Genomic DNA, 229,700 nt, shown 5'->3' on the forward strand with positions numbered 1-229,700 from the left:
CTGACTGTTGGTCCACTTTAACCAGAAGGGGTTAGTGGACGGGGAAAGCGAAGCGGACAGGGGTGACAAGAATGGGTGTAGATGAAGGGGAGTTGCAGGAGACAGAGGGGTATAGGAGGAAAGAAGAAAAGAGGAATAAAAAAGGGGGTGTGGTGGAAGACCAAGCCAACCCCACAGCCCTATGTAGGGGAGAGGGGTGTGTGAGCAAAATATCCATTCAACTGGTACATAGGTCCCCAGTAATTGATCAGGAAGGTAGATTTTTGTATTTCTGTGAGTTTAGGAACTCAATCCAGTGGTGCCAAGTTTTGGTTAACTTGTCCTTTGAGTCATTGATGGATGCTGTAAGGTCCTCCATCGTCTCATGGATCATGTGAGAACACATTGAGATAGAATGTACAGTGTTGAAGCGCCAGATATGTAACAGATTCAAAAATAATATAATAAAAGTAAAAATAAAATCTCACCTAGTATAGACTACTCGTACCCTAAAGCACCAGTGGTCTCACCTAGGGATTGATTTCTGTGTGGTCCTATGTCCAATGGCATCCACTTGTCCAGGGGAGAGCTGCTGGAATTTCTGGGGTTCACCAAATATAAGGTGCCCCCATACAAAAAAGAAGGAAATGTTTAGTAAAAGATTCCTGCGCTCATAGGACCCACTTTCCCCATGGGATTGTACAATATATGCACTTTCAAATTGAAGTAACTTGCGTTGAAGGAGGGGGTTATGATGTCCACAATTCCCCCTCCTGTTTGCAATTATCTCCACAAAGAGTTTACTTGTTCAGAAAGTAAAGTCTTCTTTATTCCATGTATAAAATACTTGACATGGTAAGATATAGCAAGGCAACGCGTTTCAGTACTTCAAGTACCTTTTTCAAGCCCTGTAATATGTAATCAGCTAAAGGTATGTTGTTGTTAGCCGTTTAGTCGTTCACGACCCTCGGTGACCCTAAACGCTCCCTCCCTTTACGTTTTTTGGTGATGCACTCCTTCTTTAAGTTTTGTGATATCCATGCCATTACCCGCTCTGACAGTATCAGCCATCGTGTTCTTTGGTGACCAAGTCTTCTTTTGCTACTGAGCTGTCCAAGCATTATAGATTTCTCTAGCGACTCTGCTCGCATTACCTTGCCAAAATAACACTCTTTTTGCCTTCCTTGGGTGAATGTAGCTCTATAGATATGCTAAGCATGCAGGTCAAAAGGTTTTCCTAGCATACACATTAAGCACATATCATTAATATGATGTGAACACAGTTTAAAAAGGTAATAAATAGCCAAGGGGGAATAAAGGAGGCACTGATTTCCGTGCCCATTTGGCATGTATTGCTCTTGTCGTGTTGTCCTGTTTTGTAGCTCTACAAGATGCTACTGCACACTACACAGAGAAAGATCGGGCCAAGTGGACCTAAGTGGGATGATCTTACCCAACCTCAATGTGCCAGTGCCCCTTTTCCCTACAAGCTAGTGACTGGCACCCTGTCTGACTATGAGTGGCAAATAACTAATGCTGGCCAAGATTTTTGATCATGTTAAGTAACAGCTCCTACTGTAGTATGACCTGAACAATGGTAAATAAATGCTGGGAGTTATTAATTCACAAACAAGAATGGTACCACCCATCATCACTCTGCCAACCTCAAGATAGGTCATCAATAGTTAATCAGGGGAGGTCCCCACTGATCAGCTGATTGAAGTGACAGCAGAGCTTGGGTGAGCGCTACTGTCACTTCAGCCCAAGCAGACTGCTGTATATAGTATAGCGGCTGTGCCTGGTAGTGCAGCTCAATCCTGTTTAATTGAATAGGACGGAGTTGCTCTCAGGCTGATAACATGACATCACACGCCTAAGAAAAAGCTGCAGCGCTCACTGGAGTGCAACTGCCTCTTCAATCGGCTGCTCTGCAGGGATTCTGAATGGCAGATCTCCGCTGATCAACTACTGATGATCTAGCCTGAGGATAGGTCATGAATAGTTTAGTCCCAGAAAACCCCTTTAACAAGTTCTATCTTCATGGCTGATTTAAAGTCCGCTATAGGTTTTTCCTTCAACAGTTTACAGTTTCTGCTACATGCATAAATGGAGGACAGCATGATTTATTGTTAATATTTGTCCAAGTTACTTTACTGTCTATTTAATGTTGATCATGTCTGGTCATATCTGGAGACATGGCACAATGTTTTCATTACAGGCTATGGACTTTAGCTTATAGAAACATGTTATTTCTCAGAGGTGTGGCACTATATTTATGACTGATGTGACAGAAGACTCTAGGTTAACAAAGGCAAGCATTATGCTTCTTCAAACTTGTACTCCATTCAGCCAATGAGAGATCATGACGTGCATAAACCTGTAAGTAATGCGACTGCACCGACTGCTTTCTCCACCTGACAGTCTACGCTGCCGGATGACAGCATGCCTGGCATCCCCACTGCCAACTCAGTGCCAGGATTACTCTGAGCAGCCAAGGTTGCCTACTACACTCCTCCAACAAAACATGTAGCCAAACATTGCTACAACAGTAAGAAGGTGAACTAACATCACACGTGGGAGGGTGGTTCAAGCCCCCTACAGTTATTGGTTTATATGACCCTACCATGTCATGCCATTTAAATTGCATTTTGTACTTTCTTATACAATCCAGTGTCTGAGTCAAGACTGTGTTTTGTAGACAGAAATGAGATTGCCCGATTTATGAATAAAATATTACCTTAAACAGCTTTCGAATGTGATGGTCCCTCTGTTTAGGACAGGTTCATTTGAAACTCTACTCCTGCAGCTTATTCAGAGTGCGGTAGATAGGCCCTGCAATAAACTAAGTGTCGCTGTAATACTGCATTAATATGTCTTATGTAAGATTTAATGCTGATTTTGGCTGCAGGCAACTGCAAATTGTTGTTACTTTATCAAGTAACAGAAATGTTGTTAGAAAAGCTTTCATGCAACAAATTTAAGAACAAGAAGAACATGAAATGTGTGAAAGATGTTTCTTAAGAAAAGAGTTGGGCGAGTAACTGTAAAAAATATTATGGAAATATATGATGTGTTAAAGGTTTCTGTTCCCAGTGACAATGTGTAATCCATCTACTGAGTTGTAATGAGGTAATTAAAATGTTTTATTATGTAGCAAAGTGATGTATGTTTTTATATATCAATTTTAAGAGAGGAGGTAGAAAAATTACTTTTTTGTACTATTTACTAAAAACTGTGGTCTCCATCTTAAGGCTCTTTAGTTGTTGCATAATAACTACCAGCATGCTCCGACAGCTAAACTGTGGCCAGGACTAATTTTAGACAGATTGTGGCCCTTGGCAAAACTAGAATTAGGGCCCTAAACACTCAAATATTGTACTAACACTTCAGTTAATTCAGAGGATGGTATGTGCAGAGGGATGCAGTGCTAATCTCTTAACGCTTCCAGGGGTGTTGCTAGGCTCTTAAAAAGTCAGAAGCACAAGTCCCAAACCAGTATAAAAAGACCAATATTCCCACCATACAGTGACCATATAGTGGTAGATGTCAGTTCTACAAAGGCGCTCTGCAGACTGCATATATAAATATGCAGAAAAACTATACTACATATTAGGAATTCAGAAATAATGGTCTTGTAACTGTAGTTAACCATTCACAAAATAGTACCACACAAATGGCACCCTTGAAAACAATAGTGAGAGATAGATTGTGTCCCCCAAATAGGACCAGACCCTGCACCATATTGTGTCCCAGACTGTATTGGTGCAGTAGACTGCCATCTTTTGTACCTCACAAAGTAATCATGGCCGCACATAGTTTTAGTGATATTTCCAATGTTCCATAACAGACATAGTACTCCCTTTAAGGTACCACTACACAGACTAAAGTTGATGGAAATGGATGATTTTAACAATAATTATCGGTTGTTACTTGAAATTTGACAAAAATTGATAATTTTAGCTTAACAATGGCAGACAGTCAAAAAGATTCAATGTGCTTGAAATTTTTGTCTGATAGTCAGATGAAAGTTTTTTATGAATAATCTTTTTGTTAACGAATAATCTTCCTTTGCAAGAACATTCCAGAAAAGATCACTCATCCTTTCTGGATCAAATATCTTTTATCAGAATATCAGACAAAAATTTCACACATGGCCAACTTTTTTTCAGCCAATGACTGTCTACCATCAGTTGTCTAAAGTGATTGTTCATTGTTCTATTTCATCTGATGAATGATCATTCTGGTTTAAATCATCCATTTTCCTCAACGTCTGTGTAACATGTATGGGCACCTTTCAATGCCCCACAGAAGAATAATGCATACTTTATGCTTCCTACAAAATATCAATGTCCCTTTTTGTTCTCAGATTTTGCAATAATGGCCAATGTTGTACCTTTTCGGCTTTATTTACATCTGTGTTTGGAGCCTCCATTGCAGAACTGGCAAGGAATGGGAGAATAAAAAGTCCTGCATAAATTACTTTTTCATCCAATAAAACATCGGATGGATGGACGGAAACCAAACGGACCACATTATAGTCAATGGGGTCCATTCAGCACCGTTTAGTTCTGCAACAAAATAAGTCCTTTCAGTTAAGGGATTCCCCTTTCCTGCTCCAATAACGGGAACATGTAAATGCATTGAGCGGCACACTAAGTAGTCCACCTGTTCTAATTTTATAACTGGCATACTACTTGGCATCGCTGCTCAATACATTTAGTGGTGGCTTTCAGTGCTGGCAGCGTGGGATCAAAGGGAAAAGTAAGTATAACACTTATGTTCCCGAACTCAGCGGGTCACCTACTTCCAGTCCATAATCTTAGCTTATAGGGCTAATAGAGGGTAACAAAATGTCTTTAAAATTAAAGCTACTGTGATAAATCTGCAATATTTTAAGACTGTCTAGTCTAACTTTATGCCACCTTTTAACTGGGTTAGTTCACCATCTTTTGGCATATGGTATCTCATTCAGACCGCACACCCATTTTACACAGAAAAGACCCTTTTTTCAGACAGTAAAAAGTGTCAAGTGTCCAAACACGTAGTAAATGTGGCGCAAAGAGTGTTTCACAGTTTTCTGGTGCAAATAAACACCAGATGGTGTGGTTGTGCTATAGTTCTTGCTATGAACCACACAGCAAATTTATTACAAATGGCCACCTTTCTGCAGGTAGAACCGGTAAAGCTCACAGCTCTTACTCTGTACATTGTTTCACTCTGCGGTCAGTTGAAGCTCTTCCTCAGTGGCATGTTGCACTCTGTGTAGCGCTTTGATTAATGAGTACCCGACTTGATTCCGACTGTAAAGGAGGAGTGTTGCTCGTCACCATCCCACTTTCTCTCTCTTGGGTTGAATATGGCAAATCCAGGGCATTGGGCAGAAAATCTGGGGCACGAGCCCCAGGTGTCTGGAGCGAATAACACCCCTGGTAGCAGGCGTTGGCTGTATGTTACAGGTGTCAATCTTGTACAACAGCTGTTTAACCCCTCAGATGCCACAATCAATAGCAACTGTGGAATCTAAGTGTTTATACTGAGGGTAGCTTTCTGTCACTCCATCTGTGCCCCCACAATGCAGCTGACATGCATAATACACTTACATTCAGAAGTATTGCAGTGTTATTGAAACGATCAAACGATTGCATGGTCAAGCACCCTGGCGGGACTAAAGAAGAAGTTAAGGGAAATGTTTTAAAAATATTTTTAAAAACCTTATCCATTTTTTTCAAAATTCTTTTTAAAAAAATTTAAAAATTTAAATCATAAAGTACACAAAATTGGCATAGCTAAAACTGTTATGATCCATATTGTAAAACTAATGCATTACTTACACCAGAGTTGCTGTTTTTTTCCACTTGACGCGTCAACAGAAAAAGTGAAAATAAAAAAAAATTGCATCCTCAAGTCCCAAAATTACCTTCTTGAAATGGTATTCCCATCTCGGCCCAGTGTATCCCTTGGCTTTTTTGTATGTTTCGGACAGATGGACCAGGAGCATGGAATATCTCCTTCTGAATGGGGTTGTCAGTGTAGTAAAAAGAGATGAATAAAGTGTCCCCCCCCAACTGTCCAGTATCAATCAGCTGACGTTCAGGACACTAGAAAAGCTGAGCTGACATCCTTTCCCCTTACTAGATAGATATTAGAAGGGTAGATATATACCAGAGAGATAGATAAAGATATGAGATTAATAGATATGTATTGTGATGTGGAGGTTGTAGTCTGTCAGTCATTTTGTATAGTTTGTAGAAAGAAGGGTTAGAAGCCTTTCGGCATCTAGGAAAGCTAAGTGCTGTAGGAAGCCTTGAGCAGCAGGCTTCAAAGAGCCTGTCACATCCCCCCAGGGAGTCTCTGATGTCCTACAGCCCCTCTGAAGCCAGAGCCAGCAAATGTTGATATTAGGAGATAAGGAGAGGAAACAGGCTTCACACCTCAGTAGCTCTTTCCCTCCCTTACTGGTCCAAATGGTCGTAACTGACCTGATAACTTTTGGAGGCAAAGTTAACAAAAGAACGTGCCCTTCTGAAAATGAAAATGTAATTTAAAAATTATGAAAGATCTGTATGTCGCAGCCCGCTGACGACGATATTTTGTGGAACGTGGCATCCCCGCAAATAAGATGCAGGGACTCTCACATCTGCACGACGCTCAGGAACCGAGAATTGCGTATCTTGGACCAGATGCAACCTACTCATGTGTGAGCTCAAAACGCACGTAAAATCACAATAGGAAACATCATTGTCATATTTTCATGGTGGGTCACACCCATACGGAGTTATGAAGGAAATATGTATTTCAGGGAATTATGTGTCCCCAGATAAGCCATCCCCCATGGGGGCTGGAAGGAACTAAATGGAAGTTACCCCAGTGAGAGTTTAAAAACCGCACACGGACGTGTGCTCAGGGTCAGCCCCTTGGAGGTTACTATACGCAAGGTCTGGTCCGCAGTTCTGGCGAGACTCCACGCCAAAGAATGGTAACACTCTTCTTTTAATCCTTGTTGTTTTACTGTCTGTGATATCATATGTAAGTTTCTTGCCATTTATCTTGTAACATAATTTTTGTATTTTTTTTGTAAATAAGCACTGCTCTTTTCTTTGAGAATTAAACGTTAAATTAATTAGTGAGCCTCGTCCGTGTTAACACAAAACCTTTTCTCCGAAGATTGTATTTATGAGTCATAAATCGGGTTCTAATTTACCGGTACGAAATTGGTGGTGGCAGCATTTTGTATGCATATTGTAGAGCTCTGGAGTGCGTTAGAACAGATCAGGTGGTGATTTGAGCTTTCGCTTCGCATGCTTGCAGAAGTGTAGGAAAGCTAGATACGAATCAGCCTGTATTCTAACGACTGCCAGCTTGCAATACTGCAGAGTGTTTGAGGACCAGAGACGGGATCGATAGGTATCGTCCCTTCCCCTCTCTCCTCTTGTCTAGTGAGGGACAAATAGTTAATAAGTGCAGGGCCAGGTGGATTGCTGTAGGGTTGTGGCTGTGGCTCATGGTCGCTTTTCAGGAGTCTGTAAAGTTGGGTACCAGTCACTCCACAATCGACAAGCCCTTCCTTCCTTGCCCTCGCTCTGCTACATGACAGTCAGAGTTAAGGATGTCCCTGTCACCGGGTCCCTCATTTCTTGAAATAATAAAATAGCAGTTACTCACCTCTCTCTGCTCCGCCACTTGTTCCCCTGCTGGCAGCTCTGGTCTCCCTGTGAAGTCATTCTTATAGACTGGTATCAACCTGAGCCTGTCTACAAACAAGCTGCTGCAGCCAATAATGGCACTCGGAGATCATGGCTGAGCTCTGTCATTGGTTGCTACAGGAGGCTTATAGGATGCCACAGCAGCGTGTAAACAAAAACAGCAGAGACTGGAGCTTACAGTAGAGGACAAGCAGAGAGAGGTGAGTAATTGCTGATTTTTTAACACATGGGGAACCTTGTAGCAGTGATTTCCTTAACTTAGACAACCTCTTTTAAGGAATGTTAGGTAACTTCAACAGTTTCCTTCATATGCTGTCGGGCTCCAAATTAAAGTAGTATGATTGACCGATCATGAGAAACGCAGACACACAGATAATATGCTATGCGCAAAGCATTCTAAATTTATTACGCTATGTGCTGAATTTTATAGGATTTTACAAAACGAGTGGTTTTACGCCAAACCTAATTTAATATACATAGCAATTTCTTAAAACATAGCCATTTCTTATCAGTTGTCTCCCTCTCTGCAGATGTTAATCCTTGAGATACTTCCTGACCATCTCATTAGTAAGTTTTAACAAGAAACCTCTTAAGATAAGAAGACAAGACAGGAGACTTTGTGGTGGGCCATTTTTGGCCCAATTAATATTTCTAGCTGGATACTCAAGGTGAAGTTTAACATATCTAGGTAAAAGTAGAAAACCGTACAAATATATATGTGTGTAACTAAGTATTATAACATGTAAGCAAGATAGAGAAACATCATGGAGTCTTCTAGGCCTACAGCCTTCACAAATCCCCTATTGGGAACAGGTCATCATGAGAAGAGTCCATATTCGTGGTACATTCTCGGGTTCTACTCCAGCCATGCCGGGCTTAGTTATTACTTTCTTCTTCTTTTCGTGCCAGATTCCCACCATCATGGTTCTTTACAAGTGACTATTTCAACAATATTGCAGTGGGAGAGACTCCAAATAGTTACCCAGGCTGCTACTGTGCGGCGCAGGGGAGCCCGGTTCTGGTAACCTCCCCAGCCACCACTTTCTTCCTCGCCGCCGGGTTGCTAGGGACATGGCAGGTGCCAACCCGTGCCGTATCCTTGTCACCATGACAACCAGGCGTGTGTCCCTGGTCTCCGCCTGTCCTGCAGGGCTGGGGGCAGGTTCCCCAGCGCCTAGGTGAGTCTATTCTGTTGCTGGCAGGCTCCCTTCCTCAATCAGCTGCTGGGGTAGGAGCTCTGACAGCATTTAAATGCCTTTGTGTCTTTCTGCTGGTGCCAGTGTTATTTGAGTCACTTGACCCAGACTTCGCCCTCGCCTGGCTCTTCTGTACCGTGTACCTTCCTGTTGCTGACTTGGACTGTCTGATTTCCCTGTATGTTTGTTTTGTTCTTGTGTTGTCTGTATTTGGTCTCCATGCCCCGCTTCCCTAGTAAGTGTAGGGACCGCCGCCCAGTTGTCACCCTGGGCCTTAGCCCAGGGGGGCAAGCAGGTAGGAACAGGGGTTGCGGCTAGGATTAGGGACCCCCCCCTGCCCAGACCCAGTCCCTGACACTTTGCTTGTCTCCGTATTCCACAGAACATCCAAAAATTGCAGATACTCAAAAGAATAAATAAAGGAAAATTACCACACGGTAAAATAACAGATTACATTATTATTACTTCTGCTTATAGCATAGTTAGGCCCCCTGTCCATGGACGTGTATTAACCGGCGGTAAACCGCAGGCGAATCACGCCAGCCGACACTTTCCATAGCATTGCTGTGGAAAGTGCTGGCCCCTGTCCACGAGCGGAGAATCATTGCGATTCTCCGCTTGCAGCGGGCAATTTGCAGCATGCTGCGAATGGCCCCGATTCTCCGTGGCCAGCCTATCAGATACGGCTGACCGGCATAGATTCGGCGGCATCTCCCGCGATTTCGCAACACCCGTGGACAGCCGGCCTTAAGCTAAGAGTTTTATCAAGACTCTTTCTGGCATGCCCAAAACATCCCATACATAGACATTAAAGAAGGTATACATTGATACCAACAATATACAAATGACATGTAATATTCCCACAAGAAAAGACTCAACCTGTAGGTTACTTGACATGTCTAAAGTGACAAGGACTTTTTACAGTGTTGTTACATTTCATACGGCTGGTCATACGTCGGCATTTTGTTCAGTTACACAATATCAGAACCTGGTAGGGACCATCAAATCTGGGTTCCAGCATTCTCCTCACATATCTCCGGATGGCAACCCAATCTCCAGGCTGCTGGTCATGTGTACCTTCAAAAGAATTAGGATCTGGAATAAAACACTTAGTCATGTGTTACTTTCAGACATTTACTTAGAGACTGTACATACTCAGTCAGTGTCCCAAACTGTGCCTGCAGTTGTTGAGGAAAGTACAGGCCCAGTTTTAGCACACTGCTAAACAAAATTTCATAGGGAGACAATCCTATCTTTCTATTAGGTATGTACTTGACTGAGAAAAGGGCTAATGGAAGACACTCAGTCCAAGGTTTGCTTGTTTCCTCCATTGCTTTTTGTATTTTTAATTTCAGGGTACCATTCATCCTTTCTATGGTGGAGTGTGTGAAAGGCCTAGGATACACCCAGAGCAGATATGATAGGTTGCATTATTTTACCTGTGAAGTGTTTACCTTTGTTTGACTCAATCATTTCCGGTACCCCATACCTGCAGATTACCTTGTTAATGAGCTTCTTTGCGGTTACCTGCTTGATTACCTTGATCACAGGGTAGACCTCCAACCTGAAAAGACATCAACAAGCACATATTCATACTTCCCAACAGGTGGGAGCTAAATGAAGTCAATTTGCAATCTCTGAAATGGGTAGCGTGGCCTAGGCAAGTGGTTTTTGTGGCACCTTTACCTTCTGTCTCGGGTTGCTTATGGCACAGATCATGCAAGACTGGACAAATGATGCAGCAGCTACAGAGAACCCAGAAGCCACATATCCTTGTTTAGGCGTTGACATCATAGCTGCTTTTGATAGGTGCGTCTTTCGTGCATCAGCTGGGCAATCGCGGGATACAGGGACCGTGGTAGGCAAGTTCTGTTGACTGTTTGCCAAATGCCATCCTGTTCTGCTCCCATTTTTAGTCCAATTATCTGTCTTTCTTCCTTGCTGGCTTGTAACTGTAAAGTCCTTAGCATAGCAATGTCCAAATTTTTATCAATGTCCAAGTTTTGTCAATGTCCAAATTTTTGTCTCTGACTTGTGCTGTCAGTATCTTTTCTTTTTTCTTCCACAGCTTGAGGGCCGCTGTCTTTGCTGTGCTTTCTGCTAGGGCATTGCCTTCTTGCTTTTCTAGTGTTTGCTTTGGTGTGAGCTTTCATCTTGAGGACTGCTACTTTGTCAGGTAGAACTATGGCCTCCATAAGACTCTGCACCACTGCAGCATTCTTAATTGGCTGTCCTGCTGAGGTAAGAAACTGTCTGGACTTCTATATTGGGCCGTAATCATGAGCTACGCCAAATGTATAATGGAAATCATTATAAATTTTTGCCATCTTGCCTTCTGCCATTCTACACGCCACAGTGAGGGCCTTCAGTTCCGCTTCTTGTGCTGTGATATGCGGAGGCAGAGTTTCTGCTTTTAGGACATCTTGTTGTGTGACCACTTATCAATCCTCACCCTGATACCTAGAGCCATCTACAAAAAGCTCAAAATATGCATTGTCAACAGGAGTTCCAATAACTCTTTCAAAACCTGCAGTTTCTTGTTGCATCAATGCTAGACAATCATTCTGATATTCTACTTCAAATAGATCAGAATCTTGTTGCAAAAAACGTAAAAATAGCTGATGTGCAATACTTCGATTACCTATGCCTCCCCCTCCCCCATTTGAACAGAGATACTCGATTGGAAGAAGAGTAGCTGGATTCAAGGTAGTACAACATTGAAAAGAGATGCTAGGAGGCATGAGAAGGACACATTGTAGCTGGATCTGACAGGCCAGAGATAAGTGCTTGGGTTGCATTTGCGTGAGTATGCTCTGGATGTCATGAGGGATAAGGACCACTAGGGGGTAGTCCAGAACCGTAACCTTATTCCCCTTGCAGAGGTCATAGACCATGCGGTAGGTGTCCGTCTGACCTTTTTGTGTCTTTTTTTGAGTGGAAAAAGAGGGGTGTTTGCTGGAGAACTTATCTCGCACAAAGCCCCTGTTTGAACCAATTCTCCCACTTGTCCCCCAACAGCATTTTTTTCTTGTGGGAAACTAAGGGGATACTGTTTGACCCAGGGGTGTGTATCTTGGTTTCAGATATACCATCATAGGGGGTACATTCAATTTCCCTATGTCTGTCTTGGAGGTGGCCCACAATTTGTCAGGAACTGCGGAAAGCGGAGTTTCTTCAGCGGCTGTCAGGACAAACACATGAGCCGTATCCACCAAGAAAGCAGGTAGTTTGCAAAATTCTTCTGAACTGCACCTGAGGTCTCAACCTGTACTGATCCATCCGGTGCGAATTTGATGGAAGCAGATAAGGCTTGTAAGATGTCAGTGCTAATAACAGAGACCTAAGTTACAACAGGGCAGAATAATCCACAAACTTCTATCCACATTGGAAATGTAATATCCTTTTAAATTCATTATTAATCTGATCCTGCCTGCAATGTCTCATCAAATTTGAGAAAAAAAACTTTTCCTGACCAAGATTCCCCCCCCCCCCCTTCTTTCTGGATAAGAGAGTAATGACCCATTACGTACTTTTACATCATCTAGCTCCACCCCTTTGATTCTGGCTATTCGCATGCTGCTTCATGCTTTCATATGAAATTTGCAATCTGTACATTCACATCATAAACAAGTCTTATGCAGAGGGGGAGAGAAACTTTTCCCCCCTTCAATATCCTTATCACACATGTTACATTTATTACAGCCTGAACACTGGTCATTAACCCTCATCCATCCATATGGTCAAGTCTGTCTCTCTCATATAAATATTAAGAACCGTATAATTCTCCACAAAAAGGCTGACTAGAGATAGGTCAGACAGACCTCAGAGAGAGTACAACAAAGAAAGTACAACAGTAAAACCATTGAGCAATTATGCACACATCTAACCAATCACAGAACTGACATTCACACAAAGAATATTCCTTACAATTCCTATGTTTTCTATTTTTAAGACCGTTTAATTCACTTAATTCATTACAAGCTTCTATTCCATTCACAATTGGTTTCCTTCTCTTACTGTGACCCTGAATATGGACTGAAGTCCAAGAATGATAGTCTCCACCTTTTCAAAATAACTCTGTTATCTCTTTGTGAAATCGTATAATAGCTATTTCAGCAATGCTACATGCTTCAAATATGGCAAAAGATACTAAAAAGCAGCCAGAATATTCAAACAACTTTAAACAATGTTAATAATTAGTAATTACAAGAGGTATTTCCCTCTGAATGTCCAAGTAGAAATATGAATAGAATATGAAACACAGACTAAACAAAGTTGTTTTAGTTTAACTACAGGGAATGGTTACACATAAAGCAAAAGCATACGATAGGAGCTTCTGACAGCCCCACCTTTTCTGCTTTTTTTAACCTTTGTATTTTAAAAACCCCCACAGGAAGTGAGTGGTGTATAACTTTCTTACACTTGTATGAAGGAGACTAAGACGTACAACAAAGATCAAATTACATAACATCAAGACATACAAGGAGAACAGTAGTGGTTATTTGTCACATAATTGTCCACAAATTCTGCATGAACTTGCTTCATGTCATAGGGGGGCAAAGACTATAAAAGGATTCCCTTTCTCTGATAATCCATTACTGCCGTATCTACACTTGCCTTAATCCAACTATCCAACATATCTTCCAATCCACTATCTTTTATCCACCCTCTATGACTATCTTTGAACTTCCTCCAGTGTACTGGATCTAAAGTTCCACTTCCCCAAAACCCTGACTGTTTCAGCAGTCTATCACATCCTTTTGCCATTGCTAACTTGCCTTCTCTGTCATTTGCTATTTCTCTTGCAGTCTTCTATACCTTATCATCTTTACCAGCAATATTGACCATGGCTGGCGGCTTATGTACACCAGGAGGCTTATTTATATACGTTCATACACATAAAACAATCCCCTAGCCACTGAGACACACAGCGAAATTGCAGGGGATTTCCAGACTCAGTGCCCTGGCGGCAGGGACTTTCTTACTGCCTTGCTGATCTGATAGTTCTGTTAACCTGGGACACAGAAATTTATATTTGTACCCTAGAGGTCAGGTTTCACAGATTAGTCCAGCTTATCTCAGTCACTCACTCATATGCAAACAATCACGCAATAAGGACCAAACAGAAGCATACTGTGGTTCATTTTGGTTTTACTTGCCCTATTCTTCCAGCCTCCACCCTTTTCCCTTCCACCTCAATTACTTCTCTTATACCTATAAGAGGCTTACCAGGGGTTCCTAAACTTATTGTTTTTCCCCTTTTATTATGGCTTCTTCGGTTTTACACCATGCCATTCAGAGGTCAGTTAAATGGTTCATCACTATATTTTGATTTTTCCCATATTTTACAGGCTAACCATAGGACGAAATAAAACCAGAAACAAAAACCCACTATCAAGCTAATCTGTTCCCACCCAGACAGCATATCTTAGCCCATCAAGTAGGTTCTTTTAAATGGCTCAAAGACTTACAAAAGAGGCATGCACCTCTTACCCTCGGACAGGAAGGGAACAGCCAAGAAACACAGATGCTATAATAAGATAAGGTAAGATAATGTCTTAACTTCTACTGTGCAGTTTTGTCAATCTGTGGTTCTGGGTGGCTCCTCCCCTCATCTAGATCCAGGGGTTTGGGGTGCAGATGATCCTTTTTTTTTGCTTTGAGCCTCATCTATGAGCACCAAGTTTGTTAGGGAAATTCAACGGTTTCCATCATATTCTGTCGGGCTCAAAATTAAAGTGGTATGATTGACCGGTCATGAGAAACACAGACACACAGAGATAATGCTATGTGCAAAGCATTCTAAATTTATTACGCTATGTGCTGAATTTTATAGGGTTTTGTAAAGAGAGTGTCTTTACGTCAAAGATAATTAATATACATGTATAGCAATTTCTTAATACATGGCAGTTTTTTTTATCAGTTGTCTTCCTCTCTGCAGATGTTAGTCCTTGAGATGCTTCCTGACCTTCTCATTAGTAAGTTTAAACAAGAAACCTCTTTAGATAAGAGTGTGGCATTAAGACTCCAGGGGGAGCCCAGGGTGGCAGTACCAATGTGGTTCACTGAAGGAAATGCAGGGCAACCCGCCGAATTATCATGGCGTCATTAATAGGTTGCTGGTCTGCATGGTGAACTACATATATCAGAATGGTCTGGCACCCTGTATCCACTATGTGTGGGAGTGAACACCAAGCATCCACCCCCTCATTATCAAGAGGCAGTGTGAGTGAGTGTTATTATCGGTGTCCCGCACAGGTGTTATTGGCTCCTCCATTTGGTAGTCAGCTACCTGCATGGTGAGAGGAGGATGCATCTATATGCACACTTCAGTCAGTAAGTAACGGCCATTTTTTGTGATTGTTTTTAATTTTTTATTTCTCCTTCTGTGATGCTCTTTAGATAAGAAGACAAGACAGGAAACTTTGTGGTTGGCCGTTTTTGGCCCAATTAATATTTCCAGCTGGATACTTAAGGTGAAGTTTAACATATATCTAGGTAAAAGTTGAAAATTGTGTGTGTGTGTGTGTGTGTGTGTGTATATATATATAATGTGTGTGTAACTAAGTATTATAACATAAAAGCAAGAGAGAGACATCATTGAGTCTTCTAGGCCTACAGCCTTTACAGGGGTTAAATTTATGTGATCTGATGAGCTCCAATGTGTATCATTGATCAATTTGTATTACTATTTTCTAAATTGATTGTAAAAGAACCAAATATTACCTATTATTCCTGCATGTTCGTTCAAGCCCTATGAACTACATTTTCAAACTCTTATGAATTCTGTTAGCTTTAAGCGAGGCAGCTGCAAGGTTTAGACTGGGAGCAAACAGTTGTAAAAATGTGGTCAGGGGATACATTTTCTGTAATAAATTGTGTACAAAAGACTGGAAAAATACTTTTATCCCACTACAATTTAAATTTAAATGTATTCAATGCATCCTGAGCTCCCGCTGCATCATGGAGAATATATGAATAAATGCAGCATTTATATAATGCTAAATCTAAATAAAGTTATATGTGATAAGGATGGGTATTTTTGATAATTAAATTTGCGCATCTTGTGATATATTTTTTACTTCAGTGCTAGTGATTCTTTTCAGTGAATACAGTGTAGTGTTCACATGGCTAAGAAATGAAATAAAAATCTTAAATGTGCCTTAGTGGGAGATGTTCTATGCATGCTTCATCTATATTTTATAGCACTGGATAGAACTGCACAACCTGTCAACCATCAAGTCTAGTAAGAGCATCTAAGTAAGTGGATTTCCAACCTTTAAACGCTTTATTTGCTTGAAAAATTAACAATTCATTTCTAGTTGCATAGCTTTACACAGGAAAAAAGAGGTCCTTTTACTGCATTGTGCCAAGAAATCACTTAAACTTTCAATAAATTACTAAAATTGTTTAAAATGGCATCATGAGACATTTAATAAGAAGTCTACAAAGCTGCAGGAAAATCAGAAGGACATCAAAACACATCATTTAGGTACCTTGGCCTTGTTAGTATTGGTGTTATTTTCTATTGGGCAAATACGGATCAGTATTTACCCAGGAATGACAGTAAATGAAGAAGCAAATAGATTAAAAAATGATAAAATACTGATGGCATATGGTTGTAATGTGATCTGTAACACGTTCGTATTACAGACGTTTTACAATATACCTCAATGTGCTTATTCCCAGTAAGAGAAACCAAGTAATCTTGTAGATATGATACTTTTTTAATGGCTAACAAAAATACATTATGTTCATGCAAGCTTTCAGACTTTTACTCTGTCCTTCATCAAGGCATAATGAAGTGGATCCGAAGAGGCATGCATATTTATACACACATACTTGGATGTGAATAATTTGCACTTATAAAAATAGTCACTGGTAAGGGAGTGAAGGTTTTATGGTCCCTAAGTTAGTGGAACCTAGCACAGAAATACAAACCTCTTTTAAAAGTCACTGATAAAGGAGTAAAAGTTTCTAGTCCCTGAATCAGTGTTGGGGGGGAGGGGTTCACCAGGCCAGCAGTATTATCTGTGCTATAAATTTCTCATACTTCCAATTCACGCATGAATCCTCGTGAATAATTTAACCTTCCATTAAAAGTGTCAAGTTATGAATTTATATTCCCAAATTCTTCTATGGCTTTGTGACTTGAAATTGCCTTTCAATATCATAACTTTCATATCTTCTATCTTCATGTTTTGTCCTCACATCTGACTGCCACTGCTAAAGGATGCCAGCATACATAGTCTCCCTGTCACTACTTGCAGCCACTTAGGCCTACAGACTGGCCCCCTGTTTTCTTTTCTCCTAATTGTGCTCAGGACAAATGCCCCCCCCCCCCCCACCTCCCGTTATGTTCCTGCTTATTTATATATAGGTGTTACCTCTCATAGTTTTATTTTTTTTTATTCTTGCCTTTAATGATAATGGACTACTGAATGATGGTGACAGACTTGTTAGGCCTAACAGCCAAAGTGAGAATTGCAAAATATCAGACTTGTTCTTTACGGGGAACCTGTCAGGAGATTTGTGCTGTTGGCAGCAGAGGCAGCATGCAATCCCAACAGGCACCCACATTACATACCGCAATGTTTTACTCTGAAACGCTGTGGTGTTTCAGAAAAAACATAGTTTAAAACGTAGCTAGAAACTTTGAACATAGTTCAGTTCAGCAAGATTGATAGGTCTTTCCCTTACAATACATTTCCTTTAAGGGCTTAGAGGACTGCCTAATCTCCTGAATCTTCACAAAAGGGAATTTAATTTAATGTAAGTTAATGCTGCTTTGGTTTATTGACAATATTGTTTTAATATTACTGCTTTTAGGGAACATTTATAGCGTTGCCAACATATTGTACGCACATCACTTTATAATTGTTCAAAATGGATATGCCTGCTGTCATTTTTCATTTGTTACTTGCATAATTAACTCCATGAGAGTTTGTTTGTTTCTTGCATAATTAACTGGATAACAGCAGAATTGCTCATAATGTATCTTAGCACTGCTAATTATTATACGAAGCAGGAATTTGTGTGGCTGCTGTGGAAGCAAATACAGGATGCAGAGTCTGCAGAGTGTCTAGGAAACATAACGGTAGTTATTCATGATGCCGGCAAACCTTTCTCAAGCATGTATTCTCAGATTCAATAATTACCTTGGAGCCCACATGCTGAAAACAGGATAATGACTTGGTTTTTAAAGTGGATCTAATCATGCTGCATTGTAACCCACATTTTATAACTTTGTATAAGACATACATCTTCATAGACCTTAGTATCACATATTTAAGGTGAAATATCTCTTCAGCATTGTACCAGTACCTAGACAGCACATTCACTACAATATTTAGTATGGTTTATATGCCCAAATTTGTAAAATAATTTTAGAAAATTAAGATGAGCAGCATCTTTCTAAATTTCTAAAGCCAGGTAAGAGCAGCATCCAGAGAACAAATTAACAGATACCCTAACAGTTCTACTTCTTTTTAAATAAAACAAAAAAAACACCACTAGGGGAGGCCATAGATCAGTGGACATGGAACTTACTGTAAATGCTAATAGAGGCTACAGGCTGTTGAAATCTTTACAATTAGCATAGATGGGGTTTGGAGGATTGATGCTCAATGTGCTGAAAATACAGAGCACTGACCCCAAGTTGTACTTGGTTGAAAATCTATGCAACTTCACTCTAGCAGTTGGTGAGTAGCAAATGGAGCCCTACTAATGTAAAGCTTTTGAAAAATTCTGGTATGTTTACAGATATATCAAAGTGAATTCAAGCTAAACTGCACCAAAAAGCTAACAAGTTAATATTGACTGCGGTTAGTTCCAATATGTAAAGGCCCATTTACACGGAGTGATGATCGCTCAAATATCGCTCAAATGACAGTTTGAGTGACAGCTTTGAGCGATTATTTTGCATAAACTATTAAGTAGTGACTCAGCTCCTTAAGAGCAATTAAGTGTGCAAATGAAGCCTTAGTTAAAAGCAATTAATAGCCCGAGGGCTCTTATCTGCATTCAGTTCCTTTGTTCTCCACCAGGAAACAATGCTATCAGCACTCCCCATAGAGAACTGATGATAAGGCTGAAGGATGATTTTTAGGTTGGACTGATTTTAACAATCAGCTAGCAGTGCACGAAAAGTGCATGATGGCCACGCGTTTAGACACAACGATTATCGATCAAACGAGCGCTTTTAAGCAATTTTTGAGCGATCATTGCTCTGTGTAAATGGGCCTTTACTCTTCCGAAGACATGATCGATCACAGAACTGACATGAAATAAACACGGAGACCACTAGTACGTTCCTTTTTTTACATTTTTTTTCCCCTGGCCAGCAAAATAATGTCTCTTTTGGTTATCGGACAACCCCACTTCAACCTGTAATCCTGGTGTTTGTTGTGCTAGCTGCCGTCACAGGAAGTGAGGTGACCACTGCAGCCAGCTAGAGACTGCAGCGTTGTGTTCCCAAACTCTTCACATCATGACATTCAGGATGTGAGTGCCGATGCCAGACAGCCCTATTGAAGGAGGATTGTCCGGTAATCAAACAACCCCTTTTAGTCAAATTTTGTTTTTGCAAAGTCAGTACAACAAAAGTCCAGAAAAGAAAATCAACAGTAAAGACATTGTTGCTTAAATAGATGGAATATTGGGGCTGAATGCATTCATATGTGGACTTTAGGGCTGCGAGTAGAGTTGGGCTTTAATTTGTCAGGAACTGCTTATTCCAAAGATGGTTAATACCCTTGAAAGTAGAAAATTAGTGCATGATGACAAGAACCTACACTGCAAATATTGGCGTAAAGAGTGACAATAATGTTTCTCATGTATAAAAATGTAGTATATGGCTGTAATAGAAATTCAAATATTGAGTCATGTCATAAGTCAATCAGACCATGGCTTTGTATTGCTCGGATAATTAAATGGCCATTTGTTTTTCCGTGTGCCAAGAGATGCTCTACAGAAAAAGTTGGCTATAGGAATACTGTACATGCGAACATTTGGCATTTGCTCCTGGATCTAAACCTGCTCTGTGCAGAGAGATAAATATCTCAGACTGTCACAGTCCGTTAACTGCATATGTTTCTGTTGTGTTCTTTGTAAAATTGGAGAGCAGTTGGCACAGGATAAGGCTGTCAAAATCTTTTTCTGTTTCACTTCTCCTGACAGATTTTTTTCAAATAAGCATTTTAAAAAAACATTTTTCTAGTCACTCGCTAGGAACAACTTCATAGCACTTAAAACCTAAGAAAAACATCCTGAAAACTTCTAAATCAAATGGTGTGATTAGAGAATGTAGTCATTTACTTCTTATGTAAACATCCCTAACAAATAAGACAAGCATTATATTAGATGCTGGAATAGTAATGAAAAGAATTCGGAGAATATCCAAAACTAGGTTTAATCGAAAAAAAGGTAAACTGTAATAAGGTTATACACTACAATACCTATGTAGATATACTATATAGATTATTACTGGGACAAATTATTACAGTAACAAGACACAGGCAAATGGGTATGAAAATAAATGACAAGAAGGAAAGGAAGTGCGGAAATCCTGTGTGTGGGTGATGGCAACTTGAAGCTAGCAATTATGGCTTTGGGTTTTATGTATACTTGAGACATTTTTGTTTTCTAACTTTTAGCAGTGTCAAAAATATTTTAATTGGTTCATTCATATGTTACATTGGTGACAGACAGACGTTGCTCTGGAAAGGCACTGAATAAAAAAAAAATGGAGAACAAAAGAAGGCGCCTGGTGCAGTTCTACAAAGCCAAGAGCCACCCCTATAATGTCAGTTTCAGACAAGCGTATTTTTGCTTCGTTCTAGGTCCGTGTTTTGCAGACTGTAATACGGAGCTAATATAAATCTATGTATCTATTCACATGGCCGCATTTTACACAGCCATTTTTTTTGTTTGTTCTTTTTAAATGAAGCATGACCTATATGTGCACATTTCTTTTGTATTGCTATTATTTTCTCATGGGCAAATACATATCAGTAGAAAATTAAATATAGACGAAAACAGATCAAAAAGCATTTGCATACATTTGTAATGTCATCTGGAACATGTCCGTGATATGGATACATACTATAGATGTTGCAATACGCTTGTCTGAAACTAACCTAAATTACAGACAACACTCCAGGTTTATAGCGATATTTTTATTTTATGAGGGACAAAGATTTAAAAAGGGTCAGCTGTCTTTGACAGCTAGCAAACCTGCCATGTATACAGCAGGCTCAGCACCCGAATCTGCTCCATACAGCCTTCACGCATTTTTATATTAACGTTGGATTGCGTTAAAGGACGTTGGATGAGATTAGAAAAAGTCTGCTTTTCTTTTTTCTTCTTCTAAAAAACGCACTAATTTTGTCCATTGACTGTGATATTACAGCTCAGCCATATTTAATTAAAGGAGCAGAGCTGCTATACCAGATGCACCCCTTGGACAAGAGTGGCGCTGTACCTGGAATATCTAGGTAAGTCACCACCTTTCATTAACAATATAAAGAAAAATGCAGTTTACTTTTCAGACAACTTCTGCACATTTAATATCCTGTCTGTCTCTTCACTTTTGTAATATACTTTCATTAACGTTTTTTTTTTGTTTTGCCATTGTAAATCAAGACTGAAGTATAGCTCCACTGCTTTTCACTAGGCATTCAGCTTACCCAGCAACTAGGATATTTCATAGCTGTGGGGGAGCAGCTGTCTTCACAGGCTCAGCTCCCCTACACGGCTGTTTGCTGACCGCCTCGCAGGGTGGAAGCCTTACCCTGGTTCCGTAACTCTTATTGAATTGAATGGGAGTGACAGAAACAGCGTAAAAGCATTAGACTGCTTGCACACGGTAGGGTTGGATTCCGCATGCGGAGACCTGCAGCAGACTCTGACCTTGGCAGAAGCGGTGTCCATGCCTACCTGCTTTATTTTCTCTTCATCTGTACTACAGGTGGTCCGCAAAGCTCGCCGTTTAACATGCGCAGTACAGATTTTTATTTATTTTTTTTAAACTCCTGCTTTTTTGAAATCCGTGACCTTTCCGCAATGTCAATTACAGAAGGGTCACAGGTCGGATAGCTTCCATGAAGCATGCTGCGATTTTCCCTCCGACAACGGAAACCGCAATTGGTTTCTGCTTGTGTGCAGGAAGAATCACTTTTCCATAGCATGCTATGGACGGTATTTGTTGCGGAGCCCAGAGGCGGAAGCCCACTGCGGAGTCTGCATGCAAATCCGCCCGTGTGCAGGTGGCCTTACTGTTTCTGTAATGAGGAATTTACAGAAATAGAGTAGTATGCTATGTTGAAACCCTGTTTCTATAACTCCCAATTACTTCAATAGAAGTTATGAAAACAGATCAAGACTTCTGCCTTGACTGCTTATGTAACACCCTGCAAGATGGTCAGCAAACAGCCATGGGTTTCTCATCTCAGTCATAAAATGCTGAGCTGGGAATACCCCTTTAATTGATATATGGCACACATGCAATAACAATATTGAGGAGTAAATCACAGCACTCACCAGTGTTATAAAACTGTGGTTACTTTATATCAAAAGTATGACACACACAGCCTGCTACAAGTGTATAGTGCTCACGCTGCAAGGTATACAGAGAAAGAGAACAAGCTGTGATTTATTTCTCTTGCATATCGATACGCAGAGTCCAAAAACTGGTGTGTATGGAACAATGAAAGTCCATTGATTCCATTTACCGCATATTACCAGCGGGATAATAAGGAGCCCTTAGACATTGTGGACTGGAGAGAAAAGAACAGCCACAGATCCCCATCCTGTGACTGATCACATGGTCACAATGTCATTGAAGGTGCTTTCCCGCACAGTAGTAGGGCATCGGGAGAACAGAGACATGAGCAGCAGTAGTGAGAGTGAGGTAAGGAGAAAGCAATACCCACATGGTCACTGCCAGCCGTGGAGGCAGAGTAAACCATTAGAAAAGTCAGCTAGCTCTCTGATAGGAGCCAATTCAGATAATTCACAGAAAAGAGCCAGCTTGTTCTTGAAAGACCCATCACTAACTGACACTGCTCTCAGACCTGCAGTCAGTGTATACACAGTCTGTGCCTCTCCTGATGTTTTATTTACCTAACCTGCTATGTGCATTTAATTTTATTTTATAGACAAAGCAGTATTCTTTTTGGATTGATCTGTTAGCTGTTTTTACTGGGTCCTGTGTGTTCGCATGGTTACAGTATGTATGTATATGTGTAATATATATATATAACACAAGCTAGTAAAGCAACTAATAGAGATGAATCTGCGAGGGGTGTTGCTAAGTCACCCGACAGAAGGTCGGGTGACTTTCAGACCTGGGGTGTATACAAGCCTCACCAGACGGGTGAAGTTTGATACAACATCCCAAGGGTCCCATCACATCGGTTCCCAATATGCTTTCAGGACCTTCCAGCACAAGGAAGCGCGTGAGGCATCGCGACCTTTTAAAGATTACCTCTAGCGGTTCAGTTTCTGCCAGCTGAATTTGCACTCCTGAAACGCGTTGCACCGTCTGCGTATTTGTGGAAACAGGGATATTAAGATCTCGTATTACCCGTGAACTGAGACAGAATTTTGTAGCCCCAGTGTCTATAAGGAAAGGCACTTCCCCACCACCTATGAAAACAGGTTCAAAGATCTGAACGCCTCCCTCTTCTGCTTCCAATAGGAACACTGGGGCGGGATTGCCGGGACTTCATTGGGATGGATTCGGGCGACGCGGCACGCCGTTGCCGCTGGGTGTTGCGCCCTGATCCATCTCCTGGTCACGGGGTCTTTTGGGACAACGGCAATTCTTGGCCAGGTGGCCTACCTTGCCGCAATTATAACACTTCTGTGGGGTTTTTTTCTTCAAAACATCCTCTCAGAGACAGTACAATACTAACAGCATTTAGCAGTGATACAGACGTCCAACCAATCACAGAACTGACTTTTACACAAAAAAAAGCAAAAAATATATCTTAAAATTCCTATATGTTTTCTATATTTAAGACCGTATAATTCACATAATTCATTACAAGTTTTTTATTTCATTAATGCTTGGCTTCCTGCTTTCTATGACCCCGAATCAGTCAGAGAGTGACAGCCCCTTTTCTAACTGACTCTGAATTTTATCTCTCTATGAAACAGAATAATAGCTAAGATATTAGAAAGCAGTCAGAACATTCAGACTTTAAACAATATTAATCATTAGTAATTACAAGAGGTATATTTCTCTGAGGATATGAAACAGACGGCAGGAAATAGTTAAACACATAGAAAAGACAACATGCTAAGCACTTCTAACAGCGCAACATTTTCCGCATTTTTAACCCTTGTATTCTTAAAAGCCCCCACAGATGTGAGTGGGGCATAACTTTCTTACACTTGTATGAAGGAGAATAAAACGTATAACAAAGATTAGATTATATAACATCAAGACATACAAGACAAACAATAATGGTTATTTGTCACATAATTGTCAACAGATTCTGCATGAACTTGCTTTATGTCACAGAGGAACACAGACTAAAAGGATTCCCTTTCTCTAATAACCCATTACTGCCGTATCTACGCTTGCCTCAATCCATCTGTCTAACATACTTTTATCCAACCTTTTGACTATCTCTGAATCTTTCCCAAACTTGCTGGTCTAAGACTCCATTCTCCCAAAATTCTAAACACCTGTTTTTCTCAACAACTTACTACATTCTCTCCCCATGGCTAACTTGCTTTCTCTGTCTTTTGCTATTTCTCTAGCTGTTTTGGCATACTCCTTGCCCTGTACGTTTCCCATATTGTCTGTTCCTAGAGCCCTCTTATCCCTTCCCTGACTCTATTTATCTCAATAGGTGTACTTTATAGGCTTGCCTACAGGTGTCCTTCCCTTCCCCTTCTCTTATGGACTTACCTCTTGATTTACCACTATCACACAGTATAAGGATACACACAGCTTCCTCGGGTAAATCTGGCGGTCACACAGACCTTTTAGTCCCTTCTGCCAAGTCCGCGACTGGCAGGAATACTATGGACTTGTTCCCTGTTTTTACCTTAATCACACAGTATAAGGATGCACACAGCTACCTTTGGGTAAATCAGGTGGTCACACAGACCTTGTTACAGGGATAGGGGGGACCACTGCTTGCCTTGCTGGGCGGCTTTAGTAATCTTATAACAAATTACAGCTAACATTATGAGTCCGGCAGTTAAAGCACAACAAAAAGCTATCAGTTCAATACTTTCAGCAGACAGCATGGCAATGTACACACAAGGGTTCTTCTGTCTAGCACGGTTACTAAGAACACCGTAAAATTACAGGCAGAAGCATCTATAAACATGCAGCGACTCACCTCCTGTCAACATGGGACTGAAGTCAGGGGAGCCCAGAGGTGGAGTGGCAAGTCAAGGGCTTACCGTACACCGGTGTTTTGTAGATCTGGGGTCCCGTGGCCTCTGGTCCGGCTGGTTGGCAGGTAGGGTCGTCAGGTATCGGCTGCAGGTAAGGATTTAGCTTCTGACCCACAGTTGGGCGCCAAGTATTGTTGGGGGTCTCAAGGGGACCCGTCAGCTGATGCTGTCTGCTTTCCAATCAGTTTGGACATGCGAGTATACTCGGAGGAATTCAATGGACACCACACCGTATGTGTTAACCAAAGAAAAGACTAGTTTATTGTACGATGTACTCAATCTTTATAAGATTTTACAAAGCGAGTGGCTTTATGCCAAATACAATTAAAATTAATAAGCACATATATTGATTTAAAACATCTCAGCCTCTTATCAGTATGTCCTCCTCTGTGTAGGTGTTAATCGGGAGGTATATTCCTGTAGGCTTGTTAGTAAGTTTCAACAAGAATTATCTAAAGATAAGAACAGGACAGAAACCTTGTGGTAATCCAATTAATATTTCCAGGTGGATTATTCTAACTGAAATCTAACATATTTCGTAAGTGAAAGTTGAAAACAATACAAATATATATATGTATTATAGCAGACAAGCAAAGAGACAAAATGGAGTCTTTGTAGTCCATTTTTAAAGCGTCAGCCCTTACACGTATTTGCGGGTTAAGCTTAAACAGGGAACAAAACCTTGAAACCTTTCCCAGAAGAAGACGTAGATTATAAACACATAATTATTCTGTGAAATACACTTATCTTTCTCTATTTAAAAGCATAAACCAGAATTAACCCCTCACAAATCCAATATTAACTATGCTTCTTTGCCTACAGCAAACTGGAGACACATATAATGCCTACAGCACAAAGATAAATGCACGTAGCAGATTAGGAGAGGCAGAGATTATACTCACACTGACTGCAGACCTGTGAGCAGTATGAGTGCAGGGAAACTGAGCCTGTGAAGACAAGCCCTCCTCCACAGCTAAAAAACATCTTAAAGTCCCAGTTGATAGGGAAGCTGAATGCCTAATGACAGGCAGTACATTGCAGAGTGGCTGCACTTCTGCCTTGATTTTTAATAGTAAAACAAAAAAATGAAAGTATATTACAAAATTGACGAGACACAGGCTACAAATTGTCTGAAAAGATAGGTACACTTTAATAGATGTGGATTATTCACAAAGAAATCAAAACAGCCCTGCATATTACCATATTTCACCACAAATCACTTAATTAGAATCACACTGCAGCACAAGTTGAATAATAATAATCATGGAAGTATGTACAACGCAGAACCCAAGAACAGACTTATCACGACTTTATTGTGAATATGATTTTATTAAACATACGCTTGTGAGCAAAATGGAACACCAACACTCAGCATATCGAGGGGGTGTAACATGATTATTACTAGAGATGAGCGAACGTACTCGTCCGAGCTTGATGCTCGTTCGAGTATTAGCGTGTTCGAGATGCTCGTTACTAGAGGCGAGCACCACGCGATGTTCGAGTTACTTTCACTTTCATCTCTGAGACGTTAGCGCGCTTTTCTGGCCAATAGAAAGACAGGGAATTACAAGCCCTATACCACCCCCCTGCAGTGAGTGGCTGGCGAGATCAGGTGTCACCCGAGTATATAAATCAGCCTCTCCCGCGGCCCGCCACAGATGCATTCTGACATAGCTCAGGGAAAGTGCTGCTGATGCTGGAGTTGCTATAGGGAGAGTGTTAGGAGTGATTTTAGGCTTCAAGAGCCCCAACGGTCCTTCCTAGGGCCACATCTGACCGTGTGCAGTACTGTTGAGGCTGCTTTTTGCAGTGTTGCACCTTTTTTTTTTTGTATATCGGCCGTGCAGAGCATTGCGTCCTTAGTATAGGGCCAGTAGTGCTGAGGCAGGGACAGTGAAAAACGTGAAAGACATATACTGTCTATATAGGCAGTGGGCTTTTCCAAAAAAATTTGGGACAAAAAAATATATTTGGGCTGCCTGTGACCGTCCTGACTGTACTGCGTCTCTGCTGGGGGTAGTAGTCCTAATTAATACGCAACCAGCTAAGTGTTACAGCGGGCTTGCGCAAAATTCTTTCCTGGCTCTGCGTTGCCTGTTACATCATTGCTGTCATCCTGTCCAGAGGGAAACAGTCTGCACTGCAGTAATTTTACATAGTATAGGGCCAGTAATGCTGAGGCAGGGACAGTGAAAAACGTGAAAGACATATACTGTCTATATAGGCAGAAGGCTTTTCCAAAAACATTTGGGACAAAAATATATATTTGGGCTGCCTGTGACCGTCCTGACTGTACTGCGTCTCTGCTGGGGGTAGTTGTCCTAATTAATACGCAGCTAGCTAAGTGTTACAGCGGGCTTGCGCAAAATTCTTTCCTGGCTCTGCGTTGCCCGTTACATCATTGCTGTCATCCTGTCCAGAGGGAAACAGTCTGCACTGCAGTAATTTTACATAGTATAGGGCCAGTAATGCTGAGGCAGGGACAGTGAAAAACGTGAAAGACATATACTGTCTATATAGGCAGAAGGCTTTTCCAAAAACATTTGGGACAAAAATATATATTTGGGCTGCCTGTGACCGTCCTGACTGTACTGCGTCTCTGCTGGGGGTAGTTGTCCTAATTAATACGCAGCTAGCTAAGTGTTACAGCGGGCTTGCGCAAAATTCTTTCCTGGCTCTACGTTGCCCATTACATCATTGCTGTCCTCCTGTCCAGAGGGAAACAGTCTGCACTGCAGTAATTTTATATAGTATAGGGCCAGTAGTGCTGAGGCAGGGACAGTGAAAAACGTGAAAGACATATACTGTCTATATAGGCAGTGGGCTTTTCCAAAAAAATTTGGGAAAAAAAAAAATATTTGGGCTGCCTGTGACTGTCCTGACTGTACTGCGTCTCTGCTGGGGGTAGTAGTCCTAATTAATACGCAGCCAGCTAAGTGTTACAGCGGGCTTGCGCAAAATTCTTTCCTGGCTCTGCTGTGCGTTCCGTAAGCGAAGTCAGCCTCCAACCACAGGCCAATAAGCAGCACATTTAATTACAGCGTTCTGTTTCTGCACTACTGGTAATACAGCATGCTGAGGGGTAGTGGTAGGCCTAGAGGACGCGGGCGAGGACGCGAAGGTCCAAGTCAGGGTGTGGGCACAGGCCGAGCTCCTGATCCAGGTGTATCGCAGCCGACTGCTGCGGGATTAGGAGAAAGGCACGTTTCTGGCGTCCCACATTCATCTCACAATTAATGGGTCCACCCGGTAGACCTTTATTAGAAAATGAGCAGCGTGAGCAGGTCCTGTCGTGGATGGCAGAAAGTGCATCCAGCAATCTATCGACCACCCAGAGTTCTGCGCCGTCCACTGCTGCAACTCTGAATCCTCTGGCTGCTGCTCCTCCTTCCTCCCAGCCTCCACTCCATTACAATGACACATTCTAAGAGCAGGCAGACTCCCAGGAACTGTTCTCGGGCCCCTGCCCAGAATGGCCAGCAATGGTTCCTCTCCCACCGGAGGAGTTTGTCGTGACCGATGCCCAACCTTTGGAAAGTTCCCGGGGTCCGGGGGATGAGGATGGGGACTTCCGGCAACTGTCTCAAGAGTTTTCAGTGGGTGAGGAGGACGATGACGATGAGACACAGTTGTCTATCACTCAGGTAGTAGTAATTGTAGTAAGTCCGAGGGAGGAGCGCACAGAGGATTCAGAGGAAGAGCAGCAGGACGATGAGGTGACTGACCCCACCTGGTTTGCTACGCCTACTGAGGACAGGTCTTCAGAGGGGGAGGCAAGTGCAGCAGCAGGGCAGGTTGGAAGAGCCAGTGCGGTGGCCAGGGGTAGAGGCAGGGCCAGACCGAATAATCCACCAACTGTTTCCCAAAGCACCCCCTCGCGCCATGCCACCCTGCAGAGGTGCTCAAAGGTCTGGCAGTTTTTCACTGAGAGTGCAGACGACCGACGAACAGTGGTGTGCAACCTTTGTCGTGCCAAGATCAGTCGGGGAGCCACCACCACCAGCATGCGCAGACATATGATGGCCAAGCACCCCACAAGGTGGTGAGAAGGAAATATATATATCCTTGTAGGTAGAAAAGAAAACACTGGAATATATACATTTATATAGATATAGTTATGTGCTTTTCTTTTTATATGTATACTAACTTTATTCTCATATGTACTAACTCTATGAAAAACTTAATACTTTGCCTTATATCAGATATGCCAAGATGCTTTGCAAGGCAAACAGAGAAAGCATGTCCAAAGAAACCAGATGAAGGATGAAGGTTAAAGTGGAGGAGAAAAGAGATATGGAGAATGCATGCTTAGCCGCTTTCTTAGAATTGAGTGGGTGATTCTTTGCACTGGAGTTAATTAAATACGTGATTTTCTGTACATAAGCCAGAGACCAAATATGCCTTATCAAGATGAAGACCGTTCAACTATGCATCTGAACTTTCACTGTCTCAGGCCGGAAATCCGGACTTCCCATATATGGTTATGTGGTGAATTTCAGCCAATGAGCCCATCACCCATTCCTAGTTATGAGACCAAAGGGTATAAGATCTCATGCAATCTGTAATAAAGCGCACAACGCAGTCATGTCCCCGTGTGAGGAACTATACCAGACCTCCGTGTGGTGTTTTCTTCTTTACCGCCGGCAGCGGGGCAAGTGGGGTGGGCCTGATTGGTGCTGTACTTAGAATTTTACTCTGACAGTGGGACGAAGGCCGTTCTCCGCCTCCGGTTTGCACCACTGCCTCTCCCCCTGTGCCCCAACCTGCCACTGAGATCCAACCCCCTTCTCAGGACACAGGCACTACCATCTCCTGGCCTGCACCCACATCCTCACCTCCGCTGTCCTCGGCCCCATCCACCAATGTCTCTCAGCGCAGCGTCCAGCCGTCGCTAGCGCAAGTGTTTGAGTGCAAGCGCAAGTATGCCGCCACGCACCCGCACGCTCAAGCGTTAAACGTGCACATAGCCAAATTGATCAGCCTGGAGATGCTGTCGTATAGGCTTGTGGAAACGGAGGCTTCCCAGTCGCCACTACTTTTCCCGATGTGCCGTCCCAGCCCTGCACGACCACGTCTCCCGCAACATTGTACGCGCCCTCACCAACGCGGTTACTGCCAAGGTCCACTTAACAACGGACACGTGGACAAGCACAGGCGGGCAGGGCAACTATATCTCCCTGACAGCACATTGGGTGAATTTAGTGGAGGCTGGAACAGAGTCAGAGCCTGGGACCACTCACGTCCTACCCACCCCCAGAATTGTGGGCCCCAGCTCGGTGGTGGTATCTGCGGCGGTGTATGCTTCCTCCACTAAACCACCCTCTGTCTCGCAATCAAGATGTGTCAGCAGCAGCAGCACGTCGCCAGCAGTCGGTGTCGAGCGGCGTGGCAGCACAGCGGTGGGCAAGCATTAGCAGGCCGTGCTGAAACTACTCAGCTTAGGAGAGAAGAGGCACACGGCCCACGAACTGCTGCAGGGTCTGACAGAGCAGACCGACCGCTGGCTTGCGCCGCTGAGCCTCCAACCGGGCATGGTCGTGTGTGACAACGGCCGTAACCTGGTGGCGGCTCGGCAGCTCGGCAGCCTCACGCACGTGCCATGCCTGGCCCACGTCTTTAATTTGGTGGTTCAGCGCTTTCTGAAAAGCTACCCACGCTTGTCAGACCTGCTCGGAAAGGTGTGCCGGCTCTGCGCACATTTCCGCAAGTCCCACACGGACGCTGCCACCCTGCGCACCCTGCAACATCGGTTTAATCTGCCAGTGCACCGACTGCTGTGCGACGTGCCCACACGGTGGAACTCTACGCTCCACATGTTGGCCAGGCTCTATGAGCAGCATAGAGCTATAGTGGAATACCAACTCCAACATGGGCGGCGCAGTGGGAGTCAGCCTCCTCAATTCTTTACAGAAGAGTGGGCCTGGTTGGCAGACATCTGCCAGGTCCTTGGAAACTTTGAGGAGTCTACCCAGATGGTGAGCGGCGATGCTGCAATCATTAGCGTCACCATTCCTCTGCTATGCCTCTTGAGAAGTTCCCTGCAAAGCATAAAGGCAGACGCTTTGCGCTTGGAAACGGAGGCGGGGGAAGACACTATGTCGCTGGATAGTCAGAGCACCCTCCTGTCTATATCTCAGCGCGTTGAGGAGGAGGTGGAGGAGCATGAGGAGGAGGGGGAAGAGACAGCTTGGCCCACTGCTGAGGGTACCCATGCTGCTTGCCTGTCATCCTTTCAGCGTGTATGGCCTGAGGAGGAGGAGGATCCTGAAAGTGATCTTCCTAGTGAGGACAGCCATGTGTTGCGTACAGGTACCCTGGCACACATGGCTGACTTCATGTTAGGATGCCTTTCTCGTGACCCTCGCGTTACACGCATTCTGGACACTACGGATTACTGGGTGTACGCACTGCTCGACCCACGGTATAAGGAGAACCTTTCCACTCTCATACCCAAAGAGGAAAGGGGTTCGAGAGTGATGCTATACCACAGGACCCTGGCGGACAAGCTGATGGTAAAATTCCCATCCGACAGCGCTAGTGGCAGAAGGCGCAGTTCCGAGGGCCAGGTAGCAGGGGAGGCGCGGAGATCAGGCAGCATGTACAGCGCAGGCAGGGGAACATTCTCCAAGGCCTTTGCCAGCTTTCTGGCTCCCCAGCAAGACTGTGTCACCGCTCCCCAGTCAAGGCTGAGTCGGCGGGAGCACTGTAAAAGGATGGTGAGGGAGTACGTAGCCGATCGCACGAGCGTCCTCCGTGACGCCTCTGCCCCCTACAACTACTGGGTGTCGAAGCTGGACACGTGGCCTGAACTCGCGCTCTATGCCCTGGAGGTGCTTGCTTGTCCTGCGGCTAGCGTCTTGTCAGAGAGGGTGTTTAGTGCGGCTGGGGGAATGATCACAGATAAGCGTACCCGCCTGTCAACCGACAGTGCCGACAGGCTTACACTCATAAAGATGAACAAAGCCTGGATTTCCCCAGACTTTTCTTCTCCACCAGCGGACAGCAGCGATACCTAAACAATACGTAGGCTGCACCCGCGGATGGAAGCATCGTTCTCTATCACCATAAAAAACGGGGACCTTTTAGCTTCATCAATCTGTGTATTATATTCATCCTCCTCCTCCTGCTCCTCCTCCTGAAACCTCACGTAATCACGCCGAACAGGCAATTTTTCTTAGGCCCACAAGGCTCAGTCACATAATTTTTGTAAACAATTTTTATACGTTTCAATGCTCATTAAAGCGTTGAAACTTGCACCTGAACCAATTTTTATTTTAACTGGGCTGCCTCCAGGCCTAGTTACAAATTAAGCCACATTAACCAAAGCAATTAATGGGTTTCACCTGCCCTCTTGGTTGGGCATGGGCAATTTTTCTGAGGTACATTAGTACTGTTGGTACACCAATTTTTTGGGGTCCTCGCCTACAGTGTAATCCAATAAATTTTTTGCCCACCTGCATTAAAGCTGACGCTACATCAGCTGTGCTGGGCAATGCAATGGGATATATTTATGTACCGCCGGTGGCTTCCTGGCACCCACCCATGCTGTCGGTCCACACGGAGTTGTAACTGCATGTGTCCACTTCTAAAGAACCCCAGTCTGACTGGGGCATGCAGTGTGGGCCGAAGCCCACCTGCATTTAACATGACATTACCTCGGCTGTGATGGGCAATGCAATGGGATATATTTATGTACCGCCGGTGGGTTCCAGGGAGCCACCCATGCTGTGGGTCCACAGGGAGTTGTAACTGCATGTGTCCACTTCTAAAGAACCCCAGTCTGACTGGGGCATGCAGTGTGGGCCGAAGCCCACCTGCATTAAACAAGACATTACCTCAGCTGTGCTGGGCAATGCAATGGGATATATTTATGTACCGCCGGTGGCTTCCTGGCACCCACCCATGCTGTCGGTCCACACGGAGTTGTAACTGCATGTGTCCACTTCTAAAGAACCCCAGTCTGACTGGGGCATGCAGTGTGGGCCGAAGCCCACCTGCATTTAACATGACATTACCTCAGCTGTGATTGGCAATGCAATGGGATATATTTATGTACTGCCGGTGGCTTCCTGGCACCCACCCATGCTGTGGGTCCACAGGGAGTTGTAGCTGCATGTGTCTACTTATAAAGAACCCCAGTCTGACTGGGGCATGCAGTGTGGGCCGAAGCCCACCTGCATTTAATCTGACGTTAGCTCTGCTGTCCAGGGCACTGCAATGGGATACATTTATGTACAGCCGGAGGGTTCCAGGGAGCCACCCATGCTGTGGGTGCACACGGAATTCCCATTGCGGAGTTGTACCTGCCTGTGACTATTTATAAAAAACCGCGGTCTGACTGGGGCGTGCAGACACCTTGACAGAATGAATAGTGTGTGGCACATAGGTTCCCCATTGCTATGCCCACGTGTGCAGCTCCAGATGGAGGTGGCACAGGATTGGATTTCTTATTGCTTCTGTACAGCATTGTGGGCTATCGCCCCACCCCTTTTAAAGAGGGTCGCTGCCTAGCCGTGCCAACCCTCTGCAGTGTGTGCCTGCGGTTCCTCCTCATGGCAGACGCACTTATAAATAGACATGAGGGTGGTGTGGCATGAGGGCAGCTGAAGGCTGCGCAGGGACAATTTGGTGTGCGCTGTGGACACTGGGTCGGGCAGGGGGCGGGGTTGGGCAGCATGTAACCCAGGAGAAGTTGCAGCGGAGTGTCATGCAGGCAGTGATTGTGCTTTGTTGGAGGTAGTGTGGTGCTTAGCTAAGGTATGCATTGCTAATGAGGGCTTTTCAGAAGTAAAAATTGTTGGGAGGGGGGGGCCCACTCTTGCCGCTATTGTGGCTTAATAGTGGGACCTGGGAACTTGAGATGCAGCCCAACATGTAGCCCCTCGCCTGCCCTATCCGTTTCTGTGTCGTTTCCATCACTGTCTTGAATTGCCCAGATTTTCACAAATGGAAACCTTAGCGAGCATCGGCGATATACAAAAATGCTCGGGTCGCCCATTGACTTCAATAGGGTTCGTTACTCGAAACGAACCCTCGAGCATCGCGAAAATTTCGTCCCAAGTAACGAGCACCCGAGCAGTTTGGTGCTCGCTCATCTCTAATTATTACTCATCTCTTACAGAAGTTTTATACCTATATTCTGTTCTGTGGGGAAACACTATGTGAAACTAATTTTGCATCTTTATTGGAAAGCTGACAGTGATTGCAGAGTAATCAAGAAGGCTTCATTTCAGTCTTAAAATTACATATCCTCAGAAGAAGCTTTAGAATCGCACGTCACAACTTATACTTTGCAGCTTTGAGGTCATGGAGACATGGCAAAAAATTTTTATTTTTAAGGTCCGCATATTGACCTTTTTCTCTTAAGTGTTATGTTAAAATTCTGTTCTGGCCACTGTTGTTGCCTAGCTGGATGGAAGGCGTACATGGTTCTCAAGCCTATGAGCACTAGACTTGGATTTAACATCCTGTCTGGGTACTGATGGCTACCCAAGAATCCATAGCTTACAAATGGGTATGGTGCCGAGATGTTCAGTGCATTATTAGAATTGTGTTCCCAATATTACTTATTGCAGTTTTCAACGTTAGGAATGATTGTAGTGAGGAGCTCTGCATGGTTCATGTCAAGTGAGCCAAACACTGATCGACAGTGGGGGAGATTTATTAAGACTAGGGTTTCATATGCCAGTCTCAATCTCAAGTGTCTTGCAGTAAAATGTGGCAAATACATTAAAAGGTGCATTCCTCTAAGTAAATTTGAAATATCTTGGACTGTGCTAAAGCAGTCATAGATTCGCTCTGCTTTTTGTACTACAGTATTTTCTGTCTTATAACATATTTATTGAATCACTGTGGGACACTTCCCTCCCACAAGAGAAAAAAGTTGTAAATTTAGTGCAACTATAATTTACAACTTTTCTACACAATAAAAGCAGCACAAACCAATTGATAGATTCCAGCTGAAATGCCCACCGGGAGTTTCAGTTCTTTGCTCCCTCGCTTTCCAAGTTGCTTTCAATGTTTGCCCCTGCCTGACAGATCAAACGTTTCAACACAAGAATACATTACATATCATAAGAGAGGAGCGAGGATACTTGTTAAGGACAAATACTCGAATGAGTATCGTCCTTTTCGAGCATCTGCCTGCTCGTCCGCAAAGATTCGGGTGCCAGTGGGGGGTGGCCAGGGAGAGCGTGGGTGAACGGGGGGAGATCTCTCTCCCCACCCCCACCCCTCTCACTCCCGCAACCCACCGCTCACCCCCGCCGGCACCCGAATCTTTGCGGACTAGCAGGCAGATACTCGAAAAGGACGATACTCGCTCGAGTATTTGTCCTTAAGGAGTGTGCTCACTCATCTCTACATATCATCTTTTTAGGTTAAGCTATTTCTTCCATTATTTATAATTGTACTTTAATTTAAAAGGTTATTTGATGCAAAACAGAGAATGAGAGTGAAATACTATTAAAGACCATTTTGTTGCACCATTGAAGAGTCTGACTGAGTGGCATGGGTTGTGGGAACTCTGAGCCCTTATGTTCCTCTGTAAATCACATTAGCTGTACTTACCCCTGGAGCTCTGACCATGTGGTTACTTTTGTAGTCTTACATATTTCCTCTTTGTCAGACAGGATGGTGAGTTTAGCCTGTTTGCATTCGGCTGTTTCATGAATGTGTTCCTACTTGCACTTGTTGCAGTTTACTTAATTTGCCATTAGTTGTAGAAACAAACGGTTAAATCTTTCATTTCTCAAAATACTGGAAGAATATTTCAATGTGAAAATGTGAATATCAACTCCTATCTCCAATATTTAATGTTATGATTTACTTACATAGTGCCAGCATCCTCTGTTGTGCTGTATTCAAAAAGATTTATTTATGCTAGGCCTTGTTTCTTCCTAGGATTTGTGAAGTCTGTCAGTTTAAACAGAAAGCAGGGAAATGAGAATCAGATTATATATGAAAGGCAGATTAAGCAATAAACTTTCTTTTAGGTGAATGCATTTATTTACAAGTACTGGTCTGACACCAGGGCCTAAACAAATGGCTATTATGTCTGAATAGTCTGGTGTCTGGAGTTCATAAGGTCCCAGCAATAGAGTGCAATGTAGTAGAAGTAGGGATCCTCACTTGTAAAATCATAAAATCCACGATCAGAGTCCGTGGCCAGGAGGGTTGTCACATGGCAGAATCTGTCTACAGCATGTGTGTCAGTTTAGCTCAGAGCAGAAAATACTAACCGTGATAATGGTCACAAGTATGACAATGTCCCTTGGTGCAGAGGACATCAGATCAGATAGGAGTACACTGGATCCCACCCACCCGTGGAGATCCCAAACCAGACCACAAGGCTCACGCAAACTGGCCTCTAAAGAATAATTTAAAAAAGTGGTCACAACTCACTCCCCAGACACCCCCGGAGCCCTTTCCTCGTATAACTCTGTTCTCGTTTCCTTTTTTTTGTTGTTTCTATCTATTCCACCTCGCGGACCCCTACCTGGAGGTGAAATTGAATGTTTGTTAGTTAAAAGAAAAAGGTTGGGCGGAGGCGGTCCAACAACGAACTCCACAGAAGCGAGGTAGTGGAGTGGGAAAGTGGGCGCACCATAAAGTATGTATACATATTGATTGTACATATGCGATGCACCTTTTGTTTGATTATTGTAATATGCCTCTTCGTCCAAATAAAAACCTATTGAAACACAAGTATGACAATGTTACTGAAACTAAGAAAAAGTAAACAAAAGACTCATAGTTATAGTCTACTAAAGACTTTATATGAAGTCTAACTGTACACATTCCATTACGATCCTCACAGCATCATTATTGGAATTAGATGATGACCGGACAGAAAAAACTTTAAAACTAAAAAAATAGGAACATAGTCCCCATAACCCTATGTGCTGATGCTGAAACTAGTGGAAAGGCAAAGTTCAGATTTAAATTCCCGTCCTCGCAGTAGCCAGCAGGATTTTCAGAAGGAAAAGAAAGCTAGGGATATGGATGAAATTGTCATCTCAAGGACATTAGAGTTTAATGCTGCTAGATTAGGAGCCCACAAATTGACTTTATGTTCGTCTTTTGTGTTTGTGTCCTGCAGGCGGAAACCACATCCAGTTGCGCTGCAGCACATTTTTCTTTTTTCCCACTTACCCACCCACTTCTACCCTTCCCTTCTGGGTTCTTCAGCTGGGCTTGAGCCACATCAGGAGATGCTGTCCGGCTGATTGTGTTTCTACATCAAGACCCCATATACATTAAACTATAATCGTCCAAACCCACTAATTTCAGAAGAACGGGACAACTCTAATATTCATGGGGACCCCACAACATTTCCCTGATAGATGTCAGAGAAAAGAAGGATCGGGTGTGCTGAATTTCAATATCAATCTTTTTGTTTCCTCTGAAAATGAGCCATTGTGAGATCTGTCTGGCTGCAGCTTATATCTCCTCTCCCAATGTAAACATGTGAACACTTAGCAAAACCAAGCTGCCACATGTTTGAAGGAGTGGGGGAAATAATGTAGGAGGAAAGAGAGATCGGGCATGCTGAATGTCAATGTCCATTCCTGTTTTTTCTTAGGGTATTCTTTTTTTTTTTTAAATACTTTATTTAACATTTTCAATATGTTTTCCATACATTCGGTATTCTGTTAAATGGTTCCGTCTGGATACAAAGATATTTAGATAACTTTGACAGATGTTACAGTATCGGCTTGTCAATGCTCTAACCGGTTTGGATTGTATTTCTGTTTGGTGCTAGAGTCTTGTTTTCTGGGCCGGATCTGTCTGAACTGTTGGTTTTCAAATAAACTATGCTGTATACAACTTCTAAGGGTGAAACCTTAATGAGAACATACATTTATTGGGGAAGGAGGTGGGGCGGAGAGGTTGGGAAGGGACAGGTGGGGTACCACATATGTCTGTGTATGGTCTCAAAGTTGGGCGAACTCTTCAGTGTTGTGGAATTCTATCCAATGATACCAGGTCTTCCTAAATTTGTTTTGCGTACCTCTCAGTGTGGCCGTAAGGTCCTCCATCTCCATCGTCCAGTTTACAGAGTTTAACCACATCCTTATGGTAGGGGGTTTTGTCTGTCTCCACAGTCTGGGGACGCAGGATCTCGCTGCGTTAATCAAGTGGCGAACCACTGACTTCTTGTAGGTAGAGATAGGGACGTCGCAGTGATGCAGGAGGAAGAGGGCCGGTGTTTTGTTTAGGGTGTATGTAGTGAATTTGGATGTGATTCTCCACACTTCCGCCCAGTAGCTCGACAACACCGGGCAGTCCCAGAAGATATGTAGTAGCGTCCCCTGTTCTGATCCGCATCTCCAGCATAATGGGGAGACCGAAGGGAACATCCTATGTAGGTGGGAGGGCACCCTGTACCAGCGTGATAGGATCTTATATCCTGATTCTTGAATTTGACTTGATAGGGAAGTTGTGTGCGTCAATGTGAATATTCTCTCCCTTTCTTCTGGGCTGAATGTTGTATTTAGGTCCTTCTCCCACTGCTGTATGTATCTAGGGGGTGTGTTTTCTTCTTGTGTGGTTAAGATGTTATACATCCTTGACAGTGTGTGTCTAGAGGGACCTTCTTCACTACACGCAATCTCGAATAGTGTCTCGGGGCACGCGTATAAATTGGGGTGGGGGAGGGATCAAAGGAAATGTCTTAGTTGAAAACTTTGCCAAAATGTGAGCCCAGCTTGGTCCGTCTCATTTCCCGGGTCCTCCCCCGTCCACCACTGGCCTTCTCTGAGGAAATGGTTTGCCCTGAAATTCCCTCTCGCTAACCTTTCTTGATATGTTTTACCCTCATTACCCGGTGGGAAATCCGGGTTGCCCAGTATCGGGTACATGAGGGAGGGTCTAGGAGATACACCTGCTTCCTCCGAGATCCTTGTTAGACTTGTCAGAGTGGGGCCAATAGTTGGGTGGTTTGACAGTTCTGTTGTGGCTGGATTTTTAATCCATGGGAGTACTACTAGGGGTACCGATGTCGCCGACTGTTCTAGGTCAATCAACTGCTTGGCTCCCCTGTGTCTGTGCCAGTCTATTATACGTGCGAGATGCACTGCCTGGTAGTACCGGGGGAAATTTGGCAGACCCATCCCTCCCTCCTTTTTTGTTCTAGCCAAGATGTTACGTGATACTCGGGTTAGTTTAGATGCCCAGATAAATTTCGTTATGAGGGAAAGTAATTGCTGGAAGAATTGCCTAGGTAAGTGTATCGGTAGAGCCTGGAGTAGGTATAGCACTCTCGGTAAGATGTTCATCTTGAATATGGCCCCCCTCCCGAACCATGAGAAGAGTCCCTTTGTCCATGCGTTTAGGTCTAGGCGGATCTTGTTTATTAGGTTAGGATAATTTGCAGGAAACAACTCTGTCACCTTGAGCGTCAGGTGAATCCCTAGATAGAGGATTTTTTCTCTCCTCCAGTGGAACGAGAGTGCGTCTTTGAGCTCTTCTGCGAGGGTCTGTGTGAGTGAGATATTCATTGCCTCGGATTTCTGGTAGTTGATCTTGAAATTTGATAATTTTGTGTATCTATGGATTTCTGCTACTAGGTTGGGTAGAGATATTCACGGTTTCGTAATAAAGAATAAGAGGTCATCCGCGTAGGCTGCTATTTTATATTCTGTGTCTTTTAGGGCTAGCCCCCCTATGTCTTGATTGGACCGGATGTGATTTAGGAGAGGTTCAAGGCATATGACGAAGATCAGTGGCGATAGTGGGCAGCTCTGTCTTGTCAAGTTTGTGATGGGGAAGGAGGACGAGAGCTGGCCATTTACTCTGATCTCTGCAGTTGGGTTGGAGTACCGACTCGCTAGCCACTGTGTCATGTGGGGTCCCGTCCTGAGTTGTGACAGGGTGGCAAATAGGAAATCCCGATCCACCCTGTCGAATGCTTTTTCTGCATCCGTTGACAATATGCACATTGGGGTGGATAGTTTTTCCGCGAGATGAATCAGGTTTATGGCTTTTATAGTATTATCTTGGGCTTCTCTCTGTGGGACAAAGCCCACTTGATCTGTGTATATCAGTTGCTGTAAGTATGGGGATATTCGATTTGCTAGAATCTTGGAGAAAATTTTTAAATCTGCATTTAAAAGGGAGATGGGCCTATAGCTCTGGCACTGTGTCGGGTCTTTCCCCTCCTTTGGGATCACCGTTATGTGGGCCCTTAATGAATCTCTGGGCATTTCGTGCCCTGTTGTCAGTGAGTTATATGCCCTTAAGAAGTGGGGTGCTAGGATTCCTATGAATTTTTTGTAATATGGTAAGGTTAGGCCGTCTGGGCCTGGTGCTTTCCCAGAGGGGGTTTCTGATAGGACTTTGGATAATTCGTTCTGCGTTATTGGGGCGTCCATTACTTCTATAGCTCCTTGTGTGAATTTACCTAATTTCGCTTGTTGGATGTACTCCTGTATCCGTTTTTTGCGTGATTCTCTGTCCTGCTCTGATTGGGGGAGGGGAGAGGTTGTATAGTGTTTGATAATATTCCCTGAATGCCTCCAAGATCTGTTTAGGTATGTGCAGAGTCTTCCCTTTAGAATTTGTGATTTGTGGGATGTATGTTCTCTCTCTGGCGTTGCCTAGTGCCCGCGCCAGTGTCCTGCTTGGTTTGTTGCCGAATTCAAAAAAGTGCCTTCTGCACTTTAACAGGTTTATCTTCGCCTGGTCTAGACTTATTTTGTGAACCTTGTCCCTCAATTGTGCAAGTTCTGCTCCTTGTGTCTTATCTAATGATGTTTTATGGGCCAATTCTAGGTTTTGAATACGTTTTAGTAGCTCTTGTAGCTGCGCTCCTTTTTGTTTTTGATATGAGCCCCTAAGCTAATGAGGGACCCCCATATGACGCACTTATGTGCTTCCCATACCATCAGGGGGTTTACTTCCGGGGTATTGTTTTGTTCGAAATAATTTTGTAGAGTTAGGCTTAACTTCTCTAGTGCTGTCGGGTCTTTAAGCAGGGATTAGTTTAGTCTCCAATTCCATTCTCTTTTGTGAATAGTGGGGAGTGATAATGTGAGGGTAATTAGGGCATGATCCGAGAATGTGATACTGTCTATTTCGGCTGATATGAGCTGGGCCAAGGAGGAGTGGTATACCAGAAAGTAGTCGATTCTGGAGTACACGTTGTGTGGCGGGGAGAAGGTATAATCCTTAGTGGTCGGGTGTAGGATCCTCCATGCATCAATCAACTGGTGCTTGTGTAGGATCTTTTTGAAACTGCGGTGTGTGGATGTTGGGAGGGAGCTGCTTCCTCTTGATGTATCTACCTGTGGGTCTAGTGGCATATTGAAATCCCCCCTAGTATCAGGGTGCCCTCCTTGAATTCACCCAGGTCCTCCAGGGCCCTTTCCAGGAAGGACGCCTGGTTGGAGTTGGGAAGATAAAAGGATGCCAGTGTGACTTGTGTATTTGCGAGCTTACCTTTGACGTATAGGAATCTTCCCCCTGGATCACTGCGCGTCCCCCCATGCTCCCACGGGATGGTATTGGAGATTAGGATTGACACTCCCTTCGCTTTTACCTCTGCATTTGTGCTGTGGTACCCTTTCGGGAATCTCGCGTTCTCGAACCTCGGGACAGCATCTGTGCGGAAGTGGGTTTCTTGTATAAAGGCTATCTTTGCCCTTTCTTTCCAGAGGAGATGGAGGACCTTTTTTCAGGAATGCTGAGCCCCTGCGCGTTAATAGAAATCACCGAGAGGTTAGCATGGTCTGTAGACATGGTCAATTGCCTAGGAAACCTGGAAGTCAGAGATAGTTGTTAAAGACTTGCGGTTAGAAACTTGGGTAGGTGTGGGAAGGGGCGAGGGGGGGAGGGTAAAGAAGGGATAGTTAGTGGACGGGGGCTTGACAAACACAGGGGGAATAAAATATTAATCCCTCTATACTTTAAGTTTATCCGGAGGCCTGGACCCCTGCCCAAATGGAGGCTGAGCCGAGGTCTCCGGAGCCCTAATTGGGGGTATGAAGAAAGGCTCTGGTCGGAGAGGAAGGCCACTAAATCGTTCTCTGTGGTATTTCTCGTCGGTGTGGTCTTCACGGACTGACGTTAACGAAGGGTGGATAATTCGCTCTGTCGTGGGTGTGAGCTGCTCCGCCGCAGCTTGTTTGTCCATGTCTGTGGAGAACCGACAGTTTAAATGGAATGTCAATTGGTTCTCAGGTGTGCCGGCTCGAGATGATGGGCATTCCTTCTGTGGAGCCGCTTTGTGTCCTTTGGGGGGGCTATATGGATAGGGTTTGTTAACACTTTTCTCTTTGCGCCTGTTTGGATATGGAGCCGAGTTCTGCACTTCAGTATAAGATGACCATGCATAAGTTCTTTTTCTTAAGGTTTTGCGTAGCGGGCGGTGGTGATCCTCGGGCGCCGTAGCTGGTGTCAGTTTTCGGTTCCTGGTAATAGCGGGGGCCACCACCTTAATTGGATATCACTGGGGAGTCTATAGGTAGTGTCCAGTCTGGAATAGGGACTGGGGGCTCTTCCAGGAATGCAAACGCCCCTTCTAGGTCAGATGGTGTTTTGACCGTGTATAGACGGCCTCTTTTGCGCAAGATCAGGTGTAAGGGGTGTCCCCATTTGTAGGTTGCGTCTGCTCTACGTGCTGCGTCTAGTAGGGGACGAATCAGCCTCCGGCTATTTAACGTTAGTCTGGATACGTCTGGTAGGATGGTGATCTCGCTTCCCCTAAATCTGACCGAGCCTTGTTCCCATGCCAGGCGCAATATCTCCTCTTTTTGTCGGTAAAAATGTACCTGGCAGATGACATCTCTGGGAAAATTCGCATTTCGTGCTCTCCCTCCCAGCAGGCGGTGGACTCTGTTGAGCTCTATTGCCCTATCTTCTGGTCGGTGTAGGAGTTTGTTGAATATTGCCGTGACGCAGTCCTGTAGCGCTTCTGGCAGGATGTCTTCTGGGATGCCTCTCAATTTTAAGTTGTTGCGGCGTCCTCTGTTTTCTACATCATCTAGATGCAGGGTTAGATCTCTGATTTGTTTTTGCTGTTTTTCTACTGTTTCGGCGAGATGTTGAAAGTCCATACTCGGAGTGCCTGTCGTCTGTTCTAGGGTGTTGACCCGTTCCATTAGTATTTGTACTGAGAGCTTCACCTCTGATATGGCTGATTCTTGTTTCTCTTCAATACGCCTCAAGTGCATTTCTAGGCCCAGTTTTGTGGGTAGTTCACACATCATTTTCCATAGTGCCTTTAAAGTCTGAGTGTCGTCTGACGGGGGGTCTTGCAGGTTTTGGGTGGCATTGGCTGCTGCTGGATGTGCATTACTTGCGGGTGTACTGATCCCCATGCCCCCTGGGCCGTCTGAGTATGGGGCTGCAATGAGGATGGAAGGGGTAGTAGTTGCTCCATTTACACTGCCCTCTGTGCATGTTATTTGTTGTGGGCACTCTGGGGCTTCTTGACTGGGGTACTCTCTGCAGCTGTGCCCCTGTCTCTGCATCTCTTGAGGAAGTACCTCTGCTTGCTGAGCTCCTGTCTTTCTGGGGGTGCGCTGGATGCCCTGCTGTAGCTGTGTTGGGCTGCCCCTGGGAGACCCTCCCGGTACCTGATGTATTGTGGAGCTTCCTCTGCCAGACGGTGGTGTCCGGCTCTCCCTCCCTTCTTTTCCCGCCGTTAGCTGGGTGCCTTCATGTGTGGGGATGTCTGCGGGGACCTCCGCTGTCTGCGCTCTGCTTTTTTTCCTGTCCCCTCTCTGGGTCTGCGGCGCGGTCCGCACCGGCGCCAGGGCTTTCTCAGCAGAGCGCGGGGAGTGCAGCTCCACGTGTCTGCCCGGCGCCATGTTCCGTCTTGCGGCCGGTCTCCGCGGCTCCCGCTCCTTGCAGATACCTGCTCAGCGGCATGCTTGTGGTTGATGGGGGGTCTCCCCTGCGTCTTCCTCCTCTCATTTGCCTTTGGTTCTCCTGGTTGGTGTCAGGGATTTGCTCTGCTGATGTTAGCGGTGGAGGAGCTCTTTCCCTTGCAACCTTACTCCTCCAGGCCTAAGCCACGCCCCCCTTCTTAGGGTATTTTAATACTCCTATGCAGGTATGCAGGGATGTGTATGTATTTAGTAGTGCATTAGCATACTATAGTATACAGTATAGTGTTATACTAAAATTAAAAAAAAAAATTCTTAGTGAGTATTCTTCCTACATTCTCAGGATCTCCTTGGGAGGGGTGAAGGGTCAGTAAACTCTATGCTCAAAGAAAACACTTTGCCTGTAGATTTCCTTTCTAAATGGTTATGATCAACATTTTTGTGACATTTGTGCTCAGGGTGCAGAACCAGCTACTTCAGCAGCACCTGCACCTGTCTCAGAGGAAGCACTTAATCAGATTAAGTTTTTATTTGGGAATCCCGGAGACAGATGAATGAAAGCCATAATGAGGTGAAACCTAGATGCAATCTTGCCTTATAACATGAACTGGATCACAGAAGCCAGGATTTTAAGGTACTTGACAAAATCTATCTGTGTTCAAAAGAATGTGGTAAGACGATTAAATACTCTTATAAAAGACAAACGTATTATGGTGGAGACACCTATATTGGCTAACTAAATTTATATTTGCAAGCTTTCAAAGCTACTTGGATCTCTGGCTCATCAGGCTCTAGTCACAAACATATTTGCATAAATTTCCCAGTGGAGCATGCATAGCCTTATAAGTCTCTTCACACCTAGGTGCTCTCTCAAAGGAAAAACCATACCCCTCCAGACCCACATCAAAGGCCTCTCATCTAGCCAAGCCAGCAGCCTACTGCACGCTGATGAGGGGCAAAAACCGTGAAACAATCTGTCTGTGCATGGCTATCACAACAGAACAGACACATGGTGTGATTAATTTACATTTTAAAAAGGCGGCATTTAAATAATGATAAACCAGGGTGATAGAAATAAGATTTGTGTATAAAATCAAAGGGGAATAAGTGATGATTTGGGAAGTCACAAATCAGGTCTAATGAGTCATAAACCCAGGTACTAAATTTAGTCCCTGTGTTAATGACTGGAAGGTCCTTATTGAACTCCTACTTTTTATAGTCCTTATACATCTTGAACCTCGCTGCTACCTAAGAGTGGCAGTCTACCTTAACAAACAAGTATGTCATCTTAAATTTCAAATTCTGCTATTCATAATCTCAACAGCACTCTACATGAAGATCATTTCTTCAGTGTCAGAGATTCTATGCCAGGACAGGATCTTCATGTGTCCGTATCTATAAGTCCGGCTTCACACTTACAAGAAAATTGTGTGCGATTTGTGCATTGCTAGACACATGAATACGAACCCCATTCTTTTGAATGAGGTCATACACATGAACGATTTTTTTAATTTTTTTATTTTTTTTAAATTTTCCCCACACTGTGATGCACGAAACAAATCGCGACATATCTTATTATTGTGCGTGCTCTCGGATCGCATTTCCATTGTTTTCAATAGGGCTGGCGGCACCATTGCACCACATGCTAGGTGCATGTGATGCGAGGTCTCCCATTGAAAACAATGGGAGAAACTACGCTATCCTTTCCCTTGGCTGGCAGTCAGGGCTCAGGATTGCTTCTTCCCCAAAGTGTTGCGAGGCAGTTTTGAAATAACAACATCTCACATCTACAGGGAAAATGAATGTTGGCAAGTGTGTTCGCTCGTGTGAGGTTAGCCTACGAATGCCTGCTCAAGGCTATTTCCGGCATGGTCGCTAAAACTATGCAGGTGTTAAATGCACTAAGATGGTTAATAAGAATCAGGAAATCTCTGGATCCTTCATGTGAGAAGAAATTATTAGGGTTCATATTCAATTCCTAGACAATGCTTATCCATTTGACTCCAGCAAGGGAAAAATGTCTCTATATTACATGCCCTCATGAAACCAATAGTCAGATAATCTGATGGAGAAGATGACTTCTATGATGGAAACTGTTCAATGGGCCAGTTGACATATCGGGTCTTTCCAGTCAGAAGTACTCTATCACTGGGATCAAAGGTTAGAATTTCTTTAAACAACCTTATTCCTCATAAGATAGACCAGGAAAATGTTTAGTGTGTTCTTCCGTCAACATTATATCAGTGCAGATCATTGACCTCAACAAACTTGGTGACAATCAGGATGGCCACTTTACTGAAAGGGTGGGAATCCCAGAATTAAAGAAAGCAGCTCAAGGCTTGTGAACACAACCAAGAGCATAATGTCCTCATGTTTTAGAGTACTGAGGGTAGTTCCGAGACACTGTATTCTTTAATCAGTCTTCTACAATGACTCATTGTCCAACTGCATAAATGTACAGGAACTTTCCAAGGTTGTAGTATACCTAATAGTCATGAGACCACTTTCTGCTCTAAGTAGTGTTGAGGATATTATCTAGGGAATAAAACAATCTTTTGGCCCTTATGGCTATGTACATCCAGTGACAAAATAATGTAGTGGATACACTCAGCAGGTCCATTTAGAGAAAAGGAAAGTAATCTCTTATGGCTCATTCCTACAAGCATGATTTCACTGTAATTACACGGTGCATTAAGTCAACGAAAGTACATTGATTTTCATTAATCCATTCAGATTAGCATAATACATTGCATGTAATATGCGTGTGAAAAAAAAGATAGCAGCATGCTCTATTTCACCGCATATTATGCGCGTACAGCCCTATTGTTCTCTATAGGTAGCGTATTAAGCGCTGTCCAGACGCAAAACATGGTGTATGGGCGGCATTGCATAAGCAACACCACTATGAGACAGAGTGGGGGTTTAAAGAAAACCCAAAACTGTGCATGAAAGTGTCTATGAAATACGCTGTCATACAGTGCACTATCCCTGCCATACAAAGCGATAGCCGGCTCCAATAGGGGTAAAACGCTGCGTGGGGAATAAGCCCTTAATTTGATATTTCATCAGCTGGAACAAGCATGGCAAAAACTGAGAGTGAAATGGAGACCGGGAAAACCTATAGCATACTATCTGGTAGGTAGAAGGTAAAACAGTTGGTGAGATAAATGCTAATCTTTAATGGTTATGCAAATTCAGGCACAACTGTTCAGGTCTTGCAGGAGAAAGTTGCGGGTGGACAGAAATTAAAGACAGTCAATATCCGAAAATAGGTGTGGTTAAAAATAGGTCATTTTTTATGTGCTTGCAAATTGAGGCAGGGTGCAAAAGATCCAGGATATCATTATTGTTGTATAGAGCATACCGTATATTCCGGCGTATAAGGCGACGGGGCGTATAAGACGACCCCCCAACTGTCACCTTATACGCCGGGAATACAGCAGAGCAAAAAAAAAAAATCATTACTCACCTCCCCCGGCGTTCTGCGGCGCTGCTGCAGGATGTCGCTCCCTCCTGGTCCCCGGCAAAGCATTGCTTTCTGGACGCTGAAGGCACGTGTGTTTTAGCTAATCACAGCCATTCAATGATGTCATTGAATGGCTGTGACTGGCTGACGGCGTGTGTTAGCCAATCACAGTATTAGCTTTCTTGAGGCGGGGATTTCAAGCCCCGCATTCAGAAAGCAATGCTCTGCCGGGGACCAGGAGGGAGCGACAGCCAGCAGCAGCGCCGCAGAACTCCGGGGGAGATGAGTAATGATTTTTTTTTTGACACTTTCTTTTTTTTGTATTACCGGCGTATAAGACGACCCCCAACTTCAGAGCAGATTTTGGGGGGTTCAAAAGTTGTCTTATACGCCGGTATATACGGTATTTATTACACTACAACGTGTTTCGACTTTGAGCCGCTGCCTTTATCAATGATAAAGAGGATACAAAAAATATTGTGTCTTTTATGTAAGCAAATAAAAGAAATCTCAAGCAAAGGTGGGGAAGGGAAGAAGCCCCTTCTCCAGTAGCATCACAGGAATGAAAGGGACACGCCTTAATAAGTATGTATAACAGTCATCGCAAAAATATATTTAAAAAAAGGTATATACAGATATGGCATAGGTTAACTTGACACTTATTGTGTTAAACTGTGACAGAAAACTTTTTTTCTTGCCCTTTTGATGGCTTTTGTTGTGTTCAGAGGACTTGTTGAAGCAAGTTATCCACATTAGATTAAAGTTTGCTACATCTACAAAAGGGAAGGTTATAAAATACAACGCATAAAATGATCAATAGATAGCATTTCAGGCAATAAAATAGATATATAATGTATAAATATATGATAAATCTGGGATTTAGAATTTGTTGCTACTTGGAATTGAAGAAAGGGAAATTTCAAGTACATTTCAAATGTATCTGTACCGGATTATTAGCTAGTTTTAAAAATAGGCTTCTGATGAGAATGAGCCTATATTAGCTAAGCAACAACACAAGGCTGGGGCTACACACTGTGTTACATGACCGCTGCAACAGATCTTGTGCCGTCACAGTTGCAGTAAATAGGAGTAGACGGATTTGAGGGGCAATGGCATGTATGTAGTATATTACTTTTCTGTGACTATTGGCAAAAATATATCAACAAGGAACACGTCATGAAAAGGTCAGTCAAGTGACAAAAATTTCTGTGTAGTCCCAGTGTGTCACATGTAAGAAAAACAAAATCAAGCTGTTTTGTATATAGGTTCAACCAACTAGGGTATAGCTAACTTAAATGCCAGCTGTAACTAAGTGAATATACAGTGCAAGACAAATTAGACATCAGAAAACAGAAGCAGAGATTAACTTAATTCTGCATCATTCATAAAGAAAAGCGATATGGAAATTGCAAGTCCGCAAATAAAGTCCTAATCACAGTTATGATGCTCTATGTTCCTGCCCCTTAAACAACAGCTGACCTCTCTATTAACTATTGAATTGCAGTTGCTTAGCAACATCAATTCCACTTCTGTCATGATACCACTTTTTTTTTAATAAGAAGCCTAATCTCCTCTCATGTTTACTCTATAAATCCTATAACCCACCCAATGAAAAAGCAGAACTTCGATAAAAGAGCCAACTAGTTGAGGAATCTGCCAAACAAGCACAAAATCCTTTCTTTAATGAGCGAGTTTGCCTCTGTCTGCCAGTTATTTAATGCTTCTGGTAATGTGTTTGCATATTTGAAAAACTATACTAATATTTTCACAAATGACAAGAATGATCATCTTGTAATATTGTGTGTTGCTTGCAGTAAATTCCGAGCAGACAATGCTGAGATTATTTTCTCAGAAACATTCTTGGGTGTTTTCTTGAAAAACAATGCAATAATTGAGGCTTGTAGAAAACAACTTTACAATGGACTCTTTGATTATGCTAAGTGCAAAGTGCCTTCTAGTGGACAAATAAAATATCACCTTGGAAAAGATCTGGAAGCAAAATTGTTTTCCATAAAAATAAATGCCACGTTTTATATAGCTCTTTATTTACATGATCTGTTTGATTGAAATATATTTTAATGTGATGTTAAAACAGAACTGCAGTTTATAATGATGTATGTAGAGCTATTGGAAGACATTGTTTAAAAATATCATTAACATGTTTTGGACTGAAATCATAAATGCACATTCTTGCTGTTTTTCAATCAAAAGTAGCAGATACAGATCAGTCGCTTTATACTACTCCTACATTTTGTATTCTTTCCTAGCTTTGATTACAGAACAACATTGAAAACTTTCTATGTGAATGCAGTCTAAGGATTCCTTCACGTATGCCTTTTGGTGATTCTTTTGTCCAAAGAGGCAGTTTTGGTGGTGTCTTTTCTTAACTCACCCTTTTTTTTCTGGCATTTTTTTTTTTGGGGGGGGGGGGGGCAACAATAAAAACTAGACTTTAGTACATTTCATATTTCCCTAATGACCTGCAGCTGACATTTGGCTGCAATGTTTTTTTCTGCAAAAACTGCCTGGAAAAAGGTTTATGGTGGTTTCACACACAACAATCAGCCTAAAATACTTTTGTTAAATTCTGCTTTTGAATATTTGACAGAATTCATGGATTAAAGGAAAAAGTTTAATCTTTAAACATCTTCTCATATGTCAAAAGATGACAATTGCAATGGATATATGTACAATGTGAAGCTCACCAATAACTAGAACAGTTGGGCAGCAGCACTTCTCTGATCATCGTGCCTCTACTGTTTAAGATTTAAGTCTCAATTCCTCCATGTCTTTAGTTAGACGTCTCCCATTCACTGCAAAAAATAATTGTAATAGAATCTTTTTTAATGAACAAGTCTTTAAGGTTGAGTGTAGAAATCATGTCAACTCAAATATTTCTTCTTATATAATGAATGATCATTAAAGCACAAGGTATTGTTTGGATGTACGAGAAATCTTTTCTAAGACTCATTATCACAATTGATGAGACATGAGCATGAAACTATGAGCCGGAGTTGAAACAGCAGAAGTAACCTGGAATTTCAATAAAGAAATTTGCTCACATGGAGAGAGCATTATGTTATAGGGCGGTATTTGGTGAGATTATGTTGTTTGACGGGTGCTATACCTTCCGATTGGCGGAAGAAGTATGAACAATACTATAGATGACACTCTTGACCTTTTTGTATTCTATACCATGTTTTCTCTGACTTTGTTATACAGCAAATGTAGCAGGGTGTTGCCAATAATTTTTACATGACCCAGAAATTGACCAAAATACGGAACAAGCAATTAAGGTAATTAATTCTGTTATAATCGAGATGTAAGTTTCTTGGTTGCTATGGACGACAAGACCAATTCTTCAAGAATCTTTTGACACATAAGTTCAGCAATCTCCATACAGTCATTTTTCTCTGTAATGTGTGCTTGCATTTCTATCACTGATCATTTCCTGATTAATAGATCATCAGTGGTCCCATTTTCCAGTCAGAGCATAGCTTTAGCTGATTGATAAATTAACAATAAAGTTTCTCTGTCTAGCACAAGTTTTAGCCTCAAACCAATTTAAAATCATAGCGCTTTATAGAAAAACTCAGAATGGGCTCAACTCCCCGGAGAGCTCTCCACCAAATGTACTGCGCTTTTATTAATGTCTACAATTCCATTTTTAGAGCTAAAACTCAGTTCCGATGTATTTCATAATATGTCACTGAAATCAGAGCCCCATAACTTCCTTTATTCCATTGATGGAGCTATGTAAGGGCTAATTACCTTTTTCATATTGTGTGTGTATATATAAATATAATCAAAAACACACATATAGAATATAAATAAAGATGAGCGAACACCAAAATGTTCGGGTTCGCGTTATTCGAAACGAACTTCCCGCGATGTTCGGGTGTTCGTTTCGAATAACGAACCCCATTGAAGTCAATGGGCGACCGGAACATTTTTGTATTTCGCCGATGCTCGCTAAGGTTTTCATGTGTGAAAATCTTGGCAATTCAAGAAAATGATGGGAACGACACAGCAAGTTCTCCTCTGCCACAGCTGTAACAGCTGTGGCAGAGAAGAACGATGTTAGCTAGAGATGAGCGAGCGTACTCGTCCGAGCTTGATGCTCGGGCGAATATTAGGGTGTTCGGGATGTTCGTTATTCATAACGAACACCACACGATGTTCGGATGTTCGGGTTACTTTAACTTTCTTCCCTGAGAAATCATTTCTATATGCGCTCACTGGGGCCGGCGGCAGCAGCGCCAACCCCATTGAGAACATATAGAAGACAAATCCTTCTTCTCTGCCACAGCTGTAAGAGCTGTGACAGAGAAGAACGATGTTTGCCCATTGAATTCAATGGAGCCGTCAATACAGCCGACTCCACTGAATGCAATGGGCTGCCGGCGATCGCGGGATGAATTGTCGGAAAGGGGTTAAATATATAAGCCCTTTCCTGCAATTCATCCAGAAATGTGTAAAAATAAAAAATATATATATACTCACCTGGTGCCGACAGACGGAGTTCAGCGCGGCAGGCTGCAGTTCTCCTGAACTGCTCTGAACAGCTGTTAGTAGTATTCAGCAGCCGGGGATTTAAAATCCCCGCCTGCTGAATAAGATGCCTCTGAATGGTCACAGCCTGACCAATCAGAGGCCAGCCCTCACTCACACCCATTCATGAATTCATGAATGGGTGAGTGAGGGCTGCCTCTGATTGGCTCAGGGGCAGGAGAGTGCCCCTGAGCCAATCAGAGGCAGCCCTCACTCACCCATTCATGAATTCATGAATGGGTGTGAGTGAGGGCTGGCCTCTGATTGGTCAGGCTGTGACCATTCAGAGGCATCTTATTCAGCAGGCGGGGATTTTAAATCCCCGGCTGCTGAATACTACTAACAGCTGTTCAGAGCAGTTCAGGAGAACTGCAGCCTGCCGCGCTGAACTCCGTCTGTCGACACCAGGTGAGTATATATATATTTTTTATTTTTACACATTTCTGGATGAATTGCAGGAAAGGGCTTATATATTTAACCCCTTTCCGACAATTCATCCCGCGATCGCCGGCAGCCCATTGCATTCAGTGGAGTCGGCTGTATTGACGGCTCCATTGAATTCAATGGGCAAACATCGTTCTTCTCTGTCACAGCTCTTACAGCTGTGGCAGAGAAGAAGGATTTGTCTTCTATATGTTCTCAATGGGGTTGGCGCTGCTGCCGCCGGCCCCAGTGAGCGCATATAGAAATGATTTCTCAGGGAAGAAAGTTAAAGTAACCCGAACATCCGAACATCGTGTGGTGTTCGTTACGAATAACGAACATCCCGAACACCCTAATATTCGCCCGAGCATCAAGCTCGGACGAGTACGTTCGCTCATCTCTAAATATAAACAAGGTAAAAAGTTTTTTGTTTTTTTTATAGTCACTTAGTGGAATTCGCACGTTATTGTTTGTGCAATACACTGTATTGCAGTGTATCATGCTATAGTTGACATCCTATTTCACCATGCTAGAAGCAGGGTGTAACAAACACTAGGACGGAGGTCTTTAATTGACTGACATGACACAAGCTTGGAGATCTTTAATTGACTGACATGACAGCCATTTAGCACCACATGATCTTGTGTCATGGTGACAGAGAGCGCTCCTTTTCCCATTTACAGTTGATGCTGCCATCAGAAATGACAGTGATATCTAAGGGACTAAATAACTGGCACCTGAATTATCTCCAGTCTGTTAGTTGTAGGTGTGTGTCAGCTATCTATTACAGTGGGCACCAGCCACATATGGAAAAGGCTTAAAGAGTAACTGCACTTTTTAAAGGGCTACTTCGGTGATATTTTAAAATCCATTCATTATAAAGCTTTCCCCCTAGTATATATTTGAGCTAGTGTTACCTTGGTTAGTCATTTTTCTTTATCTGAATCTCCCAGACTCTTTTTTTCCCCTCAGATGGTCATGTAATTTCAATTATGAGCAGATCAGATCTGCTTGGCGTTGTGTATTCATTTTCTAGTCAAGTTTCTCAGTCTGTGTGATGCTGTAACACAGGACTTGCCTGCAGGGGCACAAAGTCATTCCTGTCGCAGTTAGTGTACCTTCACACTGACGTGAAAATCATGCGAGATTTGTGCGTTGTGAGATGCACAAATTTGGCTCAGTTTGGAAACCCATTTTTCTGAAAGGGTTCATTCACATTTGCAATGTTTTCCTGCATGTCAGTGTTAGAACATGCTGCGTTTTTTTTCCTGCATATCATATCTGTGCAATATCGCCCATTGTTTTCAATGGGGCTGGCCCCATTGGGCCGTGAACCACCCACTGTTTCCAATGTCGCTCTCGCCAGTGTACAGGAGTCCTTACTGATGATCATCACAGCTCATCTTCCTGACTGTATTACTTATAGTCTGTAGCTTATTTATAAGACTATAGGAGCTAATGCAGCAAAAAGAAATGGTATAGCTGTGCTGATGCATCATGGGATAGGTGATGCAGGCTGGACTAGATGGACATTGTCTTCATTCGGCCTTACGAACTATGTTACTATGTTAGGTGTGAAATAAAAATCTCTCACGCTCACGATTCTAGCTAAGAAGCTACACTGCATGGAAGTGGCTGGAATACACAAAGGAGACTTCCAAAGTGTGATAGACAAATCAGCTGAGGAGACGGGGATGGAAAAATGTATTTTTGCTGTAGTGGCCCTTTAAAAACTTTTGACGTTAAAAGCTTTGATCAGTGGGGATGCGGCTGCTGAAATACCCACTGATTGCTGAAATGAAGGGGCTTGCGGTGCTCACCTGAGCTCTGTGCCCCTTCGGCTGTTTTTATTGCCTTTCAACGAAGGACAAACTAATAGACTTTTATAGACCTCTCTGTGTCTATCTTCAGCTGCTGAGAGGAGTTAACCAGAAAGGAAGACAGCCAAAGGGGCACAGAGTTGACAGGCAATGGAGACAGTCAAAGGGGCACAGGGTTCGAATAAACACTTCTGTTTATTTATTTCAACAATCAGAGGGGTTCTGAGCACGCAGATCTCAAAGATCAAAACTTTTTGACATGTCAACATGACAGCTTAAAAGGTTTTTAAAAAGAGCAGTTATCCTAACTACTGAGCAGCTCCATACACCCCTTGAGGCTCATGTCCACGGGCAGGTCGGATTCCGTGGCCAGAAGCCTGCAGCACAATCCCACCCTGCCTGCAGCAAGAGGACATTACTTACTGTTCCCGATCCTCTGCATGGCTGTGCGGGTTTTTAATCTTCTCCTCTGTGGATGTGAAGGGGGGTGTGCTGGCATGTGAGTGGGCTCACTGCCGCGCATGCGCAGTGGAGATTTTAAAAAAGTAAATAAAAAAATCTGCTTTACCGTGGGATCTGTTGCACAAATTGCAGTGACAGCTGCGGGTCTGCCGCGGCTCGGATGGCTTCCATTGACTTCAATGGAGGCCGTCCCTACGGGATCCGCAGCAAAATAGAGCATGCTGCGACTTGTTTTCTGGAACGGAAGGTCCGCAAAACAAATCTGCATGCTTTAATTAAGCGGCGGATACCCATGTCTCCCTATGGGCGGCCTGAACTGCAGGTCATCCGCAATTCAAACCTGCCCGTTGACATGAGCCCTCTGCAGTGGGGTACATGGTTATATTTATTTCAGGAGTGTTTGATATTGGTTTGTTTCTGGACTAAAATGTGGCGTATAACCTCTTGCTTAACGGGCTATGCCTTACCCAAATCTCACCTCTGTTATATCTGCTGGTATTTCTTGGAAAACAGTGTGTGTACAAGCAACTATTTAAGTAGCTTTTCACGCGGCTACACTAGTGTTCTCACAGCTGACTAATCAATTGTTCACTCAGCTAACTGCTCAGTCCATACTTCTGGATTCTGTATCAGCTCCTGGACACTAGCCAAGTCCCGCCAAGGTTTTTTTTTATAGATCACTGCCTGATACATTTTGAACAACAAAAGCAGAGTTACTTACTGATTGCACGAAGATTGTTTTTTTTTTTCTCTCACTAGCCTAGGCAACCCTATTATGGGAGCATATGTGTTCCATAACTACGTATCTCCAGACCTACTTGACTACATTCCATACAGTATTTGAGGAACCAGCTTGAGTCTCTTCAACTGCTTCTGCACTGCTGCAGCTATGCCAAGAGTCCAAGACAGTTGGCCATGTATGCAATACAATCTTGTTCACTAGCCACAGATCTGAAATGCTCTGGAACACCTGGCAGCGTTCTGGTAGGAGTTCTCTATAAGAATCACAGATGACCTAGCTGGCAGAGATCTACCTTCGTCCCTGGAGAACCTCCTCTCTGTGGTCTCCAGAACGGATATATATTTTAGAGAAAGTCTATGTTAAGTTACCCATGACAAGATGAAAATTTTGTCTGACCCCAGTTTCTCTAGACCAGTTCAGCATCCTCCTACTTCTTCCACTGAAAAACCTATTGCAGGGGCAGTAAATATGAATCAATTTTGTATTTTGTGTCCATCTTGTATGCTTCAGACTGTCATATCGTATTGTTGACCTTTTCCTTTACAAGAACTTTTCAGATTTACATCTAGTACCCAACCTTCCTCGGTCAATATATTCCATTCTATTCAGTACTTTGAGACATGGAAGCCAGACTACACAACCTTGGTGCCATCAGTGTCTGTTCTCCACGAGAAGGCCATTTTACGGGAGTCTCATGAGGCATAGTTCCAATCGGCCTGAGGGAAGTCCTGCCTGACAACTAAGACGTCACTGTTCTCGTTTAGTTTTAATAACCAATGATAATGAATTATAATTACTACAAGAGGCATGTTCTAGCCTCTTTGCGAATGGCTTTGTATACATAATACTGCTTGTTAATGGAATAAACAGATGACTTCCAATCACATCCAATGTGTGCGTGATCTGCAAGTTTTCTCAAGCACAAATATAAACAATTATTTTGGATACCTAAGAACGTACCAATTAGCAAATAAATATTTGTGCTAACACTATGGAGATAGAAAGAACCCAGATTATATCTGAAGAACACCTGAAAAGGCAAATGCAAAATTTATATTTGTACTGCAGTGGAAATGGACACTTCTTGAGATCTTGCCCAGTTAAGCCAGGAAAACTCCACCACCTAGAGACAATAGGAGAGACTAACTTAGGTGACAGTCCTCTACAAAGCTTCTGCTTTCTGCCTCTCTGACCTGTGGTGATACCCAGTTCTCTACAGAGTCATACCTGAACTCTGACTATGCTGGAAACTTCATCCACCAAGCCTTGGTGGTCAAGCACAGGATACCCACACTAGCCCTGAAGAAGCCTGTCTCAATCACTTCTGTGGATGGGGATTTTGTGTGATGTCGTCAGGTTTGTCATCATCTCTCTGGATCTGCAAATTGATATTCTGTACATAAAGATTTCCTTGCAGGTTCATAAACTCGTTGCTGTTGGGTCTTCCTTCACTCTGTTTCACCAGTCATAGAGTGGTACACTGGGCAAATATCCCATTTGGGCACATATTGCTACCCTCATTTACTATTTTCTTTTGTTTTAGTTCTGAAATCACAAGTTCTTTCACGTCTACCTCCACAATACAACTATGTGGTCTTCCATAAAAAGTAAGTTAAGACATTGTGACACAGCCTCCGATTGCATATATTCTGGTTCTGGCTCCGACTATTCTGACTTCTGTGCTTCCTGACCTTGGCTCGGTTTATTGGACTTAGTTATTGCTTGTTGTCTACTCTGACTATTCCCTGGACGTCATTACTGATCCTTTGCAACAAGCCTTGACCATAGCTTCTTTCCCAGTTACGCACCTGTTCACACCATCAGGTACCGCACCTCTGTCCTGTGCAGAATCATCAGCCACCCAAATGGGACTATCTGGGAGTAACAGCTTGGGGACTCCTTAGCAAAGACCGTATCCTACTTCGAGAGGCAAAACCTGGGATTCCCTAGGTGCTGCCTCCTCAGATAGTCCAAAGTCAAACCAGTGTGTGGCAAGGAGGATTTACATTCGTCTGTCAGACATTTTCTATCTTTATTCAAGCCACTTAATACATGTACATGAAATGGGTAGTATTTGAAAATGGGGGGGGGAAAGGCTCTTCAATCAATCAACCAACCAAGCAAAGTATATAATAAACCAGAAAGCAATGAAACAAGAACAGAAGTATTTGCGCATGTGTGTTTATTCATGCATTAGAGGAACTGAAATTCACAGGTTATTTCAATCTACAAACTCAATATGCACAAATATTGTTTTGCCTATATTAAATTTGCATTTGTTAAAATTATACAAAATAAGGTAAAGAAAAAACAAACAAAGCAACAGAATATTTTTCAAAGATTCACACAGCATTGAAAATGAAAGTAGGAGCTGCAGACGATCTTTTTACAAGTTATATACAGAGTTCTCTACCACAAACAAGGCTAACGCAAACTCTCAAATAAGAAAACATGTAAAATGCATATAGCAGCAACTTAAATTAGAAGCAAAATTATGCAGCTGTGAAAAAAATGTAAGTACTAAAAGAAAAAACGCTAAACTAAAAAAATAATTTATCGCTTTTGTAGGTTTTAACAATAGGACACACGTAACAGAAAATATTGCCTCACAGTCACAAAAAGGTTACTACTTTGTGAAGACAGAAATGTGTAATGCTTTAGATATTTACTGCAGAGAAAGTCCTGAGCACAAAGGTGTGCAGAAGAGCAAAACTTTGGTCATGTGTAGTATATTTAAAACCAAAGCTATATGACAAAGACCATCAATGTGGGCAGAAAACATCATAAGAGCCAATCTAGCAAGAGCCATAAAGTTGCCGGCCTCTGCTCGCGGCAGTTTTGTACTTGTCTACAGGCACATAGTGTATGTGAGGGGGGACACTATAAGAGTACTTCAAGTAAATACTGTAAGCTTATTTCCTATAAGTGATTACTGCACATTAATAGTGGAGCAGTTTTACAGTACGCAGAACCGAACGGCCCAATTGTACCCAAAGCTGAAACGCAAACAACGGTCATTCAACTACAGACCAACAAGAATTCTCCATGAGAAAGTTATGTAGACACTAGCAGGTTTAGAATACAGTAAAATAACAGTTCAGAACAGAGCTTCCAGTTATTCAGGTCCAGTATGTGTACTATATTATATTAAATGCCCAAAAGTGTCTTTAACGGTAAACAGTCTGTCACAGTATCCTCTTAAGACTATATCTTCAGGTTTCCAGTTCAATTGCTTGCAACATCTTCACTTGTGTCCCCAGCATCTGATGTCTGTCCGTCAAGAGTGCCATTAGCCTTCCAAATTCTCACAGTCTGATCACTACACAAAAGAAGAAGAAAAAAAACAAAACATCACACCTCATCTTCATGTTCTGCACATAAAACAGGTAGATGACATTTAGCCCAATAAATAATGTAGAGCACATCTTTATCTATTTCTACTGGGGTTTCTTTGGCAAGAACATGATGATGCCTGCAATGGCGGTGGTCCACTGTAAAAACACTGAAAAAAACTTACCTCAATTTATCTTAAAAAATTGTCTCCTCGACCCAGAAGAACATTGAAATAACCACCACAGGATTCCATTATGCTGCTAAACCCAAGATTTATGCAACCGAGAAAGGACGGTGCAAGATATAATCAGTTCTACCAGTTGTACCTTGAAAAAAACAACTGGTTGGAACGTCAGAAGCGAATCTTATAAGTACAGAATCCCTGTAGTACAGTAGTGGTATACATCTTATACCAGTACAAAAACATTCATCTATTTTAGTTTTGACTTGAAAAGGGTAAAAGATAAAAGCACATTCACTGTAATAACCACAATAGAAAAAAGAAAACAATCCTTACTCTGATGCTGTAAAAATGTGAGTAGAGTTTGTGCAGATTGCATTTATAGGACTATCATGTCCCTTGACTTCTCCAATTGGTATGAATGTATCTACATTCCACAGCTTCAGGATGCCTCCTCGACAGCCACTTAGTACAATGGGGCGGCTAGGCACTATCCCAAGAGCACATACCCAATCTTTATGAGCATTTGGAACTTGCTGCAGGAGAAAAAAATATATACATAATTAGCATAAATTTTGTTCATTCAAGCAATTAATGCTTGTGTAGTGGCCTGAAAAAGGGCACTACATAGCACTGTTTAGCTGTGGGGACACGTAATATAATAACCAGCCCTAGGGGTTTAATCTGAGTCATTATGCACAGGTGATGCAGGTAACCTAGCAACCAGTTAGGTCATTTTTATCCAGCTGCACAGGCTAGAGAAAATGCCTAGAGACTCAGGTAGCCTAGCAACCAAATAGGTTGCGATTGCCTGCAAACAGACTGGTCAGGTGACTGAGGCGATATATAGGGAGACACAACGGTCGCAGGAAGAAGAAGGGGAGAAGAAAGGTAGACGCAGAGGATAAACAGAAGTAGAGAAGGAGAGACAGCTGTGACAGTGAGTCGAGGGGAGTCTGTTGTCACAGGGAGAGTGAGCTGTCTCAGTGAGGAGAAGAGGAGATGCAGAAGACAGGAGAGATAAGAGAGAAAGAGAGCTGAGATGAAGAGAGAGAGATAAAGAGATGTAGCTATGAAGAGGGTCCATCCCTCTTCATATCTATATCTCTGAAAAGAAATTCAGAGTAAGCTCTCAGTATATAAAACGTGTTATACACAAGTATCTTCATTGTTGCAAATTGTACATAATTCAGTGGAGACATATCATTTGTTACTCACTGTGTGTGTTGAAAAGAATTACCTCATCTCCCTGTCTGACTTAATAACACAGTATTTACTACAAGTCAAGCAGAATATGTGGCTCCTCCATGTGTTATTCGGCACCTCACTACTACAAATCGTGCCCAAGGGCACTGGCGTCTTGAACCAAAACAATCATAATTACCCACTAATAAGTCCACCATACTAGAATAAAAACAGGCCTACATGAAGAAGGTCTTTGCGAGATAGGTCCCATTTCTTTATTCCATTGTCTCTTGACCCACTGAAAAGGTAATCCCCACTGATGATGAGTGCTTCAATACCATCATAATGAGGTGGTTCAAAACAACGTGTAGGACTAACAACGCCAAGGGCTCCTTCCGTAATATCAAACATCTAAGGAAAAACAAAAATGTTAGTATATGAAAGGTTCTCATGTGCTATGAAATGAACAAAGGAGTAAGGCATTTTCACACAGTTTTCTTATGCCAATCCATGTCAAATTTTTCCATCGGACTTCTGCCACAGATTTTCATTCAGATTTAGCCCCATTCAATGGGCAATATCTGCATATGGCCACCTGACATCATTTCTATTCAGAAACTGTGTCAAGAATGGACATATGAATACTTTTTTTTTCCCATGAGGTGGATTTTGCAATCCGCACTGCACGAGCTACGGCACAGTTTCCCATTGTCCACAATGGTATGTAAGGATAGTACAGATTCCAGTGGAGATTTTGGAGTGGAAACTGCACCCTTGAAACCCCGTTTGAACAGGGCCTATTCATCACATACACAGCATTAGATTCCACTTTTACAAGAACATTCCAAAGATTGCTTTCCCCCTCCCCCCTTTTAAATTTTTTAAAGACAAGTAGTGTTGAAATATTCCTGGTGTTCTTTATTTCACTTGCAAACACTAGTAGGAAGAGATGGTGGAGAAATAACACCAGCCACTATATTCCAATTTCTTTGAGTTTACAGAATTAGGAACCAACTTTGATGGTGGCTAGCAACAGTCCTTATAATTTGGTACTGTATTTGAAATAGAAGGCAATATTGAAACAATGAGTACTTGCCTTATATGCATCATTTGCCTAAACATTTTTGGATTTTACATCTTTCATAGGAATATTAACACAGAGGAATCTGGTACTAGAACTTATTGTCACTAAACAGTAACCATAAATACTTGTTATTTCATGCTCTCATACGCCAGATCCATCTTTGCATCTTTAAGTGGATTTGAGATTATAAAATGCTGCACTAGTTAAGAACAGCACATTATGCCTTGAGGTGGAACCAATAGGCTAATAGGAGAAATGGCACAAAAAAATAGTATTGTAGGCCTAAAAGCCAATTACAAATAATACGTTATTAGAGTCATGCCAAGGAGTCAGGGCTGTTCATGAAGAGAGTACTGCGGTCACTCAACAGTGAGGGTAGCGGAAGGAGGATTGAAAAGGCAGTGATCTTCTAAGCACAGGTCCCAGATATGCCTTTTGTCTAAACTCTTCTAAAGAATAATATATGTTGTGCCATTTCTCCTATTAACCCTCCAGTTTAGCAGGTAAATATGGTGCCGTAAGCCAGGGCTGAATATTTTACCGATATATCTGCTCCCAATAGAATTGGCCAGACAGTGCAATACATTTTATAAAACTTCTGTTCTAAAATTATTTTATAATTAAACCTGATTATTTTTTTTTTATACCTTAATGTAATGATCTTTTGAGCCAGTAATAATTAGATCTTGGCCACCGGCAACCTGCTCTACCGTAAGACACATGACGGGTCCAAGATGTCCAGTTAATTTCCCTGTAGACTGAAACCTTTAAGGTGAAAAAAATATATAGTCACTGGTTACAACTTAAAAATTACACTAAAGTCCAAATTAATAAAATGCCTTATAAGGTCCTGTGTAAATGCAAATTTCAAGCCCATGAAGCATACCTTTTCAGATCCCACATTCTCACTGCATTACCAGCAGCTGCATATAGGAAGGTGCCTGTAGGGTTCAGTGCAATTTGGTTGATTTGGTTTTCACCAGGAGGAATGGTCACTGTCCTATTCTGACTTCCTGCACAGGAATCCCAAGCCATCACCTGACCAGAAGATCTTATGACAGAAAAATATGACATATTATTGTCCACTCAACTGTGTTCTATGCTTGATAAGGGTAAACAAGTGTCAATAACAAAATGTTACATATTGGACACACTATATACCATGATATAAGAGGATGCTGCGGCTGTCAGCCATCCAGCAACTTTAAAGGCATTATCCCAGAATTCACTTTTATTGCTTATCCTTTACATAGGCGATGAAAGTCTAATTAGTGGCGACACCCCCACCAATCCTGAGAATGTGCGTCCCATGTACGCCTCTCCTCCTCATAGCACCCCCTATTCCCACAGTGAGGAGTAAACTGAATGGAGCGGCGGTCATGCATACACGATGCCTCTCACTTCACCTTCAAGAGGACTGCTGGAGATAGGTACAGGTGCTTGGCTATTTCCATTGCCCCCAACATGAATGGAACAGCAGCCATGCATGCTTGGCCGCCACTCTATTAAACTTCAGACTCTCTAACTTTTCGAAGACACATAATTAAAAAAAATTATTTTCTGCCGCCATCTTCTGAGTGCAATAACTTTATTTTTCTGTCGACGTAGTTGTGCGAGGGCTCATTTTTTGTTTACATTGGTACCATTTCGTAATACATATGACTGATTTTGATCACTTTTTATTGCATTTTTTCTGGGAGACAGGATGACTAAAAAAGTGCACTTCTGGTGTTCTTTTTTTACATTTTCGGATAACATTCACCATGCGGGGTAAATAATACGCTACTTTGATCGGGCTTTTACAGACGCGTCAATAGCAAATATGTATTTTTGCTTTAAGATTAACATTTTTATTCTAGATATGGCAAAAGGAGGGTGATTTAAACTATTACTTTTTTTTTCATTAGTAAAAGTTTATTGATCTTATTTTTTCTTTTTTTTTTTTAGCCCTCCCCTAGGGAACCACAACATGCAATGCTTTGATCACTCCTGCAGTATGATGTAATGCTATAGCAGTCTGGCAGGCAGTCTATCAATTCACCCCAAGGGGACAGATTGATAGGCAGTCTTCCAAGACAGCCCTGGGGCCTTTCAGGAGCACCCCAGCTGCGCGGCTAATTGCAGCTATTGCCCGCGGTAACTTAATTGTATAATCCGGAGGAGAGAAGGGAAAGGGGAACATGATCAAAACCTTTAAATATGTTAAAAGTTTAAATAAGGTTCAGAAGGGAAGTCATTGTCTATGCTTTTTACCTTATATTATTTCCTTTTCATTTCTCTTTTAGGATAGGGATGCTTATCCCAGGCATGCTTACATTCACTTACTCTTGATCTTCCAACTACATCTGCTTAAACTTTTGCTCTGAGCATCTACTATTTTTATAGCCCATCTTTGGACTATTTTTTCAATATCTTTCTGTAGATGAGGTCTCCAGAACTGAACACAGTTGAGATCTCGCGAGAAGCTCTATACAGCAGAATCGCAGTCCTTTTCTTTTGGTTATACCTCTAATAATAAGTTAGATTGTCTATACCTTACTTGCTTCCTGTTTGCTCTCATTTTGAAGTTGGCAGAAATTGGAAGAGAAGAATTTAGGGGTTTCAAACTCCATGTAACTTTTTCTTTAAAAGGCGTTGTCCAGGAATTCAACAAAATGGTTGCCGCCAGTGCAGCCTATGAGAAACCTATCCTAAGGCCTTATGTCTACTGGGAAATTCGGGCCTGCACGGATTCTTCATGCAGAATCCCGCAGCGGGTCCCTCCTTTCCCGCAGACATGAGGCCTGAAGACAGGAATTAGGTTTACCTGTTAATTCCTTTTCTTGAAGTCATCCTGACAGCATACACATGGAGGTTGTCCGCTGGACACCTGTTGGGACAGGAAGCGGAAAAACATACAAAAGGCAACTCCCACCACCGGCTCACCAGTGTGTACCAAATAACTACAGTGACCCGGCTTTGCTTAACCAATCATTTTTAATACCGAAATCATAGTACAGTACGTTACTTCACGTAAAAATTAACTGAAGGGGAGGGAAAAGCCCCTATGCTGTCAGGATGACTTCAAGAAAAGGAATTAACAGGTAAACCTAATTCCTGTCTTCCCCTCGTCATCCTGACAGCATACACATGGAGGAATACCAACAACCAAGGGCTTTAGGGAGGGACCACTGCCTGCAGCACCTTCCGCCCAAAGGCCATGTCACGGCTGGCCCCCACGTCCAGGCGATAGTGTTTTACAAAAGTATGGGTGCTTGACCATGTGGCGGCTCTGCAGATCTGGTCGGTTGTCGCCTGGGCTCTCTCCGCCCAGGAACAGGCGACCGCCCTAGTAGAATGTGCTCTAACTTCGCCCGGGAGTGGGATCCCTTGGGATCTGTACGCCTCTTCTATGGCCCTCCTGACCCACCGCGCTAGGGCATCCTTAGTAGCGGCCCCTCCTCTGCGTGGACCCTGAAATTGAATAAAGAGGTTGTTAGATTTCCTGAAGGTATGTGAGACCTCTAAATACTTCAGGACTGCCCGTCTCACATCTAGGTTATGGAACCTCTGTTCCGTGGTGCTACAGGGTTCCTGGCAGGAGGGGGGGGGGGGGGGGGGAGTACTATTCTTTGCTCTCTGTGAAAGTCTGTGAGGACTTTCAGTTGAAAGAAAGGGTCAGGCCTGAACTCTATTTTGTCCGGGAAGATGGTCATATATGGAGTTTTAATAGAGAGGGCTTGGATTTCCCCGATCCGCCTGGCGGATATAATGGCCACTAGGAAGGCAACCTTATAGGAGAGGATCTTAACTGAGAGCTCTTCCAGGGGCTCGAAAGGGTGTGCGCAAAGGGCCTGCAAAACAAGGTTCAGGTCCCATGGGGGCATGGTTTTCCTTATAAAGGGGTGGAGTCTGACTGCCCCTTTAAGGTATTTTTTAACTAGCCTATGGTCGCCTAAGGGGAAGTCAAAGAAGGCTCCCAGGGCGGCCACCTGGACCTTAAGGGTACCCGGTTTTAGCCCCATGTCCAATCCATCCTGAAGGAACTCCAGAATCTTATTAATGTCAGGTTGTTGGAGGTCGTGAATACTATGCCCCAACCACCTAGAGAAGGTATCCCACACCCTGGTGTATATATTCCTGGTGGATTCTTTGAGGCTCTCACATAAGGTGGTGGTCACCCTCCCTGATAGGCCCTGGTTCAGGTATTTTACCCGCTCAGCCTCCAGGCCGCCAGTCTGAACTGTCGGACTTTTGGGCAAATCAGGGGACCTTGTTGAAGGAGGTCGTCTCTCCACGGCAGATGTAGAGGCTCCTGTGTTGAGAGAGCGGCCAGGAGCGGGAACCAAGGTCTCTTGGGCCAGAATGGGGCCACCAGGATAACGGAGCCTGGGGACCCCTGGATCTTCCTTAGAACCCGAGGGATCAGGGGGATAGGTGGGAAGGCGTATGCCAGGTCCCACTCCCACGCCTGGGACAGTGCGTCTATTCCCAGGGAGCCCCCGTCTGCCCCCCTGGAAAAAAACCTGGGACACTTGCTGTTCTCCTGAGAGGCGAACAAGTCCACCTTTGGTGTTCCCCATCTTTCCGTAATTAACTGGAATGCCTCTGGATGTAGCGCCCACTCCCCGGGGTCTATCCTCCTGCGGCTGAGGTAGTCTGCCATGGAATTCTCTGGGCCCCTTACGTGGAACGCTGAGACGGAAGGTGTCCGCTGCTCTATCCACCCGAGAACTTTCGCCGCCAGGTCTTGTAGTCGGGGGTTCCGCGTGGATCCCTGGAGGCGAATGAGGGACACAGTTGTTATATTATCTGAAAAGATCTTAATGGGTCTACCCCCGATCTCTGTCTCGAGGCCCCGGATGGCCCTCCAGACAGCGCAAAGCTCTTTGTAATTGGAAGACTGAGTAGCTTCCTTCTGGTTCCAGCCCCCTTGGACGTAATGACGGCCTAAGTGGGCCCCCCAGCTAGTTGCGCTCACGTCAGTAAAGATGGATACTGGGGATGCAGGGTCCCAAACCATGGCCCTGGCAAGGTTGGAGATAGACGTCCACCACCCCAAGGAGGACTTTACTTTGTGGGTAAGGACGACTTTCTGATCCAGGGAAGCTGGTGATTTATCCCAGTTGCTCAGGATGAAGTCCTGGAGAGTTCTACAATGTAACTGGACCCACGGGACTACTCCAATGCAAGCTGTCATGAGGCCGAGAACCCTCATGCCTCTCCTAAGGAAGACTTGGGTGGCTAACGAAAGTGCCCGGCTCTCGTCTTGGATCGTTTTTTGCTTTTCTAGAGGAAGGGAAGAACACTGGCGGTGTGAGTCCAGAATAACTCCCAGGAACTTTTTCTTTTGTTCGGGCCGAAGACTGGATTTGTCGAAGTTGATGATCCAACCTAACGACTCGAACAGACGGAGTGTGAGGTTGACCCGGCACTGGAGTTCCGAAGCTGATCCTGCTAGGAGCAGGAAATCGTCGAGGTATGGGACAATCAACACCTTGTCCGTCCTTAGTGCCACCACCATCTCTAACACCAGCTTGGAGAACACCCGAGGTGCGGAGGAAATCCCGAACGGCAGGCACGAAAACTGGAAATGAGAGACTGACCCCTCTATCACCAGGGCGAATCGCAGAAACTGTTGGGAATCTGAGTGTATGGGGACATGATAGTAGGCGTCCTTTAAGTCCACCGTGGCCATGACGCTATCTGGTGCGATTAAGGGGATCGCTGACCTCACTGATTCCATTTTAAATCTTTGGTATGATATAGATTTGTTCAGGTGTTTCAGGTTAATTATGGTTCTATAGGACCCGTTAGGTTTTTCGATGAGAAACAAGGGGGAGTAGCACCCCTTGAACAGTTCTTCTGCGGGAACCCGAGTGATGGCCCCTAGGGACAACAGGTCCCGTACCCCCGACTGGAGGGCCCGAGCAGACGCGGGTGACTGGCAGGGGGTAACCACAAACCTCCGGGGAGGAGGGGAGGAAAATTCAATTTTATAGCCCTCCGAGACTAGGCGTAAGGCCCAGGGATTGGAGGTTATTTCGCTCCATTTACTGGCGAACCCCCTCAGTCTACCCCCCACTTGCCGGATCCCGGAGGGCGGATTCTCACCCTTTCCGCCTTTGGGATAGGACCAGCGTCCGGTTTTCCCCTTCCCCCTGTATGTTCTAGCGGGAACAAAGGGAGGAGGGTAGGAGGAGGAAGGCCGCTTGAAGGGTTTCTCTGACGGTAATCCCTGACTCGTCTGATGCCTTCTCTAGGAGTGTATCCAAGGAAGGCCCGAAGATCCTTGCCCTTCCAAGGACGCCGGAGCAGAGCCTGTTCTTTGAGGCATTGTCCCCCATCCAGGCCTTTACCCAGACGGCCCTCCTGGCTGTGTTCGAGAGCGCTGCTGAACGGGCCCCGAACCTCACTGACTCCATAGAGGCGTCTGCCAGGAAGCCGGTTGCCTGTTGGAGGAGGGGAAGGCAGTTGGAGATGTCTTTCCTCGAGCCCCTTTGAGTAATCAGTGTCTGGAGTTAGTCTAACCAGACCGTCATAGATCTCGCCACGGACGTGGCTGTGATATTGGCTTTAATGGTGAGGGCCGCAGTCTCCCAGGCCTTTTTCATTGCCGAATCCACTCTGGTATCCAGTTGATCCCGCAATTGGGAAATGTCCTCAAAGGGGAGGGCAGCCTTCTTTGAGACCCTGGCGACCGCCAAATCCACTTTAGGGATGGATTCCAGGAACTCAATGTCTTCCGGGGTGAAGACCATCCGATCTTTGAATTCTTTGGACAGAAAAAACTTGTGTTCTGCCTGTTTCCACTCGGTCAGGATTAGCTGTTTCAAGATGTCATTGACCAGGAATGACGGTTTTGGCTGCGGTAGGAGTCCCCGGAACAGGCTATCCTGAAAGGATGGCTGCTGCGGCGTCTCTTCCTCCACCTGCATGGTGCGTCGGACCGCGATTAATAGTTGCCCCAGGTCCGCCGATGAGAAGAAATACTTCCTTGCGTCCTCCATAGGCGGCATGGATTCTGAGGGGGAATCTTCTAGGAGCCCTTCCTCAGAGTCCGACTCTTCCATCCGTGACCGCCTTACCCTTTTCGTGGGGGGCGGAAAGGAAAGAGATGAGAGAGAGGCTTCAATCTCCTCGCGGATCATAGATCGGATATCCGATATGCCCGAGGAGCCTTCCTCACGGACCACTTTCTCCGTGCAGTCTGCGCATAAGGGCTTGGTGTGGCCCTCGTCTAGTCGCCGCAAGCAGACCAGACACTTGCGCACTCGCTTCTTGGCCTCTCTAACCTTTTGTGCTTCTCTGTCCTAAGAGACGGAGACAGCAAAAAAGGAATTTCCAGCACCTGATATTCTCTTCTTCTCCTCAGTGCGAGATCCAAGGAGGTCTACTCACCAGCAGGCTGCTCTCCGCGTCCTCTCTGGCTGACATCTTCTTCTAAGGTGCAGACAGAAGACATGCGGGGAAAATCCAGCTTTCCTTTTTTTTTTCTTTCAAATTTTGGCGCCCCTTTTACGAGCCCCCCCCCCCCCCCCCCCCGTGACGCGGCCGCGCTGACGTCATGCCGCCGCGCCGGACCCGGGGGATACCCCATACGTCGGGACGCTCTGAAGAGGACACACTATGTGGAGACGCTGGCTCGAGCGCGCCAGTCGGACCGCGCCGCGCGCTCTCTCCCCGCTGGCATACCTGCTCAGACACTCTGGATCCCTGCCTGGAGGCGCCGCCGTTCGGAGGGCGGATTCTTCCAAGCCCTGCAGGTACCGGGCTGTATCTTCCCAGTGCGACAACCCCACTGGGCAGCGCACTGGGGAAGGATTTCCCCGCAGGGAACGCGGTGCTGGGTAGATCCTGCGGGTGAGGGTCCCCACGTAGGGTCTCACCCGCGCAAGCCCTGCCAGCCCGAACAGAGAGTCGTCCCCCCACGGGCGGACAGGCTGCATAGGAGTTTTCTTTCCTTCTTTTTTCACCTCCAGCATACACCTGGAGGCTTCCTCTTGGACTGTCCTGTAGGGACAGGAAGACACTGGTGAGCCGGTGGTGGGAGTTGCCTTTTGTATGTTTTTCCGCTTCCTGTCCCAACAGGTGTCCAGCGGACAACCTCCATGTGTATGCTGTCAGGATGACGAGGGGAAAATAAGATTTACTTACCTGTCCGGGCATTGCAGATCTGCCCTCCGTCACGACCGGATCTTCTTTCTTCGGCTCGGCGGATGTGCTTGGCACGCATCTTTTTCTCTTTTTGAACTCCTGCTCTCCCGCGGCACAGCAGAAATACAGGTGCGAGTGTGCCTCGGGAGCGGACGGCTCCCATAGGCTTCAATGGAAGCCGTGGGAGACCCACGCGAAATGGAGCATGCTGCGGGTGTTTTCTCACACGTGCGATCTGCGCGCCAGGGAAAAATGACATTTGCAGGTATTTAATTACCTGCGGGTATCCAATGCATCTCTATGGGCGCAGATCACGCGTGCAGGACACCCGCACGGATTTGCTAAATCCATTTGGCTAGTGGACATGAGGCCTAAGGGTTCACAGCGGGGAACGCTGTTCTTATGTATCCCCATGGTAACAGTTTCCCCCGCGTATGTACCCCACAGCCAGGATGTAAACTTATGTCCTGTGGGCTTAAGAATGTAATTGCTAGAACTCATTTTAACTGGTCTATAAAACCACTTACAAGACAGGTTAATGTATTCACAGGTTCAGAATCGTTTTACTGTTTACTGAATATACAGTGTAGGGTAGAAAAACACTGACCAGTACGCCATACAGAAAGTTATAAAATACTTACGTAAGTGTGCGGATACATTTTGCAGAATCTCTGATGTCCCACACCTTAATGTAAGATGTGGACACTGTAAATACTAGACTGGTGTAATTACAATATTTCACAGACACCACATTATTTGGATGGCCTCCAAGAGACATAATTTCCTGTCCAGTGACAAGATTCCATACTTTACAAGTACGATCTGAGAGGGAGATAAAAATAAAGAAAAATTATGCTATTATGCTGTGTTATATAAAAGCAACATACAAAAAGTATAACTATGTATTCGAACTGGTAATGTATCAAAAACTACCTCAGTGGAGAAGGATCTTTTTGCGCTAATTAAAAGGGAACTAGTGGGTGTGGGTGAATCTGGTAATCTGGCTATCTGGCTTTAGAGGGTTTGTTTGAGAGAAATTAGGTTAAAAAACACACACACCAAAAAAAAAGTCCCCCGATGTCAAATAAATAGGCTAATATTTACATCATCTGATTCCCCACATGCCCTGCGTGGACAGGTCCAGATCTCCCTGCCATGCATGGTTTACAGGCTGCAGCAGCCAGTCACAGAGCTCAGCGATCCACTGCTGAGGACTGCGGTTGACAGTAGTTTGTAACATCCCGTACATAAGCAGCTTTTAACGGTGCCTCCCACACATGGTGCGCAAAACACACATTCAAAAAAGAACACAGCATGCACTATCTTGGTGTATATTATGCACGCATACAGGCCAAGATAGTGCATGGAGATGTGTCAGCATGCAGCAGTACGCAATGCATTGTATACTCTGGATTGATTCATTCTGTTTATTTTTAAACCAAGAGAACTAAGGTGCTTGGTTAATGGATGAACATAGCTTTCCCAGTCTCCACTGCAGGCGAATGATCAGGGTAGCTACTGTAGCATGCATTCACTAAGTTGTCAAGATACGAGTCTGCAGACGTTTTTCCTTTGCAACCTCTCAGCATTAGACCTCATCTGCATTGACCTGCGGCTGATGTTGCCCAGCTTTAATCCTACAAAAATCTGCATAAGACAGACTGTTCTTTAATTAGGTTAAGAAAGAAACAGCCATCAAAATACTAACCTGTCTGAGTGACTGTGTGAGTTACACGTGAGGTCGTCACAGTCATGTGATCAGTCACGGGAGCTCTGAGCTCCGCCCCCGATCATATGACTGTGACATCACCACAGGTTCTAAAACATGCAGAGCCTGACAGCAGCCGTGTGCTTACTGGAGCTGTGATGATGTATCAGTCATGTGATCAGGGGCGGAGCTCAGAGCCCCGATGACTGATCACACAACGGTGACATCATCACAGGTCCTGTAAGCACACGGCTGCTGTTCGGCTCTGCTGGTTTAGGACCTGTGACCAACTTCAATTCCTTTCACTATATTATATTAGTAAGTGGCGCAATGATTGTAACACCAGAAACACTGGTACTAGTTTTCACCTAATTTTGAGAATATTCAAACACATAATCGTTACACTACTAATCCTAAAAGCCATTGACTATGATCACAATACAAATATATGGACTAACTGGCTAAGGCTTAACTGAAGTAACAGTTGAATTCTTAAGACCAATGACATCTAACAGACTAGAAAGTCACTGAATATTCGCTGTCAGCTTGTATTTACATGAGAAGAAATAATGTGGCTGACCTTTAGAGCCAGTGAATAGAAGATCATCAGTAGCATCTACACAAAGCACAGCCTTGTTGTGCCCTTCAGCTATATGGATGCACTGTATAAGGGATGATTTGTTGCCTTTGCAAGTAGGAAATGGGTTAATTATGCCCCTGGAGAGAAGAAGACGACATTTGTGTTCATTAAAAGTAATCTCACAACTTCTGGTACTCAATATCTAAACATGTTTTTTTTACACATGCAGTATATTACAATTACTTAAAATTAACAGGATTGTGTGCGTGCACAAAAAGAAGCATCATCGTTATTAATACATGAGGTTTATGGGAATTCGCGATCATGCTCTCAGCTACAATTCACGTTTTGTGTAAATAAAGCAAAGTAGCAAAAGTCCTTGCAATTTGTACATAAATTAGTGTTTAAGATACATGCGTATGAAAATTGTCTTCTCTTTCTCCACAGTGTGCCCACTATTTCCCTCACTAAGCCCCCCCTCCCCCCCATGCTTTTGAAAGAAATTCCCACTTGAATAGGACTCCAATGAAAAATACTGGACCAAAAGTTGGCTATCAGGTGAATTCTCATTTTCCAACAACTCCTTAGGCTCTGCACACATTTACTTTATGGCTTTTGACGAACCTATTTTGCACCTTATTGACCAAGCTATTTTCTTATTTTATTCATCATCCTCCAGAAAGGGCCATAACTTATTTTTTTTGTCGGTATAGCTATATAAGGGCTTGTTTTTTATGTCCAGTTGTACTTTTTAAGCGCACTACTTTGGGGTACACATAATATGTTAGAAAAGTTTTATTTTATTTTCAGGGGAAAATACACAAATACTATTTGTTTTTTGAGTTTTATTGCCAGTCTCCACGTAGTAAAAGAAAAAAACAAAAAACATGACATTATTTTCTGGATTAGCATGATAATGGCGATACCAAGTTTATATAGTTTTTCTTAATGCAATACTAATTTTGCACTCTAAAATTCCTTAACAAATATTAAAGAAAATTGTTCGTTTGTGTCCCCACATTACAAGATCCACAGATTGACAGATATATTAAGTACTAATGTTTTTTTTGCAGGAAAACCTGTAATTTTTTTTGTTAACATTTTTGACTACACAATACTTTTTGATCACTTTTTATTACGCTTTTTAGAGTGGTAGGAGTAGAAAACAGTGAGTTGAGAATTGTTTTTCTTCTCTATTTTTGTTTGCGATTTTCACTGTGTAGCATATATGACCTATCTGTATTCTGGGGTCAATACAAATGACAGCGATTCCAGATTTATTTAGCATTTAAACTTTTTTTTAGTATCTTTACTCAACAAAAAACACTTTTTTCAAGAAATGAAAATTGAATTTGCATTGCCCCATTCCAAGTCCTTTAACTTTTTGATTTTTCTACCTACGGAGCTACATCACGTCTTGTTTATTGTGGGAAGAGTTTTAGTTTTCATTGATGCCATTTTGGGGTAAATGTGACTTTTTGACCGTTTCATTACATTTTTTTGCAAGGCAAATGGATGGAAAATATAATTTCTGACATTTTTGATTTTATGTAATTAAATGTCATTCAGTTTTTGGGATAAATAACCAAATATTTTAATTGTTGGGTTCTTTCCAAGCAAAGTGAAACCTATTATGTGTATTTCTTTTTAAAGTTTTCGCCTTTTTTATGTAAAAAGTGTTTTGTAGTTAAAATGTTTTCTTTACTTTTAAACTGGATTATGTATTTATTTTTAACTATCTTGATTTTTTTCTTTTTCACGTTACTTTTTAGTCCCTCAAGGGGATCTGAAGATGTATTCATTGGATTGCTACGATAGTGCAGCGCATTACTTCTGAAATAGATAACAGTCATGGAGGTCTTTCTTAAGTCTCCAATCGCCATGGCAACCTATCGGCAACTCGTGATCGCATTGCAGGATGTCGATGGGTAACAGCGGGGCCACGTCCCCCTGTCATGATCGCTTTTGATCATGACATGGAAGGGGTTAAATAGTCGGGAATGGAGATTTCTCCATTCCAAGCTGTTATAGCAGGAGCCTGGCTGTCAGTAGACAGCTAAGCACCTGACCTGCTCCTGCTAGATTATAGGAGCTTTTAACCTACACCATAGATTTACGATGGTGCCCAGGACCAAACGCTGTATATTTATGGCACATGGTCACTAAAGGGTTAATGGAGCCCTTACACCTTTTGGCAGTTGACTCATAATGGTATTATATGGTTGTTTGGTTTTTTTTAATTAGGAGTGCTTCTTAGAATATAAATAGGAAAAATAGTGTTGCACAATGGAAATTCAACTGAGGTTTCAGCATTGTGTAAATGTGCTTTCATGTAACCTCCATGTAACATAACAGCAGCTTACTATAGCTATCATACACCTATAGAACAAAATCCTCTCTACGTTAGCTACGCATTATCTTCACATACACCTAAAATAAAATGATGTCAAAATAAGCAAGCAAAATCATAACAATCAAATAAATAACTGGAATTATGTCTATAACAGAAGGCACATATCAGATGCAGGGAGCAAGATACCGTTGTAAGTGCAGAATGGGAACAAAAAGATAATCATGCAGAAAATATAGTAGTGTTAACAGCAACATGAAAAACTGGACATGGAAATTTGTACCTGTGTACCTCGGACAGAGAGGAATCACTTTCATCAGACCTACAAGGATCAGTAGTAGAGAGTGCAAGGGGAAAGAATACAGATATCAGAAGGTAAAGTCTGCTCCACAGGTAGGAGTTACAGAAACAAGCACCTGACCACATGAAATACAGTGATGCGAATCAGTGTCAAATGGCACATATAGTTCCCGGTGTCCTTCAATACATGTATGCATCATTTCTGCCAAGATCACCTGAGAAGATGGAAATCTGCACATATTACTGATAAAATGAATCGGCCTATTGGTTGATTGGAAGCAAGGAGATAGGAAATGATCCCCACGAACTGAAACATTATTCCAGCTTAGACATAGGAGTCTTGTGTATGCCTCTGAATTCAAATAAAAAAAATTGGGAAAGCAGATTTGCAATACAAAAATTCTTTGGTGTTATTTCAGGGCCTGTTAAAAACAGACGAGCTACAGCGAATTAAGGTAAAATGTTAATTTATGTTAAGGCAACACCAGCCTGGCCTCATATTACAATACACTCAAAGAAAAACTAAGACTTTTTTTTGTACATCAAAATATTTTGAAGATTAGATAAGATAAGATATCTGATCTTATAAGGATGAGATATCCCATTATGGCTTCTGTCAGGTGCAGGAGACCTTTTGTCAAATGAATCAATATCTGCAGTACTTTTTACCTGGCTTGAATAGTGAACTATTCTGGATGCATATCTGGGGACCTTCTATTTGGTGGTCTGAACAGACACATGGTGTTCATGAGTAGCAGGTGCATGGAGTATCACTGTAAAAGTCTATTCACATGTAGTTCTTGAAAACACACGTGTGGGTTTGCAGCAGTTTTCTGATACAGTAAATGGATTGATAGTTTTTACAGGTGAAATCTACAAATACAGCGAATGTATTTCATCTGCAAAAACTCCATGGCTGATTACAGTATTGCAGAAGCATATGCAGTTTTTCAGATGCATTTTGGATGGGGTTTTAGTTGAGCCTCAAATGCTATATGTGAATATACCCCAACTCCAAGTCATCATATCTCTGCATTAAAGATACTTTTATACATTACAAGTACTTTTCATATGTTTCATTTGGTCTGCATTGACTTTCTTTAATCTTGTAGGTCTTCAATAAAAATACCAGTACTGTAAGTCTATGATTAGTTGTCCAAAGGTTTTAAGGCCCTTTTACATAGACCAATCACTAGGCAAAAAAGAAAAAAAGTTTTGTGTCTAAGAAAAGTTTATTTGTTCCTGCTAGCTTATTGTAAAACATAATGAAAAATGGTCAGGACATCGATAATTAAAAATACATGATTTTGAATTTCGAATGTTTCAGGGATACACACAGTGAAAAAAGAAATTACTTACAATCATGAGCCAAAGTTATTATACAATGCAGAGTATGTCCATGCAGTTTAAAATTTATAAAAATGTCTGGTTCTTTTCATTAATACCTTCTGTGGCTCACTCTGCACATCTCAGTAGTGTCAAATTCCTGTTGCAAGTTCTGAAGTACAATCAGTAAGGTTGGGAGGTAATTGGAGACTTCAAGATGGTTGTTTTCCTGATGGGTCTTCAAGGTGCTTTTACAAAGTTTCCTTGCCATCATTGTCTTTGGGATAGCAGAGCCAAAACTGAACACTACCATCAACGACACTGGCCTGAACGTATTGACTTCACTATCGGACGAAGCACATCAAGTGGGAACCCCTAGTAGATCCTAAGATGATTCTGATGCCACCTCTTTACCTAAAACTCAGGCTTATGAAACAGTTTGTCACAGCTCTAGATAAAGAATATGCAGCGATGAAACATCTACTAAACTTCTTCCAGAAGCTGACTGAGGCAAAGATAAAAGCTGGCATCTTTGTGGGACCACAAATCAAGAAGATCACAGAATGCCCGAAATTTCTTGACATGCTCACAGAAGTACAGAAAGCAGCTTGCAACAGTTTTGTTGCCGTAGTTCAGGGGTTCTTGGGAAATCACAAAGCAGACAACTATGTGGAGTTGGTGGAAACGATGGTGAAGAAACACCACGCTACGGGTTGCAGGATGTCGCTCAAGGTTCATATCCTGGATTCTCATCTACATAAATTCAAGCAGAACATGGGAGCATACTCCGAGGAACAAGGAGAAAGGTTCCACCAAGATATGCAGCAGTTTGAGCGTCGCTATCAAGGACAATACAAAGAGAATATGATGGGCGACTACATCTGGGAGCTGGTACATAACAGTGACCAAGTACACAGTCGTCAATCGAAAAGAACCAGACATTTTCATTAATTTTGAACTGCATGGACGTACTCTGCATTGTACAGGGTGGAGCGCGGTAATTTGCTAATTTGGGAGTGAAATAAAAAAATAATGAACTTGTAAAAACTTTATTTTATATTTTATTTACATTGAACAGTAGTGGAATTTACAAATTATTTGGTTTTAAATATTGTATCTGGCAAATGTTGACCTTCGCTATCCACACACTGCTGCATACGTTTTCTGAAGTTCTCATGCACTCTTTCAAGCATGTCGACTGGTATTCTGGCAATCTCAGCGTCAATATTGTTCCTTAGGTCTTCCAGGGTGTTGGGACGGTTGCAATACAGATGTTCGTCGTGTAACATAATCCCGTGCTGACAATTGTTGGACCACGCACATTTTATACGGGTGAAAATTCAGTTCACTATGAAGAATCCGGTGGAGAGAACGTCTTGAAATGCCAAGAGCAAGTGCTTGCTTCCGAGCAGAGCGTTTCGGAGATTGCAATACTGCTGCTCTAACTCGTTCGATGTTCGTAGCGAAGGTCAACATTTGCCAGATACAATATTTAAAACCAAATAATTTGTAAATTCCACTACTGTTCAATGTAAATAAAATATAAAATAAAGTTTTTACAAGTTCATTATTTTTTTATTTCACTCCCAAATTAGCAAATTACCGCGCTCCACCCTGTATAATAACTTTGGCTCATGATTGGAAGTAATTTCTTTTCTCACTGTATGGCCTTAAAATATTCGAAATTCAAAATCATATATTTAATTATCGATGCCCTGATCACAAAAGCAAACTTTTTTCTAAATGAACATTATTTTTCATTATATTTTACAATAAGCTAACAGGAACAAAAACTTTTCTTAGACACAAGAATCGCATTGCCTAGTGTTATCATTCATTCTCACTCATTTGAACGATAATTATCGTTCAGTGCAAACACAGTCAACGATCAAACGACTAACAATAAATCATTTGCTTTACATTCATCATTCATTTTTTCAGTGTATTCAGAACTTAAAGGGCACTAACTTTTCAGACAACTTATGCTCATGCTCGTGTGTCTCATCAATCTTAGAATATACTTTATTAAATATTTAGCTGTTTTACACTGTAAATCAAGTTTGAATTGGCTGCCACTAGGGACCTCCCAGTTCTTTTGCAATCCACTGCCTGAAAGGTATTGAGTTTCTGTTACTGGGACTGGAGGAGGGGCTATCTTCACAGGTTTACTTCCTGCACTCACAGGCTGACAGATTTTCAGACAGTGTCTGCAATCTCCACCTCTCCTACTGTGTGTGTGTGAGTGAGAGACAGAGTGTAAAAATTGCTTTATGCTTACTAACCACTTGGCTAGAATGTCTCTGAATGGCTTAATTTCCCTGGGTTAGCAGAGGGGTGGACATTTAAATACTACCCCCTGCTAATTGGATCAGAGACAGATCAATGCAGCATGAGAAGTAAGGGAAAGGAAGTACAGGACAGTGAACTACTGGCAGAATGTTAGGCTTGCAACATGCCCCTGCCTGGAAGCAGATTGCAAATAGCAGGACAGGAGTAAAATAGGGAAGACCATCTGAAAATCAGAAGTTATAAACAAGAAATGAGGTACATAAACCAGCAAATGAGGATAAGGAGAATTTGGTATATTTTAGAAAACTTGTTGAAAACCCAGGTACACTTCAGTGAGGCTATGCATAAAATTTAATTATATTGCTATTGCTTATTAAAATTGCAGCATCACACACTTCAGTTTTATCCCCTAAAATAGTAAATAATAAAATTGAGTCTTGTGGGAGACATAAGGTTGTGGAAGGATAAACATACTGTCCAATGTGTGCAGCTGCCTCCAGCTGATAAGCTGCTCTGTTAATGGAGTTCAGTTAAAGAAGTGTTCACCAGAGTGTGATCTCCTAGCTACACGGTGAAGTAGAATGATAAAACGTAAAGCAGGCTCCAGGGTATGACCAACACCAACCGATCCAGGGGTATTCTAGGTTTTTCAGGCTTAGGATATTTAAAACACATGTATAGCTACATCTTTTTAAGAAATATATAGATGTAGATGGACTGAACTTTACAACTAACAGTTGCTTTTCAACACTGATAACACATCGAGTTAAGATAACTAAATAAGTGCAGAATTACATTGAAAACCAAAGAACACATTGTAACATTGCAAGCTGTATTGACAAGTACAAATTTCATTATGCTACATCTGTACAGCAGAATGTCATATCTAAGCCTATTTGCTAAAAAATACTTTATTTTCTGAAAATTTTCGAAGTAACTCTTAAAAGATTTTTTCTAAAGGGGTTCCCCAGTGTGTGAACAAAATGAAGAGTTCATATCTCCCCGCTCATCCTCAACCTGTGGCTCTGGGTCGCCGCTGTCTTTTACAGACTGCAGCTAGCCTATGACGTCCCATAAACCTGCATATATAGCCAACGACAGAGGTCAGCGATGACCGCTGCACTCTGTCATTGGCTGCAGCAGCTTGTTTGGAGATGCCTCAGGCTGACTGCAGCCTGCGAAGACAATGAAAGAGGTGTGAGCTCTGTATTATGTTTGTTTACAGACTAGGGAACCACTTTGAAATTCTTTTTACATCTTGGACAAACCCTTTCTAATCATCATCATGGAGGGGCTGTTCTCCTTGAGCAATGATCATAGCTTTCCTCTTCAGAATTAGATTTTTAAAGGGCCACTCCAGCGAAAATACATTTCCCCTCAACTGCACTGCTTATCTATTGTCTGCCATGCTCTGCACATCTATTTATATTGCAGTTACTTCTATGCAGTACAGCTTCCTGTCTGATACTTATAAGACACCACCTTGAATTTTAGATTTCACCCTGTTTTCTCTTCCTCTATGCTGTGCTAACAGTCCCATGATGCATCAGTACTGCGTCACAAACAGCTAGAGCCAGTACCATCACTGTCTGGTGTGAGGACAATAACTACCATTACCCTCTATATTCTACTAAGATAAAGACCATAAGTATATATAGTCAGGTTTGATGAAATGTCATCTTTATTAGAACTGTTTGACAGGGGTCTCTCATCAGCAACTACAAGAGAGGTTTCTGCCCCTTTCCCCTTGTACATAGCCTGTATTGTACAGTCCAGCAGTTTCATCAACTAGGAAGTTGCGGTGACTGGAAAAGTACAGAAAGACAATCAATTCCCAGAAGTCATAATTAGGTCACATAACCCACCTGAAGAGATTTTCTAGATAGAAAGAAACAACAAGGTAATAATAGCTGACATATACATGGGACCATTTACATAAAGAAGGAAAATTTTTTATTTTACTGGAGTTGCCCTTTAATCAAATCATTTCTTTATTATAAGGTAATGACTGGTAAAGTCTCACATTATTGTAAATCTGGCAGTTTAATCCTGAATAAATTGCATCACTATTAGCTGAGAACAGAATTACCGTTGATTACATTACTTGGAAGGAAGGGTCCCTGTCCTCCTTTAAAACTCTTAAGCGACCCTTCCGTCATCTCGCTAGGCACTTTTCTAGTTAGGTTAATCAAATATTCTGCTGACCCAATTAATTTATGCACTGAAAAGGTAGCCATAAATCTTCAATAGCTGAATGCTCATTTGCCTCACAGCTATTCCCCCTGAGTCCCCCCCGTAGTAAGCCAATGTCAGTGACTTATCCCCTGTGAGAACAAAGGATTCGGCATAGTGAACTTCAACATGTTAGACCCTTCTTTTCCCTGAAAACTGTGTCAAAGCCAGGGCTGTGAAGTCAATCAGCCAAACCTCTGACCGAGACTCCTCAATTTACCCAGACTCCTACGCCTTCATATAGGACTCATGTTAAGTGATAAATTTAATGTATTAGAATGGTAATATCAGGCTTTACATCACCATTAGGATAAAATAATCAAGCTATTTAGATAAAACAAATATATTTATCAGAATACAATTTACTTAAAACTTTACTAAAAGTCTAAATATGCAATACACTATGCCTTTAGCAAGTGAGAAAGAAGTTTCAAACAAAAGTCCTATGAAAGTAAGTATGTACCGACTCCGGTATATGTATGTATGTATGTATGTATGTATGTATGTATGTATGTATGTATGTATGTATGTATGTATGTATGTATGTATGTATATATATATATATATATATATATATATATATATATATATATATATATATATATATATTTCAATGCAGGATTTGTTGCATTTCTACCAACTCCAACAAAATGTGACCGACTCTACAGCCCTGGTCAAAACACCGCCATACACATAAGATAGCTGTTCGCACAGAGATCTGCAGGTTCAGACAACTTTGCTTTGATATGTATGAGCACCAATGTAGGTTAAATCCACTATGCAGTAAGTACTTAAAGGGGTTGTACCACAAATAAAAGTTAAGCACTTCTGTATGGCCATATACATGCACTTTGTAATATACATCGTGCATTAAATATTGGCCATACAGAAGTTATATACTTACCTACAGGGGCCCCCCCCCCAGGGCCCCCCCCACCCCCCGTGTTAGCGTCCCCGTCTTCCTGGTGCCGACCGAACCCTTCTCCTGGCTCGAATAGACGCGCTTGCGCAGTCTGCCTCTTCTGTCCCGTTGAAAGGGCCGCTCCAGCGTGCTCGCGCCGCACAGCTGGTCTGCACACACCCATTCATGAATTCATGAATGGGTGAGTGCTGCCTCTGATTGGCTCAGCGCAGGGACCAATCAGGGGCAGTTCTCAGCTGTCAATCAGAGGCAGCACTCACTCACCCATTCATGAATTCATGAATGGGTAAGAGTGAGAGCTGCCTCTGATTGGTGAGGATGTGACCAATCAGAGGCAGCTCATTCAGCAGGCAGGGATTTTAAATCCCCGGATGCTGAATACTACTCAGAGCAGTTCAGGAGAACTGCCGGCCAGATGCGGCTGAACTTCGGCTTCAGTGGAAAGGTGAGTATATATATTTTTTTTTTATTTTTACACATTTTAGGATGATTTTCAGGTAAGGGCTTATATTTTTAAGCCCTTCCCGAAAATTCATCCCGCGCTCGCCGGCAGCCCATTGAATTCAATGGGCTAACATCGTTCTTCTCTGCCACAGCTGTGGCAGAGGAGAACGATCTTTATGCTGACAGTGCGGGGGGGGGGGGGGGGGCACTCTTGCCGCTATTGTGGCTTAATAGTGGGACCTGGGAACTTGAAATGAAGCCCAACATGTAGCCCCTCGCCTGCCCTATCCGTTTCTGTGTCGTTCCCATCACTTTCGTGAATTTCCCAGATTTTCACAAATGAAAACCTTAGCGAGCATCGGCGATATACAAAAATTCTTGAGTCGCCCATTGACTTTAATGGGGTTCATTACTCGAAACGAACCCTCGAGCATCGCGGGAAGTTCGACTCGAGTAATGAGCACTCGAGCATTTTGGTGCTCGCTCATCTCTAAAGATCAACAAAAACAATTAAAGTATACTACCAAGAGTATATTTGCGTTTACTATTTTTTTTCTAAACCCATAATTGTACAATATGTCAAGTTTTTCATTTAAATTCAGCTCCCCGATCCTCCGTTCTTGCACATAGTCTTGGTTTCTGTCCCTGTACAATAGGTTTAATCTAAGGTAAAGGCACAGCTTAATTCTGCATTATTTATTAAAAGGTAATATACAACAATCTGCCATTCCATTTCAAAAAGTTTGCAGTGTTGTGCCTGCCAAAGTAGGGGGTGACTTATTGTCCTAGGACTTACTTATCCTGCTGACTTGTTGAGTTTCCCTGAGAAACTGTAAGGCGGCTAAAAACATTCATTTCATTACGGGTTCGGCTTGTTGGGGAAGAAGGAGGTGATAGACTAGCCTCTGAAGTTCCCGAGTCTGAGCTACAAGAAAAAAAATAAAACACACGGAATGCTCACTTCAATGGGTTATAAAAGATGGAAGTCAGTAAGGTAAAATGACTCATGTTACACAAGCCTGCTTTCCAAACAGCAGTTTAGATGATTCATCAGTAAGTTTTGTTACTAAAGCATGGCAAACTTCTGTAAAATTTTCTCCACTAACAAAAAAAACAGAGGCTTACACAAGAACAATGGTAGAAAAAGGAACTTAAATTATATAGCCAGAGCAGTAAGTATTGACACATGTTATATACAAATCTGCAGAACTGGGCAGCTCAGTTTATTGAATTTCTAAAATATCAGGTACCAGTAAAAACTTGCAGTCATGTCCAGAAAGCAATCCCAGCGCACAACAGATGTGCAGAGACCATTAGGGAGGAAGAAGTGGAACATAATCACATTACAGTAGAATATGGTTATGGAGCATACGTACAATTTTTGTTCTTTGGATTTACCCATCTTTTCCGCACTCCTGTCATAGTTTTTCCTTCTTGATGATGGAGAAGGTTCAGGAATACGCCTTTCAGGCAAAGGATTTGGCTTAGACCTGAAAAAGTATAATAATTTTCGATGACCATACCAAAATAATTCTTAAATTATGCACAGAAGACCTCCACAACTGTAGAGAAAAGTGTCCTGCCACCTTTCAGACAGGCCAAGACTTTACATTTCAGTACAGCCAATTTGCATGAGGCTTGTACAACTAAATCAGAAAGATTCCTAGAATTATATTTTCCATACAAAAAAACCCCACAACAAATATTCACAGACATCTGACTCATTGTAAAAAAAAAGACCCAAGCACTCAGAAGCAGTGGTGGGAATTGAAAAACTTTCTCTATGTGATTGTGACATTGATATAAGTAAGGGATTACAATGTTAGAGCAAAAGGATAATTTATTGCCGGAAGATGAAACACTTGGGAGGGAGGCTCTAGTACTCTATTTGGCCACCTCTAGCTTGGATGCAAGATGCGATACGGGTTGGCATGGAGGCATACAGGTTCTATAGGTTATCCTGCAGCATATCGGTCCACATTTTGTCATTCACGACACCACTGCAAACCGAGCTGACTATAGGTGGGTGTGAAAGGCCGTACACATAATATGCACAGTAAGACCAAATGTTCTTCAGCCAAGAGCTTGGAAGTGGTTCAGACAGGTATCATCATCGATACAGGCCCCTGTGTCTGTCTCTGGATGGCAGACAACAAAACAGTTGGAGCTGTTCATATTGTTAGACGATCCTCTCTACTGGTGGTTTGTTAAGGGCGTCCTGATCCTGGTCTCCTTGTGTGTGTGTGTGCCCTCATGTATCCACTGTTCTGAACACTTCCTAACAGGATGGTCAGAACAGCCCAGGTGACGGGCAATTTGTCAATACGACCATCCAGCTTCTCGTACTATGTTAACTGATCCTCGTAGAGTCATGGCTAGTGATCAACGAGGGCTACACAAGTGAAAAAACAGGTCCTCCACACACAGGTAGCATATGAGAGCCTTTTTATAGGCCAAGTGTGGAACCATTCTTAGGGCGTGAGATGGCAAGACTGTTCATCTAATCACACCATAACTAATCATTTGCATATCTGCCTGAGATATAACTGCATACCATGCTTTGCTACAAAACAACTCCTTCTAGATGCTTCATTTATTTTTCACAAAGTGTATTTGAAGTGTACCTGTTGATTCAGATGATTTTTTAGAATACGCTGCTGTGTATACCTGAGGAGTAGCACTATTTGTGACTGTTATGTGACTTATATCCTGCAAGTTTTTTAGCAGTTTTCCTCTCTTCTAATTCTCCATTTTTTTGAGCTGTTGGGTGTGGACTACTTGCTGTCTCCAGACACTGCACATAGGAGATTCTGCCCCTATATCACTGTCTCTCATATACAGAAGCAGCACCATGGAGGACGTTACTGAGAAGTACTGAGCTGTTTAGATGTCAGACACTTATCAGCTGCAGCACCATCTTTGTGTATCCCCATAGACTTTTATAGGCAGCATGTAATCTGATCTATCAGTTGTCTGTTAGGTCTACCAAAGTGGATTTTATTAACTTTTGTTTATTCATCTTTACTATAAATTTATACAAACTTTGTTAAAATGAAAGCAACCTTCTAACATTAGCTTTCAGGGAAAAAAAATATTCTTTAACAGAATCCTAACAAGGCTTCATCTTAAACCTAACATTTAGAAACATTCACTGAAAAGATCTGTGGAATATTAAATGTGTCATTTTCAATCAGCATAGTTACTTACACTCAGAGCATTGACAGTTACAGTATTTGTTAGACACATATAATGCAAGCACAAAGTAAATTTCCTTTCTTACAGAAATGTAGTGCACTCGAGCCGTTGTCAAATCGCCTAGGATGACATCTGATATCACATTTACTTTCAAACATTTAACACAATTTCCTTGACTGAATAATTGTTTTATTCTCTTCTATCGGTACATTTGAAAAATAAAATGTTCTTTTGAACAATAAAACTGGGAATGGAAAAACTTACAGTAGATATATAGCAGGTGTCTGGCTTTTTAAGGTTTATTAATTGGATAATCAATCGAGATTTTTTTATCCACCTTAGTCAATTCCCATTTTGATAAAAAGGTCCCCAAAAATAAACTGATCGCAGACTGACATCTTATCACAGGGCAAACAGATCAGGACATAGCCCATTGATTTCAGTGGAAACTACCTGTGTAATGCCTCTTGAGTGAATGTTAGACCCTCTGGAGTGAGACACACTATTTGTAGCCTCCTCATATATTGACCCTGGTCAATATATAAGGACCCTGAATAAGGAATACCCTTTATTAGGTCAAAATTCTCCAATAGGGTTTTTAAAAGCGCACTTTCTAAAACAGACAACCCCAGCATGACAATGACATGTGCAACTGCACAGAGTGCATCCCTTTCCTGCTAAAAAGGGGGTGCTGCTGAGTCAGCACACCTCAAGCAGCACACAGCAAGCTTGTAAGTTGGTTAAGGTGCCGTGTGTAACACTAGCTGTATTAGCCATTACCTCTACCCTCTTACAATGCCTCTTGGATATCTGTGTCTTAATGTGTGTGCCCGCATTCACTCATTTGCATTATGCCATGCCATCTCCTCCCCTCCCTCGTCTTAATAGAAGATATAGCTGGATGGAACCAGAACCACTGCTTTGCTGTCACCATCATCAGGAGTTGTCATGGCAACAACAATCTTGGTTGCCGTAAGTCTTAATATCACTTAGACACAGGACAGTGCAGGAAGGACAAAGGTAGCGGCACTCTATGACTTGCAAGAAGCCACCGGGAAATATACTTGGTAGAAGGGGAGCAGCAGTGTGTGTATTGAGTAAGTCATGTGTGAAGCTTCGAATGATTACAACGGTGGAGAAGTGAGCTCTGGGGGCAAGTATACTGTGATTAAAGATTATATAAAGGAGCTCTGGATATGATGAGTATACTGCAGGAGGGGAAGAGTGGGAAGCCCTGGATATGATTATAGATTATACAAAGCAGCTCTGGATATGATGGAGTATACTGCGGGGAGGAGGGGCTGGATGTGATTATAGATTATATACAGGAGCTCTGGATATGATAAGTATACTGCAGGAGGGAAGAGTGGGAAGCCCTGGATGTGATTATAGATTATACAAAGTAGCTCTGGATATGAGGAGTATACTGCAGGAGGGGGCGAGTGGGAAGCCCTGGATGTGATTATAGATTATACAAAGTAGCTCTGGATATGAGGAGTATACTGCAGGAGGGATGAGAGTGGGAAGCCCTGGATGTGATTATAGATTATATACAGGAGCTCTGGATATGAGGAGTATACTGCAGGAGGGGGCGAGTGGGAAACCCTGGATGTGATTATAGATTATACAAAGTAGCTCTGGATATGATGAGTATACTGCAGGAGGGATGGGAGTGGGAAGCCCTGGATGTGATTATAGATTATATACAGGAGCTCTGGATATGAGAAGTATACTGCAGGAGGAGGGGGGGGGGGGAAGGGGGAAGCCCTGGATGTGATTATAGATTATACAAAGTAGCTCTGGATATAATGAGTATAATGCAGGAGGGATGGGAGTGGGAAGCCCTGGATGTGATTATAGATTATACAAAGATGCTCTGGATATGAGGAGTATACTGCAGGAGGGGAGAGTGGGAATCCCTGGATGTGATTATAGATTATATACAGGAGCTCTGGATATGAGGAGTATACTGCAGGATGGATGGGAGTGGGAAGCCCTGGATGTGATTATAGATTATACAAAGATGCTCTGGATATGATGAGTATACTGCACAGAGGAGCTCTGGATGGGATTATATTCCATGAAGAGTTCTGAATAAGATTTTGCTGTGGGGTGTTGACTGCAGGTATATAATAGGACACAATATTGAGTATATTTTACAGTGGGGCACTTCACTCTTGCTTTAAGAATGAGTATACTAGGAGGAGACAGAGGTGCTGGATTTAACAACTGAAACTTATATTTAGCTTCTAAATTTGGACTTCAACGGCACTTAGTTCTGTTTTTGTCTGGAGCACTGGGCTACTGGGGAGAGCAGAAGGCAAGTGCCAGTATCTTTCCTTCTGACAGCCTGTTGTGTGTGCTGTTGTGCACTGTAAATCTCTGTTCTGTGCACTCAGCCTCCAATCCCTCCTTTTCCATGTGAGGTGGCACTTCAAAAGTTCATACTGTTTAGCCTTAGCACTAAGTGCCAACCCCATGGGTTGATGTCAACCCCACCCCGCAGTGTATACTGTTCTGCGCGTATCTTAATCAATTCTTTAACGTGCTATAGAATAAATGTATATCTTGGAATGTCTTACCTAGAAGCACCAAGACAGTCATCCCATCAGCTGTGATTGATAGCCAGACTCTTACTCAAACTGCACTGAAGCGTTGCAGAAAAGCGTAGCTTTATGTTGTTGGCATTTGGGATAATGGTGAGCTAGATTACCACTAATTGAAAGGAATGTTCATCTATGGATCTCATTTTACACAGTCTGTATATAGCTATAATGCACATATTACACTGGTGCTGATTAAATGCATGTTACAGAGCTGCTATAGTCCACATTTATTCTGCTGTTACAGAAATCAATCTACACTTGATGAAATTCAGCTTAGATGAGCTCCTACAGTGCAAACCTTTTTATTAAATGGCATTCTTGGATGCTTTTGTCAGATTAATGTACAGTTTCTAATGTAAAAACTATACAATTAAAATCACCAGTGCAGGCTCTCCACAGCCATCAAATATGAAATGAGAAAGGGAGCCATGGAAGAGAATAGGCTACAACATAGGCATTGTTTTATGGATATTAGCATAAACTGCAAAATTAAATTTAATGGTGAATACACACACTTTAAAAGGAAACTTGTCAAATCCCCCAAGCTGCCTGCGATGTGGGCAGCACAGTACAGTGACAGGCACGTTGATTTCAGTGGTCTGTCTCTTATACCAATTAATTTACTGCTTTTGCAGATCTTATTTTTGGAACTTTGCAGGCCTGGACTGGAGAGGAGTCCAATGAAAGTCATGTGTATTCATATATGCACGCTCCTCTGCCCTGAAATCAGTGTGTCTGTCCCTATACTGTGCTTGGACAGCTAAGGGGACTGGACAGGTTCCTTTTACAGTCTACCTGAAACACTAAGGCCGTCTGCACACGGGCGGGTCGGATTACGCATGCGGTCGGAATCCGGCCCTGGCATCTGTGCACCTGCTTTTTCTCTTTCCCTGTACTGGGAATGGTTCACACAACTTGCTGTCGGACATGGACAATACTGATTTTTTTTTCTCTTTAAACTCCTGCTTTTTCCTCCTGCTGTTAATTGCGGTAGGGCCACGGATCGGACGGCTTCCACTGACTTCAATAGAAGCCATCCACACAAAAAAATGGAGCATGCTGCGATTTTTCCTCTGCAAGCGGAAACCACAATTGGTTTCCGCTCGTCTGCAGGAAGTATCACTTTTCCACAGCTTGCTATGTACGATATTTGCTGTGGAACCCGCAAAGCAATTTCACCTGTGTGCAGGCAGCCTAAAGCTAGCAGAAAGAACAAACATAAACTGGCAGTAAAGTCAAAAGTTACAGTGAGCTTGTTAATTTCTGCATTCTGTGACCAATAGAAATGATCAAATGCAATTTTAGCACCTAAAATATCCTATACAAAAGGCAAATGTATTTCTTGCCCTCTGTCTACCCGCTAATCATAGATACTGAACTTTACATATAAACCTGTAGAAAAGGTGCATAAGCAATTTTACTGTTAAAAGTCTTTTCATTTCCATGACAAACACTTATGGCTGTGACTCCTTCAGCTTTTTTTTGTTCTGTGCCACACTGCATATAGCCTACTCTAACAGAGCTGTACTGTGATTTCCAACACAGCCCCTGGTTGGAAGCATGGTTTCATTAGAAACAAAATCTGAGAAAAGCCACTGCCCCATCTTTCTTAGAATCAGTGGGGTCTCAGCTATTAGATCCCTCTCAGATTACACACGGATTGCATATCAATATCCCATATGTGTTTATCACAGAAATAAGAAAGTATCAGAATAGATCACGTCTCCAATATTTCAACAAACAAATATGAAAATTACCTTGTTCTAAATTTTGCAGAAAGATCTTCCATCGTTATAAACAAGAAGCGGATGCAAGATGGAGTCTTAAATTATTGTTCTCCACTGATAATCGCAACAAAAAGAGGTCCTGAACTTCCATTGTTACTGAATTGTTCTGCTAATTCTGCATGTTATCAAGGTTTGTTTTACCTTTCACACATATTGCACATGCAACAGAAAACTTAGTGGAGCTATAGTAAGTGAGAGGAGCTTTTCATGCAATATCCATTCCCTTAGGCAAACTAATTATGGGTGTGTGTAAAAGAAGAATCGCTTTACAGTGATTTTAGCAACAAAAAAAAAATGTAGAATTGCAGAGCACAAAGCAAAAAGAATAGCTAAAAATAAAAATCAGATTTAAATAGGATGCTTCAACATAAACTCTCCTAAATAATGGATACTAAGAAGCCTAGAAATTAGGATCATTACTGCTAGATAAGTTTTTTATTGTCAAATGACAACATGCAGAGGAGAGACAACAATGTAATAGTTCAATAGAACCCTCACCCCCATGGAATATGAACTTCATAAATGGCACCTAATATTTAATGCAAAAAGTTTAGACTCTTGCATCATAATAGTGTCCTAGTGATAACATAAATATACAGAGATGTGCAGATATCTGCTCAGATATACAGATGAACACCAACTATTCAAATGAAACTCCACCTAAACATATAACGTGCAGCCTTCTGAAGAAAGTACGGTTATTTGTTGGGTTGAGCTTTGTAGGAGCTTTTGCAGGAAATTAAAATGTGCTTAGTAAACTTCCCATGCTTTCTGGTTCAGTTCAGCACGTAGATGAAAGCAATTCTATAAATTCATGCAGATCATTACGAAAGAGACAAATAGAGAGAAAAAGCAGTGTTGGTTAATACAGCACACAGACTTACATGCTGCCTATTTTAGAAGATAAGCCAGAAGAAGGTGGCATCGAGTCTTTCTCCCTAACAGTACTCGAACTTGTCTCCAGGTTTATCTCAGTCCCTTGCACTTCAGGAACAGGAGAGAGGTAAGTAGACAAGCCAGTATCTCCAACATCAGCAGCATTCTCGCTACTATCTGCATAAAGTAACTCCTGCTGGGTAGTAGTTCTTCTCCGTGCCTGTTTAGATCACAAGAAAAAGTTAACTAGAAGTTGCAACACCAAGGTGAAAGGAATTTTAACAACCTTTTATTACATATATTTTATTTTTCTGACTTGCTAGTAAGTGCACACATAACATAATACTCTTCCTGGTTAAGGGGATTTCTTTTAAGACCATTTTACAGTCTGAATAGAATTAAACAACTTAGATAGTTGAGTGATTTTGCAAACACATTGGCTTTTTTTTTTACCGATCCTCAGTAATAACTTGTATTATCATTCAGAGCTGCATTAACAATCATGTTGCTTTCAGAACAGATATTTCTCAGCTTTTTCCATACTGAAATTTGATGTCAGGAAAGAAAACTGCCACATTGCATTATAGAAGCTAAGTCAAGCTGAGCTTTAGCCTACTGACAATCAGCTGAATTGTCAGTGCTGCCCAAGACAGAATGCAGGCCATTACTTCATAGGCAATGCAATGCACTACATGTGCAAAGTCACTTGACCTTTTATGTAGATTATACCTATACGTGAACTTAAAAATGACGTACAACGGATAGACATACTCCAAGTTAAAGGATCAACATTGTGGGGTCAAATAAGCTGAAATGGATGGACCTATGTCTTTTTTCTAGCTTTACATACTATGTTATGTAAAGCATACCTAGATTACATTGACTTTTATATTGTATTCTTCACCAGTTTTCCCTTCTGCAGACTTCCTCTCTAAATCTTGGTCTTTCCTGAACTAATGGAAGGAGACTAGCTGCTACTATATCTTCTATACCCCACACATGGAAAAAACAGCAAATTCTGCTCCCTAATTCTCTGTACCACGCACAAGGAAATATCATGAAAGACATTGTACAGCAGTACTGGGCAAGGAAGATGCGATTCAAGTGGCTGTGGCACAGTAAGCTCTCGCTGTTAGCTGCAACAGTGTGTGTGAGTCTCTCTGCTTCTCTCTCACTCTGCAGCAGCTTCCCACTCCTCCTCTCCACAGACTTCTATGGGCAGCATGAGAACACCCTCTATCACTTGCTGAAATTCATCTCTGTGTCTCTGTTACTAAAGACGGACTATTTGACAACAGACTGGACTGCAAATGAAAAAGGAAATTATGAGCTTTGTAGTCAATACTTTAGAGGAATTTTTCAGGACAAAAGTTGGGTAAATAAAGTGATTTGCACTCCAGCTAGTTATCACATAAGCACAAGTTTGTTTAAAGTGCAGTGACAATTTAAAGGGCCACCAAAATTTTTTTCTCAAAATTCATTCATTATGTAGCCATCCTCCCAGTATACATAATATTTCTGTCTGTCTGAACTCTTGGTCTCAATTCTGAACAGCTCCTATCTGTATGGGGTTATGAGGTCTAAAAAAAACAGTCAATTTCTCAGTTTGTGTGATGCAGTTATATGGACCCTACCATAAAAACTCCTATCACTGTTAAGGATGAGGATTACAGGCTTCTGTCACACAGTTCTAACAGAGGAGATCACAGCTCATCCTCCCGACTGTATACTTATGTTCTGTAGCTTATTTAGGTGAAAATAGAAGCTAAATGATAATTAAACTGTTCCCCCAGCAGGAAAAAATGGTACAGACTCAGCTGATGCATCATAGGATGATTGTGATGAAACAAAGTAAAAAAACCTCACTATCAAGGTAAAGCCTGATAAGTATCAGACAGGTGGCTGAACTGCATTAAAATGGCTGCAATACAGGAGACCTCCAGAGTGTAACATGGAAACAGATGAGGGAGCAGGAATGGAAAAATGTTTGTCGCCAGTGTGGCCCTTTACGTTTGTTGAAGCATAGCACATACCAAGATCAGGTACGCTTGATTTTTTTAAATGTGCCTTAAGTGTACCATATATTGCAACACAACTGATAATTTATAAAGCAAGCACTACTATATAAACTTTGTTGTATAGACAATTATTTCAGGTTATAACATGAAGCTTTCTTAATCTGGTTTGTCCAGGTTTAGAAAAAGTGTTTATGGAAACCGTGCCACCTGTCTCCATGGGCTGTCTAGTAATGTCATTAGGTTCATTCACTTGAATATGGATGAGATACAAGACCAGATGCATCCCAGGGTCAGATGTAGCACTGTATCTGGAAAAACAGCAGGCCCTTTTGTTCTAGTCTCACACAACCCCTTTAATGAGAAAAGAAGTCATATGGTATTTGTTGTAAAATCACATGGATATTCAGGTTTTACTGCTTACCTTGCTTTTAGGCTTTCCCTCACCACAAAGTTTCATTAAATCCGATGATAGAGTACTAAACAAAATAGTAAACATAATATTAAGGCTTGTGATAAATACACAATAAAGCAGCACAATTGCATCAGGTTACTAACTCGACACCTAAAGAAGACACCTACGTTACTGCCAAGGCTACACACTTAGCATCACTCAGGTTTTAGTTAGCAATTAATGGTTAATACATTAAAGAGGAATAAAATTGTATAGTCCTTTCTACCAGCTAAATCCATTTTAAGCCATTATTTTGTCTTAAAAGCAGCAGCCTTCCCCCAGCAGGGTTAAATCTCTCCACCTAAATACGTTATGTCACTGGAGCATACAATGTCTCACAAAAGCACTATGGATATAACAACTGTGAAAAAATTCTCACACCGCTGAAATCTATAAAAGTATAAAAAATAAATAAAAATAGCCTCAGTGTGTACACCAGGCTTATTAACAGCAATTAACACCAAAATTGCCCAAAGAGCCAGAAATTCACTGGTTGAATGCCCTAATTAAAATCTAACTATTATACAACCAGATTAAAATACTAGGAGGCATAGAAATTAAAGATACAAACACATGCCTAGCAAACCTGGGAACACTAAGCCACCTAGAATATGCTACAGTCTGCTGTGTACTGTGCTTTATAGGGATCCCCTAAAAAGCTACTAGCTATAGAAGATGATTTAGCAGGTCACTGTTGCAGACAAATGACTCTGCCTGAACAATCGCCAGGTCTGTGTGCTTGCGCTAAAAGAAACATTGAAACCCCCAACATAGTGGCGTCCTCAGGGGTCTGGGGTTACTAGAAGCCAGCTGAAATAGCTCATCAGGCAACTCGAAATTCTCCCAATATGATCTGCAAATTTTAAATGATAACCGAGAAGACTGGGTGAAATCTATGGTTTAACCCTTTCCAATCCACTGTCTGACGTCTGAAGACATTCTGATTTGAAGGCTGTACAACTCCAATGTCGGAAAATGTCCGGCAGGGTATTCTTATTGTATTATACTGACTGCTCTGTTATTGGGGGCCTCTCCAGCATGTCCCATGCCACAGTACTGGCTCCAGCCAGCAGATGGTGCCATTGTATAAAGTCAGAAAGAGAAAGCCCCCTAGGAAACCCTGAATCCAAAATTTGATTGCAAAGGGTTAACAACAGAAGAGTCTTATGCGAGTACATTCTTTCTATAAAACACTGCTGTGGAAAATGTTGCCTTTATATTAACACTGGACAAAAAAAAAAAAAAAAGAATCAAATTCTAAATCACTATGAATAATACAGAAATTTTAAATTTTAAAAAGAAAGCATTATTGGAACAACATACCTGCCTTCTGCCCCAGGGCTTTGCAATGATCCTTCCTCATCGCTGCTGTTTTCTTGATTTTCTAAAATAAAAAGGCACAAATATGTGATCATATTCAAAAGTAGCATAAAGAGGTAAAAACTAATTAAGCGAAAAAGTGTTCTTTTTTTTTCTCCCGTAAGATAATAATCAAAAAAACCTCTGCAATCTGTAAATACAATTAGTAATTTGCAGTTGTTTAGAGGCAATCCACGCAATTCATGCCGTTTTGGTCCAATTCACAGACTTTTATCAAATTAACCTACCTTTCTAGCACAATGGGGTTGTGCTAGAAATGTAGGATATTAGAGCATATGCATGTCGTAAAGCGACCTCCGACAATCTGGTTGTTCGATAAAGAGCTCTGTATGACCAAAGCGTCATGAATGCTATGAGACTCCTCTTAAACAAAGTCCAAGTTGCATCTACAGAGTGCAGAGTTTCTTTAATTAAATTATGGAGGGAGGTCCTGCTCTGCACCAGACGTAGAGGTCCGGGCACATATCTATTTGTGACTGCCATTACATTCCTAGAAAATGTAGTACACAAAACATGTAGCATTGGATAAAGTTAATTACATGTAGAATAAAAACACACAAAGGTGGAGTTGCTTTGTAAATACATAGCCTTAACATAACGTTTGCTGATCCCGAGTTACAGTGGCTACTATATGCACTAGAGCCCAGAGATGCCATTATAATTTTGCAGACCTTCAGACTTGAAAACTTCCAACGTCCTGTTGATTTAATGTCTGCACAAAGCTAAGTGATTTGAATCCTGGAAATCATCAGCTGCATATTAGGCACTATACAGTTATCTCATGTAGAATAAACCAATTTAACCACCACATGACAAGAGCTAAGTACCCCTCACAAGACATGTGTCATTTAACAGGCCTGTTAACTTCTTTCAATACCATGAACGTGTTTTGCGTTCTTAAAGTAGATGTATTTATCTATATTTTTTACTAATTGAAACCACATGGTGAAATATGCCGTATTTTTCGGTCTATTAGACGCACTGGTCTATAAGACGCACCCCCGTTTTAGAGCGGGAAAATAGGGGGAAAAAATTTTGAACTTACCCAGGGACAGCGCAGGATTAGTGCCGGGTGACGGAGCAGAGGGAGCAGCAGAGGTCTGAAAAACTGGCGCTCCATATCACAGCGGCGCTTGTGTGCAGTAGGAGGAAGGAAGGAAGCCGTTTGGTGGAGGCGGGGAGCAGCAGTAGTACCCACCAGCGCTCACGACCAATCAGAGGTATGTATGGGCGGCAGTGGGGAGAAAACTGGTCGCACATTTGTTCGTGCGATCGCGAGTTTAACACGCAATCACGCTAACTAAATCGCGTTCGCGCTAAAAATGGCGATCAGAACAAATTTTTTGGCACATTCGCTCTATAAGACGCAGCAACTTTCCCCCCTGCTTTGGAGGGGGAAAAAGTGCGTCTTATAAAGCGAAAAATACGGTATTCCATTCTGCTTTTATTTTCTGATAGCAATTTACAGATAGACAATAGGAAAAAAAGTGTACAATGTGGGCTGAGTATACACTTTAAAATCATCTTTACCCCAAACTATATTTGATTTGAGAAGTTCTTTAACTGAGTCAGTGACAGTATTTGAACCACTGTTCCTGTTGTAGACAAGTGAATGCTAGTCTATGAACAGGTAATAATATGAAAATATTATTATAAAAATACAAAGATAACCAATACTCAAGCTACAAACAACCATTCAATTAAATATGACACTGTACAAGCTAATATGGAAAACCTAATTAAGGGGGAATCTATCACTTACTTTTAGCTCTATAAGCTAAACTGACATGAATGGTTATATTTATTTTCCCTGTGGTCATCGCTAAAAGCCACTGCTCAATACATCGGGCGCCAAACTACGTAGTCAGCCCATTCTAATTTTATAATGGGGGGACTACTTGGTACCGCTGTTCAATACATTGAACGGTGGATTCCAGCGCTGACACAGGGGGAACGATTGGGAAGGTAAGTATAACACATCCCCGGACTCAACAGGTCACCTTAACTTATAGGGCTAAAAGTAGGTGATAGAGTCTCTTTAATGGTTTACAACGAGCATCTAACCAGTGAAGAGAGGAACTCTAAGGGCTCCCACACACTTGCGTTTGCGTTTTTTGTTAACGTGATTGTCAATGGGACTTTCTAATGTTAAAAACGCAACGCAACGCAATTGCGTTTTTGGTGCATTGAACATTAGAAAGTCCCATTGACAATCCCGTTAAAAAAAACGCAAACGCAAGTGTGTGGGAGCCCTTATAGAAAGGAAGAAATGGTGTCTTTACACGTTCTACAAACACAAATAAGTCAACCACATCTAGCATAACTCTTACTAGTAGAGTAGACTTACCTCAACAATAACAGGTCATTTTCTTCCTAATTGCTAAACCACATACATTTGACTTCATCTAAACTACTATAAATATAGATGTGAATAAATGGGTCTAAAAAGATGTTAGAATTAATGCCCTACTATATGTAAGTAAACTCAATAGTTATTTATTGTGCACCTGATAGGTTATCAGTGTTCTAAATCCTTTGCAATATTACCAGCATTCAGCTGTTAATATCTTAATTAATGTAAGGATGGGGATAAGACTAGAAACGCATGGATGAAAGGACATTTTCATAACAGGACATGCAACACGGGCACATTCTCAGAAAGTCTATGTGGTCTTCTGGTTAGTGCAGATGAATCATTAGTAAGTCATGCATTTGCACAACATGTAGTAAGCTAAAGATATACTTACCCAGTGAAATGCTATCTAAGTCTGGTGAATTCAAGCAACAAGGAAACAAAAACCAACACCACAATCAAAACAGATTCATAGGCTAAAAGAACCAAACGCCATTCTTATTAAAAATTATTTACTTAAAGATCACGTGAAAAGAGAAGCTAAAAAGTAGGGGACATTCAATTTTAATGGGGACACGGGGGCGCTAAATATACAGCATTCATTATGGAAATCGATTTTTATGAACAAGTTCATTTTGACACCATTAGGAGAAAGCATAAAGCTATTATTGTTGTGCTGCTTGACACCACTATAATCGATGTAACGTGTACGGGAGCTGCCAATATTATAAGCAGGTTTATCCACTTTCCAGAAAAACAAGCTGCATCTAATAAAAGCAGTAATCATCTTCCATAAACTGTGAGCCATCGTGCTTGTACACAATCCTGGCAATGCACTAGCATAACCAGTGTGGAGGGTCTGGACTACATGTTAACCATTATCGGTATCGATATGAAATGCTACAAAACTCGCCTTAACATTTGGGCTACATGCGCATTTCAATGTAGATTTTGCGACATCAAAACTCAGTGAAACAATAGAGCACACTGTGGTTCTGAAAACCCGTAGCATGCCTAGAATATACAGCACAGTTTTCATGGCGCTTGTCATTAGGGTTTTTAAAGTCTGCAAGCATGTCTGAATGGTGCTTTAGACCCATATACCCCCCCCCCCCCAATTTGATCTCGGGAACATTGTTCAGAAGGGAATGCCTATGTGGGGGAAGTTTTGCTACTGTAGGTTTGGTAACCATTGGTATAAGTATCTGGAGATTATAATAGATATATATATATATATATATATATATATATATATCTAGGTGTTCACTCCTGGAGAGCAGGGTAGGTTACTTCATAACCACCCTGACAAAAAGTGATCGAGAAATTATACGTGTCAAGTCTAAAAGGAAAAACAGTGTTTTTTCACCATTATATTGCAAAATCTCAGGTGCCGGCAGCACTTGGTTTAGACCTTCGTGTAATAACAGAATAGCTATGTGGAAAGAAGCTAAGGAATTTCACTAAGAAATAAGATCTTAAAGGAAACATAAGTAAACATGTTTCATGTGATCTTTAATATATAAGCAGAATAGATGCTGTATCAGTGTTTTCTATAATTAGACTTTTCCAGAATTACAAAAGGAGACATTCTAAAGAATGCTGCCGAGGCCACTAACACAAAAAAAGCTATAAGAATACCAAAAACATTGTGTGTAGACATTGCCATGTTTCACTAACTTTAAACCTTAGACTGTAACTAATATCTGGATTCAGTCATGTGAAACACATCAATATTCCACATGTAAAACCAGCCATAAAAATATTTGAAACCCTAAGGTAAGCAAAGTTAAATCTATTAAAATATATATTTTTCTTAAATACACAGTTCACTATTTAATTTAATTTAGTGAGGTTATTAAAGAGTTGGCTATCCAGTCCTCACTCATTACATGTTCTGTCACTCCAATGTAGCCAATCCGGTGCTAAAAGCTCCTGCAGCAATCACGTGCCATTCATCATTCACGTGACTGCTGACGGTCCCTAACTGACATGTACTGCATGTGGCACCTTGGCACTAGTGGCACATGAATGATGACTGCTGCTAGAGTTTCCAGGACTGGAGTGGTGATGATTGGAGCAGCTGCACTGGAGAGGGTGGAACATTCATCGGTCAAATACAGGATATTTGATGCCATTCCTTTTTTTATAAAGTGCTCCCATACACCAACTGATGGGATAAATTAACTTTTCTGTACAAAAAAAAAAGCCCCTGCAGGGGGCGCTCACACAAAGCTGATTTTCTGTGGATTCTCTCATGGATTTAGTGCAGATTTGCAGCAGATTTAACCAATTCAGTTGAAAGGGTAAAAAAAGGCTGTAGATCTGCAGCAAATTAGCTATGTGTCAACGCACCTATAAACTGCAAAAAATAACTCCAGTACCTTCTCTTTGAAATAACAGGATTGCTGTCTGATCATCTATAGCTACAACAAAGAGGCCTTGACTTGGACATATACCGTATGTGTTCACCTCATTGTGTAATCATTTACAGCATTTATTCAATTAGACCATGTCAAGATAGTTTGTACATTTCTACACATGCCGAAAAACTAACATGCAGAAGGAGTAAATGTCTAAGCCAAGAACCGACCTTGTAAAGCATGGCCCAAGAGGGCATCAAGTTCAGGATTGAGCTCTGCCTTTTCCTTTAACATATGGAATAAAAGCTGATTTTGTGTGGCACTTGTAATCTCAATTTGTTTTAGGCGCCCTTCTAGAACTTTGATTTGTGCCTCTCTCTGGGCAGTCTGGAGACCCTAGAAGCAGAAAAAAGGATCATCAGAATACTGGATGGCAACCAAACATAAATGTCATCTCTTACCTTCTACATTTAGAAGAGCGTTAAAAAAAGGTTGTTATATGATTCGGTGGCCAATGATTTTTAGAATATTTAGGTATTAATTGGGTAAAGAAAGACTTTCTATCTTTTCTCAGAACTGTAAATATGGCGAAGTGATGGTGTGGGCTAAAGAGCTGAGCCGATGACATCAGGACATCCTACTGCAGAGGCCTGAATTTGAACTAGCTCTGATCTTGGCCATTTAACCCATTATATGCTGCAATCAATACCGCCATCGAAGGAGCTTGGCAGCGGGAGAAGACTCTCTTACAGTCTGTCAGTGTCTACTGTGACGCAAACAAAGCCTATTAGCCCCTGACAGATACCATAAAATCATACTATTTATGCCACATGGTGAAAGCCATAAAAAAAGAATGAAAAATAATTATTAATAGAGTGATTAATAAAGTGATTAAGAATGTACATGCACATCAAAATGGCACCAATGAAAAGTAAATGTCCTGCAAAAAACAAGTGCTTATGCAGATTTATTTAAAAAAAAAAAAAAAAAAAGCCTGTGGGGCTACCGCATAATATTTCTATTTTTCTAAGTATTTTTATTATGAAAAAGTGTTAAACGATAAAAGAACTATACCGGTCTATGGGAGAAGTGCGCACATAAGACTCTGAAAAGAGTCAGATTTTCTTGAGCCACACGATCTTCAGAGGGTCATAGCGCTGGATCGCAGGAGCAGGTGAGTATAAAAAAAATACATCACCTGTCTGCGTCATGTCCTCTAACAGCAGCATAACAGAGTATGGTACTGTGTGGATGTCACCAGTTCTCTTTAAAGTACCATTAAATGTGATTAATGTAGTAATTATGGTGATCCTAATATTTCTATGTTCACGTAAAGTGAAAAAAAAGTTTTCAATACTGCAGAGGAATCTTAGTAGTGTTCTGTATGGATCTAATGTACCAAACTCATACCCAATCCAAAAAGTGCAGATATTGCAGCACTTGGCCAGATTATATGAGATCTACATTTTTCCTTGTTTCTTTCCTATGTGCGATACACAAGAGATGATTATGAGGCACTCCAGCCTATCCAGGTTTTCATTTATTTAAAAGTTAAATGAAAGAAATAAAAACAAAAAAAACCTCTCTAATGGACACAGCATTTACCCATCACCGATACATTCACGTTCCTCTAAATCAAAACCATAGTTAGGCTATTTCTACATTGAAGCCAAATTTGCAACTGGTACACCTACTAGTATTTTAAAAAAAGGTGTGGTATACAGCAATAATATCATGTAAGTGCGAGGATACCCTGGATCACAAGCACACACATTGTTATTTTTTGGATTGAGAAACATTACCCTGGCAACACACTTAAGATATCTTGGTACTTGATATGATGCAGATTTCAAAAGTTCTTAAGAAAAAATAGAAAAGGGTTACCTTGCTAACAGCCATGGAAAGAAAATGATCAAGCAGGTATCGTGCCTCTGTTAAAGTGCAAGAACTAATAACGGCAGTAACATCCAATGTGTCTCCTTCTTCCTACAAAAGAAAGGCACTAAAATTATTTAGGTAAAAACATGGTTATGAAAGATCTATCGATTCCTATGGGTTCCGGAGCACGGGGATTTTTTCTATACTGATTGCACTTTACATGGTTATGAAAGAATAATATGCCCCCTCTGTGACAAAGAAAAAAGGAAACAAGTAGTTAGACAGAAGATGAGGCAAAAAAAGAAAAGTAGCAAAAGAGAAGGTTAAAAAACTATTTAATAGCTTACTTTAGCCTCTTCCATCTGCATAATACTGGCCTGACAGTCGGATATACTGTCATTAATGTAGTCAATATTTGCACTCAGTGACTCAATTTCTTCATTCAGAGGGTTAAGGTTTTTGTCAAGATCACCCGTTTCCTTCATAATCCGGTCCCGTTTTCGAAGAACTCTTTCTTTCCTCTTTGTGAGCTCCTCCCTTTGCTGCGATAGAAGATAAAACAATAAAAGTGAAAATAGATCAACCGTCCTTCCAGATGTAAAGAAATACAAGCATATGGTTGCACACTGAGCAATAGTTAATACAGACCTAAACCTATCCATACTAAATACACCAGCATTGTGTTTAATGGCATCTCATTCTTAGAACTCCTACAAAACTGATTCATAGTTTAAAAGCAAGGCAAAACAAAATTTACAAACAAGGAAATTTCACATAAAGAGATACATTATTAATAAGTGAGATGACTTTGCCGCTGCGAAGCTTCTTTTATCTTATTTACAGGGAGCGCAAAGCAAATCCATCTGAGCTCAACAGCTGAATAAATTCATACAGACTATAATTAAGGTTTTTCTTGTCAAAATAGAAGAAAATTCCATCAGAGGAAACCAGAAAACATTAAAGTGCAACTCCAGCTAATATTTTTTGCTCTATAAGACGCACCTGATGATTAGACGCACCTAGGTTTTAGAGAAGGAAAATGGGGAAAAAATGATTTTGAACTCCCCCAGACCAAGCAGTGAGGGAGGTATTACATTAGGAATAAAGAGCAGTAGTACCACCTCGGAATGAAGTGTATACCACCAGATCAACCTGCCATTAAGCATCCAGGAAAGCTGAGTGTAAATGTAATGGTTATCTTTCTACTTGTCACCAAGCTTTTCAGGGGCCCTGAATGCCATGTTTGACTAGTTATGTATGTGCTATAAATGCTTGCATAACTCTGCAGTTGGCATTCAGGATCCTGGAAGAGCTGGGTGACAATGTGATGAGGATTCCGTTAGTTGTCACCCAACTTTCCAGGAGCTCTGCATGGCATGTCTCATTATGGTTATGTATGGAGTATATATCTGTGCATAACTAGGCAGAAATGTATATAACATACAGGCAGCTCTTTCTCCCCTTCCCCCTGTTATGTAGCCGGCAGATGTGAGAGCTGTCTTTAACTACAGCTGATTGATAAGTCCAAGGGGGGGGAGAGCAGTTCCTCTTAGTAATCAGCTGTTTTATGGGCACTGGGCTCTGATATGGAGCGATCGTTTGCACGCTGTCTGTGGGCTCCATAGCAGGAGCCGCTGGCTGCCTGACCAAGTGTTGAGCTCCCTGCTGCTCCCCCGCCCCCACCAATCAGCTGTTTTATGAGCGCTGGGGTCTGCTATGGAGCGATCATTATCACACTATCTGTGAGCTTCATAGCAGGAGCCACCGGCCGCACGTAAAACAGCTGAGCTCCCTGCTACTCCCCTGCCTTCACTAATCAGCTGTTGGGCAGGCCGCTCTGCTCTCCTGCTGTGTTGGCTTTGTATGCAGGCTGCACATTCGCTCTATAGGACGCACTGACCTTTTCTCCCCACTTTGGAGGGAAAAAAAGTGCGTCTTATAGAGCGAAAAATACGGTAATTCTTTGACGGCTAAGGTCGTCAGCGCTCGTGCAGAGTGTTTGGACTGAGAGACATCACTGGCCTCTCGCTCAGCACTTCACCCTCTCTATATGAAGCTTTGAGTGTTTAAACGCAAGACGCCAGCGATCCAGCGATAGTTTTTTTGCCGATTGCAGTCAGTGACAAGCAACCGCGAACAAACAGTGATTTTTTCGCATTTACACTGAACGATTGTCGCTCAACTTCGTTCGTTTGAACGAATTTTGAGCGATTATAGTTACGTGTAAATGGGCCATTACTGAGCAGTGCAGGATTACTTGCCAAAACAATGCCACCTTCTTTTACATCACCTGGCTTGTTCACAAACCAGTTTCCTTAAGCTTGTACTAATATGTTAACCAGATTTACATGCAGTAAACTTACAGGGGGTAGACAAAAATATGGAAACACCAAAGCTGTAGTCTGCTTCTTTTTCATCCCAACCCTATGCACTGATCGTCTGTCCCTGTCACTCACACATTTCCGTCCACGCTGGTGTTTGTTGGATGCAGTTTTTCCAATCTTACTGTATGCAGTCACAACCTTAGATACTGTTTCTCATGATACAGCAAACACTTCCGCTGCCTTTGTTACAGAGGCACCCACCATACGGGCCCCAACAATTTGATCACGTTGGATTTCTGTCAGCTCTGCCACAATTCCCTCACAACTGCGCAGAACGCTGGCTCTTAAACATGTTGGCGTTGTTATACAGATCATTGCATTATGCAACAACTACAGCACCGCCTACTAACTCTGCTATAGTACACATGTATGGATCCCAGACCATTAGGAGGGATCCGCATGAGATTTTAATCATTAGCACTGAGCTGCCCTTTTGATATAGGTAAACTTTTCTGTGAAATATGATGTATAATCCCATGTAACTTAAGGCATGCATTTCATCTGACGTTTCCATATTTTTGTCTACCCCTTGTATATCTAGCACAGAACTCTCTGCTGCACAAAGTGAACATAAACTATTTAAAGCAATGATTGATCTAATCTACAAACAAGTAAACTCCTTGAATACTGTACCAATGAAGTGAATGAACTGCCTGGCTATCTAGAGTGAGGTGCTGCTTTTTAATACAGTGTTACATGTTGGCTGCTGCTCTCTACCTGCGCCACATGTAGTGTATGCTGATTGCTACCTGTGCCATGTGTACTGTATTACAATCTCCTTGGACAATATGTAGTATACTGCTATCTACCAATACTTCATGTAATTTACTGCCATCTACTTGTGCAAGAACTGGTGGCTCCATTTTATTTTTTAACACTGGTTATACTTAAATGGTCACTACACTTTTAAGCAACTTGTGCTTATATGATATCCCTTTTGATAACTAGCAAAAGTGCAAATCACTTAATTTGCTTAAAACATTTTTGTACTGAAAGATCCCTCTGAAGTGCTGGCCACTAGGGGTCTCCCTTCCTTCTAATTTACTGTCCACTCCTGCTGTCATGTGTTTTATTAGAGACAGATTTCACAAGTGAAGAAGGGTAACAACTCATGCTGCCCATAGAAATCTATAGAGGAAAGAGGGGAGGAGATGAGAAGGATGTAGGAGGAGGAAGCGACGTTCTCAAAGCTATGTAAAAATTACAGCTACAGCTTGCAGAATGTAAAATTGGTGAAAATACAGGATACAAGTCATATAATAGCCATAAACAGTGCTACTTCTCACGTATTCATACCACAGCTGTTTTTAAAAACTCATCAACAGGTATGCATTAAAGGGACACTGTCAACTCCCAATAGCACCACAAACTAAAGTTATGGTCCTGTTAGGCAAGTTGATGGAGAGATGAAGGATATATCTTTTACACTTGCTCGTTGCCAAGTTTCCACGGTGTTACCCTGCAAAGTCCACCAGTGGTCTGAAAATTTGACCCTTTTCAGACTGCTCTCCGTGCGCTTTCCTATAGACTTGAATGGGAGTGTGCGCATGGTGGCCTGAGAAGACTCAAATTTTCAGGCTGCTGACAGACTTTACAGGGGAACATTGCGGAAACTGGGGAGCAGGCAAGTATAAAAGATACATCCTCCAGCTCCCCTAACAGCACCAGTGTCCTTTTAACAGGGGGACAGTGACGGTTGTCTACACAGAAGGTGATTCACAAGTTGCCAGAAGTTTTTTTCTAACTTCTTTTTGTGATGGCATGTTGAAGGCTTTCAAAACCATTACTAGTTTTTTTATAGTTATCTCAATTTACAATAGTCATCCTTGTATAAATTAACATTCTTATTTTACCTTCAGTAGCCGGTTCATGTCAGATTCCATATTGGAGATAGTCATTCTTTGCATTACAATGTCCGTGATCCTCCTTTCTAGTGACTGCCATTTCTGTCTGGCCGCCTTTGAAGTGTAAGCGTTAGATCCCCTTCTTTGATGTTTTTTTCTGCCAATAAAAGAATGTACATGTGAATCAGAAATCAGTTTTGTGATATACAATAGTCCATGGCTATGGCATTTGACTATCTAAAATGCAAAATGAGGGGAAAAAAATAAATTCATAAAAACACAAACACAGGAGAGCTAAAGTATGCAAAGCTAAATCTTAATTAAGCTTAACGTATTGTAATTATCCCACGCTGCTGTGATCTTGCTATCCATCCTCCCACATCTACTGTTCTCAGCTGGGGATTGAGAACATTTTGCAATAACTACTGTACCTTCATTAAAATGATAATTCTGCAGTTAGCACATGTAATTAAAAATAAAATACCCATGATTCCTGAACTCAGGTTATTAAGGAGATTATTTTTGCTGCTGTACAGAACTTTCAGAACGCGCCTAAAAGGGCAAAATCTGAAAACAATAACATAATATGCAGTGGGTTGAAGTATTTTTTCATGACTGAACTGAAAAGAACTGATCTAATTCTTGCGATGAGCCTGATACTTCATAAGATAATAAAAGTGTATTTACACAAGACCTTTACTTTGTTCCCGTGATACTCACGGCAAAACTGTAATTGCCTCAATCACAAAGCATCCAGCAAAGGGAAAAAAAGCCTAGAACTTTAAAGGGAGTCTGTCAGCAGTTTTGAACCTGCTGACAGCGCTGGGTAGGGACGTTGGTATTCGGTTTTAACATACCGGTGTGTATGCCTTTAGGATCAACAGCACTCCGGAAGATAAAAGCAAAATGTTTATTGCAACAAGTGCTCGCTCTGGAAGCGCTCCTACTCCTTGAGGTTCACATGGCTGTTTGCTTTGAGCTGCTCCACGCAGGAGACCGCTACAACCGGCCAAGAGCACTTCATGGAGAGGGTGGCTGTCTACAAGCCACTTGCGGGAGCGCTGCGTGCTGCAATTAAAATTCATCTTCCAAGTCCTGCTGTTAATGAAAGGCATACACACACGTGGGTTTATACTCCTTTCAAAACTGCTGACAGACTGCCTTAAAAGAAAATCTCTAATGTACGTGCAGCACAACTGCTAACATTATGTAAATTGGGCATAATTAAACCATTTACCATGGCACGTAACTCTGAAAGGTGTTGTATCTAATGAGACAACCACCATAATGGTTTCCCCTTTATTCTATGTATGTTGTATGTAAAGCTGAAATTTTAGCTTTTCTTTTAAAACTTTGATTTCTTTAAAAGGTTTTGCCCCTACAATTGTAAATTATCACCTGTCTACAGGTTAGGCGATTAATATCGGCTTGCTGGGAACCAACTTATCACCAAAACAGGGATCCCCATCACCTCTGTTCGCTTCCCCCCTAATACAAGTTAAAAAAGAACAGCAGTCAAACCTGCACACTACTGCTCTATTCAATACCTATGGGGCCACAGAAAGCCAATCACTGTGCTTCGCTATCCCTGTCAGTCCCATAGACATAGATTAGAGCAGCAGGGGGCAGGCTTGACCACTGCTCAATTTAAACTTCTTACTGGAATCGTGCAGTGAAAAAATACAGGGAGTTTTAGATCCTCCTTCTAGTGATCAGATATTTATCACCTATTCTTATTGGTAATAAATATCCATTAAGTGAAAACCCCTTTAACATATTTCCGACGAGCGCTGTACATGTATGGAGAAAGTCAGGTGTCACTGTATAGAGATGGCTCGGGAACAGAGCGTTAACAAAATTTGGTATTAGCACATTTATAAAAAAGTCTAAGTTTATTAAAATATCAATTTATCCTATAAGGTGAACACTGTTAAAAGAAATATATAAGTATATAGAATGCCAGAACTGTAGGCTCTTTTGGTCTCCCCGCACCAAGAAAAACAATGAATAAAAACTGATCAAAAAATTGTATGTGCCCCAAATTGGTGCTAATAAAAGTTACTGCTCATCCTGCAAAAACAAGCCTTCACAGTGGCCCATCAACAGAAAAATTAAAAAAACATATGTGGGTCGAAAGATAGTGAAAATGTCTCTTTTAAAAAAAAAAAGTTTTTTTTTAAAGTAGTACAACGTAAGAAAAAAAACTACAGAAATTCAGACTTCCCATAATCAAATTGAATCACAGAATAAAGATAAGCTTTCATTTTAACAGCATCATGAATGCCGTAAAAACACCCCACCTCAAAATGCTGAAGCTGCGTATTATTTTTCCATTTCACCTCGCTTAGGCCTCCCTCACACAGGCGTTTTTGTACGGCGTTTAGTGCTGCGTTTTCATCACCGCACTAAACACTGTACAACGCTCCCTTTCATTTCAATGGGGCTGCTCACACAAGGCTGAAAACATAGTGTCTTCAACACTGCGCTTTGACAGCGTTGCATGTCCTATTTTTGGCCACTTTCAGCCCTGTGTTGCCCATTGAAATTAATGGGCAGCTGTTTTAGCTCTGCCGAAAACGCGGCACAACTTGGTACTGCGCTTTTGGCAGGGCTAAACGCCATAGCTACACTGCCTGAGTCAAAAAAAATAAAAAATACTCAACTTACAGGTGATGTTGCTGTCCCCGGCGGCGCTCTCAGGACTTGTCAGCCGGCAGGGGAACTTTTTCTCTGGTGATGGGGATTTGAAATCCCTGCCCCCAACGAGAGATTTCTCCAATTGTCTGAGCGCCATTGATTGACAGCTCACTCAGCGAATCACAGCCAGCACTGGATGCATCCAATCACAGCCATTCATTCATTGAATGGCTGTGATTGGACGCATCCATTGTTGACTCTTCTTGCTCTGATTGGCTAAGCACCGTTAAGTGACAGCTGGCTGAGCCAATTGGCCAGCTTCACGAGGCCCTGACAGCTGCGCAGGGGACAGCAACTTCTCCAGCTAGGTGAGTATTGATTCCCTTCTTTTATCAGCAGCCTTGGCTGCACTTTCAGCTGTGCTGAAAACGCAGCCAAAACGCTGGCATACAGAATGCCAACGCTGCTGAAAGCGGGCAGAATCTGCAGTAAATGCAGCGTTGAAAGACGCTGCGTTTCTGCAAACACCTGTGTGATGGAGGCCTTAAAAAATTTTTGGGAAGTTTACAATATGTTATAAGCCATGTTGAATGGTACCAATGAAAAATATGTGATCGCTCCCAGCAAGAGAAACTCAGTAATCTTGTAGATATGATACCTTATGTACCCATATAACCTCCATATGTACGTAATGAAGGATACCAAAATGTACCGTACACAAATGGAATCATTATACTTAATGAAAAATATAACGCATCCCTCAGAAAACAGTGTTCATGTGGTTATGATGCTGGAAAAATGAAAAAGCTGGTTAGGATTTCTTCAAACAGGGAATGGAAGACAGAGAACAAAAAAGGACTACAGTGGGAAAGGGTTAAATGGCGTTTCCAATTTATCTAAATAAACGTAACTGTATTTATTGCATCATGGAAAGCTGTACAACTTTCCACAGTACAGCCTTCTTATGTCATCTGGATATAAATTTCTGCTTGCTGGAAAATTCCATAATATATACATGTGCAAATCATGTCCTGCTCACCGAGGTATTTGGAGATTGCTCTACTATACCTCTGTTATTTGAACATGATGAAGACACATTTTATGCCTTACAATTTAAAAATAAGAAAGTTTCCATCAGCTGACCGGAAGCCGACACATTGAAAATGATGAAGAATGGAAACAAAGTATACAGGGTTATTACAAATGATCTTCCCGATATGAAACTCAGATACATACATTTTATATCAATGGAAACAGAAACTCAAAGATTTCAATTTAGTAAAACTATCTAACAGTAAGATGGTTGTTGCCGATAGCAACCAATCGTAGAGAAGCTTTTATTTCTTACGCTACTCAGGAAAAATGAAAGTTGCGCTGTGATTGGTTGGTATGAGCAACCAGCACGGTTTACTATTAGACAATTTTGCTAAATGAGGCCCAAAAAGTTTTATTCTGCCGTAGTCGTCACTAGTTGGATATGAGACAAAATGACTGCCAACAGACAGGAGAGCGTTTTCTTGTCCTTGATTTTAATGTCTACCAGTCTGTTATTAGTGTGCAATATCATTTTCCAACAACGTCTGGTAAAGATCCACCACACAATTTGTAAGTGGTAATCCAATTTTAAGGAAAAAGGTTGCTTCTGAAAGCAAAAATCATCCGGCCGTTCACCAGTAAGCGTGGAAACAATGGAGTGTGTCCAGGCAAGTTTCACACAGAGTCCTCAGAGAAAGCAGAGAGTTGGACATCCCACAGCCGATTGTGTGGGAGATTTTGCGCAAATGTTTGTGATGTTATCCCTATTGATTGCAATGGTTACCGGCCCTGAAACCGGACAACAAAGCGAAGCGACGTTCTTTCTGCAAGAGCATGCAAACTGTAATGGAAACTGATAGAATCTCTAGTGTTTAGTGATGAAGCTGCCTTCTACCTTTCGGGCACAATTAGCAAACAATGTCAGATCTGGGGGAGAGAAAACCCACCGGTCTACGTGGAGCGTATGTGCGACTCCCCAAGGGTGAATGTGTTTTGCTGTAACTAGAGATGAGTGAGCACGCTCGGATAAAGCAGCTTCTCGAGCAACTGCTTACTGGTCCGAGCGTGCTCAGGGGGGCGGCGGAGGTGAGCGGCAGGCAGCGGGGGGTAGAGAGAGAGATCTCTCTCACTCTCCCCCTACGCTAGCCCCCGCCCCCGAGCACGCTCAGACCAGTAAGTAGTTACTCTAGAAGAGCGATGCTCGCTCGAGGAACTGCTTTATCCGAGCGTGCTCACTCATCTTTATCTATAACCTGTAGGAAAGTGTATGGCCTGTTTTTTTTTCCCCATAAGGGAAAAAATCCCAGGGTTTTCGTATCTGGACAGGCTACAGATAGGACTTCAGCCACAGCTAGAACAGGAAATCCGAGGTTTCATCTTCCAGCAGGACCGGGCACACCCTTCCTCAACTTCACAATGAAGTCAGAAGCGATCTCAATAGGCAACTATCAGATAGATTTGCCATGCATGTCGTAACAATACTGAACTGCAGTGTTAAAGATAGTCAACATGCCACCCTTACCATCCACCATGTATGATCTGCGAATACCCATCACAGAATCCATTGCATCAGTCAACTGTGATCTCTTGAAGTATTACAACGGACATATAAAAATATGCATGCTTAATATACAATATCTGCCATGTTGGAAAACAAAAAAATGCATAATATACATATTTTCGTTAAAATATCATAATATTTGGCACTGGTAGACTTCGCAGGTAGCCAATCATCTATCGTCAAGAATAACATATCATTAGGATGTGCCGAGACAACAGAGCTCCTTTTCATCAATACTGTAATTGAAAAGTATCAGTGATGTACCTGGTGCCATTGTAAGCATTAGAAGTTGCAGGTTGTACTCTTGCGATAGGGATTTTATGTCTTTGCTGTCCTGGTAGTCGGGCTGAGTCATGCTCTTCAATAACATGTTCTGAAACTGGTTCTGGGAGGCTTATTTTACGACTTACAACCCTCCCAGCCACTCTCTCAGACATTGGTTTTACTTGTCGCCGAAGGGCTGTAACCTGTTTACGTGAAATTGTGGTGATAAAGCAAGTTAACAATCCATGAAATTAAGTGAAAACTGAAAGACAGATATAAATTATAAATGGTTTTACCTCTTCAGTTTTTCTCCGCAGAACAACTTCTTGTTGCCTTTTCTGGGCTTCGAGAGTCCTCATCTGACTCTAAAATATAATATAGACTTGGTGTGATTCTCACTGTTATATATTAGCAACTTTATATGATTCTTTGTTGGAGTGCTTCCTGCAAGTATTCATGTGAGAGACAAACACATTGCATCCGACCCATCATGTCAAATGGTAAATTGATTACAGAACACCCGGCAACCCCAGAAACAGAATATTACACGGTTCAATGGGCTATTTGTGTAATGAAGGACATGTTAGGTTATACAAAGCAAAAGACCTTCTACATAGCCACTCTGCTCTAGCTGGTACATGAGGGTCCTGAATAAGGGACTTTGCTCTATTACAGTGTATCTACAGATTTGCCTAGTGTATTTGCAATCTGTATCAGTTTATGATATATTACCTTGTGGACATTCAGGCAAATGATGCATTTTACCTACATATGGTCTCCTTTAGTCATTTTTAGTTACTTTCTAAGCCAGGGGTCCCCAACTCTAGTCCTCAGGGACCACCAACAGGTTATCCTATAGTAAGAACATCTGTGACAATGTCTGAGGCACTGACAATAATGACATCACCTGTGCAATACTGAGGAAATCCTGAAAACATGACCTGTTGGGGGGGTCCCCGAGGACTGGAGTTGAGGAACACTGTTCTAAGCTACAAAGTCTGAGGGGGTCTTCTCACCTTAGACATTTAATTCATAGATCTCCCATCCCACCTAGCGAGACGGTGACTGCGTCCATGTGAAGAATTAATAGAAAGGTGGCGGCGTATGTGTCTGACCCTCTTCCTTCACCTACTGTAAAATCATTACATCATTGTGGCTCTCTTCATTCATTTCTATGTGATAATCGGAAACCGCTGAGTATGGCTGATCTTGGCTATTTGAGTAAAGGCCATGAAAGTAAATGAAGAGTCGCACACATGCCTGATGACATCTCCATTCATTTCCCAACTGGATGCTGCATTTCCAGGGGGTGGGTCAGGAGGACCCTCATTCTCCATATAGGAGCAGGGCCCGCATCTATCAGACATTTATAGTATGTCCTGTGGACAAGCCATAAATGTTTAAGCAAAGAATACTTTTAAAGTAAAAAACTTTCATGTTAAAGTTTCAAGAATCTTTCCTGATCAGTAAGAGAAGAGGAAAAACAGACTGTGGTGGCTGTAATATCAGTAGATTCTCTAAAAGTAATTACAGATTAATTTTCAGAATATACACACCTCTCGCTTTCGCTGATCTTTTTTTAGCTGTGTAATTTCACGGGTTCTGCGAGAGTCTACCATTCTTGCCCTTTCTTGCTCTTCCTTCATTTGTTTCATTAACCGCACCTGAACACAAATAATTCAAAGCAATTCCTGTAAATATCAGCCTTGGGAAATGATTGCATGTGTTAAACATCAACAATTTCTGATTATTTGTTAAAGGAATTATCTGCTTCTTTAAATGGTCACTTCACTTTCAGACAACTTTATTTTACATGGTAGCCAATTTAACTGGCAACAGTGCAAATCATTTTACTTAAAATGTTATTTTTGTACTGAAAAAAAATATCTTCTTGAGTGCTGGCCACTAGGGGTCTCCCTTCCATATAATGTGCTGCTAGAGATGAGCGAACGTACTCGGTAAGGCCGATTTCGCAATCGAGCACCGCGATTTTCGAGTACTTCGCTACTCGGGTGAAAAGATTCGGGGGGCGCCGTGGGTGAGCGGGGGGTTGCAGAGGGGAGTGGGGGGGGGGGGGGGGGGGGGAGAGGGAGAGAGAGCTCCCCCCTGTTCCGCGCTGCTACCCCCCACTCCACCACGCCACGCCCCCCGGCAACCCCCGAATCTTTTCACCCGAGTAGTGAAGTACTTGAAAATCGCGGTGCTCGATTGCGAAATCGGCCTTACCGAGTACGTTCGCTCATCTCTATATGCTGCCCAATGCCTGTTACATGATGTCCATTTCTCGTAAGAGGCATAAGACAGGGAACAGGAAATAGAAGAGGGTGAGGACTCATGCTGCCCATAGACGTAGAGGGGGAAGGGGAGAAACAGACTCACACTGATGCGCTGCAACAGCTGAGAATTTGAAATGGAGCATATGGAGGTAAACACTGGTGCAAAAAGGAAGGATACAACTTATATAATAGCTAAATATAGTATTCCTCATATACACACACAAAATCTTAGACTTTCACTTTACTTTTCAGTATAAGTACACTTCAAAATTGATGGGTGGGCCATTAATATTAGAGTGGTTGGGCTTTGACTCGAAACTGGCTGTTTGAAGCGGCACAGTTACCAGGCTCAGTTCTGTATTTTGAATAGTAAATTTGTCTGGTATTGCAGCTCAGTTACATTCACTTGAATGGGATAAAAAAATAAAATAAAAAAACTATAGTAACATAGTATGTAAGGCCGAATGAAGACATTGTCCATCTAGTCCAGCCTGTCTATCCTACTGTGTTGATCCAGAGGAAGGCAAAAAACCCCAAGGCCAGAAGCCAATTAGCCCTTTTGGGGGAAAAATTCCTTCCCGACTCCCTAATGGCAATCAGACTGTTCCCTGGATCAACCCCTAATAGTTCCTACCTGCCTGTATACCAGGATTGACACTTAACCTAATATTTATATCCTGTAATATACTTCTTCTCCAGAAAGAGATCAAGTCCCCTTTTAAACTCCTCTATCGATTTTGCCATCACCACTTCCTCCGGTAGAGAGTTCCACAGTCTAACTGCTCTTACAGTAAAGAACCCCTTTCTGTGTTGGTGATGAAACCTACTTTCCTCTAATCGTAGCGGATGTCCTCTTGTTACCTTTGTGGTCCTGGGTGTAAACAGATCACGGGAGAGATCCATGTGTTGTCCCCTCATGTACTTATACATGGTTATTTGGAGTAAATAGTCCCAATTTGGATAGCCTCTCTGGGTATTCCAGTCCCGTCATTCCATGTATTAGTTTAGTTGCCCTTCTTTGAACCCCTTCAAGCACTGTGACATCTTTCCTGAGCACCGGTGTCCAGAATTGTACGCAGTATTCCATGTGAGGCCTGACAAGTGCCTTATATAGTGGAAGGATAATGTTCTCGTCCTTCGCCCCTATACCTCTTTTAATGCACCCCAAGACTTTATTTGCCTTTGCAGCAGCTGACTGGCATTGGTTACTCCAGTTTAGTCTATTATCCACTAATACCCCTAGATCCTTTTCCATATCACTTTTCCCCAGCGGTACCCCATTAAGTGAATATTTGTGACATCCGTTCCTCCTACCCATGTGCATAGTCTTACATTTTTCAACATTGAACTTCATTTGCCATTTTTCTGCCCAAGCCCCCATCTTATCCAGGTCCGTTTGTAGCCGCACATTGTCTTCCGTTGCATTAATTATATTGTATAATTTTGTGTCATCTGCAAATATTGATATTTTGCTGTGCAGCCCCTCTATCAGGTCATTAATAAATATGTTGAACAGAGTGGGGCCTAATACTGAACCCTGTGGCACCCCGCTAGCGACTGTGGTCCAATCAGAGTACGAACCATTTATTACCACCCTCTGCTTTCTTTCGTTGAGCCAATTTTTTACCCACTTACACACGTTTTCGCCCAGTCCGAGCTGCCTCATTTTGTATATTAGCCTATTATGTGGCACGGTGTCAAAGGCTTTAGAGAAGTCCAGATATACAAGATCAATAGATTCTCCCTGGTCCAGCTTAGAGCTTACTTCATCGTAGAAACTGATCAGATTTGTCTGACATGAGCGACCCTTCATGAATCCATGCTGGTGAGGAGTTATTCCCTTAATCTCCTTGAGGTACTCATCGATGGCGTCTCTCAGAATCCCCTCGAAAATTTTTCCCGTTACTGAAGTGAGACTTACTGGCCTGTAGTTACCAGGCTCACTTTTGCTCCCTTTTTTGTAAATTGGAACCACGTTGGCAATGCGCCAGTCCAATGGTACTACTCCGGTCTTGATAGTGTCTAGAAATATTAGGTATAGCAGCCTAGCTATCTCGTCACTTAGTTCCTTTAGTATCCTTGGGTGTAATCCATCTGGGCCCGGTGATTTATCAATTTTAGTTTTCTTTAGACGCTTCCGCACCTCCTCCTGCGTTAGGTATGAGATATTTTGTGAGGGGTTCGTTTTATTCCCCTGCATCTCGTGTGGCATTTCCTTTTCTTTGGTGAACACACTTGAGAAGAAGCTGTTTAGTAGATTTGCTTTCCCTTCGTCATCATCAATGATTTCTCCTGCATTGTTTTTTAAAGGGCCAGCGCTCTCCCTGCAAATCCTTTTGCTGTTTATGTAGTTGAAAAATAGCTTCGGGTTGTTTCTGCTCTCTTTTGCGATCCGTCTTTCTGCTTCCTCCTTGGCAGTTTTGATCGTATCTTTGCATATTTTGTTTTTTCCCTGTATGATTTTAGCGCTTCTTCGCTGCCTTGTTGCTTTAGTAGTTTGAACGCTTTCTTCTTTTCGTTTATTGCCCCTCGTACCGTCTTGTCGAGCCACATTGGTTTCCTTTTAGCTGAGTTTCTTTTATTTTTAAAGGGAATGAACTGCTCACATGAGGTGATTAGGATCCTTTTGAACTTTTCCCATTTTTCCTCCGTACTGATATTTTTGAGGATGTTGTCCCAATTAATGTTACCGATAGTAGTTCTAAGCTCATCAAATTTTGCTTTACTAAAGTTTAGTTTCTTTGTCTCTCCCTGATAAGGCTTCCTATTGATTGACAGCTGGAAGTTGATTATATTGTGGTCGCTGTTCCCCAAGTGCCCCTCAACCTGCACCCCCCTTATACGTTCCGGTTTGTTAGTTAGTACTAGGTCCAGAATGGCTCTCCCTCTTGTTGGTTCCTGCACAAGTTGGTTCAGGTAATTGTCTTTAATTACTCTCAAGAACTTATCACCCCTGTGAGATTTGCAGGTTTCGTTCTCCCATGTTATATCTGGGTAATTAAAGTCCCCCATGATAATTACTTCGTTTCGTTTTGACACCTCATCTATCTGCCTTAGTAGTAAGTCTTCAGTTTCTTCTGTTGCTTTTGGTGGTCGATAGAAGACCCCTATCAGGATTTTGTTATTTTTTCCTCCCTGTATTTCTACCCACAGAGATTCCACCTGTTCGTCTCCTACCCCTATATCCTCCCGTAGCCTCGGCTTCAAGTTCGATTTGACGTACAGACATACCCCTCCCCCTTTCTGGTTCCTTCGGTCTCTTCTGAAGAGATTGTACCCCTGCAAATTCACCGCCCAATCGCACTTATCATCAAGCCATGTTTCAGTAATTCCGACTATATCATAACTTTTATCAGTCATTCTTGCTTCAAGCTCGCCCACTTTACCGATCAGACTTCGTGCATTCGTGATCATACAATTTATATCATTTTTTTTGTTTTTTAAATTTGTTTTGTTGCTATTCGTACTTATGGCTGATCTATCAGTTCTAACTGTACTAACCCCACCCCCTGCTCGTCCCCCATTCCCTTTGCTTGGACCCAGATCGCTAATTACACTGGCTACCCCACTATTTCTCATTTTGCCCTCCCCCCAGTCCCTAGTTTAAACACTCCTCCAGCCTTCTAGCCATCTTTTCCCCCAGCACAGCTGCACCCTCCCCATTTAGATGCAGCCCGTCCCTACGGTAGAGCCTGTAGCCGACCGCAAAGTCAGCCCAGTTCTCCAGGAACCCAAATCCCTCCTTCTTACACCAACTCCGGAGCCACTTGTTTACCTCCCTAAGGTCCTGCTGCCTTTCTAGTGTGGCTTTAGGTACAGGTAGTATTTCCGAGAAAACTACCCTGGAGGTCCTCGCCCTGAGCTTGGACCCTAAGTCCCTGAAATCATTTTTGAGGGCCCTCCATTGACCTCTAACTTGTTCATTGGTGCCAACGTGCACCATGACTGCTGGATCCTCACCAGCCCCTCCCAGTAATCTGTCAATCAGATCCGCGATGTGTCGAACTCGAGCGCCAGGAAGACAACACACCGTTCGACGATCCCGGTCTTTATGGCAGATTGCCCTCTCTGTCCCCCTAATAATTGAGTCCCCGACCACTAGAACCTGTCTAGCCTGCCCTGCGCTCCCCGTCCCCGTCTCACTGGAGCAGTCATCCCCCTGGCGTTCAGAGGGCGTGTCGTGCTGCAGCGGTGCTGGCTCTGTAATGGCATCCCCCTCATCTGCCAATCTTGCCAATTTGTTGGGTTGTGCCAGTTCAGGACTAGCCTCCCTGGTTCTCTTCCCTCTATCCCTCCTTCTTTCTGTCACCCAGCTGACTGCCTGCTCCCCCTGCTCTTCCGTACTACCGTCCGCCCCCGCCTCTACCCCAGCGAGTGCCTGCTCAGTGAGCAGCAAACTCCTTTCCATGATGTCAATGGCTCTCAGTGTTGCCAGTTGCCCATTTAGATCCAGAATTTGGGCTTCTAAATGTGTGACGTGCACGCATCTTGCGCAACAGTATGCACCCTCGATCGGCTGATCAAGGACCGCATACATTGCACAAGTAGCACACTGGATGACATTGCCAGGCATGGAGCTCATCCTAATGGGGATCTACAATTTACTTGTGGAAGTAGTGAAGATAGACTTGTTCACACTCCGCTCACACGCTGCTGCAACCGCTCAACCGCTGACCCGCTGCTGCAACCGCTGACCTGCTGCTGCAACCTCTCACACCCTGCTATAACCGCTGACCCGCTGCTGCAACCGCTCACCCGCTGCTTCAACCGCTGCTGCGACCGCTCACCCGCTGCTGCGACCGCTCACACCCTGCTATAACCGCTCACCCGCTGCTTCAACCGCTGCTGCGACCCCTCACCCGCTGCTGCGACCCCTCACCCGCTGCTGCGACCCCTCACCCGCTGCTGCGACCCCTCACCCGCTGCTGCGACCCCTCACCCGCTGCTGCGACCCCTCACCCGCTGCTGCGACCCCTCACCCGCTGCTGCGACCCCTCACCCGCTGCTGCGACCCCTCACCCGCTGCTGCGACCCCTCACCCGCTGCTGCGACCCCTCAACTGCTCACACGCTGCTGCAACCGCTCACTCGCTGCCGCTCTCGCGCAAACGCTTACCCGCTGACACGCGCTCACAAAAATTTTTATTTATTTTTTTTTTATAGCCAAGTGCAATACCAGGTGCAGCGTCTACTAAAAAGCACAGAGCTGTGTCTAGTAAATAATGCCTTTTAAACAGCTGGTTGCTAAAAGATGACAGGAGTCAGACCCACAACAGATAGAATACTGATGGCCCATCATAAAAATAGATCAATTTTAAAGTCCTGGATAACCTCTTTAATGTCCCTGTATTTCCTACGAATGGTACAAAGTGAATTTAAACAAGATTTAATACAGCAATTTTTACTTCGTATTGAACACTAGATCTAAACATTGCCATGTCATTCATTTCTGTGTCAAAGCTTGGATTGTGAAATGTTCTCTATGAAAAGACTCGTAAAGACCTAATAAGCGTTCTCATGTACTGTAATGTATCAGCAAGGTGTGCATTCTTTATGATGTCTGCTGTTACTGTATATTTGTCTTTTGGCTAAATAAATGTTCCTTTAAAAAAATAAATATAAAAAAGATCTAATAAGCAATTCCTGGAGCGCAAGTCTTTTTGTTTGTAATACTTTCAGAAGTAAAGCCTACTATAACTTGGTTTGAAAAATTACTAATAAAAAAATGTTACGCTCCTAAGGAAATTTAACCAAATACAGTTTTTTTGGGGGATAATTACAAAACTGACATTGCAGGCATATAGAAATGTAATTGACAGGTGAGATGAAAATCTCAGGATTAAGGTTGGACATGAAAACAGTACTTGCATAGTGCAGGACAGACAGTCTCTCCCAGGCACGCATCATTAACAATGAAACATCCCACCTAGCAGAGTAGCTGCAGAATACTGCATGCATCAGATAAAAAAGGCACAAAAATAAATGTCATACTTGGCTGAGTGCTTAGGTATTCATTTGCATATAGGACGGATGATATTAGAACATTTGTCATTGTGGGATGTGTGCGGTCCTACTATACTGAGATTTAAAGGAAAATTGATAAACAAGGGAATTGTATTTACAGCGATTGCCCAATACCTAACAATCAGGGCACTCCCTTTGCTAGAAGGACACTTTGACTAATAGGTAGCAGCAGGAATGGGGAAATGAATACAACACTGCTTCTCTTCACTAAGAGATGTTTATTGTATTTGTTGTGGTGGCAATCCTTCTATTCTTTGTGGTGACAGCATACAGATAACAACAGTCCTATATCATTTAAACAACACCCAATGAGAAAGGGAAACAAGTTACTGACATAAATGTAATAAAACGTCTGTTTATTAACTTTTTAAAGCGGGTCTTTCCAAGTTATTACTTTAATATAGTTTGCCCCTCCCACACACCACCCCAAGACCAAAACTGTATAAAAGTAACATACTCACCATAGTGCCAGACTACTGTTTCGGTCATCTGCTGCCATGGCTTCTGACAGATGACAACCTGTAAACCTGCCATACGGGGCTACAATGTAGAAGCTTTGTGGTAGGTTTACGGGACATCACTGATGACTTCCCTGCTGGCCTCCCATTGGCTGCAGTGGCCACATGGGTAAACAACCCACGTCACAGCTGCAGCTGATGTAAATAGAGGACTGGAGCAGTGACCAGTGACAACGGTTTTATTACATGCTCTGTCCCACCCATTGCCACCAATGTTTGGGTTTCTCAGAAAACCCCTTTAAGGACATGACCTAGTTTGGTACTTCAAGGGGTTGTCCAAATTAAGGGAAACACTTGTCACCGGTTCCCATTCATCCTCAGTCTCCATTGTCCGTTTACAGTCAGTGGTGATGTCCCGTAAACATGCTGCAGCAGCCAGTACCGACGCTCAGCCATGATTGCTGAGCGCTGTCATTAGCTGCTGCAGCTTGTTTGTAGATGGGCTCAGCATGCGGAGTGATGTCATAGAGACAATGGAGCCAGCAAACGAACGGGGGGAGCGAGGAGAGGTGAGTAAGTGCTCATTTGTTATTTTACAACAAATATTTGAAAAACCTTAGTGTTTTTTTAAACAATTTAGGAGAGGTACGATTTTAATATTTGTAATTAAAATTTTTAGGAACATTTTGTTTTCTTACACCAAGCCAAGATTGCAAAGCCTCATAGGTGTCAGAATGATAGATACCCCCATAAATGACCCCATTTTAAAAACTACACCCCTTAATGTATTCACTGAGGAGGGTCATGAGTATTTTTACCCCAGTTTCTTTTTAGGAGTCACAAATCTCAACCATTGCAGTGGGACCCTGACTTTCAATTACTCTATTTTCCCACCGGGGATGGTGCAAGCTCAGAAGCTCAGCCCATGCCATCTATATGCCATAAATATACAGCATTTTGCACCAAATTGTATGAAAGCAACCAAACGGGCTGCACCACGCTCATTCTGCCTTTCACAAGTTAATGATACATACTCAGATTGCATCACCATTACAGCTGGGGTGCAACAGTGCTCAGTATTGGTCCCCGTTTTTAAAATACTTGTAAATTACCTGGTAGGATTGGACAGTAAAATAACAGTATTTTCAGATGATACGAAATTATGTAAAGTAATTAACATGAGAGGACAGAATGTGGTTGTAAATGGACCTGGATAGGTTGGGGGATTGGGCAGAAAAGTGGCAAATGAGGTTTAGCACTGATAAATGTATTTCCCAGCCCATGTGCGTAACTTTACATGTCACTATTACACACTAAATGGGAAACCACTGTGCAAAACTGATATGGAAAAGGACTTAGGAATTTTAGTTAACTGTAAGCTTAACTGGAACAACCAGTGTCAGGCAGCTGCTTTTGGTTGTTTACATAATTCCCATTCACTTCTATGGAAGTTATGGAAACTACATGGTCCATAAATTTTGTCCACCTCTCAAAGCCTCGATGTGGACAAGTTCATATAAAGCAGGGCTGTGGACCCATTGTTCTAGAGACAGGTGGATTTAACATCTACCAGATATTTATGGGCATCACAAAAGCTACACATTTGCTTCAAGCATTATGGCATATTGCCATCTTTCATATGATATTAACCTCTAATGTACCATATAATGTACTGAAAAGCTTTAAAAAAAACATTTAAGTGGAGTGAAATGGAAAAAAACTGAAATTCTGCAATCTTGGGAGTGGGCGAGGTGTGAAGGCATCTTGTTTTTATGGTGTACACACTGCAGCAAAAATGACACGATAACATGAGTCAGTACGATTACTATGATACCAAATTTACATGGTTCTTTTTTTGCTGTGCCACTTTTAGGCCTCCTGTCCACTGGCGATATGTCACTGCGATAATCCGGCCGCGGGTAACGCAGTGAATGCTTCCCATAGACTTAACCCTTTGCAATCCAATTGTGGATTCAGGATTTCCTAGGGGGCTTTCTCTTTCTGCCATTATATAATGGCGCCATCTGCTGGCTAGAGCCAGTACTGCAGTATGGGACATGCTGCAGAGGCCCCCAACAACAGAGCGGCCAGTAATATACAGTAAGAATACCCTGCCAGACATCTTCCGTCATCGGAGCTGTACAGCCTTCAATCACGTCTTCAGACGTTAGACAGTGGTTTGGAAAGGGTTAACTATGGAAAGCGCAGCCAGACATTCATGAGCGGAGAATCATAGCAATTTCCCGCTCGCAGAATTCAAATGGCAGCATGCTGCGATTTGCCGCAGTGAGTCTATCTATCAGATAGGCTCACTGTGGGGACCTGTCAGTGCTCCTGCCTGCGGAATATCGCTAGTGGGGGAGCACTGACAGGTCACTAGCAATATTCTGTCACGTCCATAGACATGCAGCCTTAAAATATTTAAAAAATATATGCAATAATTTTCTGACGCCATAACTTATTTTTCCATCGACACAGTTGTGCTTATTTTTTACCGGACCTCCAGTCGTTTCTATTGGTACAATTTTGGATCACATATGACTTTATTGCTCCTTATTACATTTTTTCTTGGAGATGGGGTGACCAAAAAAAACAAAACAACAGTAGCCCAATTCTAGTGTTGTTTTTTTTTCTGACAATGTTCACCATGGGGAGTAAATAATGTGTTACTCTGATAGATCAGACTTTTTTGGACACTGTGATACCAAATAGGTTTTTTCTTCTTATTATAAATGAGGCAAAAAGGGAGGGATTAAATGTCTATTACCTGCTAATTTTTTAAATATTAAAATGGCTTAAAAATTGATCACCTGCATAGTATGGAGTGGGATCGACCCCCAATCCCACTCCAAAGAAACCCCAAACCTCCATGACATAAATGTACATCCTGGAGCGTTGAGGGGTTAAGTATAATAACTGCAATCACGCTTTCAATGTACCTTTGTTTTCTTCATTTCCACAACCTCCTGCTGCAGTTTCTTCATTTGTTTTTCATACTGTGACTGGTTTTTCAACAAACGAGCATGTTCCTTTTGTGCCGCTTGCAGTTTTTGGAGTTCCTTATTCATAGTATGTAATTTTTTCTCATACTCTGTCTTTATCTTTTTGGTTTTCTCTTCTGTACACGTTTCCATTGAGCCTAAAACAGATTTTCTAGTAATGAATGATAAGCAGGATGATGGCACCAGGAACTTCAATGACTTATGCAAGAAGAAAGAAATCGGTGTAAAGAAAATGTTAATGGCAGAGCATTTTCAGGTCTAATCTTGCTCATGCAATTGGTGTTTTTTTCTGGGTGGATAATGATGTAATTAAGCATTGGGATTGCCGCCTTTCTTCAGACGGAACTTAAGAGATTTTTTTTCTTTTATCTTTGCAACTGGGATCTGTGGCTTTACAACTAGGCGTAAATGATATAGTTTATGTTGTAGTAGTTACTCTTTTTTCATTAGCGGCAACAATAAGTTCTACAACATAGAAACCACACTTATATTTCACAGATATGTAGGACACAATGTGAGAAAAATGAAAAAAAAATAAAAATTGTCATGGAGTTATGGCTGCTGCCATGTTTACTTGCAATTCAGGTCATAAATAAAAGACAACAATCTATTACCCATGTTCTGAAGAACACGATCTCTTTCAAGTTGGGTGTCCCGAATTTTATGTTGCAGAGTCATCAGCTTTTCTTCATACTGCTGTTTCAGGGTATGCAGACGCCTCTGGCTGTTCTCCAGTTCATCAATAAGTTTCTGCTTAATGGCGATCTCACAGGTTATGTTTGCCAGATCAGCTTGGTAGTTTTCTTTAAATTGGAACAGTAAAAGAAATATTTCGGTAACGCAAAACAAAAGAAATGCAGGTGTGATGTACATGATTCATTTTAGATTATTCTAGGCATTGCAGGGTGTAAATTGTAGAGCGTTTTCTTAAAGATATATTTTCTTTATAATGCTAGAACAGATCGGACACAATTGGCAAATATAATGCAAGTATACTTCATTTAAAGGGAGTCTGTCAGTTTAAATATGCTGTCCAAATGGCAGGCATCATGTTGTAGAACAGGACAAGCCGAGAAGATATATAGCTTTATGGGGAAAAATTCTGTATAAATTTGTGTTTTATTCATTTATATCTCTGCTCATTCTGAACTGAATAGTCCAATAGGCGGTCCCATCAGTGATTGACAGCTCTGTATGACTATACATACAGGACTAGCTGCCAATCATTGATAGGACCACCCATTGGACTGTTCAGCCCAAAAATGAGCAGAGATATAAATGAATGAAACACAAATTTATACTGAATCTTTCCCATAAAACTATATATCCATTCAGCTGATGATGTCTGCAGTTTGGACAGCATGTTTAAGCTGACAGATTCCCTTTAATGTATGCAGTAATGAGGGTTAAACACATAATTAACTGTACGAGCCATATGCTCTAGTAAAATGTGTGCTCAACACAGAGATGAATCTGCTAGACATGTAAATATCTACTGCAGAAATTAAGTATGACCTTGTTCACATATAGATCTTTTCTGTTTATTGTATATGCTAGAAAAAACCCCACCACATACATTAAACAGACTGACAGATGCCTTAACACAAAGTAAAGAAGAAGCTCCGGCAGCATGCAGGGGTGCTAAATACAAAAAGACTTTATTGCCCCATCACAGACAATCACAGCGACGTTTCGGCCATTAGGCCTTTCTCAAGGTCGAAACGTTGCTGTGATTGTCTGTGATGAGGCAATCAAGTCTTTTGTATTTAGGGAGTGTGGGTTTGGACTCCCTTTTCTGCTCTGGTTGTTGCATCCCCAGCCCGACCCAAAGTGGGTCCTCTACTGGTGCTGCTAGCACAACCCTCTCCTTTGCTTAGATGCCTTAACACAGGCCTCCATTACCCATAGGTTACTATAGCATAAAGTTAAAAAAAAAAAAAAGTATACTGTGAGCCAGGGTTCACACAGGGCGGATTTGCTGAGGTTTTGCCGCGGATTGCCGTTGCATATCCGCACTGCGGCAAAACCACTGCGTTTGCAGTGCAAATGAGTTTTGCAAAAAAGCTGTTCTCACAGGGCGGATTTCTTCCGCACAGCCGCAGTGCGGAAATGCAACTGCGGCGCGGTTTTCAAAGATGCAGCATGTCCATTCTTCTGTCTTTTCCGCAGCACTTTTTGTCCATAAACCTCTATGGACGCAGCAAAATCTTACCAAAATACGCGACAAAAAGTAAAAAACGCTGCGAAAAAAAACCGCTTGCGGATTTTTCCACAAGCCAAAATTAACCTTTGAAGCAGTTTTGACGCAGAAGCATTTCTTCTGCGGCAAAACTGCAACGGAAAAACCGCAGCAAATCCGCCCTGTGTGAACCCTGCCTGAAGGTTTTCGTTTTTATTTATTTTTAACATAAAAACCTATGGGTGATGGTGGCCACTGTACGAGATTCACAGCAGGCATCGCTTTAACATAGACATCATTAGCTTTTTACAACATGCAATATACATTAAACTAATGCCATAATAGCCTATAGGTCACAAATGCCACTGTATGGCATTCTTCAAAGATCATGAGCTTTGCGTGACATAGGTTTAATGGATGGCTGTGACGAATGTCACACAGTTGCCACTATCACCTATAGACTTTCAAGTTTAAAAAAAAAAACAAAACGTAACCAGCATAGTATACTTTTAACTGGATTCCATTAGATAGAATGTCATATTCTGCTGTAACATTCCATCTCCCCCTTTTATTTTGCAGTATGCTAATGTATACCATCCAGACAGAAGCCAAAATGACACTCTTCTGGCCTCCATCTAATTGGCCTCTATAGACACAATTTGTGTGAATATTGAAATGTTTCCTAGCAAATATGTTTTACACATGGCAAAAATGTGATTTGATTGGAGCGTAAGTATCTGACATGCTGCTACTGGAAACATTCAGGATTGTTCCATAGAATATAGAACTTCTATAAAGCAATGTTGTTTCTTTCATATTCACTAAATATATACCCTTTTCCTCTAGTTCTGAATCCGATTCACTTGAGCTTTCTGCTCCATCTACATCTTCCTCATCTTCATCTTCCTCCTCTTCATCCTCCTCATGATCGCTTCCATCATGTCCTTCTTCCTATAAGGAAGTATCATTTGTTATGCGCTTATTTTTACAGTACATGTCTTGCAATGAAAGTTTTGACTACTGGATGTGGTATCACTGGCTGTTATAAACTTATATCACAAGGTTACATGAATGGTAAAAGACTTAAACATATATGTTTGACCGGAACTTAAAGAAAGTTGTCCAGGGCTAGACAAATGAATCTTTTCTCCCAGAATCTGCACCATTCTAGGCCATCGGTTTGTCTGGTATTGTACAGTAGCTCAACTCCATTTCCTTGGAAAGAGCTGAGAGGTAATACTTGGCACATTACAAGGAAAGTCTGTCACAGTTGCTGTATGCAAGTCCTGTGGGGGTGCAGTATCAGAATGGCCTGCAGAGGGCTAGACACAGGCATTCTGGTACAGAGAGGGTTAACAACTTTTGGGTATGGCAAGAAGCAAAGCCAGTTCCTGCCAGACTCAGAGGGGAGAGAGTACCATCTCAGTGGGGCTGAAAGGGCTCCTAGCTCGAGATCCTGCATGGATCAGTCGCCAGTCTGACAGAGGACAATGCCCTCCTGACACCCCCGGCAGGGTTGGTGACAATGGCCTTGTGGGGTTGGGACCCTTAATTATGGACGTTTGATTTGTATGCTGTGCATATATGTTTGTGGTGTGAATAAATGCTATCAAGCGCCAATTTTAAAGAAATTCAAGTGTCTGAAGCCATCTATCTACACATGTGGTGCACCATTTCCCTGACATAGAGGTAGTTGATCTGCAGGAGAGTATCCCCTTGCCATAGTCCTAATAAACAAAGATCCATCCACTGGATAAGTAAAGGCTAAGAAACTGTTCTCTATGAAACAGGTGAAGTTTTTTTTTTTTATAAAGGGTTACGGTTTTACTATTGATAATCTCAGCTCAGTAGGGTGTAGAGTATTAAACGTTTCCTAGGTTCATGCATGGATGCAGTGGGTGAAAACAGATGGTGCGGCCCAAAAGGTGATTAATAGTAACTAGGGCTGAACATGTAAGGTATGTACACATATATACACATAATTTTAATGCAAAATCTACATACACAGAGAACCCCACAGAAAACGCTTCCCAATTAAAACCACAGACATTTAGAATCATACAATGGTAGAGTGGGAAGGGACCTCCAGGGTCATTGGGTCCAACCACCTGCTCAATGCAGGATTTACTAAATCACACCAGACAGATATTTGTCCAGACTTTGCTTGAACACTTCCATTGAAGGAGAACTCACCACCTCCTGTGGTAACCTGTTCCACTCATTAATCACCCTCACTGTCAGAAAGTTTTTTCTAATATCTAATTTGTGTTTCCTCCCTTTGTTTCATCCCATTGCTTCTAGTCTTTCCTTGTGCAAATGAGAATAGGGCTGATCCCTCTGCAGTGTGACAACCCTTCAGATATTTGTAGACTGCTATTAAGTCTCCTCTCAGCCTTCTTTTTTGCAAGCTAAACATTCCCAGATCCTTTAACTGTTCTTCATAGGACATGATTTGCAGACCGCTCACCATCTTGGTAACTCTTCTCTGAACTTGCTCCAGTTTGTCTATGTCTTTTTTAAAGTGGGGTACCCAGAACTGGACACAGTATTTCAGATGATGTCTGACTAAGGAAGAGTAGAGGGGGATAATGACCTCACGTGATCTAGACTCTATGCTTCTCTTAATACATCCCAGAATTGTGTTTGCATTTTTGGCTGCTGCATCACATTGTTGACTCATGTTCAGTCTATGCTCTATTAGTATTCCCAAGTCTTTTTCACATGTGCTGCTTAGCTCAATTCCTGCCATTCTGTATGTGCTTTTTTCATTTCTCCTTGTTAAATACCATTCTATTAGTCGCTGCCCATTTCCCCGATTGACATATACAGAAGAAAGTGTAAACTCAAACATTCTCTGTACATATAATATTCTTCACACTTACAGCATCTAGTTCATTTGATTCTTTTTCCATGAGCCCTCTCTCTTCTGATTTCTCGTTGTCTGTGTTTTCATCTTTCACAACACTAGAGGAACAACAGAAAATATTAACTATTCACTTCTTTTCATTGCATGTGGCTGCAGATCAAGACTGCACATCCAAATCAACCTCTATAGAACATATAAACATTATAGTCATTTAGGACATCAGATGAATTGTATAGAATGAAATGAAAAAATACCTGTGATGTGTCATTATGACATAAAACGTGACTTTTTTTAATACGTAAGGTTTATCAGGTTTGTCTGTCATACAACATATCATAGATGGAGAAAATTAACAGAATTGGAAAAAGCAGGAATGTAAGGAAGCAAAAATTAAAACTGTGTCATTGTCCATCTAAAAAAAATTAAAAGTAAATTTCAAAGAAAAAAAAAAAAAAGATTGTTAGAATAAGAAGGATGTATGGATGGTAAACTGTAAAACTGCTGCGTAGCTTAGTTCAGATGTGGAAGACATTGGCCATATGCGTTAAGGGCTGATATTTTAGCATAATAAAAGCAGATTAAAATATGAAACCCCTTGAATGTTGATCTGGCTACAGAAATTGTTCTGAGGATCGTTAAACAGTAAATTAATCTGTTTTAGTACCATTCACTATTTATTTAGGACCACAGTTCTTAATCCACTTTGCCAAAAAAAAAAAAAAAAAAGAAAAATCAAGCCCCTAGAAAGAGTTGTCGTTTTGCTACAAAACTCGTCATGTAGCTACATCTCAGGCAGATATGCCAATGATTAGAGTTGTGGTGGGATTAGATGAACAGTCTTGCCACCGGAGGCCCTGAAAGTGGTTCTACCCTTGGCCAATGAAAGGCTCTCAGAGACTACTTGTGTAGTAGACCTTTTTCTACTTCTGTAGGGCTTGTTCACCACTAGACATGCATCTACGAAGCAATCAAAGAGATTTCACCCTACTAACAGAGTTTGAGAGGGGCGCATTATTGCATTGCGAGAAGCTGGATGGTCGTATCAACGAACTGACCGCCACTTGGGTCATTTTGACCAGACTGCTGAGAGGTACTGGGACTAGTGGATGCGTGACACACACACACACACAGCAACCAGGGCTAAGGATGCTCCCAACAGACCACCAGTAGAGAGAATTATCTGATTGTTCGACAAGCACGCGCAACTCCAACTGTTTCATTGTTTGCCATGAAGACAGGTGGCACCATTGTTACAGGCTCTCTTATCGGAACCATTTACTTGACAGAAGGTCATGATGTCCATTACATGTTCTGCCTTTGACACCCACCAGCACCTCCGTTTGCAGTGGTGTTAATTGGACTGCTACAGTGTGGAACCGGGTTGTTTTCAGCAACAAGTCCAGGTTTAGTTTGGGCACTGATGACGGCTGTGTTCATGTCTGGAGACCTAGGTGTGAGCTCTTCAGTACCGCCTTTACTGTGGAGTGGCACACTGCCCTCACTGCTACTGTGATAGTCTGGGGGTCACGCCTTGCAGTGGTAAGAGGGACAATAACAGCTCAGTGATATGTTCAGGACATCCTGCAGCCACAAGTGTTGCTCTCATTACTGGGCTGCCAAGAGACATTTTCTAGCAGGATAATATACAACCGCACACAAAGGGTGTCACAGGAGCGTCTCCACAACATTGCCAACACTTCCGTGGACTGCCTGGTTGCCAGATTTAGACCAGAACATGTACGGGACCATCTGTAATGCCAACGTCGACAGCCTACGAGTTTGCACAATCTACAGGCTCAGTTACAGTGAGTGTGGACCGATATGCTGAAGGATACCATATGGAACCTGAATGTCTTCATGCCCGTCTGTATCACAAGTTACATCCAAGCTAGAGGCGGCCCAACAGGTTACTAGAGCCTCCATTCAAGAGTTCAGTTTTCCACAGTAAATTCTCCTTTTGTTCTGATATTGTAATCACTTACTTATATCAACATTACAATCACACAGAGGAAGTTTCGTTCAATTCCGACAACTCCTTCTAGGGGCTTGATTTTTTTTTTGACAATGACTGTAGGTCTTCGGACAAACCCTGAATCCAAGAGAATGTTATCCAGAAGCCACCACTGAAAACACCGTATGCCATAGTGGCTTCTGTTTAAGGCTTTATTTACTAAAATGCACAGACAGGCATTTACCTCCAATATCAGCACCTTATGCACTGCGCTTTAAAATAATAGCTAGCTCTTGCTCACAAGTTTGATTACATTTTATGCAAGAGAGGTTTTGTGAAAGGATTCAGCATAAACTACTCAAAGCATACAATATATCCCACTAGGAGATGAAGATCCAGCATAATCTTTTATGGGTGCAAAGTGCTTGTTTTGGTATGAAAATTGTATACTGTATCTTGTAAAACCTTTAGGTCCCGTCCCATCTCTTTATGGCCCTGTGCACTGGGAAAGCTCTTGACATATATGCTGAATGTATCCATAGCCTCTATTGACCCTGCATACGATAAACTAGCATCCTTTTGACATATGCTAGACCAGTATGAACTGCATACCCCTTTACTATGGCCCAACCATAGTAAACTACATTATTCCATACAAAGGTATACAGTAATATGCAATTATGCAGTATCTGTTTTTTTACTACAGGATTCTATGGGGAAAGTGCCAATACAGTGGGGTATGTTGCAGCTTGCTGTCAAAGATCTACATTGGGGGTTCTTAATAGATGTGATCAGAGCCTTATTTGTGCTGCAGAACCTTTAATCGAACCCCTGTAGAAGTATCACCAGTTAAAGTGTAACTTATTGTTTGTTAAAAGTAACATCCCAGAAATGTGATTTCTTCATTAGTTACTTTTACCTTTCCTCACAACCATTTTCAATTCCAAAAGGGCAGTTTGGTGTCTGAACGGCAGCCCTCCGACCTACACTGAAGGCGAGGGGTTATGAGAGGCACAGATTGCAGATATGCTCTAAAAACATCAAACACTTTGCTCCATAAAACATATTTCATTGGGTTAAGAAGTGAACTAGTTAGGTTCTTTTTGTATCATTGGTAATATAAAAGAAATCAAACAAAAACAGATAAAGGTGAGTATTCCAACCTTCTTTCTTCTTGATTGCTTTCCTGAAGCTGCTGTAGCCTTCAAAAGCAGAAGTACAGTATAGGCAGCCAAACCAATGAAGGACAGACCAGACAAACAATGAAAGTTATAAAGGTAAGAATGGTGCATGAACGTGCTGCCAGCAATACACAGACTGCACAATACTCTCAGCTAGTGGTTTTACATAATTCATTGCAATAGGCAATATCCTTACAATGCGCTGTACATTACCTGCAAATGGTGAAAGAGACAACACACACAACATAGTACATGCAAAAGAGAAACATTAACCATCATTAGTAAGAGGTCACAATGGATACTTGGACCACTGTTAACCACCACAAAGAGTCCCTTAGGGCCAATTCATGAACAGTATTTAGGGCATCTTATTGCTAATTGTCCTGAGCACATGACCCCTTTAATTGGAGTGGGGAAGTTAGAATACACATTTTAATTGAAGAATGTGTGTCTGGACTTGGACACTAACCCAATATCGCCACTGAACTTAAGAGATTGGGCATTTTGTATAGAGGGAAACATTTCTGTCCTCCAATGTAAAGCTGTACATATGAGGGAGTATTTGCTGTCAAAGGTATCTTCACTAAATAGTCACCTGAAGTAGGTGAATGGTTAGAATTTAATTAGTCCGAGATGGGGTGGAGTGGGGTTTCGGGGGAAAAGGTGAAGAATAAGGTTTATAGGTGCTGTAATATAGCATAAGAAAAGTAATACATATTCAAGTGCCTATTTTTTTCCATTAAAGGAGATGTCCCGCGCCGAAACGGGTTTTTTTTTTTTAAACCCCCCCCCCCCCCCGTTCGGCGCGAGACAACCCCGATGCAGGGGTTAAAAAAACCACCCGCACAGCGCTTACCTGAATCCCGGCGGTCCGGTGACTTCAATACTTACCGCTGAAGATGGCCGCCGGGATCTTCTACCTTCGTGGACCGCAGCTCTTCTGTGCGGTCCACTGCCGATTCCAGCCTCCTGATTGGCTGGAATCGGCACGTGACGGGGCGGAGCTACACGGAGCCGCTCTCTGGCACGAGCGGCTCCATAGAAGAAAGCAGAAGACCCGGACTGCGCAAGCGCGGCTAATTTGGCCATCGGAGGGCGAAAATTAGTCGGCACCATGGAGACGAGGACGCTAGCAACGGAGCAGGTAAGTATAAAACTTTTTATAACTTCTGTATGGCTCATATTTAATGCACAATGTATATTACAAAGTGCATTAATATGGCCATACAGAAGTGTATAGACCCACTTGCTGCCTCGGGACAACCCCTTTAAGCTGTAAGATAAAGGCTTTACATTTGGTTCACAAAGGCCAGCACAATAGCAGCAATATATTTTACATTGTGCTTTTTCATGGATGAGGAAGGCCTCCATAGTTCCCACTCAATACAGCCTGTTCTACTGGTATTTTCAAAAAATGCAGCAATATCGGATTCTGATTATGGTATAATATGATGCTGGCATTAGAGCGCCATTGTCTACGAGGAGCTGCAGACACCAGGACAGGGGAGTATTCAAAAGAGCTGTAGCAAGATGCAACCTTTTATGATCACTGACTGTAATCATGTGGTATTGTAGTTTCCATAACGCTCAAGGCTTTCCACATGACGTGACACACTGCCTGAACTTTCATTATACTTACAAGACTACTACTGATCACTATGGCTGGCCAGAGGTGTGAATGAAGAATGTTAGTATACTATAAACTGCAGCTTAGCAGCAACTGCAGGAGTTTTAATATGGAATACTGTAAACAGCCCATACCTTTTTCCGGGTCACTGGCAGGTCCAAACATGTACAGCAGAATGCCTTCCACCCCATTATATGCAACAGAAAAGTTATTATTTTCATTTTTCCAATGAACGGCTCTAATTGTCTGCAAGACTGCAAAGTGCAAACCGGCTTTTGGTGATGGCTGTGGTCTTACAGATTTAGGCCTCCTTCCCACGAACGGATTTCCGCCGCGTAATTCGCGGCGAAAATCCGCTGCGTTGCCCGCAGCTATTAGGTTCTATTGAACCTAATAGCACAATGCTCACGATGCGTAGTTCCACCGCGGAATTACGCACCGCGATTTCTCCCGTCCTCACCCGCAGCATGCTCTATTTTCTGCGGGTGAGGACGGGCTGTACGCACTGACGGCTTCCATTGCAGTCAATGGAAGCCGTCCGTTCACGCTATCTCCCGCTGTAACCAGCGGGAGATAGCGTGAAAAAACGCTTTCCCGCCCACCGCCGCGCGTCATATGACGGCGGTGGGCGGTGACGGGCGGTGACGCGGCGGCGGTGGGCGGGGAAGCGATTTCACGCTATCTCCCGCAGGTAAGTATAGGGGCTCTGGGGGGCGCCGTGACGGGCTTCACTGCGTAATATTACGCGGCGGACCCCGTCACGCTCGTGGGAAGGAGGCCTTAGGTGAACGTCAAAAACATAATAAATAACGTGATGTGCGACCAATTATGCTTTATTCCACTAAAATGTTAAAGTTTATTAAAAGTACTAACATGTAGTGCAAATATGTAATTTTTTTCATCTTACATGTCCAAGATATCTGCTTTGCTTAATGTTGAGATCAGCTTTAATTTACTAAACAGTAGCAGAAAAATAAAGACATCCTCTGGTTGCATTTAGAACACAATACTTTTTTCTCCGAGACAGCCTGTATGTCATGTAGTGTCATGCTCATGGTCTCTTAAGGAAATGAAAAATCTTCATGTAATGCCCACTGTAGTATTAGTTTGCCGCTAGAACTGCATATGTAATGCTAATAAATAACTTTTTTTTCTGTCATTCATTTTTTTTTCATCTTATATATACACTCACTGTGACCATTAACTCTCCTGAAAATATTCTCAACTGAAAATACTCATGCCGAATTGCCCCCGATTTATTATTCAAACACTCTCAACATTTGTTTTGCAGCCCCTCAGCAGATTATGGGATGCTGACAATCATACCTATTATTAATACAACTTTTCTAAGGTTTGATAGGGTTTTGTAGTCTTCAGCAAATTAAGCTACATTATTGGACAATGAAGAATTATAGGTTTTTCTGGTATGTTTTGTGCTTCCATTACTTACTATTCTATAGGATCCTACTTGTAGTCACTGAATAAAGACATTCCGAGCACATCACGCACAGAAAGCTCCTGTATCTGTAACAATGTAATGTTCTACAAATGCTGCTCAGTCTAGAGTCCAGGACATTAATAGGGATAACATTTCTTCCTTTTTTTCAATTTCTTGCATTTTAAACCAAAACCCCTACTTTTTTTCTAAGAAACTGCAACAGAAATCTGAGGTTAAAAGTTGGATTTCTGTAGCAAATGTGCCAACAGATCCACATGCAGATTACCCCCACTGCAATTCAATGGGGTTAATCCATGGCTTTTCTGCGCAGGATCTGCAGCAATACTGACTATGCTGTGGACTTCGAAATTTGCAGAGTTCATTCTTCAAAGTGGATTGTTTTGCTGATATAAAATACTGCATTCACTTCAGAATGTCAGCAGATTCTGCAAAAAGGGAGAAAGGAGAGCAGCACTCATTCTTTTTTGGTCTGTACAGATGGGAGATTGGATTATACCCTTTAGGAGGGTGTGCAAGCATACTATTTCTATTTGCCTTGTGCGGTCTGCTTTTCCATTTTTGTCTTAGTTTCTCATAGCAACCAAACACAGCTCGGCTTTCATTTTACCAGAGCAGAATACAAAATTAAAGCTGTGCTGTGATTGGTTGTTAGGAGCAACTAAGAGTTTTTCTTTTAGACAGTTTCATAAATTTCCCCCCAAGCTCTGCATGCATTATAAAACATGCAGCGTCTCAATTACCCTCACACACAATGCGCAGCAAGTGCGGCTGAAATGAAAGGAGTTACCCCAGAATCTAGGTTTATCCCCTAGCCACAGGATAGGATATAACTTTATGATTTGTGGGGGTCTGACCGCTGAGACCCCCTCCGAACCTGAGAATGGGGGTCCTGTGTCTCCCTCTTCTGTCAATGCAGGGATGCTTTTACTATCTGCAGCAATGCCACACTAAATGGAGTGATAAGGCAAGCAAGATTGCTGCTGCTCCATTCATTTCAATAGAGATGACTGAAATTACAGTCCCAATGAAAGTGAATGAAGCGGTACCACGCATGCGCAACCATCGCTGCAGTCTCGCCTTTACTGCGGGAGAGTTCAGTAAACCTGCAGATGGGAGGACACAGGATCCCTGTTCTAAGGATCATTGAGGGTCTCAGCAGTGAGATCTCCACTGATCATAAAGTATTCCACTATCCTGTGGCTAGGGAATAATTTAAGATTATGAGATCATTAAGCAAGAAATTGCACAGCACAGAAGTCCAGTGTCTACAATGAGGTCAGATGATATGAGAGTAAAATGACACCAAGTATGGAAGGGAGGGACATTACCTTTTCTTTTTCTTCTTTTCAATCTTCTTTAATTTTTGTATATCTTTCTTAGCTATATCGATTATTTCAGTGGTTTCCTTTTCAGCAGGAATCAAGGAGGCAGAGAATGGAGAAGAGAAATAAGAGGCTCTTGATGAAGCTCTTGTCAAGTTCCTTCGAAGATTTTCATTCACAGCTTCGCTTTCTAACAGTTTTGCTCTGATTACAAAATATGGAAAAAGTAACAAGATTTAAAAAATCTCTTTACATAAAGGGGCTCCAGTAACTATCAGTCGTATCCCTTCAGCTGCAATAAGTTACCACTTTATTACCCTTGCACGGCTGCAGTATTTTCAGTCTGCCCCTCAACTCCCAGATATTAAAAAAAAACAAACACAGTTCAGGAAAAATGGAAGGAAATAAAAAAACGTTATTGTAGCAAACTCTCAGCCAATAACATGCTGCTTTGTATTGATTTCACCTATATAGCAGTGGTAAACTGTATTGTAAAATGTGAACTTGGTCTCAGGACCCTGTGCCAGTTTAAATCATTTTCTGATTTTTTTTTTCTTTTAAAATTGTGCCTACTATGCCAAAGAGTAATAAACTATCCTATACTCAACTGTTCTGGGTCCCTGCAGCTCCAGTACCAACTCTCCGTTCACCACACTGGGTCTATGTACAAGCTGTAGAATCTGTTTATGGAATGTCACAGGCTGCTGTAGCCAATCATAGATGTCACTTGACCACTACTGAGGTCCAACTGACTGCAGCAGCCTGTAACATTCTGTTCACAGGCTGACTCTGCACCTTGTAAAACAGGCCCAGTGTAGTGAATGGAGAAGTGGTGCTGGAGCTGCGGGGACCTGGGACAGGTGAGTATAGACTAGTTTACTATTATTGGGCATGGGCAGCAATAAGAAAAAAAAAATACTTGGAAAACCCCTCTAAAAAATTTGGACTTTCAGGAGTCCAAGCCATGGGATCATACAGCCACAGGACAGATGCAGAAATGTGGCTGCATTTTGACTGTCCGAAAAGGTATCTCAGTAACTGCAGGACCATAGGCAGTACAATACAGGTTTGGTCAGCACCCTGCACAAGTGGTTTATTGTGGAAGTAACTCCATGTTTTAAGGTTCTACCCAAGAGAGGGCTCTGTCTTTTTGCCCTAGGCACCCCTTCTCTACTTGAACAAAAGATTTGATACATTATCTTGAAAACACTTTTATAATTGCAACTTCTGAGAATTACCAGTAGATGGCAATACAGGTTTAGCAAAGAATATAGTGGTTATGTTACTAAAAGTTAATAAATTGCACAAAACAGGAATGCACCTAATACAGTATAATAATTTAAGTAATTCTAGGTCTTTCCTTACAGTCTTTTTGGCTTGTAAAAACCAGATTTTTTTTACCATTTACTTTTTCTATGTCGTTTACAGTACTATCAACATCTGTCTGCAACTTTTTTTTTAAAAGAGATAATACATTTTAAAAACACTCTGGAAAACCACCACAGAAGATGCAGCTTTTTGTCATAAAACCGCTGTGTGTAAAACCATCTCAAAAACAATTTTTGGAAATGAGTAAGCCGGATAGGTCACAGATGATTTACCGAAGGTCTTCAATTTCTTTGATGTAATTGTGTATCATGTTGCTTATTTCTTCATTACCATCACCTGCAAATAAAGGGTTATATAATTAAACGATTGTTACATAAAAAGGGTTAAAGTTAAATTATACCACAAGACTACAGAACCTAAACGGTCATGCACCCTAAACCCAGTTTACACATTAACTTTTGTCTTCACCCCTTTAATGCCTAAAAATTGAGAGCTAGCAAGAGCAAAGTGCATCCTGTTTATTTACCTGTCATACTGAAGGCTAGAGGACTCTATAGTATATAAAATATGGTCCTAAAACTGCACATTTGAGGGATTTTGCCTATTTTGCCAAATCTTCCAGAATTCTGAAACACTTTCTCCTTAGTGATATTTAGAACCAGTAGTCATTTGTTCGGATCCACAGTCCCTCTGTTGTGTGGATCATTTCTCTCTCTGTTTATTTAAAGTGTTTCAATTGAAATCATCAGCAAGTAAGATACTACAATTAGGTCCATCACTCACTACGGCTGCTGAGTGGTAGATTTGCTGCTGAATAAGTATTCTATATTCCCTTTTTAATTCCTAAATGATGTTGTGACAAAGTTCAGGAATGTCGCCTTCTCTGCATTACTGTTAGGCCGGTCTTACATGAGCTTGTGCTACCGCATATATAAGGGGATTGGTGGTACGCAGCAAGTACACTTGTCATCGAGTACAAGAGATACACGCACTGCACGCCTGCAAACACAGTCGTGTGAGCTTGGCCTTACACGGGTTATGCAAAAAGTACTAAAAAGGCAAATAAAGAGAAAGCATAAACAAGGCAATGTGCTATAAACATGAAAGCAAAGCAGAAAGTCATGTGGAATACAGGGGTCTCTAGATAGGACAATACAACAAAAAGTGAAAGGCTTGACAATAACTCATGGCAGCGAAGAAATGTTAGCAATACATGTAGTGACTTCTATGGTTAGATACTCTATGCCGGGGGTGTACAACTCGCAGCCAGGAGACTACATGTAGCCTACAATGCCAATTTGTGCTGTCCTCAACCATCTGGTCAGACATGCTTGTTTGTGGCTAGTGGCCACTCACATGTATTCTGAGTCCGAGAGGAGAGTGGCAGCACATAGCGCAGGTATGGGTACCAATGGGTGGCCATCTCTGCAACCTACACATTGGCAGATTGAGACCTTCTGACCTCTGTGTGGCACCCCAGAAAGGAGTTGATCAGGGGGAGAGGGGGCCATGCATGTGTGTGGCCATCTTCATTGTAGTTATGGGAGCAGTGAATCATCTCACAATGATTAGAAACAGGGAAAGCCAAATATATGATCTCTTTCTTTATGAAGTGTGAATGGGGAGAAAGGGAAGCCCATTGCCACTAAGCGGGAATCGTGACAGTGCAACCTGCTCCTATCAGACATGTATGGCAAATACTTTTACTATGCAAGATATTTATGGCATATCCATACACCTTTAAGTTTTGGATCAATATGTCCCAAAATGCCAGAAAAAAAAAGCATGCCATATGTAGACCAGGCTGCAATTTAACACCACCTCCAATTACACAGAAAAGAGAAAAAAAAACAACACACCACTGAAAACCAAGATGCTTTGTCAATAGGATGAAAAACGGTTAGCAGAAATTGTAGCTGAAAAGAAGTCCATGCAAACTTCATTAACCCATTTATAACACAACTAAATACTACAGTTTTCCTTCATTACGCTGGCAAGAATATGCAAGCAAGCAGGCGGGAGTGAAGAGCCACAAAGGGAAATAAGGATGCAAAACAAAGGGATCGGCTTTCATTTTAGCGCTACATATTTTCCATGAACAATGACGTACAGATGTAGAAAAATGTAACTGGATGCAACACATTCTAATAACTTTCTGTACCATGGTTTATCACTTCAGGTGCTTTACAATGCCTTTTATTGTGTTAAGATAAGAGAACAATAGCTTTTGAATGGCTAAAGATAAACGTGACACAGCAAAAGTTATCAGTCAAGTTAAAAAACATTGCTACATCTGTAAGTCCCAATATATAAAAAGACAAGTATCGCCCTTCCATATAAGAAAATGGTTCATATTAATGTACATAATCTCTAATCATAAGTAGTTAATAGTTGCCTCAAAAGTATATTAATCTGGCTGTATTAGGATATATACTCAGAAAACATCTGCATTCTGAAACAATAAGTCTACAAGTAAAAAGGCACAACAAAAAGATCCTATAGAAATGATGATTAAAAAGATATAGAAATACAGCACCTGCTCTTGCAAGAACTTGATTTGCCTGGTCACTCATGAGCTGCGTAATTCTGGTCCTTAAAGCATCAACAGTTTCTTGCATAGCCTTAACTCTCATGCGTAGGTTGTTGTTTTCTGTTTGCAGCATTGCATTCTCGTGGAACATGTCATTGATGCCCTCAACTCCATCCTCATCAATTATTCTTTTACCCTATAAAGTTATTCCCCAAAGAACAAATGATTAGATGGCCCAGCATTTCTTATAAGGAGATATGGAGATTATAATAGTGTAAGCACCCGCATCAATGTTATAATAACACATAGAAAGTTTCATTCAATTCCGACAACTTCTTCTAGATTTTTTTTTTTTTTTTTACAATGAGTGTAGGTCTTAAGACAAACCCTGAATCCAAGATAATGTTATCCAGAAGCTGCCACTGAATCTATTGTATGCCTTAGTGCCCTCTGTTTAAGGCTTTATTTACTAAAATTCACAGATAGGCATTTGCCTCCAATATCAGTGCCCTATGCACTGCGCTTTAAAATAATAGCTGGCTCTTGCTCAATGAGTGTACATTGTTATATTGACAGAACATATCAAAAAGCAGCTTCACCAGAGGTTTTCCTTTTGTAATGCCGTTTATGTGAAAGGTGTTAGGCAACGAAAAATATTGTATAAACATTTTTAGTGTTTAGATGTATTAAAAAAAATGTTTCTACTCCCAGATATTTCAGGGCTAATGTTAGAATAGTGCCACCTGCTGTTTCTTTTCTGTGTCCACCTCAGTTATTGTTCAACCTGCTCAGTCTTCTTTCTCTCTCTGCCACACTGCATAGAAGGAAGACAGGGTATTAGTGTATCTTGACGCCATCAGGAAGACCTGGTGGAGTCAAGATTGACAGTGGGGTGACGCCCCCTGATGCTGATTGGCTGGACAGCACAATGGGCTGCAGGTCCTGCAGGTTACTATGAGAAGCAGAAATTGGGCTGAATGCTTTTTCCAAGCGTAGGCACACAAGGCGGGCCCTCTTTCCCCCGATTTAACTTTCACATATAGGCATGGAGCCCACAGCGGCAGGGGGAAGACAGTCTCACAGGTGGCCGCCGCTGTGTGCAGCAGAAGAGCCACAATGGGAGACAGCCGCGAGGCACTCCGGTCTCACAGTGGGCTGCATCCACTCTGTAAGCAGGTGGCAGCACTGTTAAAGCCTGTGGCTGGGATGGAGGGCTCATCCTGCGGTCGGCTGAGACGCGTTCACCCTGTCAAACCCCTAGCTTCTGGTGGCATCAAGGTACACTGATACCAAAAGACAGTATGTGTAACCACCTTGTAGCATTTACTGAGGTGTACTGGACACAGAAAGGCTCTTCAATAGAAACAGCAGGTGGCGCTATTCTAACATCAGTCCTGCAACATCTGAGGATAGAAACTTTTTTCTTTTAATAAGTATAAATACAAAAATGCATTTAAAAACTATAGGAGGGATTTAAGTATAAATCAAATGTTTTCGTGGGATGATCTCTTATAATAATACAATAACTTGATAGCACAGGTTTGTACAAGGCTACCAAATGTGTATATCTTCATTTATTTTAAGGAAATTAAACACATTTTTATTAAAGTGAATCTGTCATGTACTTTATGCTGCCCTCCGTTGAAAGCATAAAGTAGCGACAGACATGCTGATTCCATTGGTCTGTCACTTATAAGGTATAATGCAGGTGTTTTCAAGAACTTACAATTTGTCTGTCACTACGTCATGCTGCCCTCAGTGAGGATAGCATAAAGTACATGACAGGTTCAGTATTTTTTTTAAGCTTTTCTGACAAATTTATTTAACTTTTTATAAACTCTTTAGGGGATTTTAGCATATATTCAAGCAGCATCACTGCACAGACCTAGGGGCTTCTGCTAGATTCATCACCTTCCAGTGTACAATTGTCAGCCCCAACAAATGGAATCCTATAAGGAGATAATACCCTCAATGGCGATCATATGACAAAGCAAGTTAAATGACTAGTATAACAGTCAACTCCATTTCAGGCTGTTGCTGCTGTAAAAGTGGCTGTAGAATAACAGCTACTGCCTCATGGCTGGGCCATGTACAAGTGAGCCTACAATCGCATAGACCAGCGGGTATGCAGTAATCTAGTGTTTCTCTCCATGTATGTAATACAGAAAGTGGTTAAAAAATATTTAAACAGGCTAAAATACGCACTAAATACTGCAGATGTGAATCAAGACACGGACAAACAGATGAAAAGGGGCCAAGCTAACTGCAGAAAATGGTTATATATTTTGGTTACGCATTATGCTAATGAGCCACCCTAAGAAGTGTAAGCATTCTTCCCACCCTACCGTTTTATACTCCATTAGTTCCATCTGAAGTCTTGTTATTTCATTGCGAAGTGCATTTATCTGCTGACTTGTTCGGTCCTGGTTAGCCATGACTTTGTTCTTGATATTTCGGGCTCTATTAGCGTATTTAAGGGTGTTCAGTGTTTCCATAAAATCTCTATCTGAGGGACTTACACATGCGATCATTATAGTCTGACTGTGAAAATAAAGAAGAGAAAATATAGCAAAATCGTTATTTCCTCCTAAACTGTGACGAAAAAAAGAAATCACACTGCAATTCTGTTACAAGGTTCACAAGAATGTGTATTCCACAATATACCGAATGACCACTTTATTAGGGCTCGGTCAGATGAGCGGAGATCCGCACGTTTTTCGAATGGAAAAAAAAAACACTGCGTGTGTGTGGGCAAAATTCCGCACCTACCAAAGATAGAACATATGGGTGGCAATGGACATGGTCATGCGGATTGTTTCTGCACACAGTGCGTTTTTTTTTTTCTGCGCTGGAGAACGCGCAGATCTCCGCTCGTCTGACCGAGCCCTTAGAGACACTTGCCCTTTCAGGATTGGAGCTTCCCCTTATGTAAATTAGACAGGTGAACCCGGAGTGCAGCATAAAGTAAAGTGAGCAACTTTTCTGCGACTCAAATAGTAGTGACAGACATGCTGATTTCAGCAAAGTTTTAATAACTTACATCTGGTTACTGCAGCTCCCAGCAAGAGAGGAGCCCCCTTTATTCATGAGATGCTGCTAGCCCCACCCATCCACATTAATTAACAGTTTTTTTTAGCTATCACACTGCCTACTGAGACAACTGACAATCAGAGTGGGCGGTGCTAGTAGCACCTCATGTATAAACTGGACTCATGTTTGCTGGGTTGTCAGTTCTTAACCCCTTAACAACACAGGATGTATATTTATGTCATGGAAGTGCAAGGTTTGAATGGAGCGGGATCGTAAACGCTGATCGAAGCTGGTAATCTTTTACATGTTACTGCGGGTTGTGACATCAGCATTTAAAGGTAATGGACCCAAAAAAATTGATCCCAACACCCTGCTTCCCTCAGCTGAGGTGCCATTCGGTTGCCATCGTAGACTGAGGCCTACTGAAGACCCCCAGGACTGCCATGGCTGACTGCCCATCAAGCCATGCCTGAGGCGTGATAGATTGCCTGTTAGAACGTGTTATTATGCAATATTATTCTATTACATTTATACTCTGAGCGATCAGACAACTGTAAGTTCAAGTCTCCTATAAGGACTTACTAGAAAGAAAAAGAAAAAAAAAATGTAAAAAAGTAGTCAAAAAAAGTTTTATTATTAGAAAAAAAAAAAAGGTAGTAAATGTTTAAAATACCCCCCTTTTCCATAAATAGAATTTAAAAATAAAAACAAAAACATATTTGGAATCACGGTCTGTAAAAGTCCAATCTATCAAAGTAATGCATTAAAAAAAATTTAAAAAAAACACACACACACACAAGGTCATAATTGTGCTTCTTTGGTCACCCTGACTCCAAAAAAAAAAGTTTTAAAAAAAGGGATCAAAATGGCGTATGTACTCCAAAATGGTACTAATAGAAACTGTAGAGGACATCCTGCAAAAAACAGCCATCTCTGTATGACTGTGCATACAGTTCGTTGTCAATCACTGATAGGACCGCCCATTGGACTGTTCAGCTCAGAATGTGCAAATGTTTAAATGAATAAAAAACACAAATTATACTGAATCTTTCCCCATAAAACTATATATCAATCTGCTCAGCTCCTCCTGCTCTATAACATCATGCCTGCAGTTTGAACAGCATGTTCGAGTTGACAGTTACCCTTCAAGGGGTTAAAAACCCCTATGCACTACCCTATAAGTGACAGACAGCTGATATCAGCACGTCTGTCACTACTTTATGCAGCCTTCAGGGAGGCCCGCATAAAGTACATGATAGAAAGTATAAGAAAAGGAAAACCATGTCCTTCCTGCATTATCATCTTTTGAGGCACGCAATAATGTGATCTTTTCAAGCAGTCTACCTATTCTTGTAGGTTTCCAATTTGTGTGTGGCTCAGTCTTTATGTACATTTTTAGGTGTACTTTAACCTGCAATATGTGTTCGAAAGAAAGCAATAAAACGGTCACTGTACAAGTACATTCACTGAACAGTTAGGCCTCATGTCCACGGGTAAAAGAAGAATTAAAATCCACAGCGGATTTTAACTCTTCTCCCGCCCGCGGATCCGCATCCCGCGGATGGTCAATAAAAGGGAAGTTTAAAAAAATGGAGCATGAAATAAAACATGACAAGCTCCATTTTCGTGCGGGTCTCCCGCGGGGACGGCTCCCACAGGCTTCTATTGCAGCCTATGGAAGCTGTCCGGATCCGCGGGAGACCTAAAATAAGAATAACTTGACCCGCAGCGGACCGGGCACCTCTTCTCTTCTTCACGGCCGGATCTTCTTGCTTCGGGCCCAGCGGACGTGCCCGGCGCATGCACGCGGCATGCCGCCGGCATGCTGAGTACATCCGCCGGCCGAAGAAAAAAGATCCGGCCGTGAAGAAGAGAAGACGTGCCTGGTCTGCTGCGGGTGAGTTAATTCTTATTTTCAGCGCTTATGTCCGCGGGGCAGGAGGGACCCGCTACGGATTTTCCATGGAGAATCTGTAGTGGGCCTGATTTTCCCCGTGGACATGAGGCCTTAGGGTAGAGACGCCAGAGGAGGTGAACCGCGGGGGGTCCCTGTAGGGGCATGGCTCGCATCCCGCTGCGAGAATCCTCGTAGCGGAACTTGACCCAGCCGTGTGCATGAGGCCTAAGAAAGAAGAAAATGTAGAAGATACAAACTGAATCATGTTCTTGAAACAAAAACAGCTTTTAAAACTAAATACACATCTATACACACAGACATACATGTATCCTACCTGTTCCCTCCAAGGGAGTCCTGCAGTAGCCTTGTCAGCTTGGAATCCCTATAAGGCACATGTGTGGCTTTCTTACTTTTGTCTCCTAAAGCGCTGATCACATTTCCAAGAGCCAGCTTTGAAATCAAAATATTGCAAATATTAGAGAATGTAAATAAAGCAAGAATAAGGCCTCATGTCCACGGGGAAAATCAGGCCCGCTACGGATTCTCCATGTAGAATCCGTAGCGGGTCCCTCCTGCCCCGCGGACATGAGGGCTGAAAATAAGAATAAATAAGAATAAACTTACCTCTCGCACGCTCCGGTTCTTCCCTTCGCCGCGGCATCATCTTCTCTGCGTCGCGGCCGGATCTTCTTTCTTCGGCCCGGCGGATGCGCAGGATGACGTCGGTGACGTGCCCCGCGCATGCGCCGGCCCGAAGAAAAAAGATCCGGCCGCGACGGAGAGAAGATGGCGCCACGGCGAAGGGAAGAACCGGAGCGGGTGAGAAAATTCCGATTTTTGTCTCCCGCGGATCCGGACAGCTTCCATAGGCTTCAATAGAAGCCCGCGGGAGACCCGCACGAAAACGGAGCATGGTCCAGATTTTTTCATGCTCCATTTTTTTGAAAATCACTTTTATTGACCATCCGCGGGTATTTATCTACCCTCAGGTGGTCAATGCATACCTATGGGGTGCGGATCCGCGGGCAGGAGAAGAGTTAAAATCCGCTGCGGATTTTAATTCTTCTTTTGCCCGTGGACATGAGGCCTAAGAGTTAAATTCAGTTGACTGTCAATACAGCAATAGGACCCAACACATTTTCTTTCTCTATTTGAAAGGTAAATATTCTGCTAAGAATGAGGCAGATTTATGAAAGTGTCTAAAACAAAAATTATGTTGCCCATAACAACCTATCACAAGTAAGCTTTTATTTTTCAAGAGCTCTATCAGAAATAAAAGCTGCAGTGTGATTGGTTGCTATGGGCAACAAAGACAGTCTTTGCTTTACACAATTTTATAAATCTGACCGAAAATGTTTTAGGGAATGGTTTTATAGGACCTCAACCCCTCCATGCCCCAGGGCATACAGTTACGTCCTGGCTGCGTGGGATTGTATAAATCGGGATAGGGACCTGACCCAGCTGACTGTGGCATTAAAATGTCCAGATTGATATTTGGGGGGTATTTGGTGGTACGTAGCATTTCCTGGGTATTGCAAAACAGCGAATTGTTAATAATCTCACCAATACTGTAGTTATCCCAGGTAAAACTGACCAATGTGTGAACAGGTTTAAGGTGCCCACACACAGACTACCGTGTTTCCCTAAAAATAAGACAGTGTCTTATATTAATTTTTGTTCAAAAAGGTTTAACTTTTTTTACATGTATAGCTGACTTTTTTAATTAACTGTTAGCAGGGCTTAATTTTGGAGTAGGGTTTATATTTCAAGCATCCTCAAAAAGCCTGAAAAATCATTTTGCATCCTCAGAAATTCTGGAAAATCATGATATGTCTTATTTTCAGGGCATGTCTTATTTTCAGGGAAACAGGGTAGTTGATGCAAATACAGGATTTCAACCATAAAATATTTGTTAGGTGGACTACGGCCACCCAAGAATACAGCAGTGCTTGATGTTGTTGCTCAATGCTAAGAAGAAAAAAAAAAAAAAGAAGAAGATCTTTCGTCCAACTAAGACTTTTCCAGAAAGACCATTCGCCTTCCACCTGGTGTCTGATCACGTACGACCAGCTCGAGCAACCTTAACTGCCAATTTGGACTAAAATGTATACGGCTGCGTCTGCGAAACTCGTTCATCAGACAATTGTTCATTCAACGTTTGTTCAAGTAACCTACGTCTATCCAATGCCCCTTTTACACCAACCGATTCTCGTTTGAACGAGCGAGTGATGTCACCGCTAATTTGTTTGCAGTTGTCCGCTCAGGCAAAAAGTTTAGACAGGCAGATCATCATTTAGAATTGTTGACTTCTCATTTAGAGCTCCACATCCCTGTGTGAAATACTGAGTGGAGAGTGTTTAAACGCAACGAGTAGAGAGCGAGACAACGATTTTTACGTAGGCTGAAACAGAGCAACGAGCAAAAAGTGCAGTATAGCTCGTGTTTAGATGTACCAATTATTGTGCTCTTTTGTTTGTTTTATTGAATTTTGAGCGACAATTGTTCTGTGTAAATGGGCCTTAATGTGTATTGATTGCCACCTTCATTCAGGGCTCTGGTAAATGAGGTGAGAAGCCACTAAACTCATTTGACCTAATTTATCCAATGAATCATTTAAATATGTATATTAGCGACTGGAGCCCATGCACTATTGTCAGTGTAATAAAGCTCACACCACGTTTTCTAGCTGTATCTTTCTTTTAAACTCCGGATTAGTGAATTCAATAGCAGGGACGTTAGTTATACAGTAGTCTATTGTGAAATAAGCCCTTAATCTTACTAGACCACAGTTGATAGAAATTCCTTCTTTAGCTCTGTCTCCTGTAGCTCCTGTACGTTTAAGTCGCTCTGAGCCAGCCAAATCAACAAAATGGAACTTGGCAGTAAGGGTTTCAAACTCGTTCATTTGTGTGGACTCAGATGTTATCCTATTATCCAAGTCATTCTCCTGTAAAACAAGAGGGAGGAAAAAGCTTTGAGGGAAAATATAAAAAAGTATCAATAAACAAAGAGCAATTAATTAGTATACAGTTCCGTTTGATCAACCTTCCCTTATACCAGTTGTCAAAAATGGCTTCACAATATGAGAAAAGATAAACTGGGATTATTCCATTTGTAAGACGATGATTTAAGTAATCACAGCAATGGTCATTACAGATATCTGCTTAATGTGCAGGTATGCAAGTATAATAAGAGGCAATCTGCTAAATGAAGGAGCGTTTCATCAGAAGGAGCACAGAAGGCTCTGTCAGATCAGTATGACTCAGTCATTAGATGGAAAGTCCTTAAATTAATTAAAAGTAATTTAATTAAAATTGGAGAGAAAAAAAACCCCAAACAATGTACTGTGGTTACAATAAGGTATTATACGTACTACATCAAGCTTCGGACACACCCGGGTTTGACATAGGTGGATTGTGAATATGGCATGTGAACGAGAACTTTGCACATTCATTTGCGTACTGGCAGTAGTTCTAGATAAGGCACCCAACTTCAAACACTGCATCATCTAAGGAGAAAAACAAAAGGGGTTACTAGCCATGTATAGAAGCAATCTGGTCTGTAAAAATCCCTGAGATAGGGTTTCTTGCTAAGATATATAAACTAGTAAGATCTACGTTTCAACAGTTACAATACAACCAATGTGGTCTTATAGGTTTACATAAAGTACTTTTAAATCAATGAAATTATCTGATTGGTTAAACATTCTAGTAGCCACAATAAAGATGTTAAAAGCCATCCACTAATAAGCTGCAAATATAATAAGACATTTGTGCTACTGTGTGCTCAGTTTCATTTTATTACATAGTTTTGCAAATCCACAGCAAACATGTCATCGTTTTCTGGAAATTGTGCCACAAAAGTACAACAGAACCACTGTCTGTAATTCTGCCCTTAGAACTCATTAAGGCTGCCTGTCTGCGGGAGTTTTTGAATTGCGTTCCCCACAGCAATAATCCAGCCACAGGGAACGCAATGCACGCTTTCCATAGCTATGGAAAGCACTTCCCCTCCTATCCACAAGCGGAGAATCATAGCGATTCTCCACTCGCGGCCGGCTATTCTCCGCGGTCAGCCTATCAGACATATAGGCTCACCGCGGAGATCCGCCTGTCGGCTCCTGCTCCCAGGCGGTGGCTTCCGCGGCGGAGATTCACTGCGGGATACCACAACACCCATGGACAGGGGGCCTAATTGTAGGATATAAATGTAACACACACATTAAAAAATAAAAATAAAAGCACCTAGAAGAAGTTGTCAGTATCGAATAAAAAACTTTTCCATGTGTGATTGTAACACTGATATAAATGATTACAATATCAGAGCAAAAGGATAATTTATTGCAGAGAACTGACCCCTTGATGGGAGCTCTAGTACCCTGTTGTACCGCCTCTAGCTTGTATACAAGATGTGATATGGGTGGGCATGGAGGCTCTAGTACCCTGTTGTACCGCCTCTAGCTTGTATACAAGATGTGATATGGGTGGGCATGGAGGCTCTAGTACCCTGTTGGGCCGCCTCTAGCTTGGATACAAGATGTGATAATAGGCGGGCATGAAGGCTCTAGTACCCTGTTGTACCACCTCTAGCTTGGATGCCAGATGTGATACTGGTGGGCATGGAGGCTCTAGTACCCTGTTGTACCACCTCTAGCTTGGATACAAGATGTGATATGGGTGGGCATGGAGGCGCTAGTACCCTGTTGGGCCGCCTCTAGCTTGGATACAAGATGTGATAATAGGCGGGCATGAAGGCTCTAGTACCCTGTTGTACCACCTCTAGCTTGGATGCCAGATGTGATACTGGTGGGCATGGAGGCTCTAGTACCCTGTTGTACCACCTCTAGCTTGGATACAAGATGCGATATGGGTGGGCATGGAGGCGCTAGTACCCTGTTGGGCCGCCTCTAGCTTGGATACAAGATGTGATAATAGGCGGGCATGAAGGCTCTAGTACCCTGTTGTACCACCTCTAGCTTGGATGCCAGATGTGATACTGGTGGGCATGGAGGCTCTAGTACCCTGTTGTACCGCCTCTAGCTTGGATACCAGATGTGATATGGCTAGGCATGGAGGCTTTAGTACGCTGTTGTACCACCTCTAGCTTGCATACAAGATGTGATACGGGCGGCAATGTAGGCATACAGTTTACAAATGGTATCCTGCGGCACATTTGCTGTAACTGAACCTTTAGATTGTGCAAACTCGTACGCTGTTAAAATTGGTGTCCCAGATGTTCCCATACATGTTCTACTGGTGATAAACCTGGTGATGGGCCCAGCAATGGAAGTGTGACAATCTTGTGGGGACATCCCTGTGACACCCTCGCAGTGTGTGGCCGAACATTATCCTTCTGGAAAATGCCTCTTGGAAGCCCTGCCATGAGAGGAACACATGTGGCTGCAGGATGTCCTGGACATATCACTGAGCTGTCATTGTCCCTCAGACTACTACTAGCTGTGACTGGCATAGGCAATGGCCCCACAGAGTATCACACCAGCAGTGGGGACAGTGTGCCACATCACAGAAAAGGCAGAATTGAGACGCTCACCCTCAGGGCTCCAAAAACAAGCACAGCCATTGTCTGTGCCCAAGTAATCCTGGATTAGTAGCTGAAGACAACCCAGTTCCACACTGTAGCAGTCTAAATTTCATCGCTCGCAACACTACTGAAAATGGAGGCAACAGTGGGTGTCAAAGACAATGGATGTAATGGAAGCCGCAAAACCAGATGTCCTCTAGCCGGGCACCTGGAAACGGTTCCAACAGACACATGAACCTGTAACGATGGTTCTACCTGCCTCTTTATGGCGGAATACTAAATAGTTGCAGCTTCTTATGCTTGTCAGACGATAAGATGATCGGCTCTACTGGTAGCCTGTTGTGGGTATGCAGAGTCCAGTCACCTTGTGCGCATGCCTCCACACATCTACTAGTCCAAACACCTCAGAAAAGCCCAGGTGGTGGGCAGATCTACGATACGACCATTCAGTTTCTTGCACTCTAATAATGTTCCCCCTATCAAACTCTGTTACCTGGGTGAAGTCTCTTTGATTGCATCGTAGAGGGGTCTAGTGGTCAACAAGCTCTACACAAGCGAGAGAAGAGATCACTACACACAAGGAGCCTCTGGGAGCCTTTTTATAGGCCAAGGATGAAACGGCTTTTAGGGTCTCCGGTGACAAGACAAGACCGTCCATCTAATCACACCACAATTCTAATTATTTGCATATCTGCCTGAGATCTAACTGGATGCTGTATTATCATCTTCTAAATACGTTTGCGTTCCACACATCATTCATGGGTGACGTCAAATTAAAAGCTGCTGAGAAATAAATCTTTCTGATCCACTGCAGGCGTTAGTAAGTAACACTACATATGTGAAGACAGGATGGTAGAAAGCATTTTTCATCAGAACATTCTGTAACAGTAACATCCAATTGTCTTTACAGTGTGAACAGCTTTAGAACATGGAAGTTTGTCCTCTCAAAGTTCATTTGCATACTAGGGGTGTACAAACATGACGGCTTCACCTGCTGTGGGCATCGGAGCTGCTGGGTATTTGGTAGGTATTTTTATATCAATTTTCTAATAAACAATTCCTGTTTCATAACTGCTGTGTAAGATGATGTAATGGAGCATCCGCAGTCTGTGCCATCTGATAAAACAGATCTGCTGCCACACCCATGGATTGCTGCAGCGAGGGGATGAAGCTATGCAATACATCACTTGCCTCTAATTGATTACTGTGTAGGCTGGAAAGATGCTAGACTAGAATCATATTTGTGCTACCACGCTAATAAAGACAAAGGACAGACCAGCACGAATACTAAATCTGATACGCCCTTACTTACTGTAACATCAGCTACTGCATCAAGGACATAGACAACTCTTTCATATAGTTAGATTTTGAGCCTACTACAACAGAATCACAGCTCTACTTAAAGGGATAGTCCCACAAAAGCAAGTTATCCCCTATCCACAGGATGTACAACTGCTGCTTAGTACATTCCTGGAAGCACCGAGATTGGTGGCGATCCCAGCTGTTAGACCCCCACCATCTTGTGCACGGGGTGGGGACGACACTCCAGTGTGTCCAGTAATGTACCAAGTGATGGTTGCTCATGTGCACTGTCACTCCATTCATTTCAATGGAACGGATGGAGATGGCGGGGCGCATGTACTTGGCCATCTCCTGATGGTACCACCGAAATGGATATACCAGACTTTCACCATGTGAGTAGGTGTTAACTTGCTTTCGTAGGACAACGCCATGGATGTTAGAAAGGGTGCAGAATTATAATAATACATGCGCACACATATGTATACATATTATATACTCTTAAAAAAATAAAATAAAATCAAGCCCCTAGACGAAGTTGTCATTTTGCTGCAAAACCCGGCATGCAGTTACATCTTAGGCAGATATGCAAATGATTAGAGTTGTTTCGTGATTAGATGAATTGTCTTGTTACCTGAGGCCCTAAAAGTGGTTCCATCCTTGGCCTATAAATAGGCTCTCAGAGGCTCCTTGTGTGTAGTGACCTCTTGATCCGCCTGTGTAGAGCTTGTTGACCACTAGACTCCTCAATGATGCAACAGAAGAGATTACACCCAGTTAACAGAATCTGAGAGGGGGAACATTATTGAAATGTGGGAAGCTGGATGGTCGTATCAACGAATTGCCCACCACCTGGGCCGTTCTGACCAGATTGTTAGGAGGTGTTGGGACCAGTGGATGCGTGAGGACACGCACATAAAGTGACTGGGCTCAGGAGAACCTTGACAGACCACCAGTAGAGAGGATAGTCTGATTGTGCGACAACCATGAGGAGCTCCAACTGTTTAAGTGTCCACCATACAGAGACAGGTGGCACCATAGTTACAGGCCCCAGTGTCAGTTCGAATCATCTCCAAGCACTTGGCTGAAGGACATTTGGTCTCACGGCGCCCATTACATGTACTACCTTTGACACCCAACCACCATTGCGTCTGTTTATAATGATGCTGTGTATAATTAAGCTGGACAGCTATGGAGTGGAACCAGGTTGTCTTCAGCAACGAATTCAAGTTTAGTTTCGGCACCAACGATCGACGCGTTTGTGTCTGGACACTAAGGCCTCCCTTACACAGGCGTTTTTGTACGGCGTCTAGCGCTGGGTTTTTTAGTGCTGCGCTAAGCGCTGTACAATGCTCCCATTTATGTCAATGGGGCTGCTCACATAAGGCTGAAAATGCAGCGTCTTCAACGCTGCGCTTTGACAGCGTTGTATGTTCTATTTTTGCCCATTTTCAGCCCTGTGTTGCTCATTGAAATGAATGAGCAGGGATTTCAGCGCTGCCGAAAACGCAGCAGAACTTGGTACTGCGCTTTTGGCAACGCTAAACGCCCTAGCTACACTGCCTGAGTCCAAAAAAAAAAAACAATACTCACCTTACAGGTGATGTCGCTGTCCCCGGCGGCGCTCTCGGGACTGTCAGTCAGCAGGGGAACTTCTTCTCTGGTGACAGAGATTCGAAATCCCCGCCTCCAACGAGAAACTGCTCTGATTGGCTGAGCGCCACTAAGTGACAGCCCACTTAGCCAATCACAGCCAGCGCTGGATGTGTACAATCACAGCCATTCAGTAATTGAATGGCTGTGGGTAGACGGATCCAGTGCTGGCTCTGATTGGCTCAGCAGGCTGTCACTCAACGGTGCTTAGCCAATCAGAGCAATCTGCCGGCTTCACAAGGTCCCGACAGCGGCGCCAGGGACAGCGACTTCACCAGCTAGGTGAGTATTGATTTTTTTTTTTTATTAGCAACCTTGGCTGTGCTGATAACGCAACCAAAACGCTGGCATAACGTATGCCAGCGCTGCTGAAACGGGGCGGAATCTGCAGTAAATGCAGTGTTGAAAAAAGCTGCGTTTCTGAAAACGCCTGTGTGAGGAAGGCCTAAGGGGTAAGCGCCTTAATCCTGCTTTTGCTGCGGAGCAGCACACAGCAGCCACTGCTGGTATGATGGTCTGGGGGTCACTGCATACGACAGTCGGGCACCCCTAGAAGTGATATGAGGAACAATGACAGCTCAGTGATTTCTAGGATAACAACTTCGAGTGTGCACGATCTAGAGGCTCAGTTACAGTAAATGTGGACCAATATGCCGCAGGATACCAAACGGAAACTGTATGCTTCCATGCCCGCCCGTATCACAGCTTACATCCAAGCTAGAGGCGGCCCAACAGGGTACTAGAGCCTCCCTTCAAGTGGTCAGTTTTCCACAATAAACTATCCTTTTGTTCTGATATCGTAATCACTTAAATCAACATTACAATCACACATAGAAAGTTTCATTCACTTCTGACATTTCTCAGGTGCTTGATTTTTTTTTGCATTAAGTGTACGTATACACTCATTGATACAAAAAAAAAAAATCAAGCACCTGAGAAATGTCAGAAGTGAATGAAACTTTCTATGTGTGATTGTAATGTTGATTTAAGTGATTACGACATCAGAACAAAAGGATAGCTCCCTGCCCCAAGAAAAAGCAACACATCTGTCCCTTGGTTGTGTTTGGCATTGTGGATCAGCTTTATTTATTTATGAGGTAGTGTCAATGGACAGACAGGACACTGTTTCAGGAAGGCAGCAGACTCTTTTTGTCACATTGGATAATTCCTTTAAGGGTTAATGCCCACGAACGGATTTCTGCCGCGTTTCCCGCGGCGTTATTCCGCAGCTATTAGATTCTATTGAACCGAATAGCTTACTGCCTTCTAATGCTCACGCTGTGGAATTCTACCACGGATTTCCGCAGCGAGAAAGAAATCGTGGCATGTTCTATCTTCTGCGGCAATACGCACGGCCGGCTTCAATTCTAGTCCATGAAAGCCGTTGATCCCGCAATACGCTGGCACGTCATGTGCTGCGCGCTGGCTTGCCGGACGGGACTCTCGCGGCGAGATCTGGAGAGGTGAGTATGGGGTCTTTGGGGGGGGCGCTGTGTCGGATTTCACTGCAATATTCTGCTGGCGGAGTCCGACACGGCTGTGGCATAAGGCCTTAAAAGATTGTCCAGGCATACACTTACACCTAATCTAACCGACAACTGTACGCTGGGTCCAGCTAGTACCATGCACTGGGTCCTATTCTTCTTAATGGGACCAATGCAGAATACTCATGGTTTCCTTGTCAACTGTCCTGCCTAGCAAGCAATTAGGTCAATTACAGCATTGACAGGAGAGCGTGTCTGAACAAGCCATTCAGTCAAGTTAAACACCATTCTGTTGCTGTTGGTTTCAATGTTACTTCTTACACTAAGAAATCTTCTGTATTAGATGGAGAATGTAGGCTATCAAATTATATGGCTAGGCACCATCTGGGAATACAACACTTCTTCAAATTGGTCAATGTGAATGTCAATAAAATATGAAACTAAACAGTTTCTGAAATACATAGAGTGATTGTTCTCCGTAAGAGAACCCAGGTAATCTTGTATATATGATACCTTTTACCGGCTCACAAAAATACATGATGTTACATAGAAGCACACACCTCTGCTTCGGAGGCCACATTACGTGTTGTTACTCCAACTGTATAGATTCCTCCATTTGAATCTTCATGAATCTTTATGTTGGACTTTTTGTTCCTGGCATCAATGTCCCGTGTTGTGTCAAACAAATCAAGTACCTCTTCATTGTAAAGCTATAAAAAAGTAATAAAATCAACTATATTAATAAAGAATAATGTATTAAATAACATCATTCATAGTTGCCCAGCTGCAGCAGCCAAAGATTGTTAATCATGTGTTTTTAACGTACAGATATTTTCCGTTTGGACATTTCTGCAAAAATGACAAGAAGGCCTCATGTCCATTAGAAAAATACAATCCGCGCAGAATCTGCTGCAGATTTCTGCAGCAGATTCCACACGGATTTGCTTTAAATGGTATTTTTTTGCATGCAGATATCCGCACACATTGCTATCAATGTGATAGCAATGTTGCCGATCTGCTGTAAAATGGAGCATGCCGCGTTTTTTTCTCCCGCGCGTGAAAAACACAAGTTTACTAAAATGCCATCTGCGGGTGCAAAATTCAATTTAATTGACCGTGGATGGCCAATGATTCCCTATGGGCAAAACTGAATGTGGATTCCGCAATTCAATTTTGCTAGTGGACATGAGGCCGAAGTGTAGACATACTGGCTGTCAGTTTTGAATAAGCTTCTCAAAAACTGTTATTTCGTCATCCGTTTTCTTATCAATAAAGGGATAGATTTACCATCAGTTTCTGAGTTTACAGTAAATCTTTTCAAGATAAAGCCATGTCCAGTTTCCTAGGAAGACCGTATGCCAATATAATGGGTGCACATTTCAGCTCAACATTAGAGACTACACCAGGCATACTTGATAACAATGCCTAGGTAGAATTACCACATTGCTTCTCTATAAGCAGATCCTGAAGCAATCAATCAAGAACATGTTGAAGGGCCAATTCCCCACAAAAAGTTTATATGTGTTTTTCCATGACATAAAATTGCTCCACAGCGCCTCTGTACTTTTCAGTTGCTGCTGAACAGGACCCATGACTGCTGCAGCCAATTACTAGCCACAGCAATGACCTTTTTGCCTGACACAAGCCAAGCAATAAAGGATGAATTCACATCTGCTTTAGGGCTCCATTGGGGTTTTCATCTCCCTGTTCCATTTATGGAGCAGAGAAAAGGAAATAAAAAGGAAACAAAACATTTCCATTAATTTCAATTGAATTTCAAAACAACAGAAAGCCAATGGAAAGTATACCGTTTGCATCCGTTCTGTTGGGTTTCCCTTATTTTGGATGGAAAAATGGCACTACAGGCAGCGCTATTTTTCTGGGGGGAAAAAAAAATGAAAATCCAATGGAAAGCTTTATATGTTTTTGGAAACACCATTGAAATCAATATACTTTTTTAAAAATTGACACATTTATTTACATTTTAGTTTTGTTTCTGTGTTCCAAAAACGGAACAAATAGGCAGCAATCTCTAATGAAGCCCTAACGCAGATGTGAATTGACACCAAGGCCTCACACACACACGGGCGGATTTGAATTGCGGAATTTGTGATTGGCACCCGTGTGATTTGCTGTTCAAGTCGACCACAGGAAAGCAGGGAGCATCCTCAGCTCCAAGCATACATGCAGATTTGATTTGCGGGTTCCACGAGCGGAAAATAAATTGCAGCAGGCTTCATTTTAGCGCGGACGGGCTCCATTGCTTTCTATGGAAGTGTTGGATCCGAAATGCATTCGCAATTACATTGCGGATATGTAGACAGATACTTCTCAGGTTGCTTGGAGACCAGGCAGGGAGGTGGGGGAAAGGCATCATTGGGCTTGCAATTTTTTTTTTTCAGCGCGGACAATCCACTATACACCCACGCAGAAAAAACATTGATTCCACGATCACCCCGCAAGCATTTTAAATTACTTTTTGCAATGAATCGCAGAGGTCTTTCGCGAACAGCAGAGGCGAATTTCCGCCGTGCAGGCCTAAATCAGATTTTATGCAAAAAAAGCCAAAAACGCTGCAGCTCGCTCTGCAACATTTCAATCAATCATCAGGGTGGCTTTACGGTGTGTTCACATAAGGCGGATCAGCTGTGGATCTTCTACAGCAGAAAAATCCACAGCAAATCCACACCCATTAGTGTGGATTTAGAAATGGATCTGCAACAGAATTAACTCCCTCAATTGAAGAGGTGAAGTCTGCTGGAGATCAGTGTTAAAATGCGCAACGGTGCTGATCTTGACACAGATTTGGTTGCAGTTTTTTCCGTTGTGAATACAGCCTTAAAGTACCTCAGTGCCTGCACGGACCATAAATACTACAGCATGAAAAAACATGAAGCAACACTTATGATGTAATTATATTGATAAAGGCAAAGAAATGCGAAACAAACCTCCAGGAATTGAGCGTTCACTTTGAAATCCGGTGGTGGGAGACCCTGTTCCAGCGCAGCTTGTTTCTTCTCACCCATTAGTTTGAAAAGAAACTTTACAGCTCGAGGGATGATACCTTGCTCTTCCTCAGTTATATTTACGTCAAACCCCGTTCCCATTGTGTAGGTCTTACCAGATCCTGTCTACGTAATAAATAGAATGCACTTTAGTCAATAATGCCAGCAGTATGTTCAACAGCATACCTATATAGACACCATACATATTTACACAGAGAGTGGTAAAATAGGAACAAGTATTAAATTCAAAGAGGACAGTCTACAGATTCTGACAATCCTGGCACATAGCAGGTTTGGCAAAGTATACTAAAACCCATTAAAAGCCATTTCCATAATTGTCAAAATAAAATAATGCATCCAGATAGAAATGTCAGACTACTGCAAAACTCAGCATGCAGTTATATCTCAGGCAGTTGTGGTCTGATTAGACACTGGGTCTTGCCAGAAAAGTAATTTCCCCGTTGCCTATAAAAGGCTACTTTTGTGTAGTGTACCAACTGTTGAGAGATCGATGATTGCTACACGTCTCTGATGCTCTCAAAGATATTTTGCCCAGTTAGACTGGGAGGTATCATTGGAATGTGAGAAGCAGGATGGTCGTTTCAACATTTTGCCCGCCATCTAAGCTGTTCTGGCAAAGCTATTAGAAGATGTTGGGTCAGTGGTTAGGTGAGAGCATGCACACATGGTGAACAGGCTCCGGATGGCCCAGGCAGACCACCAGTAGAGAGGATCACTTGATCCGCCGAAAGCACAAGCAGATCCAGAAGTTTTGCTGTCCACCATTCAGACACAGGCCTTAATGTACCTTTATTACAGAACCCAGTCTCTGCCCAGACCATTTCCAGACGCTTAGCAGAAGGAAATTTGGTGTTGCTGCACCAGTTACACATCCTGCCATTTACACCCCAACACCATCAACTTCGTTTGCAGGGGTGTTGTGAATGAGAAACCTTGACTGCCACGGACTGAAACTGCATCGTCTGTAGCAACTAATCCAGGTTCTGTTTGGGTGCCAATGATGGTCGTATTCGAGGAAGGAGGCCGCGTGGTGAAGCTTCAATCCTGCCTTTGCAGTGGAGCGACGCACTGCCCCAATTGTTGGTGTGATGATCATGGGAGCCATGACATACAACAGTCGGTCACCCCTAGTAGTGATCGAGGGACATTAACAGTTCAGAGACATATTTCAGGAAAGCCATATATGTTGCTTCTCATGGCAGGCCGTCCACCAGAAGAATAATATCTACCGAAACACAGCAAGGATTTCCCAGAAATGCCTCCGCCAGGTTGCTACACTTCCTTGGTCTGCCCAGTGGGCAGTTTTATTGCTGATCTAACATTTGTGGGACATCAGCTACTGCAGCCTACGGGTGTACAGGATCTAGTTGCATCATCTGTGGGGCAAATGTGCTGCAAGACAACATACAGAGCTTGCTGTCTATCCCGATTGTATCTCATCATGTGTCCAAGCTAGAGGCAGCCCAACAGGGTACTAGAGGCTCTTGTGAATTATACTGTTTTCCCCAATAATTCGCTCCAAGACTGTAATTGCGTACATACTGAATGTCATCATTACATTCACACAGTTAAAGCTTCATTTGATTCCAACAACTCCTTCTTGATGGATTATTTTTTTGTCAATGGGTGTATTTCCACCCAATGATAAATTCATGGAGCTGAATGCAGTCACTGATAGTATTAAGACCCATGCATCTTGGCAGACACAGTATACAATGTAGTCATTATATAGCATTTACTGTATGCGGCTTCCTCCTTGAGGGAATGCCAAGCCAAAGAAGCAAGCATTGGCTGTTATACAATATCATCACTGTGTGCTCACCTAGCATCACTATCTATTAGCAGAGACCAATGGTAATAGAATACATACAGCTTCTGGCAATGGGCTGCTCATATGTTACTACCTGCTAGCAGAGGGTATATTGCAGGCATGCAGACAGTGAGTAAATGCAAGAGGAGGCCTTGCTGTGACTACTCAGGTTGGGAATTGGGCTGAGGGATGGCCTGCTGTCATCAACAAGCCCAGCTGTGATTAAATGGCAAGTAGGTGAGGGGGTGCTATGTACACAGCTTGTAGTTTCACATGTTGGCATGGCAGAGAAAAGAAAAACAATTGAGAAAGCAGGCAATAAAACAGTGCAGCAAAAACTTCCCGAGGTCCAACAGTACATTGAAGATTTTTTTTCTCCACGTCAAAAAAAACCCTTTTTTCTAAAGTAACTTGTAGAACCACAAATCTAAACTGTGACCAATCCAAATATTTTTACCTGGCCATAGGCAAAGACTGTGGCATTATATCCTTCAAAGCAGCCTTCAATAAGTTTCTCCGTACACTGCAAGTAGATTTCGTCTTGCCTGGAATCGATGTCAAAGACATAGTCAAATGTGAACGCCTTATCTTTCCCTAGGAAGACCTGCGGTTCACCAGGTGTCACCGAAGTGCAAATATGACATCCTTCAATTTTTTCTTTGGCAAGTTGAGGACGAATTCTGTAAAACAAAACCACAAGTTCATTGTGAAGTTTTATCCAACATATTACATTGCTATAAAGTCATTTAATGCTGGCATTTTCTAGCACCATCACAGATGCCGAGACCAGTGCGTGATGAGAACTCATATGTTGTCATTGCTTGCAGTGAATACACACTATTCAGGAATATCTGGCAAGTATACTAGACACGCAATTAACGTTCTACCATTACATCAAAGGGAACAAACTACAAACTTCTGACATTTCCAAGCACAGCAGTCACATAAGAATTATGGCAAATTCACAAATTATGAGAAAAAAAATGTGAAAGCTGGGGTACCCAGAGTAATGTCACTGCATTCAGGGAAAGAACGGAGTTATTCCACTCTCTGTCAGGATGATGGGAAAAGGGAAAGGCAAAATGTTTAACCCCTTAGTGACGGAGCTTTTTTGCTTTTTTCCATTTTTGTTTTTTCCTACTCCCTTTTAAAAAATTGTAACTCCTTTATTTATCCATCAACGTCACTGTATGAGGGCTTGTTTTTTGCGGGACGAGAGGTATTTTTCAATGGCACTATTTACTGTACCATATAATTTACTGAAAAACTTTTTAAAAATTCTTAGCGGAGAGAAATGGGGAAAAAAAACGACATTCCACCATCTTTCGGTGCGTCCTGTTTCTACAGCGCACAAACTGCAACAAAAACGACCTGATATTTTTATTCTATGGGTCAGTACGATTACTACGATACCAAACTTATATAGTATTTTTTTTGCTGTAGTACTTGTATTTTTTTTAAAAGATATTTAATTTTTTTTCAATTATTTTCTGTCGTCATTTTGTGCGCGCAATAACTTTTATTTTTCTGTCGACGTAGTTGTGCAAGGGCTCAATTTTTGCGGGATGTCCTGTAGTTTCCGATAGTATCAATTTGGAATACATACAACTTTTTGATCGCTTTTTATTTCATTTTTTCTGGAAGACAGGGTAACTAAAAAAGTGTATTTCTGGTGTTCTATTTTTTTTTTTTTTTCCGGACGACGTTCACCGTGCAGGAAAACTAATGCACTACTTTGATAGATCGGACTTTTACGGACGCGGCGATACTAAATACATATTTTTATTTTATGATTTAGATTTTTTAATAATTGATATGGCAAAAGGGGGGTGATACTGCTTTTTTACAGGCAGTCTATCAAGCCACCCTGTGTGGATGGCTTGATAGGCAGTCTGCTAAGGGCAGCCCTGGGGCCATTCATTAGGCCCCCGGCTGCCATGACACCTGCACGGCTCCCCCGATCTCACCGCGGGGGGGCCGTGCGGGCCCCCAAACAGCGTTCGGGGGATTTAAATGCCGCTCTCAGAATTGACAGCGGCATTTATAGGGTTAATAGCCGCGTTCGGCCGAACGGCCGAGCGCGTCTATTGCCCGCAGGTGTCAGCTGTAATAAACAGCTGACGCCCGCGCTGTATGGAGGGAGATAGCAGCGCTACCTCCCTCCATACACGTCCTGCAACAGCAGGACGTAGTTTTATTATAGCGCCATCACTAAGGGCTTAATGTGGGAAAACCCCATTAAAAAGCGTATACAGATGTATTTTTCTTTACTTTGAATTACTTTATAAATGGGTTTGGTTGTGCATGCAGCCCTTTTCTTTCAGTATTTTCAGCCACATCTGTGACGGAACCTCCGACCAGAGGTTCCAACGCAGATGTGAAATCACCCTTATTCCTAGCCAGGACAGCCAGGGAGTTGCAGATCAGACAGAAAGAGGAGGAGGTGTGTATCAAGAGAGTGTTGAGGGTATTGAGGATAGCCTTAAAAAGGAGCCTCAAATCTGAAGAAAAATTGGCATTATATCAATTGTCATTCATAAAAAGACAGTGTTTATGAAACAGAGCAAGGGTGCCTGGTATAAGAAGTAACTGTTATTGATACCGAGATTACCTTTCTAGAGCCCTTACTAAAGAGACTTCTCCATATTCTAAATTGCATTATACAGAGATTTGAATTACATCTGCACGCTTTATAAATATTTTGCCATTTAAGCACACATTGTCTGCCGTACTGGTTGCTACCTAATCTACAGTAAAAGAACAGTTGATTGCATCCACTGCCTCAGTGATTTTGTCACTCGTCCTCCTGCATTCATTACAGGCCAAAAAAAGAGCACAAATTCCAGCTTCTACTAGATACAATCTGGCACTTGCAAAAATAAAAAAAAATTGTAGTGGCACACAACTTTTGAGATCCCTTGGAATCCAGTTTCTGTAATTACACTCTTTGTAAAAAAAAATAAAAAATACAACACCTAGGAGTTGTTGTCATAATGCCGCTAAACTCAGCATGCAGTTACATCCCCGCAAATATGCAAATGATTAGAATTGCGGTGTGATTAGATGACTGGTCTTGTCATCTGAGGCCCTAAAAGTGGTAGCAGCCAATAAAAAGGCTCTCAGAGGCCATTTGTGTATAATGGACCTTTTTTCCGCTTGCGTAGAGCTTGTTGACTAATAGACACCACTACGATGCAATCAAAGTTTTCTCACAGTTAACAGAGTTTGAGAGGGAGCCTATTTTTGGAATGCGAAAAGCTGGATGGTTGCAATGACTAATTCTCTCCCCCCCCCCCCCCAGGCCTTCTATCTAGACTGCTACGATGTGTTGGGACCAGTGGATGCGTGAGGGCACACAAGACGACCGGGCTCAGGACTGCTTTGACAGACCAGCAGTAGAAAGGACAGTCTGATTGTCTAACAACATGAGCAGCTTCAACTGTTTCGTTGTCTGCCATCCAGAGACAGGTGGCACCATCATTACAAGCCCCTGTGTCTATCACAACCATTTACATCTTTTACCATCCTTTTTGCAATCCTCAATGAGAGCACCACGAGGTAGTGCCTGTCACACCGATTACAGCGATATGTCTGCTGTGTGGATCTGTGCAGTAGTTTTGGAGAAACTAGCATTTTATTAGTTGCAACCAGACACAGAACTAGCCCTGCATATTCATGAGCTTCAGACTGGCCACACCCACCCGGCTCTCCAGCCTATGATTGGCAGCTCTGTGGCTGGAGGGTGGGTGTGGCTAGCCTGCAGCTCATGAATATCTAGGACCATTTTAAGTAGTCCTCTATGCCTTTGCTGCTACGGATAATCGTCAAGTTTCGAAAAAACTACTCACACATCAGACAAATCGCTGTAATCAGTGTGACCGGCAGTACCTTCTGCTGCCCTCAGAGAGAAATGCAAAAGGATTCTAAAAAAAAAAAAATCTCTTTAAAGAGGACGCAACAATTTTTGGAGGATTTTCATCTCTACTTTTCAAAAGAGTCATAACTTTTTTCTTTTTCCATCAACATGGGCATATGCGGGCTTGTTTTTTGCGTGACAAGCTGTAGGTTTTATTGATATCATTTTGAGGTACATATGGCTTTTTGAACACTTTTTTTGTGTTTTATTTGACTCTGTTTTTTAGTTGTTTTTTTTTAATGATGTTTTTTTCTTGTGTGAAATAAACAGTGCATTTAATTTTTTTGTACAGGTCGTTATGGACATGGCGATACCAAACATGCATTTTCTTATTTTTTTTAAAGAGAGGAAGTGAGCAAAGAGGTTTTTGTTTTTTGTTACTACTAATTTTTTGCTTTTTTTTCTCTCCACTATTTTTTTTTATGTCTCTCTAAGGGACTTGAACCCATGATCATATAATCATTATGATAAAACATTGCAGTAATTTTGTACTGCAGTGTAGTATCACTATTGCTAGCGATCATATGCCACCGCAGACCCTGGATACCAGACGAGAGAGTTTGGTTGCCATAGCAACCCATCGGCCCTCCATGACGACATTGTGGTGGGCCAATGATGTCAGAGGGAGCGTACTCCCTCTGTGAACCCTCTACATGCCGTGATCAACACTGTAAGCAGGAATCGTCGTTCTCACCGCTCCACGCTGGTGCATTGGGAAGCTGGCTGTCAGTCATAGCCGGCTCTCGCTGCAGATAGCATGGGATCAGCTTGTGAGTCTGTGCTATGCACAGGACGTACGTTTACGTCCTGTTGCCTTAAATACAATAAACCAGGATGTAAACTTATGTCCTGTGGCATTAAGGGGTTTAAAACATAAAACAATAAAACTTAAAATAAAGGGCTTAGGCGTCGTGCACATCAGAGTTATGGGTTCACTCTTCCCGCTTTGTTACGGGAGGAGGAAAACAGAACTAACTGGCTGAACTGATCTATCTTATGATGAAACCGAACACAGTACTGACCCCGCTGACTACAATGGAGTCTGCTCAATTTCCATCTGGCGTTTCACAGGACAAAATAGCCAACTCATCCTGTATTTTAAGGAAATTCAGTGATAGATCCTCTAAACGAAACCTCCTATTCTGATGTGAAGTAGCCCTAACTACTGTATATCTAATATGCAGACAAAACCAAACATATCTGCTGTGAAATAAACCCAACATGGTGAGAAGTCAGAGGCAGTACTGAACTGCTTGAGACATGGATGTACAGTAGATATGTGTAGAGCCAGGGGTGTAGGCTACCATTTCCTGACACTTGTGTACATAAGATTTCCTCTGGTGAGTGAGGAGCACACATGAGTACAAGCCTGCTCATCACAACCTTCACCAGCTTTCCACTGACATTGCTAAATTTCTGTATAATTAGTCATTTATGTTTTTGCATTTATTTAAAAAGCCTGAACAATAAAGACTTAGGCCTCATGTCCACGGGGAAAATCAGGCTGGCCGCGGATTCTCCATGCAGAATACCGCAGCGGGTCCCTCCTTTCCCGCGGACATAAGGCTAAAAAGAAGATTAAACTTACCTGTCCGGACGACGCGGATCTTCTGTCTTCGGCCCGGCGGATGTACTCGGCACGCCGGCAGCGTGCTGTGCGCATGCGCTGGGCACTCCATTTTTTTTTGAACTCCTGCTTTCCCGTGCTCCCGCGCCGGAGAGCAGAAATTCAAGTGCGGGTGTGCCGTGGATCCGGAGGGCTTCCATAGGCTTCAATAGAAGCCTGCGGGAGCCGTCCCCGTGGGAGATCCGCACTAAAAATGGAGCATGCCGTGGGTATTTTCACACTCACGCAATCCGTGCCTCAGGGGAAAATAACACCCGCAGGTATTTAACTACCTGCGGGTGTCCAATGCATCCCTATGGGCGCGGATCACGCTGTGGAGCTTATATGACAATTTAGCCGTGGACATGAGGAGAAAATCAGGCCTGCGTGGATTTCTGCTGCGGATGCACTATGATTGACTTTTTTTACATGCAGGAGATCGATTCAGATATGAGCTCTATGAGCTCCCGCACGCGTGATCCGCACTAAAATGGAGCATGTCGCTGGCGGAGTCTTTCATGGCCGTGGGCATGAGGCCTTAAAGTCGTATTCTAGAGACAATTTTTTTTTGTTTTTCTCTTAAGACCGTGACCGGTGGCACCATACACAGCAATAAAGTTAGCCATCCAAATCCTCAAAAATTGAGGCCTGGGGAAATCTGGCTAAATGATGAGTGTTTTAACATGAATTTTGGTGCAAATCCACACCAAAAGCCACTACATGTAAATGGTTGTCTACAGCCTTATGTGGTAGCAGTCACATGGTATATTCTAGACTGCTTTATCCATGCCCTTTTCTCCGGACTCATAGTAAACGGGTGCGTAGATCAAGGTCATTGACAAAGCAGTCATGTGAATGAGATGGCAGGAATGTAAAATAGAAGACTAAGAGCAAGTGGACAGAGTTCTGGGGTGCATTCACATGTGGCGAATCTTCGTGCAGACACACACCAAAATCTGCAGCACATTTTCATGTTGTGTTGTACAATCAGAACAGAAGAACCCTTTCAGCCATTAACAACTTTAACATTAAAGGATCTTTAAAAACACTGCTTACCCCTCGCACAAAATTGCTCAAAATCCTTTAAAAAAAGATTTCACAAAAATAAAATAAAAACACAGCTTTTACCAATTACTGTAACTCACTTCCCAATGTATATATTTACACATATCTACTGTAACACATTGGATTCTACGTCTAGGGTACTTTACGGTCACATTACCAGACCCAGAAGTCTGCAGTCACAAGAGACGGTTTCAGTTGAGTTCGCTCTGTAGCATTTGCTTTAACCTTCAGGGTTATATAATGCTTTCACATGCAGCTATTACAGGCATGAAGACAAGCATTAGTTAGCAGCCTGGCCACCGTGATGAAAGGGCAGCTTGTGCTTGCCGTGTCCTGTTTCACTGCAATACTTCTCAAGAGGTAGTGAACAGTTTCTTTCATGCCATTAGTACATATGAAATAAAATGAATCAGCTGTTATACGGAGGTCTACTTTACAAGCCTATTAAGTTCTAAAGGGGTATTCTGGTAACAAGACGTTTTCTCGATTCACAGGATAGGGGGTAACTAGCAGATCGTGGGGGGTACAACCGCTGGGACCCTGACCAAACCCAAGAACAGAGGACTCCAGCTTGCCTCACTTCTGGTTGCTAATGCATTGCAGCTCTGACGGGAGTTGCATCACTTTGGAATGGAAAGTTGGCCACGCTTTTCATAGCCACTTCATTGGTTTCTATGATGCTGACAAAAAGAGCTGAGCACAGCTCGCGGCCATTTCCGTCAGCCGCATTGAAATGAATGGAGACACACTGCACATGCACAGCCAGTTCACCATTCACTCTGGTCAAAGTAGAGATACTGCTGTGACAGAAGTGAGGAAATGGGGCTCCGATTCTAGGGATTGTGGGGTCCTGGATGGGTGAAAGCTTCAAAAAAAAAAAAGCCTGTTTACCGAAATACCTTTTTCAATATATTTAAAGGGATTGTACCAGAATAGACTTATCACCTATCTATAGAATAGGTGGCAAAAGTCTGATCGGTGGGAGTTTCACCTGAGACCACTCGCCCCCCCCCCCCCTCCCACACAGATTCCAAGAAAGGGGTCACATGTCCCACTCTCCTCCTCACTGTCAGGAGAATGGGGACCCTCAACCACTGTTTGGCACTCCAGAGAGGAGTATATGAGTTATAGGTTTCAGCCTCTGCACACGGCTTATCTCCAATGCAGTCTATGGCAGTTTTGACATGCTAAGCTGTTACCACAGCATTCACTCTGCAATAAAAAGCCCCACACATGCATGGTCTCATCCGCTATGGAGTGTCCAACACTGGGAGAGAAGGGGACCCCATTCTTCTGATAAAGGAGTGTCCTGAAAGTGGAACCTGCAGCCATCAGACATCTATGTCATGTAGGTTTGATCTCTCAAACTTTTCAGATGGCATTTTACCTTTTAGTTAGCCCCTATATGACAAAGGGGCCCTTGAATCGTAAAAAGTTGTGCAACCCTGCTCTAACAATCTGTATTCTGGAAACTGTAGTCTTGGGTTTCCAATAGCATCCAGCAGAAATGCCCTGAAAGTATTAGGCTGGGTGAGACAGGGCGGATTTGCAGCGGAAATTACGTTCGGAAATTCGCCGCCTGCAGCCGCTAATCCCGTAATTAACCAGCCATGTGGACTAGATTTCTCAGAAATATCGTCCACATGGGCCGGCGAACCCGGCGCGTATTCGCCGGCCGCAGCATGTTCTTTTTTTTTTATTCCACTGCGGCCACGCTCTCCTCTATAGGAGCGCCGGCCGCAGCGAAAGAGCGAGCGGACAAACCGCGAGATTTCCGCCTGAAATACGCCGTGTGCGAACCCAGCCTTACAGTATTAAAGTACAACATCCAAGTTATTGCAGAATAGAACTATGTATTATGTCCTATATTTAAGATACAAACGATGTATATAAAACATTTCAACATAGAGAACTGCTGTTGATTATTTTTTTTCAATTATTGAATACATCTCTGTAATAGCATTGGTCAACAATAATTTGACAATACTGTCCAAATTAAACCTCCCCAATATAGCTGAATCCCTATTTTTATGCCCAATATACTATTCCAACATTGACACGCACCAGAGAGGTCTATAGAATCCCTTAGCTGCGAGGAAATAGAAAGGTTGAACTCTCCTCCAGTTTCCCGAGGCCTAATATGCACAAGCTTTGTTGGGTTTGACATGGATCCCGAAAATAGTTAGGTTATATTTCAGCAGGGTCATGCACACCCGACGTTCAAAATATGTTAGTACCCACATAGGCAATAAAATAAACTTGCAGCATATGCCATATATCTGACAGAATTCTGCCTTAGGGCCGCCGATTTCAATGCTTCTAAAGGAAAACTCCATCCACTAAACAGAACCTCACCGGGAACTAAGCAGCTGGAGTCATACTGAATACAGCATTAAAAGCCAAAATGTACAAGAGGCACATATAATGCATATGAGGCCTTAAAGCAGTTGTCCAGGTTTAGAAAACTATGGCCGCTTTCTTCCAAACACAGCGCCACCCTTTCTATAAGGTTGTATGTGGTACTGCTGTTCAGCTCCTTTGAAGTAAATGGGAGCTGAGCTGCAATACCAGACACAACCGATGGACAAGGCTGGAGCTGTGATTTGAAGAAAGCATACATGTTTTTGTAAGCCTGGACAACCCCTTTAAGGGTCTTTTTCACAGGTTAATTATTGTCCACGATTGATTGTTCATCTGAATGTTCCATCGATCACCAAACAAATTCTTGTGAGTCAGGTGATCGCATCTGTTATGCAGCACACAATACAAATCATCACCGTCAGTAGCACATTTACAAGTGTAAGGTCGGGCTCACACAAGGGTGTTAGTATAGCATATTCTGTGTGCGCTCACACAAATTGTGCGAATACACGGGCAAGAAAAATTGCAGCATGTTCTATCTTGCCGTGTATTATGCGCACATACACGCCAAGATAGTACATAGCGATTGGGGGCACACCGTCAGTATGCACGGTGAATGCGCACGGCCCACGTATCGTTTGCAGTTGGCAGGCTGCAAGATATGCATGTGTGAGCCTGGCCTAAATGGGGGATGAACTGCTGACAATGATGATATTCTGTATGAACGAATGATCATATGAACAATCGCTCATCCCCTAAGGGAGTTTGAATCAGTCTATGTGAATGCAAGGTCACCGGGAGCGCACTGCTCCATGTAAAAGGACCCTTAGAATTCGTCAACAAATCACAAGCTACAGGAAACTGGAATTTCGACACGAGTCTGATCCAAAAATAAAAAATATGTTTTGATACAATAGCTTATTTTTTAGAAAAAAAAAAACCTTAGAAGACATCTGTCATTTACTCTTTCCTTTGCTTTCTGGATAACCCTTGTGAAGAATTGTCCTAAGATTGTTTAGTCAACAAAGGACCAAATACGGAGGCTGAATGTTATGTACACAAACTATAGTGGTGCACGGAGGGACACCAACTTCTATGAAGTATAACAGTATCCATTTTATAATAAGGCCTCCAGCACACAAGCGGATATTTACTACAGAATCCGCGGTCGGCATTCGCACCACAAATCTGCAGCAAATACCGCCCCTTACTTCCTATGGAGATCCGCTGCTTTCTGCACACGAGCAGAAATCAATTGCGATGTCCGCTTGCGGAGGGCGGACGGTTTCTATTGAAGTCAATGGAAGCAGTCCAACCCGCAGCCTGTTTGCAGTAAACATTGCGGACAGGTCACAGATACTGCGTCGGTGCCTAGCGATAGCACAGGGGAAAACAAATTTAGAGGGGAAAAAAAAATTCTGTACTGCACATGTGCGACGGCGAACTGTTGGGTCCATCCACAGCACAGAAAAGACGGCGACAGAGCGGGTAAGCGAGGACGCCGCTGCTGCCAGAGCTGGATTCCGCTGTGGCATTTCGCATGCGGAATCCGGCTATGCCGTGTTCAAAGTGCCTTAGTAGAGATGAGCGAACGTACTCGGATAAGCACTACTCGTCCGAGTAATGTGTTTTATCCGAGTATCGCTGTACTCGTCTTGAAAGATTCGGGGAGCGCCGCGGAGCGGGGAGCTGCAGGGGAGAGCCGGGAGGAACGGAGGGTAGATCTTTCTCTCCTTCTCTCCCGCCCGCTCTCCCCTGCTCCCCGCCGCAACTCACCTGTCAGCAGCGGCGCTCCCCGAATCTTTCAAGACGAGCACAGCGATACTCGGATAAAGCACATTACTCGGACGAGTAGTGCTTATCCGAGTACGTTCGCTCATCTCTATGCCTTAGTCATCACTAAATTTTGACAGATACAGAATACAACTTATTAAAATTACTTAAAATAACTGAAACATCACAAACGAAATCTGAGCTCCCATAAATTATAAAATTCCTCACCTTTGGGAGATTTTCGTATCCCTATCATAAAGCTTTATACGGCCCTTCTTATGAAGAAGGGAGATTGCGATACACCGGAATCCGTTTCTTCGTTACCCTACAATTATAGTGAACCTGTCCCTTTCTTACAATTATAGGGTAAGGTAAGGACAGGTTCCTGTGTAGGGCCGCTCTTTTCAGGGCGATTACCCTACTAGACAAGATAGGCCTTACAGGTGTTCATAATAAGGATACAGAAATCTCCTAAAAAGGTGAGGAACCCTAAAATTTCTGGCAGCTGAAATTATGTGTCATTTGCGATACTACAATTATTTTACGTAATAAAAATTACGTTTTAAATCTATCAAAACCCAGTGATAACTGAAAGTAATCATTTCAATGTGTGCATAGAGATAAGAATAGAAAATGTTTAACGTTACTGGTGTTTAGTTCACCTTTAAATACAACACAAAATCGACAAAAAAAAACAACTAATAAGATTATCTTTATTATTAAATAAACCCCGTGAGTCACCCTTGTTGGCTCCCTTTCATACACATCAGAGCTCCAGCAAACAGATTATATGGCTGCTACTTTTGTAATAATGTAATTGTGCTGGCAAAGAACGGGGTTGTTTCAGATTTTAGCAGCCTCTCAGACGGTTGTACTCAGCCAGACCCGTTATCAGTATTTTTTATGCCAGTATCCATATAAATTATAATTTGTATTAGATATAGATCTGCAGGCTGCATAGAAAGCTAGTAAAGATTTCTGATTACACTAAAGGAATAGCAAAAACGTTAAATCATATTAAAAAAAAAACAACAACAACGTGGCTAAAAGTTTTACTTTCATCCAAAAATAACTCCTATGCCACTAACAGCCAACAAATATATATTACACAATGAGAAAGAAAGTTAGCACTCTATTTAGGGTAGTAATTGTTCCTTGTATCTCCTGCCATAATTCAGCAAAAACCCAAAATACAGTAAAAGTCCACAGTGCTAAACATCAGCACCACTACAGGGCTCATATAATCCAGTAGAAAATTGCCAATAGGTAAAGTTATGCTTTAACTGCAGCATCCATGCAAGACCTGATTGGTGCCAGTAGAAGACTTCTATAGTTTTATGGACGGACGTCCGACAAGACAACAGAGTACAATCAATGAAGCTCTTCTATGTAATATGGTTTACCTCTTTGCTCCTCAAGCTTATAGGTACATTACTATTCATGGAGTTAAAGCAAAAAAAAAATAAAACACACATTTTGTCTTTGTAATTATCAATTTATGCAATGATGACACACATTCTTAATGTTCGATACTTTGAGCTGAAGTGCCATTGACCTCTGGACCATGAATGCTGCTGGTAATCCAACAGCCGATTTCCACTGCAACTCTACTGGGCAGGTATGTTGCTCTACTGGCGATACAGGCATGCCTTGGGAACTGCTGTGTATTCACAGTCATATCAACTTCCAAGCTGTGGAGTCAAAGACTTCATGACCGACACACATAAGAAGGCAGCAGGAGCTGCTTGTCTGTTTCTCCAGCAGGCAAGTAATACATGAGAACTGCAGAACAGTCATTTCAACTAGTTTAAAATTGGTAGATAAAAGGCTCATCATGTGGAATTATTCAGCTTTCAAGGAAACTTCAACTGTCTCCAATATCTCACCAACTTAAAGAATTTGGTCCTGTAAGAGGTTGTGGCCATCTTTTAAAATGCAGTGAAAAAAGTTCACATTAACTGTATTTGGAAACCCAGAATTTTATCATTAAGGCCTGTATTTTTTTTTTTAAATGGTCATTGTTGATCTGAATTGCAGCTGTCCAACCAACATATCTATTCCTACAAAAGTCTGACACACTCCATCCACGAGAAAGTTCCCACAGAGACAATTGCTGTCCACAGAGTCCCAGCATTAGATCATCATGGACACAAAACAAATTGTTGGTCAATCTGTATATAATCCTCACTCCTCAAGACAAGCAAAAGAGGGGGAATACAAACAAGTAAGGTGTTCTTGATGTAGTATGATTGAAAACAAATGGGAAATAGCAACATGAATGTAGATCTCCTCTGAGCGAGTTGCGTATAGTGGCTACAAGTGCAAGTACAACTGGACATAAATCTGGCATGCAGGTTACAAGGTTGACAGAATAACCCTCCACCAGGCCCATACATAAATTTTTAGATCATTTCCATAGAGATCACATGACCAGTGCTGCTCACCAACCAAGTGCATGCCAACCTTGAATGAGGCACACCATGAGATGTTCAAGACGGAATAATTTATCAATGGTACAATTAATTTCAGCTCCAAATTGGAGCCTCCTTCAAACATATTTAAAGGGGTTTCTTGGGCTTATTTTAATGTTTATGCTAACAGGCTCCCCATGTGTAAACAAGCCTATACTCGCCTCTCCTGAGTGCCTTTCAAGACACATATGCTGCCCATACCATCAGAGATGCAGGTTTTTGAACTGGGTGCCGATACGCTGGGTGGTCCCGCTCCTCTTGAGTCTGCAGCACATGGTATGTGTGATTTCTAAGGCTGGTTTTACATTGAATGGCTGTGATTTGTTTATCGAGCGCTGGCTCTGATTGGCTGAGCTGCGGCGCTTGAGAACCAGAGGCAGCGCTTCCTGGAGGCGGGTTTTTTGACCAGGAAGCGCTTCCTGAAGACTACAAACAAGTGCTGGAGCTGCAGAGGAGCGACACAAAATCGCGATATTGCCATAAGAAAACGCAGCGATATGGCAGATGTGATACTGCTGAGATTTTCTCGTTGCAATACTGCTGTTGCTCATGTGAAAGAGGCCTAAAAAGAATTTCAAATTTTGATTCATTTGACTGCAGAACAGTTTTGCATTTTGCCCCAGTTAATTCAAAAGAACTTTGGCTCAGAGAAGACGTCAGTATTTCTGGATTGTGTTAATACATGGCTTCTTCTATGCATGATACAGGTTTAACATGCAGTTGTGGGTTGCACGAATAACAGTGTTTTTACGGACACTGATTTCTAGAAGTATTCCTGAGCCCATGCAGTGATTTGCATTACAGAATCATGCCTCTTTTCAGTACAGTGTCACCTGAGATCCCATAAATCCCGAAGTCCAATATTGACAATCTGCCTTGTGCATATTAAATTTCTCCAGATTATCTGAACCTTTTGAAATTATGTACTGTCGATGGTGGGATATTGAAAGTTTTTGCAATTTTACATTGAGGAACATTTTTCTAGAATTCTTCCATAATTTTTAGACAGTTTTTTCTTATAGATTGGTGAACCTCTGGCCATCTTTCCTTCGATACTCTGCCTTTTTAACTCTGCTCTTTTTGTACACAGTCATGTAGGCTAGTACAAAATTGACCATCCAGCTGTTTTCCATTAGTACCAATTTAAGAACCTATTGTCACCATGTCCGAACTTTTTTTGAGATGTATTGCTGCCATCAATTTCTAAAAAGGAGTTAATTTTTTTTTAATTAATGAAATGAAAAAAAAAAGTCTCACTTTCAACTTATGATATTTGTTTTACGTTCTATTCTGAATAAAATATGGTTACAGGAGATTTCCAAATCATTGCATTTTTTTTACCTTAATATTTACAGTACTCATCTTAGTGTCCCACCTTTTATTCCGCAACTGGGGTTTAAATTAGTCACAAGAAATCAAACGGTTTCTCTGTTTGACATGGCTTCTTTTCCATTTATTTTTGGAAGACCGAATAGTGTAGTCATGAGGCGGCCTTAACCCTTCTGTGACTAGACCTCTGTACTCCAATTTGTATTGCTGCTATATTGCTTTCAAAGCAGGAGAGTCATCAGCACGAAGGTTGCACAATCAAACTATTAATTTTAGCTGTAAAGTGCAGCTCCCCTCCTTCTGGACTCCCTAGGCATGTGCCCTCGATAAGTCAGACAACCCCTTTAAGAGTGATTAGTGATTTTTTTTACATTTTGACATTATCAAAATTGTATCATAATCCTAAAATCTTGCAGTTTGTTTTTACACTGGTCACTGAGCTTCACAAGAGGCTTTTCCTATTCTGCAGAGATCAATCCTCAGCAGTCATCTCATGATTAGCACAGGCAGGGATACAATGAAATGTAACACTTCTATCATGCAGCAATCTACCATTGACAACAGGTGATGAATACAACTCTCTCCGGTCAGTGACATGTGCAGAGCAGCCATAGACCACCACCACTTAGATCTCCCATAAAGTCAATGAGTTATCTCCAGATAAGTTTCCTATATCCATGTGGCTGCTGTAAGGGTCCTTTTACACAGCTCAAACAGAGAGTTGGGTTGAATTTGCTGAGATCACCACTCCTGGGAAGATCATCAACTGTCTTGAACGTTTTCTACTCATGAATAATCTTTCTCACCGTAGAATGGTGCACTTCAAATTGTTTAGAAATCTCCTTATGACCTTCCCCAGATTGGTGGGCAGCAATAATTGCTTCTCTAAGATCACTGCTGAGGTCTTTTCTCCTTGACATCATGTTAACACATTCCTGAATGCCCCAGAACAGCAAACTGCTAAAGCTTCTGCTTTTATACAGGTAGTCACACTTACTGATGATCAATTAATTGAGAGCCAATTCCTATAGAAACAGTAAGGGTATACTTCATCTTTCACAGACTAATTCTGCATTTTCGCCTAGTTTTCATATAATAAATAATGACACTGTGTAATTTGTCATGTGTTGTCATTCATGTAAAGTTGTATTTGACTCATTTTAAAGTACCATATTTTTATGTTTCAATACATAAAACCAAATATTTTAAAGAGGGCGTACTTAATTTATCTCATGACTGTACAGTGCTTCCGCTCTGACCCCAGTGCATCCCGGTTGGCGCTGCCTGAATAACCCCTTTAGGCCGCCTACAGACGGCCAGGTCGGATCCGGCTGCGAGAATTCTCGCAGCAGGACCCGACCCGAGCCCTTGCAGAGACCAGCGCGGCACTCACCTGCTCCCGCGGCCCCAGCTCTTTGATGTGCCAGCTGCCGGGCAGCCGGCGCATGCGCAGACCCGGGCCGCCGGCCAGAGCATGCCATGATTTGTTTTCTGCGCTGGATTTCGCGCAGACAAATCGCGGCCGTCTGCCTAGGATTGCGTTTTCTAACGCAATCCTATGGCAGCTACCACGGGCGGAAATTCGGCGGGAAATCCCAGCATGGAATTTCCACCCATGTGCACGGGGCCATAATGTTTTACAGGTTTTAAATTTATTGAATCTTATTTAGTTCATGACCTGTGATCCTGACAGAATAGTACACAGGGCACTCTGTGTGTTATGAATGTGTGCAATGCCAGCACTATATATGCAACTGCGTATGGGCGGCATGGATTACGCACCCTTAGAGAATAATGGGCTCTTTCACAGGTAATGCTGCGTTCTTTTTTGTGCTTGCTTACTACGCAATGCATACTCACAAAAGGTGAGAGAAACAGCGTAATGCAATGTATTTGATTGCCTGCTAATTACTGCATATCAAATATACAACATGAGCGAAAGACGCAGTAAACTTACACTCGGGTGAGCCTGGCCTCAGTGTGTATTTCATGGCGGGTGTAGAGCTGTGATGGAGTGTGATCTATGGTCTGAAAGTACGTTATGTATCTTAATTCCAGCTCGTTCCCTTACCCTTCAGCCCAGTGGTCTAAGTATGTCTAGCATATTTAATAAATATCAGATATGTAACATATTAATTTTATTTTTCATTCTTGGAAAATATACAAAAGTCCATATTGTGTTTTAAGGTAGGTGCTTTCATTTAAAATAAGCTATTACGTAAAAATTAAGTTTGCTCACAAATATTTAAAATCCAGGCAAAGGAAAGCGGTTGTACCCATAACTGGTCACCAGTCCCCTTAACGCATCTGTAGCAATAACTTTATGATCGACAGAGGCCCAACTACAGGACCCGCACCCTTGCATGCATAGAATGGAGATCACACATACGCTATGCCACTCTATTCCTTTCAAAAGGGAGTGATGGCATTTGCCAAGTACACTTCCACTTTTGATGCAGGGCCTTCATGACCCGTTCTCAGGATTAGTGCAGATCCCAGCAGTTGGTCCCCCACCAATCATAAAGTTATTTCCTGTCCTGTGGAGGAGATCACGTTACATCTTGGCTCAACGCCTTAAGCCTGTACCACTATCAACTACTGGTATAGCAATGTTAAGTCATTGTATAACATAAGAATGTAAAATCTGGGAATTTCGGCAGGGTTTCCAGTGAAAAGGGTTAAGCCGAACGCCCACGGACGTATTATCGCAGCAGAATTCGTGGCCAGACATCCGTCGCGAATTACGCAGCAAAGTCCGTCAATAGACCTGCTGTGGTAAAAAGGTTCTCCCCTGCCCACGGGCTGAAATCAACTGCGATTTTCCGTTTGCGGGGGAGAATTGCAGCATGTTCTATTCTGTTTGGAAAATCGGGCAGACTGCTTCCATTGCAGTCAATGGAAGCCGTCCGTCCTGCGATATTTCACTCAGTGGGCACTGCAGAAGTATTGCGGGAATCCACGTCACAGCCCAGCGTGTCATACTCACCAGAGAGGTTTTGCAGCGAAAATCAGCTGATATGATGCCGAAGTGAATGAACCCTAACTAAACTATTATCCCAATACTTGCAGTAAATAACATTCCTTCTACTTCTTCCAACGGTGCATAGTACAGAAAGACACACATTTAATACTAATTTAATTTTTATTCCTGTTTCTAGTCTATAAAAGGTCTTAATCCTTCTCTATTTTGACATATGCATTGCTGTACATCTTTACTAAGAAGAGATACTATATCATGATGGGACTTGCATCTTGTTGCTTTTCATGTATCATGAATGTATTGTCTCAGCACTCAGACTACATAATGGTCTCACAAATGTTTTGTCTCAGAGGACTGTAGTAGAAAATACATCATACAATAGAGTTCTTAAGTGCCGCGTACTATTAGGCTGGCGGAGCAATGATCCAACAGCCAGCTGCACACAAGGGCAGGATTATCAAGTACAGTGTGGTGTTGCACAGACAAAATGGGCTTTCAAATTGGGTTTTGCAAGCGTGATAAAAAAAAATAAATCAAATTTTGTGTTACCAGGAGGGACTGTATATCTAATAGATGACAAACTTAAAACTAAGACAGGATGACCCCCCCCCCCCTCCCAAGAAAGCGCACATTCGTACATTGGCCTCATGCACACAGCAGGTCCGCATTCCGCTGCGGATGCCACATAGAATCCATCCCGGACCACGGCAGGTGACGCTATGTACCTGTGCGCAGGCGGCCTTCTTAGTCGGTGCATGCGTGGACCTGTCTTCTTCCAGCTTCTCTGTGCTGCGGATGGACCGTACGGCTCGCCGTCGGACATACGCAGTACAGTTTTATTTGCTAAACTCCTGCTTTTCCCGCAAAATACGCGGCTCATCCGGAATGAAAATCACGGACAGGCCGCTGGTCAAACGACTTCCATTCACTTCAATGGAAGCTGTTAATGCGAGAACCTCAGGCAAATGGAGCATGCTGCTATTTCTCATCTGCGAGCAGAAATCACAGCATGCTCCATTTTACAGTGGATGGGCTCCATTTATCTCTATAAGAACAAGTGATCTGCAGTGCAAATACCTTTGCGGATGCACTGTGGATTTGAAGGTCAAAATCAATTAGGAAGGCAGAGAAAAGGCTGGGAGGTGGGGTTGCGGATTTTTTTCCATGCGCTGTGCATTCCATGCGATGATCCGCTGTGCATCCACATGAAAAAAATATATATATTCATGATCTCACACAAGCTACTAAAAATCAAATCCAAGATCACTCGCAGCACTTCCGTTGGGGAAATCGACATGCAGAATCCGCACGTGCCGTGGACATGAGGCCTTAGTCCCTGAAAAATACTAAAACTTGTTTTAAATCTATATAGCCATAGACAATTAAAACGCAATTTAAAAAATAGGTTTAAAATGAAACAAATTTGAATAAAGAGGTTGCTTTCTGATTACACTTTCCCTTTAAGCCTGAACATAAATATTAGTCTTTTATGGCGCCAATGTTGATTTGGACAGACACATCAGAGTACGCCTCACTGCCGGTCAACAGTAGTTCCAGAAGAGGCTCAGCGTTCCATGGCCTGTAGAAATGCACTAGGCCTGCAGTTTTGTGCTCTTATACAGTCACACAAACTTGGAAACTTTTACTGCACCCATTTGCAAAAGCAGCACATTATGCAATATTCTCATTCATTCCCTCTCATTCATATTATACACATACACACATATACATACACACACGTATAATTAGACAGGACAAAATTAGTGAAGTATTAACGTTGTCCACAGTTGCATCCTATGATTATCATAAAATAGGGAAGTGTAAGGGTGTGAAGTAACAAAGTTATTTATGAGGTAGGTCACAGTAGGCCACAACAAAATAAAGTAAATGTAAAGTAAAAGGTTTATCGGGCTACTGACAACCAAAAATCACAAGGTATAACACTGACAATCCTACACCAGAAGACGACTGAACGAGAATAACCAATTAGATTACCGTGATGAAGAGACAAGGTTATAAAAGTATTCATAGTAAGTACTGGTTCAAGTTTTGGGTTTCCTTTTCTGACCTCTGAGAATCCATCACCTTTCAGGACCGACAATACTTATGCTGCATTAGAGCGTTTTATCTGTAACTGCAAACAAGCCATCATGGACCTTATAAACAAGTGCTGGATACATCAAGTCTGAAACATTTATCACACAATCCAAATGTAACACTGCCAACGGAAGCAGTTACAATAAACTAAAATGTTGCTACAACTGCTGCATATTTGAAAATGCCATTAAAATAAAATGTAATTCAGTTGAGGCCGGCTTCACACAACCGCATTCTATTGCAGAATCTGTGGCTGACGTCCGCATGGAGGATCCGCAGCAAATCACATGCATTGAAAGTTATGTACATTCACCATTTCCTTTACACTGGTAGAATCAAATTGCATACTCCACGAGTTCACGTTCCGTTATGGGAGCAGAAAAACAGCCCAGTGGCCAAAACCATACAACGGACCCCCCCCCCCCCTCCCAAGGGCCACTGCTGCTCCAGTCCTGGGAGAAGCTGCAGCGATCACTCACCATTCATTATACAGTACACATAACCACTCAGCCAATCACTGGCTTCAGTAGTCCCACTCCAGTCGAGGTAGCCTCAAGGCTGAAGTGATTGGCTGAGCAATCCTATTTATAATGAATGGCATAAGACCACTGCAGCCTCTTCTGGGACTGGAGTAACAGGAACCAGGACAAATGTATGACCATAGTGTTGCTTTTTTTCTTGCCCATTTCCTGGTCATACTATTTTTACTCTTAGAGATCCCCTGTAAGTTAAGCTCTTTTAAGGCTTTATGTGTGCAGCGTATTGTATCCCTTTGTGAGTGCTGTACATCTATTGCCAACAACAGCATTGTGTGCCATCCTGGAACATGACAGAAAGATCATTTATTTCAGTTTCAATTTCGTTACAGAACATTATTAAAAATAGTATAGCTGGATCTGCCAAAGAGCCACCAAGAGTTTTTAGCCCTTTCCCCTCCAATTAAAATCTAAAAAATATAAATGGGCAACATGGCTTTAGGCGCACTCCAGAATAGAGGCTCTTCCTTCACTGGGAGGACCATGCTGATCAGCAGACAATTGTGCATTGAGAAGCAGTTCTAACAGTTTTAGTAAAATAAGGTTGTATTTAACGTTGTACTTGTATGTTTACCCAACAAGGTGCGTCTGAGTGCCATGAATAACACCGACAGCTAGTTTAGACATAACCCATGGCAAAAATTCCTTCCAGGCCTCCGGTGCTGAGCTGGTTCAAAATCCCCAATGAAAAAGCACAGCATGTCCAACTGTTTGGTCCAGGACCGCATGATGGAACTCATTCTAGTCAATAGAACCGAACAATGCTGAACGGACGAATCACAGCAGAGATCCATTTGTGGGAGAGAATACATTGTCCTGCTCCGATGACAGAACAGGAAGATGGAATCCATTAAATAAAGATTGGAATGGGCCGTAAAAATGATGCTTTTAGAGTTTGTGAAATGTTCTAGCACTTTGGTGACTGGCCAATTTTGTTCCTTAAGGACGAAACGATTTTCATCATTGCATTGTAAGAGCTCTAACCCATTGAAATAGCCGTAAGAGGGCTTGTTTTTTTGGAACGAGTTGTATATTTTAATGGCACCACACCATCATAGATTTAGGCCTCATGACCACTTGCACTCATGGATTCCACTGCAGAATCCCGCAATGGTATCTGTGCGTGCCCGCGGCCATGGAAAGGAAAAGACAGCTTCTTACCTATCTTTGTCCAGCACGGGTCTCCCCTGAGCCGGCCGGATCTTCTTTCTTCAGCACAGATGATGTGTAGTGCTTTCTTTTTTTTTTAATCTCCTGCTTTCCCATGGATATGCGGCACAGCCAGTGACAGCTGCGAGAGTGCCGCTCATCGGATGGCTTCCATCGATTTCATTGGAAGCGTCCCTACGGGATCCACATGAAAACGGAGGATGCTGTGATTTCTTCCCATGCGTGCGATTCGCACGCCGAAAAAAATTCACATCTGCATGCTTTAAATTGCCTTGTGGATGCTAATGCATTACCTATGGACGGCAAGAGGTGCAGATCTCCCTCGCAGGAGACACACGGATTTCATAATCCCGTGGACATTGGACCTTAATGTGTTCTATAGGGGGTGGGGAAGAGGAGTTAAAAAAACGTCCAGAAATTAAGCAACTATTTTCAGGTTTTGTTCTTACAACGTTCATCATTCGGTAAAAATAAACTTTATCTAGATCAGCAGGATTACTGCAATACCAAGTTTATATAAATTAATTTGTACCATTTTGGAGTTACATATATGGCTTTTGGATTACATTTTTTGGAAGAAAACAGAAGAATAGAAAGTCTGTCATAACTATTTTAAAAATATTTTTAGTGTTGACCATGTGAGGGCCTATTTAGACGAGCATATATCGGCCGGCAGTTTCGAAGCCGGCCGATATAGGCTTCCATCTGAGCATTCCCCCCCCCCTTCCCTCCTACTCGCTGGCCCTCTGCTTCTCTTCCTCCCCTCTGGCTGTTTGCAATGAGAGTGGTCAGGAGGGGGCGGAGCTAAGCTCCCGCCCCTTGTCTGCTGCCAGCAATGGGAGTGGGCGGGACATAGCGGTGCTTAGCTCCACCCCTATCCCCTCCCATTGCAAACAACGGAGTGGAGGAGAGAGGCAGAGAGCAGGTAAGGGGGAAAACTGCTCAGATGGAAGCGTCCAGCCGATATACGCTCGTGTACATAAGCCCTAAGATAAATAAAACATTTTCATTGCCTCCTCGGTCGTTATGAATGTGGGGGGGGGGGGGGGGAATGCTTTTTTTTTTTAAATGTTTTTCCTTCATTTAAACTTTATTCAACTTTGACACTACATTTTAGTTTCTGAAGGTGACTTGAAGATGAAATAATTTGATCGCTAGGATAGTATACGGCATTACTTATGTAGTACATTCTACTAAGCCTATGACATCAGCCTACTAGACTCTGCCGAAGGTGGGGTTTAATAGGCTGAGTTATATAGACAAAGACATTTTGTCAGGCCTCCAGTTGCTACGTGATCCCCTCCTTCATTCATTTACATGTTGAAGTTGCTATTGGTTGTGGCATGTAAAGGGTTAAACTGCTAGGATCCGAGGTTGCTCCTCTCCTGGCAGTTAGAGCAGGAGTGTGGCTGTCAGTGGTCAGCCAAGCCACCACCTTAAAATTATATATGTGCAGGTATAAAGCCCATTAGTGACCACCGTAAAAAGACATTAGCGGTCACTAAGGGGCTAGTAAAACCACATTTCTAATCTTTTTCCTAGTTTCCACCCATTACAAAGTAGTAAACCCCCTTAACAACAATTACATAATATATTTTAATTATAGAATATCTCCCCTTGTATTAAAAAGGAGTCTGTCAGCTGGAACACACTGTCCAAACTGCAGGCATGTTATAGAGCAGGAGGAGCTGAGCAGGTTGATATATAGTTTTATGGGGAAAGATTCAGTAGAACTTGTATTTTATTCGTTTATATCTCTGCTTATTCTGAGCTGAACAGTCCAATAGGCCGTCCTATACTTATACACAGACCCCTATCAAATCACTGGGTACTGGTGCATCTTGTCTCCACCAGAAGCTAGGGGTGGAGACATGGGTTGAGATGCAGGTGACACCCACACCGGCTGATTGGCTGTCGCTGCTGCCCTGCCATCTCCGGGTCTCAGCTCCCATCCCCCTCCCGCCGCTATCACAGTGGCTACAAATTTTGCTTCCATACCCCGCTGCTGTCACTGTTTGGACCCTTCTCCCACTGGCAATGCCTTGGGACAGGGGAGCGAGTGGACAACAGAGCAGCGACTAAGACCGGAGGGGAGTCCAGTGGGAGGCGAACCAGGAGCACAGAGGTAATGCCTGCCTACAACCATGCAGTCATCGTGACAGTGCCGCCGCTTTCAGCAGCGCTGCAGGAGCACCGTAGCACAGTGCCGGGGGTACTGTCACCACAGGAGGTGTGACGGCACATGGGACAGCAGCAGCGAAAGCTATTTCTACAAGCACGCCTAACACTAACCCTCCACCCACCGAAAACCACTGCCACAGCTACTCCTTTAACCTACCCTAATCCTCCTGGCATGGCACACCGTAAGTCCCCTGCTGCTGCTGCAGTCAGCGTAACCCAACCCCTAACTCGCCAGACAGCCAATGAGGACCTTGGGGGTAAACAGGGTGGATACACTGCATCAGTATGTCTTCACCCAGACTTCTGGTGGAGACAAGATGCACCAGTACCCACTGATAGGACTGCCCACTGGACTGTTCAGCTCAGTAACACAGGAAATTTAGCATATTAAATGTGCCAGTTCTCTGCTGTACAACAGTCGCAAATTATGGCAAAAAACACACTTTTCATTTTTCTCCGCCTTACTGTAAAAAGTGGGTGGGTCTTAGCATGGAGCAGCAAATCCACTTGCAGGCTGACAGATTTACTATAATTTATGCAAGAATTTTGCATAAATGACAGTGGAAATCATCTATGCGAGTGATGAGCTGGTATTGGTTTCAATTTGTGGCACATTGACTACCTAAGATGCGCCAAAGTCTTTTACCAGGCTTGCACCTGTTAATATCTTGCTCCAGCGGGCTACAGATAAAGAGTAGTATTTATCTTAGCTTTTATAAAAACCACGGGACAGTTTTATTAACAAGGAGTGCACATTAAAGGCCCTCTGCACACGGGCACAAATTCCGCAGCAGAATTTCCTGCAGAATTTCCGCCCCTGCCTGCCTGCATAGGATTGCATTACAATACACAATCCTATGCAGACGGCAGCGATTTGTCCGCGTGCAATTACATGCGGAAAACAAATCGCGGCATGCTCCATTACTGTGCGGGTCTCGCAGAGGCCCATACAGAAACGTCACTCTCCAGCCGCTTGCTCCGCTCTACGCATGCGCCGGCTGGCCGGTACAGCAAAGAGCCGGAGCTGCGGGAGAGGTGAGCGCCGCACTGGTCCCTGCGGGGGGGGGTGTTAGGGGTGTCGGGTCCCACTGCGAGGAACCGACCCAGCCGTCTGCAGGCGGCCTAACTCGTGAAAAGAGTTCCAACATTTTATGGTTTCTTTATATAAAAACTATAAACTTAATAATAAAAGATAAAGTCTATATTTTAACTGACAAGTCTGCGCGAGGACTATGTCATCTTCTACAGGAAGAGTTTTTTCGTGTTTTCTTGAAAATCAGCAACGATTACAGAATTACTTCCGAAAATCTTTTCAGAAATTGTATTTTACCAAACAAGATTATCTAGTTTCTCCGTCAATGCTGTATAATTATAAGTAAATTGAAGCAAGGCAATAAGTTGATAATAGCTTTAGGGTGGTGTGAGCAACGTTAATCACATACATTCTTCAGCTATTACAGCATATATCTTGTCAAATTCAAAACCCCAAGTTATTAGCAACCATGTTGAAACAGAGTGCTGAAGGTTTGTTTTCTAGGTTACATATGGAATACAATGAAACCATGTTTTAGCACTCTGAAAGTAGGAATTAGTTCTGCTGGTAACTGGATTTCCTGCAGTCTGTCATGACAGCACGCAGGAGGCTGCCTTCTTGACCTCTGAAGGAACAGGAACACCCACCAGCCTACAGGGTTTGCCAATTACTACAGCACGATGGATGCAATAGATTTACTGAATCTTCAAGGTTATCCTTACAAAGTAGAAATACAGAAGCATGAGAAGGAATGGACTCCTGGAAATCCAGTTACTAGTGAGACCAATTCCTACTTTCCAGGCCAACCTTCATGACAGCACACAGGTGAAGTCGGATGAGGAGGGGGGAGGCGAGTCAACTACCAGGAAGACTGTTAGTGCAAAGGCTAAGTCCTGATTGGTTACAGGAACGGTACCAAATAAAGGCTAAGTTCTGATTGGCTACAGGAGCAGTACCAAATAAAGGCCAAGTCCTGATGGCCTACAGGAGCAGTACCAAATAAGTCAGTGGGGGGGGGGGGCTACCGTTGCAACAGCAGGTGTGCATCGGAGCATTAACTTCTGCTGTTAACCCCTTCCCTGCCACAATCTGTGTAGATCGCGGCATGTAAAGGGGGGAGTGCGGGGAGCCCGGCGGGTTACCATGGCAACAGGACGCCAGATACAAGCGTATTGCGTTGCCATTGCCTATGGTTGCTGTGACAAGCAATAAGGCATCGCAGGACTTAAGTCCTGCAATGCCTTATCATAGCGATCATAAGTGTTATTGTACAAGTTCACTACAAAGACATAAAAAGTGTAAAAAAAAAGGAAAGTAAGCTAACAATAATGTTAAAAAAAAAACAAAAAAAAACAACCTTTCTTGTGCCTATCATATTTGGTATCATCGTATTCGTAACAACGTGTACAATAAATCGAACATGCTTTTTATACCGCATGGCAAAAAGCGTAAAGAAAAAAAAACTAAAAAACTGAGGTAAAATGCTTATTTTTTTCATTTTGCCTCCCAAAAAACACTTTTTAAAAAGTGATCAAAAAAGCCGTATGTACCCCAAAATGGTACCAATAAAAACTACAGCCAAAAAAAAAGCCCTCACAGAGCTCTATCCATGGGGGAAAAAAAAAGGTTATAGGACTTTGAATGCAGAGATTTAGAAAAAAATTATAATTTCCGTTTTTATTGCGGAAAAGTGGAAAAACCTTAAAAAAAAAAAAAGAAGAATTTTGGTATCGTTGTAATTGCACCGACCCGCACAAAAAAATGTGTTGTGTCATTTATGCTGCATGATTAACGCTGTAAAAAAAAAAAAATCTATGGCAGAATTGATGTGCTTTCTTTCCCTGCTGTCATAAAAAAAATTAATAAAGTCTTACAACATAGTCTTATGTACCCAAAAATGGCACCAATAAAAACTACAGGTCGCCACACAAAAAACAAGCCCTTATACAGCCGTGTTGATGGAAAAATACAAAAGTAATGGCTTTTGAAAAATGGAAATGAAAATCTGCCAAAAATCGTTGCTTCCTTAGGTACAAAATAGGCCATGTCCAAATCAATTAGGAAGGTGGAAAAAAGGCTGGGAGGTGGCGTTTGCGGATTTTTTTCTGTGTGGATGATCCACAGTTTATCTGCGCAAAAAGAAAACGCAATCCCCCTGCAATCTCCCGCAAGCAATATAAAAATCAATTTAACGATGACTCACATTGCATTCACTGCAGAAATCCACATGAAAAGTCCGTAGGTGCCGTGGACATGAGGCCTTAGTGCAAAGACCATGTCCTGATTGGCTACAACACAGTGTCTGTAGCGTAGGTGTGAATGTTCAACCAGGTAGCCTCTTTGCAGATCTGTGCAATCCACACTCAGCAATGGCTACACAACTACCAGGAGGGCAGAAAGCATCTGTCCTTACTGCCCTGCCTAGTAACCTTGCTGACTGCGCCCTGATTTTGAGGGGGACACCAGCTTTTCTTCCTTTAATCCTAGAATCTCAAGTTAGGGTTCTTTTAGGGCTAATGCCCACAGACGGATTTCTGCCGGGTTTCACACAGCAGAAATCCACGGCGTTATCCCGCAGCTATTAGGTTCAATTGAACCTAATAGCTCAATGTTTACGCTGCGGAATTCTACCGTGAAATCCGCAGCGTGAAAGAAATCACGGCATGTTCTAACTGCCGCATCAAAACGTGCGGCTGGCTTTCATTGTAGTCAATGGAAGCTGTCCATCAGGCGATACTTCCATTGTGAGCACAGTGGAAGTATAGTGTGATTACGCGTCACCGGCCACCGCCGCACACCACGTGCTGCGCATGTGCGCCAACTCGCTGGACGGCATTCTGGAGAGGAGAGTATGGGGTCTTTGTGGGGCTCCGTGTCAGACTCCGATGCGATATTCCGCCGACAGAATCCGCCACGGCCGTAGGCGTGGGGCCTTATAAAGAGCGTCCGTATCACCCTTCACCTTCCTGCAGTGGTAACGGCTACCAAAAATACTGTTTTTAGAGGAATACAATTTTAAATCTACACTTCAGTGGCGTTGAAATGGAACTTTAGATAGCCCCTTAAGAACCACATTAAAATCCCACTGCAGCACTGATTTGAGAGGGGGCCTAATCCTTAATGTAGCTTTCATGAACCTGGTGATCCACTTGGGTAAAATCTAAGCAACAATTCAGAGCAGAAATCTGAACTTTCAGTGTATTAAAGACTTTAGGCCTTTATCAAACTCTGCTTGGAGAAATTGTAATTTACTATTGTATACATAATTCTATTTATGGGAACAAGTTTGTGGTTGAAGTTGCATACTTCCGGTAACACGGCTACCAGTGTCCAGTATATGCAGAAGTCCCTTCCAGTGACATGGCTGATGACATCCACCTCTACCACCATTTGACCCTATGCATCCATGCGGTCACAGGCTTATGGTGATATGGCCGTTGATATCTACCCCTGATTGGCCATGCATTTCTGGTCACGCAGCCACGGCCATCTGACTCCATGCTTTATGGGGACACGCAGTGCCAGTGACATAAAGGCTGTCCTCTGGTCCTTACACCACCTGATAAAGCCCATGTGTTTGATATACAGTAGGCAGCCATGTACTTTCAATGCCACGGCCTCCCAAACATTTGAAAGCACTGCCAGGGGAGCAACAATCCAGGACATTAGGGACTAGCTAGAGCACCTCTTCCCGGAGAGGTTCCAGCTTGGCCCAGGAAAGCGAGAAGGATATACCCTTCAGATTAGATTGCTGGTAGTATTGATCCTCACTGCCCCATATGTTGAAATTTAGACTAGCGGAATGTGCCCTACAACTGGATGGATGTTCCAACCCTACAGAGAAGGCATCTTGTTTGTCCCCAGAATCCACCTGGCCATTTGTACTGGTCTCCTTTTTGCAGCCTTCCAGACCATGGAACTATCTTCTTTATCATTTTTATAATTTTGACAAAAGAGATGGAAGGATAAATTTTAAGAAACATGACATTTACAAAATAGAACAAGTCACCAGACCTAGAATGGTAGAAGTTGCAGCTTGAGTCTAAAGTGGTAAAATAGGAATATCTGTGTAGCTAGCTTGTCACATAAGACCTGCCAACTGAAGTGAGTGCTGATCAGGATTCTAATGAAAGAAGTCAAAGGAATTTCGGATTAGGGTGGTTTCACATCGGTCACAGATGCGGCTTAAGAAAAAGTGTTGCATGCAGCGCTTCTTCTTCTGTCCAATAGCCGTCGGACCCTAAAAGCAGAATTCCCAGTGCAGATGTGAAACCACCCTGTGGCCTCATGACCACAGGAAAAATTGGGCCCACGCGAATTCTCCATGCAGAATTCCGCAGCGGTTCCCTCCTTTCCCGCAGACATGAGGCCTGAAAATAGGCTCCACTTACCTGTCTGGATGCTGCGGATCTGCCCTCAGTCGCGGCCGGATCTTCTTTCTTCGGCCCGGCGGATGTGCTTGGCCCGTCGGCAGCGTGCCGCGCGCATGCGCCGAGCACGTCTTTTTCTGAACTCCTGCTCTCCCGCAGCACAGCAGAAATACAGCTATGGGTGTGCCGCGGGAGCGGATGCCTCCCATAGGCTTCAATGGAAGCTGCGGGAGACCGGCACGAAATGGAGCATGTTGCGGGTGTTTTCCCGTACGTGTGATCCACGTGCCAGGGAAAAATGACATCCGCAGGTATTTAATTACCTGTGGTTACCAATGCATCTCTATGGGCGCGGATCACGCGTCTGGGACACCCACACGGCTAGTAGACATTAGGCTAGTAGACATGAGGCCTTATGCCTCATGTCAACGGCATGCAGTGCACCCGCTGCGGATCTAAGCTTTAGATCCGCAGCGGGTGCACTGCGGATTGTGTTAAAAATTATTTTTTAATAATTGCCGGTGGTCGCGGATTCTGTTTTTTCTGCACTGGTGTACGGGGATGTACGCGGATTTGAATTGCAGATTCCATGCGGAAATTAATCAAAAACAAAATGGTAGACAGATATTTCTGAGAAATCTCTTTTTCCCCCACCTACCAGGCTTCAAATCTGCGCGTGTGAACCGCAAAGGCATTTAATTGTATTAGCGGATTGCCGCGGATCCGCGACTCCCATAGACTTCAATAGAGCAAGATCCGCGCGGAATCCGCTATGAAAATGGAGCGTGCTGCGATTTTAGATCCGCGCGGATAGTAATAAATACCATAAAATCAATCGCGGAAGCTCCATTCATTTCTATGGGTGGCGAATCCACGCGGATTTCAGCGGCTCGAATCCACGCGGATTCCACAAACAAAATTCGCCTGTGGACATTGGGCCTTAATGTCCCCACAGGAGACATTGGGCAAGACCTTATTGGACATGAACTGTTCACACAACTTCTGATCATCTGCCGGAATCAGGGGCTAGAAAATATATATTACATATACGACATCAAGAAGTTCTAGGTGTAAAGAAAGGCATCTACCCCATATACAATGTTTACAGGAGGATCTCACAGACCTGTTACATGTATGCTGAACATAAAACTGTGGTGGCTGAAAGTCAATACTGAACGCCCCGTAGAACAGAGGAACACATCTAACCAAACTAAACACTATAGTGCAAAAAACCTCAAAATTATCTTATTATCTGACTAGACAGCTTAGAGTAAAAGGTAGCCAAGGACTACTCCTTTACATAAGGATGTAGCTTCAGGGAGAACGTTTCCTACACAAACTTAAAATAGGAAGTTCTCATTCCCCTGATCTTATCCAAAGTAATCCCCAATACACCTAAAACTGTATCTTAAACCCCCTTAACATTATTCCCAGCGCTCCAGTTATGAAGCATATTCTACAGATCACCGATGCGAAGGAAATGTCCTAATGGCTAGGCGGCATTCACACAATGCAGACAGAAGCGCATCAATAGAGGCACAAGTTTTTTATCCAGAGTGCCCAAGCCGGTTATGGTAAAAAAACAAAAAACAAACAAAAAACAACATGGTGTAGTTTTAGCCACACAATGTAAATCCAGCTTTAAAGGGTACCTATCAACTCCTATGAACATTATAGGTCTACATATGGAGCCAACGGGAACTTTTACGTTACCTTTAGGTTTTTGCTTGTAAAACTTAAAGCATCTAAATAACCTTCCTAAAGCAACCATTTACAGATCTGAGACTTATTTTGGTGAAACAGGTGTTTAACGTGTTCACACAGAGATGCCCTCCTACTCCTCCGACATGCATGCACATGACCGAGATCTGAAGAGCTTCCCATAAGATGAGTGGCGAAAAATACGAGAGCACGCCCAACTTCAGGCTTCTGATGGAGATGATTTCTGGATTGAGATCATATGAAAGGATGACAAGGAACCTGTCACGGCACGTTGATACATGGGTGTTAGGATGTCAGGGAACATAAATAGTGATTTAAAAAAAAAGAAAGAAATGAACTTCAGTGAAGTCTCATCCCATTCACGGCTCCATTTCAACATGTTGCCAAGCATCACAACAGAGCCACAAGGATGACTGACAGAGAAGACCCACAAGTATGGCTGACAAAGAGGCATGTGTGGCATTGTGGGCGTACGCTCCATGTGAAGTGGTTTCCATGCATCAAAAGCCAAAAGGCAGCAAGCCACAATTGCACGCTATATAAATATCTCCCCCAGCACTTATTTTATATGTATAGCAGTTTATTTATGAAGTACGGCGCAAAGGAAAGTTACGTTTTGGCATCAGATATCAATCTGGTCCCTTCTTTCATGCTGGAACTTGCTTTACAAAATGGGATTTGTTGCTGTGAGTGATATTTCTCCAATCATCTCCTCGTCCTCAGTCCCTCTATGTGTATGTATGCATGGATCTAGGGGCGGACAAGTATGCGGATCATCCAGCTTGAAGCAGGATGTAGACAAAACCACTTTATAAAATGGAGATACACTATTTTACCCCAAGGTAAGAAAAAGTTTTTCCTCAGGTTTAGAAACACTGATTTAGAGCATCAATTTGAGTCTGAAAGCTCCTATTCTACTTGTCCTAAGACTGTAGGAAAGCTTATCGAGTGCTTGGGGCCTTTAGCATGCTAAACACATACTGAGACCTCAGTGTTTACTTCACGAATCCCTCTCAAAGCCTTGCTAGTAAGTAAGCCAGTCAGGAATGCTGTGCCAGGCGATCGGGCAGGAACCGCTACCCCATGAGCCACAGGAAGCAAAAGACTTCCACACAAACATCTCATATATATTCGGTTCAGCAGGCACATTTTATTGGCATCAATTCCACCTCAGCGGGAATCTCCGTATGTACAGAAACACCAATTCATTCATGCCAATGGTGTGGAATGGAGGCAACTAGAATCCGGAGTGCCACAATGATGATGGAAAGATAGAAGTAGTCAGCGGTCATGTAGCTTTTCCTTGCACCAGGAATAAGCCCTGTAGACTAGAGAGAGGGCAGCAGTAGCGGTGGTGGCTCCCTGCCGACGATCCTCTTGCTGTACCTATTTTTATATCCTAAGGAGCAGCAATTTACTGGCAATACCATCACCATCATCATCATCATCAGCACTGGCACCTTTATCGTGGAAGGCATTCAGTAATAGATCAGGGAAACTACTCAGATGCTCAAATACCTGTCCGACACAGCAAGTCGGAAGGAGCCGCCCCATGGACACAGCTCGCCAAAACCAGCGCACAACACCAGCCTGAGCCAATGTTAAAATGATGCGTTCTCTAGAATGTGGAAGGGGGCATTCCCACACACAGCTTATCTCCTCCAGGCATCAATGAAGATTATGCCAAAAAGATGAGGTAGTGAAAGTAGAGATGTGGAGGACTTCCACCGGCTAGAGACACTCAATATTACCCAAAATTTCCGAATTTGTTACAAAGACTATACTTGAAGATGAAATGAAAACGTGGTGACCTCCATTCAGAGGCCCTGTGACCACGGACATGGTAATCTTCGTTCACCAAGACGTGTTCTGTATATTGACCAAACACACACGTTCCAGCAATCATACACACTTAAAGGGGTTGTCCCGCGGCGGCAAGTGGGGTTATGCACTTCTGTATGGCCATATTAATGCACTTTGTAATATACATCGTACATTAAATATGAGCCATACAGAAGTTATTCACTTACCTGCTCCGTTGCTGGCGTCCCCGTCGCCATGGATCCGTCTAATTCTGATGACTTCTTGCTATTTTAGATGCGCTTGCGCTGTGCGGTCTTCTTCCTGGTGAATGGAGCCGCTCGTGCCGGAGAGCTGGTCCTCATAGCTCCGCCCCGTCGCGTGTGCCGATTCCAGCCAATCAGGAGGCTGGAATCGGCAATGGACCGCACAGAGCCCACGGTGCACCATGGGAGAAGACCCGTGGTGCATCGTGGGTGAAGATCCCGGCGGCCATCTTGGTGAAGGAAGAAGAAGGAAGACGTCGCAGAGCGGGGATTCGGGTAAGTAATAACATTTTTTTTTTTTTTTTTTAACACATCCTTTGGGGTTGTCCTGCGCCGAACGGGGGGCCTATGGAAGAAAAAAAAAAAACCCGTTTCGGCGCGAGACAACCCCTTTAAGGGCCAAGCACACCTTTTTTAAGCGAGCACAAAGTCTACTTTCCAAATACTACTGACTCAGGGAATGAAGCATCGGACGAGACAGCGCATATCCAAGCCAATTTTCTGGCAGCACATCCATAAAGCGCATTCCCGCTAACAGGCATTTATTAGAGCGACTTGGATACCAACATTAGGGGTCTATTAAAACTTCATACTGTTTGCCATATTCGGCACCTTCCATTATGACATCTTTTGGAGTGGATTACATCAGTATTTTCTCACAATGGGTCGAGACGCAGTGATGAGTTCACACTGATTTGCTACTAAATTTCGAGTGTTGAATCCGCACTGGTGTTCCACATGAAAGTTATGCACCATTCACTCTGCTGAAATGAATCACATTGACTCATAACATTCGGTACGTAAATATGCCACAGATTCTAGGCATGGTGTGGATTCTCCAATCCATGGCATGCTTAATCTGTTGCCGAAATGCTTCTGGTTTCATTTATTGCAATAAAATCTGCACCTGAATCCACAATAAGCTCATGTACAAATTTTGATCCAGATGTACTTCTGAAAAAAAAGAGTTAGGCCGGTTCACATCTGGGTTGGAGCTTCCAGTCAGAGGCTCCATCACAAATACAGGAAGAAGTGCTGCATGCAACGTATTTTTCTTCCCCCCAAAAGCCGGTCAGCTGGGCCGAAAGCAAATAGGACAAATTCTAGCCATTGGGAACTGTCTGGCGCTGTTTGGTTCCCGTCCAGAGACCGAGCCGTTCAGCTGTGGGGATTCCGCTTTTCTGCTCGCAGGACAGAGCAGGAAAGCGGACCTGGAGTGCAGATGTGACACCACCCTTACTCCATGTCTGAACGTACCCTCAAAAAGACTGTCAATCCAAGCCCTGGTTTACATTTTTTGCAGTTTTTAATGAGACTTTATTTGAGGCCACTTTCACGTGGTTGAGAAGAAAAAAAAAATAAAAAATCCACAAGATTTGTGCATCGTGAGACACAAATATGAACTCCATTCTTTTGAATGGGGTCATATACGTGGGGTTGCGACATGTCCTATCTTTGGGCGTTCCCTAGGAACCCTTACCCATCCTTTTCAATGGGTCTGGAAACACATTGTATGGTGTGTGAGGTGCATACGAGTGCGATGCAAGGTTTCCCATTGAAAACAATGGGAAAAACTTTTTGCCGACCCTCCACAGGATCGCAACTGCACTAAAGTTATGGGAGGCGTTTTTGACATAAAAAAGCCTCGCATCTGCGGTACCTTACACATTGGCGAGCGCAAGATCAGGTCGAGTTTCACAGCCTACTATTGCTCTCGCCCGTGTGAAATTAGCCTTAGTCTGAGATAGAAAAATCACAGCCTGTCCTATTTTTGGGTGATTCTGTTCTAGAATCGCCCATTAGTTACTATGGGGGTGGTGGTAGGAAATTGCATTATATATCGCATGCAGCGATACGTTTTACTCACAAAAAGCATTGCAATCACAGGAAAAATAGCTAGTTTATAAATGGAATATCGCAATATCGCACTCTCCCATGTAAATATGGCCTCAATCCTCGTGTTCCATCCCCGACAGTTTTCTGCATAGAAGACAGAACTAGCGCTGGAGAGAAGATCATAGAGTGAAGAAGAGCCCAACAGCTACCCCCATTTATCATTAGGATTTGGGAAACATGTAATATGACACAACTCTTCTTGTAACATACTAAGCGAATATGGAAAACGGAAGAGTCCACACACTTGGCCAATGTTTAGCGCATTTATAGATAGCCCATTGCTGCCGGCGGTAACGAAATAACCCATAAATCTGAAGGAACAGATCTGCCGAATATAACGGTATGTGCCAGGGAAGACCGCAGCTTCACATCACTAAAACCTACTCATCAATATTTCAGCGCCATCCGCAGGGACAATGCATTTTTCCATACGACAGCAATGGTTTGCTCTGACATGGCATGAATAATTTAGCCTGCGCCTGGTACATGAGCGAGCGCTCTGCTGAAACACACAAGATATTGTACATCATGGCCAGAAATAGATTTCCCTGCAGTAAAATGAGACTTTGCATCGATACAAGGTCCACAATCCAAGGCCGGGCAGCAGCCTCCAAGCAGGGATCTAGCGGCAACTGTAGCAGTTTACTGGAAGCCGACGCACTTCTCCTATATGAGGTGGAGGACGCTGCCATGAAGTAAGACGACTTCTTGAGCAATTTACTACAGTGTACGGCTCTGTAAACCACAGGAAGCAGATCAGGAAGTGCCTCGGTGCTTATCACTATGAAAATGTCAGATTAGCATACGCTTCTACACAGCACTGCCAATATCACACTACATCAATGTCAAAACGAGCAGCAGAAGAACACCTGATACAAGCAGACCTGCCCAAGCCAAAGCTGAACTATGGGCAAAAAAGGACATTGCCAAGATATGATATGATCCAACCAATGCAACTGATATCACTCACTAACACAAAGGGGCTGCAACACTATAGCCAGAGCCATGTGCCTTCTGTTAGCCAGGAGGTACACGGCTGGAAGGAGTGCAGCTAGCATGGCCTATGGGTCCCATCCATACAGCTGATGATGTGACACTGATGGCATCTCTTAGCAATATGTCAGAAGTATCCTGCAGAAAAAAAATCCATCAAAGGGGTCATCCAAAAGATAGACTTTTACCACCTACCCACCGATCCCAAGAATAAGGGGTCTCACTTCCCTTGTCTTCCTCTCTGTAGGATCGCTGCATCACCTTGAGTGAGAAGATTGAACGGAGTGACGATCGCACATGCTACTCCATTCATTTTCAATGGGAAATGGCTGAGTACAGGGCTCGGCTATTTCCATCACCCCACTGAAATGAATGGAGCCACACAGTTGTGCAACCACAGCGCCACTCGTTGTGCCGTCACTGCGGGTGTGAGTAGTAACTCCACAGTGGTAAGAAGAGGGAGAGAAGGAACCCCCATTCTCAGGATCAGTGGTGAGACCCCCATCAATCACTATCCTATGGATGGGTAATAGAAAACAGTCAAGGGGATAACCCTTTAAAGATGTACAGAAAGTGGCACCTCCATCTAGCCGATAGGTCAAGGCTTACTCTGGAGAAAGCTGAAGCTTAGACTAGTATCACACGGGCGAGTGCGATATCGGGCCATGACACTCAGCCCAATATAGCAGGCCCCATTGAAAACAATGATAGGACGTACTGCGCTTTTTTTCCCCAGCATCCAGGTGCGATATGTGACCTTGAGCGCAGTATTTCATGCTTAGTTTTACTACTCAGCTGCACTAAATAATAGAATCACCAGCTAGGAAATAGGACACTGGAAAAAGTGTATAACAAAAAAAGAAGGTTTTAAAATGAGGAGTGCAGTTTTCTACAACACTTTTTTACCTTTTTGACTTTGGAGATCGGATTCATACTACAAGCCATCATCAGCAAAATGCTGATCAGACCCAACAATAGGATCATAAACCATACAGAGCCTAAGGCTGCCTGTCCATGGGCGTTGTGGTATCCCGCGTCGGAGATCCGCCACTGGGAGCAGGAGCCGGCGGACGGATCTCCACTGTCAGCCTATCTGACAGATTGGCTGACCGCGGAGAATCATGGCAAATTCGCAGTTTGCTGTGAATTGCCGCCCGTGAGCAGAGAATTGCAATGATTCTCCGCTCGTGGCCAGATTATGGCCGTGGGGAACGCAATGAAAACCCGCCTGTGGACAGGCAGCCAAATACTTCAAGTCCTGTGCCATTGTTTCCTCTAGAATCTACAGCGGGTCTCCGGGTACAGCCGAGCTTATGGAGGCAGTGTGAGCACCACAGCAGGGAAGAGTCCGGCATAAAATATGGGGGCTTATACAAACCCAGAAGAAACTCTGCTACACATCTGCATCTTACACATAATCAGGGACACTGGAAATACAGGACACTGGTCTGTCACTGCTGCAGGCTGCCGGGTCCTCCTTCACGCCGACAGAGCAGTTCTTCCAGGTAGCAGAGCTTGAATATCCCGCTTCCAGCAAGCTAATGCGCTGATGGTTAATTAACCAATCACAGCCACTCATTGAATGACTGTGATTGGTTAATCCAGCACCGGCTTTCATTGGATGACATAGCGCTCAATTACCCAACCACAGCATTAGTTTGCTAGAGGCGGAGTATTTAAACCCCGCTTCCAGGAAGTACTGCTCTGTCAGCGTGCAGGACACGGAAGCCTGCAGCAGCGACGGAGACCAGCATGAGGGACCGGACCAGCGGCTGCTGGGCGAGTATTGGTTTTCTTTTTTTTACATGTAGCCTAGCTGGGGCTTATTTTCAGGGGAGGGTTTATATTTCAAGTGTCCCCCTTTTCAAAAATTGGGGTAGGGCTTATTATAGGGGAAACACGGTTGCACTGGATGAAAGAAAAACTCAGGATTGTGGACCTCATTTATCAAACCTGTTTAACAGTAAAACAGTATGTTGCCTATAGCAACCAATCACAACCTAGCTTTCATCTTACCACGTCTGTACAAGAGAAGCTGACCTGTGATTGGTTGCTATGGGCAACAGAGGCCAGTTTACTACCAGTTTTGATAAATGAGGATTTTTGTCAAGCATCGAGAAGGTCCCGCTAAGGACCGCGCATCCAGTACTGTATCAGGCCGTATTCACACGGCTGATGTTCTCACGCGTTCTGGCCATGTCTGAGACGGATAGGTCTGACAGGAAAATGAATGAATGGAGTTGATTCACATGAGCGATTTTCCACTTGAAGTGATTTTCCACACTTGGACAGTCAGGCCATGTCCCGTTGTCATGCCAACCTCGTAATGTGTGGTGTCCCGTGCAGCACACGGATCGGGGGTCCCTTTGCGGTTCGATGCAGAGTTGCACCCCAGAATCTCAGCCATGTGAATACGGCCCAATGACTTTCTATGTATCCTTATAAAGTGCAAACTGTCCCACAACTGAAGCCAGACAAGAATTTGCCACCAAAACGCCTGATTGTATCCCCGGGGACGGTCGCTGTCCTGGAGACGTGTTGTTCTCAGGCGAGGCCACATGTCATATGTCAGTGGCCATAATGTGCGACGGCCCAAAGCTGGATGTTGGTGTGCTGAAGGCCAGCATTACCGGTCTGTATACCTGGACACGTTGGGCCGGTTCCTGTATCCCCAAGTAGCCCAACTGCAGCCTTACATCTTACACCAAGACAGTATCCCCCACATTGGGGTCCTTTCAATAACTCCTTCCCAGGTTCCCGGATGGGACGCTGCGGACCAATTTGGTGGATGTTCCACTCATCAGATCTTACTCCGCTGGGGTTCCATGGAGGGCCAACAACGCGGCACGCTTAGAGGGCTATTAGCATGATGAGACATTTAGTGCTGTTCTTACACTCCCCGTAGTTCCACCTTCCTACCAGTCACCTGTACCAGCAAACTGAGGAGTGGGGGGTTAGCCCAGAACACCTGGCACAACGGGCCCTAATGTGTCCATAAAGGCAAGACAGCGGAGATCTACTACTCCACCATACTCCAGCGCCCTTACTCAGCAGGTCACTTCCATGCAGAGGATAAGCAGCGGCTGGGCAATGTAAGGCGCCACTTATCTCCATGATGAAGACAAAGGAGCAGGCAGTGTAATGCCCACCCTGGAGGGATCCTCGTGTCCCATCCTACCTAGAGCCTGCTTTATATTTAGGGTCACCACACCCCATAAGCAGAGGCTAACAGGGCAGATTATAGAAGAGACCACAGATAATAGGAAGCAGTGGTTACACTTCCCATACAGGAGGGGGGAGGTAAGGGGGCTCCATGGGGGGGATGTGAGGGGGGCCATGGGGGATGCTATCAGTGAGGTGACATCTGCATGCAGCAGGGACAATGTGGTCAGCACTGTCCCCCCTCCCCCCTGCAGCCGTGCGGCCCGGCAGGTGCAGCAGTGCGGGGAGCGGCGGCCTGCTCAGGTGCTCCGCATCAGTCAGCAGGACCAGGGACAGCGGGCGGCCGGCTCCCCGGCGCAGGTGCACGAGCAGCGGCCACACACAGGAGACAGAGGGCAGACAGCAGCGCCACCGCCACACACCTACCGGAGGGCGACCCGCACCGAGCTCTCGTCCTGCGTGCCCGACATGACGCCCACACTGCCCGCTGCGGCCGGAGGTCTTCACAGCTCGTCCCCCTCCGCTGCTGCCATCTAACGCCACCTCAGAGAGCCCCGGGACATCGTCAGTGTGATGAGCCGGGAAGGCGGAGCTACCGGGGGGAGGACAGGAGAGTTCACACACACAACAACACCGCCCCCTGCTGGCGGACCGCCCCGACGCGTCATCGGCCCGGTCACCGCGTCACCTCACTGGGACTGCGGCCGCTGGCTGACGTCATGTGGGACGCGGTGACGTCATCCTGATTTGACTGCACAGCGCTGTCCCAGCTGCTCCCCGCGCTGAGCCGCTTCAGCTGCAGCTCTTCCACCTGGCGGCTCCCTGCTGGGGAGGGGGAGAAGGCGGAGGCGGCTGTTAGCAGCACAGGGGCTCATTATTTGGGGGAAATATTTTTTTTAGACGTTTTCAAGATATATCTGAAAAAAAATATTGTGGCATTAGTTATCTGGGTTTATAGAGTAGTTTTACTGAAACTGTAAGTTTTATTAGAGTATATAGTATTGTGATTAAATAAATAAATATTACCAAATAAATTATACTATCTTGTTATCCGCGACTTCATCCGCGTGGAATTTGTATTTTTTTTCATCTAGTCTGTGTTTTGCTGTATATTGAAACGTACAAAATTGAACTAGTGGAAGCCGTCCGTGCGGGAATCCACAGAAAATGGAGCATGCTGCGTTCTTTTTTCTCTGTGAGTGCGACCTGCACGGCGCGATAAAATGACATCCGCAGGTATTTACCGTATATACTCGGGTATAAGCCGAGGTTTTTAGCACATTTTTTTTTAAGCTGAAAAAGCCCCCCTAGTATATCCTCGAATCTATATAGCTCGGCTTATACTCCAGTCAATACGTTTTACCCGTTTTTTTGTGGTAAAACTTCTTGACTCGGCTTATACTCGGGTCAGCTAATACTCGAGTATATACGGGTAATTACCTCTATAGGCATATTGAACTGCAGTCTTGCCCGGGGACATGAGGCCGAAGCGTTTGCTGTGGATCCTTATAGATCGTCATCACAAATGCTATTTTTAGAGGGAATTGCGGCCTTTTGAATTGAAAAGACAAATCCATCTATATTACCGGAATGTGTGGAATTAACCACTTTCTCCTTCTGCTATTCCACTCATAATAATGGCTCTTACAATATGTCGCCCCAGGTGTGTAATTTGTAATCGGGTGCCGTTGCACAGTTTTGGCACATCAAGATTAGGTATTAATTGGAGCGGGGCACCAACTTTTACCCTTCGTTTATGGAAGGCCCTGCTGACAATTCCACTGTACAAGGTATGAGGGGACTTGTTCAGTGTCCATAACATCATCCACCCACAGACACTCTACAAATACTGCTTCCCCTTGTGAAATCATTTCTCACTCATCCGTCCTACAGTCTCATTAGTTGGTGCCAAAACTGCCCCTTGATACAAGGGGCTTCTGATAAGTCTTTGGCTTTATCCAGAAAGAAACGAGATGGGAAGATGAAACTTTACATTTATACCACATACTCTCCTCTGATGTCAACACACTTCTTACATCGGTATTCCAAGTTCTGTAAGCCTTGCAAACAGAAGGATTTTGGTTGTGCCTCAAACCAGTCATCCGTAGCAGCCATGGCATCAGAAATGGTGTGAAATTTGGTAGCCTTGAGGTGTTTCTTCAGGTTTGGAAACAGATGATAGTCGGAGAGAGCTATATCTGGTGAATAAGGTGGGTGGTCAACTGGCTAGAAGCCTAGCTCCACCAGTTTTGTCGTGGTCGCTTGTGCAGTGTGAGCGGAGGCGTTGTCTTGCAGGAACAAGATTCCTTTGGACAGCTTGCCGCTCCTTTTGGCCTTCAGAGCTGCGTTCAATTCCTCCAAAAGTTCAATGTAATGCCTTGCATTGATGGTGGAACCATTTTGAAGATAGCCCACTAGCAGCACGCCCTCCTTATCCCAGAACACAGGCGCCACCATCTTAGTGGCTGATTTTTTTTGCACCCTGAACTTCTTTGGGCGAGGAGAACCACTGTGCCTCCACTCTTTTGACTGCTCCTTGGTTTCAGGGTCATACAAATAAATCCAGGTCTCATCCATAGTGACCAGTCGATCCAGGAAGTTCTTATCAGTCCAGAAACGCTGACAAATGGACCGGGAAGTTTTCACTTGCATGCTTTTCTGATCTGTAGTCAAACATTTGGGGACCCACTTTGCAGATAGCTTCTTCATGTTCAAATGTTCATGGATAATGACACAAACACGTTCACCAGAAATCCCCAGGATGTCTGCTATTCCATTAGCTGAAATTGGCCGATTCTCCAGTATGAGGTTGTACACAGCATCGACGATCTCCAGACCAATAACCTCACTCGGTCGTCCAGGACGTTTCTCACAATTGGTGCTCAAGTGGCCTGTTTTAAATTTGGCAACCCAGTTCCTAACTGTAGAATATGAAGGTCATTGATTCCCCAATGTCTGCGACATATCACCATGAATATCCCACTTGGACTTTCCTTGCAGAAACAAGAATTTTATCACTCCTCTGCTCTCATTTGCTGTGAATATCGCCTTAGACTCTGCCATTTTGTTTTCCCGCGTGCCTAGATCACTGTTGCCATAAGCTACAAATACAACATTTTGAAAACATATATTACATCACATGAAAGCCTTATGTGTCTAACATTCATTACCATAGAAACAAAAAAAGAACACAAAGCCAAAGACTTAGCAGCCCCTCGTACAACCCTTCTTTATTCCTAATAGTGGGTTGTAGTTGAGAATAAACCTTGCAGAATCTGTCTGTCTGTGTCATACAACCTAGCTTTCATTTCCTATACTGCTGGGGTAATATGAAAGCTGCGCTGTGATTAGGGTCTGCCACCTGGCCGGTAATTCATTGGCCTGGCCGGTATTTTTTTTACCGGCCATATTACAGGCCGGTATTTTTGAATACCAGCCCCTACCGCCCATCTGACACAGAGGTTGGCATTCTCAGTGATTCCCAACCGGGATGCCACAGCTCTCCGTTGGTAATCACACCCGGGGGGGGGGTCTAATACTCATCTACCGCCAGCGTTCCAGTGCACTTGCGGATCCCCGTTGCTTCTACAGGCTGCCATGATGTCCTCCGTGCCGCAGAGCAGTTCTTTCTGAAAGCGGGGTTTGAATTCCCCGCCTCCAGCAACGATAATGCTCTGATTGGCTAGCCAGCACCGGCATCAGTCAATTCGAAGCTGGCGCTGGGTTAACCAATCACAGCCATGCAATGATGTCTCTCGCACGGACAGCTGCTTTTGTGGTGTGTCGCGGATACGTGGGAGAGCAGGCCATTTAAAAAAAAAAGGTGTGTGCTGCACACGCGCCTGGCAAAAGAAAAGAAGGTCTGGCCGTGCTGGAGGGGAGACCCGCAGCGTCTGGAGAGGTAAGAAAATGTATTTTCCTGTCCATGTCTGCGGGAACGGCTGGATTCCGCTGCAGGATTCAGCAGTGGAATCTGTGCCTGCAAGTGGACATGAGGCTTTAGGCTTTGCTCACATCCACGCCGGGGGCTGTGATCTGTTCAGAGCAGATTAGTCCGGGAAAATGCTGGAATGCATAACAACGCTGGACGGAACCCATTGTAGTCAGCGATCTGCAGCAAAATCTGCACATGTGGATTTCAAAACCATCGACTATTTTTTTTCTTTTTCATACTATTCACAGCAAAATCTTTTCAGATTAGCACAAAAATCTAGTTTGGAGCAGAGGTGTGTGGTAGATTTCCCTGCATTTTTTGTGGATTTTCTGCAAAAATGTTCCCCTTACTGCAGTTACAGTGGTTGCTTGGTATAATGGGGCTGATCTGGCGAGCCATGAATGGGGTGGTCTACGGCACCCCGTTGTTATCACATTAGCAGTTGGAAATCAAGGACTTTGTATTGTATCATATTTTAGCATAGTGGTTTTCTTGTGTATGCCAAAAATAGCCGCCTTCAATACACAGAGGATAGAACCCACTGATTTCAATTAGTTCTTTTACATGCATGCATTTTCCTGAGCCTTTCAGTCGCGCAAAAGATAGCCGCTCTATTTTCCTATGCATTTGCGCACACAAAGTCCACATAGGAGGCAATAGAAATGCGCACAAAATATGCTAGGAGATGAGTTAAACTCTGCATAATCACACAGAAAAAAGCACACATCTGCAACTCATTAGACTAATTAGCTATTTCCATCTGTGCGTCTTTGTTTGCTGCACGTAAACGATCTTACAGTAAAATACGCCAATGTGCACGCAAAAAAGCATAATTCATTTTGCAAATACGCTGCATTCAGGTGTGCGCAAATACGCATATGCTTGTGTGAAGGGGGCCTATGTGTCCATCCCTGCACACACCAACATCTACACACAGATCACTAACTTTCACCAAGTGCCCCATGATGAGCGCTGAAGCATTCTTCTGGGCCAGCAGAACTTTACTGCATGTATTCTCAACTTGTAAGAAATCACCCCAAACAGTTCAAACAATCCGTGCTTACAGAGGTAGAGCGCACTTAAAGCTCCTTGGAGCACCTGATAAAGTGCTATCCTTGTGTGTAGTTCTCCTTGAGGGCTTGTGTAGTGAGCAGCTAATCTTGATCACCGTTTCTGATAAGGAGGTAATGCTTTCTGTGAGTACAGTGAGGCATGTAGAGACCAGACTTTAAGGTGCTTTTACACCAAGCGAATTATCGTTCAAAAAAGAAATCGCTGGATTGCTCGAATTTGAACGATAATTGTTCAGCGTAAACACGGGCAATGATCGAATGATAAATCATTCACTTATTTCATCGTTAATTTCATGCAAACATGAAAATCATTGTTGGCTCATTCATTAATTGTTCGGTTTAAATACTGATGGTTTAGTCGTTCTCATTCACTGATACAGTAAATGTGGACAATTTAGCGAATGACTTCTCTGCCTCTAGAAACAGGCTGCATGAGTGACCAAGCGAGCTCTGACATCATTTGCGCGTGCGAATGATAAATCGTTCCATCTAGAAGCACCCTTACGTTGAAACAGCTGCTCAGTTATGGTGTGATGAGTTCATGGAAGTTCAGATTTAGCATTTCAGGAGGAAATCATGTTAGTAAAAGGGATGTCTGATTAATTCATTGATTTCCTCTTTCTACTGAGATAGACTTTGTAATATAGTACTGATGCTTCCATTCTGCTATCTGGCAGCACACCAATGATCTGTGATGTCACCGATTCATCCTAGCTCTGGCGTCCTCTTTGCAGACCATGTGGGCGAGGAGCTGACTGCAATGCTCTGTACTGTACACACCTAACGTTATATAAACATGGGTCGAATATCTGCGGGAAATCTAACACAGTTTATCAAGGCACTTTATTATGGCACACACTGGCGACCCAGGAGGTGGGAGTACCTATCCCCCGCCCCCCCCCCCCCCCCCCTTCCTGGAGAGTAGTAGTTAGAATAATCATAAATTATGTCAAAGAGAGAAGTTCTGGATATTCTGCTAGAATTCAATGGTCTTTGGTCTGAATAAAAGTGCTGAATATGTACATTATTGGAATATTTCATTTTTACTTTTATGACTAGAATAAAGAATAGTTAATGAGTTTTAGGGCTCATTCACCGATCGTGTCTTCACAGTATATTATGCACACGATGCGCAGCCACATCATACGCTGCAAATGGAGTCAAAGTGCATGGATTTTCATTGATCCATTTACATTAGTGTGTAATCGTTGCGTGTAGATACACATGTGAAAAAGATCGCAGCATACTGCATTTCCCCGTATATCATGCAGGGACAGCCCTATTCTTTTCTACAGGTAGCATATGCAACGCTGTCCATACTCAATACATGGTGTATGAGACAGAGCGGGAAATTTAAAAAAAAGGGAAAAGTCACACTAAGGGCTTATTAACACGAGCGTATATCAGCCGGCGTTTCACGGTTGGCCAATATACGCACAAATTCGCACAATTTTCTCGGCAGTGTGAAGGAGCTCTTACTCTGGGATGTGTGATCACACCCTTACTGCTAGGCAAACATGATGCCCACCATTCTATGTTAGAGGTAACATGCCGGAAAAATTGTCAACATTGCCACTAGAGTTTATGTTTGGTTTAAGCACTTCACAACCATCTAATGTAAATGTGTATGGAGCCGGTTCGGCAGCCAGGTCCGATCCATACCCGGCAGCTATTAGCTGTTTCTGAAACTGCTGCAATCAGAGCTAACTCTTTAGTTGCCGCGGTCAAAGCTGACAGCGTGTCCAAACAGTCAGTGAAAGGGTGCATCGATAATCTAGTATGGCAACCCAGAACCTACTGAAGACTTGTGGGGCTGCAATACATAGATACCTATCAAGCCCTAAGAAATTGCTACACACTGCAGACTGCACTATTTTTCCATCCAAAAAAAACGGAAAGCTGAAGGAATGGAAGCAAACAAAAGTCTTTCCATCTGCTTTCTGTTGTTTTTTCGGGGGGGGGGGGGGGGGCGGAGGCGGTTGAAACCCCATTGAAATCAATGGGTAAACAAAACACATTCTGCTTTTCAGTTTTATTTCATAATAATAACTATTTATATAGCGCCAACATATTCCACAGCGCTTACAAGACAAGGGGAATAAAAACAAAACCACGGTTACATGAAGTAATCAATTGATGGAAACGGTAGGGGTGAGGGTCCTGCTCCAACGAGCTTACATACTACAAGTAATGGGGTGATACAGAAGGTAGAGGGGCTGGAGATGTGCACGGTATGGTGAGGAGGAGAGTTAGGGATACTAAACACAGACAATAGTCGAATTGGGCCTTATAGTGGCTGAATCGGTGTGACTGCAGGGGGCGGTTGATTGCAGCTGGCAGGGATTGCAGTCGGTAGGACAGGGAGCATGTTATCAGGGGGAGTATAGAGGGGTTTGGTTTAGGAGATGTGGTATGCCTCCCTGAAGAGGTGCGATTGTAGAGCACACCTGAAGTTTTGTGTGTCAGTGATTGCCCAGATAGCTTTTGGTAGCACGTTCCAGAAGACAAGTGCTGCTATGGAGAAGTCTTGGAGGAGGGAATGAGAGGTTCGAATTAAAGGGGCACTTAGTCTGATTTTGTTAGCAGAGTGGAGGGCGCGGGCTGGGTGCTGGATTGAGACGAGGGAGGCAATGTAGGGCGGCGCGGTGTTATGGAGGGCTTTATGGATAAGGGTGGTGAGTTTGAATTGGATTCTGTATTTGATGGACAGCCAGTGCAGTGAACAGCACAGGGCAGAGGCATCTGAGTAGCGGCTGGACAGGAAGATGAGCCTGGCTGCCGCATTCAGGATGGATTGGAGAGGGTAGAGTCTGGTGCAGGGGAGGCCGATTAGCAGCAAATTGCAATAATAGAGCCGAGAGTGGATGAGAGCAACAGTGAGTGTTTTTTGTGTGTCCACGGTGTGAAAAGGGAGTATTCTTGTGATGTTCTTGAGGTGCAGCTGACATGTTCGGTCAAGAGATTAGATTATGGGGTAGAGGAGAGATTGGAGTCGAATATAACCCCAAGGCAGCGCGTGCTGTCTGGGAGTTATGGTGGTGCCACATACTGAAATGGAGATGTCAGGATGCATTTTATGTCTCCAAAAACAGAGCAAAAAGACAAAAACCCTGAACTGAGCCCTATCGCAGGCATGAAAGCAGCCTTAGGGCTCGTTCACACAATCGTGGTTTTAGCGCAGTACAGGCGCATGAAAAGATTGCATCTGATAGAAGCAATGGTTTACTATGGAAATGTTTACATGAAGAAATTTTAGACCCGCAAAAAGCTTGCATCTAACAAAGATAGAACATTGAATGGCTGTGATTGGTTCATCGAGCGCTGGCTCTAATTGGCTGAGCCAGCGCTTGATGAACCAATCAGAGCAATCTCTTGCTGGAGGTGGGGTCTTCAAACCCCGTCACTAGCAAAAGATACTTTGTCGGCGATCATAAGGGCCCGGCAGCCTGCCCGGAGCTCCAGATAGCAGCAGGAGGGACCCGGTTGGTGCCGGCTAGGTGAGTATTTGTTTTTGTTTTTTTTTAGGGAGTGCAGTTAGCGCTGGCAAAAATGTGGTACTAAGTTGTCTCACGTTTTTAGCAGCGCTGAAACCACTGTCCATTCATTTCAATGCGTGACGCAGGGCTGAAAACAGCCAAAGATAGAACATGCATCACTGTCAAAGCACAGCATTGAAAACGCTGCGTTTTGACGCTTGTGTGAACAGCCCCATTGAAATGAATAGGAATGTTGTACAGTGTTTAGCGCAGCGCTGAAAAGGCAGCACTAAACATTGTACAAAAACGCCCTGTGTGAGGGAGGCCTTAGGCTGGCTCCTCACGGTCGAGAGAATCGCGGCCATTTTCGCCTGCTGCGATAGTTAGTAAAAAAGCATAATATAAAACCAATGATTTACCATGGTTTCATTCCCGTCTGCAATGTTTTCACTGATGCGATATAGAGGGGATAAAGAAAATGTGGCTTGCGCGATGTGCGTTTTGTTTTTTTTCATCTCCTATGTTTTCCTATGGAGGCTTCTTTTTATCGCATCGCAATGCTGCAAAGTGCCTTGTGATGCAATTTTTTTAAACATTCCAAAGTCGCATTAATCACTGTGACAGTAGGGTTCTTTTTGAACTTAATTACTTACACTGGGAAGAGCCCACTAACTATTATTCACTCTGTTAAAAATTGAGCTCACTGACAAACATACACAGATATATATCAATCTAAATAATCAATTTACGATCAGTAAAGTATCAACAGACTGTGGGGGAATAAATCAATTTCTGCACGACACACAAAAACAAGTTGATCGTGCATAATCTATATACTGTTTGTCCACTAAGAGAATCCATTGATATTGGAACTACAGTGTTGATACTTTACTGATCGTAAATTGATCATTTAGATTGATATATATCTGTGTATGTTTGTCAGTGAGCTTAATTTTTAACAGAGTAAATAAAAGTTATATTTTATGTTTACAATTAGTTAGTGGGCTGTTCCAAAGTCACATTGACTTATGCGATAAACAAATTGTGCGATTTAATTTTTTTAATTTTATTTATTTTTTTAAGATTCTTTATTTAAAATTTTCAATTTCCATACATTAACGTTTTGCCGCAGTTCTGCAGCAACAGCGAATTTGGTACAATATCTCCAGAGTCCGTTCCACAGCTATAGCTATTCCAATAGATAGCAAAAGAATAATGGGAGAGGCTAAATTTCTGTCTAATAATCGTCAAAATTCCGTTTTCTCCCACCTCTAAACTCTCTCTATCTGAACACAAAACACATTTATAACAGCCTTGTCCTTTTCGCACATACATATAGCATAAGGGGGACAGACATATATGGGGAACTACATGTATTGGGAGGGAGAAGAAAAGAGAAAGAAAAAAGAAAAAAAAGGGGGAGAAAACCACTATCCAGTTCAGGAACTGTACAATAGCCTGTACTCTTCAGTGTTCTGAAAATCTATCCAATAATACCAGGTCTTTACAAATTTGTCTTGCATACCTCTTCTTGAAGCCGTGAGGTCCTCCAGTTCCATAACCCAGTTTACTGTATTAAGCCACATCTTGATGGTGGGTGGAGATGTCTGTCTCCAGAGTCTGGGGATGCAAGATCTCGCTGCACCAATAATTGGCACACCACTGACTTTTTATAAGTTGAAAGTGGGACGTCGCAGTGATGCAGAAGGAAGAGTGCTGGCGATTTTGGTAAGACGCATTGAGTGAACTTAGAGGTAATTTGCCATGCCTCCGACCAGAAGTCCGCGAGCACCAGGCAGTCCCAAAAGACATGTATTAGCGTCCCCTGTTCAACCCTGCATCTCCAACATAGAGAGGGGACCGAGGGGAACATCTTGTGTAGGCGGGAGGGCACCCTGTACCAGCCTGAGAGGATCTTAGAACCCGACTCCTGTACCTGACTTGATATGGAAGCTGAGTGCGTCACTGCGAAAAAATGTTCCCTCTCCTCCAGGCTGAATGTGATATTAAGGTCTTTTTCCCATTCCTGTAAAAAACTTGGGGGCGCAGCCTCTGTTTGTGTATTTAGGATACCATACATTCGTGATAGTGTATGCCTGGAGAAACCCTCTTCGCTGCACGCCATCTCAAATTGCGTCTTGGCGTGGGAGAATGAGCTTGTATGGGGGAGAGACCAGAGGAAATGTCTCAATTGAATATTCTGGCCCTCATGCAGAAAATGACCTGCTCTGAATCTGCCACCCGTGAACTAATCACAAAATATTTTGCTCTCATTACCTGGAGGGAATTCCGGGTTGCCAAGAATTGGATACATGGGAGAAGGTCCGGGGAAGACGCCCGCCCCTAAGAGGATCCTTTTTACAGTTGTCATCGTGGGGTGACCTGCTAATTCTACTGTGACCTGGACCTGTAGCCATGGGAGAACTAAAAGGGATATTGGTGCTGATACCTGTTGTAAGTCAATCCACTGTTTAAGGTCCCGTTGTCTGTGCCAATCCACTATGCGCATGAGAAGTGCTGACTGGTAGTAGTGGGGGAAGTTTGGGAGGCCCATACCCTCCTCCTTTTATGGTCTGGTCAGTGTGTTTCGGGCTATGCGCGTTGGTTTATTTGCCCAGACAAATTTGGACATAAGAGAGAGAGTAATTGCTGAACAAATTGTCTGGGTACGTGGATCGGTATTGCTTGAAACAGATAGAGCACTCTCTGTAGAATGTTCATTTTGAAGATGGCACACCTCCCGAACTACAAGAATTTAAATCCTGTCTGATCTTATTTATAAGTTTTGGCTAGTTTGCAGAATAAAGCTTCGCTACAGTTGGTGTGAGGTGGATCCCTAAGTATAAAATCTGATCTCTCTTCAAGGGGAATGAGAAAGAATCTTGAAGTTCATCCGCTAAGGCTTGAGGGAGCAAAAGGTTTAATGATGCTGATTTGTGGTAATTGATCTTAAAGTTGGAAAGTAGTGAATATCAATTAATTTCTGATACCAGATTTGGTAGAGAAATTTGCAGATTGGTGCTGAAAAAAAAGGTCGTCTGCATATGCTGCAATCTTATGCTCCGTACCTACCAGCGTTATCCCTCCTACATTCTGACTAGAGCGAATGTGACCTAGTAGTGGCTCCAGACATATAATGAAGATCAGGGACGACAGTGGGCAGCCTTGTCTCATCCCGTTCATGATAGAGAAATGTGTCGAGAGCTGACCATTTACTCTAACCGCGGCCGTTGGGCATGAATAGAGACTGGATAACCATTGTACCATATGAGGGCCTACCCCTATATGCAATAAAGTGGCAAACAGGAAATCCCAGTCCACCCCGTCGAATGCTTTGTCTGCATCTGTTGGCAGTAAGCAGACCAGGATAGAGAGTTTTTGGGCGTGATAAATCAAGTGGATAGCTTTTGTTGTACTATCCCTCGCCTCTCTCAATGGAACGAAACCTATTTGGTCTTTGTGAATCAGATGTTGTAAGTAGGGGAAAATCCGGTTTGCTGATAATTTGGAGAACAATTTTAGGTCCGCATTTAACAAGGAGATAGGCCGGTAACTCTGACACTGTGAAGGATCCTTTATGTCCTTTGGGAACACTGTTATGTGTTCCCTTAGGGTATCTCTAGCATTTCATTCCCCCGATGTCAAAGAGTTAAGTGCCCATAGAAAGAGGGGGGGGGGGGGAAGTCTCTGCAAATTTTTTGTAATATGGCAATTTGAGCCCAATTGGGCCAGTGGCTTTCCCTGTGGGGGACTCTGAGAGAGCTTTTGCCAGTTCATTTTGTGTTATCTGGGCCTCCATAAACTCTATTGCTTCCTGCGTAAACCTGCCCAAATTCGATTGTTGGAGATGTTCCCGGATCAATGTCCTTTAGAAATTCCTATCCTGTTCTGACTGAGGTGGTGACAGGTTATATAACGCCTGGTAGTATTCCCTGAATGCTTCCGATATCTGTTTGGGGATGTGCAGGATCCTGCCGCTAGAATTGGTAATCTGTGGGACATACTTCTTTTTCTGACATTGCGCAATGCCGGGGCCAGCGTCCGACAGGGCTTACTGTGAAATTCGAAAAAATGGCGTCTGCATTTTGCCAGGTTTATCTTTGCCTCATCTAAGCTTATCTTGCGCACCCTGTATCTAAGTTGCGCTATCTCCGCTCCATGTACGCCATCTAAGGTTGACTTGTGAGCAAGTTCCAGTTTCTGAATGCGCTCTAACAGTTCGCGCAACTGAGCTCCTCTCTGTTTTTTAAGGTGGGACCCGAGACTAATACAAAACCCGCGAATAACACCTTTATGTGCTTCCCAGATCATCAGAGAGTTTACTTTTGGAGTATTATTATGTTCAAAGTAACCTTGTAAGGCTGTATGTATCTCGGCTGATGCTACCGGGTCACGGATTAAAGATTCATTGAGGTGCCAATGCCACTCTCTGTTGTGTAAAGTAGGGAGTGACAGCGAAAGGGTAATAAGGGCATGGTAAGAGAATGTGATATTATCAATTTCCGCCGAAATGAGCTGTGCCAAGGAGGAATGGTGTATCAGAAAATAGTCGATTCTAGAGTACGTGTCATGTGGAGGAGAAAAGAAAGTATAATCTTTGGTAGTAGGGTGCAAGATCCTCCACGCGTCTATCAGCTGGTGCTTGTGGAGGGCTTTCCTGAACCTACGGTGTGCAGATAGCGGAAGACAGCTACCACTCCTAGAGGTGTCTATCTGAGGATCTAGGGGGATGTTAAAATTGCCCCCCAGTATCAGGGTGCCCTCCTTGAATTCTTGTTGTGCGATTTTTATCGTGGGCGGCAGCAGTACGATGCGAGATTATTCTAAAAAAAAGCATCAGTGACGCTCACAAATCGCAGTGAATAAAGATACAATTTTCTCGCGGCAAAATCATGATCACCCATGTGGAGCCAGCCTTACAGTGACAGAAATAGTCATTGAGTTCAGTGGGCCTTTTCAGTCCGTGTGTATTATTTATGCTTGGATGTCCTGCTAAGCCATGTATTTCCGTACAAACAATTCCCCTTCAAGGAGATTATCTGGAGCAAGGTTTTGAGCGTCTTTAATTTGATCCTCCAAACCTAAAGAAAGGCCAGTCACCACCACTCCTTCTGCTAGATTTGCAGCAGGAGGATCCTTGGAGATCAATGGGACAAAACTGTAATGACCCTCAGAAGTATTGGACACAGTTTTCCATTCATCCACTTTTCAAATATCTAAGGTAATATGCTCTGTGTAAATCCAGCTTGGAAAACTAACAAGCACCAGCTAGCTTGTTAAAGAGATCAGGGATGAGTGAAAGAGGATATGAGTTGTGGACTGTAATCTGGTTCATCTTCACAGATTCACGTGGTCTTTCCCAAACACAACGATCAATTCTAATAGCAATGGTCATGGCTTCTTCTAACGTACTGGTTATAGCATACTGATTCATCATGTCTTTGATCTTACAAGGATACCCTGTTAAGCTCCATTTAGACGGGAGAAATGTTGGGCAAACGATACCTGACACTCGTCCCTGCATACACTCGCTCTCCTTGTTGCACAGGAGCTAGTATCGCTGGCTCACTCACAGAGCGGCTGCTATTTACATTGAACGATGATCGTTTAGCTCATCGTACATCGTTTATGCTGCATAAATGATGGACGATGAGCAAATCGCTGATCGTTCAGTGTAAATGGCAACCTTTCAGTATTGAATGGCCGCTATATTAAGTCAATAGAGAGGAGCGGGGGAGCTCAAGGAGCGAAATCTCCTGCAGCCTCCCCGCTGTGAGCCAGCGATACTAGCTCCCGCGCAGCAGCACGAGAGTGAGTATGTGCGTGGACAAGTGTCAGGCATCATTTGCCCAACATTCGTTCCGTCTAATTGGGCCTTTACACAATTGACTTTTCAAGACCGGATCATTCCACCTAGTCTCATTTGCCCACTTGCAAAACTTGGCACAATAACCCCCACTGAACCCTTTCCCTGATGTGGAAATCCAATTTTACTTTCAGCTAATGAAACCTGATCTAGACGAAACATGTATTCACAGACATGAGAGTGTTAGAATTTGGCGGAAAAGTAAAGGCCCACACCTGCGGATCACTCAGCAGATGCAATATTATAATTCCACTTTTTTGAGACTTGTCTCCAGAAGATAATGCCCTTAACTTAAAATACAGTTTAAAAATTTCTCTAAATTAAATTTTGATGTTCATTGGAAAATCACTCTGGAAGATCCAGCTTAGGTTCGACTACCACAGCAGAAAATGACATACCTGGTTATGGTAGAGTCATCTTCTTTGCTGTGTGCATTATTTAATGTATGATACTTCCAGGAATAAATCTTGCAGCTGGTTCACCAAGGCTTGGACAGGATCCATTCCAGAACATATAGCTTCACTAGATGGAATACTGACAAGCCAGCAAATTAATCCAGTAACAGCAACAAGCTGTTAACTCCTCGGCAACTAGCATTGGTCAACAATAAGTATGATGGCTTGGTGAATCACATGGGCCAGGGCTGGCATCGTAATGTCACTCCAGACCTGTGCCTGTCCACTAGCAACAAGGAAACTTGGACAGTTCTACAGTTGCCAACTAGGAGGGACAAGTGTTGGCTATGTGAAGGTTAATTTTACTTTAGAAGCTTCAACTAAAATATAAAAGAAAGTGGAAGAGAAGTGAACAAACATTCCACAGTGAACATAATAGTACTCCAGGTTCAATAATTAACTGGTAGTCAAAGACCTTGCATAAACTACAAGTAAGCTTTGCTTATACTGTGTAGACAAAGATACAATTAGCTTTGGTGTTTTAGATAAACTATAAAGATACTGGTAATACAACTGTTGTTTTACCAAAGACAGTGTGATTTAAGTCTTATCTTTAGTCGGCCATGTTATTGGAAAACAATGCATAATGCTTTTGAAGGGTCTTTTGTCTGAGCAAATGCCCCATTTGCACAGGACGGTTGTCGGCCAAAATTGGTTCAAACAAATGAAAATGCACAATAATTGTCACGTCTAAATGCAAAAACATTGTGCCCTATTTGCTTACTTTTCATTTGTCGCTCGCTTTCAAGCAGCATAAAAATCATCGCCGGTTTGCTCACTTCTTGCTGCGTCTAAACACTCCATGCTCAATGTTTCACATAAAATGTGAGGCGCTGAACGAGAATTTAGTGAGAAGTGAATGATTTTCAGCGATGATTTGTCTGTCTGAACGTTTTGCATGAGCGTAAACACCTAGTAGTCAGCGTTTAGCCGACAGTCGTACCATGTAAATGGTTCAGAAAGGTCCTTTTACACGGCCCAATTAGTAGGCACAAATGTTCGTATGAACCCTCATTCACCTGATTGTCGGGCCTTTCAAAAGGGACAACAGTCAGTCGACAAATCAGTGAACAATGATTTTCAGCAAGCATATAAATGCTGATTGATCAGCTGCACATTTCCCCATGTGAACAAGGTGATATGCTGGGGATGAACGGTCTTAATTATGATCGTCCTGCTCCAGAAGTGATTCTCTGCGTGTGTAAATGAAAACCAACTGAGCACCGACATGCTTGTCAATCTGTGCTCACTACATCGAGGCACGAAGTCAGTATGTATAAAATAATCATAACTAAATTTACTATTTTGATTTCAGATTGAACCAACTCTATGCTAAGGTCTCCAACCTGCGGCCCTCCAGTTGTAACAAAACTAATGCTCGGGGCAAGTCCTGGTAGCCACGTGCTGAGAATTGCAGTTTTGCAACAGCTGGGGAGCCAAAGGCTGCAGTCCACTGGTGTTCAGTGAAGGTATTCCAGTATTATATACTTTTGCATGTCCTTTTTTACAATGAATAATTTTATTTAATTTTTAATTGCTTTATAATGGCTCAGTAAAGAAGACCTGCCAGCTCCCGCAACAAGCATGTTTTAGTAAATACGTGCATACCCCATTAAATAATCTTGGAGTGGTTATTTGGCTATTCTTCCATTATTTTTTAATTTTCATTGAATGCCATCTTAATTAGAGACACCCTTCTAGTAGTGTGTTGGATCTGCTTTGGCCTTCAGAATTGCAGCAATTTGTCGTGGCGACCATCCCCAGGTATCACAGACATGCGGTGTGCCAAGAAAACATTCCCCACACCGTTACTCTAACTCTACCAGCCCTGCCTGTTGACACCTGGCAGGAAGGGTTTAGGAAGGGAATATTGATTCCTGTTGCTTGCCCAATGTTCTGACTCTCCCATTTATGTGGGTATAACAGAAATCTGAATTCATTTGACCAGTTGGTGTTTTTCTGCTGCTTAATGATTCAACTTTTGCACCTTTTTGTCCACTGGATACTTGTCTTTCTGTTCAAGGAATGATGAGTTGTACATTTGGACACATTAGTTGGAGCACCTGTGTTTTATTCAGCTGCAGGTTACCTGACTGTGCACTGTGAACAATTCCTGATATCCTCCTCTGACCCCTTTCATTGAAAAGTTGTTAATGCCTATAGCTCCCCTTTTTTGGATGTTTCTCCTCGATCACACCATTTTCAGTATACTCTCAACACAATTGCACAAGTTGCTTGAGTTTTTGTCATTTGGTCCCAGGTAGTCAACACCAATGACCCTGCCTTGTTCGAAGTTGCTCAAATCACTTGATTTTTCCATTCTAATGGGGATTCACAGTGTAAGGGTGCGGGCAGACGAGCGTAGGCGTATTTACGTTCGCACGAGCGCAACGTATAATCGCCCGAGCGATCGTTTTTCACCGATCACGACCAGAGCTAGAAAGCGTATTTTCGTTTGTTCCTACTTTGCAAACGGTCTTTTCGGCGATCGAATATGCGTTGGCGCGTATTTCGGTCGCATATGTTCCGTTTTTTTTCGAATTGCCGTTTTTACGCGCCGTAAAATCGCCCATGTGAACGAATACATTCGAAACCATTGCCTCAGATGGTCACGTATATACGTTTGGTCGCAAAAACGCGCCGTTTATGCGCTCGTCTGCCCGCACCCTAACTGATTCACAGAAAACTTGCTGAGTTGATGTTATGCTGCACTTTGAGGTCAGGTATCTAATTTCCATACAAGGGAACTCTAATCATGAGAGGGCTGGTGTCTGTAATAAAGTGTATATATGACTGAATTGACTACTGGGCATTATCATTGCTGTTTCTAAAAAGGGGCATTTACTTACACTCTGTGACACTATCCAATCAGTATGGCAACACACTTTGTTAACAAGACGAATGGTAACATCCAGTTGTCAATTTATTTATACATTTTCAGGAGGAATGGCTGAGAGATGCCAAAACAGAGATTTACTAATGTGATTGCACCTAGTCCTTATAAAATGGTAAATAATGTTTAATCAAGTTATAAACCAATTTATGAGGCAAATGCCCCACAAAGACTAGTCCACTGTGCAACATTTGACAAATGGGTATGGGTTAACTGGAAAGGGGAAATAGATGTGGTTTAAAAGTGTGCCAAAACTGCACCAAAGGTTTGTTGAAAATTAAGCCAGTAAATAGGTTAACATTGACCACTGTGTTAAATGTGGGACAGTTTTAGACTGTCTGGTCTAAAGGCTGATTTACACGCAACGATTATAGCTTTTGAGCTATAGCCCGTTGCATGTAAATGTGTGCTCATCATGCAATTTTCGTCCATCTCTGAGTTCAGCTCAGCATAAAAGCCGTTGTCACTGATAAGAGGGATGACATGCTGTGTTCTCCACGGGCAGCGCTAATAGCATTGTATGCAGCCTGCTGCCCGAGGCAGAGCAAAACTGATGTATTTAGAGAACAGACCACCCACTGTTCTCTAAATGCATGCAAATGAAGCTAGTTAGCTAATAATGGGCTGATTAGCCCATTAGTACCTAATGCAAAATGATCGCTCAAAACTGTCAGTTTCTGACGATTGTTGAGCGATTATATTTGCGTGTAAATGGACTATCAGTTTACACGGTCTATTAGAAAGGAATAATAAATCTGCCCCAGGGTACTAAGAAAAGATTCTCCCAGAATTATTTTGTGGGGGCTAAATCTGCAGTTATTGCTAATCATTTAGTAAGATTTTTTTTTGTACATAATTACACACATAGATGACTGAGGCAATTATGGAGGCATGGGCACCATTTATTTTTCTCTATTGTTATGGCATAATAGAGATATCTCTCTAGAAATGTATAAATATACTTGTAATATTGCTAGAGTAACCTGCCACAGCTCCTCTAGGTCAAGTTTGCGCTGTGGCAAAGTCTGCTGTGTAATCTACCAGATATCCTAACAAGGGGCAGATGACTACAATAGCTAATGGTGGCACTGTGATGTGGCTGGCTCCTTAATGGGATAATAGAATTTCAATTATTGTAATGACAGCTATAATTTTAATGTGCTAATATGGTAAAATTTATGACTGATTCTGATTTTATAGATTTGTTTTATATAGTAAGAAAACATTTACTGTTTTACAAGCGCCTTTTCCAGACTTTCAAGAATAAGAAAGCTGTTTCTAAATACTAAACCTATATTTGACCACACCCTTTGGTTAATAAAACTGGGTTCAATATGTAATTAGCTCAAAGCTATAAAATTGAAATGAAACATTGTAACTATATATACTGAATCCAGGTGAAGAACTTATAAGACTATGTATACATATGTTCAGTGTTTGTCCTTTATACTTACCTTATCTGAAAAGGGTTGACCGCTTTATAATCATTTTTGCGGGTTAACTGGCAATAATACTGTAGTATTGCAGTGCACCCGCAATCAGGAGGCAGAGACGGTGATGTTATGACATCAGCCCTGGCCTACATGACCATATGGGTACCGATTACTGCTTTTTTCCCCTGTCACTGCAGAAGGCCCTTGGAGTGTCATCTGTTGGAAATCCCTTGGTGGGTTCAGGGTATAATGTGCCCTTCTTCACAACTCTGCTACATCTCCTGCAGTGTATGGACTGATTGGCTGACAGGGAGGTGTTTCCCCTAGCCAGCCAATCAGCCATAGTGGAAGTGTATGTATTCTAGGCCCGCTTCTATATTGGTGCTGGTTATTGTCCTGCCTGTGGTGTTTGGTGAGGCAGTGGACTGTGTTATTTACATTGCTCTTCCATTCTGCATTAAACATCTTCCCAATCCTCCATCTAGGGACAGACTAGGCCCCCTAAGTTCCTAACATGGGGTCACCCCTTTTGGGGTAATCCCCCTGCTTCTAGGCAGCGTCTGCTGTTAGGGATAGCATTCTCATCCCCATATTTTTGTTACTGTTATTTACCCTATTTTGTGTTCCCCACATTTTGGTGATATATCACTCTAGTGGTCCATTGTGGGCATTTCTTATACCTAGGTCTGATATTTTAGTGACGTCCATGAAGGGCGCCATACTTGCTCCTTGCACAAATCAAACATGTACACTGTTTACTAACAAATATATTACTGTTTTCTCTCCCTCCAGTGAGAAGTGGCGCCCCCTTGTTACAAAAGTCTTCTGTATTTCCCGCACAGCGTATCCATCCTGAACATGGCTGCTGATGGAGGGGCACATGAGCAGACTCGTCCATCAGTGGCCTTCATTCAATAACGTGGTGCACAACACAGTAGATTAGCACACGCGAAGTGCTGTGCACGGTGCTATTCCATGAAGGCCGCTGCTGGATAGGGTCTGGTCATGTGGGAAGTACAGCAGATTTTTGTAACAAGAGGCGGCACTTCTCACAGCAGAGTCAGCAAACAGTAACATATTAATTGCATAGTGTATTGTTCCACAGCCAACTTGCAAAAATGATTATAAAGCAGCCAACTCCTTTAATACTTAATCTACATTTTAAAAGTTAATTCATTTACAGACCCTTCAGTGGTTCTCATGCTTCAAGTGGGTACGGATTAATTGTTCTGCAGGTCTGATAGTTAACTCTTTTTCCTATTTGATAGTTTTTCCTATTAAATGACAGTTTTGCCTGGACTATATCATGCTAAAAGAGACTTTTTTAAATCTATGTAACCAAAAAATGTACAAAAGGAGTGATAGCTATCGGAAAACTTATGCTATAAATTCCTGAATGCGAACCAGAAAGAGGCATTCCTGGGAAATCCTTACTGTATGGGGGCGAGCATTATCCTGCTGGTGGAAGCCCTGTCATGAGAAGCTACACATGTGGCCGCAGGATTTCCTCATATATCTTTGAGCTCATAACCCTTTCCAATCCAATTTTGGATTCAGGGTTTCCTAAAAGGCTTTCTCTTTTTGCTGTTATACAACGGTGCTATTTGCTGGCTAAAGCCAGAGTGTGTGCGCCAGAGCGGCTCCGACATCGGAGTGGCTTGCAATAGACGGTAAGAATACCCTGTTGGACGCCATCTCACATTGGAGCTGTACAGGCTTCAATCAGAATGTAGAAAAACGTCAGACGGTGGATTGGAAAGGGTTGATGTCCCTTGATCTACTAGGTGTGACCCATAGTCATATGTCATGGCTCCCTAGATCATCACATCAGCAGTTGGGGCAGTGCATACCTCCACAGCAAAGGCAGGATTGAAGCTCTCACTAAGAGGTCTCTATACTTGAACATGACTGTTGTTGGCTCCCAAACAGAATCTGGATTCGACACTAAAAATGATGTAGTTCCAGTCCATAGCAGTCCAGATTTCTCTTTCACGTCATTATGGCAAATGAAGGTGACAGTGTTGGGGTGTTAATGGCAGAGACTGGGTCCTGTAATGAAGGTGACACCTATGTCAGGATGGTGGACAATGAAACAGTTGGATCTGCTCATGCTTATTAGCAGATCAAACAATCCTCTCTACTGGTGGTCTGTCTGGGCCATCCAGAGCCTGTTCACCATGTGTGCGTGCCCTCACCTAACCACTGTCCTAACACTATGTCCTAATAGCTCTGTCAGAATGACCTAGATGACGGCCAAATCACTGAAGCAACCAACCTGCTTCACTCATTATAATGATGCGCCCCATCTCAAAATCTGTTAACTAGGCAAAATGTCTTTGAGCATGTAGCAGAGGCATGTGTAGTGGTCAACGATCTCTCAACAAGAGGTACACTACACAAAAGTCGCTTCCGAGAGCCTTTTTATATGGCAACAGGGAAAGTACTTTATAGCCTCTGGTGGCAAAACCCAGACCACAACTCTAATTATTTACATATCTGCCGAGTTTTGCAGCAATTAAACACTTCTCTCTGGGTGCATTAATTATTTATTTATTTATTTCAATGTGTGTATTCTTGTGTGTTCAATGTGTAAGTACTTAAGCGACCAGATAGGAATTGTGGATTCCGCGAACGTTTGATCCACAGTAATACATGGATCGGTCAAATGCATTGGATTACAGAGTTCCTTAATTACTTAATTTGTTGTTTTACACAGGGGGTTGGATAAACCCTATAAGATTTTTCTCTTCTATACACTGAACATTGTAAGGCTACAACACTGCATCCATGCTATGACTATGTGTGAGCACCACCTAGTGTATTTTTGTATTATTATTTTCTTGCAGCTGAACTGAAAAACTGATTTTTTTTTTGTGTACAGCAAACTACTGAATTCCTGAAACTATAAGAAAGTACATTGTTATCATAGATTAATGTATAATACATGTTTTTCAAGTGTCTCTGATGACTGTTGCCTTTAAGAAACTAGTTAGAGACACTGCGTGAGCTTAAAGGCGAGTTATATATAGCACCAAGCAGGCAATGCATTTAGAAACAGAGCTGTAATGGATATGAACACTCTGTACTTAGAGTAGATGTAGCTCAAGTTCTCACAAGTTATGTTCCTTTTAAGAAGTGGGATAAATCCTCTATAATGAGAATAACATCTTATCCTTACAATACCAAAAGATATTACTTGATTTTACTATTTGTATACTATTAATAACAATGGGTGCAGTGATTGTAAACTGTAAGGGGGACCCTGGTGTTTGATGGGGTCTACATTTACTGTGTTATAAGAGAACAGTAATGAAAGACACACTAGTAAATAAGTAGCTGATATACATTTAAATATACAACTTCCACTTTTCACTGTGTATTTCTAGTCCATACCTGGGGAAGAATCTGGTTTAGATTTGAAACACACAGTGGAAAGTGGAAGTTGTACATTTAATAAAGGATTTTTATCCAAAAAAACTGGTTTTGGCCATTTTTTTATTTTTTTTTATTTTTTATTTTATTTGGACCTGTGCCAGATTGTGCTCCATGCAACCTGCAGAGCGTGTTGCGATTCCTTCACCTTGACCACAGGCGTCTGACATCTGTAGAGGATTATAAGTCACATGCATATATTGTTTTCACAGTTAAAACAAAATGTAACTCAAGATTCTACCACTTTGCTGGGGAAATCTCTACCTTTAGCGTCTATACAAAGAGAAGAGCAGGAGTATTACAGATAAGAGCTATAAAAAGCAAAAAAAATACAAGTGTGTGTGCTGTATTTGAAGTGTGCTGTTTCTTAAGTGTGTGACTTGAGATTAGTGGGCATTGCTGAGTGCAACTTTGCCTATTTTATTTGTATTTATTTGTGTTTTATATCAAGTCACAGTAATCTTTTAGCTTATGCATTGTAGCTATATTGTTTCTTTCTTTCGTAGATACTTAATATATTGTACATAGGATGTTTACATTGCTAAATATTGTTGCATTGAAAAAAAATACATATAGTTTGCTTGTGGATTCAATCTTCATGGCTTTACACGGGTTATAAAGTAAGGACGGGGTTACCCAATGATGGTGGGATAAATTGCAGCTTCCGATGTCCCTTCCAAACAGAAGAGGAACAGAAGTATTACAAATAAGAGCTATATAAAGCAAACAAAAGCAAGTCTACAAACTGTGCTGTTTTAAAGTGTGCTGTTTATTAAGTGTGTGACTTAAGATTAGTGACTTTAGATTCAGGGACTTTCGAAAAGTCACTTATATTTACTGCCTATCCATTTTAATTTTCATTTGCGTATACTAATTTTGTCTAATGCTCCTTTTACACAGGATGACAGTTGTCTAAATGACTGCACAATCGCTGACCTCCCTACTAAGGTTGTTAGCGCTTGTGCACAGCGTTTAGACAGGCATACTGCTGGATTGTGGGCTTCTCACTCAGCACTTCACCTTCTATGTGAAGTGCTGAGTAGGGAGCATTTACACATAATGATAGTGATCCAGCAATAGTTTTTATGCTGATAATGACAAATAAGCGTTTTTCTTTTGCATTTACACTACAGGATTATTGCTCAAATTTGCTTGTTTGAATAAATTGTAAGTGATAATCATTATGTGTAAATTGCCCATGACCTATCTGTATGATCTCTATTTAGAATGCGCTCCATGATCGACAGTGCCATCCAGTGTACACCTTGCACCATGTATGCAGCCCTTGCACAGTCATTTGAGGTTGCATACTGAGATATCAGTTATGAGCGTGTTGCACATTTGGAAGCTCAGATCCTGGAGTTAAATGTGCAGCTTGCAACACCAAGATCCATTGGCAACCTAAAAAGTGGTTTGCTGATTACTGAGTAGACACTTGCAGGGGTAGATGTGGGGGGTGAATGGTAGTATGGAAGCGCAAGATGATCAGGCAGCTAGCTGGCTGACAGTTAGAAGGAGTGGTAGAGAGAACAATGCCAGGGAGGCTAGTCCTGAACTGGAACACCTCAACAAGTTTGCTAAATTGGCAAATGAGGGGAATGCCATTACAGGATTAGCAAGGCTGCAGCACAACATCTCCTCTGACTACCAGTGGGATGTCTACTTCAGTAAGAAGGGGAATAGGTGCGCAGGGCAGGCTAGACAGGTTCTGGTAGTGGGAGACTCAGTTATTAGGGGGACAGACAGGACAATCTATCCCAAAGACTGGGATTGTTAAACAGTGTGTTTTCTTCCTGGCTCATAAATTCGGCACATCACAGATTGGGTTGACAGATTACTGGAAGGGGCTGGGGAGGACCTAGCAATCATGGTGCACATTGGCACCAATGACCAAATTCAAGGCAGGTGGAAGGTTCTTAAAATGATTTCAGTGTAAAGTCGTATGGGACTAACACTGTATAATTCGTCATCAGAAGGAAAATCATGTCCTTTTCTCTTTACTTGAAAATGTAGCTATGCAATAAAAATATTTCAAACCTAAAAAAATAACTTCAGGGAACTAGGCCGTAAGCTTAGAGCAAGGACCACCAAAGTAGTATTTTATAAAATACTACCTGTACCATGTGCCACACCAGAAAGGCAGCGGAAGATTAGGGAGCTAAAAAAGTGGCTCAAGAGTTGGTGAAGAAGGAGGGATTTTGGTTTCTAGACAACTAAGCTGACTTTGCTGTTGGCTACAGGTTCCACCGTAGGGATGGGCTGCATCTCGAAGGGGAGGGTCCAGCTATGCTGTGGGAGACGGATAGAAAGTTGGAGGAGTATTTGAACAATTTTTTTTGAATAATAATCATTATATGTAAAAGGGCCTTAAATAATGATAATGGGGGTGGAGCGTTGGAAGTTGTTAGTACAGTTACTGTAAGGACTGTGGATGTGGAACCACTGAGTCAACCTACCGGGTAGGTGAAGATCCTATACAGCACGGCTGACCGCCCACCCCAGCATGGGAGATAGGATACCAAATAAACAGCCTAGTATATGGATGGAAACTAGGGAAGGTATCTTGCCATGAACTAATAACCAGGAGAGTGAGACCCCTGCCTATAAGCGGAGCACTCGTCCCGATAAGGATGACCCACGGTCTTCCTCTAGGCGCTGACTTACCCTGGCGGGCCAGAACACCTATAGGGCAAAGATAGAACCACAACGGGGAGTACAGAAACGAAGGAGGAACAAGCTGACAAGGATAAACAGAGAAGCGGACAATGGGAATAACAGACCACAGAGTGCTTGAACGAAGAACACAGAACATAAGCAGACATCAAGGTAACTGCTGAAACAGCGGCTGGACATGAAGTGATAGGACCAAACCCTCAACAACACTGCAGCAAGGTCTGAAAGGCCCAAGGCAGCTATATAGGGCGGTGATTGGAAAAGGTGCATCAGCTGAACAGGAGGCCTAAAGCTATTAACCCTAGGAGTGCTGGAAGAGAGTAAATTTAAGCTCAGGGAACAGATAGAATGGGACGACATCCATGTTTGCTAGACACAGAAGCAGAAGATTGTGTCTGAACAGTGCACCTAACAGTTACAATTTCTGAAGAGAAGCATGACATAGTCGGAATAACAGAGAACTGTTTGGATGAAAGCTGTGACTGGGTGGTTAACTTAAAGAGTTACAGTTTGTTCAGAAGGTATCATAGAAATCAAAAAGGGGGAGGGGTTTGTTTTTATTTAAAAAAACCTGTTTAAAGCTCGTGTTAAGGAAAGATATATGGGAGGGAGATGAACATGTGGAGTGTGTAGGGGGTAGAAATGCATGGAGGGAAAGACCATAATAAAATCCTCATAGGTGTTCTCTATAGGCCACAAAATATAACAGAAGTCATTGAAAATCTATCACTGAGGCAAATAGATGAAGTGGCAAATGAGATCATTATTATGGGAGACTTTAACTATCTGGATATAAACTAGGAAGCTGAAACCTGCGAATCTCACAAAGGTAATAAGTTTCTGTGAATAACTAAAGACAATTACCTTTCCCAACTTTTACAAGACTCAACTAGGGAAAAGGCCATTTTGGACTTAATATTAACCAACAGACCTGACAAAACAACAAGGGTTGTTGTTGTTAGCCGTTTAGTCGTTCACGACCCTCGGCGACCTTAAAGGCGAGCTCCCTCCATGTTTTTCGGTTTTGCACTGCTTCTTTCAGTTGCGTGATATCCATGCCAGTATCAGCTTTGACCGTATCAGCCATCATGTCCTTTGGTGGCCAGGTCTTTTTTTTGCCACTGATCTGTCCAAGCATTATAGATTTTTCTAGCAACTCTGCTCGCATTACATGGCCAAAATATGTTAGTCTGAGTCTGATCATCTGTTTTTGCAATGTGGCAGAGCCATTATCCTGCCAATAGAGAATACCGTTGCCATTAAGGGATACACTTGATCTACAACAATCTTTAGTTAGCTAGTATGTGTCAAAGTAACATCCACATGAATGCCATATACATATAATTTCCAAACAATAGTTGGCCAAAATTGACCATTTTGGCCAATGTATATCTACATGTAAGGGTACTTTTACATAGGCTGATAGTCGCCTGAGTGATTGTTCTAAAGAGTGATTACGGGCGTCTGTTGTCCCATGTAAACACAGGACCTGGTATAACAAAGGATTGAGAATCGCTCACTTGTCTGAGTCACTTGTTTTTCAGCTCACCTAGTCATTCATCTATGTACAATTGCCTCTGAATGGAGGTGGGCAGCCAGAAGAGATCACACGGGAGTGATAACGTTGGGACAACTGTCGAACGCTTAAGCCCAACAGTAATGCTGTCTAAAAGTACCCTTATGTGTGGGCAACTTAAAAACCTTTTTTTCCTGTGTGCAAGAGGCGTCTCACTCTTGGCCTTAAGATGAAGGTAATTATGCATAACCCAATTGTATTTCAGCCTACAATCATGAACTGATGACTGGACATTCTTTCAGGACATTTTCTAAAAATGCAGTAATGCGGTAACATGAGGGATCGCTGTATATGTAGTTTATCCATATTATAGAAGTATCTACAACATAATCTAGCCATTTAGCTACATACATCTGTATATTTCATGTATCAGTTCAATTAAAGGGGTATTTTCAAAAATTCCAGATATGAAAAGTGTTTGCTCCATGTTTATGCACAGTTACTTATTGGTATAAATCACATCGCCATTACCTTCTTATCCTGTCCTCCATTTCTGATGTTTCCCCATATCACTGTTTTCCAAGATTGCTGCCACACCCTTGCACAATATGCAGCTTGAAACTGCATTTCGCACAGTTCCCTGCTCTGTACTTCCTTCCTGTACGTCCCTGCAAAGCACTGTCCTGCTATTGGTTAGCAATCCGGTCCTAACAGCTGAAGTGAAAAAAAAGACCAATCCTGACAGTACCTACTGAGCGAGGCCGAACTAAAGCGCTGGAATTCATTTCTGAAGCATCAGGAGAAGGGAGTGGTTTATAGAGCTACAGACACACAACCCAAAGCAGAACCACATTGCAAACTTTTCTAACATTTGATTAGCATTCATTCGACAGCATTGCGTAACCAGAATCCCCCTATAATTTAACAACAGTAACTAAAATAAAAGGAAAATAGTCAAATTATGCTTTTGGGTTTTTCTGTAATAAAATATTTTATTTCTTTGTCATCCATAGTATTTATTAGACTAAATACAACTGTAGTGGCCTGAGAGGCAGTTCATGTAAACACATTATTTGTTATTTTAATGTCTTAATTAGTCATGCCTTTATTGCCATCACATTTGCAAATCATGTTACATAATTTCTAGAGCGTTTACAGTGCATATTCAGCTTTTCACATGCTACAATTTATATATTCTGCTCTTCAATACATTTTGGTTTGAATATATCTTGCATTCTTTTTTCCTTATCGCATGGTTAAATATAAGGTTGTTCTAAAAGTGTTTTTTTTTTTGCTGTTAGTGTTTTCTTGAATGGGTCAAAAATGATTGAAATAGGAATAGCATAGTTAATAAGAATCCATCAACTCTAGAGCAGCAGGAGTGCAGTAAAACGGACAGCTTATGCTGCCTATTTCAGTAATTGTGCTAACCTGATTGTAAATGTGTACCTAGTGGTCAGTCTGTTCTGCAGCCCCATTGTGGATGCTATCCAGTATATGGCCCTTTTCCTCTTAATTATGTGCCAAGCAAAAAACAATATCAACAGTACTTTATTTCTAGATGTATAGTAATACAACCAACCCAGTTGTTTACTTCTTCATTTACAAAAATCTTAATGAATTTATACACCACAGTAGTTGGCTACATATGCATGTAGACATGTAAGGTCAAGTCTATTTGTTCATTATCCCTTGTGTGGTACCAGTTTCAAAGTCAAGGACTGCAATGAACAAGTTAGGTAGTTGATGAGGATTAAATAAGACTTTAACTAAGGGTTTGCGCTTTGGCACATCTGTGTTTCAACCTTATTTTAAGCTCTGTTGAAAAGGCTTGTGGTATATAAAAATGTTAAAGGGGTTGTCTGAGTTGTATTTTCTCTGTAAAACCCTATACCCCATGCAGTAATATAGCAAATAGGAATATACTCGCCTCTCATCACTCCCTGCTGTGTCCTGCAGCGCCGTTCAGTCCTTGCTCCTTTATTTGTTTACAAGCTGCAGTCCTGCCTGTTTACAGGATGTCAATGACTGCTGCAGCCAATGACAGAGCTCAGCACTCAAGCACTGAGTTCTGTCATTGGTTACAGCATCTGTGACGTCCCATAAACAGGGAGGGGCAGCCTGTAAAAATGACGTCGCCAGGGAGACCAGAACAGTGCCGTGGGATACAGTGGGGAGCAGTGAGTATATGTCTATTTGTTATGTTAGTGCATAGGGAATAGGATTTTACAGAGAAAATACAACATAGTAAACTCCTTTAATTATTTCTACAAACACTGTTGTATTTTGTATTGTGGACTGACAACACTAGAAAATAAGTTCAGTTATTGCTCATCCACATAGCCACACTGCAGCACTGAACATGAGTTGAACATTAACTGCCAATAACAGAATATGGGAAAAGGCTTTTGGGAAAGTATATCCTGATCTCACAAGTCTAGCAGCAATCACATCCTGAGAACAAAATAGTCAGCTCCTACACAGAGCCATAATAGGACTGTGTACAGAAGTCATTAGCATAAGTTAGGGTGGTTCTTTCCCTGTCCACTAAATTCTTTGTCTAAAGAAAAAGAATAGCTATAGATGATACCATGGGACTGATGAGTGTCAGATTGGTTAACTACCCTTTATCCTTATTTTATGATAGTAATGCCATATTTTTCGCTCTATAAGACACACTTTTTTCCCCTCCAAAGTGGAGGGAAAAAGTCAGTGCGTCCTATAGAGCGAACGTGCCGAGATTGCACCTGACCCGGCAGCTTAAAAGGATTGCAAATCCTTCTAACAGAGCTGCCGGCTGTTTGCATACAAAGCTGGCACAGCAGGAGAGCAGAGCAGCCTGCCCAATAGCCGAATGCTGTTATACACAGATGTATACACAATACATAACCATAATTAGAGGTGCCATGCAGGGTTCCTGGAAAGTTGGGTGACAACTAATGGAAGCATCATTACATTGTCGCTCAGCTCTTCCAAGATCCTGAATGCCAGTTGCAGAGTTATGCAAGCATGTATACCACATACATTGCTATAACTAGTCAAACGTGGCATTCAGGGCTTCTGGAAAGCTAGGTGAGAAGTAATAAGATCACGATTACATTTACGCTCAGCTTTCCTGGATCCTGAATGGTAGGTTGACCTAGTGATATATACTTCATTCCGAGGCGGTACTATTTTTTTTTTTTGCTATTTTCCTCCTCTAAAACCTAGGTGCATCTTATCATCAGTTGTGTCTTAGGGCGCCTGCACACGAGCGGAAATTCCACGGCGGGATTTCCCGCGGAATTTCCGCCGCTGGAAGCCTGCATAGGATTGCGTTAACAAACGCAATCCTATGCAGACGGCCGCGGTTTGGCTGCGCAAAATCTTGCGCGGCAAACAAACCGCGGCATGTCCTATTTCTGTGCGGGACTCACTCACCTGCCGCCGGCTCTGGTCTGCGCCGGCTGCCTGGCAGCCGGCACATGAAAGAGCCGGGGCCGCGGACGCGCTGGTCCCTGCAGGCGCTCGGGTCGGGTCCCGCGGCGAGAATCCTCGCAGCCGGATCCGACCCGCCCGTCTGCAGGTGGCCTTATAGAGTGAAAAATACAGTAATTGTTATCATCATTTTTATTATAAAAAAAAAAAAACCAAAGAGAAGAAAAGTAAAAAAGCTGGTACCTTTCACTGTCTGCACCAGTTTTCATTTGAGTACTAAATGCAGTATAGTGGTGTAATGAGCAGGTATGTGCTTTCTTTAAAGAGGTTATCCAGGATTAATATATAGATGATCTATGATCAGGATAGGTCATCACAAGTCATTAATATTAGATTATCGGAGGTCTCCAATGCCATTATTGGAGGTCACCCCTGCCAAACTAGATAGTCTACATGCCACCCTTACCACTCGCCATGCATGATCTAAGAGGACGCATCACAGAAGACACTGCCTCAGTCAATCGTAATACGCTACAACGTGTAAGGCAGGAACCTGGCTACAGGCTCGATGTGTGTCTAGTGACAAAGGAGACTCAGATTGAACATCTCTGATGTGGAAAACACTTTTGATGTTGTGCAATAAAATGTCGAGTGTCTGTTTCCATTAACCCCTGCCAATCCACTGTTTGACGTCTTAAGATATTATGATTTAAGGCTGTAAAGCTTCGATGTTGGAAGACGTCCATCGGGGTTCTCTTACTGTATATTGCCAGCCTCTCTGCTGTCGGAGCCTATCCAACGTGTCAACTCATGCAGTACTGGCTTTAGCCAGCATATAGCGCCGTTGTATAACGGCAGAAAAAGAGTAAAGAACAGGAAACAATTTGGATTGGAAAGGGTTAATATCAAATTTAACGTGAGTTATGAGTGGATCAAATCGAGAAGATCATTTGTAATAACTACAGCATTGACTACCGTATTTACTACAACATTTGTATTACTTTTTTCAAGTTTTTGCTATATAAAAATTGTTAACACTTAATATTTACGAAGGCCCCCAGAACTGTTTTATTACAGAAAATATCAAAAAAGGACATTAATAGTTTACAACCACTTTTCCACACAGACATGCCATTGTTCAGTAGCATGCTCTCTATTCCTCAAACCACACAGTATGTGCCAGGTTGGGTGAAAAAAGTGCATGAAAGGCCATTACTGTGCAGCAAGTTATTATAAAAAAATTTTTGACGGTATTTGTATGGCCAAGAAAATCATGCGAGTTCTGTGTGATTCTGCGCGATGCACAGAACTCACGTGTTGTATTACCTCTCTTTATTTCTAGGGAATTAAATTTACACGGGTGTTTTTTCTCGCGCTGATAGTGCAAGACAGAAAGCCGATCCTCTTTTGGTGCAATTCAGTGTCCATGTGCTGTGTGATGCGAATTGGGTGCTGTGGCGCAGCTCAATTTCAGCTATGTAAACATGGCCTTAGTCAAATAACTACCATGTGTAGGAGTTGTTTGAACAAAAATTAATTTCAGTCTTAAAACCTCACCCAAATGTTGATGATAATTGCTATTTTACCACTACTACTCTTTGCATAGTCTCTTCACAGTCAGTAATACTTCATAGTTTTGTGCAAGCTCATACTGTGTCCTGCATTTCTTACACAAGATGTAATTATATATTAGGCACATGCCATTTTCATTAATATCTTTACATTTATAAAGCACTGTAGACCAAAATTGGAATGCAACATAATAAAAAACTTAAATTACTGGATTATATTGTTAGAAATAGTATATATCATCCTAAAATTGATAAAAATTATAGAATCTTTACATTTTTGCTGCAATGGGCAATGGACTTGGTCGTGTTTAAAGGTAATGGTGTCATCAGAAAATGACGCATTATTTTAAATGTTGTGATCTATATTTAAAAAAATCCTAAAATCTCGTAGTTTTCACACTAACCACTAAGTCTAATAATCATCTGACACTTACTGTTCTGTAAAGAAAACTTTTCAGCAGACATCTCATTATCATCATAGGCAGGATTACAATGAAAGGTAACACCTCTAATCTAAAGCTGTAGGCAGATAGCACATGGTCCATGACTGACCATAGGTGATGGTCACAGCTCACCTCCTCTCCCTCATCCTCAATGACCTACGTACAGGTCACAGAGCAGCCTAGAACACGTTCTCATAGAATTCAATGAGTCAGATCCTGTTCATTGTATAAGTGGCCCATGAGTTCTGCTCTAAAATATATCTCTAAGATATGTTAAAGGCAGCTCGGGCAAAATGGCTACCCGCATAGTTATGTAGAGCCAACAGAATGAATAATCTACAATCAGAAAATAAAAACAGATTAGAAAAATTGAAATTTTTTCACCGTCTGTTTTTTATTAGTAAAAAAAAATATAGGTGATACATTCCCTTTAAAGGAACACACTTGGCAAACCTGGTACTGTGTTATGGCCAGTGCAGGGTCTGAGGAGACAAGGCATGGCTAATCTCTTTGGTGTTCTCGGAATCCCTGTATTATGCTTTGCCCCCCAGACCCTGCACT

At 42.7% G+C, this 229,700-nt stretch overlaps 1 protein-coding gene across 7 annotated transcripts; it reads right to left on the bottom strand.

Annotated features, from left to right (window-relative positions):
• Positions 1 to 57,753: 57,753 nt before the first annotated feature.
• KIF21A (kinesin family member 21A) lies at positions 57,754 to 197,543 on the bottom strand. Of its 7 annotated transcripts, XM_066591907.1 has the most exons (37): positions 197,384 to 197,543; positions 158,688 to 158,910; positions 156,343 to 156,525; positions 153,955 to 154,104; positions 146,791 to 146,925; positions 146,197 to 146,364; positions 143,752 to 143,867; positions 140,836 to 141,031; positions 138,497 to 138,686; positions 136,233 to 136,296; positions 134,638 to 134,835; positions 130,206 to 130,244; positions 127,108 to 127,189; positions 125,059 to 125,176; positions 122,661 to 122,849; positions 121,984 to 122,183; positions 111,844 to 111,951; positions 110,584 to 110,652; positions 110,288 to 110,490; positions 104,800 to 104,947; positions 100,910 to 101,104; positions 100,569 to 100,670; positions 98,915 to 99,080; positions 96,719 to 96,739; positions 93,915 to 93,975; positions 92,562 to 92,616; positions 90,131 to 90,342; positions 83,035 to 83,148; positions 82,455 to 82,583; positions 74,429 to 74,467; positions 71,796 to 71,932; positions 70,149 to 70,329; positions 62,258 to 62,422; positions 62,019 to 62,136; positions 60,528 to 60,698; positions 59,439 to 59,638; positions 57,754 to 58,907 (listed from the first exon to the last, which is right to left on the bottom strand). In XM_066591907.1, the coding sequence occupies exons 1-37, from the start codon at positions 197,425 to 197,427 to the stop codon at positions 58,814 to 58,816; spliced, it is 4,983 nt and encodes a 1,660-aa protein (XP_066448004.1). In that variant the 5' UTR covers positions 197,428 to 197,543; the 3' UTR covers positions 57,754 to 58,813. The 7 variants fall into 7 exon arrangements, 6 of the variants coding, with proteins under 6 accessions (XP_066448004.1, XP_066448006.1, XP_066448005.1 ...); XM_066591909.1 differs by lacking the exon at positions 130,206 to 130,244; XM_066591908.1 differs by lacking the exon at positions 96,719 to 96,739.
• Between the last annotated feature and the right edge of the window lie 32,157 nt (positions 197,544 to 229,700).

The sequence above is a fragment of the Eleutherodactylus coqui genome, chromosome 2 (genome assembly GCF_035609145.1).
Source record: "Eleutherodactylus coqui strain aEleCoq1 chromosome 2, aEleCoq1.hap1, whole genome shotgun sequence".
In the NCBI taxonomy this organism is placed as follows: domain Eukaryota; kingdom Metazoa; phylum Chordata; class Amphibia; order Anura; family Eleutherodactylidae; genus Eleutherodactylus; species Eleutherodactylus coqui.

Coding starts and splice junctions, on each gene's coding strand:
- KIF21A (XM_066591907.1), bottom strand. CDS start 197,427: ATGTCGGGCACGCAGGACGAGAGCTCGGTGCGGGTCGCCCTCCG. Junction 134,836..136,232: donor AAAGAAATTGAAGACCTTCG/GTAAATCATCTG, acceptor TTTTGTAATCAG/AGCAAAACTGTTAGAAAGCG. Junction 62,137..62,257: donor AGAATGTGGGATCTGAAAAG/GTATGCTTCATG, acceptor TTCACCTTAAAG/GTTTCAGTCTACAGGGAAAT.